The sequence below is a fragment of the Rattus norvegicus genome, chromosome 8 (genome assembly GCF_021556685.1).
Source record: "Rattus norvegicus strain SHRSP/BbbUtx chromosome 8, alternate assembly SHRSP_T2T, whole genome shotgun sequence".
NCBI lineage: Eukaryota > Metazoa > Chordata > Mammalia > Rodentia > Muridae > Rattus > Rattus norvegicus.
In genome coordinates this window covers 62,386,257-62,654,769 of record NC_141541.1, presented here as the reverse complement: position 1 = coordinate 62,654,769, position 268,513 = coordinate 62,386,257, and the positions used below count along the sequence as shown (strand labels likewise).

General features: G+C 42.6%; 2 protein-coding genes, 1 long non-coding RNA gene and 3 pseudogenes across 10 annotated transcripts in view; 4 read left to right on the top strand and 2 right to left on the bottom strand.

The window, feature by feature from the left end:
* Window positions 1-29,971: 29,971 nt before the first annotated feature.
* Window positions 29,972-173,129, top strand: Dmxl2 (Dmx-like 2). 4 transcript variants are annotated; one of them, NM_001427384.1, is given in 44 exon segments: window positions 29,972-30,282; window positions 49,369-49,494; window positions 52,207-52,278; window positions 53,717-53,795; window positions 54,544-54,679; window positions 55,426-55,492; window positions 68,305-68,483; window positions 70,399-70,582; window positions 73,879-74,053; window positions 80,019-80,258; window positions 80,880-81,151; window positions 81,948-82,644; window positions 83,470-83,591; window positions 109,835-109,924; window positions 111,600-111,723; window positions 116,616-116,735; window positions 118,274-118,501; window positions 121,235-122,911; window positions 126,644-126,754; window positions 129,034-129,203; window positions 130,270-130,367; window positions 130,813-130,978; window positions 132,498-132,762; window positions 135,032-136,101; window positions 136,844-137,035; window positions 138,661-138,737; window positions 140,381-140,511; window positions 142,934-143,182; window positions 149,450-149,628; window positions 152,531-152,661; window positions 153,525-153,610; window positions 153,974-154,175; window positions 155,027-155,144; window positions 159,053-159,115; window positions 159,987-160,073; window positions 160,154-160,275; window positions 162,889-163,027; window positions 163,641-163,701; window positions 163,797-163,924; window positions 164,482-164,559; window positions 167,770-167,861; window positions 169,014-169,066; window positions 170,344-170,561; window positions 171,647-173,129. In NM_001427384.1, coding segments are annotated over 44 exon segments (9,171 nt in total). In that variant the 5' UTR covers window positions 29,972-30,195; the 3' UTR covers window positions 171,857-173,129.
* Window positions 145,015-146,872, top strand: LOC148004140 (polypyrimidine tract-binding protein 1 pseudogene; annotated as a pseudogene).
* Window positions 173,130-191,366: 18,237 nt separating the features above from the next.
* Gldn (gliomedin) lies at window positions 191,367-235,506 on the bottom strand. The gene is given in 10 exon segments (NM_181382.3): window positions 191,367-192,411; window positions 195,747-195,897; window positions 196,774-196,899; window positions 197,600-197,683; window positions 198,792-198,911; window positions 200,103-200,249; window positions 207,873-207,980; window positions 208,297-208,314; window positions 215,635-215,686; window positions 234,972-235,506. Coding segments are annotated over 10 exon segments (1,650 nt in total). The 5' UTR covers window positions 235,335-235,506; the 3' UTR covers window positions 191,367-191,930.
* Window positions 228,094-228,174, top strand: LOC120094446 (small nucleolar RNA SNORD113/SNORD114 family; annotated as a pseudogene).
* A 24,737-nt stretch (window positions 235,507-260,243) lies between the features above and the next one.
* Window positions 260,244-260,939, top strand: LOC134480171 (large ribosomal subunit protein eL43-like; annotated as a pseudogene).
* A 2,895-nt stretch (window positions 260,940-263,834) lies between these two features.
* LOC134480172 (uncharacterized) overlaps window positions 263,835-268,513 on the bottom strand; it is a 12,470-nt gene continuing 7,791 nt past the window's right edge. For all 5 annotated transcript variants that reach the window (XR_015627687.1, XR_015627689.1, XR_015627690.1 and 2 more), the window contains one exon: window positions 263,835-265,062. This is a non-coding gene — a long non-coding RNA (uncharacterized LOC134480172). The remainder of the gene's footprint in view (window positions 265,063-268,513) is intronic.

The following is a 268,513-nucleotide window of genomic DNA, read 5'->3' as shown; positions in this document are numbered from 1 at the left end:
CCCCATTAATACCAGCAGCTCTTCCTTCATCACCACCAGAAACCGCAGAGATTTTCCGATCTCAAGACAGCAGCTGCAGATAAGTGCACAGAGCATCTTTCCCATCATACCAGAATTATAAAACTCCAACCCAGTGCTGCATCTTGCTCTGCAATACAATGCAAAACCACAGTGCTACCTCACCAATATCTTCCTGTGACCCCGTTTAAACACTGTTTAATTCCACTGTTACCCTATAGGTCCAATTGTGTGCACTAAGAAGTATCTAAGGGACACAGGAGACTCAGTAGATTTTCCAGAGGCCCATGCACCATATGGGTGAGCACTCTGGGGTCCGATCCAGAACTGGTTTGCTGCCAAGGTAAGGTCCTGGAAGTATTCAAATGCAAAGAAATATGCTGCTCTCTTTTCCATGAGGCCATTCTCACTCCACCACCGTTAATGCTGGATACATTTGTGGGCGGGACCCCATCATTTTCATAAGAGGACAAAGGCTTTTTTGTACCGAAAAGGGACGTAGCCCAGATGGCTATGGATCAGGGTGACAATACTGAGAGTTAGGCAAATAAGATGAGCTCTGTATCTATACTCAAAGGAAATATGGGACCAAACAGGGCAAAGCCCAGGTTTGGAGAGACCTAGGGGTACTGTGTAAAGGATCATGGGTAGGAAAAGATTGTTTAGGAAGGAGCCTGCATCCCATTGTTCAGTTCACTACATGTTCACCTACAGGATGTGAACTCTGGACAGAGAGAATATTGTGGAGTAGACCCCCTCCTATTCTCCCTGGGACCCAGAAGTGTAGGGACGGAGTCAGAGCTTCATTCTCTAGAGTCAGGCTGAATGGCTCAGAATACCAGCTCCCACTGGCTGACTCAGTGATATCTCTGTGTCTCAGTTTCTTTGTCTATTAAAATGGAGTGCACTGGTCAAGTGTCTGCTGCACAACCACAGGGACCCGAATCTGAATCCCTCCCATCATGGAAAAAGCTGGCTGTAGTGGCTTGTACTTAGAAGCCTAGTTTCAGGGAGGTGGAGTCAGGAGGATCTCTGGCAGTCACTAGCCAGCTCGTCACTGAATTGATGAGCTCCAAGTTCAGCGAAAGGCCCTGTCTCAAAAAAAAAAATAAAGTGGAGGGGCTGGAGAGATGACTCACGGGTTAAGAGCACCTTCTGCCCTTGCAGAGGACTCAGGCTCAGTTCCCAGCGGCCACATGGTGCTTCAAAAGCACTTGCAACTCTAGCTCCTGGAGACCTAATATCCTCTTTTAGCCTCTGTGTGTGCCAGGCATGCATATAATACATATACAAACATGCAGGCAAACACTCATACGCATATAATAAAAACAAACAAATCTTTTTACAAAACAAGGCAAAGAATAATAGAAGGGAGACATGTGCACATGCATCTGTGTGCAACACACATGTGGAGGAGGGGAGAATACCTACATGATAGGGTTAGGGTGCAAATGAGTGAATGCACGCAGCTCAGTGGCCAGGAGGCATGGCTGAGGCATGAGGAGGTGGTCGCAACGTAATTTACACCTTGACTTCAAAATATTACAGGTCGCCAGAGTTTGATGCCCTATCTTTATCATTACTTTCCTACCCTGGGTCCTCATCCCACAAGGTCTCACCCTCCAAATAGAGAGCGGCAGGCTAGCCAGCAAAGGACTCTCCTGTGTGACTCTTGGAAGCAAGGCTGAAGTGTCTCTGCAGAGCTTTTCAGAGGGTGTGTCTCGCCAGCCACCTGACTGAGCATACAGACTGGAGACAAAGCAGGCACTGGCTTGGCTGGCACGACTGGTTTGTGCTTCTTTCCTGAGTAGTAAAGGGGTACACTGTGGGGTGCTGCTGGCCACCAGGCCCTGAGTGGTATCACAAAGGGAACTGCAGTGCTCTTGTCTGAGGTATAAGCACTACCTTTGCACACCCTGGAGGTTCTGTGGACAGGGCGTGACTTTGCTCCATGAACTTGGGGCTAGAAAAAGGATGACTCGATTTTTCCACCCCCACAACCCTCTTCATTTTGAAGCATCTGCCATTCTCTGCATGGTACTGTGCCCAGAACAATGCTTGACACAGAAGCAATAGGCACATATTAAATTAGTATTCAAGTAAATGCCATTTATGTTTTTAAAGGTTCGATATTTTTTTATTTATTCACTTTACACCCCTTTTTAAGCCCTCCTCCCTCCCCTCATCCCAGTTCCACCCTCACACGCCCCTCCTTTTCTCCCCAGAGAAGGGGAGATCTCCCCACCCCATCCCTGCACCATGGATACCAACCTGCCTTGGCACATCAAGCTGCAGCAGGATTAAGTGCATCCTTTCCCACTGAGGCCAGACGAGGCAGCACAGCTAGGGGGAAGGGATCCAAAGGCAGGCAACAGAGTGAGAGACAGCCCCCACTCCAATTGTTAGGGGACCCACATGAAGACCAAGCTGCACATCTCCTACATATGTGTTGGGGCCCTAGGTCCAACCCAAGCATGATCTTTGGTTGGTGGTTCAGTTTCTGTGAGCCCTTATGGGCCCAGGTCTTGCAGGATATTTGTTCACAGTGAACCCCAAGATTGTGTTGTTTACTGGAAAAGCCCATTTCTAGTTATGGTGTGCCTCAGCCCTGGCACACACCTTTATTAATTCCTCTGACTGGAATACAGACACATCTTTAGCACACACCTTTATTAATTCCTCTGACTGGAATACAGACACATCTTTAGCACACACCTTTATTAATTCCTCTGACTGGAATACAGACACATCTTTAGCACACACCTTTATTAATTCCTCTACTGGAATACAGACACATCTTTAGCACACACCTTTATTAATTCCTCTGACTGGAATACAGACACATCTTTAGCACACACCTTTAATTCCAAACAATAAAGGTAAAGTTAGTTTGTAGAAGGAAGCACCCATGTTTGAAAGTGATGTCTAATTGAGTGGCAGACAAAGTGACGAACCAGAGAAAGATTTGACAGGATTGGATATGCCCAACTCTCACAAGAACAGAGAGGAAAGAGAGGTGACTGAAGAGAGAGCAACACACACACACACACACACACACACACACACACACACACACACACCTCCCCCACCCCTTTTTGAGACAGGTCTGACTATGTAAACCCAGCTATTCTGGAACTCTCTTTGTAGACCAGGCTGACCTCCAACTCATAGAGGTCTTCCTGCCTCTGCTTTCTGAGTACTGGGATTAAAGGCACTACCACCTCTGCTTACCTGCCCCTTTTCTGAGACAAGGTCTCGCTATGTTGCTCAGGCTTTCCCAGATTTCTGGATTCAAGTGATCTCTCCTCTCCAGTGTGCAGAGTATCTTGAACTACTGTTATGTTTTTAATTTTTTCCTTGTTTATATAAAAGGCATCCAACTGTAAGGTGCCCTACTTTCTATTTCACTATCATTATGCCCATATTCCAGTGTGACTGGACTCAGAAATGGCATGTGGACCAACGTTACCATATACTACTCCCTCCAAGAATAGAAATGACATGTGGGACAACATGCTTATTAACTGCACCTCTTATGACAAGGCTTCAAATTGGCATGTGGATCCCCATTCCTGTGACGGGGTTTGGAAATATGTGTACCAAAATGCTCCTACAAAAAAGACATGTGTACCAATATGTCCACTCTGTCTCTCCATATTATTTAGGTCAGTAATGGGATGTGGTCCAACATGCTCATACTTCTCCCCATATGACCTGACTTGGATATGGCATGTGAGCCTACATGACCATATACCCCCAGTGTGTCTGGACTTGGCAAAGGCTTGTGGTCCAATATGCCCATACATGCTTTCATATGGCCAGACTAAGAAATTCACGGGATGAATGGCCCAGCATGCTCATTCTCCCTCTAAAATGGCCTGGCTTGGAAAGTGAGCCAACATGCCCAAACACCTTCCAATATGGTTGGACTTGTCTTGTTGGCCAACATGGTCGCACACAGAGTCTTCCAATATGACCAGACTTGGAAACAGCATGTGGGCCTGCTTACCCATTCCTTCCCCATGTAGCTAGGTTCAGATATGGCATGTGGACCAACATGCAATTCACCATCCATTTTGAATGAGATTGGAAACGGAATATGGGTCAGCATACAGACCTCCATGTGACTGAACTCAAAATATTCACGTGGGCCAACATACCTCTCCACTGCTCAATGTGGCTGGGCTCAGAGTGGCATGGGGACCAACATGCACGTACACTGCCCAATGTGACTTGGTTCAGAACAAGTCCATACACCTCTTATGTGACTGGTCTAAGAAACAATATAAGGGCCGGGATGTCTATTCACTCCCTGTGTGAACTGGTCGAATATGGTATGTGATCTGTTTTCTCATAACATTCTCATACAGGCCCCCATATCACCATGGTTGGAAATGGCTTGGGGGAAACATGTCCATATACCCTACCATACAACCAATCTCGGAAATTACATGTAGGCCAAAATGTAGGCCATACGCCACCCCATATAACCAGACTACAGAATGGTATATGCCCACAAGCCCATACACCTGCAATGTGACTGAGTTCCATAAAGCATGTAGGTGAGTAAGCCCATGCACCCTTACGTGTGACTGGTATTAGAAGTTTCATGGAAGCCAAGATGTCCATACACCCTCCCCATATGACCAGACTTGAAGTAGCAACATGCACATACTCCCTCTTGATGTGATCAGGCTCAGAAAAGGTTTGTGGTCCAACACGTCCATACAGTTCCTCATGTGACTGAGCTGAGAAATGTCATATGGGCCAACATGGGTCAACATGTCAATTTACTCTCCTATATGTCCTGGACTTAAAAAGGCATGTGAGAAATTATGCCCATACACCAGGCCCATATTACTGGGGTCATAAATGGCATGTGGACCAACATGACCATAAGCTCCCCATGTGACCTTGTTCTGAAATGACAAGTGGGCCTCCATGAACATATACCCCTGACATGTGACCTGGCTCATATGTGCCAACCAATATATGATCAGGTGTAAAAATAACATGTGAGCCAACATTCTGTCAACCTCAAGATATGACAGGGCCCAGATACAGACCAAGTTTAGAAATGATATGTAGACCAGCACACCCATACACTCCAGGGTTTGAAAGTGGCATGTGAACGCACACACCCACATACTCCTTCAATGTGCCCAGGCTCAGGAATGCCACAAGGGTCATTTTGAACCTGTCACATGGTGGGTTAAAAGGAGGTGATATGGCCACATGCTATTTACAAAGTAGGTGTTGGCCTAGCTGATCTTTCTAAGCTCTGTCACATCTGTGAGTGTATGAACATGTTCACTCACATGCTATTTCTGAGCCTGATCACATGTAATAAACTGTATAAGCATGTTGGCTCACATGTAATTTCTCAGCTTGGTCATAAGGGTAGCCAGGTCATAATGGGAAAGTATGAGCACGTTGTACTACAAATGACATTGGAATACTGCATGGGAACACGGATTCACATGCCATTTTCAAACTCTGATACATGGAGGGGGCTGTATGGCCATGTCGGTCCACATGCCATGGAGGTGTGTGTGGGTGTGTGTGTGTGTGTGTGTGTGTGTGTGTGTGTGCCCACATCACATTTTTAAGACCCATCATGGGGGTCTATTGGCATGTTGGCCCACATGTCTACTTTGAGCCAGGTCCCATGGGCATGTGGCTGTTTGGGTGTGCCGTTTCTTTCTCTGGGCATATTGGGGTAGGTAGGGCAATTATCTTCACATCCCATTACTGATATGGTCCTATGGGGAGGAATATAGGCATTTTGGCCTACATGCCATTTCTAAGTCTGGTCACATGGAGGAGTGTGTGAACATATTGGTCTACCTGCCAAGCCATTTTTATGGGGGCAGGTATGGACATTTTGGTCTCTATGCCTTTCTAAGACTTGTCTTGTAGGGGTTCGTATGTACATGCTGGCCTACATGCCAATTCTGAGCCCGTTCATGTGGGAAAAGGGTTATATGGGCATATTCTCCTACATGCTATTTCCAAACCTGGTCACAATGGGGATGTATGGATACATTTGTTCACATGTCATCCTGAGCCTGGTCATATGAAGGTTATATGAAGGTTGTATGGGCGAGTTGACCCAGAAGCTAATTTTGAGGACTGTCATACAAAGGAGCATATAGACATTTAGGCCTACATGCCAATTTTCCACCCTGTCATATGTGGAGTGGTACTTTAATAGTTGTGTTGAACATAGTCACATGGGAGAAGTGTGGGTGTGCTGGTTCACGTGCCATTTCTGAGTTTGAACACATGGAGGGGCATGGATGGATATACTGACTTTCATGCCATTTCAGATTGGTGTGTGAGTGCGCGCGCATGCACGTGTTGGTCCACATGCCATTTTCTAAGACAAGTTATATGTGCTGGTGTATGGACATGTTAGTCTATAATTCCATTTCTGAACCCAGTCACAATGGGCCGGTGAATGGGAATAGTGGCCTACATGTCCTTTCCAAGCTCTGTCACATGGGAAATATGTATGTGCATGCTGTCCCACATTGCATTTCTAAGCCCAGGTTCATGGGGAGCTGGTTGTCTAGCCATGTTTGCTTTTAGGCTATTTCTGAACACAGTCAAATGGGGGATGTATGGGCATGTTGGGTCACAAGCCATCTTGGATTCTGGCTCTAAGGAGGTCAATTTGGTGAGTTGAGCATCCTGCCATTCTGTATCCAGCTATAGGGGTGTATATGTGCATGTTGATTTGTATTCCGTATCTAAGTCTGGTCACATGTGGGAAGATGTATTCCGTATCTAAGTCTGGTCACATGTGGGAAGATGTATTCCGTATCTAAGTCTGGTCACATGTGGGAAGATGTATGTATGGCCATGTTGGCCCATATACCAATTTCCGATGACTGTGTCACAAAGAATATATAGGCATATTGACCCAAATGCCATTATGAGTCTGGTGGCACAGGCATTAGGGGCATGGTGACAGACAGAGCTCTTGTGAGCTCTAGGCCATCCTGGTCTACGTAGTGAGTACCAACTAGGAACTTTGTCTCCAAACAAACAAACTTCCCCGAGCACATAAAAGAATCAGAAGTGAGCACTGCGGCACCATACCTGTCATTCTGGCACTTGACGGGCTGAGGTAGGAGGAATATGATGAGTTCAAAGTCAGACAGTTAAATCTTGTCTTGAAAAGGAAAAAAAAATGTATCAAAAAGAAATACAGGCTGATTGTATTTTAGTGAGAAAAATAGAATAACCTTCAAAGAGAACATCTAGAGTTACCCAGTGGCTGTACTGACCTGGTATTCCCTGGAACAAGCCTACTTTTTCCATTCAGGTGACACTGGACATCCCTTTAGAAGAAGGAGGATTGGATTCACATGGAAATTAAGCTGAAATAGTCCTGGATATTCTGGAAACACTAGGAAATACTGCCACCAGGTGGATGGTAGCAATTTCATTTCGGTCCAGTTCTAGACTGAGTGCTCTTTGTCTGAGGCACCGCCATACAGATGAGGATGTCTGAGTAAACAATCTTCATCTGTATGGTAGGTCCTGCACAAAGTAAATAGGCTCATATCTGTGGAACGAATAAATTAGTAGTGTCATGGTTTAGTAACCTATTTAGTAGAAAATGTCTTAAATTGTAGTGGCTAAAATTAAAAATTATTACCTAGGAACTTCAATTAGTTCAGAATAAAGCAAATGGTTAAAGTAGTTCTTTTCTTTTGGATATAAATAACTATTTTAGTCAACCAGATTATTCCAAGTCCATATTTTTTCTTAGGGCAGGGTCTCATGGAGCCCAAACTGGTCTAGAATTTCCTATGTATTTGAACCTTGAACTTCTTATCCTCCTGCCTCCACCTCTTGAGTTCTGGGGTTGCGGGCAGTGTTAGCATTCCCAGCTTATCAGGTACTGTGTGTAGAACTCAGGACTTCAGACATGCTAGACAAATTCTCCAGCAACTGAACTCTATCCCCAGTCCCCAAACTGCACCTTTGATTAATTTTTAAATTGTCTTACTCGATCTTTTATATGTTGGTTTGCTTTTGTGCTTCGGTTTGTCCAAATGACTCTGAATTGCTCATCTGCTGCATGGACTATTTTGATTGTCTATAGACTTTAGAATTACAACTCTGGGTCTTTGTACAGACTTTTAGTACTAAGCATAGATGAGGACTGACTTCTGGGGCTCTCTTCCAAGTAGCTAGCCCAGACTTGTGAATTAGATCTCATATGTAATCTGTAGGCCAGAGGAGGACTATCAAGTCTTTCAAGCAAGACTTGGGGATTACTGGGCATGAGAGTGCGCACATGCAATGTCAGCAATTGAGAGGCAGAGGCGGGAGGATCAGGAGTTCAGGATCATCCTCAGCTCAATAGTTGGAGGCCAGCCTGGACTACGGTGACCCTGTCTTAAGTAGACAGATAAAGGGAAACTCCAAATAATTTAACAAAACTGAACGCTTCAGTATGCAGAGCATCTTGGAAGGGAGGAATGCCCAATGTTAATATTAATGTGTGACAAAGGACACAGGCTATTAAATGTAACTGTACTCAAACAAAATTAGAACAATCCCTAAAACGCCAGTCTCACGTATCTAATGTCAAGTTTGTTGATATCCAACACCTTGGTTAAGAGTTGGATATTTACATCATCCAACAAACTCCTTTTTTTTTTCAGATCCCAGACTCTTTCTCAAAAGTCGGGCTTGCTTTGTAATGAATGGCCAGTAGAGAACAGATTGGTTCCAGCCTGTTGTATTTCTCATGGAAAGTTAATAACATGGCATTTTGTTCCCATCAAATGTATAGGATACTGTATATGCACAAAGCAGTATTGCTGAGCGGCTTCTAAAGGCCCTTCTAATAAACACAATGATATGGATAGAGTATGGGGAGTTGGTCATAAAGTAACATGTAATGTTATGTAAGTGAAATTCAAGATTGGGTGGCAGAAATCAGGATAGAGGGGTGTCTAGGAGGAAGAGATGTTGACTAGAAAGAGGGATGAGGAATATTTATGGATTTAGGGTAACCATCCATGTTGATATCACATCAGTAGATGCATGTGTCAAAACTCTCCAGGTTGAGCTGGGTGGTGGTAACACACACACCTTTAATCCCAGTATTTGGGAGGCGGAGGTAGGTGGATTTCTGGGAGTTCCAAGCCAGCCTGGTCTACACAGAGAGTTCCAAGACAGCTAGGGCTACACAGAGAGACCTTGTCTTGAAAAAAAAACCCACCAAAGTCCAGACTAAACACTAAGGATGTGTGCTGTTTTCTATGTGTAAAATATTTTTCAAGACTGAATTATTAACATACGAAACTGCCCGCTTTAATCATTAGCTTCTTGTGAGCTTAGTGTGCATGAAATAGAGTCCCTGGTTCACCGGCTTGGCTACCGTGAGATTTTGGACAATTCTAGTTCTACTAAAGGGCCTGAGGGCTTTGTAGAGGATCATGGCAGTGTATATTTGCTGGGGTTTTAATCTTGTAGAAATTTTGGTCAAATGTCTCACTGAATGTTGTTAATGGTATTATTTTATGCTATTAGGCAGTAGATTTAAGAGAGTTTGACATTTGTTTTCAATGGATTTTTTAGGTTTCTTTTTAATCAATATATTCTTTTTAATTAATACATATTGTGCTCTATTCTCTACTAAACATCCCCCCAAATTTTATTAGTTTGTATGCTGCATATCCTCACTAATTTCTTCAGAAAATTAAGGTATTTGCCCAAATCAAATGGGTACTTTTACTAAGAGTCAAGCTAAAACAATGTATTCATCCTTTTAGTGAATTAAAGAGATATTCTTTAATTAGAAAAGTTAAGGATCCACAGAAGGCAGACATAGTGGAGCACACTTGTAGAGACAGAAGAACTAGCAGTTCAAGGCCATCCTCAGTGTCTTTCTCAGCTCTTAGTATAAAGTACTCTTCCCTCTAAGTCAGGGGAAGCTGAGTTGTTATGATACCTGGCACATAATGACATTCTCACTAATATTCAATCACCACCAACATATCAATAACATCACCGTTATCATTACTATAAATTACCACTCTGGTCATCCTCCTCCTCAGGAGTCTCAGCTAGCGACATGCACTGGTTTCCTAGACAACACTTTTGTGAGCTAACACAGAATTCTTCATAGGCCAAAACAGAAGGAAAACTCACACCAAATGCACAACGAACTGTTTACTTGTTTATTTGGGAGTCTCACTGCTGTTCTAGGTGAACTAAATAGATCAGACTGGCCTCGAACTCACCAATATCCACTTGCTTCTGCCCCTAAGTGCTGGGATCAAAGGTGTGTACCCCCATTCCTGGTTTTTACATTCATTAATAATGACAAAACTAGATGCATCAGTATGATTTTCCTTCCACATACAACTCAGAAGACAAATTACCTGTGAAGATAGTTTAATAAGTCTAGGATCATTGTTCCCTCCTGTGGAACTGCTATATCCTATTCCTAAATGGTTGACAGCTTTAGACATGCCAGGAGAGTCTTGCTTGCCAAAGACCACAAAATAAGCTAGGTTCCAAAAGAGATACTCATAGGGTTTCTATAACTGTGCAAACAACAAGAGAGGAGCTGAACATAGGACTGTTAGGACAAGGGGAGGACAAGAGGATAACTGTTAGGACAAGGGGAGGACAAGAGAATAACTTAGGACAAGGGGAGGGGACTCGGAATAGCAGAAGGAGAGGAAGGAAAGGTAGGACAGAAAACAACCAAGCCAGCTCAGCAGTCAACAGGGTCTCAAGCGAGGGAGTGAGGATTGAAAAAGAAAAACAGTTAGACAAAATTATAACACGACTCCAGCCCGTACTGAGGCCAAAGCAGCTTTATGTCTCTCTAGCCTGCTTTTATATCATTCTAGGTACATCCAAAAACCATGGTCAGTTCTCAGATCAAAGACAAAGTAATCAAGCAAAGTAGTAAACAAAGAGATCACACCAGCCCGTAATTAACTGAAGTAGGAAGCAAAGGGATCACATAAGGTAGTATTCAGCACAGCCGTGAACAAAGCCCCATGGTCGCCCAGTCTGCTACTCTTATCTGAGCAGCCTACTTCTTTGTCTGAGCCCAGTGACAAATGCCAAATTCCTAGAAGCAGCACCAAAGGCTCTCAGCAAGATAAGAAGGGGACACGACTGGAACACAGCACACACATGTGTGGAGACGTTACAGTTAAACCCATTCGTTTCTATAATTAGTGTTAATAGTTGCAGTAACTAGTTCCAAGTTCTTTATAAAAGGGATGTCTGTAGAAATGGCTATTTTTGTTGAGTAACTATTGTGTTGTAGATCTTAAATGGACATAGATTTTTACTGTCAATCTTTACACACACATTTTCAGAGCTGCAGTTTTATTCTTATTATTTGGGTCAAACCACTGAAGACCAGAGAAGAAAGCCTCTTCAGGAGCCTCTGAGTGGCTGGCACAGGCACCACTTCCGCGTGCTTGTACATTTCTCTACAATCCACATTCTTTTCCTTGGTCGAGCACACTAAAACGGTTTGTGCAGTTTTCGGCTTCTTCAACATCTAAGTCCTTTTTAAAAGATTTTATTTATTTTATGTATATGAGTATATGCTATAGCTGTCCTCAGACACACCAGAAGAGGGCATCAGATCCCATTACAGATGGTTGTGAGCCACCACGTGGTTGCTGGGAATTGAACTCAGGACCTTTGGAAGAGCAGTCAGTGCTCTTAACCGCTGGGCCATCTCTCCAGCCCCTCCACATCTAAATCTTGTATCTCAGGAAAGCACAGCATCACATAGCATTTTGACAAGAGAAATCAGTTGTTGGACAGAAGGTCTGACCTTACTTTGGAAGGTTTGTAAATAGTTATTCCAGTAACCTGGAAGAGTTCAACCCAGAGAGATCTTTTAGTAAAGGAATAAGATAGGCCATTAAAGACTCAAAGTCCCTGAATATCACTTTGTAGTAATCTCCAGACTTCTGGATTTCAGAATACAGTTGGAAACATAAGCTGATAAATTAATAGAAAGAGTGGAGAGAAGAGAAAAAGACAGAGTTGCTAACTTTTAATTTGCCCAGAAAGAATGTTATGATTACTCTTAATTATAGCTAATGTTACCATAGTTACATTTCCCTCCCCAAAAGCCAGACGATCACGATTCAAAAACAAAGTAACAGCTGGTGACCTTACTCTGAGCCCATGTCCTCCATTACCGTCACTTCTCTTATGTTTGTCTTAGATGGGAGAATTCTGTCTGATAGTCACTCCACTTCTGACTGTGGAGTTCTGACCAGGAAACAATCTTCTACCACTGTATCAGGAATGACACAGTCAAAGTCAAGCTATTAAATGAATAGCTCATGCTTAACACATGGGCCTTAAACTTCAATTGTGTGTGTGTGTGTGTGTGTGTGTGTGTGTGTTCATGTGTACCAGTGCACATGTGTGCACGCCTGTTTCTATGCATGTGGAAGCTAGAAATAATCCAGGGTGACATTCTCCAGGAGTCATCTGTCTTTGAGGCAGAATCTTTTATGGGTCTGGAACTACCAAGTAGAATAGACTGGCTGACCAGTGTGTCCCGGGCACCTCTGTTTCTGCACCCCCTCCTACACCCCCTCCAGGGATGAAACTACAAGCGGTGCTGTCATACCTGGCTTTTTGTTTTTTGTCTTTTGAAACATGGATTCAGGAATCAAACCCAGGCCCTCGGGCTTGTAGTCGCACTTTATCGAGTGAGCTGTCTCCTCGGTTCCTTAAATTTGATTTTTAAACCTTGCTGATTAGTATTCCTGTTTCCGGCGTTTATTAAAGAGTCACTGTATGAAGCAGAGAGCCACATTCTATCAATCATTTCCTTAAGGCGGCACCTGACCTTTGAGGTTTCAATGCCCCATTTGTTAGCGTTTGGACATTGGCCTGAACCCACAGGAGTCCACAGTCTAGAAACCCTGAAGAAGAAAACAGGGAAGTCTCACTGTTTCAACCCAAACTGTTCATTGAGTGTTTATCCTGGTCTTAAATGTAGACACTCATAATTTATGATGTCACTGGATTCTGACTGAGTAAGGGGAGAGACTCTGCGTGGTCCTGGCTGCTCACAAAATCCTGACCCAAGCAAGGAGTCTGAATGATTGAAGAGATGGATAGAAGGCCCTTGGAAAAATCGCCACAAAATCAGATGAACCTGTTTGTCAAACAGTAATAAACTTCAATCAGTGGATAGTGCTTGACATTTATAGGGGTAATTCTAGAAGAAAAATATAGAACATATGAAATAAAATAAAAACAAAATGAACAACAGCAGGAACGACAAAAAAAATCTCAACCTCAAACCAAAGTGCTTGGACCATAAGGAGACTGTGGTCCAGTCCTGGAACATGACCTTGTTAAAGAAAGTCAAAATTAGACACTGGGAGGTGGAGCTGGAGGACTGGGTATTGGATGCAAAACCCAGTTACACGGTGAAGCCCTTTCTCATAAAAATAAAATAAAACGAAGAAGGGCTGGGATGAGATATCCCATATCTACTTTCTCCACGGAGGCTGGTAACTGTGGGAGATGCGTGTGTCATCCCCAAGGACAAATGAGCAAGCACCTTTTCTGCTCATGCCATTAGTAGTCAGAGACAGGATCCTTTCATGGTCAGTTTCTGTTGAATTCTCCAACACACAAAAGACAAGAGCCACATTTCCAGTATTTGATCCAAAGCAGAGTGAGATAATTGGTCTTCTGGTTATTTCCCCCAGTTCTCTTAATTATATCTCTTTAGTGATACTGACTTTGTGTTTCGTATTGACCTGGACCTGAAACACACGCCGACCCTCTATTCTATGCCAAGCAGAGTGTTATTTAATTATTACAAACCCTATGAGAGGAAGGCGCTTATCACTCTCATTTTATAGATTAAGATGCTAGGGTGTAGGGGACTGGAGAGATGGCTCAGTGGTTAAGAGCACTGGCTGCTCTTCCAGAGGTCCTGAGTTCAATTCCCAGCAACCACATGGTGGCTCACAACCGTCTGCTCACGACCATCTGCAATGGGATCTGATGCCCTCTTCTGGTGTGTCTGAAGATAGCTACAGTGTACTCATATAAATAAAGTAAAAATTAAAAAAAAAAAAAAAGAAGATGCTAGGGTGTGACACAGTTAACTTGCCAAGATTACACCATCACCAAGTGGTAGAGCTAGGATTTGAACTTGGCACCTTTACCTAGGTTTTCTGCTACATGAATTGCCTTCCACTAGATTTAGTTCATTAGAATTATCTATCCTGTCTACTGAGTTATAATCTCTAGGAACAGGATCTAGCATCTCGGATTTTAAATGGACTCTTCAGATGATGCATCAATCTCAACTCAAACCGGAGAAAAAGTCACTCATGCAGCCCGAAATAGAGACGTGTGGGAGGGCAGAGGCTGGCTCACTTGGAGAAAACCGAGAGGCAGGAAGAAATTGCTATGAGTTTAAGCAAACAAGTACTGATTGAGCCAAGCAGCACTCTGCACTGCGGAGGCCACAGGACCTTCGGCGTCTGTAAGGTGATTGGCCCTTTGAATGTGCTGCGTCCTCCATTGCCTTCCTCTTTGCAAATGCTCCTCGCGGTTCTTTGCCTAGAGAATACTTTAAAAGCAATTAGGGGTTGATCTTGTAAAATGGAAATGCTAAGAGAGGATTTATATAAAGGACACATAGAATATAGCTCAGAGGTATTTGACAGCATAAAATGAACATAGCAGGCATTGTCAGCCATTTGTGAAAGGAAAAGCAGCTGTGTTACTCTGAATTTGCTCCCCGGGAGCGAGGAATGGCTCCGCTGTGCATCATCAGGTCCTGATATCTGGTTCCGTGTGTGCTCAGCTATCTTTCTGGCTTCTCTCTGCAGCCCTGCTCACTTAGGCTCCTCTGATGTGTAATTTGGTCAGTCCTTGTGCTCATTTCTGTCTCAACTTTGCAAATCCTTTAGAGTCTTTTATACACCATTGTCCAATTCGAGATCTCTGTGTCCCAATTTCATATTTCCAGCTCAGAAAAATCTGATTGGCTCTGCCCAGTCTGTGTTGGTTTTCATTTGAACAGGCTCTAGTCAGCTCATTCGAGCCTTCCTGGAAACCAGAGAAAACAGGGTCAGTTAGACTCACTTTTCAACAGTATGACAGGTGGAGGCAATCCCAAAGGACAGCATTTGTATTGGTATCTCAAATACGCCCAATATAGTCCATGTAATCCATAATTATACTGTAGTTATCAGGACTGTTACTGCCTTGCATGCTACCTTGTTTGTCATTTTTATATTTTTCCTAGTTCAATAGACTTTTAGTATGACTTAGCATCATATGAATTCAATATACCCTTTACCTATAAAAAGGAATTCATACAATTATCTGTATCTTTATAGACAGCAATGTGTATTATCATTAGCATAATCTCTTTTTGTAGCTTCTGTCTCTGAAAACATTTTTGTGTGTGTTGTCAGACTGAATTCTTGGTAGGGAAAGTGTAGGTGGGATTTCACATCAGGATGTGTGGGATCACCTTTATACTAAGGCTAATGCCCAGGTCACAGATTTGTGGTGTGTGTGTGTATGTTAGTGCATGTATGTCTGTGCATGTCTCTGTGTATGTGTGAATGTGTGCATGTGTGCCTGTATGTATGCATGTGTAAGTTTGTGTGTATATATGTATGTGTGTGGGCAAGGGTGTTAATGTGTACACATGTCTGTGCATGCATGCATGTTTATTTTCATGCAGTGTGCATGAGTGTGCGTATATGTGCATGTATACAAAATCAGAACTCACCTCAAAAGTGGACAAGAGATAGTTTATTTTGGAGCCAACGTGAATGACTATATTCCCAGAACACAGACTCAGACTACTACAAATTTCATGTTTCAATGCAGAAGCAGTTTTATGAACTTTCTATAGGAGCAGAACAAAGAAAGTCATAGACCTTTAAAATGCGTTGGTGTGTAAACATCGGGGATACGGATTGCATCTCAGCATAGACCTTGAAGCTATCCAGCAGCAGTCTTAGCCCTCTGACTGGAGGAGACTAAGGTTCGTTAATACATTCTAAAAGGTTTCTGTCTGTTAGTCACAGGATGTTGGGCCTAAGACAGGGGTGGGCAAGAAATGGGGGCTAAGGATGGCCCAAGATAGATTGTCACTAGATAAATCCAACTTCTCTACACTGCTCAAGTTCACCAGTCAGTCAGCATTTGCAGACACAGCTTCTTCTTCCTAGGAATTTTCACCCACAGTGTGCCTAGAGCTCTTGGAGTCTGTCCTCTCTTGCAGTCTTGCAGGGTCCAGGGATCGAATTCAGGTCAAACTTTTGTGCACAAGAGCCCCTACCTACTGAGCCATCTCCCCCTTTATTTTTGAGATAGGGGTCTCCCCTGACAGTGGCCCTTTGGCTAGACTGGCGAGCCTCGCAAGCCCCAGGGAACCTTCTGTCTCGCCCTCCTCAGTGCTGGGATTATAGGTGTGTGCCGCCATACCTGACTTTTTAGATCAGTGCTGGGGATCCTGACTCAGCCTTCAGGCTTACATGACAAAGGCTTTATTTACTGAGCTACATCTCTAGCCCTAGGCTTCCCTTCTAAAACTTCAGTTACAATCCATTGTTATTATAAAGGTTTCTTAATTTTTTTTTAAATAGATTTTTACTCTGAAGCCCAGATTGGCCTCAAATTCATTGCGTGACTCAGGCTTCTCAACATAACTTTGGCAATTCTCCTGCTTCAGAGTCCTGAGTTCTGGCATTATAGATGTGAGTCACCTGTCTGGCTGTGCATTTTTAACATGCACTGAATGAAGTTGGTCCTCGAAGCCAGAGGAAGACATTTGTTTTCTGCTTTTTCACGGGTGGTTTGTTTGGTGCATGGCATGAAGGAGTTCTGAGTGTTTGACCCATATCTGAAGACCTAGCTCTGGGCTGGTGTGCTAGATCTGCAGATCTGCAGGCAAAGCTCTAAGCCATCAGATGTCAGCAAAATGATCCAAGACTTGGAAACAAACTAGAAAGATGAGCCGACATGCCCTCAGCCAAGGGGCGGGGGCGGGGGGTCCAGCTCACGGTTAACTTAGGGTGTTCCATTTGATTCCGTTGGATTGATTAGCTATTGATCAGGGTGTTTTGAAACATTGCAAGAGTAAAGGCAAAAGTTTGAAAACCAATAGGGATACACATAATTCATTTTAAAATTAATGTTTAATTAGCTTACAAAGTCCAGGTTTCCTGCGGCATTTCTATAGCTCCTGAGTTTTGATTAACCACCCTCCCTTACCTTCATAATTAATTTTCATAAGCAATACAATCAAAACTGACCTTCGTTAGGTGAAGAATACAAAGTGCTACAAGCCACATTCTCACTTAAACCAGCTCAATATCCATCTGGTTACTCACTAGGAAGTAAATTGAGTAAACTATTTGTATAATTTCATTTTAGAGATACACGAGTGAGTTATGTGTGCTTTAGAGAAATAATGGACACCCTGCAGCCGAGGCACAAAAATTTGTGGGAGCATAAAAGGAAACCAATGCATTCAATATCACAAGGAGGAAAGTTTTTACAATGGAAGTGATTATTTAAAATAAAAAAAAAAGAAGAAACTGGATTTGAAGAAGTTTAATTGGGTCAAGTTGTGTTGGGGAGACGAAAAGGAAGAGAAAGAGTTTTAGGCAAGACCAGTGGCAGACACTGGGGCTTTTGGGAGTTCCGATGTTTATAAATGCACACGTCAGAGGATCACTGTCTCCTCATAACCGGAGGCGACGGAGCTGAGGGTGGTAGGCTATGGAGCCCACCTCCCCAGTGCCAAGGTCAAAGGCTCAGCAAGGACAGCCCACCCTTTGGGAATCTGAGCATGTGCTCCATGTAGGCTTAGGAGCCCTGTGCTGCTTAGCTGTTAAATAAATGTAGATGTGTATTTTACGTTTGCACTTGAAATTTGACGTGCACATACATTATTGTATGCTTAAGTAATAGTGAAATAATTCCACAAACAACTTCTTATTTGTTCACAGTTGAAATTTAATTCTATGACAGGAAACCTTTTGCAGAATATATAATGTTAATCTGAGTACAGTTTTCTAGACATTCCCTCCCTCTACTGAGATGTGGTCTCAGAAAAATGTAATTCAGGCTGGCCTTAAACTTGTGATTCTCTTGCTGAGTTTTGAGGTCTTTAAAAAATAATGTGTGTGTGTGTGTGTGTGTGTGTGTGTGTGTGTGTGTGTGTGTGTCACATGTTTGCGTTCGAATGCATGGGTGCACATGCACGTGCCATTGAATGCTTATGAAGGTCAAAGGGCAACTCAAAGAAGCCAGTTCTTTCCTTCTGGCGTCAGGGTCCTGGGAAGATGAACTCAGGCCGTCAGTCTGAGTGGCAAGCTCTTTTGTATGTTAAGCCATATGATCGGTCTCTACTTTCTTTCTTTTTTTTTAATTTATTATTATTGTTGTTGTTGCTGCTGTTTTACTCATTCACTTTACATCCTCCTTGCTGTCCCCTTCTGGTCCCTCCCTCCTACAATCTCTCCCCGCAATCTCCTTCCCTTCTGCTCCAAGCAGGCGGAGGCTCCCCTGGGTATTCCTCCATACCCTGGCACTTCAAGTCTCTGTGAGGCTAGGTACTTCATCTTCCCCTGAGGCCAGACAAGGCAGCCCCAGCGAAAAGAACCTATCCCACGTACAGGCAACAGCTTTTGGTTAGCCTCCATTCGGGTTGTACATGAAGACCGAGCTGCACATCTGCTATGTTCGTGCGGGACGCCTAGGTCCAGCCCGTGTGTGTTCTTTGGTTAGTGGTTCAGACTCTGAGAGCCCAAAGGTCCAGGTTAGTTGGCTCTGTTGGTCTTCCTGTAGAGTTCCTATCCCCTTAGGGCTGCCATCCTTCCTTCTACTCTTTCATAAGAGTCCCCAAGCTCCATTGCTAGTTGGCTGTGGGTCTCTGCATCTGTCTGAGTGAGGTGCTGGGTAGAGCCTCTCAGAGGACAGCCATGCTAGACTCCTATCTGCTATATTAACAGTATTGCTAATAGTGTCAGAGATTGGTACTTGCCCATGAGATGGGTCTCAAGTTGGGCTGGTTATTGGTTGGCCATTCCCTTAGTCTCTGTTCCATCCCCCATCCCTGCATTTCTTGTAGCCAGGATAAATTTTGGGTCGAAAGTTTTGTGGGTGGGTTGGCGTCTCTATCACTCCACTGGGGTACCTACGTGGACACAGAAGTCAGCCTCTCCAGGCTCCATAACCCCTAATGCTGTGAGTCACTGCTAAGGACACCCCATTGATTCTTGGACGTCTCTCCTATCCCAGGTCTCCATCTCTTCCTGGAGACACCCCTGCTTACTTTCCCATCCCAGTCAGTTGCAGATTTCCAATCATTCTCATGGCCATCTGGTCATCCCTCCTGGCCCTCCCCACACCTGACCCCAAAACACCACTCTCCCCCACCCCTCCCCCACTCAGGTCCCTCCCTCCATCTGCCTTCCATTACCCTTTCCATGTGAGACTCAAGCATCCTTGCTTGTGCCCTCCTTCCTGCCCAGCCTCCTTGTGTCTATGAAGTGTAGCATGGGCATCCTGTGTTGATGGCTAATATCTACTTATAACTGAGTACATACCATGCGTGTCCTTTTCCTCCTAGTTTTTAAATTAAAATTCTTCAAAGAGAGCTTATTTGTTTAAAAATTAAACTTTTTTTTTTCAAAAGAGGGTTTCATTGTGTAGCCTTGACTTATCCTGATACTCACTACATAGACTAGTCTGGCCTCTAACTCAAAGATTTGCCAGCCTCTGCCACCCACATTCTGGAATTAAAGATGTGTACACCAATACCCAACAATTTATGAGTTTTCTTGACAGGTACATTTATTGTAGAAAATTTGGGAACAAATGTGCAAAAGGATTGAAATGAAGTTTGCTCCCAATTGTACAGTTAGAAAAAAGGAATTGCTGGGCTGGAGAGACGGCTCAGTGGTTAAGAGCACTGGTTGTTCTTCCAGAGGACCTGGGTTCAACCCCCAGCATCCATATGGCAGCTCACACCCATCTATAATTCCAGTTCCAGGGGACCCAATGCTCTTTTCTGGCCTCTTCAGGTTCCAGGTACACAAGAGGTACGCATACATGCAGGTAGAACCCCCCTGCAGACAAAATAAAAATAAAAAAAAATAGGAAATGCTAACGTAGTAACTTCTAGATCTTTTTCTTTGCTTATATACACACATGCATATTCTCTTTTTTACACACACACACACACACACACACACACACACTATTTTTTATAATTCACAAGCATCCTTCCCTCCTTACCCTTCTTTCCTTCCCTCATTGAAATGACATTCACATGACATAAACTTAATTCATGGGAAACAAACAGGTCAGGGACATTTAGCACACTCATGCTGTGGGATAGCCATTTCATCTGACTCCAGAGCATTTTGGTCCCACATAAGGCACCTGCTCCCATTAAGGGTCTACTCCTCAGGCTTCCTACACTTGATCTTAGCCAAAAGTGATCGCCTCAGGCTTCCTTACCCAAGTGCTTGACCACTACCAATTTGCTTTCAATCCCTATGGATTTTCCTATCTTGGAAATTTCATGTGAATAAAATTGTACAACATGTGACTTTTTTCTGTCTGATTTTACTTGTCTATTTCATCTCTTAAGATAGAATTTCACATAGCCCAGGCTAACCTTAAATTTGCTATGTACTTGTAGACAACATTGAACCCCTTGTCTTTGTGCCTCAGCTTCCCAAGTGCTGAGATTACAGACACGACTCACACTACTCCTGCCTTGGCTTCTTCTATTGAAGCCAAGCAAATTTCTAAGGTTCACCCATGTTATAGCATGTATGAGCATTTTGACTGAATGGTGGTCTCTTGTATGTTTATAGTACATTTTATTTAACCCATTTATCCATAGGTGGACAGGTTTTTTTTATTATTATTATTTTTAACAATCTACCTTTTATTTTTTTTATTATTATTATTTTTTTTTTTGGTTCTTTTTTTCAGAGCTGGGGACCGAACCCAGGGCCTTGCGCTTCCTAGGTAAGCGCTCTACCACTGAGCTAAATCCCCAGCCCCACAATCTACCTTTTAAAAGCTGACTAAGAACAAGATCTTCTAAATCTACCGAGCAAAGCTTACATGAACTCAGAATGAAGCCAGAAGTGCAGGGCCTGCGCAGGTCTGTACCAGATCCCCTGTGTGTGTATTATATCTTTCAGTTCAGTTTTTTTTTTTTAATGGCATTGCTGACTGTGCGAACGAGTGGGTCTCTGAGTCTCCTGCCTTCTCTTGGGGCCCGTTTCCTTTTGTGGGTTTGCCTTGTCCACCTTTGATGTGATGGGCTTTTATTTTCCTTATTACTTTTTATTTTATATTTGGTTGTTATCTCTTAGAAGCCTGTTCTTCTCTGACGAGACAGAAAGGGAGTGGCTCTGGCTGGGAGGGGAGGTAGAGGGGAACTGGGAGGAGTTCAGGGAGGGGAAACTATAATCAGGATATATTTCATGAGGAAGATAATCTCTTCTTAATAAAAGGAGGGGAAGCTTAATAAAAAAGCCTTTCATGTATCCTTTTAAACGATCTTGCTTCAAAGGTGAACGTGTTAATGACCACCGGGATATGTCAGTACAAGCCTGAAGAATTCACAGCAAGGGGGAAAGCTGAGCCAGTCAACAGCATCAGGTTTTGTTTGTTTGTTATTTTGTTAACTGCTAATGCAGGAACCTGCCCAGTCTACCTCTACCAGAAACCAAACCCTAGTTCCAGACCTCTCCCTACTTCTTGTTCCTGCTATGAATTCTTTCATGGAAGAGAGAACACCATTTCTCTTTCTCCATTTCTCACTTCCTTTGTCCCTACGGTGTTAGGAAATCCAGCCTCTGACTGGGCTGTTCCGTCCTGCAGATTGCGGTTACTCTGGAGATCTCCATAACACAATAATATCACAATGCTTGTTTATTGCATGAGTGACTTTTTTTCTGGGCAACTCGAAGAATCTAGCATGGTCCTTTTGCTCCCTCGGTCTATGATCAGATTTAAAATTCTTCTCAATTTAAAATTACATCCTGCTTAAGCTCCATCCCAGCAAAACCAGTTTGGTTCTCTTGAGGCCTAACATGGCCTGCCGTCTTTCCATTAGACCAAGACTAATTCAGTGACTAATTCCAACTTCTGTTCAATCCTAATTTTTTATCAAGGCTTCCCCATCCCCCTCTAATTCCATAACTGCTATCTGGCCTTCCCCATAAGATGTAATATTTTGTTCCTGATGTTTCAGGAAGGTATGTACCTCCTGAACTACCTATGATACTTGGGTTAGTAAACTTTTTTTTTCTTTTGAGACAGCGTCTCACTATGTAGCTCTGGCTGGTTCATAACTTGCTTTGTAGACCAGGCTGGCTTCAAACTCATAGAGATCCACTTGTTTCTGTCTTCCCAGTGCTGGGATTAAAGCTGTGTGCCACCATGCTGGGCAGTAAATATTTCTTGAATTCCTGTTGTGTAACAAGAATTATGTCAGACTTTAGGAGGTAAAACCACACTAACAAGGAGGGGTGTCAACTTTAACAGATATACAAAAATTTGAACCAAGCAACTTAATCTGGGTGTGATGGTGCCCATATACAATCCTAACACTTGGGAGTCGGAGGCAGGAGGATCAGTTTATGGGGATGCTTGGCTACACTGAGGATGACTCTAACCTAGGCCTCATGAGACCTTCTGTTAAAACAAACAATCAAAAGCATAATGATGGTGAGGGCGATGGTGGTGATGGTGGCTGAGGACATGGCTCAGCAGATAAAGGCACTTGCTGCTAAACCTGGTGACCTGAGTTTGGTCACAAATGAGGGGAGAAGAAAGCTGGCTCCCCCAAAGTTGTTCTCGCCATACCTGCTCCATGGTGTATGAGTGTGTGCATGAACACACACACACACACACACACACACACACACACACACACACACAGACAGAGGAAATGTAATATAACAACAACAACCTGGTTGTAGTAGGCCAGGGCCGGTTGGAGTTCCCCATCTCCTGGGATTCCTTTGAAGCTTTCAGTTTTCTTCTCTGTCACTCCTAGTGTTGGCTCCTCATCCTCATGTTCTAGGGTGGATGGAGCTCTAATCATCACATCCATGTTTGAAGGAAAGAGGAGAGGAAAAGGAAGAAGGTACTGACAGAAGGGATGTGCCCTCTTGCTCCGGGTTACTATTACTGGGATAGGACACCATGACCAAAAGCAACTCGGGGAAGGCTGAAAGGTTTACTTCAGCTTAAAGCTTGTAGTCTGGATGTCAGGGTCAGAAGGCCATGGAGGAGTGCTGCTTGCTGTCTTATTCTCCATGGCTTGTTCAGCCTGCATTCTTAAATACCCTAGGATCAAATGTTTTGGGATGGCACTGCCCACAACGGACTGGACCTTCAAACTTTTAACCATCGATTTAAAAAAAAAAAAACCTGCCCCACAAGTTTGTCTACAGGCCAATCTGGTAGGGCTACTTTTTCAATTAAGGTTCCCTCTTCCCAAATGACTCTAGCCTGTGTTAAGTTGACATAAAAACTGGCCAGATCAACTGCTTTAGAAGAAAACGTTCCAGAAAGCATATTTATTATAATGTAGCCATAAATTTAAACTGCAGCAAGGTTGTCTGGGCACACAATTCTTCTCTCTCATTTTCTCTCAGTCTATTTTTCCACAGAAAAACTGGGGTCCTGATGTGGAGAAAGGAGACAGCGATCAGCATAGACAAGGCCGTCTTCCCTCTCAGACAGAGAGAGAAGGAGGGCATAAAGAAGGAATTTGAGCCACCGGGCGTGTGTGTCTGTTAAAGGGATGGTCGCCTCTGACCTGAGTTCAAAACTTTGTGTAAAGAAGACTGGAAATTAGACAATTAGTGTGGTGATGAGGGAGCTTCTAGAAAGGGGAAGTAACCAGAGTCCAAAGGCTTGAAAAGATTAACCGGGATTTCCACCCCAGTGTGGTGGTGGGACTGTCTGTTTAGAGATCAAAGGTCTTGAAAGATGAAGTTAAAAGGTCAGGTAGGACCTCTACATACTAATTATTAAATGACAAGCTCTTTTAAAAGTTAGTTCCCGCTTAAGTGCTAATTTACAAGAAATCACCACATGTCTGGAATAGTGGCCCATGCCTTAAACCCCAGCACTCAGGGCGCAGAGGCAGGCAGATCCCTGAGTCCGAGGTCAGCCTGGTCTAGAGTTCTAGGACAGCCAGAATTAGGCAGAGAGACTTGTCTTTAAAAAAAAAAAAGATAGAGAGGAAGGAAGGAGGGAGGGAAGGAAGGACTTAGAGTAAATGAGTCCTTTCATTTTTGATTTTTGAGACCGGGTCTTCCTATCTAGCCTTGGCCTGTAACTTGCTCTGCAGTCAGGCTGCCTGTCAGCTTGTGACTGTCTTGCTTCTGCCTCCTGATCTGAGACTATAAGTGTGCACCATTGCCCCAGTGTACTTTTCACAGCATAAGTGTGAGTTTGCCAAAACAAGCCATTCTTTTCACTTTCTTCCAAAGATGATTAATCTTCTCGCAGCTTAGTAACAAAGTAACCCATGAAAACCTACCCTCTTATGAAAATAAAAACATGGATTTAATTTTATTCCTAAAGAGTCAGCACTGCCTCAAAGAGGGGTGTTTAAAAACTGCCTGGTGTGAGAGAACAAATTGAAGACCTAAGGTTTGAGTTAAATGGTGAAGTGTATGTGAGGCCACCAAGTCAATTACTGTAGGGTGACGTGAAGGAGGGCAGCGAAGCAAGTGCGAGCTCTTCCACCTCACGAGAATTTTTCTCATTTCTTTTTTTTTGTTTGTTTACATTTATCTTTATGTGTATAGGTGTGTTGACTGCATTGTATGTCTATGTGCTGCGTATGAGCCTAGTGCCTTCAGAGACTTGGAACATGATGTTAGATGTCCCAGAACTCTCCATTCCTATATTAAGGTGTTATAGACATTAGGCGCCATTATGTGGATTCTGGGAACTGAACCTATGTTTGCAGAAGAGCAGCAAGTACTCTTAAGCACAGAGCCATCTCTCTAGCCCTTCTCCTCCCTCCGCTGGTTACCTATGTCGCTTTAGTTCTCCTCTTCCTATACTTCTGTTCCCCTGTCCCCTCTTCTAGAACTCCCAATTCTTTCGCCTCCCCTTCTCAAATACCATGCTGATAGGAGTGTGCTGTCACCATGGGTTACTGTGTGCTAGCATGCAGTTTGTGCATGCTAGGCTAATACTCTATTAACTGGGCTATATCCTCAGCCCCAGTAGTGTGATTTCTTAGGCTAAACTGTAAAAGACATCACAGGTTCTACTGGTCTCATTCTCACATTTCGTGTAGGAGAAATCATCTGCAGTATCCTGAGGACAGACCTGTGGAGAGAGTGACACAGTGACGGCTGTGTCCTTCTGCCAGCCATGAGGACCAGCTAGCTAGCCAGAGCAGTATACTATCTTGGATGCCTTCGGCTGTCTTTAGGCCAAGTTGATACTTCTTTTAAAGATTGTTTTATCAAGACTATAATTTATTTGCCATAGAATCCACTAATTCCAGCTATATTATTCAATGATTCCTGATAAATTTGCAAAAATACCATGCTTGCATTTTTATTTTAAAACATTTATCCGTTTCATTCAAAACGCAACCCCATGCCCATTAAGAGCAATTTTTTTTTCTATTCTTTTTCGGAGCTGGGGACCGAACCCAGGGCCTTGCGCTTGCTAGGCAAGCGCTCTACCACTGAGCCAAATCCCCAACCCCAAGAGCAATTTTTTGTTCTACCCTCTGTCCTGTGAAAACATATCAACATACTGTGAAACGGTACAGAAATGGAATCAAGACACATGCAGACTTTTGTATCAAGCTTCTTTTATTTCATATTAAGCTGACATTTTCACTGTATCTGAACCTGAACCTTCCGCCTAAGCTAGTATTGAATTCCTTACCACAGACATCCAGACACTAAATTTTGGGCGTGGGCTTTGCGATTACTGCTGGGAAGCTAAGGTCCTCTGACATTTAAAATGTCATTAACTCCAACCCTCATGCATTTACTATTAAAGCCCGTAGAGCTGGTAGTGGTGGTAGTGGAGCCCACCTGTAATCCCAGCACTAGAGGGGAGCAAACCAAAGAAGAAGCAGTCAAGTTCAGCTCAGGTTACAGCACGGGCTGCTCAAAACTAAACAAAACCTGAGGACAGGAAGTTACCTTACAGTTGTGTGTGTGTGTGTGTGTGTGTGTGTGTGTGTGTGTGTGTGTGTGTGTGTGGTGTGTGGTGTGTATGTGTTGTGTGTGTGTTGTGTGTGTGTGTCTGTTGGTCTGTCTGTCTGTCTGTCCGTCAGTCTATCTAGAGGTCTACCTTGGATATTTTTCCTTAGGAACCTGCTATCTTGTTTTCTTTTTCTTTTTCTTTTCTTTTTTTCTGAACAGGGGCTGTCACTGGCTGGACAGTGAGTTCCAGGGATCTCTGCCCAGCTCTGAGTCTTCCCCAGTGCTGGAATGACAAGCATGTACCACTACACCTGTTTTTTTTTTTTTTTTTTTCCCCTCTTCCTTTTTAAAGTGCATTCTAGGGATTTTACTCAAATCCTCCAAGCTCTTTACTGGCTGAGCTATCCCGGAAGCATGGGTTCAGACTTCTAGGCTTTTAAATGCTATTTCTTTCGGCTGTGAGTGTGGAGACTGAGATTGTTTGCTTTATTGGAGATAAGATCTCACAAGGTGATCCGTTGGCCTCGCTTCTTGAGTGCTGAGTTGTAGGAGCGAGCTGACACACCTAGCTAGGACTCTTTCTGACATTGCTTCCTTCTTGTTAAATATTTGTTCTTCCCATAACTGGCTTCTATAACACACTTTCCATTTTTCTTTTATTACTTCACATTTAATAAAACACTTGCCTCTGCTTATGAATATAGTGTTAGAATTGCTTCAAATTGTTATTCTGCTGTTTTTTTTCCTAGTTTCTACTGCCCCCCCCCCACAAGACAGGGTTCCTCTGTGTAGCCCTGGCTATCCTGGAACTTGCTCTGTAGACCAGGTTGGCTTCGAACGCACAGGGATCCACATTCTTTTGCTTCCAAGTGCTGGGATTAAAGGCATGGATCATCTCTGCCTGGCAGGAAATCTTTATCTACAGGAGTTAAACCTTCTTATACAGAAATTTATTTTAATTTATTGTATTTAACCACTTTATACCGTTTTTACAGATATATGCTATGCCTGCATGCGCAATAGAAGTTGCTACAACAAAGGAACAACTCTAGTATTTATTTTCATGTTTATCATGCACAACATAGAACTTCATTGGTTATGATAGCTTTTGTTTTGCTGTCATATCTTTAATGTGTTTCTTTTTAGTGACATAGCTTTCTATCTTTTATTCATGGTCAGCTGTCTATCAGTAAATAGACAGTCAATGATTTCCCAGAATTCAGTAAATTGCACATAGTGTCAAAAGATAGAAATAAAAAGATAGAAATTACAACCAGGGGCTGGAGAGATGGCTCAGTGGCTAAGGGCACTGACTGCTCTTCCAGAGGTCCTGAGTTCAATTCCCAGCAACCACATGGTGGCTCACAACCATCTGTAATGAGATCTGATGCCCTCTTCTGGTGTATCTGAATACAGCTACAGTGTACTTATATATAACGAATGAATAAATCTTAAAAAAAAATAAATAAAAAAGAAATTACAACCAATTTAGTATGAGAATTTTTTTTCTTGAGACAGGTTCTGGGTATGTATTTTATGTTGGCCTTGAATTTACTATGTAGCCCAGGCTAGCTTTGAATTTAAAGCAGTATGACTGCCTCAGGCTCTGTAATTCTGGGAATTACAGGTATGTGCTACCATGCCTGACTGGATGCTGTCATTTATCTTTTACTCTATAGGTTAATAAAGTATTACAATTCTAGTACTAGGGAAAATTAAATACTCACCTTAACTTGAAATGTCTATGGAGTCTAGTAATAAAACACATAGCATAAACAAACATATTATTGTGGTGTGCGTGTGTTATGCGTGTCACAAAGGAGGAAGCCTTAAGGTATTTGGAGATAGTCAAGGTGATTTAAGAGTTACAATATGGTTTCCCAGGTCAACAACTGGAGGAAGGCATTCCAGAGAGTACATATAGCATGAGTAACGTCAAGGAAGCATGAAAAAGAAAAAACCCTCTGGAGAGGGCATTGATTCAGCGGGGCTGGACACTAGTGGTTAATACAACAGCCTGAGATAAACCAGGAAGATTAGGCAAAACCAGAGTGAAAGGATTGTCAGACCAGCTGAGGAATGTGGACTTTAACCCCCAGGGAATGGAGCAACTACAGATTCAAACCGTTTCTCTGGGCTGGTGGCGGTAGCTGAGTGACAGAGTGCTTACCTAGCCGGTCCTGGCTGGGCTTAACCAGCACATCCCAAATCAAACAGAAAAATGTTTCTTTGAACGGTTTGGAGAGCGAATGTGCTGAAGACAGCACATGGGAGGCAACTAGGGTAGTTAAGTGAGAAGCTGTGAAGGGCAGAAGAGGGAAGAGGGCTGGGGAGCTGGGGAGGGGCATGGATTGTGAACCTGGCAGAGAAACAGATGGGTGGAGGTAGGAAGTGACTCCGAGATTTTAGCCTGGGGGTTTTATGCCACTATAGATGAAAAGGAATATGCCTGAGGTCGTTGGGAATTAGTCCATTACTTCTGCTGCTTTCCCTGGAACAGTGAACAAGCCAAATCTGCCTCTATTTTTCCCACCCTCGGCTTAACGCTCTGATGCGCTGCACAGTCACCTTTCCGAAGCAGCTCTGATTATAAATTTCAGCTCAGAAGTACCTGGTAGCCTCAGGATAGGCAGAACAACATCTAGGCTTCTCAGTGGATTCAGTGTTTGGCAAGCCCACAGACACAGACCCTTGGGCACGTTTATTTCTTAACCATCACATTTTTTTCCTAACTGATATACAGTACCACCTGCCTCAAGCATTAAACGGAGTGCCTTCCCCAGCCATTTTACTTTCTAACTCTCCCTAATTTCTCTATTGTAATGCTGCACTTCTAGTTGCTCCTAGCCTGTCAAAATTGGATTAAGGGACTCCTTACTCTATGTGCTTAGAGGGATCCTTCCAGTCCCCTATTAACATATTGTGACTTGATCGATTTTTGTTATCTGTTGTCAACATTGTGCTTGTTTGGTTTAAAATTTTCCTCAATAACCCTTGTTCCATGTCGCGGTTTCTTCTGTACAACCTGAGCTAAAAATCGCAAAGAATTGACCGGGGACAGGGATCTGATTTCAGTTTAGCAGACAGCCTGGAAAAGCAGGCGATTCTGCGACTTCATGACATCACACCCCGGGGGAAAACACGTCTAGATAGAGGGATTACCGGTCTCTAGGGGGACGCGTGAGAAAAAGTGTGAGCAAAACAATTTGCTGTCAGGGGAGTTCAGCTTCCCTTAAAGGCTGTAAGATGCCCGATACTTTAAAGCAGACAGAAGGACCATAAGATCATGGGATTGCCCAGTGATGTTAGTGTCCTTCCCCTGAGGTCAGCGGTGCTGACCAGCACGCACTGTCCAGAGGGACGCTTAAACACTTAGCAAAACAGGCCGGCCCCCTTGCCCCGCCCCCGGAGGTCTGGGCCCCGGGCTCGGAGGGAACTCCCGCACGTCTGCGCGCGCAATCGGCACAGAGGGTCCGTGCGACGCGGCGCGCGCAGTTGTCCTGGAGACTGTGGCGCGCGCACGCGCACGCGCGCCGCCGAGAGCGCGACTGCTAGTGTGAGCGCGTTCTTTTCCCTCCGTGTCGCGGCCCCGCTCCGGGAGCGCGCCGGCCTCTCCCAGGCGCGCGGCGTGACGGCCTCACACGCGCCCCTCTTGCGCGCTCCCCGGCGCCGCCCCCGCCTCGCACGCGCCGCGTCCCTGCGCCCGCACTGTGCGCCGGTGCGGCAGGCCGTGGGAGCATCCGGGCATTTCCGCAGCCGAGCGGCGGTCGGGCTGCGGCGGCCAGAGCCTCTTATGGCCGGGCGGCGGCTGGCAGGCGACAGGCGAGCGGGGCGCTGAGTCCCAAGAACGCACAGGAAGCGGCTGCGGCCGGGCGCCGGCGCCGGGCTGGTCCTTCTCTGGTGCAGAGCTCGGACCAGCCGGAATCCCGAGATGCATCTGCATCAGGTCCTCACCGGGGCTGTCAACCCTGGAGACAACTGCTATTCGGTGGGCAGCGTCGGGGACGTCCCCTTCACGGTGAGCAGAACTGGGGCCTCCCGTAGGGCCGCGAGCGACGGGCCCACCCACGCCCCCTCGGCTCTGGGCTTGGGCAGGGCCGGGGGGTGAGGATAGGGAATCACCGCCCTCGTCCGCCCGGTGAGTGCGCGGGTGGCAGGGATGGAAGGTTCAGGGTAGCCCCGGGGTCTGCGGTGCCTGGAGGTGGTGGCAGCAGCCAAAGCCCGGGGCGGTTTCCACCTGCTCCTGGCTGGCAGCAAACGGTCTTGGTTTCAGGGTATGGAGGCGGTGCTGCTCCCTGGCTCCCCGACCAGCCTGCGGCTTTAAAACGCGCCCTCTGTATCTCCCAAGGTAGAATCTTGGCACAAGGGAATAGAAAAATCTGCCTTCTCCCAGAAAGAGTTAGAATGGAAGTCACCTTTTCATGAGTGGCCTATCTAGCTCAAGGTTCCATTTTGATAATCCTTTCAGGTAATAGCTTAATCTTTGCAAGGTAGTTTTTTCCTTTTTTTTTAACCCCGAAGCAATGGCACATTTTATTACTTTCCTTGGGCGTGTGATAAAGATGTATGTAAACATAACGTTTTGGAAACTAGCACCTACCTACACGACATAGACTGTTTCTCAATCAGATGGGTGGAAATCATCAATCTTTTTTTGAGAGTAGGTTGTTAAAATCAAGGTCTCCTAGGGCTTATTTTTTAAGACTCACACAGACCAATAAGAGTTTTTAATATTAAATATATACATGGTCCTCAGAAGGAATTGTATTAGTGAGACCTCTATTAAGTACATATTGATAATCATGCTTAATAAAATCAGACGTTGCTTAGCAATATGCTTTTTAGACAACAAAAGCCATTTGATTTGATGTCTATTTTACAGCAGCATGTTTTTGAAACTGCAGGAAAAAAAATTAGAGCAAAACTGCAGAATCATTATGTAGCGCTGCGTTCTGGAACACTTTATCTGTTTTTAATGTTTTCTGATTCATTAAGGAAAACCCAACAGGGTTGCTTCTTGGCCTTATTAATTTTTAAATGTAGTCGGCTCAGCTTTGTTCTGGTTTTGAAAGAATCCTTTAAAAACAGGGTTGTTTGACATAGTGTTCTATCGCTATCAGTGGTGCTGTGTTTGCTACACATGTGACTTAACAGCATCTGTATAGGGCCCTGTGAGACGACTTGCTGGGTAGAGGTGCTTGCTACCAAACCGAGAGTCTTGAATTGAATTCCCTTATGGTTCTCATGGTGGAAGGAGAGAACAGATTCATGTCAGATTGCACTCTGACCTCCATATGCTTACTGTGGTATTCATGTTTGCCCCTCCCCCACGATGAAAATTGTTTAAAAAAAAAAAACCCAAACAACCCAGTAATATTAGCATAGACTGGAGCTTGGTCTTTTAAGTGTATGGAGACTGTTTGGAGAATAGAGAAAAAAAAATACTTTTGTGTCTTTTAGTAGGTAGAGGAGGAAGTCCCTGAGGACCAGAAGAGCGGGTTTCCTTCAAGAAGTAAATGTGAAAAAAAAAAGAGAAGTAAATGTGGACTTTTGGTTATGGATATTTCCCCTGGAGGGATGATGGTATTTACCGGGTCCATCTAAAAGTGAAGCATTAGCTGGGCGTGGTGACACACACACCTGTAATCTAGTACTTAGGTGGTAGAGAATCTGTGAATCTATGCTTAAAATAAATGAACCAACACCCAAAAATAATGTTCTTAGTTCCCTGCAAAGCTGGTTTACAGAGTTAAAGTAGTTTCTGCCTGGAAAGGCCACTGTAAGAACTGTCGTGTTTTGCAGGTGTGGCTGTGCCACAGGCCGTCTGTGGCCATAGTTCCCACTTGAATTTATTCTGTCACCAAGTCTGATTGTGTAATGTCTTCCAGATTCACCCCTTTGAATGTCTGTAGTCAACATCTGGTTGGAGAACCTTGTGTTAGTGTGAAAGCTTCCAAATGGGATTCCTTACACTCATCCCAGCGCAACCTTTCTTGTCATAGCTGCTCGGGTGTTTTCGTTGAGTACTATTCCATCATGCCCCTCCCCTGGGAATAGATAGTTGTTCCTGGTAGCCACATTAAGGAGTCATTGTCAGATATCCTGCTGTCTTTCACTTTGTTTGACACTGCTGCTCACATTGGCCCCTCTGTGACATACTGATCTTACAGAAGCCTACATTTTAAATTTTATTTTGTTTTAAATTATGTGTATGCGTTATGTTAGTGTGTGGGTCTGTGCAGGTGAGTACAGGTGCCCTTAGAGGCTGGAGGGGTGAGGTTCCTGGAGCTGAAGTTATAAGGGGTTGTGAGCCGCCTGGCATGGGTGCTGGTCAGCCAGACTTCAAATCCTCTGCCCTTGACCGCTGAGCTGTCTCAGGCACCCTGCAGACTACATGCTCATCGGGACAGCCTGGCTTATTATTTTCTCTGCTACAGCTTGAAAATTTATTTGGTTTAGAATGTTGGCTGTGACTGTTGTTATTTTGACCCTCTGGCAAGTGCAAATACAAGTCTATTTGCACATGCTTCATTTCAAATCTTAATTATGAATGCCATGCTCCAGTTATCTTGCTGTGAACTAAAAATGATCTTCTGGGTACTATGAAAACATACTTGCTTAAAGATACGATAATTATCTGTTTTCAAGCATTCCAGAATCAACTAAGAAATACCTTAAAAACTATATATAGTAAAGATAAAATTACAGAAAATAAATTCTCTTTACATAGATTATGCCAGTTGATTTTATAATTTATGTTTGATAAGAAAGTCTTCAGTTCTGGATCAGATGACTAAAGGACTGCTAGGCATGGCTGGAATGAGTCTTGTGACTATTCGTTTGGTGGGCCTTTTCAGAAGTTTTCTTAACAGACTGCTCTGTACTGTGTGTGCACACATGCGCGTTCCTGGGTGCATGCATGGGTGCATGCGTGAGTGAGTGGGTGCGTGCCTGCGAGTGTGTGCTTTCCTCTTGGTATAGAAGGAATATCTGCTTTGCAACTAGCCAATAGCTCTTAGTTGATGTGTTGCCTGGTAACTGTGAGACCTTTTCAAAATAGAGTAGATAATTTACTTGGAATCTATAAACTGAAAAAAAAAAGATTAAAATTGTTCTAAGTTTTTCAATGCTGTGACATTGTAATAATGAAAAAATAGTGCACTGTGTATTTCACTGCATGCACTGGGGGCTTGGTTGGCTGGCTGTGAGTGGCTGCTCGGTGATGTCCTGATGTCCCAGCTTATGCTGTATGGATGTATGGACATGGTGGTGAAGTTTGTGGTGTGTGTTCCCAGTGGCATGTCATTTCATAGGTGATGTGTGAGGTGCGATGGTTTCCATTTGTGTCCTGCCTATCACTTGACAGCAGCTCTTAATTCTCTCAGCATTCAACTGTGACTTTGTAATTTTTGTATTTTAAAATGACATTTTTGTATATCATTCTTTAAAGCATCACCGTTTTATTGGTTTGCTTGTGTGTGTGTGTGTGTGTGTGTGTGTGCATGTGCGTGCATGCGTGCATGTGTGTGTGTGTGTGTGTGTGTGTGTGTGTAAAACATCTGAGTTTTAGAAATAGCTCTTCTGAAGAAAGTTAGATCCTGGGTAGTCCAATGTGCTCTTCTGTGTCTGAGCTTTATTGTGTGTATGTTGCCTTTAAATACTCTTCAGATGAGTGAATGGTCTGAGGCTTTTAAAATTAGAGATAGGGGGACTGGGGATTTAGCTCAGTGGTAGAGCGCTTACCTAGGAAGCGCAAGGCCCTGGGTTCGGTCCCCAGCTCCGAAAAAAAAGAACCAAAAAAAAAAAAAAGTAGAGATAGGGTTCTAATTTATTGTTTATTATTTTTTAAAAATTGTCTCTCTATTAAAATATTGGTGATACATGATCTCTTACCTCTGCCTTTGGAGTACTGTGATTACAGACATGTGCCACCATGATTGGCCTGCAATTAAAAAAATTTAATTAATATACCACTAATAGGTTGGTCTGAATGAAAAACTGTTCCTTTAAGAATTAGAAGGTAGGGGGGCTGGGGATTTAGCTCAGTGGTAGAGCGCTTACCTAGGAAGTGCAAGGCCCTGGGTTGGTCCCCAGCTCCGAAAAAAAGAACAAAAAAAAAAAAAAAAGAATTAGAAGGTAGGGGCTGGAGAGATTGCTTACCAGTTAAGAGCCGACTATTCCTTCAGAAGACCCAGGTTCAATTCTAGCCTGTACATGGCGGTGCTCTCTCCCTCCCCCTCTCTCTTTGAGAGTGTGTGTGTGTGTGTGTGTGTGTGTGTGTGTGTGTGTGTGTGTCTATAACTATAATCCCAGGGGGCTTGATTTCTTCTATCCTCTGCCAGCACCAGGCATACATATGGTTCACAGGCATGTATACATATAGCCAAAACACCAATACACATTAAAAAAATAACTTAAAATACAAAAAAATGAGAAGATAATGTTATTTCTATTGTACAGTAATATTTTAGTTTAGAATTATGGCAAATTTAATAGCTTAATATTTAGAGAAGTAAGGGCTTTTTGTTTCAAGAAAATAATAATCAATAATAACAGAATAATGATTAACCTGTTTATACATTTAGTACATGTTTGTTGAATACATAGGTGGCTAGAGTCTGTGGAGATTAAAAAACCCCAAAGGACATAGCCCTGACTCAAGGGAGACAACCAGAGAAGTGTAGAACTTAGAAAGCTAGAAGCGTTAAATATATTAACCACAGCTGACTAGGCACTTCTTGTGGTCTCAGGAGAAATGAGAAGTTACTTTTGGAGGGAGTATCTATCAGAGAGCTGTATAGAAAAATGCTCCTGAACTAGCTGGTTATTAATAGGTATGACACCTCATGTATCTGCTGACTACCTATGCTTAGTGTGATGGGGAAGACAAGTCAGAGATTTAGAAGGGATTTCTATTCCAAGAGAAACTGGCCCACTTGGTTTTGGGATGTAACATTTTGTTTGGGTTGATAGGTAGTATTTCAAACATTGTGGTCTTACATTTAGTGTTACTTGGTATGGGAGTATGAATTCTAAGTCCTTCCTAAGGCCTTGTTTAGATTGTGGGTGGGTTGCTTTTTTTTTTTATTTTTTTAAAGACAGGGTTGACTATGTAGCTCTCGATATGTATGTAGACCAGGCTGGCCTCTAAGTCACAGAGATCCCCTTGCCTCCGCCTCCTGGGTGCTGGAATATATGGAGTGTATCACCACCCTGTGCCCTGTGTAGATCGTTAATTAGCTTTTGTGCTGATGGAGGAAAGATGAGCAGTTTCTCAGAAACTCTGATGCGCTTCTGAATGCCTTCCTCTACAGTGGGAGTTCAGTGTGTAATTACTTGTATGATCTTGATAAAATTCACCTAGTCATTTTTATATTTCTCATCTGTAAACAGAAGTTCTTGAAGTAGGTGCTCTCTGTGTGTTTAGTGAATTTCTTTAGACATTTTTTTGGGGCCAGAGTAAAGATGGGCCAGCACTATAAAATGGTTGTGGTAAAGTTCTGGGTCTTAGTTGATGGTTGCCTTATCTCATGAGACCCCATAGTGTGGAAGCTTCATTTCAGGCTTCATAAAAAGCCCTTTCAGAGATTTATGAAGTAGTAGGTTCACAACTGCCACGGAGCTCCCTCCTCTTCTTATTAAAAATACTACATTACTTAATTTATTAAGTGTGTGTGTGCATGTGTGTGTAAGTATGTAGACATGCATGTGCAATGTCATGCATGTGGAGGTCAAAAGGCAACTTGTAGGAGTTGGTTATCCCTTTTTACCATGCATCAGACTTGGTGGTCCATGCCTCAACCTGCAGAACCATTTCACCCCCACTGCCCTTCTTCCTGCTGCATTGTTGCTCAGGCTGTTCTTCAACAGGCAGTTCTCCTGTTTCAGCCTCCACATGCTGGACTACAGCTGTGTTCCACAAGCCGTTCTTGGGAAAATTTAGAACAGTGGTTTTCAACTTGTGGATCAAAATCCCTTTAGAGGTTAACCCTCATACAGGGATCGCATATCAGACATTTTGCATGTAGATATTCACACAACTCATAACAGTAGCAAAATTACAGTTTTGAAGTAGCAATGAAAATAATTTTATGGTGGGGTAACACAATACAAGAAACTGTATTAAAGGATCTCAGTTTAGGAAGGTTGCGAATCACTGATTTATAACAAATCACATTCTTGGTATTTGATCACAAGAAGGAGCACAGAATGTTGGTTAACAACTATAGTAAACAAGTCATGCTTGGCCAACTGAATTTCTTCAGATGATAGAAAGTAAAGCATTATTTGCCCATTCTTAATTAAAAGATTATTTTATATGTGTGAGTGTTTGCCTGCACGTATGTTTCTGAGCCACGTGCATACTCAGTACCGAAGGAGGTTAACAGGGGTGTTGGACCCCTTGGATCTGATAAGTTAGAGATGACTCAATTCATCTTTTACTCACTCATGGGAGCTGCCATGTGGGTACTGGGAATTGAATCTAGGTCTTGTGGAAGAGTAGTCAGTGCTTTTAATGGCTAAGTCATGTCTACAGTTCCATGTCTTTTTTTTTTTTTTAAAGCAAGTTTCTAAGGTTTTAGTATAAATTTTAGGGTTTCCAAATTTAGAGTTTGTGGAATTCATTTGTGTAAGAGTTTTGATCTGGAACTCTTTAATTTTTTTTTTTTTTGGTTCTTTTTTTTCGGAGCTGGGGATCGAACCCAGGGCTTTGCACTTCCTAGGTAAGCACTCTACCACTGAGCTAAATCCCCAGCCCCTGGAACTCTTTAATTTATACTGTCAATTTATAAGTCTGCTACTAAGGAACAAGTACAACTTCTACAGGTTGTATGGCTCCTTTTTTTCTTTTAGAGATGCTCATTGTAATCCTAGGAGTTGATGTATGTATACATGTCAGACCAGTTTCCTGTACTTCTGATCTCCTTCTTGTCTGAGTGCTTAGGATTCTCCAATGTCCCTAATCCTACACACCTGACAGTTAGCCTTCTCCTGACAGAGTAGTCAGTGTTGTAAAGGGCTTTCTGCATAGAATCTGACACTCAGTGAATATGGCAATTTGCTGAGGTGACTTAAAGGACAAATGATAATGCCATAGATGGGGTGGAGGAGGAGCAAAAGCAGGAGCAGGAGGAGAAATAGCAGCAGCAGCTCCTCCTCTTCCTGCTCCTCCTCTTCCTGCCCTTCCTCCTCTTCCTGCTCCTCCTCTTCCTGCCCTTCCTCCTCTTCCTGCTCCTCCTCTTCCTGCCCTTCCTCCTCTTCCTGCTCCTCCTCTTCCTGCCCTTCCTCCTCTTCCTGCTCCTCCTCTTCCTGCCCTTCCTCCTCTTCCTGCTCCTCCTCTTCCTGCCCTTCCTCCTCTTCCTGCTCCTCCTCTTCCTGCCCTTCCTCCTCTTCCTGCTCCTCCTCTTCCTGCCCTTCCTCCTCTTCCTGCTCCTCCTCTTCCTGCCCTTCCTCCTCTTCCTCCTTTCTTTTTCTTCTTCAGATAGATGCATTTTCTTCCCATCCTCTAAATATTGATTCTTCCCAGATCTAATAGTAAGTTATACTAAATCATAGTGACGTTTCTCTTCTGTGACTTTGGGTAATCTGAGGTGTTTGGCAAGTGGGTGACACTTGTAAAGACACAGGCATTGCCCTACCCTCAACGAGATGAAAACAACAAACCCAAACTCAAAGAACCAGCACATGCAAAGCTTGGTTTACTCAGTTTACAAACATGTAGTTTATACAGTAGCTGTAATCCAAGAACGAAATAATTACTGGTTCTGGTTGTACCAAGCTGTATAGCTACTTGGGAAGCTAAGGCAGGAGGACCATAACTTCAGGGCAACCTAGGCTGCATAGTGCATTCAAGGCTACTAGCCTGGGGAACTTAGTGAGCCTCTGTGAGAGTGAAAAGTAAAGCAGACAGACAGCTGGGCTCACTATCAAGGCTAATGAATTGTATCACCATGTAGAGCTTTTTCACATGATGTGCACATACATGTAAAGTGTGTACTGAAGGACATGTTCTAATTAGGGGCTCTGCTAAAACCCTTTGCTTCACAGAATTCCATTTTTATTTGGAAGACCACTTGATAAACCAAAGCTATTCAGATATTTAAAAAATCAAGCTATAGTTAGAAAATTGGAAACTGGACTAGTGTAATGAATATCAGAGTTTCCCAGCATAAAGACTTTTCTTTTGAGATCCATGATGCGTAAAAGTATACAAGTCTTTTGGCTGGCCTAGAACTCACAGTGAGCTTCCCACCTCTGCTTTCTTAATGACAGAATTACAGATGTATGCTTCCATGCCTGGAAGTATATTTTGATATTGTGTATTAAAGTAGGTTAATATTTAGAAGCTCTTCACAAGCTGACATATCAACATAAAATTAGATGGGCAAGGCAACAGCTCTTCAAGGTTTGAAAAAGATACATGGATTCCAGCGTGACAGTACACAGAAAAGGCAATCACCGTAGATAACCTTTGGCTTGACTAGCCTCTCGGAATCTGTGTGCTGGAATAGTCTTGCTATTGGTAAATTCAGTCTGAATGCCCAGGGTCCTGAATCTTACTCAACATTCTGGCTGGATTGTTTGTTAGAACAATATGATTTATAATTTATAAACTTCTGTTTCCTTTCTAGGATGCTAGGATTATTGTGACTGTTTGAGCATGGGCAAAAGGCTAGTGTAAGCCCTAGGCTTTTAGTCATAAGTGCATGTTTCTTGGCAAAAACACCTCACATATGTTGTGGAGGGAGAAGTGTGCTAAGAGTAACTCTGAGGAGGGAGAACCTTGGAAGTCCACATTTTCCAGGTTCTACCTATGTGTTTCCCTACCTGCGACGGTTGGCATTTCTTTATTTTAATAAAATGTAACCATAGCTATGACTGTTTCTGTTTCTTAGTCCATCTTCATCCATGTAGGAGGTCATTTCCACAGTGATAGTGAAAATTTTTCTGATGACTTCAGAATATGGTGATGTATGTCTATAATTCTAACACTTGGACAAACAAGTTGACTGATATTTTCTTATCTACATCTCGCTTTTAAGATACTGCCGTTTATTAGCTGGGCATGGTAGCACATGCAGTCCTAGCAGTGGGGAGGCAGAGGTCGGTCTTGTCTACATAGGCAACAGTCACAGAGTAATATTCAGGACCAGTGAGTCGGCTCTGGGGCTCAAGGCACTTGCTGGGGAGCCCAACCACCAGAGTTTCTTTCCTTGGAACCCCATGGTGAAGGCAGACTCACTCTCACAAGCTGCTCTTTGATCTTTATACAGGCAGTGGCAGACACACACTCCATACACATAGGTACATAAAATATAAAGAAGATAAAAAACCATTAGGAAAGGCTATTAAAATAGTTACTCATGTCCATCCAGGATCTGCGATGTCAGTTAAGTCATCACAATAGAATGTGAAAGCAGACATGGGAACGCAGCTGTTTCTTCATTTCTGTAGTTGTTAGGCACGTGTGGGCTTTTTTGGGGAGTGCCTCAGATCACTATTAAGGAAAGATGGATATGATACAAATGGAGATGAAGAATGTACAACCATACTTTCGTTAGACCCTGGTATCCCAGCTAAGGCTGAGAACGCAGGCTCAGAAGCTGTGGGGACCAACACTCATCTTTCTGCTTATTCATTGCAGACTCTCTGCAATGACCCTGATGAGAGAGGTGGGCACACTGTTGACTAGAAACCCGTACCACCCACTCCTTCAGGGATGCCCACCTTGTTTTTTGTGCTTTTGAGACAGAGTCTCACTTTGTAGCCCTGGCTGGCCTTTTCTTGCTCTGTTGTTGAGGCCTGTGGCCTGTGTGGTACTCAGTGGTGAGTCGCCTGTCTTAGCATCTGCATCTCTAGTTCTCTAATACTGGGGTAACAAGTGTGCCTACCACGATATTGGTGTTTTGTTTGTTTGTTTTGTTTGTTTTTGTTTTTGAGGCAGGCTTTCTTGATGTTACCCTGACTGACCTGAAACCCGGTATATAACCAGGTTGGCTTTGAACCTGGGGTAGTTCTCTCATTTCTGTCTGAGTCCTGGGATTACAGGAGTGTGCTCAAAAGCCCTAATCTCTTTAGCTCCATAGTTCAGTTTAAGGGATCATGGAAGAGTGTGTCAGGAACTGTATCATCACTCTACTTTCTGTCTTCCAGACTGCTGTCTTTGGGTTTTCATTCCCTGCCACAGTTTCACGTTTTCCTTACAACTCTGTTCTGAATATCTTTAATCTTTCTTTTAGCTTTACTTTTCTTTGCTCAGGACGAGACACATACAGTAAAAGCAAAAATAAGGCAAGTATCGTACATGCCTGTACTCCCAGCTGAGGCAGGAGGATCTGCTGTTTAAGGTGGCCCGGTTTATCTAGTGAAACTGTCTGAAAAACAAACAGGAGATTGGGGGTGGAGAGCTGGCAATTGGGAACACTGGCTGCTCTTCCAGTGGACCTGGGTTTAATTCTAGCATCTACCTGGTGCTCACAACCATCTGTAATTCTCATTTTATGGGTTCTGATGACCTCTTCTGGCCTCCTCAGCCACCAGGTACTCGTGATACATAGACAGACATACATGTAGGCAGAACACATAAAATAAAAACAAAAACAAGACAAAGAAATTGAGAGAAAAGCTTTTTGGTCATATTTTTCCAATAATAGTTTTATATCTGAAAAAATTGTTCATTCCATTTTTTTGAAGTAGCCATTTTATTTTTTTGAGTTTTTCGTTTAACTAAATGTTTTGGTCACCCATTTTTAAAATGAGAATTACTAGTGTATAGTCACTGACATTTCCATCCATCCATAGGTCATGCATTGATCATGTTTCCTTTCCGGACTTCCTTTTCCTCTTCCCTCTGGCCTTTCACTGTAGCCTTCTACCCCGAGGTACTTTGTTATTTTGCAGGACAGGCACTCATCAAGAGAACAAATTTGAGCCTAAAAGATAACATTTAATTTTTATATATGCTGACCAGTCCCTGGGGCTTCTGTTTTTACTTATTTTACTGTGATTTACTTTAGCATTTTTCATAATTAGTACTTTGAATAGTTTATTCTTAGCTCTGACATGCAAAGTAGTTATTTACATTTTGTTTTCTACTGTCCCTCCTTTTAGTGAGAATGCAGACAAGCCAGAGACAGCCGGTTTTGTAATGCTTAATTAGAACAAATTAATTAATTATTACTTATTTGCTTTTCAAGCTCTCATGTTTCCTTCAGCTATTACTAGCAGTAGTAAACATGTTTTCTTTATCAGAAATATAGAAGTATTCTTAGCTTGGGCTGTGAGGTTTTTTTAAATTATTTATCTTTTTAAATTTAGTTTTTCTTTTTTTTTCTGTTTTTTTCCTTTATTTTTTTAATTTTTAGACAAGAATCTTAGTCTGTAGCTCTAGCTGGCCTAAGACTCACTGTACAGGCCAGGCTAGCTGTCTTTCCCTTGGCCTCTCGCTGCTGAGACTGTAGATTTGTGCCACAGTGCTTGGCTTACATGCGTAACTCAGTACTTACACCGAGTATTTCCATGTATTTTGTTATTAATATAAAATTGGATAGTTTTTGACATGTTCAAAATTGTAAAACTAAAGTATTTTAAAAAGAGTATGAAAGAAAGCATTTCTCTAGAGGAGGAAGGTCCTGGGGTGGAGCTCAGTTCATGGAAAGCACGTGCTCTGTCACTGAGCTATGCCTCAGACCTAAGAAAGGTGTTTTTTTTTTTTTTTTTTTTATTACTACTTAATCAAAAAAATATATATATTTAAAACGTCCTAACCTATCTTTTTCTGGCAGTAGGTTATTGTCTTTACAGATCTCAAGTTTTTCTGTCCTGCTATTTTCAAGTATTCTGTTACTTTTGCATTCCTCATTTTTTCTGAAATGAAGGGTTTTTTAGGTGCCACACATGACATAATTTGCAGCACTGCTTCCCTCATTTTTGACTTAGTATAATTTTTTTTTCTGATTTTCTAAGTCTGTTTTGCCCAGTTAGCATTCTTGAGTGGACATTCAGCCATTGGAGCAATTCACTTATACATTGGAAGTGAAGTATGTTTTTAGGAATGTGGAAAGAACCTTTAAGGTTTTGGAGACTGGGTCTCACTATGTAGCTCTGGCTGGCCTGGGATTTGTTTGGCCTGTAGATAAGGCTGCCTCTGCTTCCTGAGTGCTGGGGTTAAAGGCATGTGCCACCACACCTGGTGGCTGTTACTGTTTTTAATTGTGTGTGTATGGGGGTGTATGAGTGTATATGTGTGTGTGTACTTGTGCACATGTGCGCATGTATGAAAGGTGGAGTGGGGGATGTGTGTGTATGCATGCGTGGGTGCTTGTGAGTGCAGGTGCTCAAAAGTCCAGAGGTGATGGATCCTCTAGAGCTGGGATTACAGTTAGTTGTGAGCCCCTGTGGATGCTGGAAGCTGAATTTGGGGCTTTTGTAGTCATTATGGCTAGAAAAACAAATGGTTTTTAACTGCTGAGCCCTTTTTCACCCCTAGATACTTTTCTTCACTCTCCTTACCACAGAAGGAATATGCCATGTGACAGTCATTTAGATTCTTACTAATATTTGCAGTAGCAAAATATAGGAAACAGATTAATTATGGCAAAACTATAAAATGGCATAGAATGCACCTAGTAAGAAGGTTGACTGAGGGTGAAACTCATAGACATAGTGATGTGGAAGGAGAGAGTTCAGGAGGCCTTAACCCCACGTACAGAGAGCTACAGGCAGTTAAGGGGTGCTAAGAGGAGAGATAGTGTCCCCAGGAGGAGACAGCAATTGGCTGTGTAGAACTAAGTGGTTAACCCTGAAAACATACACAGGTAACATTATATGGACAGAATGGGCTGTATTTATATATTTACAAGTATTTACAAACATTTATATACTTGGAAATATATACACACATGTATACATATATGTATATAACAATAATTAAGGAAAATAGCTAACGAATTTGAATGAGAACAAGGAAGGGTACATAGGCGTAAGGAAAGGTAAGGGGAAATGATGTAATTATAATCTAAAAAAATTATAAAAAGTGACGTATTTCTTTCAGAGATAGAATGGAAAGTTCTTCGAGATGTGTTAGTTAAATGAAATAAGTTTCATAATTATGTCCATTAGAATCCTATTTATGTTGAAGAAGATTGATTTGAGTTACCCTTATACACAGAATGTTTCATGAAGGCCTGTTTATAACTAAGTGATTGCTCCTTACTTATGTGGGAAGCTGATCAAAGTAATGAGTTGTCATACTTTTCTGATTTAAATTTATGTGTTATTTTCTCTGCCTTCTGAGTAATGGGATTTACAATCATGTGCCACAAACATCCAGCTAATTTTTAAGTCTGAGAATATTCTAAGGAGTTAGGATTTTAGTTAGATGGTGGAATGAAGGACAGGGTAGGGTGTCTTCTTTCTTTTTGAGATTATAACATAATTACATTACTTTCCCCTTTCCTTTCCTCCCTCCAAACCTTCCCCTATGCCCCTGCGCTTGTTCTGATTTGTGGCTTTTTTCGTTGTTATTGCATGCATGTAGGAGTGTGAGCGTGCTCCATGCATGTAGGAGTGTGAGCGTGCTCCATGCATGTAGGAGTGTGAGCGTGCTCCATGCATGTAGGAGTGTGAGCGTGCTCCATGCATGTAGGAGTGTGAGCGTGCTCCATGCATGTAGGAGTGTGAGCGTGCTCCATGCATGTAGGAGTGTGAGCGTGCTCGCTGGGCTTGGGCAGGTGGAGTGCAGGTGCCAGGCTACATTCCATCCTCCCAGCCACGGTGGTGCCTGGTGCCGCTGTGGAATGCCCACATCCGCTTGGGGTTGGCGGAACGCAGCCTAACATGGGGACCCCAGCCCGATCAATCAAGAAACCGGGGCTGAAGCTGGGGTTCCCTAACTTCCGGGTACCCAGTTGCTGCTGGGAACTGCAAGGAGTCTGGAATAGAGGGGGGCCTGCGCCTGCCTGTAAGAGCCTGGGGAGAGGGGGGAACTCCATCTTGGGCATAACAAAGGCCTCCCCCAACTGAGCTTCTTGAGGAGAGAGACGGTCCTTGCTTGTCCAAACTGTTTATTCTACTCATAGTGAAGAATAGATGCATACCACTTACTCAGGGTGAACCAGAGATCAAATACCTTTTGCAGGAAGGAATGTCTGGGGAAGGAGGCTGATTGGCTAAACCCTCAGGGCCCATCTAGATACCTCGTTAGCAGGAAGAACTCTGTGCTATGTTGTCAGGATTCTCATGTGGGGTCACGTGCCCCAGGACAGGAACTGGGAATAGATGAAACTCCTACCCAGAATTGCTGGGGTTTTTGAATCTGCTCAACCTTCCCAGTTTTTGTTTGGTAACACGGTTCCACTTGTCCCACACATACATGCATATGTATATGTATATTCCTAATACAACCTCGGGCTGTATGTTAGTTGTATGTCTATGAGTTCGGGGCGGACCACTTGGAATTGGGTAACCAATCGATGTGCCCTCCCAGCAAAGAACTTACAGGTAGCTAAGAAGTGCTGACAGGGAGCAATAGTATTTCCTCTCAGCATTTCTTCATTGCCTGTAGCTCTTTGCATCGGGTTAAGGACTCGTAGGCTTCCCTATGTGCTCTTTGGCATGTCTGTAGGTGTTGTCTTTGTTCAGCTTATGCCTAGGTAATCATGTTGGTGAGGCTTCACAGATGTAGCTGCCGACACGACTAGGAGAGATACAGTCTCACAGCAAATTCCTTGATCCTCTGGCTCCTAAATCTTTTTGCCCCCTCTTCTGCAATGCTCCCAGGGCTGTAGCTTTTGGAATTGTTTTATAGATGTATCATAGATTCAGGGCTGGGATTCACAACCCTGCATTTTGATTGGTCGTGGTTTTCTGTAATTGTCTTCACTGGTTGCAGAGAGAAGTTTCTTTGAGGAGTGCTGATGACCACACTTATCTGTGGGTGTCAGGACAAACGTTTATAGTGTAGTCAGGGAGTATGCTGGTTAGCTGGTTGAGGGTTCTCCCAGGTCCATGACTTCACTAGTCTCAGTTTCCAGTACCAGGCATTTCCTTCTTGTTGGGTAGGTCTTAAGTCCAGTTGGATTGGTGTTGATTACTGCCAAGGTGAATGTGCTGCTACCACACTCCTCGGGGTATGCTGCCATGCTGGTCATTGTTTTGGGTTACAGATGTTTATAGCTGGGTAGGACTATTAGTTTCTTTCCTTCTTTGGAAGCTTGCCCAGTGTCCTCTGGTACCATGAAAGCTAGCTCTCAGGGAGGAGACAGTCATGTCCGGCTCAGGGGTCTCTGGATCCTGTTTCTAAAGACAGCAATAGGGATATTTACCTTCGGCCTTTAGGGGAGAACCGAGGGCCATAACAATAGGCTATATGTTTTAACTGTCTCTTGCATAGCCCTGACCCTTTTCCTGTCTGGTGTTTAGGGTTTTGCTAGATGATCATTAGTTTTAGGAGGGAGCATTGTCAGCCCAGAGAAGACAAGCTTATTCAAATTATGCATGTGTGTTTATTCATAGGATTATGTTTGTTATGGGTTTCTCTTTATGACCCTTGATGACTTTTCAGACATCCTTATGTTCTTTTACCCTTCTCCCTTTTTCTGTATTTACTATTTACCTTTCACCTTCCTGCCTCTTTTTAGTTTTTTTTTTTTTGAGATAGATTCTCCCAGTTTCCTTCTGGAAGGTGTCTATATCCATTATGTTGCTAGCTGGAAATTATCAGCAGAGAGGCTATGCTACCTTTCTCAGCATCTTTGATAGATATTTTTATTTTTTGGTACTTAGATTTTTGTAACCACAAAATGTTATGTTGCCTGTCTTACCTCCCCTAAGGTTGAGATCACAAGTTCTTTCCACCATGCCTAGTTTGTTGTCGTTATTTTAGTTTTGGATTTAGAAATGGTTTCATTTGACACTGTGTAGTTCATACTGGCCTTGAACTTGTAGTCATTCTTCTGTATCAACCCATGTTCTTTTTTTTTTTAAATTTATTTAATACTTAATAATAATTCTTTGGTTTCTGGGCAAACATCCCCCTCCCCCCTCCCCTTCCTTATGGGTGTTCCCCTCCCAACCCTCCCCCCAACAGTCTAGTTCACTGGGGGTTCAGTCTTAGCAGGACCCAGGGCTTCCCTTTCCACTGGTGCTCTTACTAGGATATTCATTGCTACCTATGAGGTCAGAGTCCAGGGTCAGTCCACGTATAGTCTTTAGGTAGTGGCTTAGTCCCTGGAAGCTCTGGTTGCTTGGCATTGTTGTACATATGGGGTCTCGAGCCCCTTCAAGCTCTTCCAGTTCTTTCTCTGATTCCTTCAACGGGGGTCCTATTCTCAGTTCAGCGGTTTGCTGCTGGCATTCGCCTCTGTATTTGCTGTATTCTGGCTGTGTCTCTCAGGAGCGATCTACATCCGGCTCCTGTCGGTCTGCACTTCTTTGCTTCATCCATCTTGTCTAATTGGGTGGCTGTATATGTATGGGCCACATGTGGGGCAGGCTCTGAATGGGTGTTCCTTCTGCCTCTGTTTTAATCTTTGCCTCTCTCTTCCCTGCCAAGGGTATTCTTGTTCCCCTTTTAGAGAAGGAGTGAAGCATTCACATTTTGATCATCCATCTTGAGTTTAATTTGTTCTAGGCATCTAGGGTAATTCAAGCATTTGGGCTAATAGCCACTTATCAGTGAGTGCATACCATGTATGTCTTTCTGTGATTGGGTTAGCTCACTCAGGATGATATTTTCCAGTTCCAACCATTTGCCTACGAATTTCATAAAGCCGTTGTTTTTGATAGCTGAGTATTATTCCATTGTGTAGATGTACCACATTTTCTGTATCCATTCCTCTGTTGAAGGGCATCTGGGTTCTTTCCAGCTTCTGGCTATTATAAATAAGGCTGCGATGAACATAGTGGAGCACGTGTCTTTTTTATATGTTGGAGCATCTTTTGGGTATATGCCCAAGAGAGGTATAGCTGGATCCTCAGGCAGTTCAATGTCCAATTTTCTGAGGAACCTCCAGACTGATTTCCAGAATGGTTGTACCAGTCTGCAATCCCACCAACAATGGAGGAGTGTTCCTCTTTCTCCACATCCTCGCCAGCATCTGCTGTCACCTGAGTTTTTGATCTTAGCCATTCTCACTGGTGTGAGGTGAAATCTCAGGGTTGTTTTGATTTGCATTTCCCTTATGACTAAAGATGTTGAACATTTCTTTAGGTGTTTCTCAGCCATTTGGCATTCCTCAGCTGTGAATTCTTTGTTTAGCTCTGAACCCCATTTTTTAATAGGGTTATTTGTCTCCCTGCGGTCTAACTTCTTGAGTTCTTTGTATATTTTGGATATAAGGCCTCTATCTGTTGTAGGATTGGTAAAGATCTTTTCCCAATCTGTTGGTTGCCGATTTGTCCTAACCACAGTGTCCTTTGCCTTACAGAAGCTTTGCAGTTTTATGAGATCCCATTTGTCGATTCTTGATCTTAGAGCATAAGCCATTGGTGTTTTGTTCAGGAAATTTTTTCCAGTGCCCATGTGTTCCAGATGCTTCCCTAGTTTTTCTTCTATTAGTTTGAGTGTGTCTGGTTTGATGTGGAGGTCCTTGATCCACTTGGACTTAAGCTTTGTACAGGGTGATAAGCATGGATCAATCTGCATTCTTCTACATGTTGACCTCCAGTTGAACCAGCACCATTTGCTGAAAATGCTATCTTTTTTCCATTGGATGGTTTTGGCTTCTTTGTCAAAAATCAAGTGCCCATAGGTGTGTGGGTTCATTTCTGGGTCTTCAATTCTATTCCATTTGTCTATCTGTCTGTCTCTGTACCAATACCATGCAGTTTTTATCACTATTGCTCTGTAATACTGCTTGAGTTCAGGGATAGTGATTCCCCCTGAAGTCCTTTTATTGTTGAGGATAGTTTTAGCTATCCTGACAACCCATGTTCTTTTATACAAGAAACTTCTGATTTAATAAGTTTGGGGTGTATTGTTAAACAATTTTCTTAAGTAAGTTCAATGCAGCCAGGTTTGAGAACCATTGCAGAATTAGAAAAATATGCTTACCTTTGAATGTTTTCAAAGATTCAACTTTTAATAATTCTTTTCTTGTTTTCCTTATACTTGACTCTTTCTGCCCGACTGACTAACTTGAACTTACTTGGTTTTTATTAGCTGTCCTGTCTGCTTCTTGGGTGAAAACTTAGTTTATTAACAATTTTTATTTTGCTACTATAAGAATTAAAAGATAATAAACTTCTGTGCATACAGTTGCTTCAGTTGCCTGCCGCCTACACATACACACTTAACACACATGCACATGCACATGTTAAAATGTTGTCTTCCTTATATGGAATACCTGATATTTTTGAGTTTCCTTTGTCAGGGATGTAATTTAGTATATTAAATTTTCTAAATTTTCTGAAATTTGGGAATTTTCTCTTTGCTTAGTGCTCATGTGATCAGAGAAAATAGTTACATGATTTCAGCCCACTCAGATTTGTTGATCAGTTTCTAGTTCATCTGTGATCCTGAATGGTAGACAGAAACCAATCTCCACCCTCATGATGGCTGTGCCCCAATCCTTATGACCAAAGGAATTTTGCATATGTGACTGAATTGTTGATCCTGAATGGGGTAATCTGGGGTTGTCTGTAAATGTAGTGTATGGAAACGGTGAGGACTAAACGTCAGGGACTGAACAGTGAGAGGAGGTGAAGTTTTGTCTATAAAAGCTGGAAGAACTTCTGCCTGTTGAAAGCAGCTTTTGAATGATGATGCATGGAATGCCATTGGTTTATTTTTTGATATGATCTTTTTGTTTGTTCTTGAGACAGGGTTTTTCTGAGTGTTCCTGGCTATTCTAGAACTTGCTCCGTAGACCAGGCTAGCCTTGATCTCAATGAGATCCACTTGCCTCTGCCTCCTGAGTGTGTTAAAGGGATTAAAGGCGTGGTTTTTTGATATGATATTTTATGTTCTTATTTGTGTATTAACTATTTTGTAAGATATGTCAAGGCATATCTTTATATTGGTAACCGAATCCAAAATAAAGTAAGATGTAATAATAATTCAAAATTGTATCTCTTACAGTGTCACAAACCTTTTCCTTTTTAGGCATATGGATCAGGCTGTGATATTGTTATTCTGGCGAGCGACTTTGAATGTGTGCAGATCATCCCTGGTGCTAAGCATGGAAACATCCAAGTCAGCTGTGTGGAGTGCTCCAACCAACATGGAAGAGTAAGAGATTCAGTCACTTAATTAACTGTCACTTAAATGTTCTTAACTCTTAGAATATTTGTATGTGAGTCGTGATGTGCTATAATGCCAATGATGTGAAAATTGTTCTCCCACTGGATAGACTATGTCGAGAGGTCCATAGACCTCCCAGTCTTAGGCCACTGTTACTCTGTTAATTCTGTAACCTTTAAGCCTTAAAGGGAGGAGGAATCAGTTTCCTCCAAATTCCAATAGCAGCCTTGTTTGTTTTTGAGCTGAAGTCTCACTGTAGCGTGCTGGCTGGTCTTTACTCTGGGACACAAGGTGAACTTCTTGTTGAGCATCTGCCATGAGCGAGACCAGTAGACCTGACCCTTCCTCTTCAGTAACAGTGGATGCTTAACAGGAAGGTCAGGGAACTGGGTCTAATACAATACGTGTCACATAGGTGCTTTGTATACTTGTTAATTTAGTGAAAGTTTGTTGAGTGAATATTTAAGAATTTATTCCAACTTTACTGAGGATTTATTTTGTAATAGTTAAAGCTTCATCTAAAGTCTTCTTTCTCAGATTCTCTTTTTTTCCTCTTTCATTTTTCAAACAATATAAAGTGAATACTAATAGAGTATAATTGATATATATTCTATGCATTCAGTAAGAGCAATATTATATGACAGTTGTATGTCACTATAAGATTATAAAAAGTAGTTTTAAAACTATGGTGGGTAATTAGAGTATTTAAACATTCTTGGTTTTTTTAGAGGTTGTTCTTTACTGGATAAAAGTCTATCAAAGATATGTTGTTAGGATCTCCATGGTAATCATGCAAATTTATACTGAATAATGAATTTAATTACTTTATTATTCCATCTCTCCTGCCTTATTCAGCTGTTTGTATCAGGCTCAATAGTTGTATAAAAGCACGGTTGCATGGTAGCAACGCACTTGAAACACTACATTCTCTACTTGCTTTTATGACTTTATGTATTTTCCTATAAGTATCGCTTGTGTTTAATTTAGAGAGCACTGAGGACCATCTTTCTTTCATTATTTTTTGTGTGTGTGTCAATCTTCTCTCTAGCCAAGCAAGGTAGCTTCAAGCTTGCCAAGGGTTGAATGATAAAAATTGCTAACCAATTTTTATAAATTACTTAAAATTCATGGTAATCACAATTAATACATTATATGGGAGTAAGGATTTAAAAAATATATACAATAAAGCTGGCTGAGACTAGAGGATTGTTTGAATTTACTAATCTAGGGTCAGCTTGGGCAACACTGTAAGACTTTATCCCAGAAACAGAACGATCGTTAAGTATGGAAGATGTTTGTGTTCATAATCAGATAAAGCCTGTTTCTAGTCTCCTCCCCTGGGGACAGACAGTTAAAGTATCGCATCTCTTCTGCCACGTTCTTGTATTTTAATCCTTTATCCTCGGTTCCTGTGAGTTCATATTAGCTGGGCATTTGAAGTAGCCCCCTGCCCTACTGTGGATCAGTAGCCTTGTTTGGAAGGTTAGTTTTGTGGATTATCAGAGTAAATGGTGTTAGAAGGGAGGGCTTTGGTCGGTTTCCTGATGCTGATTCTTTCTTCCTCAAGAGGATGATGAATTGGGAACAATTTCCAGGAATTGTTAGATTTGGGCTCTGGTAGCCTCTTGGAGTGGAGGGGCTTGCGGTCCTTCTTATCAGGTATGATCTGGAGCAGGGTAGTTCTGGCCCTCGCAGACCCCTTCAGTGGAGACTCACAGCAGCTGCTCCATCCGGGTGCTCGGCATAGTTCAGCGATTTCCCTCTTTGTTATTTCTGTTCCTCCTTCAAGGTGATTTCCCAATTGGTGTTTTCTGTTCGATGGTATAATTACAGCCATTTTTGTGACATAGTCTTAAAATCTGTTATTGCTTGATCTATTTTTTAAAACTTCTCACTGGATTATAAACATTGCTAATAAAGAGATGTACTGCTAAGACAGATTTTTGTTACTAAAGTTATCTCTATATTAAAAATATTAAGGGCTGGAGAGATGGCTCAGTGGTTAAGAGCACTGACTGCTCTTCCAGAGGTCCTGAGTTCAAGTCCCAGCAACCACATGGTGGCTCATAGCCATCTGTAATGGGATCTGTGTGTGTAATTGTATACAAAAAATAAATAAATCTTTTAAAAAAATATTAAAAATTTGAAAATTGCATCTGTTAATTTACTGTGTGTGTGTGTGTGTGTGTGTGTGTGTGTGTGTGTGTGTGTGTGTGTGTAGTGGTCAGAGGATAGCTTAGGAGAGTCAGTTCTCTTCTACTATGTAAGTTCTGGAGATTGGACTCACGTTATTAGACTTGGTGGCAAGTACCTTTACTCAGTTATCTTCCTGGTCCCAAAATAAAGTCTTCTAGAAAATGTAATTTTTTAAAATAGACGTTGAGGTGCATACTTGTAATCCCAATAGGATTAGAGGCAGGAAGATTAGGAGTTTGTGGCTAGCCTTAGATACATATCATGTTCTAGGCTATCCCAGGGTACCTGAGATCTTGTCTCCTTTGTAACTTTAAAACAAGACTATTGAAGTTTTTGGTAGCAGAGGTTGTTAAATTTACAATACTGCAAGGTTTATTTGTAGAAGTAAACCATAGAGATATATTGAAATTGGGTTGTGTGAAATTAGTTTAGACGTTTGTATGGAGAAGGCCATTTCTATTTCACTCGTTTCTAAGCACTAACATCATGTTCATTCTCTTTTAGGTTGCAGCTTCATATGGGAATGCTGTGTGTATTTTTGAGCCCCTAGGTATAAATTCTCATAAGAGAAACAGTGTAAGTATTCACGGGCAGTAGAATATTCTAAGAATCTGGTTAACTTCATTTATCATCATCATTATTATTATTATTATTATTATTATTATTATTATTATTATTATTAGTTTTGGTTAACGTTTGAATGTTTTCTTGTTTCCATAGACTCTACCTACAGTAGCGGTAGAGAGCTTCTTAGGAAGCAGTACAAACAGTGGATAGGAATATCTGTGAAGTCTAGTAAAGGCTTTGTAGAAACCCAAGTTTCTACAGTATTGCTAATTGCCATTTGTTGTGTTGAGATCTACACAGAGCCTCACAACCTCTGACTCTGTATGTCACATGTGTGATGTGACTGTGTTGTACTGTATTTTTTGTTTTTGTTTTTTTATAAACAAATAGGTACTTTTATTTATTTAGAATACTATATCCCATGCCAAAAACATTTGGCTTTTAAACTTTAATTATCTTGAAGAATGAACGGATTAGATAGAAATTACTCAAATGTAACATCACATTTGTGAATTGCATATATATTTAAAATCTATCTTCTTCTTGGGAGTTCTATCTAGTTTAGTTTAGATATTGAGTCCATTTCTGTGCATTAATAAAAGTTTCAAAATGATTTATTTTTATTCTCTTGTCTCTCTGTCTCTGTCTCTGTGTTTGTCTCTGTCTTTCTATATCTCTGTCTCTGGTGTGTGTGTGTGTGTGTGAGTGTGTGTGTGCGTGTGCGTGCGTGCGTGTGTGTGTGTGTGTGTGTGCGTGCGTGCGTGCGTGCGTGTGTGTGTGTGTGTGTGTGTGTGTGCACATAGAGGCCAGAAGAGAGTGTCAGATCCCTTGTAGCTAAAGTTACAGGTGGTTGTAAGGCTCCTGGACTAGGTGTTAGGAATAGGACTTGGGTTTTCTGGGGAACAGCAAGTGCTCATAACTGCTGAGCCTTCTCCAGCCCTAATAAGATTTTATAATAGGCATGGCATGAGCTGAAGGTAAAAGGTTAGAGCAGTAGTCCAGCTTGGAGGCAGAAGCTGGAGGATCACCACAACCAGGACTGGCCAGCATGGCTAGACCCCACCTCAAACCCCAGAGACAAAAAGGCAAACAAAAAGAAAAAAAACCAAACTGAAACTCCTTACTCACACCCTCCCAACCCCAGTCCTACCAACAAGCAGATACACTGTCATGCTAGTAGATGCACGTAACAGCACTGGGGAGGGGGGCAGGGTCAGGGTCACAGGTCATTTCTGTGCTATATAGCGTGTTCCAGGCTAGCTGGGACTACTTGAGACTAGACCCTATGGCCGTGTGACCTGTAAGTGGGCCCATTGAAGTCATTTTAAAATAGTAATTTAATATTTAAATCTTTGTAAGTTTGTTTTACGTTGAAGAAAGTGAAAAAATGGTGGAATTTGGAGGTATTTTAAAAACATCTTTTTTTCCCTCTCTCTACATGTTTCAGCAACTCAAGTGTCAGTGGCTTAAAACTGGGCAGTTTTTTTTGAGTTCCGTGACATTCAACTTAGCATGGGACCCTCAAGGTATTTAGTAGCTATACTTAAAAGTTATTAAAGTGAATAATTTGATGTGAGCATTTGATTTGAATGTATAATTAAAATGTCATAATCTTTGATGATAAAAAGTTACAAATGTATTTTTGTTGATGAGTGAATACAGGTTTTTCTCTTTCATATCCAGTGCTTTGCACAGAACTTAATTTTCTCCCCTCTTCTTTTTAGTCTTTGCCTTCTACTGTTTTATTTCAAGAACCAGTGTTTTTTTTTTTTCAAGTTAACATTATTTTAGCTACAAAATGATAAATAAGACAGGGGTGGAACATTTTTATTTTGTTATGGTGTATTTCAGGAAATTACTGTCTTTAATTTGCAAAGATTAGAAACCTGTAATGACACATAGCTGGTACCCGTTTATGTTCACAATTAGAGAGGGTTGTTCTGTATTCCCTGTAGGAAACTCACTTTTAGTTTTGACCATGTCTTGGCATGTGAGATGCAACTCCACTTCAGCGCTTCTCAGACTTGCTTGCCAGATGAATCCCTGAGCAGTGGGTTTTTTGTTTTTCCTCAAGTCGTCCCTAATAACAATTCTTGCTTAGGTTCTTCTTCTTGCTTTTCATCTAGGGGATTTCTCTTGAATTGAGTCCCTGTGTTTTTCATAGCTGGCATTGTATGTTTTCAAAACTACTAGTTTATAGACCTAACAGAAACCGTGTGCATTTCTATTCTTACATAAGCCTGGGTCATTCACCAGAACACTTTTAACTTTCAGATAACAGATTGCTGACAGCGACCGATTCGATTCAGCTGTGGGCTCCCCCAGGAAGTGACATTCTAGAAGAGGAGGAAGAAGTCGATAATAAAGTCCCCCCTGTTTTAAATGATTGGAAGTGCATCTGGCAGTGCAAGTTAGTATCTGTGTCTGTTGTAACAGTGATTCACTGAGTGCTTCCTAAACTATGTTCTCTCTTACCAAGGTCTTTATTTTTTGGTGGTATTATATTTTAGAAATCAAAAAAGTAGACTTTTTTAGAACTAAAACTTATTATAATATCATTATTTAATTTTTAACCTGTGCTTTAGTTAACTGTTCTCCCAAAATTAAAAAAAAAATCATTATTTCCAGTTCAGTACTTGAGTTGACTAAGTGTGCTGAACTAAGAGTGAAGGAAAGGTGGGTTGGGGATTTAGCTCAGTGGTAGAGCGCTTGCCTAGCAAGCGCAAGGCCCTGGGTTTGGTCCCCAGCTCAAAAAAAAAAAAAAAAAAAAAAAAAAAAAAAAAAAAAAAAAAAAAAAGAAAAAGAAAAAAGAGTGAAGGAAAGGTTTGGAAGCTCCAGCAATGACTGTTAGTGTCAGCACAAGTTATGTAAAGAGACCCAGTTATCCAGGGAAGGGGGGACTGTCTGTGACATGCTATAATGAGGGTTTTGATTGGCATGCATGTAGCAATATCATGTGTGGGTATTATGTTCTTTGTTTTTGAAAGTATACTTTGGATTAGTTTATTGATGTTTTTAGGAAGGTGGAACTCGTATTGTTATGAGGGCAGAAAGATGTGTTGTGATGTTTGTGACACTGCTATTAGGAATATCTTGTTTTGACCATTTATACATAGAACATACTCTTCTGAACACATTGGCTTTGTTTGTTCTTAGAACCTCAGTGTCTATACATCTGATGGAATGGTCTCCTGATGGTGAATATTTTGCTACTGCCGGAAAGGTAAGGGAGCAAGCCAAAGAGTAAAGCACTGTAACAAAACACCTCCAATATCCCGTATGTTCATTTCCAGTTCTGTCTCCCATGAATTGAGATTTTCCCTCAAAACTTGCTTGAAGTATAATAAAAATATTCGTGAGGCTGGAGATATAGCTCAGTGATGGTGAGCAGTGTCACCATTGAAGTCCTGAGCTTAGTTCTCAGCTCTGTAAAATGGCGAGATGGTTTTAAAAGACCTGGCACGATCTCTACAGATAGTATACACTTGGGAAATAATGGCTATCATTATTCCTATTTTACTTTAGCGCAATTATATGAGAAAAATTTCACACTTACTGTGTATATGGTGTGTATGAGGGGCAGAGACAGAGATGAGGGGGAGGGCGGAGCTAGAGTGAGAGTGAGTGATGTGTGGAAGTCAGCTTGCAAGGATCAGTTCTCGCCTTCCACATGTGGTCCTGGGATCAGATGAAAGCCACTGGGCCTTATCCACTGGGAATCTTTATTCCGTGTGCATTTCCATTTAAATTAAAAATTAACTTTTAATAATTTTATACATGGTGTTTTGATGATATTCAGCCTCCCATTCCATACTCATTCAACTTGATGTCTTTATTTTTTTTTAAGTCAATAACCTCTAAGTTGGACATCATGGTATATGCCTTCAGTCCCAGTGCTTGGGAGGCAGAGGTAGGCAGATCTCTGTGAGTTCGAGGCCAGCTTAGCCTACAGATTGAATTCCAGGACAGCCAGAGCCATATAGTGAGACCTTGTCTAAAAACAAAAACCAAAAAACAACCAACCAACCCCTAAAACCCAAAAACAAAAAACCACAAAACCAACAAAAATCCAGTGAGTCCAGTTGTGCTACTAGTAAACTTTTGGGTGTATGGCCATCCATGGCTGGATGCATGGTCAACCTTAAAATTCATTTTTCTATTTTAACTAGTTTTTCTATATTAAAAGTATAATATAGTTCTATTTAAAAAGTAGAATTGAGCCTCACAGGATGGAGGCTCCTATAATCCCAGCACTTGGGAAGCAGGCAGATCAGGAGTTGGCAAGGCTCATGCCTTTAATCTTAGAATTCAGGAAGCAGAAGATGAAGTTCTGTAAGTTGGAGACCAGCCAGAGCTGCAGGTAAGACCCAGTCTCTAAAAGGACAAGAAACAAAGTAGATATGTGGCACCGAATAGTGACATGCTCTGCCTCCCCTTCCCACCCCACCCCTTCTTTCCTTCCTTATTTCTCAGACAGTGTGTTGCTGTGTGCGTCTTAGGGCTCTCTAGAGGAACAGAATTGCATGAAAGCAAGTACAGAGGGCATTTATTAGAGTAGCTTACAGGCTGTGGTTTGAGTAATCCATTATTTGATTCTAAAACTTAAAACAATGTAGAATTAAGTCCTGAGTTCATCTGTGTGTTGTTGAAGACAGCTTACTGACTCCTTTGTTCTTTTTCTACAACCCTGCCACGCCATTTCTGATGGGTATTCAGTAATGCTGCAGGGAGGGCCTTGCACACGTGTGTCAGGCATGCATATGGCTTTTCTTGAGTGTACTCAGGAGGAGAACTGGCTGGGTCCTGGGTTATTTGGCTCTGTAGCCTTCACAGATAGTGCCGGCTAGTTCTGCCAAGCTGCTGTGGCTAACCGATGCTCTCACCACTTTGCTTCTCTTCCTTGCCCAGGCCAGCATTATCAGTCAGACTCTTAGGTTGCAAGTGTAGCTTTTGGACTCTATTCAGATTTGTTCAGTCAGTGTTACTATTTGGGTGCTGTGAGAACTTGGAAATTCAGGGAGTGTTGATTCACTGAGTGGGCTCAGTGAACTTTTATCCTAGAAACCCATTGGGATGTCTAGGTCTACCTGGAGGTATCTACTTGCTTTAGAAAGAGTAGCAACCAGTCAGAGTCCATGGCTCCTCCTAGGTGTTGTGAGTTTTGCCAGACTCTAAAGTTCTATTTAAACCTACTAGGGTCTGCCTTGTAGTCAATTGCTGTTTAAACTCAGGTTTAAAAGTGCCATGCTATTCCTCAGTAGAATGCTAGAGTTCAGAATTAGGAAATTATTTTACTGTTCCTAGAGTTTTAAAAATCCATACTCATTCTGCCATTTCATAAACTGGGAAAAGAAATTGCACATTTATTCTTATAGAAGCCTGTAAGCACTCCATAGACAGAAATGCACCCTGGACTAATGCTCAAGTGTGTTTCCTGGGTCACTGTAAGTTCTGAGTATTAGTATCTTGGCATTTCTTTCCTTTTGGAAAAATGACCATATAATAGATACATACGCACCATGCCAGACAACAATGTGTCTTTAGCTTGAGAGGAGTTCCAGTTTGATCTATTTTTCTGAAAATCACAAAGTTTTACTTTTAATGGCAGACAAAAGCTCCATTATGGGATTTAGAGAGATGGCTCAGAGGTTCAAAGCACATATTTCTGTTTTGGAGGATCTGGGTTTGGTTCCCAGCACCCACACGGTGGCTTAAAATTGCCCGTAATTCCAGTAGCAGGGCATCCAATGACTACTTCTGGACTCTGTGGGCTCCTGCATACAGGAAGTACATGCAAGCTTATGCTCATGTACACACACACACACACACACACACACACACACACACACACACACTCTTAAAATGGGATTGGAGCGATGGCACAGTGGTTAAGAGCATTGAATGCTCTTCCAGAGGATCCAGGTTCAATTCTAGCACTCATGTGACACTCAGAACTGTTTGTAACTCCAGGACCTGACATCTTCACACAGATATGCTGGCAGGCAAAACACAAGTGCACATAAAAAGAAAAATAAATAAATAAAGTTCTTAAAAACAACTCCTTCATGGCAGGCTGTGTTGGCACATTTTTCTTTTTTTTAAAATAATCTTAGCACTTGGGAGGCTGAGGTAGAGGCAGGAGGATTATGAGTTCAAGACCAGCCATGGCTATACGATGAGAACCTGTCTCAAGCAATATTCCCCTCCTTCCATAAAAAACAAAAACAAAACAAAACCTTCCAGACAACAAAAACAAAGACTAGCCCTCCATTGTGTATATATGTATGTGTCACATTTCCTTTCTCCACTCATCTGTTGACAGACACCTCAGCTGCTTCCAGACCTTGGTCATTGTGAAGAGTGTTCAGAACCATGGCTGTGCAGGCATCTCTTTGTAGTATGCTGACTTAGATTCCTCTGGGTGTCTCTAGTTGTGAAACTGTCCAGCTTTTCTTACTGTCTTGTGGCCTAGTCTTGTGGCTTGGTACAGAGGTAGTTGCTCAAGAGTTGCAAGAACATAATAGGAAAATTGTACCACACTGTAGACAGGAAGGTTACAGTCATATTTAGGTTAGCAGTGGTTCTGATCATTAACAATTTCTAAGTAAAATATGTGAAAATATTTTGAGATACATAGCAACCATCATGTGGTATCAAAATATTGATTTCTAGGCAAAAATCACATGGATTGTTAACACTGCTTTGCTTTGTTGAAGCATTTTCTTCAAATAGTTATGGAAACAGAGAGGTAATTGTTCTTCAAGTTCATTGAGCTTTGGGTCTTAATTTCTAGCTTCTCTAGAATCACACATGGAAAGGAGGACGCATGTGGTTAATGTGGGAGGTGTCTTAGTTTCTTTCCTGCTACTTCTATAAAGTTTTGGCTTACAGTTCTGAGTTACATTCCTTCCCCGTGGGGAAGTCACGGAGACAGAAGCTTGCAGAGGCAAATCCTAAGTCAGGAAGCAGAGGGACAATGCATGGTGCTGCTCAGCTCCCTTTTCTCCATTTAATGTAGTCTAGGATCCTAGTCAGGGAATGTTCCTACCCACAGTGGGTAGTTGTCTCCCCCTAATTAATGCAGTCAAGCTAGTCATTCACTGGTGTGCCCAGAGGCCTATCTCCCCGGCCATTCTGATTCTGCCACCTTGACAGTTAACAAGCCATCACATGGGAAATGATCAGATGAGATGTACTAGATGGAGGCATATTCTTAAGGAACATGGCCATATATCTTTTCTTAAGTGTTTTAATTGATTTAAGTCTATGGATACTCTGAGAGCCAGCATTACTCAGATACAGTATATTCCTTGTACATACTCTTCGAAAACTATTTAAAATATTTTTATACAGTATATTTAATCATATTCTTTCTCCTTCCCCAACTTCTCCCAGATTCTTTGCACCTCCCTATTCTCCCAAATTTATTTCTTATTCATATTCTTTACACATCAGTAATTGGCAGAGGACTGGTGAGGACAGAGCTGAGATGCTTCAGAGATGGACATGCCAAGTAGACACCTTCAGCTGAAGCTGACACACCAGATTGCTAAGCCTGCTGAGTATGGGTGATGGACCCAAAGCATCTGCTACATCGAGGACCCCTGGCTTAGAAGTTGGGCATTTTATATTTGTATTTGACATTTAGTAATTTCTATAATTTGGGGGAATGGTTTAGACAGTGACAGTTAATTTTTTCTATTTATCTGTCAATATATCCAGGGGTCCTACATAGTTAATTAAAAAGCTTCTCTTTCCTTGCTCTCTGTAGCTACTTTTGTCAGAAATAAAATGTCTCCATTTCTGTGCGTCTGTGTCTGGGCTCTGTTCAGTGTGCTCATTCCCTATATTTGTGCCACTGTCTCAATTGCTATTCTTTTAAAACAAGTCGTATCCTTAATACAGCAAGGCCTCTCTTCTGATTTGCTAGATATGGTGGTGCCTGCTAGTAGTAATCCTATAGTGGGGAGGCTGAGCCAGGAGGGTGCTTGTTCTAAATACAAACTTACTGTACTGTCAGGAGAATGGCTAAGAGCCCATTTCAACACGCAGGACTGACAGAAAGATCCCCCAGTTTCTGTCATGTCTCCCTGCATCCTTATGGAACCTGGAAAGGGTGTTTTCTTCTTTCTGTCTACATGGGTTTTCCTCATTTTCAGTTGAGACCACCTACCAGCACTCTTCTAGTGGTCATCAGAGACTTCCTGTTACTAAACCCTGTGGTTAATTCTTACTTAACCTAAAACCATGAGTCAACACATTAATTACTGCTTTCTTTTTAAAGCCTGTTAAAGTAGTAGGAGTACTTTGGATTCACAGGAAAACTGAGGAAGGTACAGAGAAAACTCTGAATTGCTTATCCCTCTACACATGCACATCTTCCTGTGTTGCTCACATTTATTTCAGTTGATAAACCTGCACTGACAGATGTTGGTACCCAAAGTTAGTGTTTTAAGACTAACTCTTGTGTCCATCTAGTGGCCTGGGTAAATTTATAAGCACATGGATCTGACATTGTAGTGTTGTGTAGAGTATTTTCACTGTCCTAGAACATCTGTCCTCTGCCTATTTGTAATTCTGACAGTCCTTGAGATTTTTTTGTGTTGTTTTATTTTTGCAACTTTGGGCAGAGTTGTTTTGTTTATAGTGGTGGTGCAGAGTCCTACGGTTCTCAGGTTGGTTTCCAGCTCATTGTGTAGCTGAGGATGGTCTTGGAAGCCTTTTGTTTCTACCTCTCAAGTCCCATCTTATGGTTTGTGCCACACCAGCTGTCTCTGCTGCTTTAGTATTGCAGTACCAGGCTCAGCTTTTGGCCTTTCTCTAAATATAGCTGTTCCCTTAGTTTTCAAATGTCATCTTTTAAATGCTGATGACAGGGTTTTGTCTGTGGTTGCCCCCGTCCCTTTATCCCTTGATCTGTTCCTCTACTATTTTCCTTGTAGATCTCCTTTAGGATATAGTCACAATCTACTCACTAGTTTTTAAGCTACAGTGAGCCACCCAGATAAACCCTGTGCTCGTCTTGATTGCCTCCATGGTATATTCAGATATAAGCCACCATTGTGAATCACTTACAGTCTTTAAACATTTACCAGAACAGTTCTTCCAAATTTTACTGTGTTCCTGTCTTTTCAAAGTGTGCTTTTTAAATATTCAGGCTAAAAGATCACATGTGGTACACACTTTACTTCCAGCATGAGAAGCGTAAAGTTAGAAGATTGTTATAGGTGTCGGGTTAGCCTGAGCTACAAATTAAGACCCTGTCTCAACACTGCTCTGAACCTGTCATGAGGTTTCCTTTTCATTTTGGAAAGTCAGAACTCTATAATGGCCCACATACACACTGTACTCTAGGTCCAGGATCATTCCTTCAGTCATATTTCCTGTTATATCCTCCCTTTGTAGACTTGACTCTAGCCAGTTAGGCCTCAGTGTTCATGAACAGACTTGGCCCATGCACACATAGAGGTGCTACACTTGTACCCCGAGTCTTGTATTCCCAGATTCTGTATGGCTTTTCCCTTTTACTTCTGAATGTCACAGTGACAGCAAGGCTTCTCTTGGCATCCCTTTGTAAATTGTACCTCACCTTCCAACATACTCTACTCTTTGTTTGCCTTAATTTTATCCATAATATTTATCATTAGGCATGTATATTGGCTTTCTTTTTACTATGTTAACAAGTTACTACAAACGCAGCAGCTTCCACCACATTATTATCTCAGCTCTTTGGATTAGGAGTCTTGGCTTGGCTAGGTGCTCTGATGAGGGGTGTGAAATGCTCTAATGAAGGTGTCTTACAGCCTGGATTCTCACCTGGAGGCATAGCTTGCAGACTTACTCCAGTGGGCAGGGTTGATTCCTTGCAGAGGTCTGGCTGACGGGCTGGCTTTTTACTGGCTTTTGGTTGAGGCCTTTTCCAGACCCTGAGGCTGCTGAAGCCCTTTGCCGGAAGGGCTTCCTCTCTCTCCACTCCCAAATAAAATATCTAAACAGTCTACCTAAATGGCAAGCAGGGATTCAAAGAAAACAGGATCAGTCACAGCTAGAACAAATGAAGACAGCCGGAACAAGTAATTTGGAAGAAAAAAATTACTGAAGTTAGATATGAGAAGTAAAACCCTAAAAATTTCGATAAGCTTGTTCAGTCGCTTAAGAATAGTGAAAAGGTAATTTCTGTATAGACTGCAGAGATTCATAGACAACTTTTTAAAAACAATGCCTAAAAAGAATGTGTTAATAACAAAGAAAAGTTATTATCAAGATCATAGAAAAAATAATTTGAAAAATAGTATAATTTATGAGTTTTTAAAAACCAATTTGTTTATTTTTTGTTTGTATGTTGGGGGGTGGGGAGCTCCTGTGTGTGCCAGTGTGTGGAGGCCAGAGAATTGCCCTTAAGAATCTCCTTCTCTCATGTAGTTCTAAGGATCAAACACAGATTTACCTGCCGTGGCCTCCCAAGGGCTGAAGTTAAAGGTGTGTGACACTGTACATGGCAGAAGGCTGGCTTCTTTATAAGTCCACATATGGAGATAAATTTAGTATAACGATCACTTCTAGAATTCTAAAATTCTGTAACAGTTGAATCAAGAAAGGTTCTTTAGAGCTGGGCTGTCACTTAGTGGCAGAGCACTTTGAGTGTGTGTAGGCATCTGAGTCCCACAGAATGGATTTTTTATAAAGCTAATTATGTAGGCAGCTGGATCTCACAAAGGTCTGTTTGCTTCTGTGTCTTGGATGCTGAGATTAGAGGTGTGCATGATCTTTCCTGGTGATATGCTTTTATTTTTTGAGGCATAGCTCAGGCAGGCCTCACATGCGTATGTAACTGATTCCTGGCCCTTCAGCCTCCCCTAATCTAGCATTACAGGTGTGGGCCACTGGCCAGGTTTGTGTGCATGGTCTTCTGACAGAGACATTGGCACTTTAATTTATTTGTGGTATGGGGCATTAAATCTAGGATTTTGTCCAAGCAAGGTAAACTTACCACCAGGCTATAGCCTTACCCCGTTCCCCATTTAAAATATATTTTGGGGGGCCATAGAGCTGGCTCAGCAGGTAAAGGCATTTATTAGCAAGTCTGACAACCGCAGTTTGATTCTAGGGACCTGTGTGTGTGGTTGAAGGAGAGAGCCGACCACTGCAAATTGTCCTGTGTCTTCTACTTGTACACCATGGCATGCGTGTGTGTCCACCTGCAGACACAGACACAAACACACAAATAAACAGTAAAGCATAATAAAAGTTAAACAACCTGAGACAAGGTCTTAGTTGCCAAAGCTGGCTCTGTACTTGTGATCTTCCAGCCTCAGCTTGCCCTGCAGCTGGGTTGGCAGGGCCGTGCCTCTAGGCTTACCTAACCCTTGGCACTGTAAGCCTTCTGTATGGTAACCTGGTTCATTATATGAACCTTTATTTGTGTTCTCATCGTTAATCTGAAAGATGCTTTTGTACTTTGTGTAGGATTAAATCACAAGAGTTACAGCATATTTCCCTTCAGTGGATGACTAGGTTTGAAGCTCCTCAAGGCCTCCACCTTGGTTATATATTCAGGAACCAAGAATTGCTATCTTTGAATTTTTATTACACACCGCCTTGAGGATTACTGAGAACTTTTACTTGCTTAATTATATTTCCCCAAGCTTGTATTCAGTTCTCCAAAGAGCTGTTTAATAATTCTTATGGAATGATAAGAGCATTTGATTGGTAAGGATCCTTTGAGGGTCAGTTAGCAAAAGTGTTGGATTTAAGAAGATTATTTCCTCAGGTTTGGAAAAGATAAAATATTAATTTAGATTCTCTTGAGAAAAGAACAGACATTGACTTTGGAATGCTGGGCAGATTTTTGTCCCCACACCCCCATCTGTTCTGTTGAGAAGGTGGCGTCTGTGTGATCTGATGAAGCAGATGGGAACTGTGGCTCTCAGAGAGCACTTCCCACTCCTCTGCAGCGCACACAGTCAGGACTTCAGCTGTTACAAGACTCCAGTTACTTTTGGGATTTTGAATATTATTGGGTACTTTTACTGATAAGATTCATTTCTTATAAATGTGGAATTAAATTTTTCTTGGTCTTAAGAATATTTGGAATTTTTATCTGAGCTTAAATAAAATTTTACTTATTAATGAGCCATTTTTACTTACAAGATATTTGATTAAATCTTTTTAATATTCTCTTAGTATGTAGCCCAAGGTGGTCTCCAATTCATCCTGAGTCAGCCTTCCCAGTCCAGTGCTGGGAGGTGTGTGTGTGTGTGTGTGTGTTTGTGTGTGTGTCTGTGTGTCTGTGTGTGTGTTTTCTTTTTTTTTTTTTTTTTTTTTTGGTTCTTTTTTTCGGAGCTGGGGACCGAACCCAGGGCCTTGCGCTTCCTAGGCAAGCGCTCTACCACTGAGCTAAATCCCCAACCCCTGTGTGTGTGTTTTCATGCCTGGCTCTAAAGTCTTTTTAAGGATACTGTAATTTTCCACCATGTGAGTAAATGTACTACAATTTAACTTAGCCACACAACTTGAAAAAATCTATTTGTTATTATTAAATAATTGTATTATTTATATTTAAATGATAATAATTATTATTGTGATGGAATCCAAGACCTCATGCAAATTAGACAAATTCTGTATCACAGAGCTATACACTTAGCCTTGGACAACTCTTTTTTTTTTTTTTTTTGTGGGTGCAGTGAACTTTATTGATGGTATTCAAGAGAGAAGGGAGGGCTCCCTCGGCCCCTCCTGTTATTATGGGGTCTGGGATGGAATTGTGAGGGAGATGCTCAGTGTTGGGGGCTGAGTTGGGATGGGAACTCCTCAGCAACTGAGGGCCTCTCTCTTGCCCTTTTTTTTTTTTCTTTTTTTTTTGGAGCTGGGGACCGAACTCAGGGCCTTGAGCTTGCTAGGCAAGTGCTCTCTCTTGCTCTTAATATCCTTAGTATCCTTGCTGGGCTGGGGTGGGTGGTCTAGGGTTTTTTATTCCTTGGAGGCCATGTAGGCCATGAAGTCCACCACCCTGTTGCTGTAGCCGTATTCGTTGTCATACCAGGAGATGAGATTTACAAAGTTGTCATTGAGAGCAATGCCAGCCCCAGAATCAAAGGTGGAAGAGTGGGAGTTTCTGTTGGAGTCAGAGGAGACAACCTGGTCCTCAGTGTAGCCCAGGATGCCCTTTAGTGGGCGCTTAGATGCCTGCTTTCTTTTTTTTTTTTTTTTTAAATATTTATTTTATATATATGATGAGTGTGCTGTAGCTGTCTTTAGACACACCAGAAGAGGGCATCAGATCTCATTACAGATGGTTGTGAGCCACCATGTGGTTGCTGGGATTTGAACTCAGGACCTCTGGGAGAGCAGTCAGTGCTCTTAACCACTAAGCCATTTCTCCAGCCCCAGATGCCTGCTTTCTTGATGTCATCATATTTGGCAGGTTTCTCCAGGCGGCATGTTAGATCGACAATGGATACACTGGGGGTATGAACACAGAAGGCCATGCCAGTGAGCTTCCCGTTCAGCTCTGGGATGACTTTGCCCACAGCCTTGGCAGCACCAGTGGAGGCAGGGATGATGTTCTGGGCTGCCCCATGGCCATCACACCACAGTTTTCCAGAGGAGCCATCCACAGTCTTCTGAGTGGCAGCGATGGCATGGTGTGGTCATGAGCCCTCCCATGATGCCAAAGTTATCATGGATGACCTTGGCCAGGGGTGCTAAGCAGTTGGCGGTGCAGGATGCATTGCTGACAATCTTGAGGGAGTTGTCATATTTCTCATGGTTCACACCCATCACAAACATGGGGGCATCAGCCGAAGGGGTGGAGATGATGACCCTTTTGGCCCCACCCTTCAAGTGGGCCCCAACCTTCTCCATGGTGGTGAAGATGCCAGTAGACTCCATGACATAGTCAGCACCAGCGTCACCCATTTGGTGTTAGTGGGATCTCGCTCCTGAAAGATGGTGATGGGCTTCCCATTGATGACAAGCTTCCCATTCTCAGTCTTGACTGAGCCATTGAGCTCACCATGGGTATAGAGTCATACTGGAACATGTAGACCATGTAGTTGAGGTCAGTGAAGGGGTCGTTGATGGCAACAATCTCCACTTTGCCAACTGCAGAGCAGAAGGCAGCCCTGGTAACCAGGCGCCCAATACGGCCAAATCCATTCACACCATCCTTCACCATCTTGTCTATGAGACAAGGCTGGCACTGCATGAGAAGATGCGGCTGTCTCTGGAACAGGGAGGAGCTGAGAGCCCTCGGACAACTCTTAATTAACATTAAGTGTGTTGTTAAAAATGAATACACGAAACCTGTCATTTTTTAAAATTAATTTAGTATCTTTCAATTTTGACAAATTTAAAATCACTAAGAGAATCAGTACTAGAGAACATTGCTATCATCTCAAAATATTAGCTGCTTTTTGACATTAGCAAGAGTTTTCTTGCTGTTTTGTGTTGAGTGTGTGGGTGTGTGTGCGTGCATGCATGTGTGCATGCGTGCATGCAAGCTCAAAGTCTGAATCTGGTATATTTCACTCTCCACTGTATTCACTTGTTTATTACACTTTAAGTCAGGTCCTCCTCTTATTTACCTGAGCTCACATACAGAGATGGACATGGCTGCATAAGCTAGTGAGTCCAGCATTTTTGAGGAGGACATAAGTGGCTCTCAAGAGCTTTCTGGCCAGCCATACCAGCCAAAGTGGCGAGCTTCTCAATTGATGAGAGACCCTGCTTCAAGGCTATAAAGCACAGAATGATAGGGGAACACACCTGTAGCCCTCTGGGGTGTTCTTCTGCTTCCACATGTGTGTGCATAGGTGCACGCAGCTGCATACTTAACATGGATGTTACCACACACACACATTTCCCGTGATAAAATCAGTGGTGTTGTCATACTTATAAGTACTTTAGCGATAGAAATGATTTAATTGGCTAGCTAAATGCTTTCTTTGAAAATCACTTATAGGAAGCATATTATTAGCCAATTACTAACAAGTGTTTTTTACAATTTTCTTAATTCATTGTGTTGTGTCTTTTACATTGTTGTTTAAAAATTTTTTAGATTTATTTTATTTTATTGTGTATGAGTATTTGCCTTGAATGTATGTGTGTGTACCACCTGCATGCCTGATACCCATAGAGGTCAGAAGAAAGTGCTGGGTCCCTTTAATCTGGAGTTAACAGATGGTTGGGAACCACCGTGTGGGTGCTGGAATTGAAGCCAGGTCTTCTGCAAGAGCAATGAGTGCTCTTAACTGAGTCAACTCTCCAGTTCCTGTCTTTAACCTTTAAAATTCTTTCCCTTTTATTTAACATGTATGTAAATATGCCTCCATGCATATGTGTGTGCCATATGCACACAGTACTCAAGTAGGGTAAAGAGGGAACTACCAAATACCCAGAACTAGAGTTACAGTAGTTGTGAGCCACCATGTGGCTCCTGGGAGTTACAGCTGGGACCTCTGGAAGAGCAGACAGTATTCTTAATCACTGAGCCATCTCTCCAGCCTCATGTTTTTTGTTTGTTTGTTTGTTTGTTTGTTTTTACATTCTTAAAGGGTCCTAAAAAGGAAAAAAAAAACTTCTCAAACAATAATCTGTGCCACAGACCTATGAAGCTGGTTTGTCAATTGCCATCTATTTGGCCCTATAGAAAAAGTTTTCTGGTTCTTAACTTAGAGCGGAAATAGTCTGTATTTAAGATGGTTTTATCCTGGCAGATGCCTTCAAACAGGGGAGCAGTGACTGATAGCTAACACATTGGGTTCCCCCCCTTTTTACATCCAAGGGACTAGTACCTACTCTGCGTATATGCAGGACTTTATGTAACAGTAACCTCTGAAAAATGCCAGTGTACAGAGAAGGTTGGTAATGAATAAATTGCCCATTTATTTCTTTAAAGTAATAAATGTCATTTTAGGTTTGGCTTTGTAATATGTCTGTTACATACTGTATTTTAAAGATATATTTTGTTTTAAAGCTTACATTACTGCATTTAGAATAACAAAATAGTTTTATACAGTCCTATATCTTTTGCAGGATGACTGTCTTCTGAAAGTGTGGTACCCTATGACTGGCTGGAAGTCTTCTATCATACCTCAAGATCCCCATGAAGTGAAAAGAAGACGGGCTTCCACTCAGTTCTCTTTCGTTTACTTGGCACACCCTCGAGCTGTGACAGGTTTCTCATGGCGGAAAACTAGCAAGTATATGCCCAGGTTAGATGCATGTTTCATACAATGCTAATTTTTTTCTTAAATGTTTATAAAATAATGAAAATGGAATCTTCACTGTACTGATAGGTTGTGGCTAACAGAATAGAGTGGAATGAAGCCTTCTGAATTCAGCTTCTACATCTGTCATTAGCCCTGTAAGCTTGTGAATAGATTTTTAAAGCTCTCTGTCTCAGTTTTTCTCTTTGTCGAATGAGGGTAGTAATAGCACCATCTCAGAGAGCAGTGAGACAGACGTGCTTGTGTGCATGAAGTATTTAACAGGCCACAGCACGTGTTTGCCCAGACCACATTAGCTGGTGTTATGAATAGTAACATTAATGGTGGAAGATTCTAAAAAGGATATCTTTGCTTATAAATAGGAAAGTACCCACTGAGGAAAAGTAATGACTCTTAATAATGTATATGGTGAAAGAATACAATTTACAGTTTATACATGACAGAAATGGCCCATGATATGGAGATAACAGTGGATTTATTTGTCTTTAGAGTCCAAATGAAAAATTTATTTAATCTATTCGAAAACAAAGACTAAATCTTTAATTCCAAATACCAGGGACTGAAGTCCTCAACCTTGCTAAGGGTACACCTCCTTTTGAATCTTTGTTTTATTCAGTGTCCTCTACACTAACATGTTGTAGTTCCAAATTAGTAGACAGCTTATATTTCTGTTTAAAAAGGTTATTTTGTTTAAGTTATTTATATCTTTTGTAATCATTTGAAAATTACTTTTAAACTTTTGGCAAAATTAAATTTCATGTGAACAAGTTTTAAAAATACTTGTATTTTTTATTTTATATGTATGAGTGTTTTCCCGTACACTTGCCTGTGCACCGTAGGCTTGCAGTGCCCACAGACGTCAGAAGAGGGCATCAGCTCCCTTCAAATTAGAGGTACATATAGATGAGAGCCACCAATTGAGGGACTGAGCCCTGGTCTTGTAGAAGAGCAGCAAGCTACTAAGCCACCTTTTTAGTCTCAAGATTTCTTTCTTTCTGTTTTATATGTATATGTTTGCCTGAATATACGCTTGTGCACCACACCTTTGCCTAGTGTGCACAGAGGCCAGCAGAGGGCATTGGATCTGCTGAAACTGAAGTTAAGGATGGTTGTGAGCTGCTGTGTGTGTGTTGGGATTGAACCCTTGTCCTCTACAAGAGCAGCAAGTATTCTTTAACCACTGAGTCATCTTTCCAGCCCCATAAGTAATTTTACAAAAGAAACAGTAAGTTTTGGAGGCTATAGCTTAGTCGGTGGAACACTTGCCTGGTGTGCACAGGGCTCTGGATCTGATCCACTAGCCCATAAGCCCCCAGATAGATACAACACACACATGCACATGCACATGCATACACACACACCTTTGTTATTTTATGGTAAGTAGTTAATGTATTCAGCTGCTTGATATTACACATTTTTTTCCTGCCTTTAACTTAATGACATTGGTTTACAGTTTGCAGTGCTATTCTTGTTGCTATATTATGCTTCTTTGTCTGCCTGTTTACAACTGTCTGCATTGTCAAGATGTCAGAAACCATAGAAGTACTGCCACCAACTAAATAATTATATTCAATGATTTTTATTATGATCATACCTTAACTTACAGCAGTTAGGCTTCCTTCTGCTCCTTGTTCGTTTAGAAGATACTGATGTTCCTTAGAGCCTGGTTTTAAATAGCACATGTACTGTCAAATCCAGTTCCCTGTGTCTATTGTCAAGACTATTTCCCAGTTCTTATGGTGTCCCAGGGAGCAGCTTTAAGGCTTTAGTGAATTACTTTTACATACAGTGTTTTATATGAATGCCAGGTTAGTAAACGAAGAGTCAATGCTAACTAATAACATGTAGTTCGTGGATGGCACTGATACTCACAGCATTATATGTTTCTGTTTGTTGCTAGGGGCTCTGTCTGTAATGTCTTACTGACTTCATGTCATGACGGTGTGTGTCGGCTCTGGGCAGAAACACTGTTACCAGAAGACTGCCTTTTGGGTGAGCAGATTTGCGAGACCACTACCTCCAGCGTTGCCAGCAACCTTTCTTCTGCTGGAAAACACAAAGACAGAATCCAGCATGCTCTTGAGGTATTATCTTATGTAAAGCCGTAAATGGATTTTGAAGGTTTGTTTTGCTGGGTATGGCACACATGACATGTGATAAAGTTAATAGTGAATTATACTTGTGAGATTGCTCAGTGTGCTGTTATGAAGCTAAAGACAGCGATGATTTTAGGCATATAGTCTAGATAAGCAACACAGATTTGATGTTTTCACTTTGCAGGTCAAATATCAAAATCTTTAAGAGTACTTAGCACTTGTAAAATATGTAAAAGTCCTTGAACTCAGTTCTAAATATTTTGTTTTTATTTTGTTCCTTAAGACTAAAGATGATTATTTGTTAAGATTTAGGTAGAGAAGCTCTGGGTGGTAGAGCTGGGTTTGGTGTCCACGCCAGTGATTCTCCACCTGAGAGGAGGCAGAGGCAGGAGGACTGAGATTTAAAGCCAGCCTGGGCCTCAATTTAAGACTGTCTGAAGACAAAACAACAGCAGCATTGCAAGCACAGAAAACAACAACAAAAGCTGTGTGAGAGGCTGGGCGAGTGGTACACAAGTACATCCTTAGCTACATGGGGAGTTCAAGGTCGGCCTGGGCTGCATGGAGCTCTGCCAGAAAAAACTGTTAGGCCCAAGTGAACACATATCACTGCTACACAATGACTCTTGTGAGCACTTTGAAAGTGAAACAGTTTTTCCACTTTAAAAATATATGAGCAGGCTGAATATATAATCCAGCCAGTAAGAGCATTTGTCGTGGCAGAAGACCCAGGCTAGATTCCCAGCATCCACATAGTGGCTCACAAACATGCATCACTCCAGTACAGGAACCTCTCTTCTGACCTCTGCATGCACAAGGCACTCGTATGGTATACATACATATGAGCAAAACTCATATACACGTAAAATAATTAAATACCGATGTATTTCCATATGCAGCATGGTATACATACCAAGTTCCAGCCCTTGGGAGATAGACGCAAGATCAAGGAGTTCAAAGTTGGCCTTACCTCCACAGCAGGTTGGAAGCCAGCGGAGCCACCTGAGCTCTGTCTCAGCATAGAAAAGTTAGAGCAGAATAAAAACCAAGCCAAAACAAGATAAAATTGTTTCTAGCATTGTATAAAATGATAAGGAGTAAAACGAGGAATACATAGTATTTGAAGTTATTAGATATTTTATATAGTAAATATATTGTAACTGTTATCATACAAGGAAGATACCCTTATTCTAAATTTACTTATATTTATGTGTACCAGTGTTTTGCCTGCATGTATGTAAGTGCAGTATATGCACATCTGGTATTTGTAAGTGTGAGAAGAGGAGGGCCTCAGAGGAGTTATATGGTTGTGAGCCACCTCGTGGGTACTGGAAATTGAACCTGGATCCTCTGGAAGAGTAGCCAGAGCTCTTACCTTTTGAGTCATCTATCTAGCCTAAGAGAGCCATATTCTAAAACAATGTTAAGAAGAGGGGGGACAGAAAAGATAATAGAATTTATATGTGTGTGTGTGTGTGTGTGTGTGTGTGTGTGTGTGTGTGTGTACACATAGGTATGTATAAATTTTCTTAATACAATTAACATATTATATGAAATGTTTATATATTATAAACATCATTCTTCATTACTACTTACACTTGTATGTTAATGTACTTAAAGAGTTTAATGACTACATGGTCAAAATGGCTTTGTTTTGTGGAGTAGAAATATTTTGAGTTTGATATTTTAAAACTGGTGTTCAAGAATGAGTTTTACATGAAGCAAGCGGGCTCTAGTGGCTTTGCTCACTCTCCACAACTGGGCACTAGTCATATATTTTTAAAATAGCCAAAACTTAAGTAAATTAAATGACCAGAGTCATTCAAGGGACATTTTTGTTTTTATATAGAAATTTAATGGGATAAAGTACTAATCAGATGTTTGCTATTTTTATATATCTGTTATGTTTTATGTTCAAGTTATGCATAAACATTTACTGACTAAGTCTTTGTCCTCTCTGACATCTGATACACATCTTTTAGCATGTATGCCAGTGATTTGACAAGCTTTTGCTGTCTTGTAACAATACTATTAATAATGTTTAAATTTTTTTAAAGAAAAGCCTATTTGTAGGAGTACTCTGTAGGGTACAGCTCAATTTAAACCCCACAGGTCAGGGCTCAGGAGGTATTCAGTGGTAGAACTCGCCTAGCACACTGCTTTCTGATACCGTTTCCTATGAGCCCCTCACTGCTAGGTTTATGCATTTGCGTATACTTTTAAATTATATATTTTTGTTTCTAGAAGAAAAATTAATAGTATTTTGTTTTTCCTGAATGTCAAGTATCTATTGAAAAACTCAGGCAGTTTGAACTAGGAGTAGTCTAAGAGAGCAGAGGCTTCATAGCAGGGTGATACCAGAGAACATATATCAAAACGATACGGCTTTCTGTAAGCAAAGGGATGATGCTTGGAAAACTGAAAAGGAGGATTAGATACAGTATTTTAGTAGCCAAGCACTGGTAACTTATTGTCACTTACTATGATGAGAAGAAGGGAAAGAGTGGGGTATAAAGCATGGTGTTTGGGGATAGGGTAAGGTATAGACAAAGGGGGTTGTGCTATGAAGAAATTTTGCTGAGAATGACCATGTCTCTGTGTTCTCAGTCATGCTTGTGAGCAGGCCTACTATAAAAAGTTTGACCTTATAATTGCATCTTATGTAAATCATACAAGCCAGAGGCTTGGGAGATTGTCAGTGCTAGACTACTGGCCTGCAAGCTAATGCCCTGGGCTCTGTCCCCAGCAGGTAGTTTGTGAGCCTAGGCCAGCGCTTCAATGAGGGCATTCCTGCCTGCTCTGAGTGGTTCCTGTTCTGTTCTATAGTTTGTTTTCTTCTTTATATTGGGGATAATGCATTTTGTAGTTTAGGGCAATCTAATTCTAAGTGAGTTTTGGGAGGAATTTTCCCTGGAAAGATTCAGGGACTTTATTTTTGTTGTTTTGAGTAGTAAATCTTATTTCAGTATGGGATACCCCTAAAGCACTCCCCAACTCCAACCTCCCCATGCCACAAAATTTGAATCTCCTAATCTTAATGTGGCCTTTATTCAGTTTATAGATACCATGCATAAGTATTTTTGAGCAACTACTTTTTTAAAATAATTTTTTAAGAATGATGGAACATATATCTAAAATTATTCTACTGTAATGGAGAAAGTTTATCTTAAAATCATCAGGTCCACAGGAGGCCAATCCTAAAATTCTGTAAAATGCAGAGACTTCTCTGGTTGAGATGGTTAGACCTTTCAGAGTTGGGTTTAAGACATACTTTTCTATTTTAGACAATACACCATTTGAAGAATTTAAGGAAAGGCCAAAGGAGGTCTTCTGTTCTTGTAACTCACGCTGAACTGATGCCTGACAAAACGGCAACCCATGAAGTTCACAGACACATTTCTCACCATGCCAACGCGCTGTGCCACTTTCACATTGCGGCGAGCATCAATCCCGCCACAGGTACCGTGCAGTATAAATGTGCTGAAGTAAGGCAAGTCACCGAAAGACAGTGCTGCTTCCATAGCCAGGTCTTTATTTTATGTTGTCCTTTAGAATACTTCTTAGCGTGGGAATAAAATACAAGGTAGTCCTCCTTGTTGGGTCTCTGTGGTTTCTTGGGTATAATTTCCAAAGTCTATTTGAACATCTCTGTCTAGAACGTAACGAAGGCTCCACGTAAGTCAGAGCTGTACTTGGGCCAGGCAGCACAGATGGTACTGACTTGGGTATTTAGCATATCCTCTCCCTAGCCTAACCGTCTTTTGTAACCATATCTAGGAGTTTACATCTTGGCATGGCTTATTTTTTATCTATGCAGACTCTCTTGGCCTGTCCCTAGGAAGAAAGGTATTTCTCTTCTCGCCTGTTTTTTTCTTCTAGCTTGTCTTCTTACCTGGCTAAGAATTATCAGAAGCAGGTTTTGTGTTGGCAAAGCATATTTGAGAGCTTTTCTTTAAGGGCATTGTGTTTTCTTTTGGTCTAAAAATATATAGAAACACTGTAAATTTCTTGCTGCATTGGTGTTAGAATTGTATTTCTATAAATTTTGTCCTACTTTATCAATTGGAGGTCTGTTGCTTCAGAGTGAACAGAATTTCATTTTTAAATGCTTCTTTATATAATGATGATACTCGCTGAATACAGTTCCTAAAATCTGATCTTTAACAGTGATTACAGTTGTGTGCTGTCCAGTGATCTTGAAATATGACTGTTCTAAATTGAAGCTTGGTATATGGTACACATTGGATTTCCTATGATAGTATAAAAAAGAATGAAACATTTTTTTCTACTAGTTTTATTTCTATTGTCTACTTGTTAAAATTACTTTTTTCATAATTTTGAAAGAAACAAAATATATTGCTAAGTTAGGTTTGTCTGTTTTTTAGACATACAGAGTTACTATTAATGTTATTGTCAGTAAATATAAATAATATTTATGTGAAAATATTTTTGTGCAATATATTCTGATCGTTTCCCCTTCTCATTTCCTAGATCTATCCCACCTTCCCATTCACCTAACTTGATGCCTTCTTTCTTTCTTGCTTTAGAAAACAAACAGGCAAATAATAAAAAGGGAATAAAAAACAAAAACAGTACAAGAAGCATATGCATATGTGTGCACACGCATGCACACACACAAACTCAAAGTCAGATACACCAGCAAAAGACTGGTGAGGTAACAAAAGCCTAAGCAGAGCAATATGAGGCAGAAAACCCCCCAATGCCACTGCGTATGCTTTGTGTTTGCCGGCTACTGTTGGATGTGGGCCTCCCTTAAGTGTGGTTTTACACTCAGTGAGACTCTAGTGGAGAAAGCGAAGTTTTCTGTTTCCAGCGGACGTCAGTTGGAGACTCCTTCTTGGTTAGGGATTAGTGCTCCTGTCCACTTTGCCCTCTCAGTGCTGGGACCTAAGTGTTGGGATTTTGATGGGGATTGCATTGAATCTGTAGATTGCATTTGGTAGGATGGCCGTTTTCACTGTTAATCCTACTGAGCAAGGGAGATCTGGGATAAGATTCTGATATCTTATTCAATGTCTTAAAGTTTTTCTTATACAGGTCTTTCATTCAGTTGGTTAGTTATCCTGAGATATTTTATTTATTTAGTTGGGGGAGCTATTGTGAAAGGTATTGTTTCCCTGATTTCTTTCTCGGTCTGTCCTATGTATACAGGAGGGCTACTGATTTTTGTATGTTAATTTTGTTTCCTGCTACTTTGCTGAAAGTGTATCAGTTGTAGAAGTTTCCTGGCAGAGTCTTTAAGGATTTTCATTTCATGTATAAAATTATTATCATCTGTAAGTCTGTAAGTTATTATCATCTGTACTTGTGACTTCTTCCTTTCCAATTGGTATCTCCTTGATCTCTTCCAGTTGTCTTCTGCTCTAGCTAAGACTTCAAGTACTGTACTGAATAGATCTGGAGAGAGTGGGTATTCTTCTCTTGTTTTAGATTTTCAAGGAAATCAATGTGGGCTGTGGGCTTCTGTATATTGCCTTTCTTATGTCGAGATATGTACATCCTTGTACTGCTAGTCTCTTTAGGACTTTTATCGTGAATGAATGTTGGGTTTTGTCAGAGGACTTTTTTGAATCTTGTGAGATGACCATGTGGTTTTTGCCTTCTAATGTACTTATGTGGTGGGTTATATTTATTGATTGACATATATTGAACCATTCCTGCATCTCTGGGATGAAACCTTCCAGTTTTTAGAGTTTCTATTGAGAACTTGTGTGTTACTGTGATGGATCTTCCTTATATGTTACTTGGTATTTTTCCCCCTTTGTAGATTTTATTCTTCTTTTTTTGTTCCCTAAATTCATTGTTTTGATTATTATGTATTGTGGGGAATTTTCCATCTGCTTGATGTTCTGTATGCTTAGTGGGCCTCCTAGTTTAGGGACATTTTCTTAAGTTATTTTGTTAAAAATATTTTCTTTACCTTAGAGCTGGGATCCTCTATTCCTAGTATTATAAATTTGTTCTTTTTATAGTGTCCCAGACTTCTTGGATGCTTGTGCCTGGGTTGTTTTAGCTTAACATACCTTTGACTAGGATTTTCATTTCTTGTACGTTGTCTTCAGTGCTTGGGACTCTCCATGAGTCTTATGCTCTGTTGGTAAGGCTACCTCTCAGGTTTTTGTTGGACTTACTACAATCTTCATTTCTCTGGTGGGTTTTCTTCAGTGATTTCAGGTCCTGAACAGTTTTTATTATTTCATTTTACTATTAGTATTTTCACAGACTCCGTTAAGGGATTCACTCATATCCTCTAAGGTCCTTAAACATATTCATAATTGGAATTTTGATATTCTTGCCTTGTTTGTCAGCTATATTGCATTTCTCAGGATCTTCTGTAATTCAAGGTTCCTTCGTTCTGGTGGAGGGATATGGTCTTGGGTGTTAATATTTGTATTTTTGTGATGGTGCCTAGGCATCTGGAGTTAAGATGATTGAGGTAATTCTAGGTGCTGAAATCTGGTCCTGCCTTTGTTGAGTCCTTCCATTCTTTGGTGTCTGTTGATCTGTCTGGATCTTAGAAAAGTATGGTGGCTGTGTTACCTCGTGGAGATTGCTTATGTAGGTTGTTCGGTGGCAGAGAGGGATAGAGTTGGGCTAGGTGAAACGAGAGAGAGGAGCTTCAGGAAAGAGCTAAGGTAGATCCACATTAAGATGCCAGGTCACAGAGAGTTGGAGATGTGGTAGGAAGAGGGGATCCTGCAAGTAGGTTACAGTAAGACAGAGAATTATCTGGAGAGACGGGAATAAAAGGGCTAGGGGACCCTGAGTCTGAACCAAGAATTGGAGTTGAGGTAGGAAGAGGGGCACATTTAAAAGCATGTTGTTGCCAGGTTGTTGGTGGTAACAGAGGGGTTGTATTAGAGAACAAGGAAGTAGGTTAAGATTCACCTACCTGAATCCATGTCGCATATGGCTGCTGTGTGGGCGGAGTTCAGGTAGAAGGTATATCTAGGCTTTGGTGTTTGACTTAAAGGAATGGGAGGGGAGTTGAGAGTCCACAGAAAGGGGAAAGGTTCAGCATAGTCATCTACTACATGGTTAACTGTTCTTTATGCCTGCATTTGTGGTTCTCACTATTTTTCTCTTTGGTTCTACAATGATTGTTATTTTACTTATATTATCCTTTTGATCTTTTTGCCCCCCACCTGAGTTTTTGAGGCATGATCTTGAAATGTATCCCAAGTTGGTCTTGAATCAATAATTATCAGCCTTTGGAGTCTAGGGTAGTGATAAATGAATATCACTATGCTTAGTTTGGTCTTAAACCTTTATCATATTCTAAGAATGCCCTGTAACTTATTTTAACTTACTTTTTAAAATGTTGGTGGTTTTATTTTTTTTTTTACAAAAATTTTTTTTTTTTTTTTTGGTTCTTTTTTTTCGGAGCTGGGGACCGAACCCAGGGCCTTGCGCTTCCTAGGTAAGCGCTCTACCACTGAGCTAAATCCCCAGCCCCAAAAATTTTAACCTTTCAAAAGAAGCTTTTCTTGAGTTGTTGACTGTGATAAAGATACAACTTTAAAAATGCAATTATTGATAGTCCACAATAATTCCATCTACTCTAGAAGCTTAGCTTTTACCTATGGATACTCTTGAAAATCAGACGGGCCGGGATCCATCCCACATTGCTTTATTATCGATGGATGTAGGAGTTGTATATTCTTGTAGGTATTGGGCCTTACCTTCCAGAGTTATTTTGTTTTCTGTTTTGAAACTGGATCCCACAATATAGCCCTGGCTGGCCTGGGACTCAGTCTGTAGACTAAGCTGGCCTAAAACTCACAGAGAGCTACTTGCTTCTGCCTCTTTTTAGGATTAAAGGCATGTGCTACATGCCTTACCCACCTGCATACTATTATTCTAAATGTAATTTTCATGTCATTTGGCTTGATGGCTTATAGGTACTCTTGCAAATACAATTTGTAGATTGACCAAATTAATTGTTAAATGCAAATGCTTTTGTATTGTTAGTTTTTCCCTCCTATTTTTTTTCCAGGAAAACATTTGAATCTGTGATATAGCCAAAAGACAGTTAGTTGATTTCTTTTATTAATTTATCTAGTGATATTTTTGCCTGTATTTATGCATATTCACCACAGGCATGCTTGCTGTCCAAGGAGATCAGAAGAGGGCATTTGATCCTCTGGGCCTGGAGTTATAGATAGTTGTGAGCTCACGTGTGTGCAGGAATCAATCCAGGCTTCTACAAGAGCCACTAGTGTTCTTACCAGTGAGCCATCTGAATCCTCTGACAGATGTCATACTGTCCATGTAAATTCATCATATATTACTAGCTAATTAGATTTCATTTGTTTCTTCAACCTGTATGTGTTTGTATATTATGTGTCTTTTTCTTTCTGTCGTGTGTGTACATATATGTATATATGCATGTTTACATGTATGTGTGTGTATGTGTGTGTGTGTGTGCATGCATACATGTGTGTGTCCATACAGAGGTTCTTAGTTTTTCTTAATCACTCTTCAATGAATTTATTGAGGCAGGATTTCTCAGTTGAACGCAGAGCTCACTAGTCTAGCTAGTCTGGCTTGGGAGCTTCTGGAATCCTGTCTCAGCCTTCTGACTGCTGGCATTTCAGGTGCACCATGATACCCACCTAGCATTTACATGGACTCTGGGCATCTGCACCCTGGTTCTTTCTTGCTTAGTAAGCACTGTAATCACTGAGCCAGTTCCCTGGTTCTTTCCTTCATCCTTGTGTTCTTTCCCCTGAACTTGTAGGAAAGTTTTAGACATTCAGCAAAACTACAGGAGCAGTACAGTGAACACTTAGGCTTAACCATTAGCATTTGTAAGTGTGAGAGTGTGCATGTGCGTGTGTGAGAGGCGTGCTTGTGTGTGTGTGTGTGTGTGTGTGTGTGTGTGTGTGTGTGTACGTGTGATCATGTGAGCATGTGTGGGAGTTTTTTTCCTTAATCTTTTCAAGGTGATCTGCCCATATCATGAGATTTTACCCTTAGGAACTTGGAGTATTTCCTTAGAGTTAGGAAAGTTGCTCCCATAAATATAGCATCATTATCAATGCCTAGGAACTGGTTAGTCATTCCACATGGTTTAACATCCAGTTCATGTTTAAACTTCTTCACTTACCTCTCATAGCTGTGTTCATCCCCTTTTCTCAAAACCGAGACTCAATAAGGTCGATGTGTTGTTATATTTGAAATTAGTATTGTAATTTGATATAAGACTATGACATTAGTTCTTAATATTTACATTCACCATTAAATTCAGTTACAGTTGTTACAAATCTTGGCAGAATCATGTTGACTTATTGTTTTAGCACCTTCTCTCTGTAAATATATGACAAATCATGATAAACACTTGTCTTATTTTTAAAGAAATTGGAGCACCATACTGAAAGTTTAATCCTTTTTGTTTCTACAGATATTCCAAATGTCCTGGTTGGCACTGCATTTAATATTGATGATATCAATGGAGGATTTGTAGTTCATTGGTTAAATAACAAGGAATTTCACTTTACATCATCAACTGAAATATTTATGCACCAATTACGAAAACTTTCTGAAAAACAGTTAGATCATGAAAGTGATGATGCAGATAGAGAAGACGATGAGCGCTCACAGGAGGAGAGAGAGAGGGGCTTGCGTATGAAACTGGATCATGGTTTGTATCCCTCGCCTTGCTGTCTCACGAAGGATAAATAGCAGCTTTCTGTGGGGCCTCTCTGAGTCTGAGCTCTTCCTGCTTTTCTCTGTCCTTTGCTTTTTCTTTTATAAGTACGAGTCACCGCATAGACCAGGCACTGGGCTTGTTCCTGCACACATTGTTAACTCTAGCTGATTTGTTTTGTTTATGATGTGGACTTATGCAGGCTAGGCAAGTACTCTGTGACTGAACTATAGCCTGTAGCCCTTTCATTTTGAGATCAGCATTCCTGAATTGCCAGACTGGCCATGGGCTTGAATTCCTTTTGCCTAAGTCTCCTGAGTAAATAGGATTAGAAACTTGTGCGTGCATGCCAGCCAGACTCTCTATATATCTTCTATAGCACCTTCAGTAATGTACTGTGGATACCATATTCTTTTTTTGGAAATATATTTTGATAATTTTAATAATGAAAATATGGTATAATTTTTATTTATCTAAAATAATAGACATAATAATTTCAATTTGGACAAGAAAATACTTTTGCTGATCATAAATCGTAAAGGTAATTTATAGTTTCTAAATGAATTCTATAGTATTATATAGTATATATTCTGATAAATATATTTTCTGATTTAGAATTGTCTCTGGATAGAGAATCTGAGGCAGGTACAGGCTCATCAGAACATGAAGATGGAGAGAGAGAGGGAAGTCCCAGGACCCACCCACGACCCAGCGTCTCGCTGCCCCTGCCCACAGTGCTGCTGGATCGGAAGATCGAAACGCTGCTGACAGAGTGGAATAAGAACCCCGACATGCTGTTCACGATACACCCTGTAGATGGGACGTTTCTAGTGTGGCATGTAAAGTACTTGGATGAATATAACCCCGGAATATTTAGACAAGTTCAGGTATATTTCCCTGATGAAAACAATTACAGTTTTAAAGTAACAAGATGCTATATAGACTTCATAGATTTTCAGAATTACTAAAAGATTTAGCTTTTGTAAACAACTAAGAAAAAACTTATTCTTGTTTTTAAAGAGGATCAGTACCACACATTTTGCACAATTAGTTAATTCAATGGAACTTCTTTTCTTTTGAAAACACCAAGTATTTAAATGACTACACATGCTTTCTGAGAATTGTAATATTTTTAGTACAACCAAGGGAACTATTTTGAAAATATGATATATTCTTATTGTCAGTTTATTTCCTTTTTCTCCTCTTCTCCTCCCCTCCTCCTTCTTTTTAAGGGACAGGGTCTCATGTAGCCAGGCTGGTCTCAACTAGTTGTAGTGCCAAGGATGACCTTCACTTCCTGATTGTTCCTCTCCCTCCCAAGTGCTGACATTGTAGGTGTATGCTCACCCTCGGTTTTAGAAGCCAGATCAAGCTGCTTTCCTGTGGTGTCATCTTAGCTGTGTTATAATTTAAGGACACTATTACGATTACTTTGGTGTAAGGTATAAGCCATGTATTTGAACTTTATCATTCATTTTGTACTGGGATATTACTAGTGATCTGTTATCTAAATTGGAGAATTAAACTATACAGAGGTTAAACATGATTTCTTTTTTTTTCTTTTTTCTTTTTTTTTGGTTGAGAGGCTAGGATTTGGCATTTTGAAAATAGAAGTGTGTTTGGCAAAGTATTTTTGAAATAAGGCAAACTCCTTATAATGAATCATAAATTTGTGTTTTTCAGGTTTCTTTTTCCTCTCGTATTCCTGTTGCATTTCCCTCTGGGGACGCCAACTCTCTTAGTAAAAACATCATGATGTATGCTTGTGTAAATGCTACAAAAGACTCATACAGCACCACATCACAGCCTGAGCTGATGTCTGTAGATAGTTCACATGGGTCACAGCCTCACTATACATCACACAGCACTGATTGGAACATTTTAGCGCCTACGGTAATGATGGTTTCTAAACACATAGACGGGTCTTTGAATCAGTGGGCAGTCACATTTGCTGATAAGTCAGCCTTTACCACTGTTCTGACCGTATCTCACAAGTTCAGATACTGTGGCCACCGATTCCACCTCAATGACCTGGCATGCCATTCCGTTTTACCTCTGTTGCTGACATCTTCCCACCATAATGCTCTGTTGACTCCTGAGGCAGACTGTCAGTGGGACACGGACAGTAAACTAAACAGATTAATAGATCCTGTAAAACACACAAAAGGTTCATCAAAACAGCCGCTTAGAAATGCAGCAACCCGCACATTTCATGACCCAAATGCAATCTACAGTGAACTTATTCTGTGGCGTGTAGACCCCATTGGACCTTTGTCATATACTGGAGGAGTGTCAGAATTGGCTCGAATTAACTCTTTACATACCTCAGCCTTCTCTAATGTGGCATGGCTTCCAACTCTTATTCCTAGTTATTGTCTTGGTAAGTATTTATTTCATTGGAAAATGAGTAAAAGCTTTTATTTGTTTTATTTTATTTAAAAAAAAATTTTAAGACATCGTTTCTCTGTGTAGCCCTGGCTGTTCTAGAACTCTCTGTAGACCAGGCTGGCCTTGAACTCAGTGATCTGCCTGCCTCTGCCTTCTAGGTGCTGGGATTAAAGGCATGTGCCACCACCATTCAGTGAATAAAAGTTTTAAAATTATTACTTTTTATTAACAAAATCTTTTTTCTTCTTTATATTTCTTTTGAGCCATCGTATCTTGCAACATTTTATGTAGACCATGCTGGCCTTGGACATTGAGATCTTGCTGCCTCCCACGTGCTGATATTACCATCATGCTTGGTTCACAAAATGATTTAGATTTATCATAGTTAAGCTCTTTTTAAAAAGTTATTTTATTTTATGTGTATAAGTCTTTTGCCCACATATATGTCTGTTCACCAAATGCCTGCTTGGTGCCATGTCAGAAAAGGTGTCAGATTTTTGGGACTGAGTTACACACAGTTGTGAGCCACCATATGGATGCTGGAAGTCAAATCAAGGTTCTGACTGCTGAGCCATCTCTCCAGCTCTGAGCTTCTTTAATAGGTTGTCAGAATGTTTGTACATGCTTGTCTTTAGAGTGTTAAAGCTTTTATAGTTTTTCTACTGAGTGTTTGTTAATAAGTTTATTGTATTCATTTAATTATTCCGGATGGTAGTTACACCTAGAAAGAAATATGTACTTATTTGTTCTTATATTTCAGTCAGTAATAAAGATAAATTACACATTGTAACCCAAAGACTTTATTTTTTTTTCCCAGGCACATACTGCAATTCTGCAAGTGCTTGCTTTGTTGCATCTGATGGCAAAAATCTAAGACTCTATCAAGCTGTGGTAGATGCAAGAAAATTATTAGATGAACTATCAGACCCAGAAGCCTCAGTAAGAATTTTCAAATCATTTTCTAAGCTAATAATTCTCTTTTTACTTCACCTAAGACTGCGGTTTATTAGTTGGTGTTTGGGGAATGAGAATATGTATTTTGGCTATGTTGGACAGACAGTAAGACAGACAGATATTCATAAACACACAATTTTTTTTGTGTTCTAAGGTATACAATTTAAAACTTAAATGAAAATGCACATCTCAATTTGACATATAAAGAAACAAATATCTTGTCATTTCCCTAAAATATTGACTTTCTAGTTTGATTTTTTAAAAGCATATTTATGGGTTATTTGTGTGTTTTGGTGTGTCAATGCCATGTGTGTTCAGGTGTCCACAGACGGTGTTAGATCTCTGGAGCTGAAGTTACAGACAGTTGGGAGCCCTCCAATATGGGTGCTAAGAACCAAATTTGGGCCCTTTGGAAGGGCAGCAAGTCCTCTAAGTGTTGAGTCGCCTCTGCATCCCTAGTTTGGGCATCTAAATCTTGCTTTCAAGGCATCTTTACCCAATGTTTTAAATTAGAAAATTAGAGTATTTCTAAGCCTAACTTATTTAAAATATTCTGTGGCTAGAATCTATCTATCTATCTATCTATCTATCTATCTATCTATCTATCTATCTATCTATCTATCTATCAATATATATAGTATATCTAAAATATATATAATATTGCCTCATTCTAGTAGTTATATAGGAGACTAGAACTCATATATTTTACTCAATATTTGGGTTTGATCATTGACTTTTTCATTAACTAATAAAGACATATCTCTTTATAAAATGTTTCCTGTTCTAAAATGTTTCCAGTATTGAATACCAAATACCGGGCTGAGGAGAGTTCATAGTTCAGTGAGAAAAGCACTAGCTGTGTAATACGCCTCTCAACCTGACTTAGAGCCTCAGATGCCATGAAAGCCACATGCAGAGGTGCACATTTACAACCCTAGCATGTTGATGGTGGGTTAGGTGGTCAAGACAGGAGGATCCGCTAGAAGCTTGCACAGCAGCAGAAACAAGAGACCTTGCCTCAGAAGCAAAGTAGAATGAGAGAACTGACTGCTCCCAGCTTGTCCTGACTTCCCCCTGTGTACTGCACTGTGCTGCTGGACCTCATCAGGGAATCCGTGAGTAGTCAGGGAAGCTGGAGCACCAGGTGCTCTTTCTGATGTCTTGTACCTCTTGATGTATAGAAGACACAGAACATAGTTACAGTGCTGACCTTTAAGAAAACTTTAATTTAAAAGAAAACTGCAGTAGAAGGCAGAGGATCAGGAAATTTGAAGTTATCATTGGTTCTATGGTTCTGGGGCAGACTGAGCCACGTGGGACTCTGTCTCAGAACAAAAGAGAAAGTCTTAGTAGAAGATTAGTTTGAGACCAGAGGAAGTGTTTAGGTGCTCTTCAGCTGATTGCTAAAGATATGGCACTGGAAGTGTTTATAGCAGCAGAGAGACCAGATTAGGATGATTATGGAAAGTTCTATCGAAGACTGGGTTTTGCTTTGTTCTGGACAAATAGGTAAGATTTGGAAAGATGATACCTTTGTTTTTGTCTGTGCAAAATAAGTGTGGCTACAGGAAAATACACATATAAAACACATATAGAGATAGAGGGAAAGCATTTTGGGTTCTTGGTGTAGAGAAAGTCTCAGCTGTGCTATAATACTCTAAATTCATCTGCTTTTTTTTTTTTTTTCGGAGCTGGGGACCGAACCCAGGGCCTTGCTCTTCCTAGGCAAGCGCTCTACCACTGAGCTAAATCCCCAACCCCAATTCATCTGCTTTTAATTCTGCTAGTGGAAGCTAAATGAGGTCAGACCTGGTTACTATTTGGATGGGACAAAGTTGGCCAACGAAGCATCCTAGAGTTGTCCTTGGAGTTGGATAGTGCACTAAAGGCCAGCTACTGTCACCAGCCATTTGATGTTTTAGTCCAAGCTATCTTACACTGTCATCTCTGTTGTCAGGGAACTGATTCTGATACAAATCATGCTGTCTTTGGTTAATGTTGCTACTATGTTGAAATTCAATGTATTTTCCACAAATTGTCTTGGCTAGTCATAGTTCTACTTAGAGTAAGTCTCATATTCTTTTCACAGAGAATACCACAGATAATCAAAGATAATCAAGGTTTTGTAAACCTTGGGCTTTCTTTCTCCTTAGGACAAATTTGTTTCATTTCTGACCACAAGTTTTAGTTTTTCAGAGTTTGTGTATTTGTGTGTATGTGTGTGTGTGTGTGTGTGTGTGTGTGTGTGTGTGTGTGTGTGTGTGTGTACAGAGGCCAGAGGAAGGCATCAGTTGTTGTCCTCTGTCATTATCTACCCACTTTCTTGAGGTAGGATCTTTGACTGAACCTGGAGATAGGCTGGCGCCCGATAATCCAGCAGTCCTGCCTCCGTCTTCCCATTACTCATGCACTGCTACACTCCCAAACTCAGGCCCTCGGACCTGCACCAACACTTGAACACACTTAAACCCCTGAGCATGTCTTCAGCCATTAACAGTTAATGGATGCCTGCCTGCCTTTTTTCTTTTTTCTTTTTTTTTTCTTTTTGAGACAGTTTTTTCCTGTGTGTCCCTGGCTGTCCTAGAACTTGCTCTGTAGGTCAGGCTTACCTTGAGCTCACAGAGATCCACCTACCTCTGCCTCTGAGTGCTAGGATTAAAGGTGTGCACCACCACCACCTGGCTTGCCCTAACGGTTTCTTAATTGTTTTATGTTTGACCTTGGCTAGCCTGAGCAGGTTGGCGTTGTGTGGTGTCAGGAATAGAGCTGTGCTGCAGTCTCTTCCTCAGTCACTAGTATGTTTGTCACTCTCCACACTCTGCAAGCCATTGGTTCACGTTTACTTGACCACCAGTTAAATGCCCCAAGGTCTTTTATCTATTCCATTATATAGAGTTTGGGACTCAAATGTAGACATGGTTCCTCTATTGCATTAATAGCACTACCTTTTACTGTCCTTTTGCATCTAGACTCTTACATTCAGTGTATTTAATATTGCTTAATGCTAGTCGTGCTGTGACTGTCAATTAAAGATGCTAAGCAGCAGAGGTGTGAATAGAGTCTAGCAGTAATACCTTTAGACTTTAGAGTTTCATTATCCAGAGTCATTCTACCATTCTCAACGGTTTGTCTGGAGGAGCTTGTTGTCTTCTGTGCTAAAATAAAGTAACCCTGTTTACCAAATCTTCTACATAAAAAGAAGGAAGGTAAATGTTAACAAATGATACTATTTTGAGACAGGGTCTTGCTATGCAGCCCAGGCTGTTCTTACACTGTCCGACTTCTACCTCCTGAGCACGGGGATTATAGGTGTGGACCACCATGCTTTACTTCTTCCACACCATTTGATACCAAAGCATAAATTATACTGCTTCTTAATTTGGTTTCTCTAAACGTACTATTTCCTTTTTAAAAATTTAATGATAACAGGGATTGAATTTAGGACTTCGTTACGTGCTAGGCAGACAGGCTTCCACTGAGCTATCTCCTAGCCCTTTCTTTTTAGTTTGAGATAGTCTTGCTAAATTTGCTCATGCAAGCCTTGAACTTGTTACTGTCCTGCCTTGGCCTCCCATGTGGCTGCCCAGGCAGGTCTTGAACACTGTACTGTCCTGTCTTAGCCTCCTGGGTGGCTGGGGCTATAGGCCTTTGCCATCAGCAGCTTGCCTGTTATGCCAGGAAGCATTCATGAATCCCAAAAGACCACCAAGGAGCCAACCCCGATGCAGTCACATTGGGTTCTCGTTATTACAAACCTGAGTTTGAGCTCACTCACCACCGACTCGTAGGGCAGTTTGATGAAGCAGCTCTGACTCTCATCAGGACAAGATTTCACAGAAAATGGAAGTAAGGAAGGAGCGGGGTCCAGCCTGGCAGTCATCTAACTAAATGTCTATTGTAAACCAACGGGTGGGTGCTCTGAAGTAAGACCGTATACAATCACAGACGATCTGAAAGTACATCAGTCAGACTAATCTCTGAGTAAGTGTTGCTAGGAAGTAGCTAGGGAGTAACTCTGGCCAAGGACAGCCATGAGGACCTTTATGGTATGTGGGTGCAGCTGTGGGCCAAGTTCTCAGGCCCCCTTTTTTAAAAGATAGGAGTCTGGTTCCAAGATGGAGTAGGTTTGGACTATCAGCCTTGTTTTTGAAAGCTAGACATGGGTCTGGTTTTGGTTTAGTCGCTGGTGTCTGTTGGCGTGGGGGTTTCAGTCTTGCACTCTTTGGTCTTTGTTGTGAGTTTATTAACCACTGCTGTTTGTTTGCATTGAGAGGGTTTTTAAAAAGACTCTTGTCCTTGTGAATAGTTAAGTGCTATAATTATTTCTTTTATAAATGGAATGTTGCCTAGTTTGTGTGTTGCTGGCTATTGAAACTAGAGCTTTGCATGTACTGGGCAAACATTTTCTAGACTGGTTCCTCCTGGCTAATTTTCTTGGTATTTTCAAGGAGCCATGTTTCTTTGAACCTCTGCTTCTCTGTTGATTTGTCTGCTTTTATCTTTATTTCCTAACTTTTGCTTGCTTTGGGATTTCTTTCTTCAAATTTATTCTTCTGTCATATATTTTATCCTGACTGAAGTTTCCCCTCCCTCCTGTCGTCAGTCTCCCGTTTCTGTTTCCCTTCTCCCAGATCCACTTCCCTCACCCCACTTCTCTTCAAAACAGGGCAGGCATCCTAGGGTTATCAACCAAACATGACATATCAAGTTTTAGAAAGACTAGGCACCTCCCTCATTATTAAGTCTAGATGGGGCAGCTCAGCGGGAGGAAAGTATAACTTTAATTTTTTCAAACCTTATTTTATAATGATGGTTCCTAAACACTTTAACCTCCCTTGTAGCCCACCACCCACCAGAGGTAGTGGAAAAGAAAGAATACAGGGGTGGGGGAGGGGCTGGACCTGTTTAGAAAGGTTCTTTGGAGCAACTTCTGTCTCTGTGTTCTCTGGAAATAGGCAGTTCAGTTTACAGATTATCAGGCAGCAGCAGCTTGATCCATTCACAAACACTTCACAGTAGAGTCTAGTTATCTACAGTGATGATATGACCTAGCAGAGACAGCAGGAAGGACCAGCAGGAACACCAGGAGAAGTCTCTTTTTCTCTTAGGGAATCGAAGATCAGCAAAGACACACCCACAAGCATTGCATAGCTAGGTGTACCAACAAGCCAAGCTCTGTCTCCATTAACTGTGGAGTCCTATTTATCCCCTCCAAACATCACATGTCCTCCGTGTGCCTCACCTAAACACAGGTCTTGCCTCAGCACGTGCATCCAGTCAGCCTGAGTCCGCAGACATGTCAAGAAGCTGCAGCACACCACCAGAAGGTTTTTGGTGCCTTCTCTCTATGGTGTTCTGGCAAATGCAGCTCAACTGTGCAGTGTAAGGCAGATCAATACATGTGTGCTGTTAGCAGAGAATCCTTCATCACATGTCCTTTCACCTGCTCACTTTAGCAGAACATCCTCTGCTGTGTCTGCTTCAGTGAAACATTCCTTCATGAGTCTGCCTTAGCCTTTCACACTCGTTTCCTTTTTAGCGAAACGTTCCTTCATGTGTTTGCCCCAGCAAAACACCATCCAACTGACTTCCCAAAGAACCCTTATGTTTCCACTTCAGAAAAGGGTTCTAGAAGCAGGTAAAAGTGTCATAGACAGCCCCCACTCCTACTGTTTGGAGTCCCACAAGAACACCACGCTACATAGCTATAACATATACACAGAAGACCTAGGGCAGGTCAGTCTCTGTGAGTCCCTGTAAGCCCAGGGCTGTGGGTTCTGTGGGTTTTCTTGTGTTCTTGACACCACTGGGTCCTTCAATCCTTCCTTCTCCTCTTCCACAGGATTCCTTAAGGTCTGCCTAATGTTTGGCTGTAGGTCTCTGCATCTGCTCCCATATAGCAGAATATCACTAGGATTCATTTTACTGCCTTTTTCTTTCTTTACTTTTGCTGGGAATATTTGGTTCTATCCTAGGTCTTTGGGGTATCCAGCCTCTGGCTCCTGGCCCTCCAGGCAGTGTCAGACGTGGCACCTTCTAGTTGCATGGGTCTCAAGCTGGGCCAGTCATTGCTTGGACACGCCTACAAATTCTGTGCCACTTCACCCGGCACATCTTGTAGGTAGCAGCTTACCTATGTGTTATCCTAATCCCTCCACTGAAGCCTTGCCTGCTTACGGAAGATGGTCAGTTCAGGCTCCATGTCCCCATTACCTTTAGTTTCTGACTTGTCTTGAGTTTTCTTTCCTTATGGAGAGAGGAGCTTAGATTATTAATTTAAAATTTATTTCCTAAATTAAAATTTGTCTTGAGATTTATTTATTTTATTTTAAGTGTATGGATGTTTTGTTTGCTTGCTCTGAGTATCGTGTGCATTCCTGGTAGCTGAGGAGGCCAGAAGAGGCTATCAGATTCCCTGGAACTGGAGTTACACACAGCTCGTGAGCTGCCGTCCGGGTGCTGGAGAGTGAACTGAATCTTCTGGAAGAGTAGTTGTTGGTCTTAACTACTGAGCCATCTGTCTAGTCCCCTACGTTTTTGTTTTGATTTTTATATGCACATGCAGTGTGTGCATGTGGGGTCGTGCACAGGTGTGTGCACAGGTGTGTGCACAGGTGTGTGCTCAGGTGTGTGCTCAGGTGTGTGCTCAGGTGTGTGCACAGGTGTGTGCTCAGGTGCGCATAAAAGCTGCAACTGTGGCGCTCTGCCTTTTTTTTTAATTTTTAAAAATTAAAAAAGATTATTTGGATATTTTATGTATTTACATTTCAGATGTTATCCCCTTTCCCTCCTCCCCCTGCTTCTATGAGGATGTCCCCACTCCCATCCACCCACTCCCATCTCAACACCCTGGCATTCCCCTACATTAGGGAAACCAGCCTTCACAGGACCAAGGGCCTCTCCTCCTATTGTTGCTGGACAGTGCCATCCTCTGCTACATATGCAGCTGGAGCCATGGGTCCCTCCACATGTGCTTTTTGGTGGGTGGTTTAGTCCCCAGGAGCTCTGGGGGTCTGTTTGGTTGATAATGTTTTTCTTCCTATGGGGTTGCAAACCCTTTCAGCTCCTTCAGTCCTTTCTCTATTTCCTCCATTGGGGTCTCCGTGCTCAATTCAATGGCTAGCTGCAAGCATCCTCATCTGTATCAGTAAGGTCTGGTAGAGCCTCTCAGGAGACATCCATATGAGGCTCCTGTCAGCAAGCCCTTCTTTGCATCAAAAATAGTGACTGGATTTGGTGTCTGTATATGGGCTGGATCCCCAGGTGGGGCAGTCTCTGGATGGCCTTTCCTTCAGTCCCTGCTCTACTCTTTTTTTTTCCTGCTCCACTCTTTGTCCCTATATTTCCTCCTGTGAATTTTTGTTCCCTCTTCTAAGAAGGACTGAGGCATCCACATTTTGGTCTTCCTTCTTCTTGAGCTTCATGTGGTCTGTGAATTATTTCTTGGGTATTCTGAGTTTGGGGGCTAGTATCCACTTATCAGTGAGTACATACTGTGTGTGTTCTTTTGTGACTGAGTTACCTCACTCAGGATGATATTTTCTAGTTCCATTATTTGCCTAAGAATTTCATGAAGTCATTGTTTTTAATAGCTGAGTAGTACTTCATTGTGTAAATGTACCACATTTTCTGTATCCATTTCTCTGTTGAAGGGCATCTGGGTTCTTTCCAGCTTCTGGCTATTATAAATAAGGCTGCTATGAACATAGTGAGTATGTGTCCTTGTGATATGTTGGAGCATCTTTTGGGTGTACAGCTGGGCCTTCAGGTAGCATTATGTCCAATTTTCTGAGGAACCACCAGACTGATTTCCAGGTGGTCGTCCCACCAACAATGGAGAAGTGTTCCTTTTTCTCCACATCCTCACCATCATCTGTTGTTACCTGAGTTTTTGATCTCAGCCATTCTGACTGGTGTGAAGTGGAATCTCAGGGTTATTTTGATTTGCATTTCCCTTATGACTAAAGATGTTGAACATTTCTTTATGTGCTTCTCAGCCATTTGATATTCCTCAGTTGAGAATTCTTTGTTTAGCTCTGTACCCAATTTTTTTGTACCCAATTTTTAATAGGGTTATTTGATTCTCTGGAGTCTAACTTCTTGAGTTCTTTATATATATTGGATATTAACCCTCTGTCAGATGTAGGATTGGTAAAGATCTTTTCCCAATCTATTGGTTACCATTTTGTCCTAATGACAGTGTCCTTTGCCTTACACAAGCTTTGCAATTTTATGAGGTCCTATTTATCGATTCTTGATCTTAGAGCATAAGCTATTAATGTTCAGTTCAGGAAATTTTCCCCTGTGCCTCTGTGTTTGAGGCTCTTGCCAACTTTCTGTCATTTCTAGCAAGTAGCTAGACATGACTGAGAGATGGAGATTGCCTCTCTACTGCCCCTGCTGGTCAGTCTCCTTTCTTGGTAATCCTTTTTTTTTTTTTTCAAATATAGGAAAATATTTTATTCTTAAGTCATTAAGTCATTTTAATTTATCTTTATAGACAGTAAATATCTTGCTATGTGTGATGGCCAACACTTTAGTCCCAGAATTCAGGAGGTAGAGACGGTTGCATCCTTGACTGGTCTACATAGTTTCCAGAGACCAAGAGCTACATAATGAGATCCTGTCACAAACAAAGAAACCAAAACAGCAAGACAAAAAAACGTCAGTGAAAATCACATATAAATTATATTGATCTCTTTGTGTTTAGGCTTATAAAATAAATTTATTAAGGTGTAGAGATAGTACACTATATAGACCAAAATTTTTGTATACATTTGTGAAGGCTACCACTTTCCTATATTATCTTTATTGGTGAATTCTATTTTATTATCAAGGAGCATAAGATTGTAATGTAATTTTTTCACAGCTATAATTATAGAATGCTATTTAATCACTTTCCATTTGTTTATTTTCTTGAGTGTTTTGATAATTTCATGAAATTACTTTTTTATAAATGTGCAGAAACATATCATTGTTAAAAAAGCATCTTTATTATATGAATTGTCAAAAATGCTCTACCTAATACCGTTTGATATGATATTTTTATATAACTTCCAGATGATTCATTGTATTAGGTATAATTTATGTATAGGAAACAAACCAATATCATATAGCAGAGAAATTTCTCACAATTTGAACAGACACAGAGAGTCATGACTTAAATCAAAACCTTATCTGCTGCTTTCTTATTTACTGTTCCTTCTTCCTGACCAAGGTCAGCTCTGTTTTCTCACCAAGGGTTACATTAGCTACTTTTACAAGTCCATGTATGTATCTACAAGTGGGACAGACATGCAGTTCTCATTGCACCAACCCTCATATTTAAATTCTAAATATATCCATTCCGGTTTCATTCTTCCCTTTTTTTTAAATCTGTGCTTTTGTGCAAAGCCACTCTGCCTTAACCGCTCCCTAGAGTGTTCGCTGATGGGGAGTTTTGGCTGTCCTTTGTCTTTTGTCTCTGTGGGACTCTCTGTTCCCCATGTGCTGAGGAAAGAAGCATCTGTAAGCACATCACCCTCTTGGCTCACGCTCTTCCTCTGTCTCATGCCCTCACCGTTTAGTGCCATGTCAGCAGCACGCCTCTTTTTTGCCAATTTTTTTTTTTTTGCCATTTTCTTTTTCTTTTCTTTCTTTTTTTTTAAAAGCAATTGGGTTTATTGTATTATGTTAAGTTGAAAATACCTCAGTTACACATAATTTGGATACTGCACTTGAGATTATATATACCTCATACTGACAGTTATGTTTTCATTTCAAAGTAACCAGTGTATAAATTTTCCTGTTACCTAGATTTTGACATTTAAAGAGTTGATAGACTATATTTTATAACAAGTTGAACTAAAAATTCATGATTTCTCTTCTCTTGAAAGCCACTGATTTTATATTAGTTTTAATACTTATCCTGGAAACATAAATTTGCCTCTAGCATAAACGTTTCTGTGCCATTTTTTTTTAAATTTTATGGTTTTTTTTATTTTTTTCCATCTTTATTAAATTGGGTATTTCTTTTTTTTTGTTATTTGATATATTTCTTTATTTACATTTCAAATGTTATTCCCTTTCCCGGTTTCCTGTCCATAAGCCCCCACCCCCCCCCTGTACGGGTGTTCCTCCCATCCACTCCCCTTACCACCCTCCCTCCCTGGACATTCCCCTGCACTGGGGGTCCAACTTTGGCAGGACCAAGGGCTTCCCCTTCCACGGGTGCCTCAACAAGGCTATTCTCTGCTACATATGCAATTGGAGCTCTGGATCAGTCCATGTAAAGTGTTTTGGTAGTGGTTTAGTTCCTGGAAGCTCTGGTTGGTTGGCATTGTTGTTCATATGGGGTCTCAAGCCCCTTCAGCTCTTTTAGTCCTTTCTCTGATTCCTTCAACAGGGGTCTTGTTCTCAGTTCAGTGGTTTGCTGCTGGCATTCGCCTCTGTATTTGCTGTATTCTGGCTGTGTCTCTCAGGAGAGATCTACATCCGGTTCCTGTCGGCGTGCACTTCTTTGCTTCATCCATCTTATCTAGTTTGGTGGCTGTATATGTGTGGGCCACATGTGGGGCAGGCTCTGAATGGGCGTACCTTTAGCCTCTGTTCTAAACTTTGCCACCCTATCCCCTCCTAAGGGTATTCTTGTTCCCCTTTTAAAGGAGTGAAGCATCCACATTTTGGTCATCCTTTTTGAGTTTCATGTGTTTTGTGCATTTAGGGTAATTCGAGCATTTGGGCTAATATCCACTTATCAGTGAGTGCATACCATGTGTGTTTTTCTGTGATTGGGTTACCTCACTCAGGATGATATTTTCCAGATCCATCCATTTGCCTATGAATTTCATAAAGTCATTGGTTTTGATAGCTGAATAGTATTCCATTGTGTAGATGTACCACATTTTCTGTATTCATTCCTCTGTTGAAGGGCATCTGGGTTCTTTCCAGCTTCTGCCTATTATAAATAAGGCTGCTATGAACATAGTGGAGCATGTGTCTTTGTTATATGTTGGAGCATCTTTTGGGTATATGCCCAAGAGAGTCCTCAGGTAGTTCAATGTCCAATTTTCTGCGGAACCTCCAGACTGATTTCCAGAATGGTTGTACCAGTCTGCAATTCCACCAACAATGGAGGAGTGTGCCTCTTTCTCCACATCCTCGCCAGCATCTGCTGTCACCAGAGTTTTTGATCTTAGCCATTCTGACTGGTGTGAGGTGGAATCTCAGGGTTGTTTAGATTTGCATTTCCCTTATGACTAAAAATGTTGAACATTTCTTTAGGTGCTTCTCAGCCATTCGATATTCCTCAACTGTGAATTCTTTGTTTAGCTCTGAACCCCATTTTTTAATAGGGTTATTTGTCTCCCTGCAGTATAACTTTGTGGATTCTTTGTATAAATATCTATTCTCCAAATACAAGGGCACCTACATACATAAAAGAAACCTTACTAAAGCTCAAAGCACACATTACACCTCACACAATAATAGTAGCAGATTTCAACACCCCACTCTCATCAATGGACAGATCATGGAAACAGAAATTAAACAGAGACATAGACTAACAGAAGTTATGAACCAAATGGACTTAACAGATATTTATAGAACATTCTATCCTAAAACAAAAGGATATATCTTCTTCTCACCACCTTATGGTACTTTCTCCAAAATTGACTGTATAATCAGTCACAAAACAGGCCTCAACAGATAAAGAAAGTTAGAAATAATCCCATGCGTCCTATCAGACCACCACGAGCTAAAACTGGTCTTCAATAATAATAAGGAAAGAATGCCCACATATACATGGTGAACAATGCTCTACTCAATGATAACCTGGTCAAGGAAGAAATGAAGAAAGAAATTAAAGACTTCTTAGAATTTAATGAAAATGAAGGTACAACGTACCCAAACTTATGGGACACAATGAATGCTGTGCTAAGAGGAAAACTCATAGCTCTGAGTGCCTGCAGAAAGAAACAGGGAGAGCATATAACAGCAGCTTGACAGCACACCTAAAAGCTCTAGAACAAAAAGAAGCAAATACGCCCAGGAGGAGTAGAAGGCAGGAAATAATCAAACTTAGAGCTGAAATCAACCAAGTAGAAAGAAAAAGGCCTATACAAAGAATCAACAGAACCAAAAGCTGGTTCTTTGAGAAAATCAACAAAATAGATAAACCCTTAGCCAGACTAACCAGAGGACACAGAGAGTGTATCCAAATTAACAAAATCAGAAATGAAAAAGGAGACATAACAACAGAATCAGAGGAAATTCAAAAAATCACCAGATCCTACTACAAAAGCCTATATTCAACAAAACTTGAAAATCTGGAGGAAATGGACAATTTCCTACCAGGTACCGAAGTTAAATCAGGAACAGATAAACCATTTAAACAACCCTATAACTCCTAAAGAAATAGAAGCAGTCATTAAAGGTCTCCCAACCAAAAAGAGCCCAGGTCCAGATGGGTTCAGTGCAGAATTCTATCAGACCTTCATAGAAGACCTCATACCAATACTATCCAAACTATCCCACAAAATTGAAACAGATGGAGCACTACTGAATTCCTTCTATGAAGCCACACTTACTCTTATACCTAAACCACACAAAGACCCAACAGAGAGAATTTCAGACCAATTTCCCTTATGAATATTGACGCAAAAATATTCAATAAAATTCTTTCAAACCGAATCCAAGAACATATCAAAACAATTATCCATCATGATCAAGTAGGCTTCATCCCAGGCATGCAGGGATGGTTTAGTACATGGAAAACCTTCAATGTAATCCATTATATAAACAAACTGAAAGAACAAAACCACATGATCATTTCATTAGATGCTGAGAAACAGTTTGACAAAATTCAACACCCCTTCATGATAAAAGTCCGGGAAAGAACAGGAATTCAAGGCCCATATCTAAACATAGTAAAAGCCATATACAGCAAACCAGTAGCTAACATTAAACTAAATGGAGAGAAACTTGAAGCAATCCCACTAAAATCAGGGACTAGACAAGGCTGCCCACTCTCTCTCTACTTATTCAATATAGTTCTTGAAGTTCTAGCCAGAGCAATCAGACAACAAAAGGAGGTCAAGGGGATACAGATCGGAAAAGAAGAAGTCAAAATATCACTATTTGCAGATAATATGATAGTATAATTAAGTGATCCCAAAAGTTCCACCAGAGAACTACTAAACCTGATAAACACCTTCAGCAAAGTGGCTGGGTATGAAATTAACTCAAATAAATCAGTAGCCTTCCTCTACACAAAAGAGAAACAAGCTGAGAAAGAAATTAGGGAAACGACACCCTTCATAATAGTCCCAAATAATATAAAATACCTTGGTGTGACTTTAACCAAGCAAGTGAAAGATCTGTATGATAAGAATTTCAAGTCTCTGAAGAAAGAAATTGAAGAATATCTCAGAAGATGGAAAGATCTCCCATGCTCATGGATTGGCAGGATTAATACAGTAAAAATGGCCATTTTACCAAAAGCGATCTACAGATTAATGCAATCCCCATCAAAATTCCAATCCAATTCTTCATAGAGTTAGACAGAACAATTTGCAAATTCATCTGGAATAACAAAAAACCCAGGATAGCTAAAAATATCATCAACAATTAAAGGGGAATCACTATTCCTGAACTCAAGCAGTATTACAGAGCAATAGTAATAAAAACTGTATGGTATTGGTACAGAGACAGACAGACAGACCAGTGGAATAGAATTGAAGACCCAGAAATGAACCCACACACCTATGGGCACTTGATTTTTGACAAAGGAGCCAAAACCATCCAATGGAAAAAAGATAGCATTTTCAGCAAATGATGCTGGTTCAACTGGAGGTCAACATGTAGAAGAATGCAGATTGATCCATGCTTATCACCCTGTACAAAGCTTAAGTCCAAGTGGATCGAGGACCTCCACATCAAACCAAATACACTCAAACTAATAGAAGAAAAAGTGGGGAAGAATCTCAAACACATGGGCACTCGAGAAAATTTCCTGAACAAAACACCAATGGCTTATGCTCTAAGATCAAGAATTGACAAGTGGGGTCTCATAAAACTACAAAGCTCTGTAAGGCAAAGGACACTGTTGTTAGGACAAAACGACAACCAACAGATTGGGAAAAGATCTTTACCCATCCTACAACAGATAGAGGGCTTATTTCTTGGTAATTCTTTACCGCTGCAGTAGAGCTGGCAAGGGGCAGCCCAGTGGCTTGCAGGTCTCAGCTGTCTCAGACATGGGAACCTTCAGTTATCTCCTGAGCTTCAGAAGCTTGAGGAAGCTGCTCTCTTGAACTGTCAGATCCAATTTGAAGGATTTTGCGTTGAGTTCTTGAGCATCTTTACTGACTGTATGTGTTCTAGCAAATATTGAAAGGATGTTAATTTATCTTAACTCTAATTGGGAGTTTGTGTATTTTCCCTTCCACTTTTTAAAAATTTTACCTCATGTATATTTTAAAAAATGTTTTTGTTTCTTTTGGGCACATATATATCTAACTTGAAGTTAAGGGTGTCAAAGGTGAGGCCTTCTCAGGGTTGTGGGGAGGATCCTTCCTTGCTTGTCCTAATAGCTCCTGGTGGCCCAAGGAAGACTGCTCAAGTCTTTTGAGTCTTTAGAATCTTGAGCCATTTGAATTTCAGAGATTCTGGTGGAAGGATTCTGGGCTTTGTGTTTATTTCTGTCTACACGAAGTTTAGCATGGTCTGTAATTCCCGCCATCTGTGCTTTTCCTTTTGTTATTTGTAAGTTCCCTAGCTACTTCCTCTACTAATCATGAGTCAGAAGAGCAAGACGTTGTTGGCATAAGCTTTCTTATTCCTCAAAATTAGATTTTTCACAGATGTTGGATAAAGGCCAGCTTACCCCTCCCCCACCACCCACCATAACAGACATTGAAAAGATTTGACTGTTTTTATATAGATGGAGAGGTAGATCTAGGGGACATTGAAAATGTTGGACAGGAAAGCCAAGTGGTTGGTCTGTGTGGTGGTTTATAGTGGATGTGCACTGGAAATATGATGGGAGCAAGGAGTGTGCTGAGGTCAGCTAAATACTCTTAGACAGACTATAGCTAGAGGTGGGGTTCCCTACAAACCGGGAAGAAGAGCAGACTTAGGAGCTGCTTGAATATGGATACAAGATATGACGTTGAGCTTTCTAATGTGATTATGGCTTCGGTATGGCAAGATACTGGAAGGTATTTATGATTTAATTTGGAGGTATATCAAATGGGGGTACTGTCATTTTAGGTTCTTCTAGGTGTGACTTAGATCATTATTTTATAGATAATTACAAATAAATTAGTAAGGCCTGAGGGTCATGGTGATGCAGCACTTGGGAGGCAGAGGCAGGTGGAACTTTGTGAGGTCAAGGGCAGCCTGGTTATTTAGTGAGTTCCAGGACAGCCAGAGATATGTAGAGGGACCCTGTCACAACCCTACTCCTCCCAAAATAGCAGTGTTCCACATTCTATAGCAGTGGATATTTGGAATGAATTATTGTAAAGACATAACTGAAGTTAGTGGATTTGTGCAGGCATTGGTAAATGTACATATGTGTATCCTAATTATCCAGGGAAGATTCTGTTCAGCCAACTGTTTATAAACACATTTAAAAATGTTTCATATTTTAATATTAAGTTATAATTTTATCTGAATATCAGTTATTTTAGTGTTTAAAACATAAACTTTTGAATCTGTGCCAGTGATGCTAGATTTATTCATTCATCAAGTATGTGGGGCACCGCAGGACGACTGGGACTGGAAGTAGAGCGGTTTAATATGTACTTCTGTTACTAAAAGCAAGCTTTTAGAGTAGGAACTATGTTACATGTAATTTGTTTTTCCTCATTAACTTATTGATTTGTTTATCTATCAATATTTAATTTTCATCAGTGACTCACTGTGTGTAAGCTGTGACACAGTGGAGGAATAAATGTGCACAGGGTTCCAGATGATAAGAGTATTAAAGTGAACAGACATGGGAATAGGTTCAACCCTCAAGTATATGTCTGAGGCATATGAATCTGTTTGTCTAGCATGTAGTAACTGGCAGAAAAGGCCATCTCAGGATTTGAAACTCAGCTGACTTTCATGTAGTTAGATCCTTGAATTTCTTGATCTCAGACCTCATTCTTCTACACATGTAGGACACCCTCTGGAAGAACAGTGTATAAGGAAGAACAGTGTATAAGGAAGAAGTGTATAAAGCAGAACAGTGTATAAGGAAGAACAGTGTGTAAGGAAGAACAGTGTGTAAGGAAGAACAGTGTGTAAGGAAGAACAGTGTATAAGGAAGAACAGTGTGTAAGGAAGGACAGTGTATAAGGAAGAAGTGTGTAAGGAAGAACAGTGTGTAAGGAAGAACAGTGTGTAAGGAAGAACAGTGTGTAAGGAAGAACAGTGTATAAGGAAGAACAGTGTATAAGGAAGAACAGTGTATAAGGAAGGACAGTGTGTAAGGAAGAACAGTGTATAAGGAAGAAGTGTGTAAGGAAGACAGTGTGTAAGGAAGAACAGTGTATAAGGAAGAACAGTGTGTAAGGAAGAACAGTGTGTAAGGAAGAACAGTGTGTAAGGAAGAACAGTGTATAAGGAAGAACAGTGTATAAGGAAAACAGTGTATAAGGAAGAACAGTGTGTAAGGAAGAACAGTGTGTAAGGAAGAACAGTGTGTAAGGAAGAACAGTGTGTAAGGAAGAACAGTGTATAAGGAAGAACAGTGTATAAGGAAGAACAGTGTATAAGGAAGGACAGTGTGTAAGGAAGAACAGTGTATAAGGAAGAAGTGTGTAAGGAAGACAGTGTGTAAGGAAGAACAGTGTATAAGGAAGAACAGTGTGTAAGGAAGAACAGTGTGTAAGGAAGAACAGTGTGTAAGGAAGAACAGTGTGTAAGGAAGAACAGTGTGTAAGGAAGAACAGTGTAAGGAAGAACAGTGTGTAAGGAGGAAGTGTGTAAGGAAGAACAGTGTGTAAGGAAGAACAGTGTATAAGGAAGAAGTGTGTAAAGAAGAACAGTGTATAAGGAAGAACAGTGTGTAAGGAAGAACAGTGTGTAAGGAAGAAGTGTGTAAAGAAGAACAGTGTATAAGGAAGAACAGTGTGTAAGGAAGAACAGTGTGTAAGGAAGAACAGTATGTAAGGAAGAACAGTGTATAAGGAAGAAGTGTGTAAGGAAGAACAGTGTGTAAGGAAGAACAGTGTGTAAGGAAGAAGTGTGTAAGGAAGAACAGTGTGTAAGGAAGAAGTGTGTAAGGAAGAACAGTGTATAAGGAAGAACAGTGTGTAAGGAAGAACAGTGTACAAGGAAGAAGTGTGTAAGGAAGAACAGTGTGTAAGGAAGAACAGTGTGTAAGGAAGAACAGTGTGTAAGGAAGAACAGTGTGTAAGGAAGAACAGTGTGTAAGGAAGAACAGTGTGTAAGGAAGAACAGTGTATGAGGAAGAAGTGTGTAAGGAAGAAGTGTGTAAGGAAAAACAGTGTATAAGGAAGGACAGTGTGTAAGGAAGAAGTGTGTAAGGAAGAACAGTGTGTAAGGAAGAACAGTGTGTAAGGAAGAACAGTGTGTAAGGAAGGACAGTGTATAAGGAAGAAGTGTGTAAGGAAGAACAGTGAGTGTATAAGGAAGAACAGTGTATAAGGAAGGACAGTGTATAAGGAAGGACAGTGTGTAAGGAAGAACAGTGTGTAAGGAAGAACAGTGTGTAAGGAAGAACAGTGTGTAAGGAAGAACAGTGTGTAAGGAAGAACAGTGTATAAGGAAGAACAGTGTATAAGGAAGGACAGTGTGTAAGGAAGAACAGTGTATAAGGAAGAAGTGTGTAAGGAAGACAGTGTGTAAGGAAGAACAGTGTATAAGGAAGAACAGTGTGTAAGGAAGAACAGTGTGTAAGGAAGAACAGTGTGTAAGGAAGAACAGTGTGTAAGGAAGAACAGTGTGTAAGGAAGAACAGTGTGTAAGGAAGAACAGTGTGTAAGGAAGAAGTGTGTAAGGAAGACAGTGTGTAAGGCTGAATTATGTCTGCAAGTTAAGTTGCAAGCTCTGGTCTGTCTAATGGTCACTGTGTACCAGCACCAGTTCTAAGTGTTTCATAAACATTTACTCATTTAGTCTTTCCAACAACCCTAACAAGAAGGTAGTACTATCATTCATGCCTTAGAGCTAAGGAGACTGAAGTTAATACTTCAAGAAACGTCTCTATTTCCTCTGGAAACTCTAGACAGAATCTGTTTCTAGCCTGTACAAGCTTTTAGGGGATATCCCCGTTTTCTGCCTTCTGGTCATTTTTCTCCATCTTAGAAGTCAGTCAGTCTGTGTTCTACCTGTCTCTGTTACATCTCCTCCTACCTCCCCCATAGAAGACCTAGTGATTACTAGGATTGTATGAGGAATCCAGAGTGACACCCCCCTATCTCAGAAGTTTGAAGTCTCTCCAAGTAAAAATGGATTAGCATAGGAATTATGATGTGGGCATCCTTGAGAGAAACAGACCTATTATCCCAATTATCACAACAGACTGATTACACTGTTAAAATGAGAAGTGAAAATTAACTGAAGTATGTTTAGATTCTAAAATTCTTTGGTGACAAAATTTTTTTTGGGACATCTCACATAGCCAAGTCTGACCTTGAACTACTGCCTCTACCCCACCCTGGGTGCTGGAATTATAGGCATATGTCACCACACCTTGCTTATGCTAAGCATTTAAGAAAGTTTGGTTTTGTGAATATAGTTGGTTTATAAAACTCTGCAACTTTTTGAGCGCTTTTTAAAATTCATCAATTTATCCTATTGAAGATAGGTTTTTTTTTTTCTGTTGATAGTGTTCTTTGCCTTACAAAAGCTTTTCAACTTCATGAGTTCCCATTTATTAGTTGTTGATCTTAGTGGCTGAGCTATTTGTGTTCTGTTCAGGAAGTTGTCTCCTGTGCCAGTGCACTCAAGGCTATTCTCCACATTTTTGTCTATCAGGTTCAGTGCATCTGGCTTTATGTTGAGGTCTTTGATCCGTTTGGACTTGAATTTTGTGCAGGGTGGTAGACATTAATCTATTTACGTTCTTCTACACATTGATGTCCAGTTAGACCAGTACCATTTGTTGAAGATGCTTTCTTTCCTCCAGTGTATATATTTCTGGCTTCTTTATAAAAAGAAAATCAGGCGTGTGGATTTATATCTGAGTCTTCCATTCACTTCCATTGATCAACCTGTCTGTTTTTTGTTTGTTTGTTTTAGTTATTCACTTTTTATCCCACCCATTTCCCTCTTCTATAATTCTTCCCCCATCCCCCTTCCCTTCTCCTCTGACTGGGCATCCCCTCACCCTGGCACATCAAGTCTCTGCAGGGCTGGGTGCATCCTCTCCTCTGGAGGCTAGACAAGGCAGCCCAGCTAGAAGAGTATATCCTACAGCAACAGCTTTTGGGATAGAACCCGCTCCAGTTGTTTGGGACCCACATGAAGATCAAGCTACACATCTGCCCCTTATGTGCAGTGAGGCCTGGGTCGAGCCCATGTATGTTCTTTGGTTGGTGGTTTAGACTCTGAGAGCCACAAGGGTCCAGGTTAGTTGACTCTGTTGGTCTAGAGTCCCCAAGTCCATCCACTCTTGGTATGTGTCTACATCTGTCTGAATCAGCTGATAGGTGGAGCCTCTCTAGAGGACCGCCATACTAGAGTCCTGTCTGTAAGCATAACAGAGTACCACTAACAGTGACAGGGATTGGTGCTTGTCCATAGGACAGGTCCAGGTTGGGCCAGTTATTGGTTGGCTATTCCCTCAGTCTCTGCACCATTCCCCATGCCTGCATTTCTTTGTTTGTTTTACTTATTCTTGCATTTCTTGTATTTCTTGTAAACAGAATAAATTTTGGGTCGAAAGTTTTATAGGTGGGTTGATGTCCCTATCGCTCTACTGGGGTTCCATCCTGGCTACAGAGCTGGCCCTTTCAGGTGAGTTACAGCAAAGGTCACCCCCATTGGTTCCTGGGTGCCTTCCTTATGCCAGGTCTCTGTCTCATTCTGGAGATGCTCCCCACCTCTGTCAGTTAGATTTCCAATCATTCTCATGGCCACTGGTCATCTCTCCTGTCCCTCCCCACACCTGATTCTGAACCTTCCCATCCTCCCCATTCCCCTCCCCATTCCTTCTCCCTCCCAGTTCCTTCCCTCCATCTGCCTCTTATGACTATTTTATCTCCCCCCCGCCCCACAGTGAAATTCAAGCATCCTTGCTTATGACTTCCTTCTTGTTTCACTTCTTCAAGTCTGTGGAGTGTAGAATGGCTATCCTGTATTTTATGGCTAATAGCCACCTATAAGTGAGTAGATACCATGCATGTCCTGTTGGGACTGGATTACCTCACTCAGGATGGTATTCTCAAGTTTCATCCATTTCCCTGCAAAATTCACGATGACTTTGCTTTCAGTAGCTCAGTAGTATTCCATTGTGCAAATGTGCCACATTTTCTTTATCTATTCTTCAGTTGAGAGACATCTACAACCTGTCTGTTTTTATGCCTCTACCATTTGGTTTTTATTACTATCGCTCTGTAGTTTGCTTGAAATCAGGGGTGGTGATACCTCTGGAAGTTCACTTATTGTACAGGTTTGTTTTAGCTATCTTGGGTTTTTTTGTTTTGCCATATGAAGTTCAGTATTCTTCTTTCAAGGTATGTAAATAATTGTGTTTGAATTATGATGGGGAGTGCCTTGGATCTGTAGAATGCTTTTAGTAAGATGGTCATTTTTACTACATTAATCCTACCCATCCAAGAGCATGGGAGATCTTTTTATTTCCTGATATCTTTTTTAGTGATTTGAAGTGTTTACCATGCAGGCCTTTGACTTGCTTGGTTAGCTACCCCAAGGTATTTTATATTATTTGTCACTATAGTGAAGAGTGTTGCTTCCCTGATTTCTTTCTTAGATAGAGGGCTAATATCCAATATATATAAAGAACTTAAGAGACTAGACATCAAGAAACCAAATAACCCATTAAAAAAATGGGGTATGGATCTGAACAGAGAATTCTCAACAGAGGAATCTCAAATGGCTGAGAAGCACTCGAAGAAATGTTCAATATTCTTAGCCATCAGGGAAATGCAAGACAAAATGACTTTGAGATTCCATCTTGTCTGTCAGAATGGCTAAGATAAAAAACTCTAGTGACAGTTCCTGTTGTGGATGGTGTGGAGAAAGGGGAGCACTTCTCCATTGCTGGTGGGAGTGCAAACCTGTACAGTCACTGTGGAAGTCAGTATGATGTTTCTCAGAAAAATTGACCTACCTCAAGATCCAGCTATACCACTCCTGAGTATATACTCCAAGGATGCTCTGTCCTACCACACGGACACTTGTTCAACTATGTTCATAGCAGCTTTATTCGTAATAGCAATAAACTGGAAACAACCCAAATCCCCCTCAACTGAAGAATGGGTAAAAAAAAAAAAAAGTGGTGCATCTGCATACTGGAGTATTACTTAGCTCTTAAAAACAACAAGATCATGAAATTTGTAGGCAAATAGATAGAGCTAGAAAAAAATTATCCTGAGTGAGGCAAGCTAGACTCAGAAAGATGAATATGGTATGTTCTCATGTATGAATGCTATTAGCTGTGATGTTAAGGACAGTCATGTTAAAGCTCACAGACTCAGAGAGGCGAAGTAACACAGAGGGCTTACAAAGGACGAAGGGTCTCCCTGGGAAGGGGAAATAAAATAGATTTCTCTGGTGAACTGGAGGCCGGAGGGGTTGGGAACAAGGAGGAATCTGGTGGGTGTTGGGGGAGAGGAAGAAAATACTGGGAGAAAGAACTGGAATTGGGGGACATTTCAGGGTAAGGTAGAAACCTAGTGCAATGGAACCTACAAGAGTCCTGCAGAGGAGAGGAAGGAAAGTTAGGAGGAACCACAGGGATCAGGGACACCACAGGAACATGGCCCACAGAATGAACTGATGGGACTCATGGGAGCTTGCAGAGATCATGGAACCCAGAGGGGTCTGACCTAGGTCCTCTGCATATATGTTATGGCTGAATTGCTTGGTGTTCTTGAGGGATTTCTAAAAGTGGGAGCAGGACTTTGGGGCTGTCTCTGTCTCTTTTGCCTGCTTTTGGGATCCTTCTTCTACTTGGTTGTCTCAACCAACCTTGAAGTAATGGTATGTGCCTGCTCTTAGTATAGCTTGTTATGCCATGTGTGGTTGGTGTCCCGGGGAGGCCTATTCTTTTCTGAGGGGGAGTGGATCTGGGAGCCAGGGTAGGTGTTGGGGAGAGACTTGGTGGAGGGGAGGGAGGGAAAATTGTAGTTGAAGTGACAGGACAAAACAAACAGGGGGGTGGGGAGCACAAGAAACACATATAGATGCAGGTACCCACACATTCACATACAGAAGTCCTGTAAGAACAGACCTGGAAACAATCTATACACTCTGTGCACACTCTGTAGTTGTGGGTCTCTATTTGTTTTCATCTACTGCAAGAGGAAGCTTCTCTAATGATGGCTGAGCAAGATACAGATCTTTGAGTATAGTAGACTATCATTTAAAATCATTTTATTTCTGCATTCCTTTAGCAGAACGGTGATATTTAGTTTTTTTGTAGGACCCTGAGCTATCATAGTTTCAGTTTCTTGGTCACCCGAGCAGTGTCGGGTAGGTTCCATCTCATGGAGTGAGCCTTAAGTGCAGTCAGATGTTGGCTGGTCCCACAAGCTTAGTGCTACTATTGAAGCAGTGCATCTGGCATGCAAATTACCACTGTAGATTGAATAATCTGTTCCCATGTTGGTGTTTATTTCTCCTTTGGTAGCATGCAGTGTCCTTTCCAGTACCATGAATACTAGTCATAGGGGTGAAGGCTCTAGGTAGCCATCAGGTTGATTTCTCCACAGTGATGACTTGTGCAGGTGCTGTTTTCAGCAGTAGGGCCTTACGTCAGTCTGTGGAGAACAACAGCAGACCTTACCACAGTGTCATTGGAAGTAGGAGTAAATGGAATGCAGTGTTTTGTTTGCATTTCTGAAACTGATTCACAATATTTTAGTATTGTACTCATTTTTTCCTTTTAGAAAAGGTTTATTCATTTTTATTTTATGCATATGTGTTTTGCTTCCATGAATATATGTATGTGCCTGGTGTCCCTGGAGACCAGAAGAGTGTAGGATCCTCTGGAACCGGAATTACAGAGTTGTGAGCATCCATGTGGGATGTTGGGAACTGAACCCAGATCCTCTGCAAGAGCAGCAGTGTCATCCTACAGAAGTTTCCGTCTGGTCAATAGATATGAATGTTTACTGATTACAAGCAAATAAGTTGATTTTTGAAAACATTATGAATGTATTTCCATCCATTAAAGCCAGGAAAATAAAACTAGCATTAATTTTATTTTGTGTGTATGTAAACTTAATCTTTTTATAATATATTTTAACTAATTTTCTTAAAAAAACAGGATTGCATTTATAAAGTTTTTAATTTTGCTTTCAGGATTATTAAGCCATTTGATCCTATATTTAAATTTTTATATTTTATTTATTTTAGATTTTTTGAATGAATTTTCATTTTTAAGAGACACCACAAATTTATATCATTTATCTTGATTTTTTGATGCCTTTGAAGTTCTGTGCCTCACTACATCAGCCTCGTTTTGCACTGCCCTGCACTGTAATATAAGCTTGTTAGTCAGAATCAAAGTGATTTCTACTGCCCAGTGAATTCCTTGGCTGTAGGTTGAGTGGGATGCTGTACTGGCAAATTCCTTAGTTATACTGTTGATAGAGTTGTAAGGAGGGAAGACAAACGCTTAGCTGGAATTTGTATTTGTTCTTGTTAGAGTCTTGGTTATATGTTGGAAGTACCTGAGGAACTTACAGAATCACTCATGAGCAGATCAGTCTCTGTGCACAGGACCTAAGCATCAGTAATTGAGGAAGAATCAATGTACAGCCAAGACTGAAAATTATCAACCACAGAAATACTAGACACACGTGCATGTGTGTGTGTGTGTGTGTGTGTGTGTGTGTGTGTGCATTGCTAAAAATGTAACCCAGAGCCTTGTGCTCACTTGATAAGCACTGTACTGTTGAGATACACCTCAGCCTATGACTGGAACTCACTCTGTAGCCCACGTTGCTCTTGAACTCCTGATCCTCCTACCTCTACATTCTGAGTGCTGGAATTAGAGGTTTACTTCACTCTGACCTGTGTCTTAGGGTTCCTATTGCTGTGACCAAAAGCAACTTGGGAAAGCAAGCATTCATTTCATGTTACAGGTCTTAGGTCCTATTTCATTACTGAGTGAAATCAGGACAGGGACTCAGACAGGACCCTGGAGGCAGTAAGTGAAGCACAGCCATGGAGTGGCGCTGCCTCCTGGCCCATGCCTGACGGCTTGTTTATCCTGCCTTCTTGTATAATTCAGGACCACCTGCTTAGGTGGGGCACTGCCCCCATAGGGCTAGGCCCTCTCACATCTACCAAGAAAATATCCAAGTGGGAGAGAAAACATTGTAGTCAATAAAAAATAAATTTTTATAGAAAAAAAAAAAGAATGGAAGAGGATGGGAAGACTAACAATATGGAAAGTGGGGGGTGGGGTTCAGCCATGGAGAGAACTGGTATGTAGGCTGAGAAACTGCAAAGTGAGCCGTCAAGAGATGCTTGGGCAACAAGGGATCATTTGCACCTTTCCCTGAATTGGGCTTCTGCAAGCAAGAAGGTCACCAGCAGCTCTGCTGGAGTCACAAATGGAAGTGTGACCAGGTCTCTCACCCTTCAATGTCCACTCAAAACACCACAGGCCGATTCCCAAATACAAACTGAGCATACACCAGCAGTGTTTCCATCAGTTCCCAAAGGACTGCTTCATGATGTTGAAAAATGACCTATCTAAACTAGATTGTTAAAGATTGTCTGCAAGGACAAAAGAGATCATGTAGATTGTCTGCAAGGACAAAAGAGATCGTATTGGCTTTTTAAAATACATATAGTAATCATATAAAACTTTTTAAGACTTGCAAAAATAAAAATCCTACAGATTTGTCTTTCCAAATAATACTAGCTTGTGTCAAGCTGAGAAAATTTTAACCAGGACACCCCGCTTATAGCAGCCATACTTCTTAAACTTCTATATACACACGAATCTGGAGATATTGTTAAAATGCTCATGCTCAGCACACTTCCGAAAAGTACTGTCTTGTTGCTGTGGTTCTGTTGATGCACTAGCAGTCTCCTTTTTTGTGCTAGAGAAATCCTGGCATTTTAGCCTCACAAGTTGTCACAGCTGAGCCCAGGTTTCAATGGATAAAATTAGCAGAATATCAAACCACTTGTTGGTGTTAGAGCTAATACTTTAAAACTGACTCTGGAGTGAATGTGCTCATATCAATAAATTCAGCCCTACTTAATCACCAGTCTTATCTCTCATGGCTTATTAACACCAGAGTACACCCCAGTGCACGTTCTCTTGAATCCTCCTGATACAAATCAGAGCAGTTTTACACATCCAACATGGATACTCTTTCTCCTAGAGTTGTTCTTTAGCTAAGCTTGGATCTAAACTTCGTTATGGTGGGGTTGTTAGGGCAGAGAAAGACACTGCAGATTACTGCTGAGAGATTCACTTATTGACAGGTTTTTATTTAAAAGTGATGACTTCATGTTGAGGGTTGGGAGGAGAGACCCCTTCCAGTATGAAGTTTGGGGAGTTTTAAGAGATCCAGATGTTAGCATCATGTTTTGTTTTTTTTTCCCCCGGAACTGAGGACCGAACCCAGGACCTTGCGCTTGCTAGGCAAGCGCTCTACCACTGAGCTAAATCCCCAACCCCTATCATGTTTTAATTCATACATTCATACATACATACATACAGCCCTTCTTGTCACTCAAGATCTCTGTGTATCATTTGGATGGAGTTGTACTTTCCGGTGGCTCTAAACATCCATATGCCACACACAGGCATTGGGTTAGACCCTTATCCACATTTGTCCTGGTGAAGACATTGTAATAGTTAAGTGCTTTGAAGTTACTATATTTATGTTAATATTGTCAGTTTTTCTAAATTTGTAACTTTAAAACAGAAACAAGAACGGAAATTCAATGTGTTTCTTTGAATATATGAATTGCTATTGTCAGTGATTATACTGGTAAGCTATCGTGTCTCTGATGCTATCATATTGACAGTAGAGTGGCAATTTTGTTGGTCATTAACATTTTGCATTTGTTGTTTACAGAAACTTATTGGAGAAGTGTTTAACATTGTGAGCCAACAGTCCACTGCTCGACCAGGATGCATTATTGAACTCGATGCAATAACCGACCAAGTAAACACGTGCTTTCCAGTTGTGACGTTATGTGTTGTGTTTGACTCTCTTCATTCTAGAATGCTCTCTATGTACTTTTCTAGTTTTACTGTAATCATTTGATAAAACACCCAGTGTCCAGTGACTCCCAAAGTGTGTGTGAGGACATCTACTAATGACTTAGGAGTTACTGCCCTCCAACTGACTTGGATCTGCGTCATTATTTCTTATTTAAAGGAAGTTTGAAACTGTAATCTCAGTGTCTATGTATGTGCACACCCCAGTTGTGGTTTCTCCTCCATGTTAGCTTTGTTTGGGCATCAGAGTGGGTATTTTTATGAGATCCATTAAGATGCAGATGAATGTAGTCTCAGCATATACTCTTACTTTGTATTCACAGTCCTTTGTGTAGACAGGCTTCCTCCCTACCTCCTACCTGCATTTCTCCCCAAGGAGTGGAAAAGTCCACTTATCTCTGTACTGATTATTTCTTTAAGGTCACGTTCGTGGACTGGGAGAGAAATCACAGCCATTTATACAAAAAAGATTACTTTGAGGAAGTAACCATATATTTAAAACAAAGTAAAATTAGGAATCAGACAAGTATAGAGTTACTCATAATCTTCTATGGCACTTGTATTCTTGAAGGATATAAAGTATTTCTACTTACATGGAGAAATTACCACATCAGCTTTTGGTAGCAGAAATGGGGCTGCCAGACTCAAGTTACTAATGATGCCTCTAAGGAAAGGGGAACTTTACTGTCCTCAAGTTGCACTAATGTGCTTTAAATTCAAAGCAACACTAGTCGCTTCCTTTTTTCTACTCCGGACAGATCTAGAGTGTGGATTCCCCACATTGGTTGGTCTCTTTACCATGGATATTGGTGTGGCCCACTCTCTCTTAGTGCTCTTTTTCTTTACATTTATATCACGTTGGTTTCCTGTCTGCTTCTGATTTTCTGTAGCACAAGGGTGGTAAAGTCCTACCCCTGATAAATGGTGGGTTTATGAATCTCGAGAATTTAAAGCTCGGTGTAAGTTTGTTCCCAGTATGCTTTCTTATCTCTCTCCCCATCTCCTTTCTCCCTGCCTTCCTCATTTTCTTGTCTCTCTATCAGTATTTCTGACAATTCCCTTTTCCCTAGTTGAATCCTCTTTTTCTCCCTCTCTCCTTCTCTGTCCTTTTGTTTGTGTTGGAGACAGCAGCTTTGTGGCCGGCTGGACCTCACCACTGCCCCAACCTTCTGAGGCCTGGGGATGTAGGCTTTTGTGCCACGACTGTGTTCTTGGAGTTCTTTGCTCACGATGGCCTGTCTTCAGTTTTTCTCTTTCCCTTGGGAAGATGGCCTATTTTATAAAGAGATTTTATATTTTTATATCTGACAAACAAATGTTCCAAACTTTGATACAGTTTTTATGGCTTTATGTAATATTATAGCCCCTTTATTTCATTCCATGTAAGGAGACTAATTTCCTTGAAAATTTTTTTTTTTTTAGTGATTATGTATTCTTTTTTTTTTTTTTTTTTGGTTCTTTTTTTCGGAGCTGGGGACCAAACCCAGGGCCTTGCGCTTCCTAGGCAAGTGCTCTATCACTGAGCTAAATCCCCAACCCCTTCCTTGAATTTTTAAGATTGCACTCCGTTCATTCAGTGTCCAGCTAATCAAAGCTGCTTTCACTTATCTTGTTTATAGTGTGGCTCAAATACACAGCTACTGCACGTGTTTCAAGAAGACTTCATTATTGGATACAAACCACACAAAGAAGATATGGAGAAAAAGGAAAAGGAAACAGAAATATTTTTCCAGCCATCACAAGGTCTGTCTTTGAGGGAGGTAGGGCATGTTCATTAGCTGATGATGGAGTTTGTTGACTTGTTATCATTCCAGACAATAGAATTTCATCTGGGAGAACAGTAAGTGAGCTCCCTTAATCTTAAAACGCTCCAAGCTTTCAGCAGGTGTGGGTGTTCCAGGGCAGTCACTCAAGCTTTGGGCACTTAGTCACCTGTCAAAGCTGCTTGTTTGTGCTGGAGAGATGGCATGGCTGTTAAGAGCTTCTGCTTCTCTCCAACAAGACCCAGGCTTTGGTGCCAGGGCCCTTTTTTTGGAAAGAAAATAGGTTTTCTATAAGATCTTCCAAAACAAAGAATAAAATGTTTAGTTTCAACTTCAGAATTTAGCACCAAGTATCTCTTTAAGAAATTATGATTTTGAATTTATAAAAGTCATGCTGTGTTACAATGAAAAACCATGTTCTTTTCTAAGAATTTGTTCTCTATAATGAGTACCACTTTAGTTTGCAAATGGTTTCCAAATACTTGTTCCCCTTTGATATATTTCTTATGTCTCTGTCAAATTAAGCCATTTTTTTCCTTAATGCTTCGGAAGTTTCTCTTCTGTAAAGTTTCTCTTTGGTTTTCCTCCCAATTTTATATCCATTTTTTAAAAAAATTTATTCACTTTACATCCTGATCACTGACCCCCTCCCCCAGCTCTTTTCCCCTCCCCTTCTTCTCTGAGAGGGTAGAGGCCCTGGCCTGGGTATCCCCCACCCTGGCACATGAAGTCTCTGCAGGGCTAGGCACATCCTTTTCCACTGAGGCAGCCCGGCTAGAAGAACATTTCCCATGTACAGGCAACAGCACTGGGACAGCCCCTACTCCAGTTGTTCAGGACCCACATGAAGACCAAGCTGCTCGTTTGCTACATATGTGCAGGGGACCTAGGTTCAGCCCATGGATGCTTTTTGGGTTGGTTGGTCAGTCTGTGAGAGCTCCAGGTGCATCAGTTAGTTGACTATGTTGTCTTCCTGTGCAATTCCTTTCCCCTCCAGGTCCCTCAATCCTTCCCCAAACTCTTCCATAAGAATCCCCAAGCTCCATTCAATGTTTGGTTGTGGGTTTCTGCATCTGTTTCAGTTAGCTGCTGGGTGGAGCCTCTCAGAGGACAGCCATGCTAGGCTCCTCTCTGCAAGCATAACAGAGTATTAGTAATAGTGTCGGGGATTGGTGCTTGCCCACAGGATGGGTCTCAAGTTGGCTGATTATTGGTTGGTGATTCCCTCGGTCTCTGCTCCATCTGCCATCCCTGCATGTCTTATAGACAGAATAAATTTTGGGTTTTGTGGGTGGGTTGGTGTCCCTTTTGCTCCAATGTGTAGATGTGCCACATTTTCTTTATCCATTCTTCAGTTGAGGGACATCTAGGTTGTTTCCAGTTTCTGGCTATTATGACTAAAGCTGCTATGAGCATAGTTGAGTAAGTGTCCCTGTGGTATAGTGGGGCATCTTTTGGGTATATGCCCAGGAGTGGTATAGCCGGGCCTTGAAGTAGAACTATTCCCAATTATCTGAGAAACCACCAAATTGATTTCCAAAGTGGTTGTACCAGTTTTCACTCCCACTAGCAGTGGAGGAATGTTTCCCTTGCTCCATATCCTTGCTTCAACATTTCTTCTTGAATGGTGCTTCTCAGCTGTTCGAGATTCCTCTGCCGAGAATTCTCTGTTTAGTTCTGCACCTAATTTTTAAATTGGGTTATTTGATTTCTTGGTGTCTAACTTCTTGAATTCTTTATATATTTTGGATATTAGCCCTCTGTCAGATGTAGGGATAGTGAAGATCCTTTTCTAATCTATAGGCTGCCATTTTGTCCTATTGTCATTGTCCTTTGCCTTACCAACCAATCAGCAGCCCAGCAACAGCCACCCGCCCTGCCTCTGGGTCCTAACATTTATAAATGGTACCCAGAATTTAAAATGTCATAGTTGCAGAAACTATCTTCAGCTAGCAACACCATGTTCTTGCTAGAGCATGAGGCAAATCATAGTCAGCTGTTGAGATCGGTCCAAAGCAGCCCCAAATTCCCATACCTGGGATCAAAATGGAAACATATTTCCATGATATTTCTTTGTTTTTTCAAAGAAATCAGAACTCCAAAATTGTCACTACACTGCTCTTCTTGGATAGCAGGTTTCTTAGTCAAGCCTTTTGTTAATGCGATGAAACACATGACCACAAGCAATTTGAGCAGGAAATGGTTTATTTGGCTTACAGTTTCACATTACAATTCATGACCAGAGGAAGTCAGGACAGGAACTCACACAGGGCAGGAATGTAGTGGCAGAGGCTGATGCAGAGGCCATGGAGGGTGCTGCCTAATGACTTGCTCATGACAGCTCACTCAGCTTGCTTTCTTCCAGAACCCAGAGCCACCAGCCCAGGGATGGAACCACCCACAATGGCCTGGACCCTTTCCTGTTAGTCACTAATTGAGAAAATGCCCTTGCTGGATCTTATAGAGTCAGTTTTTCTTTTTTTAAAAATCATCTTATTCATCTACATTTCAAATGATATTCCCCTTCCTGGTTACCTCTCTACCACCCCCTATCCCCTCCCCCTCCCCCTCCCTTTGCCTCTATAAGAATGCTCCTCCACCCATTCACCCACTCCCACCTCATCCCCTACACTGGGGCATCAAGCCTCCCTCCCCTCCCACTGATGCCAGATAAGGGCATCCTCTGCTACATATGTATCTGGAGTCCTGGTTCCCTCCATGTGTACTCATTGGTTGGTGGTTTAGTCCCTGGGAGCTCTGGGTGGTCCAGTTAGTTGAATTGTTCTTCCTATGGGGTTACAGTCCCCTTCTCATCCTTCAGTCCTTCCTCTAGCTCTTCCACTGGGGTCCCTGGACTCAGTCCCATGGTTGGCTATGATTTTCTGCATCTGTATTAGTCAGGTGCTGGTAGAACCTCTCAGGGAACAGCCATAGTAGGCTCCTGTCAGCAAGTGCTTCTTGGCAACAGCAATAGTGTGTGGGGTTGGTGAGTGCAGACGGGATGGATCCTTAGGTGGGGTGGTCTCTGGATGGCCTTTCCTTTGGTCTCTGCTCCATTTTTTGTCCCTGTCTTTCCTTTGATCAGGATCATTTCTGGGTTTAAAATTTTGAGATGGGTGGGTAGCCCCATCCCTCGGCTGGGGGCCATGCCTGTCTACTGGAGGCGATGGAGACAGGTTTTCAGCTGAGGCTCCTTGTTCTCTGACTCCTCCCCAGCACAGCCGGCAGGGCTCTCCATCCCCGAGCCGTCTCTACAGTCCCTTACCTGCGTTTCCAAAAGAGACAAGCTGCTTACATCCTCAAGCTAGTGAAATAAAAAACCCCAGAATCATATAATAAGTAGTTTATGTGTTATCTGCCTAAAATACTGGTATTTTTGTGTTTTGAATCGATTTGACTCCATAGCCAAACTAAGTCCACATATTTTTATGTGCATGTGTACACTGGGGACTAAACTCAGGTACTCAGACATGCCAAGCACTTTCCAACTGAGCCAGCTCCCCATGCCCAAGCTTTCACTGTAAAAGACAGTTTGCACTGTTCAGTAGAGATCTCATTTTCCTTTGTAAAGACTACAGTTTAACAGGTGTAATAGGAGTAACGTGCTCAAAATGAGATGCCTACAAACTTCTCTGTGCATTTACTACTGCCTCCCTCTCAGTCACATTTATAAAAATGGTAGTTCATGTTAGGAAAGCAGTACTTAATATTTGTGGTGTGTATGTGTGTACCGTGGTGTGCCGTGCTGTGATGCTCAGAGGACGACACAGGTTCCAGGCTTGGCAGCTCCTCTACTCCGCATCCATCCCACTGACCGTCATGCTTGATTTTCAGCACCTGGTTGCTGGCCTGTCTTTGGGCTCCTTTTGTGTCAGCCTTTATGTGTTTTAAAATTTTTAATGTATTTATTATTATTATTATTGTTGTTGTTGTTGTTGTTGTTGTTGTTGTTGTTGTTGTTATTATTGTTAGTTTTTTAAGACAGGCTTTCTCTGTGCACTCTGGCTGTCCTGGAACTCTCTCTATTCACTAGTTTGGCCTTGACCTCAGAGATCCACCTGTCTCTGCTTCTGAGTGCTGGGATTAGAGGCATGTGCCACCAGCTGGCACATTATTATTGTTATTACTGTTACTTGTTTATGTGTGAGAGCATGGTGTGAGTGTGTAGGTGTGCATGTGAAAGAAGACAGTTTTGTGGGGTTAGCTCCTTCCTTCCACCTTTTCATGGGCCCGTTCTGGGAATTGAACTCGGGAAGCCAGGCTTGTGTGTGGCAAGCTCCTTTGCACATTGAACCAATTCACTGCCCTCTTTGTGTACATGGGACAGAGCACAGTTAGTTTTAATAGTTCTGTACTTTTGACCCAAAACATATGTTAAAAATAATTCTTAAAATGAAATCTTACTATATTTTTGATGTACCTCAGTAGTCCAGTACCATAGAAGAGAGATTTTGGCTTGTGGTTTTTGGCCCATGGTTGAAAGTCTATATCTATCTGATGATAATGAGTTCTAGGAGCAGCTAAGCATGTCACTAGGGAGAGAGGGAACAGACCTCCTCTTTCTCTTTTAGAGAGCTGCCACTATCCAACCATTGTGACTCCACCATGGTTCCTTATCTAATCCTACTGCCTTCCAGGGCTCCAGCTCTAAGTACAATCGGATTGTGCTTGTACCGTCTTAATACCTTAATACAGTGGGAATTAAGTCAACTAGAATTTTAGAAAGGACAAAGCATATTTAATACCACATTTTGCCTTCTTTCCAACTTCTGTGCATATTAAGAGATTTTTTTTCTTTCTTTAACCATTGAAAATTCCTTTATAATCCTATAGAAAAAACAATTTAATTATTCTTTTCCCTTTGAACAATAGGATATCGCCCACCACCATTTTCAGAAAAATTCTTTTTAGTAGTCATTGAGAAGGATGGCAATAATAATTCTATTCTTCATATGTGGCACCTTCATCTTCAATCTGTGCAAGCGTGTTTAGGTAAGTAATTATATTGCTATGTTATACAGAGATGATGTGAAATAAAGACATTTTAATAGAAAATGCTTTAGATTGGTTGGTTCTTTAAGATGAAGAAATAAACTATAAATTGAGTTGATAAATGAAAATATGATGATGAAGATGATGACGTAGCCCATGCTGTTACAGGAGCCCAGCCCAAGATCCTCAGTCTCCTGAGTGCTAGGTTTGGAAGATAAATGTGACCAGGCTGAGTTTCTGAAACAGACTGACCCTAAAAATAGACCAGTCTGTGGGCACATTAGATATACTGGAGATAAAAAAAAGGTTGACTGGGTTATTTTAGTTAACAGTTATGGAGCACCTGCTGTCTGTTTGTGGAAACCATGTTTTTAAGTCAGTCAGTCCTGGTGGTAAGAGTCTGTGGTATTTATATATGTAGTCTCTCCTTGCTCTCGGAAACACTGCTTCAGCCTAGCATTGTGAGCAACAGTTGTTTGGCCAAATGAGATTAAACACCTGAAGGTTCCTTGAGAATACAGTAGTGTGGGTGATAAACTGTTTCACACATGCTTTACCATACACATTCACATTAATTATGAAGCAAAGAAAGGGAATTTAGGGGGGTGAGGCGTTAGTGCATTACATATTTGGCACACAAGGACTTTATCAGTGAGCTACACTCACCCCCCCCCCCACCAGTTTTCTTTTGTTCTTTCCTTTTTGATACACAATCTCATTATATAGCCTAAGTTGTCCAGGAACTCACTTTGTAGGCTATATTGAGTTTATTTTAATTTTTAAATTGTGATTTTTGATTGTTAAGTAAAGAACCGCAGGAATAGCCATACCATGCTGAATCCACTGTTGCTGGACAATAAGATATTTTACATACATTTTATTTTTAATTTACATATTAGGTATTTTTATGGATTACAGTGTGTGACTTGACTTGTTAATATGCAGTGTGATGTGTAACCTTTGATTTAGTGTAACTGGTTTATTCTCTTAGACGTCTGTCACTTAGTTATCAAGGTGAATCTACTTTAAAGTAGTTAACACAAAGTTCTAAGAGCTGTTGAAAGATTCTGTTATTTTTGGTATTAATTTTGCTATTAACCAGTTTTATGAATATTACATAAGTGTCCTTACCTACTAAGCAATCTTACTAGCCCACTAGGCTGTTTATTAAAGGTACAGGTTACTAAGATCTGTCCCAAGTTGATGTAACCAGTGTCTCTGGGATTAGACACAGGATTTCGTACGTTAATGTGTTTCTTAGGCCTTTACTGTGTTTAAGGCTTAGGAATGCTGTACTGTGAAGTTAAGGTTTAGATCTCATAGGTCGTGGTTCTCCCCTGACATGTCCCTGTGAAGAAGTAGGGCACAGTAAGAAGGAACCAAACAGTCAAAAAGTATATATTTCTCAAGGTAAGCAAGGAGTCTAAAAATGATCTTTTAACAAGTAGGAATACTTATAAGAAGTTGCATTTCTTAGAGAGTAATACCTCATCTTGTATGAATAGTGGAGATAATACATCTCAAATTTATTCACAAAGCCAAAGCTGCAGAGGGCATCTCATCCGACAGTCTGCTTTCAGTCCCGGGACAGAAAAACATGGAGTCTTCTTCAGAAACCTCCTCTAGTGTGAGCTCCATGCCGCATTCCTCATCAATTGCTAATCTTCAGACTGCTAGCAAACTTATTCTGAGCTCCAGACTGGTGTATAGCCAGCCCCTGGATCTGCCGGAAGCTGTTGAAGTAATAAGAGCAACACCTTCAGCAGGTAACGTGTTGTTGAGACTGACAGTGGTGCCTCAGAGTGTTGTCTCCCAGTGTGTGTGCTGCAGTGACATTAAGGAAGTTACTGCTTGTAGTGATCCACCCATTTACACATAGCTTTCTTTTCTCCCCAATAGTTTATTTTTTTATTCACTTTACATCCCCTCTTTCTTCTCCTCCATGTCTCACCCTTACAAATCTCTCCCCCATGACCCTCTCCCTTCGGGGACATCTAGTCCCCATCTCTCTCACTGAGGCCCAACACAGGCAGTCCAGGCAGAGGAGAGGATCCAGTGGCAGGGAACAGAGGCCAAGGGAGCCCCTGCTTCGCATCTTAGGAAGACCAGGCTGCACATTTGCTACAAATGGAAACATGTTTCTGTTAATAATAATTTTATGATAAATTCCAATGGCTGGTTCTCTACCAACCATGTGCACAATGAGAAGGAACCAAACTGTTTCAAAGTATATTTTTTTTAAGGTAACCAAGAAGGAGTCTGACAATTATCTCCTAAGAAGTGGAAGTACTTCTAAGACACTGCACTTACTTCCTGTCTTCTCATTATGTAGCTCATGCTAGCCTTGAACTCTTGGCAGTTCTCCTGTCTTGACCTCCTGGATATTGGGATTACATTTTCCTTCAAAAGCATCTGTCAAACCTTGTTCACACATAAAGGTAAAACATGGTTAGCACAGAGTGAAACCTTAAATTAAAATATTTTACGTTTGTAAATTTATTTTATTGGGATGGGGCATACTACAACATACATCTAGAGGTCCCATACTGGCAGGAGTCAACCGGTAGGTTCAGAGGTCACACTGGAGTCATCAGGCTTAGGGGCAAGCACCTTAATCTACTAAGCCTTCTAGCTGTAAATACAGCAACTGAATGAACTTCAGTGATTTGCATACAAATGCATTTCTTGTCTGAAGTTTTGCTATGATAGTATTCCAAAATGTAGACAAGATACCTCATATTAGAATATGTATTTCTGGTTGTTGAAATAGCTCTACTGATAGAGGCAGTCTCTGTAGGTTCAATGACCTGAGTGCAAGCTGGGGTCCTAGAGAGAGGCAGGAAGCCTCCACATGCATACCATGTCACGTGCACCTGCCCTCACACACTATAAATAGTTTTTAAATTAAAGATATGTCATCTACCTACTTATTATTGTTCAGTCTGTCTGCCTGTCCATCCATCCATCCATGCAGTTTTCAGAACTGGATGTTTCTGGCCATAATGCTGCATTGACTTTAGTAAGGTAGATGAGGTAATTTGAAGGATCTGAAATGCTTGCCACCTGAGTAATTCTAATTGGAGAGTTCCTAGGATAGTGATATTGACAAGTCACAGTGGAGGTTCAATTTTCCTTTGCTTTATAGTGGGTGCCATTGAGTACAGTTGAAAGATTATCCTGAGAAGATTTTTATTATAGGCTTTTGTGTTTGATGCAGATCCAAACAATTCATTTGGATTTTGTTTGTTTTTTGACAGTGAAATTGTTTTTTGTTTGTTTGTTTGTTTGTTTTTTGAGGGAGTCTAATTTTGTAGCTGAAGCTGGTCTGGAACTCATTAATGTATGAGGTAGGAATGTCTGGAACTTTTAATCCTGCCTCTGCCTCCCAGTTACTGGTTTTCCAGGCATATTTTCCAAATACAGAAGGTTTTTAGTTTTTCAAAATATTTGGAGGTTAGTTAGCTGACTGGGTGGTTAAGAACATTTTCTATTCTTCCAGAACAGTACCCACATCAGGCAGCTTCTAACCACTTGTAACTAATAGCTCTGGGAGTGTCTGTCTCTCTCTTCTGGCCTCCAAGATCACCTGTACTCACGTGCACATACACATAGTTAATATTTAAAAATATTTGAAAGTTTGGAATATACTCATTTGTTTATTAAAACTTAGAAATAAATTATACAGAAGCTTTATTAAATGCTTTCAAATATTTCATAGACACTGACATCCCAAGTCAAGTAAAAACTGCTCCCTGTTGTCTAGAAGGAATGGACTTACATGTTTAAATGGTTTTCCCATTCTTCCAAGGGTATTGATGGATTGAAACTTGAATCCAGGTCTTCTGATCCCAAATCTTAGTCAGAATCTTTTTTTTTTATTGGATATTTTTTATTTACCCCTTTCCCAGTTTCCCGTCCATAACCCCCCCCATCGAATCCCCCCCAACTTGTTCTATGGGGTGTTCCCCCTCCCCATCCACCTACCCCTTCCCGCCTCTCCACCCTGACATTCCCCTACACTGGGGGTCCAGCCTTGGCAGGGCCAAGGGCTTCTCCTCCCATTGGTGCTCAACAAGGCCATCCTCTGCTACATATGCAGATGGAGCCATGGGTCAGTCCATGTGTACTTTTTGGGTGGTGATTTAGTCCCTGGGAGCTCTGGTTGGTATTGTTGTTCTTATGGGGTTGCAAGTCCCTTCAGTTCCTTCAATCGTTTCTCTAACTCCTCCAGTGGGGACCCCATTTTCAGTTCAGTGGTTGACTGCTAGCATCTGCCTCTGTATTTGTTATGCTCTGGCAGAGCCTCTCAGGAGACAGCTATATCAGGCTCCTGTGTTTTACAGGTGATAGTAGATGGGAAGTGTAGACAGACTGATACATGAGGTTTCTGGTACAATGTTGAGAGATGCTAAATTAAACTGAGTAAAGAGTTTGAGATCTACTGATCTCACATTTTTGTAATTCTCTGATTATGACTATTTTCTTTCCTTTCTATAAAGGTCATCTGAGTTCCTCTTCAATTTATCCAGTGTGCCTTGCACCTTATTTAGTGGTTACAACTTGCTCTGACAATAAAGTGCGCTTCTGGAAATGTTGTATGGAAACGAACTCACCGTGCAGTTCAAGTGGTGAGAATGAGACCTATCACTGGAGGAGATGGCCCTTGATGAATGATGAAGAAAAAGATAACAGCAGTACTGTGAGCATCGTGGGAAGACCTGTTGCTGTTAGCTGCTCATACACAGGCCGGCTTGCAGTGGCTTACAAACAGCCCATCCACCACAATGGTTTTATTTCTAAAGAGTTCTCTATGCATGTCTGTATATTTGAATGTGAATCTACAGGAGGGTCAGAATGGGTTTTAGAACAGACGATCCATCTTGATGATTTAGTTAAGGTGGGGAGTGTACTTGATTCAAGGGTTAGTGTTGACAGTAATCTGTTTGTATATAGCAAATCAGATGCATTTTTAAGTAAGGATAGATACCTTATTCCAAATATCAAGCATTTAGTACATTTGGACTGGGTGTCAAAAGAAGATGGCTCTCACATTCTCACAGTAGGGGTTGGTGCTAATATCTTTATGTATGGGAGACTTTCAGGAATCGTAAATGATCAAACCAACAGTAAGGATGGAGTAGCTGTCATTACGTTACCACTAGGTGGTAGTATCAAGCAAGGAGTTAAGTCAAGATGGGTTCTTCTGAGATCTATAGACTTGGTATCCTCTGTGGATGGCACGCCCTCACTGCCTGTTTCTCTCTCCTGGGTAAGAGATGGAATATTGGTGGTGGGAATGGACTGTGAAATGCATGTATATGCCCAATGGAAGCATTCTGTCAAATTTGGAGACGTTGAAGCTGATAGTCCTGTTGAACAAACAATAATACAAGATCATTCTGCCTTCAAATCCTCTATGTTGACAAGAAAGAGTATCGCTGAAGGAGCAGCTATCCCTGATGATGTGTTCTGTTCACCAACTGTGGTTCAAGACGGTGGCTTATTTGAGGCTGCACATGCACTCTCTCCCACTCTCCCACAGTATCATCCAACTCAGCTACTTGAATTGATGGACTTAGGGAAAGTTAGAAGAGCTAAGGCTATTCTCTCCCATTTAGTAAAGTGCATTGCAGGTGAGGTTGCAATAGTTAGGGATCCTGACGCTGGAGAAGGAACCAAGCGACATCTCTCTCGGACCATTAGTGTGAGCGGCAGTACAGCAAAGGACACCGTTACCATTGGGAAGGATGGTACTCGAGACTATACCGAGATAGACTCTATCCCTCCACTACCACTACACGCACTGCTTGCTGCAGACCAGGACACATCCTACAGAATTTCAGAAGATAGTGCAAAAAAACCACAGAGCTATGAGGACCATATCGAAAGCCAACCAGAGGATCAATATTCAGAGCTGTTCCAAGTCCAGGAGATAACAACAGATGATATTGATTTAGAGCCAGAAAAGAGAGAGAACAAATCAAAAGTAATAAACCTGTCCCAGTATGGACCAGCTTATTTTGGCCAGGAGCATGCTAGAGTACTTTCAAGTCATCTCATGCACTCAAGTCTACCAGGCCTAACCCGCTTGGAGCAGATGTTCCTTGTAGCGCTTGCTGATACTGTGGCAACCACCAGTACTGAGCTTGATGAAAACAGGGATAAGAACTACTCAGGTAAGAGTTTCAATATAAATGTTAAGTTTATAGTTAATAAAAATATTGTGTCATCTGTGTAATGGCTAATATTTTGAATTATTTTTTCTTTCAACCCTTGAAGAGAAAAAAAGGCCTATGGATAATTATTATAGACCATGCTTGTTTATAAAAGAAAGGACAGTTGAGGCAGGCATGTGTGACATACAGATCTGTGATGTCTATACTCAAAACGTTTGTCTTAGTGTTTCACACATTGATTCCTAATGGTGTTGTTTTTGAGTGATTAAAATGACCCTTTTTTGTTTTGTTTCCCTGTATCATGAACCTTACAGGGACCTCATGGATCAACTTGCTTACTTGACCATTTGAGGCATAGATAATTTTTGAAAAAGATTTATTTTATTTGATAAATGTTTTTCTTGCATGTGTGTGTGTCGCATATGCATACCTCGTGCTATATCAGATCCCCTGAAACTGGAGTTAGTCTTTTGTGTGTGCCTAGAAACTGCACCGAAGTTCTCTGCAGGATCATTAACTGTTCTTAACTGCTGAGCCACCTCTCCAGCCCCATAAATAACTTTTTGCCATCATATAAATTGTCCAAAATTTAGACATGTAATGTAATATGTATTGTGCCATTTGGAACTGGATCTCATTCTGTCTTGTCCAGCTAGTTGAAGGTAATAGAGTCATTTTAAGCAATGACATTAGCAAAAGAAACGAAATTATTGATTATTGATTTATGCAATAAATACTACAGAGGAGTGAAGAATCACTATGTGCCAGGTGCTTTATCCCATCTAATTATCATAATTCTCCAGTGGGTAGGTGGCTGTTACTATGCATATGTGTATATATAATCTCTCTCTATGTATGTATACTATATATAGGTTTATAAATGAAGGTAATAATCCTTAGAAAACATAAGGGACTCAAATACAATCATATAGGCATTACATGGCATAAGTTCATATGTGGATAATTGTTGCTTTCAGAACTGTATTTTAAAAATTCCTTAAAACTTTTAAATTGAGCGAGGGTATAAAAATGTTCCCATAGCCCATTAGCAACATTTTTCAAAGGTTTAAATTCTTACAATATAGCCCTACAATTTTACTTCTGTAGATTAAAATAACCAGAGACCTTGGAAGGTTTGTCTGTGACCCACTGTCTAGTTATGTTGAGAAGGAACAGACCATACCTGTTTCAAGGTTGTGGGCAGTAGTAGAGTAAAACCCCTAGAACAGCTATAAGCCTTTCTTGTACAACTGATGTTGTAACAGTTGGTAGTGTTAGTCATATTTCTCTGGGGAATAAAGAAAGGGCTTGGGGGCTGAAGAGATGGTTCAATTGTTAAGAGCACTTGCTACTCTTGCAGAGGACCAAATTTGGTTCCCAGCACCCACATTGGAGTCTATTAACTCCAGCGCAGACCTCCATGTGCACTTTATGTCACGTGCACATACCCATACAGACACCCACACCCACATATACAGGAGGGGGGGTCAGAAAACAAAGATAAATCTTTTAAAAAGGAAATACTTGGGGGTTGGGGATTTAGTTCAGTGGTAGAGCGCTAGAAGGCCCTGGGATCGGTCCCTGGCTCCGAAAAAAAAAAAAAAAAAAAAAAAAGAAAAAAGAAAAAGGAAATACTTGTTATAATTCATGAAAAAGTTAAATCTTTCTGATACAAAGCTTTATCATTGGACAATACTTTATAAATGTGAAGTAGATAAGGCAGGGTGGATAGTTCCATTTCATAGGTGGGAAATCGATTTGTATATTTCAGCCAAAGAGAGTTCTTCAGTTTGTTCTGGTAAGACAGCTTACCTCTTCTGTCATAGCAGTGTCCAGTTTCTTTGCACATGTTCTCATAGATCCGTTCTATTATATCCAGAATCTAGCCATTTCTCATCTCCTGTGCAGTTACTACCTGGGTTCAAGCCACAGTTGATTCCTGTCTAATTGTTGAAGTCTCCCGACAGCTTCATTCATATCAACTATGTCTTTCCCATAGAAACCAGTGCATTCAGTCTCACCAGTGTGTGTCTGTTCATCCTTCTTGTTTCATTTCCTTTTTTTAAAGATAGTATCTTATTGTGTAGGCATGGCTGGCCCAAACTTTACTGTTTAGACCAGGCTGGCCTCAACTAACAGAATTTCTGCTTGTGTGCCTCTCCTCTGTTCAGTAGATGATGTGGCTTCTCTGAGACTTTAGAAACCTTGTCGTGGTTTATAAAGTTCTACATGGTCTGTGCTCATTTCTGCTGTGTTTGGGCTCCTGTTAGCCCATGGACACGGAGCATGCTCCGTTCTCAGGGCCTTTATACTTACTTCTCCAGTGCATAGGATGTTCTTTTCTTTAGTTCTATGCATGACTCATGTCCTAACCTCAGATTTCTCAGATTTCATCCTGTTGTAAAGTTCTGCCCAGGTCAGTTGTATGAAACAGAACACTATTAATTTGCTGCCCCATCTCATGTCCCGTCCTATTTTTTGTCTTCCCTTAGCATTCATTCCATATATTACGTATTAGTTACTTTGCTTACTTCCAGTTCTGCAGTGCCTAGGCTGTCTCCCACAGAGTAGGCACAGATCTACCCAGTGAGCACACGGGGAAAGCCTAGAGGAAGCAGACGTGGAGCTAAAGCCTTGGCAATAGGGTGTTTGTTTTCTTCTGTAAACTACTTTGTTCTTTCTCAGACAGGGATCTGTCTGTCAGCTGCTGCCTTAGGATCTGTCAGTGCTTTCGCACTGCACTAAGCTTTATTAACTCACCAGGCGTTCATGTCTTTGTTTAGGTTTTTACTAGATTTGTGGAATCAAGGTAAAGATTCAGGTTGCCATTTTCAACCTAACACAAGCCCAGAGAATAAAAGTTCAAACCTTTGGTAGTATTTTTGTCAAGCTAATAGCCTAGAAAACGTTAGCTTTGTAATTATTGTAACAGATTATTCAGATTATTAGCCTTTAGTATATGATTCCTGTCAGTAAAATCTCAGTTCATGCAGAGTTTCAAACTTCTTTAATGACCAAGGCAACTAGAGAAGGACAAGTTTATTGGGGCTTAGTTTCAGAGGGTGAGCCCATGACCATCATGGTGGGGAGCATGGTAGAAGACAGACAAACAGACAGGCCTGGGGTATCTTGTCCACAGGCAGAGAAAGAGAACAAAGCTGGGAGTAGTGTGAACTTTTGAAACCTCAAAATCTGACTCCAGCGACACATCTCCTACCTGCAATGATCCTCCTGCCTGAGTTTCTAGGTGTTGGACTTACAGGCATGTTCCACTAGGCTCTGCTTTATTCATTTTTACCTAAGCATCTGTTCAGTAATGGTAATCTCGAATCCTTCCCAAGCAGTTCCACCAACAGGGGACCAAGCATTCAAATATATGAAGTTTAGGAAGCCATTCTCATTCAGTGTGCCACACAAACTTATACACATTCCACTAGATTTCAAGGTTTCTTTCATTTATTTTGAATAAGTATAGGTACTGATGTTATTTGTACTAATAGGTAACTTTATTTTCCCTAATAATTTTCTACTAAGGAGTTTTAATATTTGTGTCTTAATAAGAAATATTTTGTAAAGACAAAAAATTATTTACCAAGTAACATGTTAAAATATCTTTTTGTGCAAATTATTACAGAATTTAATGTTCAGCTCATACCTTTTGAATCTTATTTGTGGCTCTCCAATCCTGTTGAATCTATTCTTCCTTAACATATTTTTTTTTTACAATTACAGGAAGAGACACCTTAGATGAGTGTGGTTTGAGATACTTGTTAGCAATGCGCTTGCACACATGCCTGTTAACATCACTGCCTCCTTTATACCGAGTCCAGCTCCTTCACCAAGGTATTCTATGTACTGTTTGAACCTTTGTACTGCTCTGATTGAACGGTGTGGTGCTGGGTGTCGCTTTTTGTGTCCCACCTGTCAGTAGCCTATGGTCTTCATGCCGCATGCCATTTTCCTGTGTGTGCTTCAGCTCTGTCTGACAGCTTAGCTTCTGAGACTAGGTGGTAAAGTTGTAGTCGAAAATGTAGTAACTCAGAGTATCTACAGCACAGCTCTGAATTTTTCTGCTGCCTTCTCTTTAAGAACCATCTGTTTTATTCTTTGTGTTGTCACCTTGGTTCCCTCCCTCCTCGTCTCTTCTTACCACTCCCCACTTCCTTTTCACAGGATCTCTCTGTGTGGCCTAGGCTGGAACTCTTGGTGATTCTCCTGCCTGAGTTTCTAGGTGTTGGACTTAAAGGCATGTTCCACCAGCTCCACTTCATTCATTTTTACCAAGCATCTGTTCTTAGTTGCTGTCAAGGAGAGTTGATGCATTAGTGTATTGAAAAGCTCTCTCATAATGACCTGGTACATTTGCTTAGGTCTAGCACATTGCCACACCCCTGATTTGAGACAGTTAGATCAACTCTTACTTATAGAAACTATAGAGTTTTAGAGTGACTGCCCTGGAAACAGGATGCCTTATTTGTAAACATTTAGCCTCTTAGTCTGGTGCTCATTTCTTTAGACTGATGCCTTTCGGAACCCCAAACCCCATATGTTGTTGAGAATGTGGTTGTTAGAATCCCGGGTGTGCTAGACTCCTTTACCTCCTAAAATATTCTTTGAAAACAAAAGCTAGTTATTTATTTATTTGTTCATATTTAATATTTTGGTGGGTTTTTATTTCAATTTATTTTGTGCGTGGATGTTTTGCCTACATGGCTATCTGTAGACTGCTGGTAAGAACGGCCAGTGTTCTTAGCCATAGGATTTATCTTTCTTTAGTGTTGAAGTAAAGTCTTACTAAAGACCATGTGGTCTAGACTGACCCAGAGCTTGTGGTGATTCTTGTTTCACCTGCCAAGTGCGAGCATTACAGTTCTGCCACTATGGTTGACTGGAAACACGATCTGCTGGGCATCAAAACTATACTTTGTCTACTCAGCCCTAGTTTTCAAGGCATTTAAATTTTTTTTGGCTTTTAAAATTTGAATGATCATTGCAAGGAATTATTATAATGTTACATATAAATACTTTAATTATTTTGCTTTTATATTCTTTTTCTTTAAAGTTTATGTATTATTCTGATAATTTCCACAAGCTATTTTATTAATTAAACATTTTTGAATAGGTGTATATTTCTTGTTAGTTTCCTAGCAGTTGAGTTACGGAGTTAGAGTGTGAAGATACTTAACTCTTCTTTAGTATTAGAAAGGTGTTCTTCAGAATGAATACTCCTTTACGTTGTCCAAAGTAGTGTTAGATGGTGTTAGAACTCAGCCACCATCTGACGCAGTTCATCCTTCTCTCCTGTCCCCATCCCTCCCTCCTTACCTTGCCACCTCCCTTCCTTCTTTTTTCTTCCTCGCCTCTGGTAAGTCTTTTGGTCCATCTCTCCTTCCCTTCTAAGATGAGAGATGAGCCTCACGGTGATTGTGTATTCCTTACATTAAATGCAACGGGAAGTACATTGCTTACTTTAAGTGACTTTGGCTCTTTGGTTAGAGCAAAGGGTGGAGCAGGTTTTAAAATTCAGTGCCAAAGATGCTGTGCCCAGGCAAATGGCAGTGTGAATAATTTGGTTTGTAGGCCAAAGCTTTTGACGTGACCAGTGTGTTCTGTTTGTACGTTTGGTATATGAGCATGTGAGTAGCTTGGTTCTCAGTTATGTTTAATTTCATTGACTCAGTTTCATCCTTTTTCTTTTGTTTACTCGTTTTAAGTTCTCATGTAGGCCAGGATGGGCTCGAACTGAAGATGACCTTGAACTTCTGATCTTTCTAACTACACCTCCTGAGTGCTGGAATTACATTCATGCGACATTATACTATATTATTTCCTAATAACTTTACATTTGTATTTTAAAAGAGCAGTTATATATGGAAGAAGAGTGATTGATTGTGGTGTTATGTATTCTGTCACTGGTCTTGAATCAGAAGCAGATAGAATAAAATCCAGAATGATGGCAGAGTTCCTCCATCCATCCATCCATCCATCTATCCATCCATCCTTCTCCCCCACCCCCTGCTTGAATGTGCTTTTTAGAATGGAGAAATGTGTAATTAAGCAAAATACTGTTTTGTTGTTACTGATGTAATTCCTAAGGTTATTATTTCATGTTTTCAATTTAGGAGTGTCTACCTGCCACTTTGCCTGGGCTTTTCATTCCGAAGCTGAGGAAGAACTGATCAATATGATTCCAGCAATTCAGAGAGGGGACCCTCAGTGGTCTGAATTAAGAGCTATGGGAATAGGCTGGTGGGTGAGGAATGTTAACACACTTCGAAGATGCATTGAAAAGGTAACTTTCTTCATTGGGGTTTTGTGCGCGTACACACACACACACACACACACACACACACACACACACACACACACACATTATAGAGGGGCAACAGGTAATAGTTCAGTCTGGCTCAGTCTGACTGTGAATTCCTGATTCTCCTACTTCTGCTTGCAAACATTAATGATATTTTTAAATTTCCAGAAAATCTGCTATAGACAGTTTGTACATTTTTGAGAATTTTTTTCTAGAATAATTTTGAAAAATGACATTTATTTATTGTGTGTGTTTGCATGTGTGCGTGTATGTGTAGGTGCACATGGAGTTTCAGATTTGACCTTTATAAGTGCAGTATGCTGTCAGTTTTTGTCCTGTACATTTGTTTGTTTGTTTTAGACAGGGTCCCTCTGTACAGCTCTGGCTCTTCTGGAACTCAGTATGTAGCCCAGTCTGGCTTTGTACTCAGAGGTTTGCCCTAAGTTTCAGACCACCCTGTCCTCCATAGTGAGTTCAAGGCCAGCATGGGGTACATATTAGAACTCCAAAACAGGAACCATCAAATGTAGATGCCAGGCTCGGCAGCATGCTTCTTTATCTGTGAAGCTGCACATTAAACAATTAAGTGTGCTGAATTTTCAAACCATGATCACATCTCTTCAATCCTCTTGTCATTATTTTGTTCTACATTTGTTTACTTTCCTAGGTTTTCCTTTCCTCCCATTACAGTGGGAACTTAAGCTACCCATTTAAAGCTCTTGGCTCAACTATGTCTATAAAATGAGGACAGTACTAGATCTTTAGAGTGGGTAGTAGTCATTAAGACTAATGAAAGGTGCCCAGTCTGGTGCCAGGTATACAATAAACAGTCAGCAAATACTAGCCGACGTGCTGTTTTTATTAGGATTACTGGAATGTAAATGCTTTTTTTCATAGAAGGATGCTATCTTAAGCTACGGGGGCCACACACTCTCATCTCCACAGTGTGGGAGCTAAGACGGTAACACGCGGCCTTACTGTTACTTGTTGGAGTAATTGATGGTAGTTCTTTTGTCAAATGGTTCCATGTTATTTTACTTCCTCTCAGGTTGCCAAGGCTGCTTTTCAAAGGAACAACGATGCCTTAGATGCTGCTTTATTCTACCTTTCCATGAAGAAGAAAGCAGTAGTATGGGGTCTGTTCAGGTAACGTGCTCCGCACTTCACAGGAGTTCCTGCAGAGACTTGCTTCCCTCCCGTGTGAGTGCGTGAGGCACATCCCATGTTCCAGTAGAAGAGACGCCAGTGAGCAGCACCTGCAACTGAAGCTGTTGCTCTCCTAGGATTCCCGTGTGGCGTGTGCATGGGGGTTGGCCTGTGTGTTGTATTGCCTGCATGTGTGTTGTGTGCCACATGATGCTGTGCCTGCAGATACCAATGGGAACACTGCAGCCTGATGCTGGAGTTACTGAGAGTAGTGAGCCACCACGTGGGTGCTGGTAACCTAACCACTGCGCTGCCTCCCCTGTTCTGCCTGCCAGTCTTCCTTACGTTGAATGTTTAAATGGTTTTCCCCTTTTCATACACTCTGAAAAGAATTAAAATATTTTAAGTGTGGTGTAGCCACTGGTACTTGTGTTCTCATTCCCAGGTCACAACATGATGAAAAAATGACAACATTTTTCAGCCACAACTTTAATGAAGATAGGTGGAGGAAAGCTGCTTTGAAAAACGCCTTTTCTTTACTCGGAAAACAGCGCTTTGAACAGTCTGCTGCTTTTTTCTTGCTGGCTGGCTCATTGAAAGATGCAATCGAGGTATAAATAAGCCAACAAGCAGTTGTATATGAGGCCGTAGAGCAGATTGTACTGTCTGTTAGAGGTTTGCCAGAACAGAATAACCTCAGAGCTTACTGAATTTACGGGGAATTATGACTTTAAGTATAGCTTATTATGTATTAAGATAAAATGTAAAACTAATGGGAAAATGTCAGAAATGATCTATGAATGCCTTTTATTGTCTTTATTATCTTGTGATTCTGAGCCATTTAAATGTGTGTGCAATTCACAACCTCCTTATCTTAGGCAAAAAAGCTGGCGTTTAGTACTTGGAGCTAACGTGGCAGTTTGTGCTGTTCTGCAACGTTCCTGCCTTAAGTATTGGCAGCGCGTGAGGAGGTGAAACCCCCCATCTTTTGTTGCAAATTCCTAGCAGAGGATTAAAATGCATTAATATTTCTATTTCCTGGTGACTCTTTCTTTTAGTTATTACAGTTATGAACTACCTGGACTCAGACAGAAGTATAAGTAGAATTGAAATAATCCTAGTCCTTTGGAGCAGAGACAGAAAGATCAATGAAAGTTTGAAGCCAGCCTGGGCTACTGAGAGACCCAGTCTCAAAAAAAGAAAGTGTAGAAGTTAATATAACATAACATAACGTAACATAATATAACATAACATAGTGTAATGGTTACATAGTCCTTGGTCTGATTAGTTAGAAGTTAATGTAATATATAATAATATAATATATAGAAATTACATAGTTTTGGGGTCTGATTAGTTTCAGTGTATGAGTTTTTTCTTTTAGCTTACAACTTTTTAAAATAATAAAATTTAAAAGCAGCAACAATTTAAAACACCCCAAAACATGATAGAAGAAATATAAAAATCTCTAACAAAATGAATTAATATAAATCGTAAAAAGTACATTTTACACTTCAGCATACTTGTAACATTTTTATAGTTACAAACGCTGTAATTTTGAAATTGAGATGTTAGCTTAGAAGACACCCAGAAGACGGTGGCTTAAAGATGCTCACATTACAAAAGGGACCTCAGAGTCTCACAGTCAGCAGCTACATCGAATTGTTCTCCCATATATGACAGGAAGCCGCTATTTTCTTTAAATAGAAGATTCTTCCCAAACAGTACAAGTTTATATAAAAATGTTTGGAAATTAAGAGGAATTTATGTATAATCCTAAACAGTTGAAGCCAGTCTGGGCTACTTAGAGACCCTGTCTCCAAAGAAAGTAGTGTTTAATTGAAAAATGAATGCTGTTTAAGTTGACTCAAGAACAAGGTGATATTGTCACACTTGGTTAAGTGCATATTTCATGAAAAATCCTTCCAGTCTAGAGGCTACCATGTGATGGTTTATTACTGCTTGCTTTAAAAATTCTCTACCAAACAACCATCTCGCTGCATCTCACTGTCTCAGCCTAAGGCTCCCCGTCTACATCATGGGAATATAAACTGACAATTCCAAGCTATCAGCGGAGTAATGTATCTCTAACTTAGTTTTCACTAAGATGAATATTTAATATTTAAATTTCAGGTATGTCTTGAAAAAATGGAAGATATTCAACTAGCCATGGTTATTGCCCGTTTATTTGAATCTGAATTTGAGACTTCATCTACTTACATATCCATCTTAAATCAGAAAATCTTGGGTTGTCAAAAAGATGGCACAGGATTCAATTGCAAAAGATTGCATCCTGACCCTTTTCTGCGTAGTCTTGCCTATTGGGTAATGAAAGATTATACCCGAGCCTTGGATACGTTACTGGAACAGACGCCAAAGGAAGATGACGAGCAGCAAGGTAGATATTTTTGTGGGTTTCTAAGTATGGTTTGAAGAGTAAGACAAGGGTTAGCGGGGAGAGGCTCGTGTGCCATCACCCCTAGCTGAAGATCTATCGACGGTTGGTGGCTTCTAGGGGAAGGAGAGTTACTTTTCTTTCAGGCTTTGACCCCTGGCAGGTCAGCTGTGCTGTAGTTAATGGTCCAACACCCATGAGTATATGGGCAGCACAATTAGACTCCATGGGCTATTTTAAAAAATAAAAACTAAAGAGAGTAGAGGGTGGGCTTTTCTGGGAGGAGTGGGGATGGCTAGTTAGTCTTTTGATTTTTTTTAATTTATTTTTTCCATTTTTTAAAAAAATCAAATATTTCTTATTTACATTTCAAATGTTATTCCCTTTCCTGGTTTCCTGTCCATCAGCCCCCTAACCCCTTCCCTTCCTCATCCACCGTCCCTTAAGCCCTCCCCCACCCCCTCTGCACTGACAATCCCCTACACTGGGGGTCCAGCCTGGCAGGACCAAGGGCTTCCCCTTCCACTGGTGCCCCTACAAGGCTATTCATTGCTACCTATGAATTTGGAGCCCAGGGTCAGTCCATGTCTAGTCTTTGGGTGTGGTTTAGTCCCTGGAAGCTCTGGTTGATTGGCATTGTTGTTCTTACGGGGTTGCAAGCCCCTTCAGCTCTTCCAGTCCTTTCTCTAATTCCTCCAATGGGGTTCCCGTTCTCAGTTCAATGGTTTGCTGTTAGCATTCACCTCTGTATTTGACATGCTCTGGTTATGTCTCTCAGGAGAGATCTATATTCGGTTCCTGTCAGCATGCACTTCTTAGCTTCATCCATTGATTTTCTTAAGTTATTTCGAACTTAAGGTTTTAAATGTCTGCGTTCAGTCATTAGCAGTTGATTTTATGGATGCTCAGATTGTCCCATCTTTAATCGTTGGAGGTCTTGACAAGTTTCTGAATTCTTTTGGTATTATATCTTGATAATATCCTTGCTTTCCGGTATGGCAGAACAGTTCAGGTATTTTTTGGCTTAGACCTCAAAATGACCATTCTTCCAGAGAATTGTGTTTCTGTTAGTGAAAGACCCTGCTCTGGAGATGTAGTCTAGTCCCCATTGCTGCAAGGCCATGAGAATGAACACAGCTTTCTTTTTAGTTCCTGTTTAAACGGGGCTCTTCTTAGGCATCTTCATAGATGTGTCTTGAGTGAAAGGCCTGGGTTTTCATCATATGGCAATTTACTGTTGTGTGTGCACAGAGCAGTTTCAGAATAAGAATATAAATGTGTTTCACAACAGTAGTGACTGAGAAAACCTCAACCTTTCTATATCATTGTTAATTGTAGAGTGTTCTAAAGATGTACAGCCAGATACTTTATTTTAATTTATAAAATAAATCATAATTTATCTCTGTGGCTCTACTGCCAAGTTGAGACATAATTCATTTGTTTAGTTTTGTAGAGGTTTTCTTTTCCTTTTCTTGTGAACTACATCTTAAAAATCCAATTTCCTTTAAAATTATATGGGTTGGTGACAATAGTTTTGAAAAATAAATATAAAGGTACTGGCTATGATGGTAAATGATCTAATTCCAGCATTGGTTAACAGAGGTGAATCTCTGAGTTCAAGGATAGTCTGATGTATAGAGCAGGTTCCAAGCCAGCTAATGAGCCTGTCTCAATGTGAGGGTGTGTGTGAGTGTGTGTGTGTGTGTGTGAGAGTGTGAGTGTGTGTGTGTGAGAGTGTGTGTACATTCACTCAGGTGTGCCTTTGCACGTGTTTCTGGAAGGTAACCTTCTGGAAGGTTTCTGGAGAAAAGAGTTCCGCCTCTTTTCTCATTCCTCCCACTTTTTTTTTTTTTTTTTTTTTTTTTTTTGGTTCTTTTTTTTTCGGAGCTGGGGACCGAACCCAGGGCCTTGCGCTTCCTAGGTAAGCGCTCTACCACTGAGCTAAATCCCCAGCCCCTCCTCCCACTTTTTAAAGGAACTGTGATAACTTGCACTTTAAATATAAGCTAACAATCACGCATCTCTCCCTGCCCCACTTTTAGACAGGCACTGCTGTGTGCTCCTCCCTTGTGCCTTTGATATCATGTCTCGACATCACTTAGCATTTGTTTCATTCACATATATTTAATGATTATATGGACAAATGGAGGATTAATATTTATTTATAATATTTATTTTCATTTATTTTGAGGAAAAACTAATTTATTTTAATTTTCAATGGATGTTCAAATTAATTCAGCAACTTGTGATTTTTATGTTTTTTTTTCTGCAGTCATCATCAAATCTTGTAACCCTGTGGTGTTCAGTTTTTACAACTACCTTCGAACACATCCTTTACTTATTCGAAGAAATCTTGCTTCCCCTGAAGGAACCTTGGCAACTTTAGGTCTCAAAACTGAGAAAAACATTGCCGATAAGATTAACCTCATAGAAAGAAAATTATTTTTTACTACCGCAAATGCTCATTTTAAAGTTGGATGCCCTGTTTTAGCCCTTGAAGTACTTTCTAAAATTCCTAAAGTAACCAAAATATCCTCCTTAAATGCAAAAAAAGATCAGCTTGACTTTGTTTCTGAAAGAATGGAGAATGGGCCCTCAGAATCAAAACCGGTGAGCAGTAGTGATGGTGGTTCTGGGGCCGACTGGTCGGCCGTAACTTCCTCCCAGTTTGACTGGAGTCAGCCAATTGTTACAGTTGATGAGGAGCCTCTTAGGCTCGACTGGGGTGAAGATCATGATGGTGCCTTAGAAGAGGACGATGGCGGTGGCTTAGTAATGAAGGCTGCAGATGCCAAGAAGGCTGGGCAGGACCAGAGGGCCTCAGACCCGAGTGCATTATTGACTCCTCAGGAAGAGGACTGTGCTGAAGGTGACACTGAGGTGGATGTGATTGCTGAACAACTGAAATTCCGAGCTTGTTTGAAGATCCTTATGACGGAGTTGAGAACGCTGGCCACAGGTTATGAAGTCGATGGAGGGAAGCTGAGGTTCCAGCTCTATAACTGGCTGGAAAAGGAGATTGCTGCCTTGCATGAGATATGCAACCATGAATCAGTTATTAAAGAATATTCCAGCAAAGCTTATTCTAAAGTAGAGAGTGAACTTCTGGATCATGAAGAAATGGTGGACAAGCCAGACATTGGTTCCTATGAGCGCCACCAAATAGAAAGACGAAGGTTGCAGGCTAAACGGGAGCATGCAGAAAGACGAAAGCTATGGTTGCAGAAAAACCAGGATCTCCTAAGAGTGTTTCTCAGTTACTGTAGCCTTCATGGAGCCCAGGGTGGTGGTCTGGCCTCAGTGAGAATGGAGCTCAAGTTTTTGCTGCAAGAGTCACAGCAGGTATGGCCGTCACTTGTTACTCTTCGCCAGCTCAGGAATTGCAGGAGCTCTTCCAGGTGGAGCTGTAAACTTTTTTTTAAACAAATGGATGTAAACATTTTCAGCTTCTGTAGTCTTGGGAGGCATACATTTGTGTCCAGTGCGGCTTTCTTAGGAGAAGGCTCTAGTAACTAGAAGTTGGTCTGGTTTGTTCTCTGTGGCTTTGATAAACACTGATCAAACCAACTTGGGAGGTTTACAGGATTTAATCCGTTGTCAAGAGAAGCCAGGGCAGGGACTCACGGCAAGAGCTGCAGTGGAAGCCATGGAGGAGTGCTGCCTTCTGGTTTGCTCAGCCTGCGTTCTTATATCATCTAGCACTACCTGCCCAGTGTTGGCCACTGCCCTTCGTGAACTAGGATCTCCCACATCTGTCCATAATTAAAAGGATGCACCATAGACTTGCCCACAGGCCAGTGTGATGGGTGTGATTCTTTGAGGCTCCCCCTTTCCAGCTTTTTATAGCCCAGAAGTACAGCCTTAATGTGTTTATGGTGTGGTTGTTATCTTTATATCTTCTGAGCCTGGCACAGCATCCGGGACAGATGAGATGCTCAGTAAGCGCTTGTAGGCTGAGTGAACAAGTACAGGAGTGTGATGGTTTCAGTCACCTGCATTTTATTAGGTAACCATTGGGTTCTTTTCCTTCCTCCATTTTAACAATTTTGAGAAAAAAATAAAAGCAACTCATTGTTTTCCACAGGAAACTACAGTCAAGCAGCTCCAGTCTCCACTGCCACTGCCCACCACGCTGCCACTGCTCTCAGCGAGCATTGCATCCACAAAAACAGTCATAGCCAATCCTGTGCTGTATCTAAACAACCACATCCATGACATACTCTACACTATTGTGCAGATGAGAACACCGCCTCAGCCCAGTGTTGAGGACGTGAAGGTAATGCGAATTCTGTGACTATTTGATACTGTGTGCAGTGGGATGGTAAACTATTCTTATATGTGCTCCAACGTGAGTGTAGAGAAAATACTTGAAATGTTTTTATGTGTTGCCTTTTCACTTCTAATGACTTCAAGACCACTGTGAATGCAGTGTAATAGTATGCATTCTGTCTGTCTGTCTGTCTGTCTGTCTGTCTGTCTGTTTTTGAGACAGGGCCTCACTATGTAACCTTAGCTGTCTTGGAGCTTACATTGTAGTGCTGGTTGGCCTTGAACTCAAAAGAGATCCACCTGCCTCTGCCTCCCAACACTGGGGATTAAAGGTGTGTGCCACTATGCCCAGTATTAAGTTAGTATGCATTCTTATTTCTAGAAAAGGCTCTCCAGTCTTCCTTTAAGACCAGTAAACACTTTTTTGTAATAAGATTACTTTTATAGACAGTATTCTTGCTACTTGATAGTCATGTAGGTTTTCTACTCCCCTCACATAAGCTACTAATCTAGAAATATTAACAGCTTTTTGTTTATATGTCAAGAAAGTGTGAAGATGTAGGTTAGGGAGGGTGACTGAGATAACCAGCTCTAGTTCCTGTGTCGCTCCTTTCCTGATGATTGCGCTTTTTGGAGACTGTGCAGTAGGTTAGAGGCAATCAGTATTAATCGTATAGCCCGTTCTGAATACTTAACTATGAAGTCCAAGAAATTCCAGAGCTTGGCAGGGTGTGGGGAGCCTCCACTCCCTCCAGATGTGTTCATGTTGCTGTAATTCCAGTTCAGCACCTCATGCACAGTCCCTGCTGCTTTTGTCTCTGCCTCTTCTTCTGACAAGTGTGTTTCATTTTTGTCGAGATACTAGATTGACTAGAGTCTTATTAGAGATTTCTAATCTATAGCATGAATTAATTTATATCAGTATTCTTCTAGAGATTGCTTAAATTACTTGTTAGGTTAAGAAATAGAAAAGATAAAACCCAGTTAGAAAATGTTCCATTCTTTGGAATTAAGATAAGACTTGTAAAAGGCATGGAACTATCTCTTGAATACCTTTGAATCTTACAAAATTTATGAGTCTGAAAGTATTGATGTGAGTGGAGTTTTAAGATGTTTTTTAAAATATTGTATGTTAAAATTTTTAAACTTTGTAAACACATTTTTATGACTCTCCTTTGCCTGTGAATACTAACTGAATTATTTGCTTTCTGGAATATGAGCCACTTCACAGAGTGCTGGATTTACTTATTAGACAGCCATTGGTATTGATAAGCATAAGCAACTCTTAAGAGCTCTGAAAATTCTCTGTTGGCTTCAGTTTTCCTTTCTATGTTACTGTATAAGTTGGTTGTTGTAGCATAGGACGAGCCCCCTCATATGAACGCTGGTCTTTGTTCAGGGCTGGTAAATGTCAGGCTTAGCAAGTATGTATGTGATAAAGCCGTGTCTGAATCCGTCAGTTTTGTTATAAAGATAAGCAAGTTATTCTAAGAGTTTCAAGGTAGGATTATGGTGTATAGGACCCAGTTTTATTTATGCTATTGCTAGTCTGCTCAGTGTTTTCTAACATTAGGATGTTGCTGTGGTGTGGAATGTTAGTACAAACCGTAACTGTGGCTGTTTTGGTTTTAGGTGCACACACTTCATTCACTAGCAGCATCACTTTCTGCGTCAATTTACCAAGCGTTATGTGACAGCCATAGCTACAGGTAAAAACCACCCCACACAGTTTAATATAGCAGAACGTTCAACTGCTCCAGAGTTTTATTAGGATTCTGTTTTTTAGGGCTGAAAATAATTCCCCAGTATAAATGACGTGTGTACTTTAGTGGGTTAAATAGACCATAAAGAAAGTAGTAATTATTTGGTTAATTTAGTTGTCATCCAGTAACAAAAACGAACTATAGAGCAATAGTGTGAGTGGTCCTAATTACTGTCTTTTATTTCCTTCAAAGAAAATATTATTGCCCAAAATATTTTACACTAGAGGTTTTCTAGTCCTTCCCTATTAGAAATTACTTTTTAAAAATTAGATTAGCTTCTACATGTTTAGGTGATTTTCAGTTGAAATTAAAATAAACCTGAAAATAGTTAAATATGCTTAACATTTAGCTTATACTGTATGTGTAGAAGTCCATTGATAGAATGATTTTTGTTGGTTTGTCATGCAGTACTGAGAGAAGTTGTAGGTCACTTTACTTGGCATACACACATGTTCCACCCCACTTCACCCCCAACCTGAGCTGTACATTCCCAGACCTGAGCTTTTTGAGATAGCAAATTGGCCAAGCCGCCTGGAACTCACCCCATAGCTCAGGCAGGCCTTGAGCTTGTGATCCTCCTGTCTCAGCTTCCTGAGTAGCTAGGATCACAGATCTGCACTACTGTGCCAGCTAAATGACATTCATTAAAAACAGTGCCTTGAGTTTTTGTAAATATCAAACTTCCTGCATCTGTTTATACTTTACATTTTAAAATCTAGGATAGTGTAGGTTATGAGAAATGGAATCACTTGGTAGGATGACCTAGATTGAAATGAAATACATTGATAAGTGAAAAAATTTAATAGACTTTATCTACATGAGTATATGTCTAGACTTTTTAAACAAAGGTAGCTGCCTCATGGGAACATGTGACATTAAACAGTTGCTCTCTGAAAATGGTCTGCACTCTGATTTTACCCTAATTAACCCACTTAAATGACTCCTAAGATTTGAAATTATGAATAAGGAAGAAAGTTTGATCTAGTTGACACGGTCATCAGTGGCTACTGCTTTCTGTCAGTCACTGCTGGTTAAAATGGCACCAAATGTGACGGTGCCTTCAAGTGTGCGCTTTAGGCTCAGCTCGGACTTCTCTGCAGCCAGCTCTACCCTCTGCTTGTCTGTTTCCTCCATTTCACAAAGCTCTTTAGAGGAGGCCGCCAGTTTTGAGGGACAGTGGTGTTAGATCTGGCTATTCGTCAGACGTAACTCCCTAGCTTCAGGGAGTTAGTCTGAGTGTACGGCTAAGCATAAGCAGCTCTGCAGAGGTAGGACTTAGAAGTAACTGGGGTCCAGACGGGTCTTGTCTACTGTGTCTTCTGCCAACAGTAAACTCCAACTTTAAAAAGTGAGCTCAGATAGAAACTATTGTAAGATATTAAGCTTCTGAAAAACATTAAAATAATCTGCCCAGGGTAGTAAAACCTGGCACGTTACTTTACATTTGAGATTAATTTCAAGAACATTCTAAAATAAGCTTTCATTACAAAAATGAACTCAGTCATAAAAACTTGCAGTTTTTTGGTGATTTATGTGAAGTATACTGTTGACTGCCTTTGCCCCCGTGGTAACTGCACCTGTGTTTTTAGCAGCCAGACGGATGGAAATCAGTTCACAGGAATGGCTTATCAAGGGCTTCTTCTAAGTGATCGACGGCGCCTCAGGACAGAAAGCATTGAAGAGCACGCAACCCCCAACTCTGCTCCCGCTCAGTGGCCGGGTGAGGAGTTCAGTGGCATTGTGTGGTGATGGGGTGGTTTTTCTCTTTCAGATCCTTTGTAATGAAAAGACACTATATGAACTTATTTGGTGTGTGTGTGCGTGTGTGTGTGTGTGTGTGTGTGTGTGTGTGTGTGTGTGTGTGTGTAGGTCTCATATGCCTTGGCAGACATGGAAGTAAGAGGCAAACTCTGGGTAGTCAGTTATCTCTTTCCACCTTGTGGGTGTTGGGGATCAACATTAGGTTGTCAAGTTTGGCATCTTTTCCCCTGCAGCATTTCACTAGCCCTGGGATTTCAAAAAGTGTGTGCGTGTGTGTGTGTGTGTGTGTAATAGAGCGTAGAAGACAACCTTGATTGTTGGTCTTGATCATCCCCCTTCTTTGAGGCAGGATCTCTTGTTGGCTATCGCAGAACTTTTAGGGCATTTCTTAGTCCTGCTCTCACTTTGTTGCAAGAGCACTAGGGTTGGAGATATGCTTCCAGTCCTGGATTTATGTAAGTTCTGGGGTTTCAAAAGCCCACACTGACTCAGTCTCACACTGTCTCTGCCTGCAACTTGTGGATCAGATGTGAGCTGTCAGTTACTGCTACAGTACCTGCTTGCTCCCTGACATGATATATATGGACTAACCCTCTGAGCTGTAGGCAAGCCCCCAGTCATTGCCTTTTTAAATTAGCTGTCTTGGCCATGTGTCTCTTCACTGCAGAACAGCAGTAACTAAGATACATCTCTTTTCTAAGATAAGGTCTTACTGTAGAGCTCTAGCTGGCTTTGAACTTACAGTGATCCTCCTACTTTTGGGATTGATGGAATGCACCACCACACCTGGCCTCTTTGTTTACTTTCTATGTATATGTATATCTAAAGGTTTTTTTTTAATCAAATATTTGAGATAGTTGTAGGCAAATATTCCTTTCCATTTAAATATTTGTGTTTTTGCATAAGAACATGTTCTCAGATGTAAGCAGAATGGTTGCCAAATTTAACATTTCTATGCTGATAGAGTATATTGTCTTCTAGTTGAGACCCTTTTTAAATTTCAGTAATCACATTGATGCTTCTTTTATGAGCCATGACATTTAACTGTGATAATGCATTCATCTCCTTGAAAGCTAACTGAAGTTTCTTTTTCCCATGCTCCTTCTCTTTCCTTCCTTTTGTCCTTCCTCACTTCCATTGTTTCTTTCTTCCTTTATTCTGTTTTGAGGGTTTTGAAATAGTCTTGCTAGGCATCATAACTCAGGCTGGCCCTGGTTCCTGACTGCTGGACTCTATACATACTGAAGGAGCAATGTGTGTCTGACTCCTTGTCTTTCCCAACCTTGACACTTTTGAAGATTATGTACTTGTTGGTCTGTTTGAAAGAATTCTCCTCAATTTGGGCCTTTCTAATTTCTTTTCATAATGTTATATTCAGGTTATATATTTTTGACAGAGAAATCATGAAATGTACCCTTTTCATTGTAAAGTATCTAGATGTACTTGCTGTCAGCTGTTGTTAGTTATTAGCGTGATTGCTTGCTTGGTGCCATGATTACTTTTCCTTTAAGAAGTCGCTACTTGGGGTTGGGGATTTAGCTCAGTGGTAGAGCGCTTGCCTAGGAAGTGCAAGGCCCTGGGTTCTGCCCCCAGCTCTGGAAAAAAAAAGAACCACAAAAAAAAAAAAAAAAAAAAAAAGAAGTCGCTACTTTTCTTCCTTCATAGTGAATTGGTAACATTTGAAGTAACAAAGTCTCCATATTGAGCAACAGTGCTGATCCTGTCTGAGTCAGATAAGACTGTGGAGTGACTGTATGGGAACTTTCTAATTCTGCTCTCCTTTACCATTGTATAAGTGAGGCTGCAGTTGCAGTGAAGGGACACTGTGACCATGGCAACTCTTACAAAGGAAAACACTTAATTGGGGCTGGCTTTCGGTTCAAAGGTTTAGTTCATTATTGTCATGGCAGAGTGCAGGTAGACATGGTGTGGGGAGGTATCTCAGGTCTGTATCCAGATTGACAGGCAGGAGGAAGAGAGCCAAACCGATTGGGCCTGCCTTGGGCTTCTGAAACCCTAAGCACCACCCGCAGTGACACACTTCCTCCAACAAGGAACCAACCCTTCCTAATAGTGCCACTCCCTATGCTTCTGTGGGGCCATTTTCATTCAAATGACTCTGGAGTAGGAATGCTACTGGAGGAAGAGCTTTTCCTTCTCTTCCTTTAGTCTGTAACTGACCTACTTTAGTGCTTTAGGTAGCTCTGACTTCATACTATAGATTTTAATCTATTCCCCTAGTTATTTGATATCTACATTATGAAAATGCTATTGCATAGGGAATAGGTTACTTAGTTTAGTTAACTGTAGATAAAAGATGCTTCTTTTTCTTTCGTACCTTATACTGATGTTTTTATGATTGATATTCTCTGCTCTTACAGGTGTGAGCTCACTCATTAATCTCTTGAGTTCTGCCCAAGATGAAGACCAGCCAAGATTGAATGTTCTGCTGTGTGAAGCTGTTGTTGCTGTTTACCTAAGCTTACTGATACATGCTCTTGCCACAAATTCCTCCAATGAGTTGTTTCGGCTTGCAGCCCACCCGTTAAATAATCGAATGTGGGCTGCTGTTTTTGGAGGGGGTGTGAAACTTGTTGTGAAGCCTCGGAGACAATCAGAAAGTATTGCAGGTAAGATGATACAAATACTGTGTATAAATGTAATAACTCCCAATGTTAGAATAAGATTTATAATGGTTTAGCTATTTATCTTAAGAATATAATAATTCTTTTTAGGATAATAAACAGCTAAACACATTAGAATAAAACTAGAATTTTTTACTTTTCTTTTTATAGAGGTAATATTTTTGAGGTTGGCAAATCAGGACATGTTTGAAAAGAATAAAAAAAATAAATAGAAAAAGTAACAGTATAAGGGGGTATTGTAGATAAAATGAAGTCATTAAGAATTTGAGAAAGTTCCCAAAATTGACATTGTAGTTGGCCTTAGATTAAGCTTATTCAGTAATGTGAATGATAGCTGTTTCATACATACGGGGTTACAAATTCCAGGTGTGTGTGTGTGTCCGTCCTCTTTATGGGCAAGAATAGAAATGACTGGTAGTATTCAGACAAGGGCTAAGTGACACAAAGAGTTTAGAGGACACCTGTCTACCTTTGTCCTCAATGATTGAGGCAAACAAGCTTCCAGGGTAAGGCACAGTAATGTGATCTCACCAATTCTGTTGCTTCTGCTCTCCTTTAGCCTGACCTAATTAAAATACATTTTACAGTTTAAAGTTTTAAAATATTTCCTTCAGTGCTGAGGACCAAACGCTATGCTTTGTGCATATCAGGCAAGTGTTTTCCTGCTGAGCTACATCCCTTCCTTCTCTGTAAGTGGTAATGCTGTCTGTTCATTAACTCATCCCTGGTTAGAACATTTGAGAAAGTGTGCACTCACTCAGCCGCTATGTCTGCCAGGCAATGTTCTATTCTTTGATGGTGTGGGAAGAACAAGAGAAACAGGAGCAGGAGAGAGAGGGGGGCGAGGAGTGGGGATGGGCCAGTTCAGTTAGGCTGTGTGCTTTTGACGAGCTGGTATTCTGCAGATCTCTAGGGAGGTCTGTGATCCCACCATACAGAGGTCCATAGTTGAGCACTCTAGGCAGACGGAAGGAACAATTAGCAAAGGGAAGACTGAATTTCTTCTTTAGGAAGCCACCAGAGTTATCACAAATAGGAGGAGTGGTGTTCAAGAGGAGGTTAGAGGAATAACTGGGGACAAGGCCATTTAGAGTTTTGTGGATCACAGACTTTAGCTGATGCTCTAAGGAAAGAGAAAATGATGGAGGGTTTTAAGTAATGAAAATCTCAGGTTTTCTAAAGAGCCATTTTAGCTACATTGTGGAGAATCCACTATGCCATAGATTAAAAGGAGAGAAAGGATGCTTTTATAAGATAATGGTAGGTCACCATCAAGCATAAGTGGGTAATAACCCATGCTCAATGCAAGAAGCCCTAATTAAACTCGTTGGGTTGCACAAAACATATAAACAGAAAGACATGAAGCCAGGTGTGGTGAATCACGCCTCTCATCTCAACAGTTGGGAGTCAGAGGCAGGCAAATCTATGCTTCCGAGGCCAGTTTGGTCTGTACAGTAAGCTCCAGGCCAGTCATGGATACATAGTGAGATCTTCTCAAAAGAGTAAGCATGAGAGCAGAAGAGATCTGGTCAGAAAGAGGAAGAACATCTCAGAGTGACATCATCAGAGTGACATTATCAGAGTGACATCATCAGAGTGACATCATCAGAGTGACATCATCAGAGTGACATCATCAGAGTGACATCATCAGAGTGGAGGGGGACAAGGACAGGAATGGAGGGTGAATTGATCACTGTACATTGTATCCATGTCTGAAAATGTCATGAAAATGTCACAGTGAAACCCACTGGTATATCTAATACACATTTCTAAATGAAGAACTACACAAATAGTGTGATGTTCACATCCAGTCGAGTGAGAAATCACCCTAAAACAGAGCGAAGTAGTAATACATGCTGCAGTATGCATGAACCTTGAAACTGTTAGGTCCAAAAACTAGGCATATGCTTGCTGCACTCCATCCCCAAGGGTCACCTCTGTGTGCCATGGATGTCATCATCACAGACATAGCAGTCAGTACAAGAGCGGAGATCTGATGAGCTCTTCTCCATGTGTGTCAGCAATGGCCCCTTCATCACGAGCAGCTTGGCCTCAGCAGCCAATGGAAACAATAGCAAGAAGTTCAAAGGTGACAACAGGAGCACGGGAGTTCCTTCCAGAGTCGTCCACATCCACAAACCACCTAGTGATGTCACTGAGGGCAAAGTCATCTCTCTGGGGCTGCCCTTTGGGAAAGTTACCAACTTCCTTATGCTGAAGGGAAGAACCAGGCCTTGATAGAGATGCACACAGAGGAGACTGCCAGTACTGTGGTTAACTATTATACATTGGTGGCATCATTGCTTCCTGGACAGCCCATCTACATCCAGTTCTCCAACCACAAGGAGTTCAAAACTGACAGCTCGCCCAACCAGGCACATGCCCAGGCAGCCCTGCAGGCTGTGAACTCTGTACAGTCTGGAAACCTGGCCTTGGCAGCCTTGGCTGCTGTGGTGGATGCAAGAATGGCAAAGGCAAGCCCGAGCCCAGTGCTCAGGACCACTGTGGAGAACCTTTTCTACCCAGTGACCCTGGATGTGCTGCACCAGATCTTCTCTAAGATTGGCACAGTCCTGAAGATCATCACGTTCACCAAGAACAACCAGTTCCAGGCACTGCTGTTGTATGCTGATCCTGTGAGCGCCAGCATGCCAGGATGTCCCTGGATGGCCAGAACATCTACAATGCCTGCTGCACACTGCACATTGACTTCTCTAAGCTCAGCAGTCTCAACATCAAATGCAACAGTGACAAGAGCAGAGATTACACTCGACCTACCCTGCCCTCTGGAGACAGCCAGCCTTCACTGGACCAGACCATGGCAGTAGCCTTGGGTGTGCCCGGCATAATGTCAGCCTCTCCGTATGCAGGAGCTGGGTTTCCTCCCACCTTTGCCATCCCTTAGGCTGCAGGCTTCTCTGTCCCTAATGTCCATGGAGCCCTGGTGGTCCTAGCCATACCTTCTGCTACTGCAGCTGGCTGCATTGCCATCCCAGGGCTGGCAGGGGCTGGGAATTCCATCCTTTTGGTTATCAATCAGAACCCTAAGAAGGTCACACCCTGAAGCCTCTTTATTCTCTTTAGTGTCTACAGTGATGTGCAGTGGGTAAAGATTCTGTTCAATAAGAAGGAGAATGCATTTGTGCAGATGGCAGATGGCAGCCAGGCCCAGCTGGTCATGAGCCACCTGAATGGGCACAAGCTGCATGGGAAGTCAGTGCTCATCACACTGTCAACGCGTCAGGGTGTGCAGTTGCCTTGTGAGGGCTGGGAGGGCCAGGGACTGACCAGGGACTATGGCAGCCCACCACTGCACTGCTTCAAGAAACCAGGCTCCAAGAACGAACTTCCAGAACATCTTTCCACCCTCAGCTACCCTGCACCTCTCCAACAACCTGCCCTCTGTCAGAGGATGACCTCAAGAGCCTCTTCTCTAGCAGTAGTAGTGTGGTCAAAGGCTTCAGATTCTTCCAGAAGGACCGTAAGATGGCACCAATCCAGATGGGCTCTGTGGAGGAGGCAGCGCAGGTGCTGGTTGAACTGCACAACCATGACCTGGGCAAGAACCACCACCTGCGAGGGTCCTTTTCCAGGTCCACTATCTAGGTGCCTGTGGGCCTGAGACAGCTTTCACCATTCCAGAAAAGCCACTTTAAAAAGCAGCCGAAGTGACCTTACAGACCAGAGATTTTATTTTTTCAAATAAAGATCAGTTTAACTTTTTTTTTTTTTAAATCAAACCTAGCCCACTTTGCTGTGGCAGTAAATGGCTTGGGCCACAGAGGTCCAGTCCCAGGCCTGAGGCCACAGTGGTGACCTGACCGCACTGCTTTCTGTGCCTTACAAAACCAACATGCCTCATGGCTGCACACACACCCTCTAAGGCCACCAGTTGTCTCTAGACCTGCAGGTGAGGCAGGTGGCCTATACCTAGGCTCCCAGTGCTGTATAAGAGCTGGGGCCACTCCTCTACACCCTTAGAATCAGGTGACATGATTCTTCCATGTCCCTGGTCAGCCCAGAAGGCCCAGGTCCCTCAGCTGCTGAGCCTCATGTGACCTTCCTATTCCGTGTGGTGACAGACACCTGTGCCTAGCAATCTTTCCACTTGGCCAAATTCCCGAATCTTTTCCGTTCATATGCAAGAGATAGAGTTTTTAAGTAACTCTGTATAGCAGTGATATAATTGTCTGTATTTACTCTAAGCGTCTGCATCCCCTGCACTCCTTCCCTCCAGTGATCAGGTGGGCCCAGGCCAGGGCTGGAGAAGAAGCTCTGAGACTTGTGGGTTTCTACCTTCAAGTTTTGGACCAAAGTTTTGTTTTCTGCCCACTTTTGACTATGCCTAGTTGAGGGGCTGACCTCTAGGCCTTACTTTCCCCCCTGGACGCCTACCTCCATCCTAGCCTGTTTCTATGGGAGGTGTTCTCTGCACCTCAGTTCTGTGAAAGACTTGGAAGAATGTAAATATTTATGATTTTATACCTGTGGGACTGAGGCAGTGCAGCATTTTTGATGGTGACAGATGTGGTAGCGACTACAGGCTCAGTATTGTCCCGGGGCCAGGCCTGGCCACATCTACCCCATCCCAGATGGTGTCTTTTGGGGAGTGTGGAATTTCCATTAAAGCAGTTTTATAACCTTTGCCAAAACAAAACAAAACAAAGACCAAAAAGCTAGGCATACAGTGTATGTGTTACTGATCTGCTCATGTGACATAGCTAGAACAGACAGATTGACAGAGACAGAAGGGTCCACTTGTAATGCATTTGAATGGGTTGAAGTGGTTATTGCACATCATTTTAAATGCAGTAAACACCACTGAGCTTTACACAGTTTTTAATCTCATAAATTTTGACTTAATTTTAAAAGATTTAAAAAATAGTATAAGCAGTTGAAAGTTGGTCATGCTCTGGATGAACTTTGAGAACATTGCTATTGGATTTGTTCTGTTTGTGGCTCTTTCGTATTCAACTAGCTCTTAAATTATTTTGATATTTCTTTATGTATCTCTTTAGGTATAATCCTGCCTCTGGATTTTACCATTCACCATACTAGTTCATACCTTTCTCATGCCATCTTCTACACCCCTCTTAATGGACCAAACAAAGGATTCCTCACGTGGGACTAACTTAAGATGCTTTAAAGAGAACTGCCCAGCTTCAGGCCCACAGACTGGTCCTGGTCTTTTTACCACTCCCATGATGGAGGACAGCGCTTTACCCCTCACTTACACAGACTCCTTTGGCCACTTGTTCTGGTTGCCTTTTTTCTTTCCTGTTGTGCTTCTGCCATTTATTTTTAAGGATTTATTTATTTATGTTACATGTACACTGTCAATTTCTTCATGTATACCAGAAGAGGGCATCAGATCCCATTACAGATGGTTGTGAGCCACCATGTGGTTGCTGGGAATTGAACTCAGGACCTCTGGAAGAACAGTCAGTGCTCTTAACCACTGAGCCATCTCTCCAACGATGTGCTTCTGCCTATTTAAAAGACATTATGTATACCCTGCATTGTACACAGAATCAGGAGCTTTGTTTTGTTTGTTTGAGACAGGGTCTCACTATGTAACTCTGGCTATCCTGGAACTCATTGAAGACCAGGCTAGCCTTGAACTCAGATCTACCTGCCTCTGAGTGCTGGCTTCAAACTTAGAGATCCAACTGCCTCTCCTCCCAAATGCTGAAACTAATGGTGTTCTTCACTACACCCGGCTCTGGAACCATAGTCTGAAAAAGTCACTCAGTCTTACAGTTTTACTCTTGTAAATACAGAGTGTACCATTGTACCATTTCTTTAGTGTATCTTTAGGGATAAGTGTGTGTGTGTGTGTGTGTGTGTGTGTGTGTGTGTGTGTGCACATGCCTGCACACATGCCTGCAGGTGCCTTTAGAATCTAGTAGTGGATGTCACATTCCCCAGGAGCTGGACTTTGTGAGCTGCCTGAAATTGGTTTTGGGAATCAAATTTTGTTGGTTCTGTGGTAAGTGCTATTAACTGGTAAGCCATCTCCTCAGCTCTTCTTAATTAGTCTTATAGGAATTACTTCCACCCACAGTCTGGTTAAGTAACTTCATGGGATGATGCCCACCTGCTTCTTTCCATGTCTCTTGCTGTGGAGCATTGACTAACACACAGTAACCAGGAATGGCTAGAAGTCCTGTGTAAAGACTCCGTCTAGAACAAAGAGGAGAGTCACAAGAAAGGTGAAGTAAAAACACTAATGCGACCTTACATCTCATTTAGCGCCTCCTGTTGCTTCTGAAGACATAGATAAACACCGAAGGAGGTTTAACATGAGAATGCTGGTACCCGGGAGGCCTGTAAAAGATGCTACCCCACCCCCAGTGCCTGCAGAAAGACCATCTTACAAGGAAAAATTTATTCCTCCAGAACTTAGTATGTGGGATTACTTCGTTGCAAAGGTAAGGGGTGTGATGCATGCAGGCTTAAATGCATCTGCTTGATTGACTTTTGTGTGTGTTACATCCGAATGACGGAACGGCTTTTGATCCAGTCACCGCACTTTAGACATTTAATCTTCAAATCCACAAACTGAGTAGACCTAGAAAATTTAGTGATTATCAAATGATAATAGATGAGAAATTAAAGTCCTCTGGGACTTAGGTATAAACCAGACTTATTTCATATTAAAATGTTTTCTTATGACTAATATAAAGTCAAAAAATTAAGAAGTGTGAAAATATATTAAGAAAAAATAAACCAGGAAAAGTGGAGCACTCAAAAAGTAGAGGCAGAAAAAAAAAAAAAAAAAAAAACTCAAACAACAGGGGGTTGGGGATTTGGCTCAGTGGTAGAGCGCTTGCCTAGCAAGCGCAAGGCCCTGGGTTTGGTCCCCAGCTCCGAAAAAGAAAAAAAAAAAAAAAAAAAAAAAAAAAACAACGCAAAAAGTAGAGGCAGGAAAGTTATAAATTTGAGACCAGCTTGTGTTAAGAAGAGTAGGATTATTATTTAAAATATGTATAGAATTGTTACATGTAGTTTTATGTTTTGCTTTTAGGATTAACACTGTAAGGCAAAGAATTACTATAACTTCAAAAACATAGAGCCAGCCGGGTGTGGTACACTTCTTTGATACCAACACTCCAGAGGCAGAGGCAGGCAGATGCCTGTGAGCTTGAGACCAGCCTGGTCTTTTATGTAGCCACTTCTAGGTCAGTCAGAGATGCACAGAGAGACCCGTTCTCAAAAACAAAACAAAACATACAGTTATCATTAATTTTTTTCTGTTATGGAAAACTTCAAGCACATATAAGAGGAAAAATAATTTCTAAATTCTTCTCTACCATCTAGTTTCAAAAATTGTCAACTCAGTGGATGATCATTTCATTTTACCTTTATTTACAGTTGAGGGGCTGAAGCACGTGCAGACCTCACGAGATTTCATTCCTAAGTACTGAGTGGTTTGGGAGGCCAGGTCCTGCTGTAGCCTTGTGTAGGCTGGCATTGACCTTGCCTCAGCACTCCTGCCCCTCATAAATGTTGTCTACCCACTCACATGCATGCTCCCACGTTAAATAAATACATTTAAAGTATTGTAAAGCTAGATTTGGTGGCACATCTGTAATCCTAGCACTGGTCCCAGGGATGTGGGCACAGGAGGGTAGCAGTTTGAGGTCACCCTGTGCTGTCCTTAAAAAACAAACAGCAAAAGAGCAGATTTTTTAAAAAGGTGTGCACCCACTCGCCCAGCTTTTTTTAAAAATTGAAAAATTATGTGTTTAGGTGTTTTGTCTGCGTGTACGCCTGTGTACCACACCAGTGTAGTGTAGTGTAGTGTCCAAGGAAGCGGGAAAAGGTGTTGGGTGTACTGGAGATGGCATCGCAGGTAGTTGTGAGATGCTGTGTAGAAGCCGGGAGTCAGGCCCAGTCCTCTGGAAGAGTGGCTGCACTCTGAGCAGTGCCTTTCCTTTCTATGTTAATGTTTTTATAGAGTTGAGTCTGCAAGTTAGGATCCAACATAGGATTACGACATCTCAATTAGCTGCTGCGTCTTAGTCTGTCTTTGGTGGGGTGTTGGAGGAGGGTCTTACATAGACTGTGTGGTTTGTTTCCAGCTGAGTGGGTCATAGGATATGGCAATTGGGACACTTCTTCAGTGACACCTATCCAAGGGTTGCCAAAGTGCTCCATTTTTTTTATAACTACCAGGTATAGGGAGGAAAGGAAGTCCTTGACTGGTGCCTGGGTAGAGGTGTGATAGAGAAATAGAACAAGAGAGGAGTCAGAGAGAAGTGATGACATTAGAGCCCTTCAAACAGAAGGAATGATTCTATCCTTCCAGGAACAGGCGTAAGTTAATAGAGTAGCTTAACATTATAAGACGTATTAGAAAACCAGGAAGATACAGAACAAAGGACATTTTACAATGTCTTTTGCTAAGTTCACAGGCGAATCCATTCTTTGGGCTCTCTGTCTCTCAGCTAGATCACACAAATCTCACTTGCAGGCCTTTGATAGCCATTGGGGTGGCTGCAGGCACAGTCACAGGAAATATCCACCAGATGGTTTCTAAAGGCCTGGAGTTTGGTCACATCTTCTGTCCTCAGAAACTGCTTTGGAATCCCTTCATGGTTGCCACATTCTATTAGAAATTTTGTAGTGTTCCACTTATTGTGAGTGAGCAACTGCATGTTATGGGGGAAGGTTATCAGGGTACCCTCTCGGGCTTCTTAGCCTTAAACCTTAATGAGCAGACTCAAAAGGCAGGCAAAGGACAATTTTGGTAGTGCTTATAGAAGGAAAACCCCAGGACAGACAAGCTACAGCTCTTGCTAGCTGCTTGTACATGGGAGATAGAGAGAGGCACTGTTTGAGGTGAGCATGGAGGCCAAACGTGTGGCTGTTTGTCTGCCACAGGGAAGCAGGGACTCTGGAGAGAGAATTAGGAAGCCCAGAATACAAGACAAAGCATACTTGGGCTCTGACCTGCCTGTAGCGGAAAGAGACACAGGAGAAGACAAAACAGGAAAAAGTATAGCTCTTTACTCTTTTGTAGGTTTTAAGAATAGAGTCTGGTCTTTAGAATAGAGTGAGAGGCAGACTTCAGCTTTCTTTATATAGTTCTTGTATTGAATCTAAGACAACTTTCCTTTGGTAATCTTGACTTTTGTACATCTAGAACCTGCAAAAGAAAGTTGCTCAGATGGACACAATTTACTATATTCCATTTTAAATCAGAATAAAACTGTATGTTTAAATAATTTAGTAATGTTTAAAATATGTTTTAAATGTGTACTGTATAAAGTCTGTATTTAGTATGTTATCACATTATACCTTTATCAACGGCTTTGTCTCTTGTTGCAGCCGTTTCTCCCTCTGTCTGACAGCGGTGTCATATACGATTCTGATGAGAGTGTTCACAGTGACGATGAAGAAGACGATGCCTTTTTTTCAGACACACAAATTCAGGAGCATCAAGATCCTAATTCTTATAGGTAAATGAGCCCCCACCCTCTTTGGCCTTCTTTTTCAGGAACAACAACAACAACATAGTGTTAGTTAGAACTCTTTGTGGTTGGATGAGGAACTCACACATTTAATTCCAGCAGAGGTGGGCAAGAAATGCTCTGTTCACTGTAGGTCAGCTTGGTCTATAAAACAAACAAACAAATCAAAATTAAAAACAGAGACAGTGTTTTACTGTGTATTCCTGGCTGGCCTAGAACTTGCTATATAGATTAGGCTGGTTTCAAACTCCACATACCTTTGCCTCCCAAGTGCTGGTATTAAAGGCATTTGCCACCATTCTGCCTCTCAGGGTTGTTTGTTTGTTTTAATATTACCATGAATCTGTAAAACGTGATATATTTTCAAGTTAGGAATTTTTTACCTTTCAGGTAAGTTTCTAGACTAGCTTCCATAAAAATTATAAAACTAGCAGTTTATTGAAGAAAAAAATATAACTTATGCTTTTGGAACTTAACACATCAATAAATGATTATGATATGCTTTTTAGATTCTATGTGACAGTATGAGAAATATTTTTCTACTAGATAATTTTTATATATTCTAAATGTGATATATTATTAAAGTTTCCTTCCTTCCATTTTTTTCTTTTTAGACAGGGTCTCTGCATAGCCTTGGCTGTCCTGGAACTCTCTATATAAACCAGGGTGTCTTTGAACTCAAGAGATCCATCTGTCAAAAGATTCACTTTTGTGTAATAAAAGTCATAGGCAGCTTTTCTGAGCTGGGCCCCACAGTGGGTAGGGGGCGTGACTACTCTTTTCCCATGATTCTCTTTCTAGGTTGATAAGTGTGTTTTTGTTGTTTGTTTGTTTTTTCTTTTCCCAAACAGCTGGGCTCTTCTGCATTTGACGATGGTTAAGCTGGCACTTCACAATATCAAGAACTTTTTTCCTATTGCTGGGCTGGAGTTCTCTGGTGAGTTTGGGATTTGAAAGTCAGTGTTGTTAAAGATGATCAATTGCTATCAAGTTAATGTTCAAAATCTTTGTAGAAGGCCATTTAGTATTTTTAAATGCTGCATTAGGTATTTTAGAACGTCTTCTCTATTACCTGCTCCCATCTGTGCTTTGGCTTTGATAAAGCACTACAGGCTTGCCGAGCAGACGGGAAGAATGTGAGTCTAGAACAGGAAAGCTGCACATCTTCTCTCTGCTCGTTTTAGTGTCTTCCATTTCGTTGAAAGTATTAAGACTAAGATTAAGAACATTATTTTAGAAGTCTGGCTCTAAGAGTTTAGACTCTGCAGGCGTGTAGTGACTTGATTTTCTTACTCTCTAGAGCTCCCTGTGACATCACCACTAGGAATCGCTGTCATTAAAAACTTGGAGAACTGGGAGCAGATTCTGCAGGAGAAAATGGATCACTTTGAAGGTCCGCCCCCTAACTATGTCAACACATACCCAACTGACCTCTCAGTGGGAGCTGGACCAGCTATTCTCCGAAATAAAGCAATGTTAGAGCCTGAAAATACTCCATTCAAGTAAGTGCTTCTTAGAATCCTGATGATAATATATTGGTCTAACTTTTTTAGGAAACAGTTTGACAGAGTATGGCAGTAGCCTTCAGAATAGTCTTACATTTATTATTAACTAGATTATCAATTACATTCATAATTAGGGAAATAGTCCTTTATTTTTGCCTATGTTTTTTACTCTTGGGGGAGATTTAATAGCATTGTACATATGCAATCATTGTTACTGGTTTTTGTGGATAATTTAATAAAGGAGAAATGAAGGTTTTATTGTTACTTTGAAACACTACCTGCCTAACTCAGCCCTTTGATGATTAGCATGCTTTCAAAAAATAAATAAAATCTGCACAGCAATAAAAAGTTGTTTTTAACTAGTAAACAAAAACATAGAAGTGATTTTCATGGGTCAGTATGTGCTATCTTGAGATACACAATGCATAATGTTAAAATTGGAGTAAGCATGTGGCTGCTTGTTTTGTTTTGAAGGAACCAGCTATGTTTAGGAATAGTGTTCACAAGCTTGAAGGACCAAGCTGACAGCCTTAAGTAATTGGAAATACTGTCATTTTCTTTATATCCATCAAATATGCTTTTACTATCTGGAAAGCCTAAAGTGTAATTTAAAAAGAAAATAATGAATAAGTTGATATATATCTCCCCCAGTTCATTTAGTGTCATTGGAAAATTGATTACTAGGCCCAGCAGTTATTTTCAGGAAAGCTAAAATTAAGAGTGAAATAAATCATAAGTTTGTGTGCTGACAGCTGTGTTCTTTGAATGAATTTGGAGCATTTAAAGCAAGTGTCTATAAACGCTGTGTTTACTATGAGCTGATTGGTTTGCCAACCCTCATTTCATAGGTCCCGAGACTCATCTGCACTTCCAGTCAAACGACTCTGGCATTTCCTTGTCAAACAGGAAGTTCTTCAAGAGACATTTATTAGATACATTTTCACTAAGAAGAGAAAGCAGAGTGAGGTATTATTTCTGTTGTAATTTTCCTCAGTCTTAACATACTGAATTTTAGTATTTGACTTATTTTGAAATTTTATTTTGGATAGGACTTCTTCTATGTTATGTTTTACACATCTGAGTAGTAGCCATTAAGCTGTGGAGAGCTTTTATGAAACTTCATATTTCTAATTCATGGCAATGAAGCAGTGTAGGTCCACGGTAAATTGCATGTTCAGGTGACACTTGGTAATCTCTGTACAGACTGTCCCCTGTCAGACAGTCACCTATAGTAACTTTGCAGTAAGTGGTTTCAGGAACCTACCATATGACATGATCTGATCCTCTAAATATGTAATGTAAATTACAACATAGCCCTTTAACCTGTAATTTACCTTTAATTTGTAAATGAACAGGTTTGGTTTTGTTTTTATTTTTTGCTTATAATTGAAGAGGTTTTCTGATCCCCAGGAAATGAAATTAAGGTGGTTCTCAACCTTCTGACGTGGGTGCTGGGGAGGGAACTTGCGTCTCCTGCCACAGCAGTGTGAGCTTCTGACTGCTGAGCCATCCCTCCATCATCAGTGAGCAGTGTTTAAACAACAAATTTAAGAAAAATTCAAAAGAATAAACTACAGAAATACTAAAAGCAAGATAAAGGATGGAGACTAAAGAATTGAGGCACAGGTTTAGTCTTGCATGCTGACTTAGAAGCCAGTGTTAGCATTGCATGTGTGAGTTAAGAATCAGGGCTTTAAGTGCTGGCAAGAGATCTTTTCCTTAGAAGACATTTTATTCAGCACTTCAGTGAGGCAATGGGCAGACTGCAGAACATGCAGAACAGTTTCAGACAGTTAATGGCTTGGCAAGCACAGTCTGAGAGGAGAAAAATGAATTGTAGTTCACCTAGAAAGGTGGAAATGGAGAGGGACCATCTATATGAGGCAACTTCCCAAGGTCAAGTGTAGAACTGCTGAGCCTTTTCCCATGCCCAGGGCAGCAGCAGCTACAACCCTCATTCTTGTTCAGTCATTGTCTGTGCACCTGTATGGTACTGTCTTAGTTGGGAGTTCTATTCCTGCACAAACATCGTGACCAAGAAGCAAGTTGGGGAGGAAATGATTTATTCAGCTTACACTTCCACATTGCAGTTCATAACCAAAGGAAGTCAGGACTGGAACTCACACAGGGCAGGAGCTGATGTAGAGGCCTTGGAGAGATGTTACTGGCTTGCTGCCCAGGGATGGCACCACCCACAAGAGACCCTCTCTCCTTGATCACTAATTGAGAAAATGCTTTATAGCTGGATCTCAAGGAGGCATGTCTTAAAGGGATGCTCCTTTCTCTGTGATAACTCCAGCATGTGTTAAGTTGATATACAAACCCAGCCAGTACAGGTACCTATGGCCAGTCCTTAAGAACAGCTTTGTGTTTTATCTGTGTGTTTAAGGATAGAAAGAAGGAGATGTAGTGAATCCTTCGAGTTCCAGTGAACCTCTAATGGTGCTGAAATTACTGATACAGTATTTGTTAGGGAACTCAAGAGGTACACTGCTCACCTTTTCCTAGTGGTGACTGTTGTTGCTTCTCTACAGTGTGGGAATCTGAGAAATGGCTGTAAAATGAAAGATGATTGCTCAATTATGAGTTACTCACAAAAGCCAAATCTTGGAAGGGCTACATTTCCTGAATGTTTAGTTCTTTAAATCATAAAACTTATAGTTATAAAAACTGTATTTTAATTCTTAGTAAGGTTTGTAGCATATAGATCCTTGGCCCCCTACCATATTCTGCAGGCTTTGTGGTCTTGGAGTCAGCAGTCCAAGCTGTGGGTTCCAACAGGGATCCTATAAAGACTACATACAGTAGGGCAGAGAGAGCAGGCACTCCCTAACTTGCTGTAGGAGTATGATATAACTTAGAGTTGGAATAAGAGAACTTTTGTTGGTTTCCCTTTTGATTTTTGTATATTGAATGAAGTGACTCTCATCTCTAGTATTGTGTAGTCTCTCTCTTTGTTCCACCCTATAGAATATCACCAGTCACATGTGACTGAGCCCTGAAATGTAGCCCATATGACTGAGCTTCCAATTTTGTGTAATTTTGAGTAGCTACATGGTTAGTGGCTACTGTATCAAGAAGTACAAATCTGTTGAAATGTTTTAAGAAAAGAATTTTGGAAAATATTTAAAACAAGATAAAAACTAACCATTTGTCTCAGAAATACAATCTTCAACACTGTGCTTTATCTTTGTGGGTTTGGGGTGGGATTTTGGTTATCAGCAAATTTGATAAGTTGATTAGTAAAACCCTTAACACACACACACACACACACACACACACACACACACACACACACACACACACACACACACGGCAGGGACCAAACAAGCAAACAAACAGAAAAGCTCTACCAAAAACCTTAGAGAGAGCTCAGCAGTTAAGAGCACTTGCTGTTCCTTCAGAGGACTTGAGTTCCATTCCTAGCTCCTATGTCTGGAAGTTCACAACCATCTGTACCGCCAGCACCAGGGATCTCACACTCTTTCTGGTTTCCATTGTCACACACACACACACACACACACACACACACACACACACACACACACACGTGTAAAAATTAAAGAACTAAAAGACAAAAACTGACATGTTGGCTAATCCATGATTTGAAATTCTTGACATACTATAAAACGATAGCTTCACTCATCAAATAAGTTAAAGAAAAATATTCCACAGATCAAGCTTTTGTCAGATTGTTAAATGTGTCAAGCCAGTGGGTTGACTTAGCAAGCCAGTTCTTCAGTGATTGACTTTCACTGAATTAGCGGTTCTCAGAGTAGAACAACTCACATGCTTTCCTGGGTGCTTCATTGTCAGTTGCTGCAGCCCCCTGTGTTCCTTAAAGGAGAGTCAGGGAATTTGAATGGCCTCTTAGGCTGAAATTGTCACGTCAAGAACACTGTGGAGAGGTTCAGGTTCTGATGATGCCGTCCAGGGTTAATGCAGTAGATGAGTACTATTTCTAGTTGTACCTTGCCTAGGACTTGTCAACCAGAGAGCAAGCAAGCAGCTTTCTTCCTATGCCTCATCCTCTCTTTCACAAGGGGAAGGGCCTGGTTATCTGATTGCTCAGACTCGTGAGTTAGTACGAATGCAGCAGTGATCAGTGTAGAGGTTGGTGGCCTCTGCTGACCTGCCAGCATTTGGAAGGTAAAGCAAAAGGATCTCGTACTTCAGCCCCAGGCTGTTGGGACCAGGTCTCAATAAAACAAAAGGCAGTGTGCTTTTAGCATTCGTGAAGCTGGGGGTTCAAGCCTCAGGGCTTTAAAAAAATGGAGGTGATAGTATGATTGGAAATGGCTCAGGCAGTAACTGAGGACATGGGTCAGCTTGCCAACACCCACAAAGAATCCAAGCAGCCATACACCTGTCCTCCTAGAACCCATGCAGCAGAGAAAGGTAGATGTCAAAAGCCTGCTGACTGATAGCTGTGAGGTCATAGTCAGTGAGAGACCCTATGTCAAAAACATGAGGTGGAGAGCCATTGAGAAAGACACCCTGTTGAATTCTGGCCTCCACAAGACCTCCCTCCTTGTGCACACACATCAATATGTACATGTGTATAAGACAGAAGTAAGAGAAGTAGGGCTTATTTTTAGAGATTATAGTTTTAAGAACTTTACGTTACATAGATGGTATATAAATAGTAAATTTTAATTGTGAAGTAGGTTTTCATGTGTACATGACGGAATAGCACATCATTTAGTTAGGCTGGTTTTGCTTTGTTGATCTGATATTCTGTTTTATCCAATTTAATTTTTTGAAGTCAGTTTTATCCTTTGTATGATGACTATTCTAGTTTGAAATTTTTCATTCTCTCTATTATTTCATTTTATGCATGTATTTTGTGTTTGTGACGGTGTGGTGTTATATAGTCTGTAGAAGAACATGTGGAGCAGGTCAAACACAACTCCGTAGCAGAAGATTGCCACATCAAGGTAGCCTCCCGTGCCTCCCTGTAGCTCACTTTTCAGAGTTCTCAGAGCTAACCCCTCATCTCTAATGCTAACCGCGGCTGCCCAACTGATCAAGAGGCCTTGCTCTCAAAATGGAGGAGAGGGGGCGCCCTGGGTCCAGCTCAGCTCAGCTCTGCTCAGCTATGAGTTCTTCTTTGTTCTCTCCTCCACTTCTGTCATATTTTCTAGATTGTCTTAAAGCACAGCTGATCTTTCTTCTTGACTCTCCTTCTCTTGCTTTCCATTGACCTCAGATTCAAGATGCCTCCCTTGTTCTATTTTTTATTCTTTTCTCCCTGATCTTTCTAGTTTTTCCCTGTTTCCAAATTCCTAACCCATATCTCCTTCAACTTTCTGTGATGACTTTGTCTTTCATTCTGTGCCTCTTACACACACACACACACACACACTCACACACACTCACACATACACACACACACTCACACACATACACACTCACACACACTCACACACACTCACACATACACATACACACATACACACACATACACACACACTCATACACACACACTCATACACTCACATACACACACACACTCACACACACATTACAGAATATTTGCAAATTTTAGAAGAGCTAAAATAGATGTATAAATTGTGAAAAAAGTTAAATCATTACCTTGCAAACACACTGGGACTCTTCATAATTGGGGCATTTGATTGCAGAGCTTCAGAACATGAGAGCAGATTCCTACAACTAATTCCCAACACTCCAATGCTCCTCCACTCTTCCTGCTGCTGCTACATTTTCTTCCTGCCCAGCTGTCCTGTGGGATGTTTGTGTCTGTGCAGAGTCGTGCAGCAGCCACTAACCCTCAGCCATGTTTTGCAGGTTGAAGCTGATCTGGGCTATCCAGGAGGGAAGGCAAAGGTCATTCATAAGGAGTCCGACATGATCATGGCATTTTCTATTAATAAGGTAAACATTGGAGTTAGTGTAAACAGCGTTCTGCTTTTTAGTGGAATTGCCCAAATCATTGTTCTGCCTTTGCTTCATAGGCAAACTGTAATGAAATTGTTTTGGCTTCAACACACGATGTTCAAGAACTTGATGTCACTTCTCTACTGGCTTGTCAATCGTATATATGGATTGGAGAAGAATATGACAGAGAGTCGAAAAGGTGTGGCTCCTGAGGGGTAATGATAAATGCCATTGTCAGCTGGGTGGTTATGGCGTATGCCTTTGATCCCAGGACTTGGGAGGGTGAGGAAGGGGAATCTGAGCTGGAGACCAACCTAGTGCTCAGAGCTAGGACAGCCAGGGCGTGTGCAGAGCTAGTTCCAGGACAGCCAGGGCTCCTCAAAGAGATCCTGTTTGGAAAAGCCAAAAATGTAAACAAACAAACAAACAAATAAAAATGCTGTTGTCTTTAGCAAATGCATGCTAAGTTGTTGAGATGAGAAAGGTATACCTCTCTTCAGTTATCCAAGAAGCAAACGTAATTGGTTTAGTTGATAATGAAAGTCTTCACTTATACTAAATTTACAAATTACTCATAATTTTCCCATTAAACTTTAATAGTATTTAAACCAGAATAGTCTCTGACAGGTGGTTCAAGGTTTGAAACTGCAACTTTGACATTTAGCCCCAGGGAAGCGGGAGTATACAGTAGTCAGTAGTTTAACTGCTCTGGATAATGAAAGCACAAAAATAGCATGCGTACATTTATAGCCTAATTTAGGAATTGGCCACATTAATCCTCCAGTGTTGTTTAAGTACTATTTTGAGAAAGCATATTTTTTACAGCTAGGAATGTCAACAACTTTAATTTCATCTGAAGAGTTTTGCAGTGCCTTTTAAAGTTGTTTCTGTGTGCTTGCTTTTCCCGTTCTTCTTCTCCAGTCAGGAGTCTCGTGTTGTAGGACTGTCCCTGAGGGCACTTTCCATGTTCAGTTTTCTCTTGATAGTCTGTAACCAGCTTTAGTCCGAGGTAGAGTGGATGGAACCATTTAATATAGTCTATAGCTCCATCATCAAGTTACATTCACATTTTTATGTGATGAAAATTAATGTTTTAAGGTCTTTTTCCTTACTTGCTTTTGGCTTTTTGAGACAGCTTTTGAGACATGGCTATCCTCTAGCCTCCCAGGTACCTAAACATGAGCTTCTCATCTCTACCTTTCTTTTTACCTTTCAAGGACTGAGACTACAGGCATGGTGTTAAGAAAGCTTTAAAATTGTGTTTCTTATTTCTTTAAAAATATAATCTGGGGTTAGCTTAGCATCTTGTTTAGGATGCACGAGTCCTGGGCTCAGTTACATCTAAGGGGAAGGTGTAGTTGGGCATGGGGGCTCATGCACGTGATTCTGGTCCTTGGAAGAGGCAGATAGAAAAGGCTGGAGAGAGCCCCGCTGGTGAAGTGTTCGCTGTACAAGCATGAGGGCCTGCACTGGGTCTTCAGCACCCACCTAAAACCTGAGTGCAGCACCAAGTGTCTGTGACACCAGCACTGCAGAGCAGTGAGTTGCAGTCTGCAGGAGGAGTTCGCCTTCTAGCCTAGCAGAAACAGGGAGCTCTAGGTTACTGAGAAACTCTGCCTCAAAAGAATATGGTGGGGAGCAGTTCAGGAAGGCACCTGACTTCAACCTTCAGCTTTCATGAGTCTGTATAGATGAAAATACATGTATCACACATACACAGAAATAAAAACCAAGCAAATAAATTAATATAAAATAAAGTAATTTGATATATGAGCTACCTGTATATAAGAGATCATTAATATTTGTTTACTCAAAATAAGTCTGTGCTACTTTTTAAGTTCTTATCATCATACATTAATTTTACATAATTTGGTCATATTTCTGCTAGCCTCCTGCCCCTCCCTACTCCTAACTGATACCTTTTCCTCTTCTCAGCTAGCTCCTCTTCTCCTTTCATGTCGTGTGTGTGCGTGTGTGTGTGTACGTGCGTGTGTGTGTGTGTGTGTGTGCGCCAAAAAATTTCATTATGGTTGTTTATAGAACCACTGACAGTGCTGTATGGCTAAAGAAAATAGCTCTCCCTTTCCTAGCAACCATTGGCTATGTATAACTATTCAATTAGGGTTAAAATACTTTAAATATTAGTTCTAATTTTGTAGCAATAAAGCTGCTCACATAGATAATATATTAGACTGAGTTTGTATTTTGTTTAATGGGAAGAAGTGTTAAAACTGGCTAGATTTAGATTTATACCTAAGTTTTTTATTCAATGAATATTTATTCTATTTTTTATGTAATATTTTAGCTGCCAAAGAACAAATTATTTTAAAAAAGCAAACCCTTACTAAATCTGTATTTTTTCTTTTCATATTTTATTGGTTATTTTATTTATTTATATTTCAAATATTATCCCCCTTCCCGGTTTCCCCTCCTCAAACTTCTTATCCCATCCCCCTCCCCCTGCTTCTTTGAGGGAGCTCCCCTACCCACCCACCCACTCCCACCTCACTGCCCTAGCATTCCCCTACATTGGGGCATCAAGCCTCCACTGGACCAAGGGCCTTCCCTCCTATTAATGTCAGATAAGGCCATCCTCTACTACATATGCAGCTGGAGCCATGGGTCCCTCCATGTGTACTCTTTGGTTGGTAGTTTAGTTTCTGGGAGCTTTTGGGGATCTGGTTGGTTCTTCCTCTGGGGTTAAAGAAAATACCATTAAAAAAAAACTTTTATGGTTGTATAAAATCCATGTAGTTGGATTTCTGTTAAAAGAGAATAAACTTTCAGAGTAACATATAACTGTTCTCCACAGTTCAGATGATATTGATTACCGTGGTTCCACCACAACCCTGTATCAGCCTGGTGCAGCCTCCCATTCTTCAAGTCAGGTGCACCCACCCCCATCTCTGCCGTGGCTGGGCAGTGGGCAGACCAGCACTGGAGCTACTGTGGTATGTCTTTCACTGCCAGACACATCCGGTTTCTGAGCATGGTCTCCTCAAGAAATGGGTTGGAGTTGCTCGACACAGAAATTATCCTGAAAATGAGAGTAACATGCTTTGAGTTTCCACATATCTGCCACGAGTGAGGGTGGAGATTACTCTCCTCCAGCTTTTACTTTGTAGAGGAATACCGAGACACAATGGTAAAGTAATGTCAGAGAGGAGTTCAATTCTATTTATTTAAAGTTTGAAAGTTGCCTCAGGTTACTGAATGTTAATTCTTATTGGTCACTATTGCTGGAGGGGTCCTATTCTTTCATATTCTGAACATGATACCAGCCTGGGCTACCTAGCCAGATTTCCCCAAAGTCAACCCGATTGTTGTCAGGGAGGGGGCGGTTGGAAGAGAGTCCCTTTGTCACTAGATGGAGCTGTTTGTAATGTCTTCACAGCACAGGGCTGTGCCAGTAAGTGATTGCTTCTGTTTGCAAAAATGTATATTAGATATTTCAGAACCCCGAGCAGGGCTTGTCTCAGCTAAAGCTGCTTATGAGGAGGAGCAACAGGGGATGCTCATCCCTTCTGAATACACAAAGCAAACTCATTTTTCCTCCCTTTAAAGCTCATGAAAAGGAACCTGCATAATGTTAAGAGGATGACTTCCCACCCTGTCCATCAGTACTGTACGTATTTGGTTTGTCCTCCACGAGTTTGCAGTGTCTTAAAGAATGAGTTGTTGAAATTCTTCAGTTTCTTACTGCCCACCTTCTGCGTCTAGATCTCACAGGTGCCCAGGACGGCAGTGTGCGGATGTTTGAGTGGACACGACCTCAGCAGCTTGTCTGCTTCCGTCAGGCCGGCAATGCCAGAGTTACTAGACTGTATTTTAACTCACAAGGCAACAAGGTTTGTCCCTGGGAGTTAGTGCTGAATGCATCCAAAAATAGCTGGATCCTGAGTATATAATATTCATTAAAACTATATCAAAAAATGTAATGACTCTGGGTTTAAACTGAGCAGGCTGTTGTATTCTGTTTATGTAGCCTCTCTTCTTATAATGGAAACACAAATCTGCAAAACTTAGTGCAGGTTAACCAGTTATTCATTTCAGCATTTTGTGAACGAAAACTACTTCTACCCCAAATGCTGTTGGTGTCTGCCAGCTTGCTAGAGTCTAAATGACACCCTCTGTTGTGGAGGCTTAGGGGAATGCAGGGTGTGTGTGGACAGTTAGAAGGTGGCAGGGTAAGGTGTGTGCTGTGTATGTGTGTGTTTGTGAGTGTGCTCACACACACATTTAAACACGGCAGGGAAGGAAGGAACTTGGCATTCGTGGGAAGCACAGGGAGACAGCTGTAGGAGGAGTTTGTGAAGTGGGGTCTGAGCAGGCCTCTGTCATAGGATATTTTACCTTTGGCAAGAATTCTGAATATCTGTGTTTGGTGTTCATGCCATTCTTACAGTGTGGTGTTGCAGATGGAGAGGGTTTTCTGAGTATCTGGCAAGTTAACCAAACTGCATCGAATCCTAAACCTTACATGGTAAGTGCCACTCACATTTCCAGAGTGAATGTAGACACCATATTGTTGGTGAAGTGTCTGCTTTCAACCGTGGATCTCAGTAGTCATTCTGTTGGAAATGACAGTTCCACCTAGTGTGCGCCATCCACTTCTATCCTCGATTTAGCAGAAATTACCAAAACAACAAACAACTTTTGCTTTTTATCTTAAGGGGCAACTGTGGGTTTTTTCCTCTTTGTGGTCCAATTCAGAATACCTTTTCTAATGGTACTTTTGTCCACTTTAGAAACAATTCTTTTTTCTTTTTAATAATGTTTTATTTTATGAGAACTAAGTTTATAGTTGTAGAATTTTATTAAGTACATAATTAAAATTCAAACAGTTTCTGAGCACTAATTTCTTTCAGGGTTTTTTCTTTTTACTACATGGTAATCTAACCCTGAGAGTTCCTCCACACACTTACCCACATCACATCAAATGTGCGCTGGCACACACTGCTGTGCCTTCCTGTGGCAGAGCTGTGGCTTAGGAGACATGAAAGCCTTTGCTGTCCTGGGTGGGTCTCACATTTCTTATTAGTTATATTCTCATTTTCCTTATTTATGTTTTGCTTGCATGTGTGCATGTGCACACCTAGAGGTCAGAAGAGGTCATGAGATGCCTTGGAACTGAAATTAGAGATGGGTGGGCGCCTCCATGTGAATGTGGAGAAGAGCAGCACGCGCGTGGCTAATCTCTGAGCTCGCTCTCCAGGCTTAGGTGGTATTTTCAGCATTGTATGAATAAATGGAGGATCAGAAAGCTCTGAACCTAGATTGTCCTTTATAGAGTATAAAAATTTTTTAATGTTTTTATTAAAAATCTTTTTCATACAGTGTATTTTGATCATGTTTCCCTTCTCCCAACTCCTTCCTTACATATGAGAGATACTAATATTAGATTAGTGTGTTGTAGACGGCCTTAGTATCTTTAAGAAATTCAAGTAACCTTGAGCAAACGCTTTGCCTACTAATGCAGAATAAAATCCTGTTTATTTTTAGATATCCTGGTATCCTCCTCTTGGGCTCTTTGAAATTTCTGTTTTCATCACTTGATGTAACAAGGAAGGAATATTTAGTTCCCCATGTTCCTGGGGCATTCTTAGGAGTGTTTAGGGCAGGTTTGGGCTTGTGAGATTTGTGCAGGACTACTTGTAGCAGTGCCTTTGTGATTGGCAAAGTGTAGTGAGCACAAGGAGCACAGAGCTGGCCAAGATGAAGTCTATTCAGCTAACTTGTGTTAGCTTAACCACAGCCTAAGGAGATGGGCGAGTTGGAGTCTTCTGCTTGGGTTACTGTTGTTCGTTATGATGCAGACTATTGTATCAAGTGTGTCAGGTTAGCCAAGGGGTCAGCACTAAAGTAACTCCAACTCTTAATCTAACCAAATGTCTTTAGTGAGTTGATATGTTTAGTTTGGGGTGACCTTCAGATCTTAGGTTCAAATGATCTTCCCTCCATCCTCCCTTCCCAGTTGCCCCACCCCCTTTTATTTTAGATTTTTCCAACTCTGAGGAGCGCAGGTTTTGAAGCATGACGTGATGATTCTGTCTGCCCTAGTTGAAGGCTGGGGCAAGGCAGCTAGGACGGCACGGGAGTGTGTAGTGTGGAAGGATGCTGAGACAGTGAGGCTGTTGGGGGGTTTGGATGGTGCACAGCCTACCTGGACTTCTCCCTGTTCCCTTGGTCTCTGGTAGAGTGTGCTTTCTCAGCCCCACACTAGTCTCTGGTAGAGCAGAGAGCCTTTGCCCCTGTAGGAGAATGGGATACTGGAGATAGGGTAGACAAAGGCCAAAAAAGTGGGGAGGCTGATGGGTGGGAAGCCTATCTGGACTTCTCCCTGTCTGCATGGTCTTCTGGTAGAGCAGGGAGTCTCTGCTCCAGTTGAAGGCTGGGGCAGAGCAAATAGCAAGGTGCAGGCCTGGGGATAGGCTGGGAGAGAGGCTGAGAGAGAGAGAGAGAGAGAGAGAGAGAGAGAGAGAGAGAGAGAGAGAGAGAGAGAGGAGGGATGCTGAGGGGGGGGAGGGATGCTGAGAGGGGGGGAGGGATGCTGAGAGAGAGAGGAGGGATGCTGAGAGAGAGGAGGGATGCTGAGAGAGAGAGAGAAGGGAGGGATGCTGAGAGAGAGAGGAGGGATGCTGAGAGAGAGAGAGGAGGGATGCTGAGAGAGAGGAGGGATGCTGAGAGAGAGAGAGGAGGGATGCTGAGAGAGGAGGGATGCTGAGAGAGAGAGAGGAGGGATGCTGAGAGAGGAGGGATGCTGAGAGAGAGAGAGAGGAGGGATGCTGAGAGAGGAGGGATGCTGAGAGAGAGGGGGAGGAGGGATGCTGAGAGAGAGAGGAGGGATGCTGAGAGAGAGAGGAGGGATACTGAGAGAGAGAGAGGAGGGATGCTGAGAGAGGAGGGAAGTTGGGAGGTGGGCAGCCAACTGGCACTTTTCCCAGTCTGAGTGGTTGGTCTCTGGCCTGTAAGTTTATTTTTTATTTTATTCAGTTCTTAAGTAGCTTAAGACTTTCTGAAATGAAAGACAACTTTAAACTATTTGACCTGAAAATTGTGAGCATGGTTACAAACCCAATGCTTCCTCCAGTAAGAGAAAAATTATCACTAAGGTCACATTGTTACAACTTTTAATACTTTATAGGCTAAAAAATTAGCACTAGCCTTTAAAAGGGGGCAGGACTAGAAATGGGGAGAGACAGTCACAACTAATTCATACTCACTTGTTCTTTGAGTTTGTTAAAATTCTTTAAAGTGCTGTGTCTTTATCTTCTACTTAAAAAAGAAGAAAAAGTTGGCAATGTGGTCTCTGGGTGTTTAGTGGCCTGCAGGTTCTGAGTACTAAGCACTTAGTGTGAGTCTAGGTTCTGAGCAAGACAGGTAGGCTGTTTAGTCTGGAGGAGACTGGGGCTCAGGCCCCAGCAGTGTGCACTCTGACCCCATCCTCACTGAGTTTACACAACTGTTCTTATGTGTGGTAGCACAGCACCTGGGGAGTTGAGGATCATAGGTGTGGAGCAGCCTGAGGTACACAACAAGATCCTATACCCAAACCAACAGAACTAATACGTAACCATTTAAAAGTGTATGTCATCACTCAAGAGTCCTGCACATTACTGGTGGAGCATTATTTGTATCGTCTCAGTTGCTATTGGAGTTTTAGATAACATTGGCTACATTTTGTTTTCTCTAGAGTTGGCAGTGCCACAGTAAGGCCACAAGTGATTTTGCATTTATCACCTCTTCAAGCTTAGTTGCGACATCTGGACAGTCCAATGACAATAGGTAGGTTGATGGAAACAAAAGAATAAGAAAAGTTTAAACCTGGGGATCCATCCCATATATAGACACCAAACCCAGACACTATTGCTGATGGCAAGAAGTGCACGCTGACAGAAGCCTGATAGAGCTGTCTCCTGAGAGGCTGTGCCAGAGCCTGACAAATACAGATGCAGATGCTCGCAGCCAACCATTGGACTGAGCACAGGGACCTCAATAGAGGAGTTAGAGAAAAGACTGAAGGAGCAGAAGGAGTTTGCCCCATAAGAAGAACAACAGTATCAACCAACCAGACCCCCCAGAGCTCCCAGGAACTAAACACCAACCAAAGAGTATACATGGAGAGACCCATGGCTCCAGCCACATATGTAGCAGAGGATGGCCTTGTCAGCCATAAATGGGAGGAGAGGCCCTTTATCCTGTTAAGGCTCGATTCCCCAGTGTAGGGGAATGCCAGGGTGGGGAGGCAGGAGTGGGTGATGGGGGAGCACCCTCATAGAAGCAGAGGAAGGGGGATGGGATAGGGGGTTTGCAGAGGGGAAACTGGGAAAGGGGGTAACATTTGAAATGTAAATAAATAAAATATCCAATAAAATAAAAGAAAGAAGAATTTAAGCACAACGCTTTCCTAGAAAGTGAGGATTTCTATGTAGTAGGGTTTTTTTAATCCAAGGAATATGTTTTATAATCCTTACCATGACACAAAACAAACATTTGCCCCAATGTAGTCTGTTACTACATTGTATCATTTTTATACTGAAGTGACTTAGTCTTTAAAACGGCTGTCATCATAAAGTCCGTTAGCACAGCTGAGCGTTTACATTGCTCCAGCCATCTTTTCATTTCCCTCACATTGTTTTCATTAGCTGCGTGCTGTGAACAGGACTGTTAACCTGAAGCCATTACTTCCCAGGGTTATAGCAGGACCCTTCTGCTGAGAAAGTCATTTCCCAGTTTCTCCAGAAGGGTGGCAAAGAGATGGGTGGGGGTACAATGCCAGGGACCTTATGAAAGTGATACTAGGATAAGCTCTAGGATAAACCACCCTCATTCTAATTAGAAATCTCGGATAAGTAAGAAAAATTTTTCTTGAGAAAATTTGTGCTTAATGATGATTTTGAATAATTGTTTCTGATGTACTTTATTATTTCTTTAAAGAAACGTATGCCTCTGGGACACATTAATATCGCCTGGAAACAGCCTCATTCACGGTGAGTTAAAGGGGATGCTTACCAGGTTTGATTTAACTTCCAGAACTTGGTGTTTGCTCACAGGTTGATATGGAGGACTGCACAGAGAAAAGAGGTTTATTTTGTCCAACAGTTTCAGCCCCTGGTTGATTGTCCTTTGAGTCTGTGGCAGAGAAGTACCTTATGGGGAGAACATGGGCTGAAGGAAGCTATTCTGCTCATGGCTGCCAAGAAGCAAAGGGGAGAAGAATGGGGACTACTCTCCTGCCATGGGGACAGTATCTTCTAAAAGCTCTGCTACCACCTAGTGGTGCCATGGTAGAAAGGTGTGGGGCACGCTTATCCACACTGTCGCAGAAAGCCATCTCATTAGCTTGTGGCTGAAAGTTTTGAGGTGCCTGAGGCTGAGCTTCTTACGAAGTCACTGGCTACAGATGAGGACAGCATCAGGTAGGGTGAATGGCGCTGGGTAGTGACGAGTGTGTGCACCACTGGGAGCTTAGCCTCCTCTGCATTCCTGCTGCTGTATGCTGTTAAAATGCTAGGAATGAATGTGTGCAGGATGTGCGAGTGAGGGTCAGTGTGCTGTTCCCACATGTGTGCTCTCCATATTTTGTATGAAGCACATAACTTAGGACTTTTTAAACACCCTTTTTCTGTTCATGTTTCATGTTGATATAATGGATAGAAACTTTTTTACTATGACTTAGTACTTTAAGTGCAGGGTTTCAGAGATTCTGTGACCTCTAGATGGGTGTCCTCTAGAGTTTTATGTTTGTCCTTTTGTTGCTGTAACAGAATACCTGACAGAAACAGCTTAAAGGAAGGAGAGTTTAGTATGAGTAAGGGTTTCAGAGGCTTCTTTCTATTCATGACCTGCTGGCTCCATGTTTTCTGTGCTGGTATGAGATAGAACCTCACAGCAGAGAACGTGTGATGAAACAGACCACCTCACCTCACCTAGAGCTCCAGAAAAAGGTGATAGAAAAATAGCTTTAGTGAGGTATTCCCACGGCCAGGCCCGCCTTCCAAGGTCCCCCAGTAATGCCATCAAAGTGTGAGTCTTTCAGGAGAGCTGAAGCCAGAACCCTTGTGGCTGTCATCTCTTAGTGACTGAATTCAGTAGCTGGGGACAAATTCTCAACACATGTACCTGTTGGAAGACACTTTATAAACAAATCATTACAGGGAAGAAAAAGGTGAACAATGAAATGCTGTGTTTTAAATGTGAATTTAAGCTTGAGAACCACAAGCTTCATGTTTTGGGAAAGTCTCCTGGTGTTGTTCTTTTTCTTCAGGTTTTACGTGCCATGACCACGGTGCCACAGTACTTCAGTATGCCCCCAAACAACAACTCCTAATCTCTGGAGGTAGGAAAGGTTACATCTGTATTTTTGACATCAGACAGAGGCAGCTAATGCACACCTTCCAGGCACATGACTCAGCTATTAAGGCTTTGGCTCTGGATTCCTGTGAGGAGTACTTCACTACAGGTTCAGCAGAAGGCAATATAAAAGTAAGTATCCCAGGAGGTGAGACTAGACTAAACGTTAGTCCTTTCCTGCTGTCTAGACTGCTTGTTAGAAAAAGCACAACCATTGTACTCTGAAATGGAGGTACTGAGTAAGGCCTTCTGGGACTAGACGTTCTTGACGTGCCCTAACCTCTGTGTGGCTCTTTCTAAAGCACTCTGCTTTGGAAATCCAGCTAATGATTCAATTTACTGGAACTCAGGCTACTGTTACTACGGGCCTGGAAGGGGCTGGGATATACCTCAGTGGTAGAATACTTGCTTAACGTGCAAGGTTTGGGGCCTGGGTTTTGTGAGGATGGTCCTGTCATCAGAAATATTAATAAGAATAGACTTACAAAAAGGGAGTAAAGGTAGGGGCTGGGGATTTAGCTCAGTGGTAGAGCGCTTGCCTAGGAAGCGCAAAGCCCCGGGTTCGGTCCCCAGCTCCGAAAAAAAGAACCAAAAAAAAAAAAAAAAGGAGTAAAGGGTTTGAGGTTTTGTTCTGTGATTTTTGATCTCAGGACTTCATGGTGCCAGGCAAGCATGAACTAACAAGATATGCCACGAGCCCCAAGTGTGTGGGCTTAACACGTGTGTGCATTTAGCAAAATTAGTTTGGTACCTTAGAATTGTCTTCCTTTTTCTTACCTCTGTCCTTGGTACTCATAGCTGAAGGGATGTTTCCAGGTGGGTGAAGTAATATCATTATTTCTTTTATTTTGTCTTGGAGCCTAGCTAGTTTCATGTGCAAACATATTTTATTGAATTAAATATTTGGTTGAATTAGTAGAGGAGCGTGTGTGTGTGTGTGTGTGTGTGTGTGTGTGTGTGTGTGAGAGAGAGAGAGAGAGAGAGAGAGAGAGAGAGAGAGAGAGAGAGGATATATGGAAAGAGAAATTTGGAAGCAGCAGGAAATCTAAGATAGGATATGAGCTATGTGAGTGACACTATCACCTCCTGTTAGGTCGACAGCTAGGAAACTGGGCTTCCATCTAATTAGTTGGGCCAAGGAACAGAAAGGAGAGCTATATTTTCACTTTAGGTCTCTCATCTTAATGACTCATCTTATTTATTTTTTAAAAAACTAGGTATGGAGACTGACAGGTCACGGCCTGATTCATTCCTTTAAGAGTGAACACGCTAAGCAGTCCATATTTCGGAACATCGGAGCTGGAGTCATGCAGATTGAGATCAGCCAGGACAATCGACTGTTCTCCTGTGGTGCAGATGGCACGCTGAAAACCAGGGTTCTGCCCAGTGCTTTTAACATCCCTAATAGAATTCTTGACATTCTGTAGTCTGAGCGCTTGGGGGTTTATTTTATATACCTCTCAGTTAAAAGGTGTAATGTAGGAGTTAGGCAGTTCTGCTTTCCAATACAGTCAACACCTTGAAATAACAGAATCTCTGGAATTTGACTCTGATGCAAGCTGGGTTTTACTCAAGTATACTTGGGTGTTGCCTACCCAGGTTGGTAGAGTGCATGTACCTTGTCATTATGTTGGCGTATTAAAAAACAAAACAAAACAAACCCCTACCTTGTATTGTATGAAGGGAAGCTATTCTTCACATCATGTAACACCTGATTCAGAAACACTTGCGGTTAGCTGACGGTAAGTTACAATAATGAGCAGGGCCTTTTTACCAAATTGAGGAAGAGAACATTGCTGATTCAGGCTTTTCTTCCTGTTCTCATCATGGAAGGAGCATGCTGCTGTGTCTCGTTGAGTAAAGGACAGTCCCGGGTGTTAGACGCATTAGACCACCAGAAACACTTCCTACCTGTGGAGCAGGCCCAGCCACTCTCACGTCCTGCTGAGTGTGTTCTCCTGTTAGTGTTTATACTGAGCTAGTACTGTGACTTGCAAATGAGTGCAAATTTAAATGCAATGTTTCCCTCACAATTTGCACATTGACATTTTTGGACTGCTAGTTTTTCTATTAAGGTATTTGCCTTTATGTCAGGAATGTCATATGTTAGACATGGTGTATTTGCAGTTAAGTAAAACATACCTTCCCAGTCTAGTTTAGTACTTTTCTTTTTATGTATTTAAAGTTAATAAGGCACATGTAAAGCTATGTGGAAACGACACCAGTAGAACATTTCCTATCAATTAAATGAATGTTAGGCTCTTTGTGGCCAGTTGGTGAGATCGGTGAGATTATTTATTGCCACAGCCGATTGTATAAACTATGCAGAGTTAAATATTATTTGCTTGTAAAATATTAGCCAGTGTCATATTTTGATGTATTTCCTTCGTTATGACCAAAAATATGTTGCAATATTGAAACCAGTGTCTGTGTATGTTTAAGTGTTTACCAGCAAATTGTCTCATCATGTAATGAGAATGTTTAATGCCCATGTGGTAAACAGTAAAACATAATGGTATAAAAGCACCTTTCTCTGAAGGCAGTGTGGTACTCATGCTGTGAAATACACATGTAAAAGAAATGTTACTTGTTAGAGTTTTATTTTAGTTTGGCCTATTTAAGTAGACTGGTCTGGCATTATTTGACACTGTTTTTAAGAGTTAATTTTAATAAAATAATTAACTATTAGAGAAAATTTAAGCCCTTAAACTGTTTATTCATTCACATACGCCTATGGAACGTCATGTGTACAAGAAGCAATTCTAGTGAGATGGAGATTGAGAGGTGAGAGGGTGCTTACGTCACTGAAGCTTGTGTGTAGAATAGTTTACTGAAGGAAGTGTAACTGGTGGGGATGCTTCTGCAGGGTTGGGAGGGAGAGCATGTTGAACACACAGAACATGGACAGTGTGGGGTCAGCATTCATTTACCACACTGTAGGTACTGCAGCCCGTGTGTGCCACATTGTCTTTGTGTGTGCATACTAAGATAGTAGGAGTGTTCATCAAGAGTCTAAAAGGTAATGGACTTGCCTTTACATAATTGAGTGTCAGAGGTCGGATTTGAAATTGTACTTTAAAATCTGCCATTGGTCACACACTTTTAAAAATTGTCAAAATAGGGGGCTGGAGAGATGGCTCAGTGGTTAAGAACACCCGACTGTTCTTCCAGAGGTCATGAGTTCAATTCCCAGCAACCACATGGTGGCTCACAACCATCTGTAAAGAGACCCGATGCCCTCTTCTGGTGTATCTGAAGATAATAAATAAAATAAATCTTTAAAAAAAAAAAAATTGTCAAAATAGATGTAACAGCAGTTTAATGTATATGAATTTTGCTTTCTCTTTCTTTTGGTTAGGTTGATTGATGAAAGGGGTCCTTAAAACAAATACTAGATAACCCATTGGATCTTTGTTCTAGATTTTCTCTGTCACTGTGATAAACACCATGAACCAAAGCAACTTAGGAAGGAAACGGTTTATTTTAGCGTAGTGTTTATCACTGAGTGATGCCAGGTCAGGAATTCCAGGCATGAGCTTGAGCAGAAATCAGTTACTTTCGCTTGTGTCCAGCTACCTGCCTGGGGTAGCACTGACAAAGGACTTGATATTAGCAATCAAGAAGTACCCATATCCCAAGCTGATGGAGACATTTCTTCAGTTGAGCTTCCTCTTCCCAGGTATGTTACAGTGTCAGCCAAGATCAGCCATCACAAGCTTCCAGACGATATGGGAGGTCTACAGACCACCTTTCCTGGGTAAATCACTCATTCCCATTGCCTTGTTTTTCCCTAACCCAAAAGCATAGTTCTAGAGCCATGGCCCAGGAGCTTTCCTCTTCGTGAGCTGCCTTTGTAAGTCTCTCCTCCCTTCTTTGATCCTCCTTTCATATTTCCATTATTCCCTGCCTGTGGCCATCTCCACACTAGTCCTTAAACTGACTTAAATCTGCTTTGTTTGTGAGCCACCCTTGGCTGGTGAGCATTCCTTTCCTCTTGTGTCCTTCTCTCTGTACACTGTCTTCTCTGGACCCTCAATCCTAGCTCCAGACCCATGGTTTGGGAGCCATATTTGTCAGCCTTTGTCCAATTCAATAGCTCATCCACCAGCTGTACCTGGCCACCTCTGGTCACACATCTCTTTAGTTGACACAATCTGAGGAAGTCCATATTATTACATCAGATGTGCAGAGAAGGAAGTCCCCAGGCCCAGGTCAAATCACAAAACCAAAAACAACATGAGTGGTCAAGGCAGCACATTGCCAGTCAAACCTACTAGGCCTATAGAAGTGTTACCTTAGATGAATGAATGTCAGGACACAAACTTTAAAGGATAATCATAAATTCTATCAAGACTTCAAGAAATTGAAAGAAGGCAGAACTGAACACTTTACTGAACCTCCAAGAGAACAATAAATACCTGAGTGATGATTAAGAAAATAGAAATACATGACTGAATGAAATAAATATAATTCAGAATTTGAAAGTTGAACTGTCCAAAGCTGCTGTGTGGAACACCTCCAACAAGGCCACACCTCCTAACTCTTTCCAGGGACACTAGGTGGGGACCAGGTATTCAAACATGAACCCATGGGGGACATTACCATTTGAACCACCACAGGGCCTGGATCAAATAAAAAGAATATGAATAAAATATTTTAAGCATGGGAAAGTATATGCAAGAAATGTAGGACAGCACCAAAAAACCAAATCTTTAAATTACGAATATGAATTTCAGGTCAATGCCATTGACCAGATCTTGAGCAAAGTCATAGAAGAAAATATATCCAAATTAAAGAAAGACATACCCATATAGATACAGAAAGCACACAGAACCCCATCTAGACAAGATCAGACATACTAAATATTCAAAATGAAGAAAATATATTGGGAGCTGCAAAATAAAATGTAAGACACATCTAAAGAAAAAATCCACCAGAGAATAACACCTAATTTCTCAGTGGAAACTGAAAGCCAGAAGCGTTGTTATTGAAAGGTATGTGTAGCTTGCAGTCACTCTGTTGTTTTGCTGTTGTGTGCTCCTGTGATTTGTATTTGACTAAATTTCTTGCTTTCTTTGTAGAGTTGCTTATCCCTCTTTCCAATTCTAAGTATTGCTTCCATTATTTGTCTAGCAGTTTTGTTGTTGGGTAGGAACTTTTAAGGCTGTTTGTATCTTTGAAAGTTTTTCTCTTTCAACTATAGCATATAGTTTTGCTGGGTAGAGTAGCCTGCCTATCTGTCTGTCTGTCTGTCTGTCTGTCTATCTATCTATCTATCTATCTATCTATCTATCTATCTATCTATCTATCTATCTATCTATCATTTATCTACCTACCTACCTACCTCTATCTGTCTGTCTGTCTATCTATCTATCTATCTATCTATCTACTATCTATCTATTTTATCTAACCTAACTACACACACACACACACACACACACACACACACACACACATACATGTGTATAGATTACCCAGAAAAACAGATACACATAGCAGTATATAGAAACTTCTCTAAATTAGACCACATGGCAGGACAAAAACCTTAATAAGTTCAGTAAAACTGAAATTCCATATATCCTAGCCAACTAGTATATAATAAAATTTAAAATCAACAGCAAACAAAATTCTAGTAAGGATATTAAACAACTCATTACTGAATGATGAATGGACAAAAATCAAGGAAGAGAGAAAAATATTCCTGGAGCCAAATGAAAACAAAAACATAATACAATAAAACCTCTGGCCACTTTTCTAATAGGGAGGTTTATAGCTCTAACTACTTATATTAAACCAGGAAGTCATAATAAATGATTTAATGACCCAACTCAAATTGGAGAAAAAGAACTAAGCCCAAACCAGAGGGCAGGAACTAACAACGAAGCACAGATTATTAAAATGGAAAAAAAACAAAACAAAAGAATCAGTAAGTGTAAGAGGGTGTTCTTTGAAAAGATAAACAAGATCAAGAGACCTTTCATCCTTTCAACCAAAAGGGAAAAAATAGAACCCAAATTAACAAAACCAGAAATGAGCAGGGAAGCATTACAGCAGACTCACAACCTATTCTTCATTAAATTGAAAAACCTGAAAGAAATGAGTGAATTTATTGGTTCATCTGAATTACCCAAGTTAAACAGATAAACAACCTAAACAGAACTATAAGAGGGGGGTGACAGTTATAAAAAGCCTTTTGTTAAAAAAACAAAAACAAACAAACAAAAAAACCAAAAACAAAAAAAACTCAGGCCAAAATGGATACACTGAATTCTATCAGACTTTGAAAGAACTACAACCAGTACTTCTTAAGTTATTCCAAAAATATAAATAGAAGGCTTGCTCCCAAATTTCTTGCCAATTTTATTCTAATACCCAAATACCCAAATCATATAAAGGCATGGGAAGGGGGAACAGCAAACTGAATACAGGTGCATATCAAGATCATCACAATCAAGTTGTATCTGTCCCTGAAGTGCAAGGTTGTTTCATCATACATACATCAACAAATATACATTTTGCAGATAATATGTTGTATATAAGTGATCACAAATATTCCCACCAGAGGGGCTGGGGATTTAGCTCAGTGGTAGAGCGCTTGCCTAGGAAGCGCAAGGCCCTGGGTTCGGTCCCCAGCTCCGAAAAAAAGAACCAAAAAAAAAAATATTCCCACCAGAAAATTAGAAACAAATCAACAGTTTCAGCAAAATGGCAGAGACAAATTAGTTTACACATATTAGTAGTCTTTTTATACACAAACAAACATATTGAGAAAGAGATCATGGACATATTCCTATTTACAATATCATCAAAGACAATGAAATACCTCAAAGTGAAAGTACCAATGAGGTGAAAGTCCTCTCCAATGAAAACTTTAAATCCCTAAAGAAAAAGATTGAGAAATTAGAAAGATTACTAGAGTATAAATAATTTTGTGAAAATGATCATTCTACCAAAAGCAATGCAATTGTAATCAGATTCAATGCACTCTCAAAACAAAATGCCAACAACAGTCTTCATAGAAATAAAAAAAATAAAAAAAGAAATAAAAAAAAATCCTGAAATTTATATGGAACCAGAAAAAAAAATAACAACCCTACATAGCAAAGTAATCTTGAATAAAATGAATGAATAATACTGGAGAGATTGGTAGTCCAGACTTCAAGATATATTAATTAAGCTGTAGTAACAAAAAACAATACTGGCACAAAACAGATGTGTAGACCAGTGAATGAAATAGAAGACCCAAACATGAGTAAATACATCTATAGCCATCTGATATTGACAGGGACAGAAAGCATGCACAGAAGAGATAGCATCTTTAACAAATGGTGCTAGGAAAGCTGGCACCATGCAGAAGAATGAAATTAAACTTTCTATTACTCTGCAGAAAAATTATCTCCAAGTGGATCACAGACCTCAATTTGAAACCCAAAATACTAAAACTGATAGAAGAAATGTCCTAGGGTCCCAGCACATATGTAGCAGATGTGCAGTTTGGTCTTCATGTGGGTCCCAAACAAGTGGGGCAGGAGCCATCCCACAAGCTGTTGCCTGTCCATGGTATATGTTCTCCTAGCTGGGCTGCCTTATCTGGCCTCAGTGAGGGAGGATGCTCCTAGCCCAGTAGAAACTTGATGTGCTAGGGTTTGGGGGACCTCCCCCTCCCTGGCAGCTCCAGCCTCTCAGAGGAGAAGAGAATGGGGGAGGAATTGTTGAAGGGGGTGACCAGGAGTGGGGGCAGCAATTGGGATATAAAGTGATAATAGACAGAGAACTTAAAGGCAGTAATATCTTCAACAAAATTATAGAAGAAAACTTCCAAAACCTAAAAAAAGAGATGCCCATGAACATACAAGAAGCCTACAGAACTCCAAACAGACTGGACCAGAAAAGAAATTTCTCTTGTCACATAATAGTCAAAACACCAAATGAACAAAACAAAGAATATTAAAAGCAGTAAGGGAGAAAGGTCAAGTAACATGTACAGGCAGACCTATCAGAATTACACCAGACTTCTCACCAGAGACTATGAAAGCCAGAAGATCCTGGACTGATGTCATACAGACCCTAAGAGAACACAAATGCCAGTCCAGGCTACTATATCCAGCAAAACTCTTCAATTACCATAGATGGAGAAACCAAGATACTCATTAACAAAGCCAAATTTACACAATACCGTTCCACAAATCCAGCCGTACAAAGGATAATAGATGGAAAACTTCAATACAAGGAGGAAAACTGCACCCTAGAAAAAGTAAGAAAGTAATCTTGCAACAAACCCAAAAGAGAGCCACACAAACATAACTCCACCTCTAACAACAAAAATAACAGGAAACAATCACTATTTCTTAATATCTCTTAACATCAATGAACTCAATTCCTCAATAAAAAGACATAGGCTAATAGGCTGGAAATGTAAGCAGGACCCAGCATTTTGCTGCATGCAGGAAACACGCCTTAGTGACTAAGACAAACACTACCTAAGAGTAAAAAGGCTGGGAAATTTTTTTTAAAGCAACTAGTCCCAGGAAACAAGCTGAGATAACCATTTTAATGTCAAAAACAAAAAACAAAAAAACAAAACAAAAAAAAACAAAAAAAAAAAACAAAACCAAAACACCAAAACACCAAAAAACCCAAAAACCAACAGCAAAACAAAAAACAAAAATGAAACCAACTTTCAATCAAAAGTTATTAAAACAGATAAGGAAGGGCACTTTATATTTAAAGGAAAAATCTACCAAGATGAACTCTCAATTCTGAACATCTATGCTCCAAATGCAAGGGCACCCACATTCATAAAAGAAACTTTACTAAATCTCAAAGCATGCATTGCACCTCACACAATAATAGTAGGAGACTTCAACACCCCACTCTCATCAATGGGCAGATCATGGAAACAGAAACTAAACAGACACAGTGAAACTAACAGAAGTTCTGAACCAAATGGATTTAACAGATATCTATAGAACATTTCATCTTAAAACAGAAGAATATACCTTCTCAGCACCTCATGGTACTTTCTCCAAAACTGACCATATAATTGGTCACACAACTGGCCTCAATACAAGAAGATTGAAATAGTCCCAAGCATTCTATCAGATCACCACGGACTAAGGCTGATCTTCAATAACAACAAAAACATCAGAAAGCCCACATACACATGGAAGATGAGCACTGCTCTACTAAATGACAGCTTGGTAAAGGAAGAAATAAAGAAATTAAAGAATTTTTTAGAATTTAATGAAAATGAAGGCACAATATACCCAAACTTGAGGGACACAATGAAAGCAGTGCTAAGAGGAAAATTCATAGCTCCGAGTGCCTCCAAAAAGAAACAGGAGAGAGCATACACTAACAGCTTGACAGCACAGCTGAAAGCTCTAGAACAAAAAGAAGCAAATACACCCAAGAGGGGTAGTTGGCAGGAAATAAACTCAGGGCTAAAATCAACCAAGTAGAAACAAAAAGAAATATACAAAGAATCAACAAAACCAGGAGCTGGTTCTTTGAGAAAATCAACAAGATAGATAAACCCTTAGCCAGACTAACCAGAGGACACAGAGACCTTATCCAAACAACAAAATCAGAAATGAAAAGGGAAACATAACAACAGAAACTGAGGAAATTTAAAAAAATTATCAGATTCTACTACCAAAGCCTATACTCAACAAACTGGAAAATCTGGAGAAAATGGACAATTTTCTAGATACATACCAGGTACCTAAGTTAAATCAGGATCAGATAAACCATCTAAACAACCCCATAACCCCTAAAGAATGGAAGCAGTCATTAAGTCTCCCAACCAGAAAAATCCAGGACCAGATGGGTTTAGTGCAGAATTCTATTAGACTTTCAGAGAAGACCTAATACCATACTCTTCAAACTATTCCACAAAATAGAAACAGAAAGAACACTACCCAATTTGTTCTTTGAAGCCACAATTACAATTATGCCTAAACCACACAAAATCCTACAAAGAGAACTTTAGACCAATTTTCCTCATGAAAATCAATGCAAAAATAGTCAATAAAATTCTCACAAACTGAATCAAAAAATACATCAAAATGATCTCACACCATGATCAAATAGGCTTCATACCAGGGATGCAAGGATGGTTAAATATAAGAAATCTACCAACATAATCCACTATATAAACAAACTCGAGAGAAAAAAAAAACACATGACCATCTCATTAGATGCTGAGGAGGCATTTGACAAAAATTCAACACCCCTTCATGATAAAAAAAAGTCTTGGAAAGATCAGGAATTCAAGGCCCATACCTAAACATGGTAAAAGCAACATACAGCAAAACAGTAGCTAACATTAAACTAAATGGAGAGAAACTTGAAGTAATCCCACTAAAATCAGGGACTAGACAAGGCTCCCTCTCTCCCTACCTATTCAATATAGTACTTGAAGTCCTAGCCAAAGCAAGTAGACAACAAAAAGAGGTGAAAGGGATACAGATTGGCAAGGAAGAAGAACAAAATATCACTATTTGCAGATGATATGATAGTATACTTAAGTGACCCCAAAAATTCCACCAGAGAATTCCTACAGCTGATAAGTTCAGCAAAGTGGCTGGATATAAAATTAACTCAAACAAACCAGTAGCCTTCCTCTACTCAAAGGATAAACAGGCTGAGAAAGAAATTAGGGAAATGACACCCTTCACACTAACCATAAATAATATAAAACACCTTGGTATCACTCTAATCAACTAAGTGAAAGATCTGTATGACTAGAACTTCACGTCTCTGAAGAAAGAAATTGAAAAAGATCTTAGATCTCCCATGCTCATGGATTGGCAGGATTAATATAGTAAAAATGGCCATGTTGTCAAAAGCAATCTATAGATTCAATGCAATCCCCATCAAAATTCCAACTCAATTCTTCCTAGAATTAGAAAGAGCAATTTTTAGATTCATTTGGAAAAGCAGAAATCCAGAAAAACTATTCTCAACGATAAAAGAACTTCTGGGAGAATCATCATCTCTGACTTCAAGCTATATTGGAGAGCAATCATGATTAAAAAAACCAAAAACAAAAAACAAAAACTGCATGGTATTGGTACAGATACAGGCACATAGACCAATGGAATAGAAATGAACCCACACACTTATGGTCACTTGATCTTTGACAAAGGAGCTAAACTATCTAATAGAAAAAAGACAGCATTTTCAACAAATGGTGCTGGTTGAACTGGAGGTCAGCATGCTCCACTTGGGGATCCATCCCGTATGCAGCCACCAAACCCAGTCACTATTGCTGATGTCAAGAAGTTCTTGCTGACAGGAGCCAGATATGGGTGTACCCTGAGAGGCTCTGACAGAGCCCTAATGATACAGATGAGGATGGTTGGATATAAGCATTGGACTGAACAAGGGGACCCCAATGGAGGAGTTAGAGAAATATTGAAAGAGCAAAAGGAGTTTGCAGCACCATAGGGAGAACAACAATATCAACCAACTAAATCTCACTAGAGCTCCCAGGGTCTAGACCACCAACCAATGAGTATACATGGAGGGGCCCATGACTCCAGCCACATATGTGGCAGACAATGGCATTGTCTAGTGTCATTGGGAGAAAAAGCTCTTGGTCCTGTGAAGGCTTGTTTCCCCAATGTAGGGTAATGCCAGGGCATTGAGGTTGGAGTGGGTGGGTGGGAGTGGAAGAATCCTCATAGAAGCAGTGGGGGAGGTATGGGAGGGGGGAAGGAATAACATTTGAAATGTAAATACATAAAATAAAATTGGGAAGAAGAAGAAGAAGAGGAGGAGGAGGAGGAAGAGGAGGAGGAAGAGGAGGAGGAAGAGGAGGAGGAAGAGGAGGAGGAAGAGGAAGAAGAGGAGGAAGAAGAGGAAGAAGAAGAGGAAGAAGAAGAGGAAGAAGAAGAGGAAGAAGAAGAGGAAGAAGAAGAGGAAGAAGAAGAGGAAGAAGAAGAGGAAGAAGAAGAGGAAGAAGAAGAGGAAGAAGAAGAGGAAGAAGAAGAGGAAGAAGAAGAGGAAGAAGAAGAAGAAGAAGAAGAAGAAGAAGAAGAAGAAGAAGAAGAAGAAGAAGAAGAAGAAGAAGAAGAAGAAGAAGAAGAAGCAGCAGCAGCAGCAGCAGCAGGCTGGGAGGAAAGGGTTTAGTCAGCTCACACTTCCACAGTGCTTGCAGTTCATCACCAAAAAAAGTCAGAACTGGAACTCACACAGGGCAGGAACCTGGAGTCAGGAGTTGATACAGAGGCTATGGAGGGATGCTGCTCACTGGATTGCTTCCCTGGCTTGCTCAGTTTGCCTTCCTATAGGACCCCAGACTACCAGGCTAGGGATGGCACCACCCACAATGGGCTGGACCCTCCCCCTTCATGACTAACTGAGAAAATGCCCTACAGCTGGACCTCATGCAGGCATTTCCTCAAGGGAGGCTTCTTTCTCTGTGATAACTTCAGCTGTGTCAAGTTGACACATAAAACCAGCCAGTACAACTGACCCTTGCCAATTTGACCCACAAACGCATCACTATTAAGCCTCAACCCCAAGATCTAAATAACTTTAAAAGTCCCACGGTCTTTACAAATTCAAACGTCTTAAAATTTCAATGTCTTTAAAATATCAAATCTCTTTTGAAAATTAAAGTCTTTTACAATTCAAAGTGTCTTAACTGTGGGCTCCACTTAAGTATTTTTTTTTACTTCAAAAGGGAAAAAATAGGGCACAGTTACAAATAAAAGCAAAATTAAACTCTAATAGTTCAATGTCTGGGATTCAGTCATGATCTTCTGGGTTCCTCCAAGGGCTTGGGTCACTTCTTCAGCTCTGCCCTTTGTAGCGCACACCTTGTCTTCTAGGCTCCAACTGCCTGCACTCCACTACTGCTGCTGTTCTTGGTGGTCATCCCATGGTACTAACGTCTTCAAATTACTGGTGTTTTCTTCTACAACTGGACTGCGCTTTCACAAATAGCCCCTCACGGGCTCTTTTCATGGTGTTAACCCTCAACTTCTCTGCATGACCCCTTCAGTCCTGGGCCTTCAACTGCCACAGAGGCTGAAGCTTCACCAACGGCCTCTTCTGTCCTTTTATAGAGGCAAGTGTCAGCTGTTACCCCTTAATGTTTCCAAAACCAGTACCACCTGGGTGATTCAGATATATTACCAAGTCTGGCGCCCAACCAGAGGTCCAACCATGGCTGCCTCTGGAGCACAGATTCTCTGTGCTCTCAAGAAACGCTTCCCAGAAGATTTCACCTCAGTGATGCTGGTCTCTTCTTAATCATTGCTAATTTCTTAGCTCCAGTTAACCAGCATCAATTGTCCCAGTAACACAAAGGTTTCTTTTCAGTATTTCTGGTATCTTGTTAATCACAGCTAATTCTTCAGCTCCAGGTAAAACAAACCAAACCCACAGAATCTTCACAATCAAAATAGCAAGAGCCCTGATAAATGTCTTTAATCTTCCCTCTGAAATTTCACAAGCCGGGCCTCCATCTTCTGCACTCTTCTCAACATCTTCTCAGCTCCTATTGAACATTCCACAGTTTAGACACACAATGGCTCTTCTAGCCCAGAGTTCCGATGTCCTTCCACAGTCCTCCCCAAAACATGGTTAGGCTGTCACAGGAATGCCCACTATGTTGGTACCAATTCTGGATTAGTCAGTTTTACTACTGCTGTAATTAAACATGATGACCAAGAAGCAAGTTAGGGAGGAGAGGGTTTATTCAACTTACACTTCCACACTACTGTTCATCACCAAAAGGAAATCAGGACTGGAACTCACGCAGGGCAGGAACCTAGAAGCAGGAGTTGATGCAGAATCTATGAAGGGATGCTACTCACTGGATTGCTTCCTCTGGTTTGCTCGGCATGGCTTCTTCTAGAACCCAGGACTACCAGGCCAGGGATGGCACCACCCACAATGGGCTGGGCCCTCTCCCCCTTGGTCACTAATTGAGAAAATGCCCTACAGCTGGATCTCATGGAGGCATTTCTTCAACCTGAGGCTCCTTTCTCTGGGATAACTCCAGCTTGTGTGAAGTTGACACACAAAATCAGCCAGTACGGGGCTGGGGTTGGGGGTGGGAGTGGTGTGTGTTAGAGAATATGTCGAGGACTTAGGTTCTCTCTCTCTCTCTCTCTCTCTCTCTCTCTCTCTCTCTCTCTCTCTCTCTCCCCCCTCCAGATATAGATATAGTGTGTATGTATACACACATGTATATATGCATACATATATATGTAAAAGTAAATGAAGAGGAACTGGAAATGCTTGTCTAACATGAACAAGGCTCTAGGTTTTACCCAGCATAAAACTGGGTGTGACGATTCACATTTGTAAACCCAGCACTTGGGAGGTGGAGGCCAGAGGATCAGGAAGTTCAAGGCTCTTCTCTGATGTGTAACTCAGGATCAGTCTGGGCTACATGAGATCCTTTCTCAGAAAATAAAATAACATTAAAAAGACTTGCAAATTGAGTTCAGTAATATATCAAAGCAGATGTTTGCTGGATGTCTGCCTTCGACTCTGGGTAATCTAGATGTTCACGTGCCAGATCCAGTCTTCGTTTTGCCCTTTCGGGAGATTCTTGGTGTCTGGAGGTGTAAGGAGCCGGTTGGTTTGTCTACTCAGTGTTCTGCTGTCTGTTAATCGTGCTCAAATGTTAAAATGTTTAAAGGGTCAATTAAAACTGTTTAAAGGGTCAATTAATCCCAGCAGTACCCGCAGAATCTCACCGTCCTCGGTCCCTGCTTCTCTCCTAACTCTGCACCTGCTCTTGAACACCAGCCATGCATCGTGTTCCAGTGGATGCCATCCCCGCTCCACAGTAACTTGAGCTTTGACAGAGGGGCCACCTCACTGTTCCAGTGTCCACCAAGGGCAGTGGCTTCCTTCTGAGACTACACTCAAAAGCGTCCGCCAGCTTTAGCAGATGTAAATACAGGGTTCACAGTCAAGCTTGATTTTTAAATCAACACTTTAATTTTTTTTAAGTTTTGGTTTTTTGAGGCAGGGTCTCTCTATGTAGACCTGGTTGTCTCGGAGCTCGCTATGTAGAGTAGGCCGTCCTGGAACTCACAGAGATCCACCCGCCCCTGCCTCCTCCGTGCTGGAAATACAGTTGCGTGCCTGACTTAAATCAACAGAGTTTAGAACAAGTATATCTATAGTGAAATTTTGTGCATGCTTTTACTAATTTGTTTTTTTTCTTGATCTGCAATTAAAATTTTACTTTGACCATCTGTATTTTATGGGTCAACTCTCCATCAGTCTGAGATCCCTGAGAAGGCATCTGACGTGGAGACAGAATTAATTAGGGTCTATCTGTGGGAACAGCCGAGCAGAGGAGACAGGACAACAGTGATGCAGGATCAATGACACAATCCAAACATTGAACTTTGGCACTAGATGGCCTTTTAGAACCATTCCAATGAGGGTAACAACAGGCCATCCAAGAGGAGTCACAGTGAGGATCCAGTATTGATAACGTATCTAAAGTCAGAGGTCTTGAACCAGACCAACGGCTCTTGCAATGAACATTGTAAGTAAAACTGTGTGACAGACACACCACGGCTTCCATGGCCAGATGCTTTTTAAAGTTTTATTTCCTTTCAGTGGGGAGGTTATCCAGGGTGGAGGGTGGATATGGAAGGACTGGGAAATGAGTGGGATTGAGGTGCATGATATGAAGACTGCCAGGAATTTAAAGCCAGCCTGTGCTATCTGGTGAGTTCTAGGCCAGCCTACAGTGTGTTATGTTGTCTCAAAAGTAAGACAACACCCAGAAAGAAATGGTTTTCATACACATTTTAAAGTTAGTTATGTCTACTTTGGAATGACATGAACCGGATGTCCTTTGTTAATGACAGAGTAAGTGGAAGATGTAATGAAGTCAGGTAAGCATCCGCTCTCGCACCCCAGCTGCACTAGGAGTTAGTCATCTTCTGATCTTCTACTCTCCTGGATGCTAAAATGGTGGTGTTGAGTGTGTGTCTTATAATGACCCCATCCTCTGACTGGAGAGAAGGTTCCTTGACAAACAAGCCTAGCATCCTGACATAACCAGACTGCTAGGCACAGGATCCCAGGCTCTAGTGTTCTCATAAGACTTCACTTATGAATGAAATTCGATTAAGGGCTAGCAAGACCACTTGTGAGTGAAGAGCCTGCTCTGTTCTTCCAGAGGGCCTGAGCTCACAACTGTCTGGGACTCCTGTGCCAGGGGGATGTGATATCTTCTGGACTCGGCAGGTACCTGTGCATGCACATTCGCGGGCGTATGCGTGCGTGCGCACACACACATGCACACACACACTCACACATGCACACACACACTCACACATGCACATATAGGCACCTGTGCACACACATGTGCACACATACACACATGTGCACACACAGGTACCTGCACACATACATGTGCACACATACACACACATGTGCACACACAGGTACCTGCACACATACATGCACACACTCACACATGCCCACATGTACACAGCCCCACACACACACATAGATGCAGGCACACACAGAATTTGTAAAAAGTAATAAACTGAATTGAAACAAGTTTACTTGTTGAAGTTGACCATAATAACATCTTGCTGGAGGGGAAAGCAAGTGAGGCTGAGAGATGATGTCATCCTTGTTCTAAATCCCATCTCTAGCAGCTACAAGAGATTTAAATTGCATGCCAAGTCAGAACGACCCACTTTTAGGTGCAAGAATCTTTTTAACCTTTTTGGACTTCTCTGTCTGGTGTTATTTCAGTTATGAAAGTCACAGCAGTGCATGCTGAGCTGCAGGGGGGAGAGGTATTTTCAGGAAGCCCTGCAGGTGTGGGGTCCTTAACTGCTCTTCCTCTAGCTGAGGCTGTCTTAGTGTAAAGTCACCACGTAATTAAGGAACTGGGTTTTAGTGGATTGACAATGTTACCTGCCTGATCAAAACAACCAGCACGGAAATTAGTAACATTGTGTCCATGCCTTAGGAACAGAACAAGTACAATTTCTCAAGTATCGTATGGTTTTTAGATTATTCCACATATAATAATCAAGCGTCCTAGTTAGGGTTTCTATTGCAGCAGTGATACACTGTGACTAAAAAGCAGGCTGGGAGGAAGGGGTTATTCGGTGTTCATTTCCTTTTCTCTATTCACCCTTGGAGGAAGGCAGGAGCCTGGAGGCAGAAGCTGATTCAGAGGCCATAGAGAGGCTCTGCTTATTGGCCTGCTATGATGACTTTTCTCTGCCTGCTTCTTAGAGAACCCATGACCACCAGCCCAGAGTTGGTCCCACCCACCATAACCCAGGCCCTCCCACATCAGTCACTAGGAAAATGTCTTACATACTTACAAACACTCAGATCTTGTGAAGCATTTTTGTAATTGAGGTTCCCTCCTCTCAAATGACTCGAGGCTGTGCTAAATTGAGATAAAATGATCCGGCCCAATAGCATTCTATTATTCTGTTTCCAAGGAATTGGGACTGGACCAAACGCATGCAAATCTAGTTTTTTAAAGTTGCCATTTTTATTCTTTATTCCGGATGGTTTTTCAGTTACCTCGCCCCACCTGTTATCCCATCTCCACCGTGTTTATGTTTCTATGTACCCAATTCTGTGCCACCTAATCTTGGTTGTAACCTTGACACATCTGGGAAGAGGGAACCTCCAATGAAAAATGCCTCCATTGTGTTAGCATGCAATCATGTCTGTGAGGAATTGTTTGGGTCGATGATTTGGGAAGGCCAGCCCAGTGGGCGGTGCCATACTAGAGCATGTGGTTCTGAGTCCGAGGAGAAAGCTGGCTGAGCACGAGGCAGTAAATAGCATTCCTCCATGGTCCTCTTCCTTAGCGCTTGTCTTGGCTTCCTACATGATGGACTATAGGGTAAGCTGAAACAAACCCTTACCTCCCCAAGTTACTCGTGATCAGGGTGTGTATCACAGCTGCAGAGAACACATTAGAACAGGCCTAGTCTCTAGTTATCCATTTTCCATGTTTTCTTTTAGCAAAAACAGTCCATGTTAATGACATGAACTAGCAAACAGAGTTTCTACAGAGAAACCACCAACACAATTCTACCTCAGCGTACACGCACGCATGCTCGCACTGAGGTAAAAATGGCAATACACTTGTTTCTACATGTTATTATATCCAGGATAGTTTTATTTCACTACCTACAACTGATATTTGCTGGTCCTTTAAAACCCGTGGTTACTGACGGGAGGTTATATGGTGAACAGACCACAGCACTGATAAAAAACTGAAGAACTCCACCCTCCACTTCTCCCTCAGGTAGCTCAACACTAGACAGGCAGTGCCCAAGTAAGTTACTTGCTATGCCTGGAGGATGACAGCTGACTTTTCAAGAATTGTGCTTTCTCATTTGATTTCACCTTCTGATTATGAGGGTACAAAGACTTCAAATGAACCCAAGACCAGAACTGATCTGAAATGTTCAGCCCAGAGCGCTTTCTCTGACTCGCTGCCTTTGCCTCATGAAACACTGAGGCCAGAACCACCTCTGCAACCTTAGTTGGACTCTATATTAGTTAAGAGAAATGTTGGTATATGGAGTCTGGCCTACCTTTGAAGCTGGAAGGTGTGATTTCTAGTGTAAAGGTATCTGCTTAAGATTTCAGAAGAACTGGAGAATTACCTGGTTTCATACAGAGATATGTGAAATGCTTTTAGAACAACTTGGCTGTGACGGCAGGGATGACTAACATCTTCACTTAAAAATACAAGACTGAGCACAATATTTTTAGCAGAGAGCCTGAAACACTGTGTGTGTGTGTGTGTGTGTGTGTGTGTGTGTGTGTAATATAGAATGAAGTATTGTTTGTAAGAAAAGAAATAAAATCTTAATTCCTTCACTTCTGTAAAGATAAACTTGTTTAACATCAGTTGATCTTACTTGTTCTAATCCCACTATACCATAAGAAAAGAAAGATAGAACCACAAAAAGAAACAATAATCTTCATACGAGTTTCTCTAATAGTGAGCATATGATTCCTTATACACAATCAAGAGAGCCAAAGAGCCACTGTGTCTGCGGTCCTAGCACCCAGGAGGCTGAAGCAAGAGTTTGTGATCACAGAAAGACATTGTTTTAGAAAGAAAGAAAGAAAGGAAGGAAGGAAGAAAGAAAGAGAAAGGAAAGGAAGGAAGGAAGGAGAAAAGCTAAGACATTTGATAGTACAGATAGCAAAACCGTGAGTTAATTCAATGTTGGAAGTGATGCCCTTGAAGCCCTCCATGTTGATGTTAAAATTAAATATGACTGGGTTCATGGGAAATCCCCAGTCAGCTGCAGAAGACTAATACAAATCTGGTGGTCAAAATAATAATCATATGATAAAGATACCCAATGTGATGACCTGTAACCTTTCTGAAAAAACCAACATCCTGCTGACTAATATATATGACAAACCTGTGACTTTTCTGACATCCTATCAACATCAGCCAATTCCCTAACCACACGAATATTGTGTCCTTGGCCTGCGTAAATGTTTCTTACTTCCCCCCCTTCCTCTGTTACCCATGTTATGGTATAAATTCAGCCTGGAGTAAAAATAAAATTGTTGCCTTGATCAGACTCTTGTCTTGGCGTCCTTCTTCGTGTCCCTTGTCCCCCATTCTCTTCCAGGCACCCCCGGACCCGTCATTTACAATTCAATAGCTAAACTCTTTTGCTTATACATACAATTAGTATTGTATCTATTCTCAACAATGCAACTAAGTAATATAAATGAAATTGTATGTCTATCCATGGCTGCTGTACTCAGAAACAGTACCACATATTTGAATACTTTAAGAGAACAATATCATTCATTAGCTACACTGAAAAAGCATTAGAACTTTACATTCTCAACAAATGAATCTGAGAGGATAGCTTTAAAAGCTGTGATGACAGACTGACACAACCAGTCTAATCACGACACAGGGAAGCTTTGGAAGCCATTACCTGGAGAACTCAACAAGTACGCTGCCAATATCTACCTGGGTATTTTCAGAGGGCAGGGAAATCTAAAGAGTTAAAATGCACACTCCAAGTCTTAAGATGCTAACTATTAAAAAGATTAAAGCGGGTCACAGGCCCACTGAGAATGAGTTTGGAATTGCTGGCCAGTCTTTCCTGGACAGTTTCTATAGTTTCTCAGCCTATCTTCTGGCGGTGGGGTGGGGGATGAAATTCCCTGTTCCCTCCTGAAGCTCCGTAGGCCTTGGCTAGAACTCAGTGTCAGGCAGAAGGCTGAGAACATGGCTATTTAAGGTCTGGTAGGAGCCAATTAACCTAGATTCTCATTATCCAAGAGGGTCAGATCCAACATGGAGCACCACATGGGAGTGAGCGCCTCTACTCTGGAGGCCCTCTTACTCTATTTGATGCTGTCCTTCACCGTCCCCTCTGCCAAAGCTCAAGCCACATCAAATGCTGCTTCTCAGTCCGGAGAAAGCCTACCAGGACCCAGCGAATAAGCCCTTCTGAGAACCTGGCTCATTTTGTGTCCTTAGAATAAAGGCCAGCATTTCTTTTCTTTCTGTAAAGGACTAGGCAGTGGTGGGTGGGGATCTACAGAGCTGCTGTGCTGCACTGCTGCCATGGTCCAAAGCGTGATTCTTAGGTGCAGGGGTGGGACATAAACTGACTTTGGCCTTGAGCCAGTTGCCTTCCCTTATTCTAGACAGTAAGTATAAATGGTGCCTGTCTTCTGAAAAAACGTCACATTTCCATTCTTCTAACCAGATTATTGGCCACTTAGTGTTTGATGCTCTCGTAACAAACCTTTGGCCTTGGCAAAAGGGTCCAGAAACTGAAGGCTTTGTGTTCATGATCCCTAGCGGTAAACGGACATGATCAGGAATTGACAGGCACCTAGGCGGGCCTGATGCAGTTTCATTTAGAGTCCTGAGCCTGTATCTATTCATGTTTTTTTTTATTAATCTTGGATTTGTACTTAGGAGCTGAAAACAATAATCATTCTGTAGTGGCAGGTGCGTATTCAGAGAAAAATATCAAATTATGGATAATATAATACTTTAGAAGCCATAAGAGACAATGCATCTTCCCTAAACACCAAACAAATGTCCGTCATCACTGATAGGCACACCCCTCAAGCTGCAGGTAAACTCATTTACATGTGGAGAAAAAAAAAAGAAACCAGAAAGCAATCTAATATATAACCAGGCAAGAATCACAGAACTTCATATAGGTAGAGGAAATGCTGTCAATCACACAGATGTTTCATATTACTGATGGGGACACTAAGGTCAGGGGGGAGCACTAACTTGCTAAGTTTGAAGAGGGACCAAGGGTCACCAGATGTTATCCATTTCAACTTCCAGCCTCTAGCTAACCTGGCTTACAGGGGGACTTGCCACATGCACAAGAGCCCGTAGCACGGGCGTATGCTCTGAGTATCTGGATATCCTTTACAGGCCTTCTTTCCGTTGGGCTTGGTCAAACCCCAGAAAATGTGTGGTGCATAATGAGGGAGCCGACTGCAGGCCTATCGCTGGCTGGGTGCTGTTGACGAAAAGTGCACAGGATAGAGCATCAGGTGGCCGTCTTCCCACGAGTACAAATGCTGGTCTCTCATATTGTACGACAACATGGCAAGAACAGACTGTGACATTCTGAGACCGAAGTTTGCATTGATCTGCTTCCCTCGTAACAAATCAAAGGCAAACGTGACCCTTGTATCTTTGGTGTCCGTGACATAGAGGATCCCTTGAGCTATGAAGGCATTGCCAGCCTTGGACTTGGGGTATGTGGTATTGATGTGCCGCAGCACAGAGAATGTCCTCTCGTCCAGCTGTGCCACAAGGATGCTTGAGCCATCCACACTCGAGGCGTAGATAATCCAGAGGCCCTTCTCATCCACTGCTATGTTGAAGTAAGTCTTGGAATTCGCAAAGAGGTATTTTCGATCAAAATACAAAGCATCTTCAAGCTTCAGAGTTTGAGGTGTCTCTTTCCCAAATTCAAATCTGAAACAGGATTTTAAAAAACGAGTTAGAGAAAAGATGTCTGTAGAGAGAATTCTCAGGAACTGAATGGACACATCACCTGTCAATAAGGAAAGCCTGTGGCCAATGACAAGAGGCAGGAAATAGGAGGTGGGCGTCCTGGCAGAGAGGGACCAGGGATTCTGGGAAAGAGTCAGGCTCTGGAGATTGGAGTCGAACGCTGGAGGAGACGATTGCACAAACCGGTGGCGTAACTTGCCGTGGGGAAGACTAAAATCGAATAAATGGGTTAACGACGTTACAAGCTAGACCAGAACAAGCTGAAGCTTATGGGCTAAGCATTTATCCATATAAAAGAAGCCTCAGAGCCTGTGGACACGGGTGACTTGTGCTCTTTATTAAGCTGAGTTACCAAGAGTGGACCAAGGCCTGGTGCTCTCTGTTGCCAAAGGGCTCCAGGAAACTTTTCTACTTGCCCTTCAGTGATGTCCTAAGCACCAGGGAAGTGAAGGCAGTGACTAGCCTGTGCTAGCAGAGGCAAAGGGAAACCATAGTTTGGTGTCAAGGACTGTCCTCAAATTAGCAGTGTGGCTGAGAACAGCCTTGAATACCTAACCCTCTTGCCTCCACCTGCCAAGTGCTAGGATTACACCACCAAGCCTTGTTCCTGTGTGCTGAAGATCACATCCAGGGCTTTGAACACTCACTCGAGATACGTCTGTAGCCCCTAAATATAGGTTTTATTTAAAACTCCAAAGTTTTCTGGTTATCCCTTTATTTCATGCTGAAATTTTAATAATAATAATAAAAAAGACAATTTAAACCAAGGAAAAGCTCACTAGATGAGAAGAGATCTAGTTAAGGCTGTGAAAACAATTTTCTTGTCTAGGTAGGAGGCTTATAAGCAGAACCATGCATGGGATTCCATGCCACTTAGCTCTGGGATCTGGTTTCCCAGACTCCAAACCGAAATGATATCCCAAAAAAGTGGATTATGATTCAGCCACTAGCTAAATCTGGGACTAAGTTGGGGATGTTAGGCTAAAGGAAAACACCAGAGGGCGCTATTGAGCAGCTGAGCACGGGAGGTCAGTGTGACTGATAGGCATTTAGGAAGCACAATAAACAGAGCAAGCACTTGGAAAGGACACAGCCATACCAGCTCCTGAGTGCTGGGAACTCTGTACTGCAGGCTAGCCCTGTGGGGTGAGGGAGCATGTGTCTGTCCTATAGGAGCAAGAGCTTCGACACATCCTGCTTCTCCTGCTCTAGGCGTGTGGTTTGATGTTAGGTCTAGGCTGAGGAGAAGCCCCCCACCCAGTCAGCACAGCTCACCCAAGCCTGGTAGTGGTAGAGGCTATAATCTGGGGTACTTGGGAGGCTGAAGTGGAAGGATTGTTAAGCGAAATGCCCCAAAGTGACTATTTTTGTCCTAGTTTTGGCTAATTCCATCATGCACGTCACCTCACTGGGAACACCGTGCCTAGCAGAGCCTCTCATGTGACTGTTGTTTTATTACCTGAACCGAAACCTTTGAAAATGTTGACCTCCCATCCCACCCCACCCCTGTGTCACTGGCTTGATGTAATTCTGGGCTTTCTTTACAAACCCTATCTGGCCTTGCTTAGGAAGAAGAGTTCTTTGTGACAGGAGTCAATGCCTAGTCACATAAAGGACTCTTATACTGGTGATGGTATGTGACATTCTGCAGGGGTCCATTCTGAAGCCGTAAGTTCAAGGCCTTCCTTGGCAACACAAAGAAATTAAGAGCATCCTGGGCAACTTCGCAAGACTGCCGTAGACCGCTACACTCTGAGCACGACAGCTGCCATCTTTCTCATAACAACAAACTCTGTGGCAGGTCTTGATTGTGGATGTTGCTTCCTAGGGTGTGGGGTGTTTAGAAGGTTGCTAAGTCCCCATCTGAGAGTCAGGTCCTTTGTCTGTAATCCTGCCCTAGCTGCATGTGGTGTTGTTTACTGCAGTGGGGAAGGGGACTCAGCTTGTGAAGCTGGAGAAAGGCATCTTTCCTGCTGGGGCGGGACTTCCTGGTGGTGGGGCTGCTGTGGGGTCTAAAGCTCTAAAAGCATGCCCAATAAATCCACCAGTTCCCCAAGTTGGACTTTAGTGAAGCCACTCTTTGGTGTGCCAGTGTTCTGTGATGACTGGGGAGACTGTTGTTAACATTTCTCCAGGGAAAGTGTTCTCACAATAAAAATTAAAAGTAGAAAGTAGGGGTATATATATAACGTGCTCGTTGGCAAAGACTGCTTCTAATATGTGTGAGGCCTGGATTTGAACCCATACCTCAAAAACCAAACCTCCAAACCCCATTTTTAAAAAGAGATCATTTCTCATTTTAGGGTTTCTTCACCCTTGAACTCCCCTGTTCCACAACTGTGGCCCAATAGCCCCTGGTAACATTAAACAGACATCAGGCACCAGAGGCTCTGGTGAAGGTGTCTGAGCAGGAGAGGAATTCTTTTATACCAGAGTTTACCATAAATGATGACGAGAGATGGCGGTAGAGTAGGGGAGCAGAGTGAGGCAAGGGGTGGGCATTTCCTGTCTCACTACCCTCCAAGCTAAACTGGCTGAGTCTGTCTGCAAAAGGTCATGACACTGGGGTGTTGACTGCTGACCTTCCCTCATAGAAGGGAGTGGGGGGTGTTCCTCACAAGTATCCAACCACGTTTCTGATCCATTGTATGTAATTCTGTCCCAATTGCATGTGGCCTTGGGGGTCTTGAGGAAGGGCAAGATCATATAGGTGGAGAAGGACTAGGGAAAGGGGCAGCCATCATCCATGCTGGGGTTTCTTTCCAGTGTAGCTGCTTTAAGGTCACCCATGCTCCTGCCTGTAACCCTTCGCCCATTGCTCTGTAAGTAAGCTTGATAAACTCATGGGTTCCCCAGACTGGACTTTGGTGGAATCATACTTCTGTTTGTCACTGGGACTTTGGGAGAAAGGATAGATGTTGTTTTTATGTCTCCTCCAGGAAAAGAATCATAACAAATTATCTGAAGACAAAGAAGCTAGCCCCCTAGGTCAGAGGATGACCCTTCATGCCAGGAAAGCTCTGCCCTCACTTGCTTCCTGTCTCAAAGGATGTGAGAGTGGCAGACTACAACTCCTTGTCTCCTTCTCCCTGTCTCTCATCTTCCCATGGGTGCACATCAGCAGGGCCAGGGTGTGGGACTCCCTCACTGTATTCTGCCGTTCCTTTGGGGGGCAAACCCTGATTGATCTACGTAGGCACAGAAAGATGACAAAATGCATCTAAGTGACTACAGAAGACAGCACACAGTGTGCACACTGTGAGGAGACACCTCAGGGCATGGGCACGGTGGCTCACCTCACTATGGTGTTGGAGCCTCCTTTGTGGTAGTAGAGAGAGTTGTTGTAAACAGCGTGCCCGCAGCCATGGAAGTAATGTGGGAGGTGGAGGAGGGTGAAGCTGCTATTCAGGAGGGCGGGCAGGTCTTCAAACTCCTTCACCATGATGCCTGTGGGAGGGGAGGAGGGAGACTCTTACCCACCAGTGCTGCCAGCACTGCCCATGAACATCAGGCTGCCGAGAGCACATCTGTCCCCTCCCACTTACCTCACTCTATAGTATTTATAAGATGAGGCAGCCCAAGCCTGTCCCAGGGACAAACATTTGGTGCTTGTACAGTTGCTGCTTGCTGTCCCCCATCCCTTCCTTAGTACCAAGACCACCACTCCTCCCGTACGGCATTTCTCTCTCTGCATCCCCCCACCCCACTGGGTAGACAGAGGTTACTACTGAACTGATCAGTCAGTGTTGATGAAATAAAGACGTGCTCTTAGCTTTTTGCCAACTGATGTGTAATGTCAGGCCCTTCTGGAATGAGGCCACTCTTACCACCATCGGCCACTTCTGGGGACAGTGACTAGCCCTAGGTTCAGACATGAGAGGCTGTGAGATAGCTCTCCATCCAACAGATACATGGGAAAAATGGCCAGGAGTACTCTCATAGGATGGCATCAAACTCAGAACAATGGCCTGTGCACACTTTATGCCGTATCATTCTGAGCGCACCAGGTGGCAGAGACGGTAGTTGTAAACCATAATTTGTCTTTTATGTGTCTTCCACAGTGTGGATTAGTTGATGAAACCCGTAGCTGTCTTTATTTCTGCCTGGCTATTGTGTTATAATCAGATAGTCTGCATTGCGGTGGCCATGTCTCTACAAAGCTTGTGACTGACACATTCAAGTTAGAGGGTGTTCTACACAGTCAGTTGTGCTTTCTAAGATGAGAAGCCTTAGACCAACACCAATGGAGACCTCAGACACGTGGCTATAGAATAAGCTCGAAGGCAGGCCACAAGTATGATCTCCATTTCTAGGTGGAAATACCTGAAAAATGTTCAGTCACCCAAATGCGGTCGTCACTCCTGTTAGCAGACTCTCTTAGCCAGGTCCCAAAAGTCTCTTTCACCTTGAGGACTTGGGCCGGGTTACCAATGGACGTGATCATGGGTTCTGTCGGAAGAAAAGAGTGCCAGCCAATTAAAGCATCCAGCTATGAATTTCCAGACGGAATGTTTGTGTGTGGTGCTGGGGATTGAATCCAGGGCCTATGCAGGAGAGTGAAGCACCCCAGCACTAAGGCTCACCCCAGCGCTAAGGCTCACCCCAGCGCTAAGGCTCACCCCAGCGCTAAGGCTCAGCCCAGCACTAAGGCTCACCCCAGCGCTAAGGCTCACCCCAGCGCTAAGGCTCACCCCAGCGCTAAGGCTCAGCCCAGCACTAAGGCTCACCCCAGCGCTAAGGCTCACCCCAGCGCTAAGGCTCACCCCAGCGCTAAGGCTCACCCCAGCGCTAAGGCTCACCCCAGCGCTAAGGCTCACCCCAGCGCTAAGGCTCACCCCAGCGCTAAGGCTCACCCCAGCGCTAAGGCTCACCCCAGCGCTAAGGCGCACCCCAGCGCTAAGGCGCACCCCAGCACTAAGGCTCACCCCAGCACTAAGGCTCACCCCAGCACTAAGGCTCACCCCAGCACTAAGGCTCACCCCAGCGCTAAGGCTCACCCCAGCACTAAGGCGCACCCCAGCACTAAGGCTCACCCCAGCGCTAAGGCTCACCCCAGCACTAAGGCTCACCCCAGCACTAAGGCTCACCCCAGCGCTAAGGCTCACCCCAGCGCTAAGGCTCACCCCAGCCCAGGTGCAGGGGTTTGTACCTGTTTGTGGAGAATGGCGCTCATTGACTTTCTCATCAGCTCTCCCCACCAAGGTATCATCATTGGGTATGACACACGTCTCCCCTAAAATGACAACAACCAATGCGGTTGTCACAATGGGTTACATAGCTTTATATCCACAACCTCCACTTCCTCGTAAAGTCCCAACTATAGCCCTTATAACATTTCCACTGTGTTTCTTGGTTGCTTGCTTTTCAGCCACAGGCTCCTAACCAGTGTTTCTCTGTTAGCTGGGACCATTCCCTGGAAACATGGAGGAAGAAGGCTGTTCCAAACAATGCAGGTATTTGGAGAAAGTCAGGCTCCTCCACGTCTGCTGCTGAAATGGCAGCTCGAGTTCTGCCTTGTGCTTTAAGACAGGCAAGGCATTCTGGCTAACCGCTCAAGTTCAAAATCCCCTGTTGAAATATTTTCCATTAGCCTTTGTTTCTAAGGAACTTTTGAATTGGGCGGGGGCCGGGTAGCTCCTTGGCTGTCTGTTTCTCTCTATAAATTAGAAACAAGCATGCCAACGTCTTAGGACGGTCATGGGAATCAGAAGAACTAAGTATTTAGCACTGTGCCTGGTAGTGCTATCAGCACTCAAAACTAAGTGGCAGAGAATGCAGTTATAACTTAGTGGTAAACATGGGGCTCTGGGTTCAACCCCCTGCTCCCAACACACACACACACACACACACACACACACACACACACACACACCACACACACTCTACCGGTAGTGGTGGAGATCTATGATCATTCTCTGCAGGGTGTTAACCAATTTGACTGGCCCACTATTTTCCAGTTTCTTACTCTCTCAGGAATTTGTTGCTACAGTTAACAGCCTAGACCTAAAGATGTTGCTCTCAGGGGACCTAGTGACACTGTGTCTTTAAGTTGTAACAGTAATTAAAAACAAACCAAATAAAACACTGCTCCTGGGAGAGGGTTGTATGGCCAGGAAGAGTTACACCATGGAGGTAAGTGTGGGAAGAGCAGCGAGGGAAGGGGTGATAGGTTCACCCCTGGCCACAGTCCCCATTCCCAGGGCAGGTATTCAGACTTCCTGTGAGCATATTTCAGGGATGGGTCTCATTTAGGACAACATCTCCTTTCAAAATTTGGTCGTGAAGTCTAGAAGCGGTTATCTTAGCGTAAGGAGTGGGATCCCTTGACAGGGCTTGGTGACCTGGACACTGGTTGGTGAACGAATTTGGCTGCCGAGGGCCTTTGGCTCTTCTGCTTCCAGGAGGGCCTGGAGGCCCTGGGGGTCCAGGTGGGCCAGGGGGCCCTTGGTCACCTTTGGCACCTAGAGAGAAGGAAAAGGAGAAACTGATAGAATATTCTCTACAGGGACAGTTTCCGATCAGGGAAAGATAAGGGAGCAGCTCTGGAGTCCCACTTGTGCACCTCTTTCCTAGAGACAACTTAGGTTAGCACCGCCTTTACTGAATTAAAAAGCTACCAGAGTAGGTCCTGATGATCCACCATCTGTAAGAGCTATGCCAAGAGTTTTATCAATCGTCCATTCATTCTTCCAAGTCTCTCTGTGAGGTGCTAGTGGGCTCCTCTCAGGATGGTTCTAGTTAGGAAGTGGTGGTTACTTAAGGTCACCAGTGGACAGAGCAGGATCTCAGGTCTCAGAGCTCTGAACAGAGCCAGGCCTATGTCACTGCAGTGCCAGAGGGTCCCAATTCTGACTTCCTAAAAGTGCAAAGGAACTCTTCTTCCCCTCCCCCTCCTTCTCTTCCTCTACTTCTTCCTCACCTCCCTCCTCTCCCTCCCCTCTGTCCTTCCCACTCTCCTTGTGCTAGAGAATTTAACCCAGCAGTTCTTGCAAGCTAGCTGAACACTTTATTACTGAGCTAAACCCTCATCTTCTACAGACCTTGATTACTATCCAATCCCAGAGACACTCAGAGTGCCGCTGGGGAGATTGGTCATCTGCCATTTGAAACCCTCCTCCTTAACAGCCAGGTAGGAGAAGCATTGATGAGTAGCAGACCAACCGTGAGCCTCATTGGACTCTGCTTTTGTTCACGGTGTGACCTTGGTCTGACCACGTAATCAAACTTGAAGCAAGCTTGAAGCTTTAGCCTTCCCATGCCTGGGACTGCAGGCGGGAGCTACCACACCCCTCCAAACAAGGTAAATGCCTTAAATTACTCACGCTGGATACCAGCTTCAGACTTGCCTACATGGAGAAACAGGCCCAGGTTTGAAAATGCAGACCACCATGCTGAGCACGGTGGTCTACAGCTGTAGTTGCAACACTTGGGAGGTGGAGGCAGGAGGGTTGGGTAAGGTCAGTCAGCCTTTGCTACACAGAGAGTTCCAGGTTAGCCTGCGGTACAGAAGACTGTCTCAAACAAACAAGGAGGGAAGGAATTCTAGAACCTACTGCAGAGCTGAGGCCCAGAGAGGTGAGAAGTCACCAGAGCAGCCCATGGGTTGGATGAGGCAGACCTCTGTGCCCTAGTGCAAGAGGACCCCAGCCTACCTGTCAAAAGCACGTCATTGGACACATCTCCTTTGTCTCCTTTGTCTCCTTTCTGTCCTGGTGGTCCCTCATTTCCAGGTAGGCCCAGTTCACCAGCATCTCCCTTCTCTCCCTTTTCCCCTGGATTTCCTGTGGCTCCGGGTAACCCTGTGAGAAAACAAAGCCACGTTAACTGGTGTACACAATTCTGCCTCACTCTTCGTAGTGGTTGTACTTTTGCAGAGCTGCTTTGCAAACCAACCACGAAACCCTTTCCACCCTTCCACGGATGCTGTCATACACTCGTTATGGGGTGGCATCTCCAGGGGGCCCTGGGGGCTTATTTTAAGGAATCTGGCTAAGCCACTAAATTGAAGAGTGAAGCAAGAGAGGGGCAATGACAGTTTGAGTAATGCACCATCCCCCACGGACGGTGTGCGTGTCCTTGAGAGGACAGTAACTACAGCCATTGTCATCTGTGCTCTTAGTTTCTTACAATATAATGAGTGGTGGACTGGGCAGTCACTCTGCCCTTTGAGCAAAGTTGAAATGGTGGTTGTAACTGATGCTGCTAAGCCAACACTCAAGGGCAGATGACTGGCTGCCTCAATTCCTTGCAGTCTCCCCTCTGCTATAAAGGACTGTACCCTCTACTGCAGCCAAAGTGAACCTTCTGCTCCTTAAGTTGCATCCATCAGCCATTTTGTTGCAATGGCTGGAAACAATCAGAAAACACGTGTAGAGTAAGGCCAACTTGTGATGGTTACCACTGACTACAAACCAGTCTGATCCTTCCAGGCTTGTTTGGTTTATTGCTTTACTTGTGTGTCCACAGCCATCTTCCCTGGGATTAGTCTAGCCCCAGTGCTATTTGCCATTGGACAATCTTTCCAATGCTCCGCTCAATACCCCAGGCAACATGAAACGGGAATTCAGCTTTCAAGAAAATTATTCAGGATGTTAAATTGTAGCCAAAAGTAAGCGACCATAATTCAGGTTACTCTAACCGTGTTCTGAAGGTAACTGCTGGATTCCATAGTCTCTAATAGCTGAGGCATTCAGTACATGTAATTCAGGATATTAACAAACAAGGAAAAGCATGTCTCAATGGAGCAAAATGGCATTCGATGGTGTTCAACATACATTCTCAGTGAAATCCTCATCAAACAAGGAATAAAAAGGAAACCTCGTTCCACAAGAGAGTGGGAGAGACCGAGAGGCGGCATTGTCTTTTTCAGTGAAAGACTGCGTGCATTTCCCCTAATATCAGGAACAAGGCAAAGGTGTTCACACTTGTCAGGATATAGAGAGCATGATATTCTAGAGAAAAAGAAGGCTCGCTGATCTGGAAGTGGACATCCAAGCTATCTTTTTTTTGTTTTTTGTTTTTTGTTAAGTCTTTTTTTTTTAAAGATTTATTTATTCATTATATATAAGTACACAACACTGTAGCTGTCTTCAGATACACCAGAAGAGGGCATCGGATCTCCTCACAGATGGTTGTGAGCCACCATGTGGTCGCTGGGAATTGAACTCATAACCTCTGGAAGAGCAGTTGGGTGCTCTTAACCGCTGAGCCATCTCTCCAGCCCCAAATTTACAACTCCTTTTTTTAAAAATTTATTTATTTATTATGTATACATCATACAGCTTTCTGCCTGCATGTATACAACTACAGGCCAGAAGAGGGCACCAGACCATAGATTATAGTCTGGTTGTGAGCCACCATGTGGTTGCTGGGAATTGAACTCAGGACCTCTGGAAGAGCAGCCAAGCTATCTTAATATGCAGCTGGCCTGATGGTTCATGTAGAAAGTGTCAAGGAATCTATAAAATCAAGCGCCTTGGAAGTTACAAGTACACGAGTATCCTGGGGTTCTGAGAGGAGAGAGTGGTGCACAAAGTCACTGTTAGGAATGGACCATATACAAATGAACCATATATAAGAAATAACTTCATTTTGCTAAGAAATAACTGTTCATTTTGCTAAGAACTCCCTGAAGATAATGTTTAATTGTGATGTTACTTAAATCGAGGTTGCAGGCATCAGGGGAGAGCCAGACGCATCTGTTATCACAAGCCTTCTTGTATTCTCGCTGACCATAACCATGTAATCATAAAGGTGATGTGGAACCTTCTGCATCCTATACCTACTGCCAGCTCTGTAGTCCCCATCAAAGTGTGGCTCATCTGCCCCTCCCACTGTGTTCTATTCGTTGACTAATTCCTCCTGATTAGTCACTCTCAGGAATGGCAAAGTTTTTCCTCCAGTTTGTTTCTTTGCTTTGTTTTTAAGATTTCACTATACAGCCCTACACAGCTACCCTCAAACTCACAGTGATCCTCCTGCCTCCACCCAGGAGTCCAGTGTGCACTTTCACAGCTGTTTTATCTGGGGCTTCAGACTCTCCTCAGGGCTTTGCGTACGCCTCGTGAGTGATCTACCATCTGAGCCAAATCTCCTGCCCGCTCTCTGGACCACCCTACCTCCTGCCAAACATGCTGCTGCGTTCCACCATAGTTATTCTAAAACAGCATTCGTGTGTGTATGTGTGTGTGTGTGTGTGTGTGGTGTGTATGGTATGTGGTGTGTATGTATGTATGTGTGTGAGTGTGAAGTGTGGTGTGGATGTGTGTGGGTGTGTGGTATGTGTGTGAGTATAGTGTGTGTGAATATGTATGCGTGTGCTTGTGTGTGGGTGTGTGTGTGTGTTGTGAGTGTGTGGTGCATGTGGTGTGTTTGAGCATGAGTGTATGTGTGTGTGTGTGTGTGTGTGTGTGTGTGTGAAGGCCATGTGCTGACATCAAGTATCTTCCATCACTCTTCACCTTATTGTTTTTAATTAAACAAAACAACACTGGCCAGGATGACACACACCTTTAATCCCAGCACTCAGAAGGCTGAAGCTGGCAACTCTTTCCCTTTGAGTCCAGCCTGGTCTACATAGTGAGTTCCAGACATGACTATATAGAGAGACCCCGTCTCGGAAAGAAAAGAAAAGGTTTATCATGTGTGTTGGGCATAGTGTGTGGTGTGCTCATGTGGAGCTCAGAGGACAATCTGCAGTCAGTTTTTTCTTCCACTGTGTGGGTCCTGAGCTTTAACTCAGGTCATCAGACTTGTACTGCTAAGCCACATCACGGGCCCCATCTTGCTTCCTGAGCTAGCGTCTCTTTACTGAGCCTGAAGCTTGCTGCTTCATCTGGACTAGCTGGCCAGCAAGCTCTCGGAAAGGAACCTTCTGTCCGCCCCGTCACTCCAGCTGGGAGCACAGGACTACACGGTTGTGCCTGCTTGGGCTTTAGCCATCTCGTGTGACAAAGCGTCCTCTGTTGGTAATTGACTGTGGCCACCCATGGGCACCACCCAGCCACGTTCACTGTGTGTACAGCATCTTCTGCCCACACCCAGGTTAGCCTGCCAGTCCCGCACAGCGCCACTGCAACATGTGACTCTCTACTGGCATTGGGTTACATCTGCTAGAGAAGAAACGTCATATTATTCCTGCCTAACTCCTGGGGGAGAAATGGCTCTCTTGTTTTCTTCTGGGGTGGCCCACTCAAAGCAGACGGTTCCATTAAGCCTGTGATAGCTCCAGGTTGGAGTCAGCTTCCTTGTCTTCACATCAGAGTGGGCACAAAGGAGAGGGCGCCATGCAAACCCCGATCTCCAGCCGCACACTGGCGGGAGGGCCGTGCCTTTGGTTTTCTTAACATGAAGGTTTGATTTTTAGAGCAGATATTATAATGTTAACCCTGTTTTCCTTTCCTTTCCTTTCCTTTTCTTTTCCTCCTTCCTTCCTTCCTTCCTTCCTTTCTTTCTTTCTTTCTTTCTTTCTTTCTTTCTTTCTTTCTTTCTTTCTTTCTTTCTTGTAATATTAACTCTTACTGAGAAAATCTGAGACAGATGGGAAGAAAAAACCCAAAGCCACTTGGTTCTGAGGCCTGGAACCTCAGACTTCATAGAAGATGCCAAAACCTAACTGGCAACAACACTCAAGTCTCCAGCCTCAACTCCAAAACTAGAATGGGCTTTTCAGCCTCATGCAGGCCATTTCCACGTAGCTTCCTTTTTGGAAAGGACACCACAGAAAGGGAAATAAATCAGGTTCAGAGAGACAATACGTCCTGCTCTCACTTAGATATGGAGATAAGGCTGATCCCAAGAGCTCAGAACGTGGAGTAGTGTTTGCTAAAACCCAGACAGGTTTGGGGGCAGTGGGAAGGGAGTCAGATCTGTATGGAGTGAGATGGACAGAGGGATAACTTACCCTACAGGAACAAACTGAGGGGATCAGTGGCTGATGAACTGGTCTGAATTATTGAAAATAGCTCATGGAGATGACTTGAGATGTTCCCAACACAAAGAAATTGTGTAGGTTTTTTGAGACAGAGTCTCAAGTAATCCAGGCTGTCCTTGAACTCACTGTGTGTCTATGACTTTGAAATCCTGATTTTCCTGCTTTCAGGAAGATGTTTCTCTCTCTCTCTCTCTCTCTCTCTCTCTCTCTCTCTCTCTCTCTTTGTGTGTGTGTGTTTTAATTAATATGACGGTAGCACTAATCTGACCATTATGTCTTGTTTAAATATATTGAAATTCCATACTACGTGTCCATAATATAATTATGTAAATTTAAAGTATATTAATAGTATATGTGGTTTAACTATAGATATGATTTTAAAGTGTTATGAAATACATATTACAAGTAAAACAAAATTTAAATTAGATGGTTTAGAAGTTGGATATGACAGAGTGAAGGGAGGATTTTTAACTGAGACCAGGTTTCTCTTCCACCTCTGGAAGGAATAAATGACGCTAGCCACTGGGGATATAGCTCAGCTGGCAGAGTGCTTGACCAGCATGCGCAAGGCCCTGGGTTTGATCTACATTGAATACGCTTGGTACATCTCTGTAATTCCAATACCTAGGAGGGAGGCAGGGGGCCAAGAATTCAAGGTCATCCTCAACTACGTAAGAAGGTTGATACCAGCCTGAGCTAGAGATCTTGTCTTACAGAAAATGGGAGGAAAATTCTGGAAAATACTAATATAGAATTTATGTGTCTGGCCCTAGTATTTCATACATATTAGCTCATCATCCCCAAACACTGTGAGATTAGTAAGATTACCATCCCTATCTAATAAATAGGGAAATTGGAACACAGTGAGCATGTAACCTATTCAAGGGTTCACACTGGTCAGTGTGGAGCCAGGGCCCACACCAGGCCTCTGGACTCCAGGTCTAGTTTTGTTCTCATGTTTCTGAAATTGGAAGGTGTGAAGGGTGTTGATTCTTCTGGAAATATTTAGGTTATAATCTTAAGTTCTGCTTCATTGGGTCAGGCATCTCTATAGATCACGTGATCATGTGGTTTAGATATGACATGTCCCCAAGAGGCTTGGTTCCCCCACCCAGAGAGAGAGAGAGAGGTGATCGGACCATGAGGGCTTAACCCCCTGATAGATTCAGCACAGAGTGGCTGGAACTATTAGGGGACTGGCAGGTACGGCTTGGATGGAGGAAATGATCACTAAGGCCAGACCCTGGAAGGGCGTTTTGTTTCTCCTTGTTTCCTGTGCTACTCCGTATTTCCCAGTAAGGAGATCTTGTGTGCCACGCCCTTCTGCCACGAGCCATGAGGCTCTGCCTTACAGCGGTCCTGAAACATAGCCAGCTGCCGTGCATGGGAAACTCTAACATGCAAGCAACATTCAACCTTTTCTCCTCTACATCTATCAGCTATTTCATCACAGTGGCCAAAACCAAACGAATTCAAGAACTTGTACCAGCTCCTACCCACCCTTAGTCCTGCTTTGACGGCCGTTAGCTCCTTGCTTATTCCCTTCTGGTTTGGGTCCCCAGAAATACCCGAGGGTGGCTTCAGACCTGCAAACCCAGGGCTTCTATTCTTTCTCCACAATTCCTTCACTGGACCTGCCCTTATCTTAGTTATGAGATGCTAATACCCTCTCTCTTGACTATTGTTTCTGTTTAGTTCTACCGCAGAAGCCATTGTCTACCCAGGGTCCTGTTTGTTCAGAACTGTCCAGGGAAGTCAAGCTTTCCCTTCTAGTAGTGTTGTCTGTCATGAGGTACAGAGCCATCTTTCAGTCAGAATAAATGGTATTGACTACATTCTGCTCATAAAACAGACAGCCATGGTAGACGTACCATATCCACTTTCCTTACAAGATCATAACTACCCCTTGGGCTCATTCAAACTCTAAATGGGATCTTCATGCAAGCTAAGTTCTATCCCGGATCCATTCATTCTCCATGGCCGTCACTGACGGCCCTTTTCCTTGTAGGAAAAGGGGGTATACAGGTTTCTGAGGGACTGGGCTGTGACTGCCTGCCTGTGAGGAATGGTAATGTCTTTTCTTTTGATGGGTGTCCTGCTCAGTGTGTTTCAGTGACTGTTCAGAGGGAAGAAGGGAAACTTTGTCTGCAAAGGCTAATTGGCTTTGTTACCTTTGAACCAGTGTCTAGACCAGCACCTGTCACATAAGCATGTTTTCTATACATTGATGGAAACTTCTCTCCTTGTGGTCACATGAGGCCATGGCTGCTTAATTACATGTCCTCAAGACCAGGGCTCTGTCCCAAATCTTTTAGAAAGTGTTCCCTTTCTAGATGCTCCATATTCACTTCTAACACGGTGCTCCCCACCCCAAGTCTGCCACCAGAATATTAATTTTCTAGCCTTGATCACAAGTTTGATGCCTTCCCAGGATAAACCAAGTGGCTGCACATTCCTGAAGCCCATCATCGTTCCATGCCGATGAGCATTGGCAGTTAGCATTATTTCTGCTCTGTGATTCCAGTTGTAATTGCTGGCCTGGTGAGGTCTGAGTTGACTTGGGTAGTGTGTACCCATTGTCATGTGTAGTGTGGCCTCTGGGAACACAAGTAGGTAGGCTCGCTGAGGGACAGAGGTGCCCAGCATATATCTCTCTCTCTCTCTCTCTCTCTCTCTCTCTCTCTCTCTCTCTCTCTCTCTCTCCACCAGCTCCTGTTCAGATAGCTCTGGGGAGAGGTGCTAGGAGAGGGACTGCCTGTGGTGCTACTAGGGGGAGCTGTGCTATTTGAACGAAGCTCCTCATACCTCTCCTAGCCCAGAGCTGTGGAGCTAAGAAGCTATACCTAGAGAACCTGATAGAGAAAAAAAGCTCAAAGTCTCTCCTGCCAGGGTCTGCAAGTCCCCACCATGCCACATGCCAGTTTTCTTCAGAGGATTCTACCTCACTCTTTACTCACATACAACAGCCCAGAGAAACTTCCTCAGAGACAACGGAATCCCTTTGTGAGCGTCCTTAAGAGAGGACCCTAAGTTAAGCGCCCACCCTGAGTGTTGCCTTTCTACTCCAGCGGTGGGAGCTCTTCTGCTAGTCAGGAAAATCCTCCACAAAGGCCAACATCAGACCTTTGAAGGTCAACTAAACACAGCAAGCTGCTGGAGGGAAGGTAGCAATGGGAAGCAAAGGGGAGACTGAGCTTTGACTGAACAGAAGTGTGAGAGATTGGCGGTCACAGCCTGCTCCCATGCATCTCCAGCTGCAGACAGAGAAGTTCGTAGCTAGGATGCTGTCCCCTCTGCTCTGACGTAAACGTTTAGACAGAAAAGAAGATGCCTAGCATCTCAACACAACAGCTTCAAGGTGGGAGTTACGTTAGCACCCCATGCAGAAAATGGAGGGTTCTGTCTCCACACTACTTCCCACTGCTAGCCATCTGAACACAGTCATGGAGAAGAGAAACACAGGGATTAATTGGCAGAACTGCCTAGTTACCCATTTTTCCTCTCTTCCCAACTGCTCCTTTTTCTCCTTTTGGGCCCTGGAGACCAGGCTGTCCATCTGATCCATTGTGGCCTGGTAACCCACCAGCTCCTGGAGGTCCTGTGTCAAGCATCGAATGGGAAGAGTTAACATTTTCACTGAAGGCGATGTGATCCCTTTAGCTAATGAGACAGCCAGCATCTATGCCATTTTCCACATCTTCCTGCCTTTTCCTGACCTCCTTTTAAAACAGGGACAGGTGGAGGGTCTGGCGTATGGGGTGGGGTTAAGTTAGAGCCACATAAAAGGACATGGATGTAGGCAGGATGTGGCTGCCCTCCACCCCTCCACCACCAAGGACTCTGGGCCTTGGATCCTGGGCCCAAGCCTTCCATAGCTACCCCTTGAACTAGGAAAATACAAAATGGGCACTTACCTGGTGGGCCCGGTGGTCCTACAACAGAAGAGAGAAATTAGATGGTAAAGCCACAGGAGGTAGAATGAGAAACCCATACCACAAACCCCTTCCCTACTTAAACATCTGTTACCTGCTAAGGAAACCATCTAGCATTGTTTATTATTTATAGCTTATTGTGTTTCCCCCTAGGGGAAAAGCAACTCAGCAAAGACTCATTTGCTAATCAAACCATTTTTAATTATATTTCAACAGGTCTAATATAATTTTTGAGCTGGTTTCAATATAGAGTCATACATCAATTACCTTAGAAAAGATCAAACTAATTCTCTAGGGTCGATGGAAACACAAATTCCCATGCAGCCTGTTGAAGGGCAGGTGCCAGCACACGGGGGTTCTGTCACTTCAGAGCAGAACACTGACTGTCACTAGAACACTTACAAGGGCACTCCCCCCCCCACATGCACACACACACCATCCCCAGCCAATGTGTCTCCTCTAGGACACTAGAGGAGTAACCCTAGCCCACGGTGGCTTTATGAACCTGTATTTTGTTGCACAAAATAGCCTGAGAAAGCCTGAGAGTTCAGGTCAGGTGACAAATACATTCTTTAGTGTGAAATGGTCTGAGGACCTAAGTAGTTTGGATGAATCATTTACACAGTACTGAGCAAATGCTTTTGCTTCCAGAAATAGGCATATCTTACTGTTGGCTAGCCAGCGAGGCTGTAATGTGAGAAAACCGAGTTCCTTGTGTTTCTTTAGCTAATACATCATTCCCAGCTTGAGGCTTTGACCGCTCAGCAGCAAGCATTTCCAAACATATATCATGAACACCAAACTCCACTAAGAAATCTCAGTACTGGTGTCTGCTGTGTTCATAGTCTATGTGAGGACGGTAGAGCCTTTAAAACCACAGAGCAATAGAGAGGGCTAGATAAAGAAATAAGCCCCAGGTTACTGGAGAAGTTTCTGGCCACACTGAAAACTGAGAAGAGTTCCTAAGAAGGCAACCTTTGGACTGTGGTCCTAGAAAAACAGTGGGACTAAGAAGTCAGTATATATGAGCCCAATACTTTATGCAAGGGACAGAGAGAAGCCAAGGTCTGAACTTGGTCAGGAGGGAACTATTAAGGCTCAGGGTGGGAGAAAGAATAAAAGAACTGCCCATGCTTGTGTGGGTAGACAAGGCAGTGAACGGGCTGCACAGGTAGAAGCCCCTGAATCCCAGGGCACCGTCTCTGAGAGACAGGTTCCTGAGTGGAGTGTGTTGCTGGGACATTGGTGTAAGTCTGAGATGTTCTCTGTAGCTGGAAGATGAATAGAGCTAAATTAATTAGACAGGGACAGATGGGGTGCACAGAGAAGCAGAGAGGAGCGTGGTAGGGGAGAAAAAATGCAGACCTTTAAGGTGAAAGTTGGGCACAGTTGTGGGTAAATTTGACAGTCGAGTTGCGGAAAAAGCTAGAAATTCAGAGAATCTTCATGGAATAAGGAAGACTCCGTGTCCAGTTGGAAGTAAGTGGGGGGGGATTTAGATAAATAGACTCTAGGACACTGATGAATAGAGTCTAGGGACATAGGATTCTCGGAAGAGTTGTGTCTGCAAGCACTTTCGAAGTGCAGGGATTTTCAGGGATTTCGGGTCTTTCACAATAGCTCAATTTTCTTTTCAGGGCATAACTAACCAAGTGACTGAAAGACTATAATAAAAACCTTAAGAAACTGAAGAAGATATCAGAAGATGAAAACATCTCCCATGCTCATGGATCGCTTAGTATAGGATTAACAGTGAACATGGCCATCCTACCAAAAGCAACCCACAGATCCAAAGCACTCCCTTTCAAAATCCCAACAGTTTTTCCCAGAATTTGATAGTGTTACCATTAAATCTCCCATGGAAACACAAAGTAAACAGGACAGGCGAAACAATCCTGAATGGTAAAAGAACTGTTGGAAGGATCACCATTCCTGGTTCCAGGCTGTACTAAGACAGTATAGTAATAAAAACAGCATGGTGTTAGCATAAAACAAACACATTGATCAGTGGAATTGGACTGAGGACCCAGACATCAGTCTACACATCTATGGACAAAGCCAGAAATACACATTGGAAAAAAGACAGCATCTTTAACAAATGGTGCTGGTCAATCTGGACGTCTGCATGTGGAAGCATGTAAATCGATTGCTATTCATCGCCCTGGACAAAACTCATCTCTAAATGGACCAAGGACCTCCACATAAGGCTAGACAGACTGATCTGCTACAGCAGGAAGTGGCGGGATAACCTCGAACGAATTGGCACAGGAAAAAGACTTTTCCGAACGGGACACCCACAGTTAACACAGGCGCTAGAAACAACAGCTACTACATGGGACCTTATGAAACTGAAAGGGTTCTGAATTGACAAAGTTCACTGACATTTGGACAGGGAAGCAGGCCAAAGATGTAACAAAATGGCTGGGAAATACCTAAGTGTTTACCATCCTTAGTCACCAGGGAAATTCAGGTTAAAAGTACTTTGAGATTTCATCTTACGCCAGTAAGAACGGCCAAGATCAATGCAACAAATGACAGCCCATGCTGGCGAGGATTCACAGAAATGGGAGCACGTACGCACTGCTGGTGGGAGTGCAAACCTGCACAGCCACTGTGAGAATCCGAGTGGAGATACCTCAGGGAGCTGGGAACAGATCTACCTCAGGATCCAGCTCAACCACTCCTTCACAAATACCCAAAGGACTCTACATCCCACTATAGAGACACTTGCTCCACTTGGGAGAAAATCAGGCGATAAGTTAAAGGAACACATCGGTAAAATGGCTGCTTGCAACATTCTGCCATATTCGTAGATCAATGCCTTGCTCAGCTGTCATCAGAGTTTCCTCCCACAGCAGATGGGAACTAATATAAAGATTCACAACTGGACAATGTGCGGAGAGTCAAAGACCTTTAAATGTGCAATCATAAAATGTCTTCATTAACTCTCTCCCCTCAGGGCTCAGGGAGAGAAGGCAGAAAGAGTCTAAGAGCCAGGGGTTGTAAGACTCCAGGAAAACACTGCCCTCAGACACCGCAGGACTGACACGCACGTGCTCCCAGAGACTGTGGTAACGCGCACAGAGCCAGCACAGGGGCAAGCCAGACGGGCAAGCCAGACGGGTGCCAGTGCTGAAGGTGTCAAGCAGACGTGGGCTCCTCCCATTACCAACAAGCTATTTCCGATTGACGACCGAAGGCAAAACAAAAACCAGTTTCCTTCAACTGAGTGTCAAGTATACAAACCACCCTTAAGGACAGGCCCCACGCCCGAGAGTAGAAGGCTAACACAGAATGAACTCGGCAAGTTCCGGGAGATTTTTGTTGTTGTTGGTATTGATGTCTCCTATAGCTTCGTTTGAGCATTTAAAAACATTATTGGCTTTTAGCTTTTATATTATGGTTTCTGATTTTGCTTTTAATGTGTTTTGGGTTTGTGTGTGTTTGTTATGCTTTTTCTTCCTTCTTTCTTTTTTGAATTGTTTTTTTTTCCTGTTTGTTTTCTAAAGAGAGAAAGAAAGCATAGAGTTGGACTTGGATGGGTAGGGAGGTAGGGAGGAACTGGGAGGAGATGAGGAAAGGGAACTATGACCACAATATGTTTATTTTATTTTCATGGTGCGCTCCTTTAATCCCAGCACTCGGAGGCAGCGGTGGGTGAATCTCTGTGACTTCCAGGTCAGCCTGCTTCCAGGATAGCCAGAGCTACAGAGAAACTCTGTTTCAAAAGAAAAAAAAAATCAATTTTGAAAGTTTATAGTAATTTGCTGAAAAGGCTTGAGTCAGTACTGCGTCTTGACCAGCAGAGAGCACACGTGAGCGCATGCACACACTGAAAAGGGTTGATGGTGACAGGAGTCAGAAGACCTCAGTTAATCAGCTTCTCTGCAGGATGTGTTACAAGTGGGCACAGAGGATGGAGGGACTCTCTGTAAGATACATGTTGATCATGTCAAATGGGCATCAGGAACTTCCGGGAGAGTTCCGCGATCGTGTCAGAGGTGAACTTCAGTGAGAAGTCCTCAGGCGCTGTGTGTTTACGATGTTAGCTAGCTCTTCATGGTCTTCTAATGAAATGTTTCTATTACAGTTCCCTGAGCTCCACTGACCACAGTTTTGTTTGTATCCAGAGACTTGCCCACCATGCTTCTTAAAATTAAATATCTGGGTGCCCTCTGGAGAGTTTAGCTCATTCCGGGTTGAGAGGGAGGCCTGGAACCTGCATTTTTACTGGGTACCCCTGGTGAACGATGTACATGATGACAGATCCAATATGAGGTGACAGCTTTCTAGAAGAATATTTAGTCACACATCCTTAAAAGGGTCCCCCGAATGTGGGAGTCCTTGCAGCGTGGGGCTTCTGTTGGGAAGTAGAATACATCTAGCCTTGGCCTGGAAGGTTTCAGAGCCATGCAAGCACTCTCTCCATGAGCCTGAGCGCCTGCTGGCTGCACTGAGATGACAGGTTTGAGGTAGCCGCAGCGTGGTGCTCTGGATAATCAGAGGAGGCGGTACTGGGAGTGTTATTCGAGCATCACTGGGTGCTGGAAAGTGAGAACTTTTGGTACATTAGGCCGAGGAAGTTTTACTGTCTGTGAATCAAAGTCTGACCTAACCTGTACTGGCAAACTATAGACCTCTAGCCATACAATGATTCAAAACATGCCATACTGTTGTTTCTTCTCAGGTAGTGGGTTTCAACTAGCAGAAACAGAAGACTCTTATTGGAGGCAAGAAATACAGGCTTTGCAGTTAATGGGGAAACGGTAGTAAATAAGTATAGCTTCAAGATTGGGCACTGGCGAAGGATAATTCTGCAGCTTCTGGGCTACCTGGTTCCACCCACAACAAATTCAAAGCAAATGGAAGAAGGACCTGTCCTTGCCTGTCTGCAACTCCTGGCAACATCTCCCTGTTCACCGATCCACAGCAGTGATCACAGAGGAAGCACTTTTCCCAAGACTGATTTAAAAGAAGGAAGGCATCAACACCTGAAACACCTGAGAGAGTGAGGCTCGGGGCTACTGTTTTAGAGAGAGCTAAGGGAGAGAGCTCTAGGCCTGAGAAAACCTGGGCATTCTCTCTCCTCCCCAGCAAGGGCTCCTTGGGGTCCGGCTTTTCTCCATGTTGGAAGACGTGCTCTCCAACTTCCATATACTTAAAAAAAAGTTTGTAAAAATATGAATCTACTATGAAATTAGGCCTTTCTCTGGGGCGTGAGGTTAGCTCTACCTAGATGGCGCTCCTGCCCGGAATCCACACTAGCCTGTGGACGGAAGCTCATTGTCTGTCCCCACCCCCACTGTAGACAGTGTGGTCTGTCCCAAAGTGCCCACGTGCTCTGCCACTAACACTTTTTCATACTTAAGTTTTTAATTGAAGAGCTTCTGTGTAAAAGGAGATTCAATTTCATGGGAGAAGAGGGTGTTGGTTTTTGAAAGCGTGTCCTGAGGTAAGAAAGACCTACTCAACCCATTTCCACGGTTCCCCATCCGTGTTCGTCTCCCTCCTCTAAGTGGTCTCAACAGCTCCATCCTGCGCATTCGCCGGGCGCCTGCCTCTCGGGTCTCTATAAAAACCAGAAAGAAGCTTTTTCTATGCCTCTCAAGGCTTTTGTGCCTGTCACTCCATCCCTCTGAGCGCTTCTGCAGCGCTCATTACCTCACATGCGGGAGCTCTGAAGAGGGACTTCCACAGATGGGAGGGAGGCGCTTACACCACTAGAGTTTCTGGACAAAGGATGGGCTTTCTGAAGACATTTCATTTCCTGTGAGGGCCTAATGCTGCGTAAGTAATTCAATTAGCATTTCCCAAGAAGCCACAGGATTACGGCCTTTCTGAGGCCAAAATAAGGGGTGAGAGTTAGCCTTGGCTTGGAGGCTCCAATTCTTAAGCCACAAGTTCATCTTTTGGACAAACTCACTCCCGAGTGAGGAGAGAAACTGAGGCAAATGCTGTAGCAATTGGCCAGGTTCCTGGCATCCAGGTACTGACTGAGAAACTTCTTTACCCTGTAAGGTGCTGAAGAGTTCACAGCAGCCCCTAGGGACAGCAACCTCAGCGTCCTAGCGTAAGCGTTTGTCCTCTAGGTCTCGTGGGCATCTTTAGAGTCCAAGGAAGTGTTTGCTCACCTCATTCCTACGGTTTTAATGAGAACATCGTTAATTTCCCTCTCTCCTCAGGATGCCGACCTTCTCAGGAGGACGAGTAATAGAACATCCATAGTCAGGCTCTATGGAAAGGTCAGAGCACCCCTTGGCTTAGGTACAGGGAGAGTGACGGCTCTGAATCTGGCTTCTCCCTTGCCCTCACCTTCACGGGGCCTGACTCTAAGGTGAGGGGCAGGCTTCTGTCAGGCCCTCATCCATTACTGGGCACATATGTATCTGTAAACCCAGTACCCAGGAAAGCTGGGGAAAGAGGCTTCATACATTTGAAGTTCAACTGGGCTACATAGCAAGATCCTATCTTGAAAACAAACAAAACCAACCTCCTTCTTCAAAACAAAACAAACCAAATGACCACAAAACCCCCAGGCATTCCTCCTTGTATTAGTCATTACTTGACCCATTATACCTCCTGGCTAGTTCTTTTCATGTGTCCCCGAGCCACTGAGAAATGGGAGTAGGGTGTACGGCCAGCCTGTAAGTCCACCTAGCACAAGAGATACTCCCTAAAAGTGGCTCGGCAGACGATGTGTCTGCTGTGCAAGCCCGATGTCCTGAATTTGATCCTTGGACCCTCATACAGGCAGAAGGACAGAACCAACTCTATACAGTTGTCCTCTAACCCCTCTCTCCCCTCCAACATGCGAGTCATGGCCCACACATGCCCTACCCTCGTATCATACACAGACACAGAGATACTGAATAGAAACAGGAAGACCTTAGTTCATGATCACAAAGCGCATTCATCCGGCACTGTCTATGCTGCACATTTGAGACGGTGGAATAATTCTACCTGGTGCAGTGAGGAGCTTCTCAGCAGAGGGAGCTCTACTGGGTACTTCTTTTTCCCTTCTTCATTTTCCCCTTTAAAACCAGCGGGTGAAGAGAAACAGCCTTGGCCCTCACTTAGGGTCACATACATTTCTAATTTCTCAAGTCCTAGTTATTTTCCATGACTACATTTCTGTGACAATACCAGAAAATAATACTCTCATAATCACATTACAGTTGGTTTTATTTCTATGAAAAACATCTGGTCAAAAGAAAGACGGTGCATTTTTGTCACAGAGTGCCCCTAGGTGTGCTTTTGGGCCCTGACTCTTTGGTGAGCCCAGTGTTGCACCCGGCCCTCCGGGGAGTGGCACAGACCTACCTGTAAGGCAGATGCCCTGGGTGCTGTTGCACAGGTCTATCATCACCCGGATCTGTGAAGAGAGAGGTGATTAATGGCAAACAGTAGACAGCGGGCTTGGGAGATGAACTTTCTTCAGGTGAAGCAGAAAGCAGCTTGGAAAATCTGCTAGGTAACTTCAGGGCAATAGGCTTATGCCTGAGGAAACAAACGGTCAGGGGATGCTGGGAGCGGGAGGAAAGGTCCTCCCATGGTTATCGAATTCCAAATGGTGAGCCCTAAACTATGCATGCAAGTAACGTTATAGAATCTGAGCCGAGTGCACTTATGCACATGTATGTGTATATGCACTTATACGTATAGGTTGTGTAATAACCATGAAGATAAAAGCCGTAAAAGAGAGTAGGGAGGGGTACATGGGAGGCTTGGAATAGGGAAACTGGAGAAATTTCGTAACCATATTTAATACCAAAAACCAAACTAATGCTCACAAAACTCTGAAGAGCCAGGCATGGTGGCACAGGCCAGTAATCCCAGCCATTCCAGAGGCTGAGGCAAAGGACGGCAGGTTCGAGGCTTTGGGCTACAGAGTGAGTTCAAGGCCGGTGGTCAATGTATAGAGACCCTATATCTGACGTTAAAGAGCTAAGGATACAGGTCTATGGTAGAGTACTTGCCTGTATGCATGAGGGCCTACAGTCAGTCCTTAGGATAGCATCGAACTGCAAAGAAACCTTTGAAAGAGCCATGGATATTGGATCCGAGTAGTTCCCTTCAGCTTCTGAGAAGACAGAGGGGATTCCTATAGAATTCAGTTTTCCTATGATAATGGGCAGACTCCCGAATCTGAAAAGCTTGCTGTGAGAGCCTGAATACCGAACACATCCTCCCTGACCAGGTAGGGAAGCACTGAGGAGGTATTCAAGCCTTCAACATGCTAGTAATTCATCAACCTGCCTGGAAGGCTGAGCTACCTCAGCCCCTAGCGCCTGGGAAAGTTCTCGATGGCTGAGTTCCTCACTGACACCGTCGGCTGGTCACAGTTACTGCCACAAGGGCTAAGCCTGATGTCCACCCTTCCACGCACTGCTGTCCTATTGGTCTGTGCTTTGCTCCCCAGAACCGAGTGTGATAATCTCAGGTCCACAGGTAGAAGTAGAGCGGTGGACATGCTTTTGTTTATATAAGGCAAGGAACGGTGCATGGACAAAAGCTTTAGTATGATTCTACACTGGTGTTTAAGAAACTGTGTGTGCGTGTGTGTGTGTGTGTGTGCATGTGTGTGTGTGTGTGTGTGTGTGTGTGTGTGGTGTTGTGGGGGGACATCACATGAGATGGAGGTGGGAGACCGGGTGGAAGAAACTGTACTAAGCTCAACACGTCATGAAGTCTTTTCTTCACGGATCGACTGTGCCTTCTGTTCAGTTACTGTCAGTGTTTTGGTCTGGAAAGAAGGCTCGGAGATTACTAGCATTTGCTGCCCTATGGAGGACTGAAGTTCAGTTCCCACACTTACTGCCTGCAATTCCAGACCCAGGGTATCCAAAATAATCTTCTGGCTCGGGAGGCCTCTGGACTCGGGTGCATGCATGCACGCAGACACATACAGATATGCAAAATTAAAAGTAAGGGGAAAAAAATTCCCAAATCTCTTTTAAAAGATCGTATCTGGCTTGAAGAAAAGGTGATTTAGTTACTTGTGTTGGATGGGTCCGTTTGTTAGGGGATCCAGAGGGAAACTCATCCTGCATTTCATTTTACTTTTTGTGCCAACGATGTTTGTTGAGTGACACAGAAAGAGATTTGTGAGTTAAGGGAGTGCACATCACACATTCACACAAATGTAGCAAAACTGAGCTGTGCGAGAAATACGAGTGGGTTCCTCTTATCTGTGCTCATAGATTCAGCCAACGACAGGCTGAACAGATTCGTGCTTGCACTGAACGTGTGCCGGCCTCTTTTGCCGTTCCCTGAATGATACCCCTATTGTGTACACAGCATTTACACTGTATTAGGCATTATTAGGCAATCCAGAGGTGACTTAAAGTAGACAAGTGGATGTGCATAGGGTACATTCAACTGCTACATTATTTAAACTTAAACTATTTAAAGGGATTTGAGCATCTTGTGAGTTTGGTATTTACGGAGGGACATAGAATGAATCCCCTGAGGAGCTGGGGGTGGGGGTGATGTATTCTACTGTAGGATAAGGTCTAGAAACTAACGAATGCCTTGTGCATGTCTCAGGCACCTCCGCCGCCCAAGAGCGCTCTGAACGGAAGCGTATTGGGTAGCGCTCATTTCTAATAATGCCCCCGTCTACTCGGGGCACCCGGCCTGCTCGGGGACGGAGGCTCAACTCCAGGTCCACTGTACTCTCTAATGGCTTTGATAATTATCTTAACATGACCAGCCCCTCCCCCCACGGACTTGCTGCATTTTAGTTACTTCTATAAATGAATGTAATCAGCTGCACCGTGACAAAATTTATTGTCTTTAAAAAATATATAATTGCCCATTGAGCGGACCAGAAAAGACTTCACAATGATTCATCTGTTGCCTGGGGGATCACAGCTGAAGCTGTTTGCCACAGCCGAGCATCAATAGGGAAAATGAGTCTTTCTTCCTGACACTCATTACTGGTCTGGGGCAGACACAGCTGGAAACTGTGGGGAGGGAGTGTTCATTTCCTGACCTGTTGGCCTCATTTATAAGCTGAGTGTCAATTTACATGTTTTATAGGAAATTACTTTAATCTTCTCAGAAATAGTCTCTTAATAACTTAGGCACCATAAAACTATATTTGAAATGAAACATTCTGTATGAAAATGTGTGCTCATAAAGCCAGAAGTGACACCACACACACACACACACACACACACACACACACACTGCTATCACAATGATTAAGAATTTCGATAGAAATCTAAAAATTAAGAATCAAAAGTCTAGATGGTCAAGATCAAGAGTCATATTGATATAGAAGGCTTCTTAGGTTTTGATTTAGGACTTGAGGGTATAGAAGCGGAAGAGGCCTTTGAAGCCATTGCCCTGGGGGTGTCAGGCAGGCTCTGTCTACATCCCTGTCCCAGTCCCATTCCTGCCCCAACTCCTGAGGCCATAACCTGGCACTGCCACACTCCTCACTGCCCTGGGCCTGTCATGCTGTCTCACCATGGCTTTTTGTTGGCCCCACTGAAGGCTCCAATCAGGGTTTCCCTAACTCCTAGGTGAAAGGACCACGATACCCTGGTGGCCTCAGCTGGTTTTTGTTTTATTTTGGAAGCACTTACTATTTACCAATGCTACGCTGTTTATGTTAGTCACCCCATGCTCCTGGTAGGAAAAGTATACATGGGTTTCTGGACTGGCATTTTCATTGCAACACGGTTTGCATAGCAAGATGAGGCAAACGTCCTCAATATACCAGGCTTCATATTGATGACCTGTTATGTCAAAAACAACGTGATGGGTCAGGATATCCTTTCTGGAGAAGTGGCTTTGTCGTAGTAAGAAAAGTAGATAATAGCCACACAACACAACGATGGGCGCTGTCGGGGAACCCCTGAAGTTTCCCATGTATGCCTTCTCTTTGGTCAGTGTAACAGTGTATCAATGCCAGTGGGAGGGTGGGGCTGGGGATGCAGCTCAGTTGGTACAGTGCTTGCCTACTTTGCAAGAACCCTGGGATCCATTCCCAGAGCTGTACAAAACCAGACTGGAGCACATCCTAATCCCAACAGCCTGGCCTACATCAGATTCTGCCTCAACCACAAAGATAAAAAACCTGATAAACATAGCTTAGTCCTATGTCTCCTGGACAGTGACCGTTCCCTAGGCCTGTTCTTAATTGTGTAAATTATTATGATAAGCAAGTGAATGACCTAACAAAGGCTCCCAGCATCTGAAAACTGGCCTGCCATTATCAGATTCCTTGGGCTGGAGACAAAAGGCTCTGAGGATGTTTCCTACTGGTGGCTCAAACCACAGATGATGAAAGACTACCCAGAGGTCTGAAGTTGTGGTCAGATAATCTGGACTCAGCCAAGAAAGGCTGTCTCTTCCACGTGGTCACGGTGTGAAGAAAATTTGCAATTCCGAAAGGAACGTGCAGTTTGCCTTTATTTAAAAATTAAAAAAGAAAAAAGATCCTCAAGGCCAGCCACCTGGAAGGCACCTAACTGCAACTGAAGCCCTCCTTAGTCTTCCTCCCCAAACCTAACCTTAAACACAAATACAAAGTACTCTGACCTTGGCTGCGGGAGCCCACGAAATTAAACAAAGCAGCTGTAGATAAGCAAGTATAAAGAGTGTCTCCCCTTCGGAGAGAACGCGTAGCTGTGTGTGGTGGTGCTTGCCTGTCATCTGCAGGCGGGAGGTGGAAGGGAGGGGTGCAAGTTCAGGCCACTTTAGGGGGGAGACAGACGCACGCACACACACACACACACACACACACACACACACACGCGCGCATATGCACATACGCACACATGCAAACATGCACATGCGTGCACACACACTCAAAAGAGTGAGGGGGTTTAGAATATTTCTTTATGTTTTAAAACTGTGGTAGAGGTGTTTTAAGATTGAGACTGTGAAAGTTTTTTGATATGAAGTCTCTTAGCTTGTGGACTGTTTTCCATATTGATAATAAGCTCTGGAAATTCAAATTTGATGTCTTGGAGCTGGCCTAAGGCTCACAGTGCAGCTCTGAGGTGTAGGTCCCAGCTGGTGCTGAGACCATTGGGGTAAGAGAACCACTGGGGCCCAGGCAAGTGAGCCTGCTCTGGTCATCTTGTCTTTCATTTTGCTTGGGATCCCCAAGAACCCAGGGGAACCCTCTTCCTCTCAAGCCAGTTCTGTTTACAGTGAACTCTGTAGATGGCTGTCAGCTTCACAGCATGGGACTGATAGGGACTTGGAATAGCTGTGTGCTGATACTAGAGAACTCAAGAAATACTTGCTTAACTGGGGAAGGAAGGTATCCCTCACCGTGTACACCATGCTTTCCTTACAGGAAGTAACATCGGTGCTGCTGGAGTTCGGGGAGTCACACCAAGAAGCACAGTCTTTTGCCCATACTGAGGACTTTATTTCTTTATGAAATGACACAGTCTTTCTCTAGTACCCAGACTGGTTTTGAAGTCACAAACTTCCTGTCTCAATCCGCAGGTGCTATGGCCCTATGTCTGCTTGTGTGCGCCAGGGAAATGTAAGCATTCGGGGGGGGGGTCTCGGGGGTCGGGTGCTGGGGAGCTGGAGTGGTTAAGAGCATTGACTGCTTTCCCAGAGGTCCTGAGTTCAATTCCCAGCAACCACCTGGTGGCTCACAACCATCTGTAATGGGATCTGATGCCCTCTTCTGGTGTGTCTGAAGACACTGTACAGTGTTCTCATATACATAAAATAAATAAATGTTTTTTTTTTAATGCAAGCAAGACTCCACTTTTGTTTGTTGTTTTGTGTCGCTGTTGTACGGGGTGGGAGGGGAGGAGGTGAATCCACTGCCCTGCACTTGTTTCGCAAGCACGCTGTTCCCAACCTATGTGCACACTGTACCCCTCCACACACAAATTTCAATCTAGAATTCTTACTCAGCCCAATTTTGTAAAATGAAGAAAAAGAAACTCCTGAGAGAACCAGTATAAGACAGAAACATATCTACTTAAAGGGGGAACACTGAAGAAGGTGAAGCTAAAACTTATTTTCCTTTTAAATAAAGAGACAAAATAAAGACACACTGTGAGTTCCAGGCTGTACCTATGGTCCTTGCACGGCTTATGTAATTGACTCCTTCTGTTAACTTCCAGGTTATATATTTCTGTTACTGCCTTCAGAGCAGTGGTTCTCAACTTTCCTAATGGTGACCCTTTAATGTGTGGTTCTTCATGTTGTGGTGACTCCCAAACATAAAATTATTTTGTGGCTACTTCACAGCTGTAATTTTGCTACTGTTATGAATCATAATGTAAACATCTGATGGGCAGGATATCTGATATGTGACCCCTGTGTAAGGATCATTTGACCTCCAAAGGGGTCATCACCCACAGTTGAGGACCGTGGCTTTGGAGACCGAAGGACCTGCTGAAGGTCACACAGCTAGCTTGGTAGTCAGGATGCAGGCTTTGTCCGATCCCAGTGCTTATGTTCTTAGTGGAGGTTTGGGTCATTCAGACATTTAACCTTTTGTGTGGTGGGTGCTGAGGATCGAACCTGGGACACATGCCTGTCAGTCATGTCCCCTCCCTCTGAGATAATTTTCAGATTTGTAAAGATCTTTCTCATGGAAAAAGAGAGTTCTCCCCAGAATTAAGGTTTTCTCCTTTCCCTGGACACGTCCTTATACAGACTATTGCAGGCCGCACTCAGTCGGCAAGCATGCCCCGTGTCCTTCTGTCTCTGAACCAGTCCACTTCTGTCCTTTCTCCTTTGTCTTTGATGCCCTCAGACCCCTGACTAGATTTGGAGAAGTGACTCCTTTTCCTTCTGTCTAGCCTCTAAGTTCCTTTCAGGAGCTCTAGACTGTAGATTTTCCTATCCACTCTAATGCTACCATCCTGACCACAAACAAGTCTTTTCTTGCCTAGTTTAATAACTTCATAGCCTTCTTCTTGCTTTGGGCCCATCTGCACACCTCCAACCACAGCATCTCTCTTCCTGGAAGCCATCTTCCTTATGACTTCTACTGATAAAGGAACTCTAGCAGCTTCTAATTGCTCACTGGCTTCGTTCTTAAAAGTTTCTTTTAGCCGAGCCAGTCAAACTTATTTGATTTCTCCTGCTTAGGGTCTCCAGTTTAGAGGGTGCCTGGCCAGGCTCCTTCTCTCTCAGAGTTGTTAGTCCAGTCCCCAGACACTCAAGTCATGATTTGCACTTTAAACGTTTCCCCTCCTTCTCGCCCAGACTCATAAAACTATCCTCCCACAGCAGCAGCGATTTCTTTCATTGTTAGGGCGTAAACGTTGGGCTCCTGCACACACTAATGCATGCTCTGTCAGCAGCAGCTCCCTTCCAGCCTCTGAGCTCCTCTCTTCCTGAGGGGTCCCATCCTCATCACATAGCTATAAGAGCTTTCCTTTTCGCAATCTTCCTATTCAGAGATTTCTATACTAGTGTCCTTGAAAGGGAGAGAGCACTTTTTCTTTTCCTAATGAACGAGATTCTAGCCTGTGCCCATCGCCTGCAGATTACTGAAAACAACAAACTGTAGAAGCATTTTGCAGCCCCCGTTGTACCTTGGGCACCGTGACCCATAACTCACTCCTCGTCCTCTCCAGGTCTCAGCTAGAGCGGAGGAAGAGCTCCCAAAGTTCTCAGCAGTTCAGGGAACATGGGAAACTTTCTAAGTAGCAAATGAAGAGATTACTGCCTTGCGTTCAGAACAAACTTCACAAATTGCATTTTGAATGAGCTTCAGCTGGTCTTTTTGTTTTAACTTTACCTTTCAGTGAAGAAAATTGTGTCCTGAACTCCAGTTAAACTAGAAGTAAATTATATCTATTTAAGACGGAGCGCTGTTAAAACTCGAAGATCTACATAAAAGCAACTAATGAGCTTGAAAAATGCTCTCTTTTTTTTCTGTGGCAGAATCACAACTTAAAAGCTTCAGCTTCTTTCACACAACATGACCTTTAGTCTGCAGATAAAAATGCGTGTAAATTAAGCTTGAATGTCAACTAGATTTAGCCAAGGATTCTTTGTTGATGGTGGGAGTGGGGTAAGGGCCACGAGGAATGTAGAAGGAAAAAAAGTCTTAGACTTAAAAAAAATTTTTTTTAACTACATAAGTGTATTCTGTCAATGACTACTGTTCTGGTGACTCCCACCTTAGTAACCAACCACATCCTGGGGTACACAAGACCCCCCAGAAAAGAAGTTATCCTCTTCTTTAGAAGTACTTATTGCTTTGTGTTCCCTTCAGATTCTCTCGATTTTCCAGAATAAAGAATGAATTCTTTTGTTCGTTTTTTAAATGCCACTAATAGGAACCAGCAGAAGCTAACAGTAGAAGAGACAGGGGGAAAAGATAACAGTGGCTTTCAGAGGTCACTGTGTCAAACAGAAGGGTGGGGGGCCAGGCAGTCCAGCACTTTGAAGTCTGTCTTGCTGCATACGAAGGTTAATTATGATTTTCTATTTGTTTATTTATTTATTTATTTTTGGTGGCTCTGGGGAATGGACCCAGGGTCCTTTGCATGCCAGGCCACTTAGCTGCATGCCCTGTCCCCTGTTGTGCTGTGAGTGACATAAAGATGGGTTATTTTGATGGCGATCTAAGCTTCTGGAGGCCACACGGTTTCCCAAAGTAGCAGTGATAAAAGCAGAATACAGACTCCAGGAATGGGAAGGAATTTGGGAGCAGAGAGTAAACTCAGAGCTCAGGGCAAGAGGGCTCACAACTGCATAATACCACGGCAGGTTTTCTATCTCCCACCTCCCAGTTGTTACATTGAAGCCATGTGCTAGCATTAGGAAATGACAGCATCCAGTGTGGTGGGCATGGGGGCCCAGGAGGACACAAAAGCAACGTGTCAGGAGTGAGCTCAGTGTTCTTATAAAAAGAAAATGGGTGTTTTGTTTCGTTTGAGACAGAATCTCACTAGGTAGCCCCAGATGTCCTGGAAACTGACACTGTAGACCAGCTTTGTCTCCAGCTCAGAGATCTGCCTGCCTCTGCCTTCCGAGGCATGGGATTAAAGGTGTGTGCTACAAAGGATACAAAAGGATACAAGGATACAAGCAAGGATACAAAAGGAGGACTCAGAAAGTACGTTTACTTTCTTTCAAGGGTATTAGAAGACCCTGCTATTAAGGTCACAGTCCACCATGTCCAGATAGCCCTCCAAGCTTAGTGCAAAATGGAGGGAGGACCCTCTTTCTCAGCAAGGCTTCCCCTCCTTTGCCTGATCTTATCTGGAGAGTGTCTCTAAACACAGATACATGGCCTTATCTGGAGGATGACCCTGCACGAAGCTTCCTGTAAGTGCTGCACATAAGATCTTCCCACCGTATGATAATTAGGTATTGTTTTATGACCAATCAGCTCTTTCCACCCATAGCCCTGAGAGCCTATATATACTCTACCCCTGGAACCGTAGTAAAGTAGAGCTCTCTCACCGAGGCAGTCTCTGGAAGTCCTTTCATCACACTCACTGACATCCAAACCCTGCTTGCCACTTCTGCTCCCTCTACCCTCACGGGCCAGTGGCCAACGACCCCCAGAGGAGAAGGGAGACCCACAGAGAGTGTCACCTATGAATTGGACTATGCTCTACCAGACACTGAGTATGCTGGCATGCAGGACCTAGACTTCCCCACTACTCCGGGCTGTGAAAAGTAAATTTCTGTTGTTTAAAAGAACCCAGCCTCCGGTAATTTGTTACAGGTGCCTCAGTAGACTAAGATAGTGACCATTTTTGGCTTGTTTGTGGTCCTGGGGATTTTTTTTTCACATGCTTAGCTCGAGTCGAGTCCTACTACTGAATTTCATCCCCAGCCCAGGGATTTAAAATGACAGCTTACTGATGACCTGACTCTGATACTGGGTTCTGCTCTTACATTTTCTTCAAAATTCCTAGAAACTGTGTGAGACAGGCATTACAGATGAGATCACAGCGGCTCGGAGACCTTTGGAGATGCCCGAGGTTACACAGCTACCCTGCTGAAAATCCACTCGACTTCCATGTCCACTGTGTCCATTCCTATACACTTCAGGGGTCATTCAGGCGTACGGCTTGGATAGGGACCTAACAGTGAAGGAAGGATGCTGTATTGCTCAAATTACGAGTGGGTATATGGGGGCTGACATCACAGCAGAGAGCCGAAGCCCATCACAGAGAGATCTTAGGACAATGGCTCTGGGAGAGTCTGTGGGCTGAGAATCCACCCTTTGACAAAGATTCCTTCATCAAGCGTCCTCAGCCCGTGAGGTAGTGTGGTTCCAGGTGGGCTGATGTCTGGGCTTATTGTCACCCCAGGGTGAAGTGGCACTTTTTAGGGTTTATGTGACTTTGAGTTAGAAATGGTGGGGGTAAAGATGAGAACAGATTATTCAACGGGCTCTGGAAGGCAGTATTGGGTTCTGGCTGTAAGGCTCAGCAGGCTCACCCGACCCTGAGGTAGGCTTTATTTAGTTCCTTTTAATAGCTGTGTGGGAACAGGTCCTCGTGGCTTCCTGCCATTCATTTGGTCAACACCATTTTCCTACTCTCGTGGCTCCAGATGTTTAGCCCCGACTCACTATTTCTTCCATATGTCCTTAGATGACCGTGGCAATTTTATATAGCTGTCCCACAGATGCTGTCAGCAGACCTTCTGTCACCAAGTCCACAGATGCTCAAGTCTCTGTGTAAGTGGCACAGTGTTTGCATATAAGGAATATATATCCTTCTGTATACCTGAGGTCACGTCTAAGTGAAGAGTGACAAGTAAAACAAAAACCTACAAATTTAACATAGAAATAATTGTTTTCAGCCAGGTATGGTGACACGTGTCTGCAATACTAGTACTTCAGGGGCAGAAGCAGGTGGATCACAAGGTTCAAGGCCACCCTTAGCTACTAAGTTGGAGACCAGCTTTGTTACATGGGACCTAACTCAAAAAATTAAGTAAAATAAATTAGGGCTGGAGAGATGGCTCGGTTGGCGACATGACTGTTGAACAAAGGCGAGAGTCTGAATTTGGATCCCCAGTGTCTACAAAAAGCTGGACACAGTGTGCCTGTGATTCCAGCCTGGTACAGGGCAGGGGCAGTGGAGGCAGAAGCACCCCTAATGCTAACAGTCATATTAGTGGCTACTCCCAAAGTCTTTTGAGTCAGGCTTGTAAATAACACGGCTGTGATCAAGTTAAATAAATCAAGCTTGTTTAAAACCACCCGAGACACAACACTGGATGTTCTAAGATGGCCTCTAGCAATGTGAATGTTGTTTAGTCCAAATTGTTCCAACCAACTCATTTCTCTGTCTCTGTCTCTGTCTCTGTCCCCCCTCCCCTCTCCTCTCCCTCCTTCCCTCCTCATTTCCTCCTTTCCTTCCTCTTCCTTCTTGCTCTGCTGTCAATATTTAAAAGTTGAGGTTTTTACTTCTCCTGAAAACAATTAAGAGTGGGCTCCGGTTCTTGTGTGACGGCCATCATCAAGAGCACGTGTTGTATGCTTCAGTCAGGATATATCCTGCAGCGAATGAGTTCCCCAAAGCCACAGGTTGGAAACGTACCCCTCCAATTCATGTTACTTGCATTCGGAAGTGAGGACTTAGGAAGGTGATTAGGATCAATGAGGGGAGTTCTCATGACTACATCAGCATCATTATAAGAAAGAGACCTGAGCTAAGAGCCTTGTGTTGGCCTTGTGGTGCTCGGCCACTCTCCAGGAGAGTCCTCTGGGTCTAGCACCATATCCCTGGACTGCCCAGCTTCCGGAACGATGAGCCAAATAAAGTTGTATTATTACAAACTCCCCGGCACTGGGTTTTTGCTATAAGAGCAGAATATGAACTAAGAACCTAGGGTTGTCATAGTGACTGATGTGTTCAAGGGCAGCAGCCACGTTACCTGTGCTTTAGGGGCCTTTTCATCCACATTAAGAAGAGAGTCATTCAATTAAATTCTCAAAAGCAATACTTAAAGCTAAATAATGTGATGGCCACAACATTGCGAGTCTGAGGTCCACATCATAATCTATGCACTGCATGCTGGGATCCTGGTGAGAGATGTTAGAAATAGTCTACTTTGAACACGGAGTTTAAATGTAGATTTAAAAAAATTGGAAATCATGTCTAATAAGACATAATCCCATAGCAAGAGTGCTAATCATCTTGACTGGGTAGTATCTGAGTCAGAAACGATGACAGAGGATTCCCCATAAGCCATGGAAAATCATTGGCTATGTTCCTAGTGACGTCACAGTCATGGCGTTTGATGTGTCAGGAAGAGCCAATCCAAGTGGATTGAAAGCTCAAGCGAGAGATTGGAGAGAGGAGAAGTGATCAAGGCAGATAGCTGTAAATTATGGATGAGTAAAGAGAAAGTTCATCTTTTTGTCATTTTTTTTCTGCGTTTTACTCTCAGAATAGATACCTCTAAGGTGATTTCTACGTTCTTCCTTAGTCTTGAGGTCTGGGATTCCTGGTTTGGGTCAGCAGAATTGCAAGAGTGTGAATTCATCCTATATTCTTCAGTATGATTTTTTTTTTCCTGCATGTAATGCCTCTTCCCGTATGAGTTGATTATCTTGGGAGAGCAACTGTAGACAGTGGTTCAATAAGGAACGCATATGAAAAAAATATGTTCCATGAACTGATTCCAGATGAAGAGTGTGCAGTGACAGAGGTAGTGACCACTGCCAACGATGCTGTAAAGTTTAAAGTACACTCAAGCATCTGGTAGTTAATGTTAGTTTTCAATGGAAATCTTACCAGCACTACTAGTGATCAGCTGCTCAATAAATGCAGCACAATTTAGAGACTGGGGGGATGATGTTAGATCACTGATGACCATAAAAGATGTGGGAGTCGTCTGAGACATGCATGATGACCACAACATTGTGAGTCTGAGGTCCACATAAAGAAAAAAAAAGCTAAATAATGATGGAAAGGTCATTCTTACCCTCTGTGATTTTAGTTTTTCCTATTTACTTTCCATTTTCTTAGGTACAGGGTAAAGCAACACACACCTTTTTCTGCCTTGTTTCCTTTGCTTGGAACGCATCCGGGGGATTAGCTCGCACAGACAGAGCATCTCCTCGTTCTTATTACACCGCTACTTGTCAGTGCTGCAGGATCAGCTTCTTATGCAACTGACAGACGTGGTCATCACAGCCTTTTGTATTCACCAACATTCTGCAGCTAGTGACTCAGAACATGCCACTCATGGGCGTGATAGTCTATCGTGCAAGATATGCTCTCAAGAATGAGACTGCGGGGTCAAAGGGGAAGTGTATTCTCAATTTTTCTAGATTTGCCAAACTGATTTCCTTACCCTAGCAGCCTGGCTACTTCCCTTCAGCTTCCCTGGCACCGTGTGCCAGTCATGGAAAATGATGAAACTCTATTTTAGGGTAGTTGCAGGTTACATTTTAAAATTAAGGTACCTGGGGCTTAGTGGGTAAGGGCACTTGTTCTTGCAGAGAACCCAGGTTTGATTCCCAACATTCACACGGCAATTCCAGTTTTAGGGGATGCGATGCCTTCTTCTGACTTCGTGGGTACCAGGCACGCGCGTGGTGCAGAGACGCACATGTGAGCAGAACACTCATTCATGTTAAGCAAAACAAATTAAAGAAATTGGTTTTCTCCAACATGTTGAAGAGACATTTGGAGGGATGGGAAAGCATTTAAGCAGGGGTGGGAGAAAAGGGGAAGAGAGACAAGTGGCTAAGGTACGTGGGTTACCGAATGTAAGGATGTAAGAAAAATCCTTATGTGAGCACAGCACTTCATAAGCTAATAAAAATAGAATCTAAACATTTAAATAGAACTATCATGAATGGGTAGCCAATGCTTTCCCCAAGATATGGGTTATTAAGTGAAAATCCAGTCACAGGATGCTTCCGTGTAAGTTATCAGTCAAGTAGGCCCCAGAGGCACCCAAAGCACAGGCCACCATCTTCACTCTTGGTATCCCGCCATAACCACGCAAGACCTATGACTGAAGATAGCAAACCCTTTGGTGGCAGGACTTTTAAACTAATCTGGGTACTTCTCATCTGTTGTCCAGCTTTCATGGTGCTGGAAAGTCCTGGACACTGGAGGAAAAAAAGTTGTCAATGGTCTTACCCAGCACTAGGCCCTGCATGCTACACTATCAACTTACCAGGGAAGGTGTGCTCACAGAAACAACAGTGACACGCACACCATGGGGTTGACTAAACTACTTTCTGATTGGATTTGAGACCTGCTTCATAAAAGGGGATTCATGCTTGATACTGTAACTTTGCCAAGAGTCCATGACAAGGGTGGTCATTAACCTACTAACTATTTATGTTCATACCCGTGGTTTAGTGCTGCTCTCAACCCTGGTCAGAAAAAAAGGACTTTTTTATGTGTATGGTATTTGACCCACATATATGTCTGTGCACCATGTACATAAAGTACCCATAGAGTCCAGAAGAGGTCGTGGGCCCCTGAAACTGGAGTTACAGATGCTTGTGAGCTACCCCGTGGGGGCTGGGAATAGAATCTGCAGTCGGTGCCCTCAACTGCTGAGCCGGCTCTCCAGCCCCCAAGGAAATCTCTTTCTGTGTGGATGGCAGGTAATAAAAAAAAAAAAAACCCTCCTAACTGTTCAAAATCTTGAGAATAAGTGATATCTGAGAATTAGCGGTAAGTGAGAATTAGTGGTAAGTGAGACATATATATCAACCTCATCAAGGTTCACAGAACATGGAAGAAGGGACAAACGTAAGAGACAGAGGATGGGCAGTGTTAGGTACCACACCCGATTGGAAAAATAAGATATAAAAATACAGCATGGCTGCTCTTAGGTATGGTGAAGGAAAAGGTTTACTGTAGCATAGCCAGAGGAACCTGGAAGAGTCCAGAGTGAACATGGACAGACTGAGCCACCCTGTGAGAATAGATAGCCAGGAGGAGGAGGAGGAAGAGGGGGAGGAGGAGGAAGAGAGAGAGGGGAGAGAGAGAGGAGAGAAGAGAGGAGAGGAGAGGAGAGGAGAGAGAGGGAGGGAGGGAGGGAGGGAGGGAGAGAGAGAGAGAGAGAGAGAGAGAGAGAGAGAGAGAGAGAGAGAGAACTAGCATAGCCCAAAGGATTGGAGAGTTCAGGGTAAGGGGCTGTGTAACTGGTAGGAACAGAGTGATGCTGGGAGAGACCTGCAGCCAGAATCTGCTTTGATATGTCAAACAGAGACCTCAGCCATTTGTTCCCAGTTTGAGACCTGACCTAAGTAGAGCCGTGAATGCCGCCTTCTGAACATGCTATGTCCATTGCACCCATGAGTTCTCTGCAGCTACAGTTACCTGCAGGAGCTAGAGGGATTCGTTAACATTGTAGCAGGAAGAACTCACTAGACCTGTGGTTACAAAAGAAAAGCAGAAGAGGGCAGGAAGGTGATGTTGGGAGGTACTGGGTGTTTCTAGGGCATCGAGAGCGTGGAATGATACTTTAATGTTTTACTTCCCACTGGATTCTGTTATTGTTTATAGTAGTTGGTTATCAACAATTTTTCTTGGGTTTTCCAGGTAATATAGTAATATAATCTAATGAGAGCCAGACTTTCATTTCTTAACACATATCCAACGACTTTCCTTTGTCTGTTTTCTCTGGCTAATCCTAGGACAAGCTGAGTCACCTAAAGCAAGCAATAGTGGACGGTGCTCTTGGGAAGATTGCTAGTGAGCAGAAAGCTGGTTTTTGAAGGTAAGAGATTCTCATTATATTTTACCTTGATTTGCATGGTAATGGAATACTTTAAAAAGTATTGGAGAGATGGGCCAGTGTTTAAGAACACTTGGTGGGACCCTGTTTGGGTTTCCAGCACCCAGATGGTGGCTCACAACCTTCTGTAACTCTATTGCCAGGTGATCTGAAGCCTTCTGACTCCCAGGCATACACATGGTATACACACAGGTAAAATGCATACCATAAAATCAACCTTTAAAATGATAGAAAATTGGGTGATGGCATCACTTGGCTTTAATCCCAGCACTTGGAAGGCAGAGGCAGGTGGATCTCTGAGTTGAAGTGGAGACTGGCCTGGTCTTACAAAGCAAAATAAAATGGTTAAAAGCACTGGCTACTCTTCCAGAGGACCCTAGTTTTGAGCATGGCGGCTCACAACTGTCTGTAACTCCAGTTCCAGAGGAGCAGACATCCTCACACAGACATATAACTAGGCAAAACAGCAACACACATGTAATTAAAAAATTTAAAAAATATATAGAAAATTAAACAAAGAGCTAGCTAGGTATGGGGCTTAGGAGACTCAGGCAGCTAGAGGGAGATCTCGAGGGTAGCCTATGACATGGTAAAATCCTCTCTAAAATAACAATCTGGTGTAGGTCTTAAACTCTATCAAATGCCCTTTGTAGTCTCAGAAAGTTATTTAATTATATTTATCTTCCTTGAAAAATTATTTGGATTTACTTTAAAATAGAAAACGTAACTTCTTAGAGAGGTATCCAGGCTTTTGAATGACCTCTTAGATGTAGGTGTGTTCTTGGTAGCCATGGCTAACAGTTGCTATGGAGATATACTCACCAGCTTCTGTGCGTTGCAGGTTTTCTATGCTACTTCGATTTTTTTTTTTTAAATGAAAGTTCTGGAGGCTATAGGTTTAGGGACAGAAAAGATAACGGAGCAAAGATACCAGGGTATCAGTAAAGGTAAGATATAAAGAAAGAGGAGGTAGGGGGAGAGGAAAGGGGGAGAAGGAAGCACGTAGAGAGAAGTGGGCAGGGGGTCGGATTGATTCTGCTGGAAGATTACAACAGGTTGTGGGGAAGAGAAACAAGGCAGCAGTGTGCCCCCTATAGGACAGGAGGAGGTAGGTCAGTGCTCATCTTTCTCGTGGGTTCTTGGCACCCCTTGTTCCCTTTCTGGCCAGATGCTCCCCAAGCCATGCCTACTGTCTCACTCAACACCTTTCCTACAAAACATTCACTTGCTCGCAAAACCGTTAATATGCTTGTTTATGTCAAATTAACTGCAATAATTTCTGCAATAATTACTGATTTTTCTTTAAAAGACAAAGTCATTTACAGCTGCCAACCAGAGTGTGTGGAGCAGAATGCCCGTGCTGAGTGGTGTGCCTTTTGTTTTAGCCAAAAAGCACAGAAACAACACACAAGGGAGCGTCTTGGCTAAATAGACCACTCTGGAATGTTATTCAAAAATGCTGCTATTAATCTGCATAGAGCTTGCTTCTTTGTCCTCAGATCTCCAACACAGAGTCTGAGCATGAGGCCCTGGGGTGGATCACTGATCTTACATTCAAGATCTGAAACTATAGAAGAAGGCTCTGGGCATGGATGGGTATTTCAATCCTAAGAAGTAGACATGTCTACTTCCATGATTTATTCTAGAGTCTTCTCTTAGCTGTTAAGACTTCCGAAGACTTATCAAGTCTACTTGAGGTGCCCAGTGATTTTTTTTTAATAAATTGGTTTCTTGAGGAGAAAATTTGTGAGGATGAGAAGTGTATTGCTATAATAAATCAAGACAAACAAACAAAAACAAACAAACAAACAAAGGCATTTCAGCAGTGAAATTGGCTCCATTGCTTAAAGCAAGGTCTGGTGGGAACTGAAAGCATTTAACCCAGATACCTGACTCTCCTCGGGGTCTTATATCAATCTCCTGTCTGTGGGTAAGTTAGTTCTCGGTCCCAGGCCACACTTCAAACTGATCCACTTGGATCCAGGCACCGATAAGGTTTTCGATTTTTCTGATGACTCTAGGGTTCTAGGACCGCCTTACTTAAAATGTGTCCCTCAAACCTGCAGCACTGGTATTGGTGGGCACTTGTTAGCCATGCAGAATTTTGTATCTTAGAACAGTGGTTCTTAACTTCTGGATCATGACACCCATAGGGGGCCGCATATCAGATCGTTACATTACGATTCATAACAGGAGTAAAATTACAGTTGTGGAGTATTGAGGAAATGATTTGATGGTTGGGGGTCACCACAGCCTGAGGAACTATCTTAAAGGGTTGCAGCATTAGGAGGGTTGAGAACCACTGTCCTAGACCATATGAATCAAGACCTGCATGGCACAACATTCACAGGATACGTATGTGCACTGTAGAGTTGTAGAATACATATGGCGCCGGACGACTTCCATGAAGACTACACCCATCAGTGTGATCCCTGTATTCTGGATCTCCCTTGGTGACTCTAAAAGGCCACAGCACATGCACTGCAGATGTGAGATCAGCGGGTGCTGCTAGCCGCTAGCCTCAGTTTCTGTGCTCATCTGTAACAGCAGCAGGCGTTCAGCGTGACCTGGGAAATGAACTCACTCTCTTCTGTTAGTGGCTGAATAGGCTGCAGTTTTCATCCAAACCGTCTACCTTAAAAGCAGGATTAAAGGTATAAAGTGCTGCTCAGATGGATCTCCCTTAGAAGGGTTTTTAAAAACCCTTAAAGTGCAGAACGAAGGGCCAAGAGAGTGGCCTAGAATTCCCTCAGCGAGTCCTCTTTGTCTTACAGAGGCTGTAGTTTCTGAAATTTTTGCTTAGGCTTGAGTTTTAGATGTTTACTTAAGTAAAAATGTAGAGCCAGAAATGGAAAGACCTTTTTTTTTTGCAAACTAGGTATTTGAAGTGTGTAGTGTTTGTAGTGCTAAAAGCCTTTAAGCTCACACACGGTCTTTGAAAGCTTCTTTAATAACAGCAAATGTTTACAGTAGACTTCTCTTCAAATATGTAGGATTCCAAAGTATGGCTCGCCTGACTTGGAGGGACAATCAGACATGTTCTAATTTATGAAGTGAAACAAGACCATAGCTGTTGTACAGGATGAAGGGAATGGGAAGAGAAAAGAGCACGGGTTGTGACCTGAGGTAGCTATCAAAGAACCAAGGGTGCAAATCAACCAAAGGGAACTCCCAAAAACTGGAAGGAAGGAGTTTTTTCTTTAAAAGTCTTTCCTGTAGAGTAGTGTTTCTTAAATCTCAGGAAAAGAATGTGCAAATGGAATAGCTCAGAGAATGTGGAGGGACCCAGGGGTGTTGTGGCACATGCCTGTAATCCTGCCACCAAGGCGATGGGAGAGCTGCAGTCCAAGGTCACCCTTGGCTACACAGCCAGTTGAAGGACAACCTTCCCTGGATGCACACATTGAAAGTATGAGAATGCTCACACACCAGCAGTTCTGGCTTTCCATTCTTCTGAGCAACCCACAGGCCCCACATTAAGAACCTCCGCTTCATCAGTGCGTATTCGCATGCTAATAACAGTTACACCGCATCAATTCCTCCTGTTTGGGACAGCTTGAGAGCCAGGAAGAAGTTCCAGCATATAGGTGGGAACTTTGGTCGTAGTTTTACAGGGATGAGCCCAGGCCAGATGGGAAGCCGAGCTACTAGAGTATACCATTCTGGGTGTCACTTCACACCCAGAAAACTTTTGTCAAAAGTTGGCAAAGGCTCTTAACTTTCTGCTCACGCTCCTCATTTACCTGAAGACTCAAAAGATGTCAGAAGTGAAGACTTGCCCTGCATGATCCCTGTAGATGAAGACACTGATCTCAAAAGAGTTAAGCAGCTTACCAGGATGACCTCCTTAACCACATAGATACCCAAGATTCTCTCCAGGACTTTGCCCCTGGCCAAGGGATCCTAGCTCCCATCACCTCCCGCTGTCCAGCCTGACCCGGGCACCACTGGGACGAGCCCCTGCCTACCGGCACCATGCTGTAGGTCATCATCATCATCATGTCCTGGCTCTCCGCGCGGATGTGTGACGCAGGCTCGCCGCCGTGGCTGCGCTTATTGCGCGCTGCACTCATGGGGTCCTGGGGTGGTTCGGGGACTCGGGCTGGCGCACGACTTAATTCAGCTAGAAAGGCGCGTAGGGCGCTGTCCTCGCGCTGCTCCTGGCCGTGTTGCGCCTCCAGTGCCCGCAGCGCCGCGCTCAGCTCGCGCCACTGGTACAGCACGAACACGGTGCCCACGGCGTTCAGCACTGACAGCAGCGCCACGGCCATCAGGGCGCCTCGCAGTCCCCAGCCTGTAGCCCCTTGGCCTCGCTCTGCGGCTCGGGTCATGTCTCTGTGCTCAGGCCGAACGACTCAGGGCAGCACTGGGCCTCCTCCCGCAGTGGCAGGTTTTATACCCTCGCGCGAGTGGTGGGCTGGTGGCAGAGTCGTGAGTCAAGCTGCCTTTAGACCCGTCTGGCGAGGCGGGTTGGGGACAGTAATCGTGGCGCCCCAGAAGCCCAGAGGGACAGGCAGACAGCAAGGGGGTGAGAAGCCAGCGGAGACAAGTGCGGAGGAGGGGCGACCAAGCAAATAGCAAACAGGCCTCCCTTCCTTTTCTTGCTGTCCTGCCCGTGGGCATTGCCAGGGCCCAGACAGGCATAGTCAGGGTCAGACTGAGGGGGAGGGCAGGAATTCTTAAAGCCTGAGAAGTTTCTAGATTCCACCCCCTTCTCCCTCCAGTCGTCTTTGGAGAAAACCAAAAGCATGCCCAAACGCCCTGTTCTTGGGAGGTCTGCTGCTTGGGCACAGACCCAGGCTGCCCATCACCCCTCCTCAAGGCCACCATGTGCCCATGGAAGACCCTAAGAGATCTTTCACAGAACGGGAACAGTTGAAGACAGGTTGGCATTAGAAGTATTAAAAAGTCACCCAGAAGAGCCAAGTCAGCTCAGCAAGCAGGGATCGTCCGGAAGATGACTTCTAGGACTAAGTCACGAACTTTCCCTTGAGATCCAGACCAGAGAGGCAGCAGAATGATGAGGAAAAGGGGTTTTAGAGACCTGGTTCCAAAGCCAGCGGCTGATGCCAGACATCTGGGAGTGGTGTGGTCCCCCGGTGTTGTTTCTCACCCCTCCTCCTCCTAAGCTGGAGATCAAAGCCAGGGTTTTGCAATAGCCAGGCAAGAGCGCTCTACTTCAGAGCCTCACAGGATTTCACTACATAGCTGAGGCTGGTCTTGAACTCACTCTTGCTTAGCTGGCACTACAGGCGTATTTTCCATTTTATGTATTTATTATTTTATGTGTGTGGATGTTTTGTCTGTGTGTGATTGTGTACTAGGTGTATGCCTAGTGCCTACAGAGGACAGAAGGAAGGCACCCGAGTTAAGGAGCTGTCTGCCTCCACGTAGGTGCTGGGAATTGAACCTGGGTCCTTCGGAAGAGCAGCCAATGTTTTTAACCATCGATCCATCTCTCCAGTCCCTACCTGGGATATTCTAAGCAAATTCCTGGAAACATATTGAAGTTCCTTTCAGCTGAAGGGCTGCAGAGCCTGCTGAGGCCTGGGAACCTCTTTAGGCTCCATTAACCTTTTCCCTTTCATAGCCAACAGCCTCGCTTTCCTCCAAGCTCAGGTGCCTGCTCTGCCTTAAGAGTTACTGTTCAATGCCGGGTACAGTGATGCGCATCTAAAAATAAACCCAGCACCCGGAGGCTGAAACAGCAGTGTCCTAAGTTGGAGGCCAGACTGGATGACTCAGTGCTAATGGGACCCCTGTGTCGAACCTTCTCCCACACCACCTTCTCTTGAGCTGAATCACTTCAGAGCCTCTTCAGAAGACCTCGTCACTCTTTGTCAGCTTCTCCCAGAACGGCACTACTGCCCTAGAGATCCAGGACTTCCAGGGGGCCCTGGTCAGACGAGAAGACTCAAGTAGAAGCCAATATTGCTTCGTCTAGAGTCAGTTAGCCCAAAGAGACAGTGGCTCTCTGCAGCCAGCTCACCTGGAGTAGTCAAGGACAAGGACTCTTTTAGCTCTTCTAGCCTGAGAGCCACCACTGGTTGAGCCAGTCCTGGGGAAAGAATAGATCATGGTAGGGATGGGACAGGAGAGGCAAAGGAACAGTGGAGCTTTGGATGTCCCTCCATAGCCACTGCCACCCAACTCATGCTGGTGGCCTCCCTGTGAAAGGAGAGAATATGCAGTTTGGATCAGACTTATTTTCAGGGCGAACTATGGCAAGGCCTTTGGAGAAGCTCAAGACAATGGAAGCTCCATCTTAACTACAGTCCTGAGTCCAGCTTCAGATCCTTGGTTTCTGACCAACTTGAGTATTTTTAGAAGAGCAGTGGCATGCAATGGGATTTAGAAAGCAGGAAGGGTCCAGATATGCTACCTGGAGGGGGATGACATCAATATCAATAACTTCTTCCAGTTCCTCCCATCTCCATCATTATATCCTGTCGGAAGAATTGTTGTATATCCTTTCTTTCTAATCCATGCTAGGACTGGGCTACAGAGAGAAAGCATGGAGAGACAGAGTTGGGGATCAGCACCCATAGGCTCTCAACTTAATTCAGTGACCCTTTTACTGAGCCCTTCCTGTGTGTCGGCCTCTGGTGTGGGCATCGAAGATACAGGAGTGAGCGAGACAATCAGTGCAGACGGTGGGAACACCATGGGTCCTGCTGAGCTTTTCTTTATCCTACTGTTCATTACAGATGACCTGTCACCAACACCATCAGCAACACAAGGTTCCAGAGCTCAGGTGACAGATTTGTTGGTCCTTGTCATTCCCAACTGGTGAGGTGGTCAAAATGGGTATTTGGTAACTGTCTACCACATGAGCAGCTGAATGAACAAGTGAAAGGTCATGAGTGACATTTCTAGGAACACGTATGTGTGGTGCTGGAGTCACTTACCATGAACGTGGCATGTTGACATGCCATGGAGCTGGTGCTTCACTTTCCTTGCAAGGCTGGTTTCCAATGTGTGGAAGCTTGGCGTTAGCCTGACATGTACTTTTTCTTTGAGGTCAGGACCACTGCTGGAGATAGAATGGAGATGAGGAGTCACCAGAACCCCTTAAGCTGCTCCTCCTGGCATCTGGGACTCAAAAGGCTTGTGGCATGGCCACCTAATAGGTGGGGCATGGGGGCTACTGTACTGGAGCCAAGGGAAAGGCGGGAGAAGGGTAAAGGAAGGCTGGCCCCTTCCAGTGAGACACTTCCTCAGACTTTCCATGCAGGAATTTGAGAAAATTAAGAGTGGACATGATGCTGTCACCTGTCAGAAGGCTACCCTCTATCACCCCTCATGGTGCCTCTAACCAGCTGTCTTTCCCTGCTCTCTTTCCTATTTTCCTTCTGGCTCCTGTCTGTGACCCTCTTACCACCAGAGTGTCATGGCAACACCTTATTCCTTCACTGGTTTATTATTCTATGCTGCCATTTCCTCATCAAGACCAAGTGTCCCCTTTCAGTGAACTCTGCAAGCCCCACTGGTTCATGAACATGGGCTTTGGAATCTAGAGGTACAGTGTCCCCATCATTTTCTTCCGACAGCTCAGATTTGTGCCAAGTAGATGCTTTCTGAGAACTGCACTTTCAAAATTCTTATAATTCTATTCTCTCTCTCTCTCTCTCTCTCTCTCTCTCTCTCTCTCTCATCTATCTCTATCTATCTATCTATCTATCTATCTATCTATCTATCTATCTATCATCTATCTATGTGTATACGTGCACCTGTATCATAGCATACATATGGGAATCACAGGACATCTTGCCAGACATGGTTCTTCCTTCCAGTATGTGGGCCCCAAGGGATGGAACTCAGGTTGTCAGGCCTGGTGACACGTGCCTTTGCCCTGAGATGTCCTGATGGCCTAAAATTGAACTTTTAAGAGCTTCAGAAACTTTTAAAACTTGAGTTTTTTGCTTGAGTTATTCTGACTTTGAGATTGGTTCTGTGAGGCCCTCATCTGCTGATTCCTAAGCCTCTTGAGATTTCTTGAGAGGCAGATGCATTTACACAGTGCGACCTGCCTGGTTCTCTTCTTGATGGGCTGGTTCTTTCTACTTATTAATTTCAGAAAAAAATTTAGCTATCAGTCTGGCTTTCTTTATTGACACAGGAGATTCGAGGTACGGTGGAGGTACAGGGAGATACACAAATTTCCTCCACTGGAGACCAAAGAAGCCAAGAATACAGTGTGCTGCCTTCACAATGAGGAACAATTTTTCCATTAAAAAGCAGATACTTTTTCCCCCAGAGGCTAAATAGTAGTCGCCAAAATGAGTTCTATCTAGCTAACTTTAGGGCTCCAGAGAATAGAATCAAACCAAGAAATGTTCACCAGCTCGTCCCATAGCATGCTTCCCCGATTGTGAGGTGAATAATTTTATTTAATATAAGTTCTTAGATACTTTGATCTTCTATAATAAGAATCAGCGTTATTCTGTGACTTCAGTGCTTTGCTGTCTCTCTGCTGCCTGCTGTCCCCTGTCAGTGAATGAGGAGTCTCTTTGAAAGATGTCATTGTATATAGCCTTCGTTCAACCTCAGTTTAACTCTCATCGCCACTATTAACTAATTAGTAGAGGTAATTAATTAATTTTAGAGACAGGGTCCCATGTAGCTCAATCTGGCCTCAAGCTCACCGTGTTGCTGAGGGTGACCTCGAACTCTTGATTCTCTTGCTTCTCCTGGATGCGAGGACTTTAGGCACACACCACTACCCTTGGTTCTGCCCTGCAATGGGGGATGTGTCTCATTACGCAGTCAAGGTTGTTCTTGAACTCTTGTTTTCCTGCCTCGGCATCTTGACTGCTAGGATTATAGATTTGTGTCAGGATACTTGGCTCCAAAGGAGAATGATTCTAAACAGAGCTGTGAGATAAATGCTATGGCAGAAGGAGTGAAATTCTATAAAATCACATGGCTGGGGATCCTGTTCTAGACCAAAGGGTACGGAGCTGGTAAAGACTTTCCCGTTAGAAAGAATGCCTAAGGCTGGAACAGTCGCCAGACCAAACAAGGCAGGGCAGGGATGGAGTCTCAGAGAGAGGGCACACAGGGTTCCACAGCAGTAGGTGTTATGGTTTATGTGAGGTAAGGGTAAACGCAGCATGGCTGCAGCATAGATAACGTCCAGAACAGGAGAGGAGAGGGAAGAGGCAGAGGCTGAATCAGAGGCTGAACTGTATGAGTGGAACCTTCATGGTTGGGGTCCTTAATGTGAATGCGCTGGAAAGCCATGAGGAGTTTTAACTGTGAAGAACAGGGACTGGTACACGACAGATTTGCATGCTAAAAAATAACTTTTTATTACCAACACTTGCAGTCACTCGAAAAGCTCTAGATGATCTCTCCCTCCACCAAGGTTAACCTTGACTCTTCTACAATCTTTTCAAATGAACCAAGAGTGTTACTTTCTGGAATGTAACAGCTTCATCTGCATACATAAAGAATACAGAAAAACAGACCTGTGGCTAATTTAGTATCTGGTGGCTAATAATGATCTTTGTTTGGTATCGTTGGTTTGAGACAGGATGCACATGCATCCAAGTCATGCTACACAGCTGGGAGTGATTTTGAGGTCCTGATCTTCCCGCCTTCACATTCCCGTGTTGGAAACACAGGCAGGCACCACGACGTCTGGCCTTTTCCGGTTGTTTTTTGTGCTGTGTATCTCTAGCTGATCTGGTAGTTGCTAGGTAGCCCATATTTAGTCTCAAACTCTGCAATTCTCTTGTGTCAGTCTTCCAATGCTGGCATCTGGGCATGAGCTATCACACCCTGTTTGTTTTCTAGTGCAGGTTCTCATAATATATAGTACGCTTCCCATTTTCTTAGAAATCAGCTTCAGAACCTCAAGGTGACAGTATTAAATCAGGGCATCTCTGGAGTTAGGAAAAAGAACTGGTGACTTTGCTATGTTTGGGAGATTTGAGTCCAAGTAGGGTAGGGACCCATAGACTTCCACCTAACACACAGCTCAGTATTTTAGACCTTTGAGTCACCTGCTTATTGTTAGATGCAAAGCTGCTCATGGTTGTAGCTGTGGAATTCCAACCTCTCCGTCATCAGCCTCTGCCCTGAATCCTAATATAGGTCACTGTAGCAACTGTATTGTCATAGGTTGATGTCAAGGTGGAACCCGAGGTGCAAAATGTTTCTTAGAGATCCGTACCTGTAAAGGAATGGGTGGGGAACCAGAATTTAGCTTATCTGTCTAACTCAATTCAACCCTGCAAACCCTGGGCAGCTCACCACTGAACTGAAAACTGTGGGACTGCCCATCAAAATATCTGTACTACGCCAGCCATGGTAGCTCATAGGTAACCCCAACATTCAGGAGGCTGAGGCAGGGTGACTGTTACCAGACTTCTCTGGGTTATATAATGAGTCTCAGGCCAGCCTGGGTAATAGTGTAAGACCCTGAATCAAAGTGAATGTTCTCTGTGTCAGACGGAATGGCTGGCCGGCTTCTCACTGTTCTCCTTGGTTACAGAGCAGATCAGGCTGTCCACAGATGGGTGAGACCTTGGGCTAGGTGTCTTTCTGCAGCAGATATAGGTCCTAACTTCAACCCCGAGCCCAGGGAAGGCAAGGCTTTTGCTGAAGGGGAATCTGGAGCGTCCCCATATCTATCTGTTAATCACCCAATTTGTGTTAGACACAGGGCTGCCAGTTCTCTGGGTGACTGAATTATGACCAGGTCAGATGTAGAGATGAACCTTTTTCATGTGCAGATGTGGCTTTTCAGTGAAGAACAAAGGTTGTGCTCAGAAAGGATTAGAATATGAAGCTTTAGGCTCAGGTTCTGTGAGACTGTGAGGATTACTTAGGAATTTGAAACTGCTGATTCCATGGGTGTGAGTTAATGCCGCAAGGCTCTACTTCTGAAACCTGAGCTATTGCTTTTGAAAGGCTAGAACCTCACCAGGCTGGAAAGACACACAGGCTCACCAGTAGCTGGAACTCCAGGGGCTATAACATCCTCCTCGTACCTCTGCAGGCTTGTGCTTACAAGTGGTGCACTGACATGCATGTAAAATGTATACATATAAAATGCATAAGTATAAAAGGCATGCATATAAAATGAAATAAAAATCTAAAGCAGCAACAGCAGCAACAACAAAACCAAAAGCAAGTAAACCCTCGGGTGGATAAGGGCACTTCTATTTTCAAAGACCTTTCCTATGTCATTTGAGTCCCATAATAGGCTTGTGAAGTGGGTGGGTCTTTAAAATTTTTTTTTAATGTGGTACTGGGTGTGGAACCTAGAGCTTTGTGCAGGGTAAGCATATGATGTTACCACTGAGCAATGTGCCCGGCTGGAGGGTACATCCTATACAGTTAAGCATCCACAGTCAAGATATTAAAAACATTCACACACACACACACACACACACACACACACACACACACACACATGCACACACACACACACACACACACACATGCTCATTGATGGTGGGAACCATTTGGGTCCAAAGCTGGCCTTCAAGGTAATGAGGAGACAGTAAGAGAATAAGGTTGTGGGAGATTTCAGATTGGTGAGGTAGAAAAGGACTCAGGGTGGTATTTGGTTCCAAGAGTAGAAGACCCAAGCCAGGGAAGCATCGAATGGCTGACTGTTGCACATATAAGTCAGACAAGAGTAGCCATCAGGTACTGGTTTAGCAATTTTACGAAGAGTATGGAGGGATCAGTGACACTAAGGCCATGATTTACTTCGAGACTAGGTGAGGAAACTGCCATCACTGTAGCTCACAGACAAATATGGGTCCTGGAGGAAAGATGCATTTGAGACCAGTAAGAGTATAAAACCTCTCCTCAGTGACTTTGGAAGCCAGAGTGATAAGCAGACAGACCGCAGCCCTCCAGAGACCGGGTGTAAGTACCGGAGCCCCAGTAGTGCTGAGGCTGGAGAAGATGGCATCCGCAGAGCCCAGAGACTGCAACTTAGAAGGAAGGCCCCACTGCAGAACAGGCTCAGCTCCAATCCTGTGCCCTGAACTGAGAGGAGCTGAGAAGCCCAGACCTTCCAGACACTGTCTGAAGGCTGTGAGAGTGGACCCTGTCCCTTGATTCCCCCAGTTCTGAGATTATGAAGTGATACCTAAAGCTGCTTTTACTGAAAAAAGCACTAACCCCTTACTTGTGCCTACCAGGTTGAAAGCTCTGCCTTCATTGTGTGTCTGTCTCTTTACATTTATTTATTTATTTATTTATTTATTTATTTATTTATTTATTTATTTATTTTATTAACTTGAGTATTTCTTATTTACATTTCGAGTGTTATTCCCTTTCCCAGTTTCCGGGCAAACATCCCCCTAACCCCTTCCCCTCCCCTTCTTTATCGGTGTTCCCCTCCCCATCCTCCCCCCATTGCCGCCCTCCCCCCAACAATCACGTTCACTGGGGGTTCAGTCTTAGCAGGACCCAGGGCTTCCCCTTCCACTGGTGATCTTACTAGGATATTCATTGCTACCTATGAGGTCAGAGTCCAGGGTCAGTCCATGTATAGTTTTTAGGTAGTGGCTTAGTCCCTGGAAGCTCTAGTTGCTTGGCATTGTTGTTCATATGGGGTCTCGAGCCCCTTCAAGCTCTTCTAGTTCTTTCTCTGATTCCTTCAACGGGGGTCCTATTCTCAGAGTGAATGGTACGTGGATGGCAGCAGCTGGTTCTCTCACCATGTAGGTACCTGGAGTCAAACTCAAGATTGTCAGAGTTGATGGTAAGTCTCCCTCACTCCCCGAGCCTTCTTGTTGGCCCTGTCACCTTTACTTTGGCTGATGGTGCAAAGATTAAGTCATTGTCCTAAACCTCTAGTCTGTTTGGACTCCAGCAAGGGACAAGCAAACCCTTCCATTTCATAAAGACAATTGTCCTTGATGGTGAGGCTGAACCCCCAGAGGCCAGTTAACACTTGAAGATCACCTTGTCTCATAGGATCACAAGATTTTTTCCAAACCACCTTGCAGAACCAGAATCTAGCCAATGACCAAGCAGACCATACCTTGATATGGACTTGTTTAAAAAAAATATTGTCTGTCTGTGTGCCTGTCATAGCCCAAGTATAGCGATCAGGGGACAACTTTCTTTCTACCAGGTGAGTATGAGATTTCTTTCGACCAAAGGATAAAATTCAGATCATCAGGCTGGTTGGCAAGTATCTTTGCCTTCTGAGCCATTTTACTAGACCAGGACTTCTTAATTTAAAAAGGGAGAGGGTGCTGGGGCCAGTGACAAGGCCTCTGCTGCAGCCTCTGTGCTGCTTTTCAGGGCAAACAGCACACAGAGTGGGATGATCACACTAAAACTGGGAAGTATTCAGTGCAGCCAGGCCAAAGACATTCAGTTCTCCACATTTATTTCCATCAGCGTCATTCGCTTCCAACAAATAGCAGGGTCGCCAGCGAGAATGACCAGGGAGCCAGCAGGATGACTCATCAGGGAGGGGGGCTTGCCGCCAAGCCCGACAACTGGAGCCCAGTCCCTGGTACCCACATGGCAGGAAGAGAGAACCAATTTCGACACATTGTCTTCTGAACCTCCAGGCTTGTGCTATGGTATGTTTGCCCCGCCTTCCACACAAATAAACATGGTCGTAATTTAAAAAATATTTTAATCTTTTATTCTTTGCTAATGTACACATATTCAATGTATGTTGATAACATTCAACCCCCTTTCTTTCTCTGACTCCCTGGGTCCCCCCCCCATCTCTCTCCCTATTTCATGTCTGGTTTATTTTTATAACCTATGGAGCCAGTTAATATTGTCTATATCTCAGTGTGTGGGGGACCATTCAGTGCGGCACGGGCAACCTACCAATGGCCACATTCCAAAGAAAAGTGACTCTCTTTTCCCCTAGCAGCTATTAACTACCAATGGTGCCTTAGCCAGGCATTGCTTGGTGGCCTCTCCCTAGCCACACTGGCACTGTGACTGGCTTGAACTTGTGAAAGTCTTGTAGAGGCGGTACCCACACTATTCTGATTTCGTGTGTGCAACAGCCAGAAGACGGAGTTTCACAGAACTCCTTCCCCCACCCTCCAGTTTTCACATTCTTCCTGCCTCTCCTTCTGCCGAGTTTCTTGAACCTTGGCCTCTGGGAAGGTTGATAGACTTCACTCCTCCAGAGTCACATCTATGGCTGGGCACTCAAAAAAAAAATCACTTAATCTCAAGACTTTGAACAGTTAGGACTTTCTGCGCTAACCGCTACCTACTGCGAAAGGAAGCATCTATGTTCACAGTGGAGGGCAACGTGAATTCATGCATACGAACATAAATATAAGGCAGCTGGACAACATTTATCAAACTAACAGTAGCAGGTTTCCCACCAGGCCTGAGACCTTTTGGCCAGGTTTACAGTACCAGGTATGTATTCCCTCCTACAGAGTAGGTCTCAAATCCAAGCAGGGGACGGTTGGTGACCTCCCTATAACAGTCATGCCATTATGACACCTGTGGACACGTCTTGCCTAGCAGGTTGGTATTGTAGCATTCAGGGTCCAGTACTAGGTGAGATCACTGATGTCTTTTCTCTCTCAGCAGTCTGCAAAACATCTTCCAGCGCCAGGAAAGCTAGTCAGCAGGGGGAGGGGGAAAGGGGGATCGATCACAGGTCAGTTAGAAGTTGATTTCTCTATGTCTGGCAACCAGAGGGTGTTATATCTTCATCAATAAGGTTTTAGTATCTAATTGTGGTGGGCAACCAAGGGCAATAACACTGGCCTGTGTTGTTTTGGGAGCCTCTGGGGTCCCCAGAGAAGTTTCCTCTGACAGGCACTGAGGTTTTTATTTAATAGCCCATGTCTTTTGGGAAAGCAGTGTCTACCATTGCAAAATACCTCTGTTTAATTTCCTTTTATTAAATTATATTTTAAATTAGCTTACAAGTTGGTGGATGTTTTTTTTATTACATCCTTAGTTTTGATTAACTCACCCCTACCCACTCCTTTCCCTGTCTTCCTGCCCCGAGTCCTGCTTAGTACATCTATTTTCCTCCTCCACCTTCCCCTCCTCCTCCTCATCTTCCTCCTCTCCCTCCCCCTCCCTACCCTTCCCCTTCCTTCTTCTTCCTCTTCCTCCTCCTCTTCCTCTTCTTCTTCCTCCTCCTCTTCTTCCTCCTCCTCCTCTTACTCCTCCTTTTCCTGTTGTATTTTTTACTTAGGTCACCAAGTTATAGGTTTTCACACAACCTTTTCACTTCATTTTGGTTAACCATTTCATTTCCAACCCTGCCACCCCACTTCCTGGTTGAATCTCTGTCTCCAGTGTTCTTCCCTCTTTAGTTCCATTTTACCTGGACTCTTTGACCTTCCTGTCTCTTGATGCCCCGCCCCCCCAACTCATGGCTCCATTTCTAGTTTCCTGGATTCGACATATATTCCACATTAAACACACAAAAGATTTGAAGCCAGGATCCATTTTCCTTATTCATTCATCGGTTGACGGACATCTAATGGATCACGGACCTCAGTTTAAACCCTGATACCGAGAACAATTCTGGAGGAAACTAGTGTATAAATCAAGACATAGGTACAGTAAGTGTTTTCTCAAGCCATAGGAAGTAAGACCAGGAGTTGGCAAACGGGAGCTCGTGAAACTGAAAAGTTTCTGTGCAATTGAGAACATGAAAAGGCGTCCTTACCAGCTGTAATCTGACAGACAACTGGTGTCCAGATTACACAAACAAAATCTATGCCAAGGATCCAAACAACCCGGTTTTAAAATGGGCTATGGAATTTAATAGAAAGTTCTCAAAAGAAGAAACGCCAATGCTTAGTAAACACTTAAAATCGCTTTACGATTCTATCTACTCCAGTCAGAACGGCCATCAGCAGACATGCAAATGACCATGCATGCTGGGACGGATGAGGGAACAGGAAACCCTTGTACACTGTCTCTGGGAGTGGAAGTTGGTGTCTAGCTACACTTCTGGCCATATATACTCTGTGGAATTTTATTCTTTCTATAGAGACACTTGCACATACGTGTTCACTGATACTCTGTTCATAATAAATAGAAAGTATTTATACTTAAATAAAATAGAATAAGATAAAATGAAAATCGTCACATGGTAGTTGGGTAATCCAAGGTAACAGAAAAAAGATCCAAGAGAAGGCACAAGACTCAGAGGCACATTCAGGAGTCTCCTAATGCACTAAACTGAAAGTTACCGTATATCTGCAGAGGGCTTGGTGCAGACCCATACAGGCCCTCTGACTGCAAATTCAGTCTCTATGAGTTCATATGAGTTTTGCTCGATTGTTTTTGAGGGTCATGTCATCATGGTGTCCTCTGTCCCCTTTGTCTTCTCAATTTCTTCTGTCTCCTCTTCCATAAGGTTTCCTGAGTTCTGAGGGAAGGGATTTTATGGAGACATCTAGTTTAGAGCTGTGTTCCAAGATCTCTCTCTTTCCCTCTTTCCCTCTTTCCCTCTCTCTTTCCCTCCCTCTTCCCCACCCTCTGTGTGTAGTGTCTAGCTGTTGGTCTCTGTATTTGTTCTCATCCACTGCAGGAGGAAGCTTCTCTGATGATGGCTGAACCAGGCACTGATCTGAGTATAGCAGAATGTCATTAGGAGTCATTTTATTGTTCCTTTTTTTAAACAAGGGTTTTGGTTTTACTCTAGGTCTCTGGACTATCTAGTTTCTGGTTCTCAGATTCCAAGCAGTGTCGGAGGTGGGTTCCATCTCATGGAGTGGGCCTTAAGTCAAATCAGAAATTGTTTGGTTACTCCCACAAGGCTTGTGCCACCATTGCCCTGGTATATTTTGCAGGCATGACAGATTGTAGATGAAAGGTTTTGTGTTTAGGTTGGTGTTTACTTTTTTCTTCTGGTTGCCTGAAGAGTAAAGAAAGGGGCTTCTTGATTTGTGTGTGGCTCTTGCTCAACTGCACTAGTGCTTCCTGGGTTTATAACTAAAGTTTATATTAGCACCCACCAATGGACCATTGGAATCACTGGACCCCCGCTATCTGTTCTTCTTTCCGATGGGGCCATATTGAATGAATCCTATTTTTTCCTTTCTTTTTACTTTTATTGCATAATTGGGACACCAGGACAGGTGGGTGGGCCTTGCTTGTTGAGGCTTCCAGAGCCCAGGTTTTGTGCCCCAAATCCTGCTCACTGGTAGGTGCCCTGGCAAAGGCACCCAGCTAGATTAGGGTGGTCTTGTAGGAGCATGCTGAGACCAGGAGCTGCCTATGAGCATAAAGAGAACAGAAAGCCCTGGACCCATTCTCCATCCCAGCCACACTCTGAGCAGACATTAGAGAGAGATTGATGCAACAAAGAACAGCACTAAACTTAAAAACAGTAACCTCAAAAGTCTGGGAATGATGACATCAATGTTTCCTTTCTTAGAGAGTCCTAAATGTTCATTTTCCAGACCCCTAAGATTAAAAACTTGCAAACAAGTTCAGCAGAAGAAAGAAAGAGGCAATGGACCATTCCTCGTACTAAAGAGAGTCCCAAAGGCTGATCAGAAGGTCTTGGAGTGTTTCTGGCAGGAAAAGTCATTCACAGGTTGGCAGTTCCTGAAGTCGTAAAGATAAAAAGAAAATCCTTCGGTCCTCCAGAAAGGGAATACAAATTGCTCACAGAGGAAGAAGGGTCACGGAATATATATTTTTTAACAACACTCAAAACAGAGAAGAATGGCTAACTGCGGAGACCAGTGAATCTCTAGAATTCTGTAGCAAGACCTCATCTCTATCAGAGTGAGAGGAAAGGAAAGGTAGCAAAGAAAAGGTACAGGCAGGATGATATCACAGGCAGGATGGTGGCACAGGCAGGATGGTGGCACAGGCAGGATGATATCACAGGCAGGATGATGTCACAGGCAGGATGGTGGCACAGGCAGGATGGTGGCACGGGCAGGATGGTGGCACGGGCAGGATGGTGGCACGGGCAGGATGGTGTCACAGTGGAATGGTGGCACAGGCCTGTATTCCAAACACTGGGGATGTGGAACCTGGAGGATGAAAAGTTCAAGGTCATTCTTATCTACAAATTCTTATCGAATTTGAAGCCAGCCTGGAATGCTTGAGATGCAATCTCTAAAAATCAAATAAAACAAAAACAAGCAAAAGGAAGGATATTATCCATCAGGGGGGAAACATGGTAAGGTGAGTGCTAACCAAACAATAATTATCTTACAGAATTATCTTACAGGCTTCAGGATGCAGGGTGAAAAGATGGAGGGGGGAAGTGGCAAGGAAGGACCCTGTCAGTTGGATTTAGATGGATAATAACAATGTAACTCATAAGTGCTAAATATAGAAGAGGAATATTCGAGGAAATGCTGTCAGTAGCCTGAAACTAGAAATGCCAAGGAGAAGGGGGTGCTAAGAGTTTCCCAGGGGTCTCCTGTTGTTGTGGAGAGTAGGAAGTGCCTGTGGTGAAAGGGCAGGAGGGAGTAGGGAATGTGGGCAGAGTTTTTACCTTCATACTGTGAACAAATCCCGAGTCTTGTTATGAGTGACAAAGGAGAGGCCGGTTCACAGAATTGAAAAACAGAGCTGATACCTCAAAGAAACGAGAGAAAAAATGGAGCAATCTAATCAATGTAATGTCCATGTGGGATGAGTGAGTTAATGAATTCTAAGACAGAAGGACAGTAGCTCCGGTGCAGTGCTACAGGTTTGCAATGGCAGCACTTGGGAGGCAGAGGCAGGAGGATCATGTAAGTTGGAGGTCAGTCTGCTCTGCATAGTTTTCAGGACTGCGTAGCTCCACCCTTTCTCTAAAAGCAAAAGCAAAATAAAGGTGGAAAAGTTGTAAAGGAGGGGAAAAACAGATACCAGATGGGCACAGTGGAAAGAATCACAATATTAATATCCACCAAGGCAAGAATCTGAGGTTGGGCGCGCTGAATTAGAAGGGCTATATAATGATAACTTCCCATGAAGCTGTGGTCATTTGTGTTAACACTCAACTGTGCAACAACCACAAAGCCACTAACAGCTCCATCTTATGTCCCCTCACAATCCTTCCTCATGTTCTCTCCCATCCAGCCCCATGAGTAGAACATACTCAGACACATATGAAGACTCTTGTAAACAAGATTCCATGTCGCTATATTTTATCCTTCTGGCTTAGTATATATCCGTTTCTCTGCTGAAGCATCTTGCACTCTATCCCCACAGGAGGTAGGGATTTCCCTGAAATGCTGCTGTGTTCTTGCCTTACTTCTGCTCCCAGAGAAGAATGCCTGCTGCCTTCATTTCATCTCTGCAAAATGCCTGAGATTAAAAAAAAAAAAAAAAAAAAAAAAAAGCAGTGCTAAGCATCTCCCGTCTAATGCCAACTACTGAAGGTGAATCGTGAGCCTTAGGGAACATTCCAGATTAAAATCTCTACAAGGAAAGAACGTCATGTGCCCCTCTCTCCCTTTAGCCAGCCTGCCTGCCTCAGCCAGCTCCTTCACTGACCATCCCACATGCTCTCCAAGGGCATCTCTTTGTGGGGAGGCCGGGTGCTCCAGGGATGCCAGAGGCCTATGGATCTTTTCCTCATTTTAGAAAATTGTCACAGGTCACTTAATGCTGCCTTCTGCACTCTTTGCTTTGCCTCTTGGATTTCCATCTGCCTTGGTCTTTTCCTCACACTTAACTGGTATATAATTTTGGTGGAAAACTAGAAGATGTATCTTGAGGGCTCCCTTAAAAAAAACTCCACCTATTCTAAATGCCATGCATTCATTCTGAGGGTTGCTGTGTTTCTGGTCTCAACTCATTCATTCACATTTATCCCTCAACTCCCAGCCAGGAACTGAGCCCACCTGCCTAGTTAATTCACAGGGGGATTCTGTGCTAAATACAATGGGCAGAAGGACAGGGCTACTTGTACACTCTGAGACTTCAATGCTTTTCAGCGTTTTCTCTCTTCAGTGTCTTTGAAACTTAACTTAAAAGTTAGCATGCCAAGCAATGATTTTGTTGCATTTTTATGGACAGATCCCATCATAGCTTATTCTTATTCATTCTCCCACACTACCCCACCTTTTGAGCCTAGATCCCTCCATGTAACCCAGGCTGGCTTTGAACTTATAATCTTGCCTCAGTTTCTGAGTGCTGAAATTTTTTCCTTGATAGCCCTTCCCATGTTGGCCTTTAGGACACTACTTCCCCTTATTTTTTTCTCCTCCTCTTTCTCTGGCCTTCTCTTCCTCCCCAGCCTCCTTTGTTTATGAGCCTTCATTCAGTCAGTTCTCATGTTTTCCATGGTGGGAGTGGACATTGTTTCTTTGTAGATGTCCACCACTGACTTCATCAGCTTCCAAAGCTTCAGACCGTCATTTACCTGCCTAGGGTGCAAGTAGTTTCTCTGAGCTCTAAACCCGAGGCCAACTACTAATGCATGGTTTCTTTTGAAGGCTACGGAGGCCACAAACTTGACGTGTCCAAGTCTCTCCTCAAGTCCCCTATTGCATATATATATATATATATATATATATATATATATATATATATAGAGAGAGAGAGAGAGAGAGAGAGAGAGAGAGGGAGAGAGAGAGAGAGGGCAAATCATTGAATTGATAGATGAAAGTACCATTTACTTCTTCATCAACCTATTGGTAATAGCAGATTTTGTTTCATATTTTATTCATGATTTTTTTCAATCACATATGTGCATGTTCTCTGTTTGATGTCCATCCCTCCCTGCCTTCTTACTTAATACAGGTCCTCATCATCAGTCAAGCAAGTTAATGTAAGATTTTCTGGTGTTTTCCTTGCTCCCAGGCTGCTAGCTTGTGCAGTCTCATTTGGGTGGTTGGTCCACGTGGTATGTTTCTTGTGCAGAGCTGACCATGTTGCTCTTTTGATAACAAACAGTATTTCAGCAGCTTCAGCTTCCCATTCCTTATAAAGTGCAAGCCAGGCTTTTCTGTTTGGCTCCCACAAGGTTCTTTGTGACACAGCCCCTGCCTATTTTACTTACTATAAAATATATTATATCTTAGCACTCCTGCTAAGATGCATCTCAGACATTGGCCTCCCAGATCCTGATGTGCACTTGCCGTGTAGTAGAGATTCAATAGTTCTGAATGAATGGCTGTGATGAGGTGGAAGAGCTTTGCCACATTTTCGTTTGAGACTTTTCTTGACCATGGATTTTCCCACTGACAGGGAGAGGTTGGTTTTATACCCAGCACTCTTACTGCCCAGGATGAGATGAGGCTTCCTTGAGAAACGTTCTCTGTCTTGGGTGGATTTGAGGGAGAGTCTCCACTTCTACTTGCCTTATAACATTTCCCGAACACCACTGGAAATGGCCTTGTCTATCTTCCTATTACTGTGGTGTACTGGCTGGTTTTGTGTGTCAACTTGACACAAGCTGGAGTTATCACAGAGAAAGGAGCCTCCCTTGAGGAAATGCCTCCATGAGACCCAGCTGTAAGACATTTTCTCAACTAGTGATCAAGGAGGGAGGGCCTAGCCCACTGTGGGTGGTGCCATCCCTGGGCTAGTATTCTTGGGTTCTATAAGAAAGCACGCTGAAAAAGTCAGGGGAAGCAAGCCAGTAAGCAGCACCCCTCTGTGGCTTCTGCATCAGCTCCTGCCTCTAAGTTCCTACCTTGTGTGAGTTCCTGTCCTGACATCCTTTTGGTGTTGAACAAGCAATGTGGAAGTGTAAGCTGAATTAACCCTTTCTTCCTCAACTTGCTTCTTGGTCATGAAGCAGGTTTTGCTTCAGGAATAAAAACCCTGATTAAAACACATGGTCAGGGAAATTGCTTCTACTAAAAAGTCCCTTTCTGTTTCACAGGAGGCCCAAGCTTGAATATCCAAGTGATCCCGGAAAGAAGCAGACATTCCCAGATCTCAGAGGATGTCTGTTGGTACCCCTGCCCCAGACTACTTGCTATTGCTTGGTCCTGCTGAGTCTAGGGTGGACCAAGCTGTACCCCACTGATACTATCAATGCTCAGGTTATTTAGGGTGGACTAAAATCTGTAGAGTTGGAGATCAGAAGGCAGGGAAGTGCAAGAATCCTGGCTCAGACTTGCATTGGAGTATGTCATTTGGGGTTCTTCAGAGCCCAGAATCTCAAAACATATAGAAAGAGCTATCCCTGTAGGATGGACTTGAACTCCCAATCTTCTTGCCTCTTCTTCCCAAATGCTGGTGTCTGTTTTCTACCTAACAGCTTGCCAGCTGAGCCTTTCTAGTGGTGCTTTGGTCTTTAATCAAAGACTTCATTAGTCCTGGCACTTGACTGATGCGCATTGAGCATAGGCAGCAGAGTTCTAGACTGTCACATTGTGCCATACACTACCCCATGGCTTCAGAGTCAGGCTGGATAGGTGGTAGATGAGGTGTGAATTCTACAAGTAATTTTGTAAAGCAGGATGTTAGATAACCGAGGCTTTTTAATGTCTACTCAAGCCAAAAATAACTTCAGATGGTTAGTGGTATATACAAAATAGTTGGGTACACTATCGATCTGGGGGAAACAATACTATAACCGGACCCAAATAAGTCTATAACTGAGCAAAGTACAGTTTGCAGCTGATTAAAGAAATGATGTGCTAATGTGTTCATGATAGACTGACCTAGAAACTAACACTTGAGCTTTCAGGCTTCTTCCATGGGCTTCTCCAGGACCTCATGCTTGTCAGATGACAGTACTACTGCTATGAAATATAATGCAGTCAGGGGGCCAATATAATGTTATGAAATATCATGCAGGCCTGAGCCAACGTGTACCCCTGAGAAATTACGCCATGTAACAGATCTGGTGTAAAGGGGATTTATTGGGAGAGGAGAGGGGAATGAGGCCCTGGGGAAGGGATAGAGGCCAGCGAATGGACGTGTAGACAGGAAGAGAGCGGGGGAGCAGAGCCATGAGGAGAGAAAGGGAGGGGACACATGTGGGAAACAGAGACAGGGAATACAGAGAAGGTGGGGGAAGCATGCACATGGGGTGGTGGCAGTGGCTCCCTTTATTATTTGCTCACACTGGGGGCACTAGGCAGCAGCAGCCACAAGTCATGACATAAGAAGCTGCTAGGTCCCTGAGAACAGGCTAGTGGGTTTGCCTGTACACTAACAACTACCCTGCCCTTTCATACTCAAAGATCTAGCCAATAGACTTAAGGAAGGGTGTTTTCTATGATACATCTCTATTCTATTTCATAAATTGCGGTTTAATTAATTAATTAATTAATTAAATTTATTTTTACACTCCAGATTTTATTCCCCTCCAAGTCCACCCTCCAACTGTACCACATCCCATATCTCCTTCCCCCCAAACCCCTCCACCCAACCCCACCCCTGTCTCCACAAGGATGTCTCCACCCCACCCACTCCACCAGACCTCTAAACTCCCTGGGGACTCCAGTCTCTTGAGGGTTAAGTGTCTCTCCTCTCTTCCCTCTTTCCTCCTCTGTGCCCACCTGTTCTTGAGATAGAGTCTCTCTGTGTGGTCCAGGCTGGCTTTAAACTCACTGGGACCGTTGGGATTGTAGGTGTGTCTTCCCACATCCAGATTGCTGTACACAATGTGTGGGAAGTGTGTGTGTGTGTGTGTGTGTGTGTGTGTGTGTGTGTGTGAGAGAGAGAGAGAGACAGAGACAGAGACAGAGACAGAGACAGAGAGACAAAGACAGAGACAGAGAGAGACAGGGAGAGACAGAGAGAGAGACAGAGACAGAGACGGACAGACAGAAACTGATTGACATTCCTTTTGGGGGGAGAGAAAAAAATGTTTTCTTTCTGTATTTATTCTTGGTACTACCTGGAATTTTGTTACTGTTTGCCTCTGATTTGTGTGAGAATTGTTCTTGTTTTTGTTTTGCCAAAGGTCAATGTTCCATTATTTTTTTAAACTTGCCAGTCTCAAAAGATGGTGAGGTCAGACTCCAGTCAATGAAGAACAAAGGAAGTCACCATCTACTTAGTGGTACAAACTCAATGTACTTCCTGTCCAGTCTGAGTGTTGGTCAGGTTGGGTCTCGTAGAACCCTCTGCACAAGGTACACCTTGCAGAACTTCCTTCTCTCTGTCCTGTGTCCTCTGTGGTGTACAGATCATTATTCATCCATTTCCAACTTGAGTTTCTCCAGGCCACAACATCCCTTCCGTTTTGGAGTTAGCATCCTCTAGAGTCTGTAGGCCTGGTAGAAGACATGGTGGACACTGAAATGGATTTTCACTTAGCATTCACTCTACTGACCAGTTATTCGTATGTTTTTTTAATCATTTAATTCTTATGTTCATTTAGTTGAAATTGTATGGACAGTTAACATATAAGCAGCTTTCTTGGTTCTTATGGTCAAGCTCGTCTGTTTTATTGTTATATCATTCTTTATCATAGACTTGGATGAACAAACCACCAAAACCCAAGCTTTCAAAGCGTGTGTGGGCTGAGTTTCATGTGTTGTTTATTAGCAAGAAAGATAACTGGACCTGACACAGTTTGGGTTGGCACAAGACCTTTTCTGTCACACAGGCTGTGTAACTTAATCAAAATGAGGGTTAATTAACACGCCAAACCTTCTCTTCTTAGTGATCCAGTGACCTCTAAACTGAATGTTTCGTTTGCTCTCGTGTGTTTGTTAGCATTAAAACTCATTAGGGATGATTTGTTATCTATAAAGCCTAATGGTAACTAAGAATATCTAGGACAATTCTGAGAAGGCTATGGCTTCATTAATCCCTGGAAATGACCAAAATGCCCATATTTACCTAAGTAGAAGACTGTCCTCCTTGGAGGGGGAGGGGGCTGAAGGGCAAGTGTTGGGAATAGCCCATCTATGTATGCCTAATTTTAAAATAAGGCCCAGTCTGTCATGTTGCTCAGCAATTGACAGGGCCGATGAATATTGTCAAGGAGGGGCATATCTTTATATAGGTTAAAAGTCAGGGGAGGGCGGAGGGGGCGGAGCTTCCTGTTTCCTGATTCTATCCATAATGTAAGAAAGCCTCAGCATTCCCTGCTTCCTGTTGCCCCAGGTATTGTCTTGTGGTAAAATGTAACCTGTGGTATTCGGAAATTCATTTTTTGTTGTTAGAATTTCACGTGGTCCGGGATGGTGTTTTGCTTTCTATGTAGCTGAGGATGACTTTGAAGTTATGATCCTCCCCAATACTGGGACTACAAACTTGTAACAACACTCACAGCTGGAGTGTTTTCTTAAAGGGAAAAACAAGAAAAGACCTCCATGTTGGTCCAACGGCGTCAGGTTTCTTTGTGGCGAGTTTGAGCGTGGGTAGAGTTGGAAGGAAAGTGTTGGGGGCATCCCTCTCCCTGCTTCTTCTCGTTGGGACTTGTGGGTGTCCTCTTGGAGCTTAGATAGAAATGATGCAGTATTGGGGTGGCAGACATCCTCTAGGGAGGGAGAGAGGAGGAAGGCCACAGGTCTGTGGGCATGGGCATTGGGATCTGTGTGGAGGTGTTCAACTTGTAAGCGCTTTCTACATTACCTTTTAGGGGAAGGTCAGAGATTCACCATCATTTTATGGTCATAGAAGTGAGTTTGAGAAGAAGCCATATAAATTTCCCAAGAGCCCAGACTTGGAGTGGGGGAAGTAAAGCACACCTCATTACACAGTTCTGTGTGGGAACGCTCTTGTGCTGCTCAGAGGGCTCAAGTCCCTCTCCTTAAAGCTACTTTTTGAGGGACTGAGTTAATATTTTCCCCCATGGGGCATCCACATTTGAATTCTTCTGGAAACTCTCTAGGGAAACACGACTACTCCCTACCTCATCATGGCTAGGTACTTCTCAGAAGGCAGGAAAAGGTAAGGAAGGGCTGGAGAAAAGCAAGACATGGTAGGCAGCTCTGTGTTCTGGTTTTCTCCAAAAGCATGGCAAATGTGCCCAGACTGAGGAGAGAGATAGGCTGCTGGGGCTTGGGGCCTATGGAGGCTTGGCTGGATTCCATTACCCATCCCCCTACTCTCTAAAAGGCTGTGGATAATTGACTTGACTCCAGACTTAAGGTCAAGGGCTTAATGACTGAATTTGTTTGCACTGCACAGATCCTGTTGCTACCCCAGAATGGAGACTATGAATCATGCTTAGCAGCAGGGAGTTAGGGACAAAAAGTATTGGACTAAGAAGTTTTGGTTAGCAACTGCTATATCATGATGCCCCACACACCAAAATTCCTGGTTCATATCTCTCACAGCCTTTGTTGTTTTACAAAGGCCTATAATAATGCCAGAGTACTTTGGACACACTTTTCTTCTTTTGCCTTCAACTCATTCCCTGGACTCATTGTGCAAAGGGAAGATAGTATTATGAAATGGATTTTTCTAGCACACAAAGTAAAAAAAAAATAAAAAAACTTACATAAAAATGGTCTTTGATTTATCATAAAAGGCAGAATAAGACATTAGTTGTCGGGAAGAGACACAGCCAAGTCATCGTGTCTTTCACTACTGCTAGGATTATATTACTGTGGGTGATCAATGAGACTGACAAAGAGCTCGTAGCAAGTGTTTGAGAGAAATTCCTTAAGAGGAAGTGTCATTAGTTTATAGAAAGAACTGATTGGATTCTCCCACATATTGGAAAAGGAACACCAATTCCTCACCCACCTAAATTCTACAGTGAAGCAAATAAGTTGGGAAGACTGGCTATAAGTCAGACAAAATAAGCAAAGTAATTCAGAGCCCATATACTTCAGTTCAAAAGTCAGAGTTGTGTGCAGTCCTTACGGTATTAGATCTTGCTGTATCTTTTAATATAATTACTGACTCTCAGAATGCAGAAATAGTTGTTTTGTACATAGAAACTGCTGAATTGATTCAATAATTCAGAACTAAATTGTTATTTATGAAACTGTAATAGGCAATCAGAAATAGAACTATCCATTGTATATCACCCATATTTGATCTCATACAGGCTTACCAGATGTGTTGGCGTGAGAAAAATGAGGAAACTAATCAGTTATTAATAGAGAATGTGTTAGAAGCTTCAAAATTTTATGAAAAACACCACGTTAACAGTAAAGACATATGTATATGTATATATATATACATATATACACACATCTCTCTCTCTCGCCATATATATACTTGGTCTTTGTGTAACCAAACTCCATTGCCTACTAGAAGTAACCCTAGGGCATCAACAGAAATGGAATCTGGCAGATGGATGTATTTCATTTTGTAGAATTTGGAAGGCTAAAGTTTGCACATCATACCATTGATATGTACTTGGGGTTGCAATGGGCAACCGCATTGAGTTCTGAGAAGGCTGATTCTGTAATTTCACATTTACTGGAAGTCATGGCTATTGTGAAGATACCTGTACAAGTTAAGATTGACCATGCCCTTGCATATAATAATATAAAGCATATGATGGGTAAACCACACAATCCTATAGGATAAGCCGTCACAGAAATCACACTCTAAGACAGATGCTTAGAAAACAAAAAGGAAGAATAAAATCACCCAGAGATAGACTAAATAATGGTTTGTTAACTTTAAGTTTTCCAAATATTAATGAGAAAAAAACAGTAGCCACTGAGAGACACTGAGTTAGAGAAAAAAACAACAACAACAACAACAAACAAATGGACGAAAATGTAGAATTAAATTAGCCTGTATACTCTAAGCATGTGTTGACGTCAGAATGCAAGCCTGCAAAAGTTTTGCCTTGGGAACACAGAATATGTTTTGACAGGAGGTTGAAAGCTGTGGATACCATCAACACATAAAATGACTACAGCTGACCAGGAGAGGTCTCCTGAAAACATTGCCCACTGATCTGAAAAGCGTTTGGTTCATTGAAAATGTCTCTGTTCATAATTTTTCATTAAACACAGCACGGTTATTGGCTTAAAACAGAAAGGGGGAAATACCGTGAGAAGTTTAGTTTCTTTTAAAACATAGAAATGTTATGGGAACATGTTTTTGCTTTATTCCCAGGTGTGGATATGGGGCTGCTTCAGATTGTCTACAGCAGCTGACTATGATTTGGCCTCATGCTCTGGCACAGGCTTGATTTTGCCTGCTGAAAATAATTTTTGTGTGACACTTGGAACCCTGGGGACTCGGTAGGGTATATAAGTGCAAGAGCCCTGAGAGAGGAGTGGTGGCTGCTGCTCCTCCTGTTGCTGCTGTTGGTAGCTGCTGGAGATATCCTGACTGTGAAGATCAGAATTTCCCTAAGGAACTCGACGCCCACAATCAGCAGGAAGCAGTTTAACAATATCAATACCCGTTTTCCCTGCTAGCCTTCTTTTTTTCCTACCCAGTGTAGTCCCTAAGCGACATGCCGAAGAGCTGTCAAAATGGGGACACCTGTCAAAAAGGTGGCACCTGTCAAAACAAGCCACAACTTTCCCCCTTCGCTTGCAACCGTCCCAGGAGCTGTCCATGGTGGCAGCACTTCCTCCCCCAGCTTCCCCCAAGCTGCTCAGCCAAAGCTGCCTGAGGCTGGGAAGCACTTCCCATCCTAATCCATGGGCCCAATACAGGGAAAGGTGGGTGAAAAAGCCACCAATCCATGAGCAGAAAAACCCACCAATCCCCGAGCTTCCCACAGGCCCCCATCAATCCCCTGAAAAGCTCTGTCCCCTAAGAAATCCTATATAAGCCCCACCCTCTGCACGATTCCCTGAGGTCATCTTCTGTGAGCAGAAGCAGCCATGCCTGGATTTGTCTCTCCAATAAATCTCTTGTGAGATGTGCTGCCTGGTGTGACTCTCTCATGAGAAGAAGCCAAGAATCAACAAAGGGAAGAAGCAAAGAAGTGGAGTGGGACTGAGGCTCCCGAGCTCCTCAGTGAGCCGCTCCGGGGGAGCTGCAGCACCTCTGCTGAGGAGGCTTCCTCTCAGAGCTGTGTGGTTCCCGGTCTCTCATGTCTCAGGACACCCTTCCACCGTGATACCTTCCCCCTCAGAGCTGTGTGGTTACTGGGCTTTTGAGTCCCTGGACACCTTTCCATCCAAGCGGGAACACTTACACCTAATTTGTTAGGGGGTTGGAAGGGCTGAGGGTGGAGAAAGGTGGTAGCAATAGGAACCCGGAAAGTAGCCAAAAGTCTAGCTACACCCCCACTATAGGCCAGGCATTGTGATTTCCATTTTACGCATGGGAAAATCTGATGTGCAGTCAGTGCAAACAACCTGCAAGAACCGCTGTATCGAGATCCCATGGCCGTTCAGGACAGAACGGGGTCTACAGCACAAGCTGGCTCTAGCTGTCCTTGTCCTGACAGAGGCTGAGCGTGTGCGTGCACTCTGATATTCAGAGTCCCAGAGGCCCTTCCCACACACCGCCTGCTTAACCTTGCTAGATGTGTCAATGTGCAGCACTGCAATGTATGAAGCATGTGGGGCATGCCTTCACGAGACTGCCGTAGCTGGTGAAGAAACCTTTCGTAATACCAATCCAGTCGCCTATGACAAACTCTAAGCTGTGAAAGTTGAACGAGAATCATCCAGCATGTCTATATGGTTAACAGTAAGCTGTGGTCAGTTCTGTTGGCCACGCCAGGGAAGGAGAGTGTTTGTAAGGATTTTGTTTCCACATCTGACGGAGCATACGCTAGAATCTTCTTGGATCTGCTTATCTCTTCATTGTAAACACAATTATCATTTCTCACCTGATGTCCTGGTGCCTTAAGAGTTAATTCCGAGCTCTTCGGGCTTGGGCTTCGGTTCCAGCGACATGGTTAAATGCAGCAAGAAGGTTGGGATTGTCGGGAAATACGGGACCTGCTGTGGTGACTCCCTCTAGAAAATGGAGAATAAATTGAAACCGGCCAGCATGCCAGAGTACACTTGCTCCTTCTGTGGCAAGATGAAGAGGTGAGTCATTGGCATCTGACACTGTGGTTCCTGCATGAAAATGATGGCCGGCAGGGCCTGGACCTACAACACCATCTCTTCAGTCACCAGAAGTCTGCCATCAGAAGACTGAAGGAACAGAAAGACCAGCAGAAGCGATGCCCTCTGAGACTTGCCTAGCCTGCAATAAATGGGTTAATTCATGTAAGAAAAAAAGTTGCTTCTGAGAATGGGGATGTTGGTTTTAAGGGAATGGATGAATATTTTGTTAACAAACTAAAATCTGCTAGAATTTAGGTTAAGTTTATTATATCTATAGTATAAAAACATGAACATTCTGACTTGACTTTGATGCAGGAGGAAGATATTGCGCTGAGACACTTAAGGTGAGGTTGGAAAGGAATGTGAAGAATTAAGTGGATGGGACAGGCGATGGAGCCAAGCACAAATGGTGTGGCCAGCTGACGACTCAGAGCCTGGAGGACGACTGTCCCCTCAGATTTGGACGGTGAGTGCAGAGGACCTTTCATAGGAGAGAGTTCCATCCACTCCCTTCGGCTCCTCCTGGTCTTTCCTGTGGACATTCCAGAAGAACGCAGAAGGACGACCTTGGGGGAATGTGTGGCTCACATTGGAACGCTGGACACACATTATTGGAAAGACACTCCTGGAAGACTAACAAGACGCAGCTCGAACTTTTCAAATGCTGGGAACAAGAAAATGTTCATTTCCAATGACCACTTGTGTCCTGAAACTTTTCAACTCAAACAATAGATAACAAGGACATTCTGTGACAGCCGTGGACAGGAGGCTGGGGTCTCTGCGACAGCTGTGGCTATCGGAGTAGTGACCTGTGGGAGGCGGGAAGGTAATTTGTTTCAAGATGATTAAGTAGCTGGTCTTGGGTCAAACTTTTGCAATCTACCCCCGAGTTTTAGCTATATTTACGCAAAGTATAATTTGGTGGAAACTTTCCTTGTGATAATGAACTCAATTCAATGTGCACGATAAAGCTTAAGAAGTGACTATATTGAAACTCTGTAGAGCACATATGACACCTATATGAAGATAGGGTCTATAGATGGACAAGCCCATGATAAGGATCTTGGGGAGGATCTGATGTGTTCTTCCCACACAGATGGCATGGAGGTCACCAGGCCATCAACCATTCCTTCTCCCAGCCTTAGGGGTGGAAAACAGGTGATACATCCCTTCCTTTGAAGGAATAAGCCTGTGAGTTTCACATCCCTGGTTCCCCTAGTGCCTATCTGTGAGCACAAGGACCTCCCTGCCTCCCACAATAAGACACGAGGAACAGAGTGTCCCTGATTCCATGGAACAGACCATTGGAATTTGTGACCTCTAGAACCCAGGCTGGAAGGACTTGAGAGCCCAGCCCCATGACTAGCTAATGCTGAGGCAGGGTGGGGATTCTAGAATTCCAGGATGGGATGCTGGCCTTGGCTGTAGGGGGCATACACATCTGGAGCCTGGCTGGAGGCCTTTGTTCTGGTCAGCACACCAACTCAGGTAAGTACCCAAAGCCTGGAGTTTATGGAAAAAGTTGCAGTTAGCTCTAATACTCTCCTAATTGGCAGTTTGAACAGCGACAAGACTGTTCTGTTCTTTGGCAAGGGCTGAGAAGGTACTGGAATGTGGTGGGATTGTCTCTAGGGTACAACATGGCTTCGTACCTCAACTTTACCATCAGCTAAGTAGATTTGGGGAGATGGTTTCACTTCTTGGAGACCTGACTTTCTCACCTGTGCAACAGGACGGCGTCTTCCCGGGCTGCTCGAAGCAGTGCTAGAAAACACACAGCAACCAACACAGTGCCCGGCATTCTAAACTGAGGGCAGAGAAAAATAAGCCCTTGCTACTCAGCCTTCCAGGTGTGGCTGACCAGGGTCCAAGAAGGGGTCGTCTGAGTTAATGGTCGGCCTGGAGCCTGCTGGCAGACCCTCAAGTCTCCTCTTGGAGGTGTGAGGGTGGGAATGGGAACTGGCGGCACAATCCAGTGCTCTGGCTGAGTCAAAGAACAAAATCCCCATCCCCACTTGTGTTCCAAGTCCTGCCAGAGGCTGTCTAGAACTGTGGGATACTGCTGGGTTGCTGGATGACCTTGGGCAGTCCTGTCTGAGGGAAAGTCTATTTATGCTGACTGCCTGCCACAGGAGGAAGTCAAAGCTCACTAGTCTGGTGTTCAACGTCCCTTCTCCAGTCCACTCGCTCCACCTCCCATATGTCCTCCTCCTGCTCCCTGATTCTATTTCTCTTCTTGATCCCTCAGATAAAAACCTACATTCCCAAGCCTTTTGTCTGTCTACAGCCTACTTGACTTTTCTTTATCCTGAATCAGGCTCGGTTTTATATGACAGGAAAATGAAGAGTTTAAACAACAGAGTTGTTTCTCATGTCAGCAAAGCCCACAAGGAGCAAATCTCTAATTCTGGCTTCTAGGTTCCCAGTCACCTGTCCTGATGCTCCATTATTCTTAGCGCCTAATCTGTTATGGGAGTGAGGCTTCAGACACCTCATGCTGATTAAGCCAGCAGAAAGGGCCAAGAGGGCCAAAGATGTGTTCTGTTCCTCAAAGCGGTCTTCTTATTACACATGACACTTCTTATATCTGTCAGGGATTTAGCCACTGCCTCTCATCTAGATGCAGGGAGAGGCTAGGAGCTATTTTGAACTCTGCATATTATTTGTAATAAAATTGACAGGGAAATCTTGGGGTGTAGGTCCACACTAACATGCCCAAAATCCTTAGTTCAATCTCCAGCACTGCTTAAAAATAGTAATAAGAAAAAAAGAGTTGTTTTTGACATGACCCTAGTAAATAATGTGCTATATAATTATCATGGGCCTCAGGATGGAGAGAAGACTGGAGCGTCGGGGCAAGATGTGGTGAGTTCGTTAAAGTACAGGTTGTTGTGATGGTGGCTTGAACCTGGAAATGGTTCTGAGAGGTAGAGAGTTGTTCATGGGTCTGAGGGGTTGAGAGGTACGAGTATGGTCAACAGGCTTTGGTGACTGATTTCCCAACAGAAATGGGATGGGTAGAGGAACCCAGCATTTATGAAAGGGAACAAGACTTTAATGGCCAGAGCTAAAGCAGCGCGGTGTGCAATGGGATGTGGTATTGGGAGAGCAGGTTGCTTCTCCAGGGAGGATCCTGAAAGTCTTGTTGCAAGGTAGGATTGGAGAGATGAAATCTCATTGATGTCCCATGGAGTTCTTCCGTTGTCCCTGTATAGGGCAGCTCAAGGAGTCTATAGGTACTAGATGGCTTGTGATGGTACCCCAGAGATACTGGCTTCCACTGTGAGAAAAATAAGGGTCCTGCTTCATGATTTCTTGCCTCTCTAGAGCCTTACCTGGCAGCTTGCATTGATGATGCCGGCCTTCAGACACATCGGGGTGGCTATGATCATAAGGCCATGGAAGACACACCATATGACTGGTAATATGTGTTAGTAGTTCCAAGGGGCAAGTTCCTGCCAGGTCCCATGTCCTGCCCAGGCAGGGATCTTGCTCCATACCTCTAAGTATGGAGCTTGACCTTTTGGTGACTTAGGACTCGGTGGTGTCTCTTTTTTGTCCAGCATTCATACTTCTGCACTGATTCTGATATAACCTTTACAACCTTCCTGGGGACTGTTTGCTAGAGATACTGGTCCCTGCTGGAGACCTCTGAGGAATGCATTTCTTTAGGGTCTACCATGGCCCAGGGCTGTGATGAACTCTTTATCTTTAGGTCTCAATCCTCTTGCAAAAAGCATGTTTCCAGCTCCATTTTATCAATGACATAGCTGTGGTTGGAGGGCTAGATCCCAAACTACCCAGCATTACCTGTTTACTCTTGCCCATCCTATATAAGAATTGGAATGATACTGTATTAGATACTTCAGAGATGATGTCTGTGAAGTAACATCTTCGCAATGGTCTCATCACAATAAGCACTGCTATTCTCTTTTAAAGGATGACAAAACAAGTTTGAGAAGTTAATTATTCCAAGGTCACATTGCCAGTACAAGGCCAAGTGATATCTAAATATCAAACTTTGACTTTTCTCTCTAGCTAACTACGCCAGAAGGTAGAAGGTTCCAGATCCTGCATAGGAAAGCACAGTCACTCTGGGATAGTGTTGAGGTATTGTGTATCCCAGGGTGGTCTGCAATTCACTGTGTAGCTGACTGGGGTTGGTCCTGCGCTCTGGGAATGTCATGCTTCCACCAGGTGCTGGGATTACAGGTATGCAATCGCTGTGTCCAGCTCTAAGTTTTGACCTGGGTTGAACGACCTGCAAAGGATAAAAAAGAGAAAGATGCATAGATAAAGTGAATCCGGCACTTTTTAAAAAAAAATCCTTTTTGTTCTTAATAGATGACAGACCACCAGGACTTGGGGTTAACACGGTCTTTCTATTTTTCTTGAAAAGAAGGCATTGTAAATAAATGAGTCAAGAATGGTTTGTGAAGTGGGGGATGACCTCTGGCAGAGCTAAATGGGACAAAGGGACAATGTTGACAGGGACTATAGTAAAAGCAGATGTCGGAGCATGAGGGGAACCCTGTCAGAGCTGCCAAACATGCATGGCAGTCCTGAGAACCCAGTCCACCTGACTAAACCCCGGCATTCTCTAATGTCAGAGGGAAGATATTTTTATCTGCAGGGTGTGAGGGTCCAGAACTTTCTGGGTTTGGGGGCCTCTACCAGTGACCTGGATGAGACAAACGAGAGGGGGGAAGGATGGAAAAGTCTTGGTGTTGGCTCCAACATCATCCTGATCCCTGGAGGAAGGAGCTGGCTCTTTAGACGTGAGATGATTGGACACCGGCCCATGGCTGCAACCCATGGCTAAGGGACTCAGGACTCCTGATCTTGGTGCCGAACAAAAGACAAAATTGGAAGCCAGGAAAGCTGGCTCTTTCTCCAGCTTTGTCCTGGATGGTCTTCTGGAGTAAAACCCTCTGCCCTGACTCAGTCTGCTTTCTCTAGGGAGGCACATGATTGCTACCACATTGGGAGGATAAGGTAGGGCAATGCTCACAATGTGCTCCCAGACTGTGAGATGTGATACAAGTGGCAGTATTACAAGTAGAGGCGAATTAAAATGTCCTCCCAGCCTTGTCATCAAACTCAGAATGTGACTCTACAAGGCATTCCACTCTTTAGCATCTTCAGAACTTGGAGAAGTTGGAAGTGCACTTACTGAGAGGCAGGAGTTACTAACAGAGCTTCCTGCCCCAGTCCCGGGTTCTCTGAGGCACTCAGCAGGAAGCTGCTGAAGGCATATGCCTCCCCTCCCCCCACCCAATTTCTAGGAGCCTCCTTTTTGGGGTTTTGTCCCATAACCATCTTCATTTCAGTCATTGCCCCATTATGGAAGTTGTTAACACTCCTGGCACAGAGGCCCCAGCTTTCTCCTCAGCGTTAGGGTCCGAGTCTGTTTTATCAGAACTCTACGCAGGAGCTGATGCACACAGAAACCTTTGAACTAAAGAACATTTGGCTCAAACTTGAGATTTTTTTTTTCAGATAAGGAACTGAGACCCTGACAATGGAGCTTTTCTTTTTCCAAGAGCATAATTGTCAGCTTATGAAGTAACATTTTACCTTTGGCATTTTAATGCATACTTAGCTTTGGTTGACCCTTGTCTCCCACCTGCTCCTGTCCACCTCTCGACCCCTGACCCCACTTGGACCCTTCCATTTCCAGTATTCCTTCTGCCAATTTCATATTACTTTGATGTGTCCCTATTCTCAGCCTCCTTTTTTCTTCTAACGGGTTCCTTTCTACTTTCTTCACTTCTGCCCATCCTTATTCTCACACACATAACATAAACACACACACACTCAGCCACACAAGACACACAGAAACAGAGAGGCACATATACATAGGTACGCACATACACAGTCACATAGACACACACACAGAGAGGCATACACCCATATACACATGAGTCAGTGAAGCAGTCAGGGACCCAATCCTTGTTTCTCTGTCTCAGGGTTACAAATGTTTTCAGAGCCCAGTTGGGTAGGGAAGTGGGTAACATGCTAGAAGTGGTAGGACATTGTCTTCATTGGATTTTATTGAATTACTTGAACCATGACTTTTACTAAATTTGGAAACACTTTCATTATTTTTCAAATATATTTTTATATCAGGTGCTATTTTATCTCCTTTACAGACTCCAGTGACCTGAACACTGTTGTCCCAAGCAGTATTGAAGCCCTGTTCATTCTGCTTATGGGGCAAATATCTTTTGCTGACTTACCTCTAGTCTGCTGATTCCTCTGCCATTTGTCTCCTGCAGTATCCAGTCTGGACTCTACATAGCTCAGCCTGGCCTTGAACTCTTGACCCACCTGTCTCAGCTTTCTTAATTCGGAGATCATAGGTACCAATGATCTATGCCACCCTATCCACTGAGCTGTTTGGCTTTTTAAAAATCTCATTGTATTTCATAGTTACAAAATATTCACTTGGTTCTCTGAAGTCTAATGTCTTTACTAAGAACTATCTTCCAATTCATTTAATTTACTTTTACTTCAAAAAGAATAGTTATAATAGCTATTATAATGGGCTTAATGATTCGCACATTGTTTTATCTTTCTCTAGAACTGATAAAGGTTTTCTGGTATTTGTCATCCCAGGCTTTCAGACTGTATCCTGGACATTTTGATAGCATGCTACGAGACTCAAGTCTTGTTAAAATCTTGATTATTTGTTTCATTTTGCTTAAACAAGCATTCTGCTCCACTATGTTCTGATGGAAGATTCTTTATTTTTTAACTGTTTGGTTTCTTGAGACAAGGTTTTGCTCTGCAGCTCATACTGGCCTCTAATTTGTGATCCTTCTCCCTCAAACTTCTGATAAGTGTGTGTTATTACATTCAATATTACTCTTGTTCTCAAAGCCTTTGGTGTGCTATTTGAGTTGTTTTACATGCATGTAAACTGAACCAAAAATGACTTAAGCTTCACATGCAATCTTCTCCCTTTCCCATGCAGATTCCCCCCACCTCTCTTATGTATGCATGTGTATGTCTTTGTATTTGTGTGTGTGTATGTGTGTGAGTGTGTGTGAGTGTGTGTGTGTGAGAGTGTGTGTGTGAGTGTATGTGTGAGTGTGTGTGTGTGTGTGTGTCTGTGTGTGTGTGTGACTGTATGCATTTATACCGTGTATGGACAACAAAAGCCCAAAGAAGTCAGAAGAGGGTGTTGGATCCTCTACAAGTTGCAATAGTTGTAATTCCAACCATGTGGTGCTGTGAATTGAATCCAGATTCTCTACAAGAGCATTAGGTGTGTTTACCCACTGAGCCATTTTGCTAGCCCCAGGAACTAATTCTTTACAAGATTATATCCTTATTGTAGTAGGTCAGATTGATGTAGCATGTGACTCTAGACTGGATCACTTAGCCAGCAAGCATTTACTTCTTATGGTCTTGGAGGTGAGGAGTCTGGGATTAGGTGCCAGGAGGGCCATGCTCTGGTGAGGGATGCCCTTCCAGATTGCAGACTGCTGGCTTCTTGTATTTTTAGCATGTGGAGAGACAACTAAAAATCTTTCTGGACTTTATTCTTGCAAAGCCCTTTATCTCATTTACAATGGCTTCATGGATTCAGAATTACTGAATTACTTACAAACCATCTCCCAATACCATCACACTGGATATTAAATGTCAATGTGTGGGTTTTGGGGGGCGGTCACAAGATCTCCTAATTTATGACATGCCTCTCTTTT

What these genes read in the sequence shown, in the direction of transcription:
- Dmxl2 (XM_087561962.1), top strand. Translation starts at nt 30,196, where the DNA reads ATGCATCTGCATCAGGTCCTCACCGGGGCTGTCAACCCTGGAGACAAC. An exon ending in ACTAGCAAGTATATGCCCAG is followed by an intron (nt 68,484 to 70,398) that starts GTTAGATGCATG and finishes GTTTGTTGCTAG; the next exon opens with GGGCTCTGTCTGTAATGTCT. An exon ending in GTAGTATGGGGTCTGTTCAG is followed by an intron (nt 130,368 to 130,812) that starts GTAACGTGCTCC and finishes TCTCATTCCCAG; the next exon opens with GTCACAACATGATGAAAAAA.